Source organism: Miniopterus schreibersii (genome assembly GCF_964146895.1).
Source record: "Miniopterus schreibersii genome assembly, chromosome: 8".
Taxonomy (NCBI): Eukaryota; Metazoa; Chordata; class Mammalia; order Chiroptera; family Miniopteridae; genus Miniopterus; species Miniopterus schreibersii.
In genome coordinates, this window is record NC_138109.1 from 13,030,768 (window position 1) to 13,272,500 (window position 241,733).

Here is a 241,733-nt window from a genome sequence, read left to right on the forward strand (position 1 = left end):
AAGGTTGATTAGCACTTATATTAGCTTCTGTCTGCCGCTTCCCTAGTCCTCCCCCCCCCCCCGCCCCCCTTAGCCAAATAGAAAGTGGGTTTTGCCTTTATAGTCCCCCTGCGAAGACTGTTCGGGGCTTCGAGTTTTGTTTTGGGCAGGAGCCTGCTCACAGTCCCCGGCTAATAAATCTCCAAACGGTCAGTTTGGTCTCTGCGTGAGTTCATCTTGCGTGAGGCGGTTCGGACACCTACACCCTACAGAGCCTGCCTCCCAACCTCTGGGCGCTCCTGCCGTGTGGAGCTCAGCCCATCCGAATCCAGGTGCTTTAGCCACCCGGATGCAGGTGTCCTCATAAAATTGCCTCTGCCTTCTCATCGGGCCTCGTGTTGCTCCGTTTGGTGGTGATTTTTTGCCAAGTCTTTTTTTTTTTTTTTTTTTTAATATATCTTTATTGATTTCAGAGAGAGAAAGGGAGAGGGGGAGAGAGAGAGAGAAACATCAATGATGAGAGAGTCATTGATCGGCTGCTTCCTGCACGCCCCAGACTGGGGATTGAGCCCCCAACCCGGGCATGTGCCCTGACCAGGAATCGAACCTTGATCTCCTGGATCCTAGGTCAGTGCTCTGCCTTTGAGCCACACCTGGCTGGGCAGCCAAATCTTTTTTTTGTGGACCCATAGGAAATCTATGATACTGTGTGTCTCTCTGTGTGGTTCTTACATAAATTGTTTCACGTGCTATCATTCTGCAACCTGCTTCTGGCATTTTCCAGTAGGTGGAGACTTTTTTCTCTCACTGTTCCAAGTAGTCCACAGTTCAGATGTACCAGGTTTTATTTAACCACTCTCCAGTGCATAGATATTTAGATTGTTTTAAATTTTTCATGATGAGAGAATGTTGCCGTGATCACCTCTGTACACCATGTACGCTGGGCCGGAGGTTTCTGGGGCAGACAACGCAGAGACGTGAGTGCTTTCAGAAAAGCTGCACTGATTTGGTCTCCCTCAAGAAGACATGGCTGGGCGCAAGCTTCGAAAGGAGCAGCAGGGCCCTCACCTACCTGGACAGACTTGGTCTCTGAGGGATGGAAGGCCTAGGCTGGGAGGGAGCTCCTCGGAGAGGGTGATCGGAGTCTCCAGGCACCTCCTTCACCCTTAAAGCCCAACCCCTCCCCCAAAAGCTTTCTTAGACCATCAGCTGCATTTCATAAGAGTGAACACCAGAGGGCACCACGCACCAAAGGAAAGTGACCGTGACTGTGAGAAGCTGCCTTGGAGGAAGCCCTTTCCCAGCTACTCCAAGGCGGAGAGAAGAGATCTCTCTTGGCTTCCTTGATGTCTTCCTTCCCTGACCTCCTGCAGCCTGTGGGGGTCAGGGGGTGGAGGGGAGAGCGTCAGATGTGCCCATAGGAAGCTCTGGGGATTGGAGGGGCATGTCGGGGGGGCCAAGGCAGTGCACAGCATCGTGGTAAGAGCCCTGGGCTGCAGCTTCCCTGTTTGGACCAATTACATCACTGTGCTGAGCCACGATTTTTCTCATCTGTCAAATGGGGGTGACAATTCCTTGCCCTTCTTTACCATGTGTGTGTGTGTGTGTGTGTGTGTGTGTGTGTGTGTGTGTGTGTTACATGCAAAAGGACTTTGAAAACCAGGCACATCTACGGACCCTGCTTGCAGCATGGAGCCTAGATGTGGAGGGAAGGGCATCTATAGCCAGGCTGGTTAGGTGGTTGCTATGTCAGTCCGGGGAAGCTGACGGTGGTGGCAGCGGTGGAGGTGATGAGCAGTAGTTGGATTCTGGATATATTTCAAAGGGAGAACCAATGAGATTTGTTGAAATATTGCACGTGGGGGGTGAGAGGAAGAGGGGCTGAAGGGTGATACCAAGGCTTTAGGCTTGAGCGAACAGAGGCCAGTGATGCCTTGTGCTTAGCTGGGGAAGACGGCAGGAGCACAGCTTGGGAAGCGTTCATATTTGGACATGAGAAGTTGGAGGTGCCTTTTAGGTCACTGAGTGAGTGACGATAGGGGTCAGGGGATCGACCTCGATTCCTTTCTCCGGGTGCCGTCAAGCACACACTAGACGGTAGGTTGGACTAGGTCACACATGAAAACATACCTGACGTACACACTGCCGTAGCCCAGCACCCCGATGGATGGCATCGTTAATTCATCATGGCGTTCAGAATCCTCAATCCGAACTTCTAGGCAGCCACCGCCAGCCAAGTGGAGACGGCACAAAGATAAAAACTTTCCCTCATCCTCAGACTTGACAGAGGCCCAAGAATGTAGTTAAAATCATGGGCTTTTGAGTCAGAGAGACCTGCGCTGGAAAGCTAATCTTGCTACAAACTAATTTGAGACCTCAAAAAAACTAATGGATCTTCGTCTCTGTTTTCTCACCTGAAAAATGAGTTTAATAATAGTTCCTATCTCACAGGGTTGTTATGAAGATTAAATGAGATAATCCAAGGAAAGCACTTAGCACGGAGCCTGGGACGCAGTACATTCTTAACCAATAAAAGCAGCAGCAGCAGCAGTAATAATGTTACTCCAGCTGGAGCATTCTGGAACATATCCCCCTTCCTTGCTGTTTCTGACCTCTAGGACAGACATAGCGCAATGTTAGGACTGTCCAGCAGGAGGCACTGTTGCCATTACTACATCTTTATTGCCCACAGAGATTTGGGAAGTGGGGAGCAGTTTTCCCTGGAGTAGTGTCCTCCAGTGACTGTCCTGGCAGCCACCTAGACCCCTTTTTTCATAGGTACAATAAACCTAGCTCTTGGCTTCTCCCAAACAACAGTGTCTCAGCTTTCTTCACTGGATCTGGTCCTGTCTTCTCAGATAGGGCTCCCGGCCTCCTGCTTACAGACTCAAGCCAAGCCGCTGAACCTGGCATCCCAGGCCCCCGGCCAACCTCTCCTGACTGTCCAGCCTCCCAGCTACTGCCAGTTTCCCCAAAGAGAGCAGGCGCGTGCCTGCGACCTTCCCTTGCATGTTGTGCCCATTTGGAATATGTGTCCCACGTGGCACTGTCTCTCTTCCTCGTCACCTCAGTAGAAGCCCTTTTTCCTAGTCAGCTCTTCAGAGCAGGAAGGAGCTGGAGGTGGGTTCTACCCACCCCACTGTGCAGACGGAACACGTTCCACACGGTTCCTAGGCCCGGGGCCCGGGCAAGCTCGGGGAAACCAGACGGGGGTCTCCGAGCCTCAGGCCTGGGTGAGCCACCCGCCACGCAGACCTCCTGCATCTTCAGACCTGGGCGTTCATTCGGCGTTTGCTGGCCACCTGTGATTTGCCAGGCACTGTGCCCAGCGCTGGGCTAGACGGACATGGCCTCAAGGGGCACCCCCCTCCCCGGAGGGTGACACGGCACTCAGATGGGTGATGACAGTGTAGAGCTAATGGGGAAGGATGGGTAACCGCGGTGCTGGTCGGAAGGCTGACTTCTGGGTGCCTGTGGGAACCCTCAAAACCACAGCTTCCCTGAAGCCCTTGCCTTTTCTAAAAGGCCCATCTCGAGTCTATCTTTCCCCACAACCAACGTCCAACGTGGACGACTCCTCAGCCTCCATTTCCCTTTGTTGGCCAAATATCACCTCTTCCCTGCCTCCCCCAGAACCCCCCCCCCTCCCACACACTGCTGCTTAAAATACGATGGCCTCGTGGGAAGACCCGAGCAGAGGGCCCTCAGCTGGGAGGTGGGCTCTGAGCCGCTCCCTTTCTTCCCCACCCCTCCTGCTCCACTGCCCACCACCCCCTCCCACGGACCCCTCCCTTCATGCCCCCTCTCGGTTTGGCATCCAAGGCCTAGAGAATATCTGTCCCCAACCTTTATCACTCTCCAGCCACAACCCTGGTCTTGTGCACAGGAGCTGCCAGGACTTACCGCCTGATAAACTACAGCGTGCCTTTTCCGCCCACCCTCCCTCCCTCCTGTGTATGAAATCTGCCATCTTTGGCATGTGTTTGTTTTACACAGAATGCCACCAGGAGGTCATCAGCTGTCACTGTGAACGAACAAGAAAAACAAAACAAAAAGCAGGCTGCTTCTCGGGGCTCTGGTGCCCCAAACTTCGATGACATGTTTTCGGTGGAAGGTGCCATGGGGTCAGGCCACGCACTGGCTCAGGAATGTCACGAGTCAGTGGAGGTGGGTTGTAGTTATTATTTAAGTTGATAAAAATCATCTCTTTTTTTTTTTTTTCTTCACAGAAAAAGCAATGTACATTAGCTGGAGAAAAATTAGGAACTAGAAATGTTTAGCTATAACAAACGAAAAGCAAAGGCCTACCTGTTCCCCACCACCGCCACCCAGAAACGGTCACCGGGAATGCCGTGGGAGGGCGCACCAGGCCACACGCCTTCCTTTCTTCTCTTACACAATGAGCTCATACTGTGCATATGGCTCAGAACCTGCCTTTTTATTTATTTACTTTTAACCCTCACCAGACTCGGGTCACGGGCAAGCTAAGGGAGACCAGAGCCTGGGTCTCCCCAGCCTCAGGCCTGGGTGAGTCACCTGCCACACAGGTGATTCTAGAAAGAGAGGAAAGGAGAGAGGGAGAGGGAAGCATCGATCAGCTGCCTGACGCATGCACCTAACCTGGGATGGAACCAGTGACCCTTAGATGCACAGGACGATGCTCTAACCACTGAACCACACCGGCCAGGGCATCCTTTTTATTGGACAATATACTGTGAGCCAAAATATCTAACGCTTATTGAGACTTCCTCTGTGCCGGGCGAGCACTTTGCATGCAGGATCTCATGTAGGCAACCCTGTGAGATTGATTATCCACTGTCCCCATTTTACAGATGAGGAAGCCGAAGGTCGAGTGTCCTCTTGACCCTAAGAGGTGGTAGGAGACAGGCAGAGTCCTGGCCTGGGAGGCGGGAGGCTGGGCTCCAGCTCATCTTCTCCCCATTCAGGGGCTCAGTCTTCCCTCACCTGTGAAATGGGGGAGGGGGCCGGGCCAGAATGACCTTCTCCACGGAAGGGGGCTGCAGACCCCTTCCCCACTTACAGAGGCTGTGCCCTCTGAGGCCTCACTTCGCCCCCATTCTCAGGCTGACGATCATCACTAATGATCACTGAGCGGCGAGCCAGGCTGTTCATTTAATCTTCCCCCAAACCCTAACGAGGTAGGGTGCTTTCTATCCCTCTTTACAGGTAAGGAAACTGAAGCACAGAGAGCTAAAGTAACTTGCCCAACGCCACTCCATTAGTAAGGGACAGAGTCAAGATTCAAGCCCAGGTCCATCCAGTCCCATGGCCTGTGCTATTACCAGCGGCTTTCCCACGCTTCCCTACCCGCGGTAGGGAACACTCTCACATCCTGACTCTAAGCACACAGGCATCAATAATTAATTGGAATAAAAATGTCATGAGCTGAAAACACCCCTGTGCTACACAGAGGACAGGTCCCACTGGGTCACCCAGAGAGCACTGGGACTATGACCTAGAGGCAGGCGGCGGGCGGCCCCAGGCACAGCTGGCCTTCATGAAGGGCGCTCCAGTCACCCAGCGCCTTTACGGAGCATCTGCTCTTTGCAGCGTGTCCCATACCTTACAGCACAAGGTTTAGGTCAGTTCATCTCTGCAGCAGCCCAGGCAGCGGGGAGGTGGGAGCCCCTTGTTACAGCAGAGGCAGCGAGGCTGAGACTTGGGACTCGGCCAAGGCCACATAGCCTATAAGGAGCCCGGTCTGCTTTGGGTCCCCAGTGTGTTCACAGAACCAAGCCTGGGGCCTGAACCATAACAGGTGCTCAGTAAACAGGCCGCCTGGCTGAGCCAGAGCCCTCTCCCTCGGCCCTTGCCCTGTGATGCCCCCTTAGGCGCTGGGAAGCACAGTTCTGGGGCAGGGAAGGCTCCAGGGTAGTTCCGGGCTTGCTGAGGTTGTTCCGGGGATCAGGGTCCCCGGGGGTGAGTCCTCTGAGCTGAGTTTCGGTCCCAGGTCCCTGCATGCTCGCAGGGCCCTGCCCTGTCAGCTGAGAGGGAGAGAGGGAGGGATCCAGACCGCTCCCCTGGGCTGGGGCGGAGGAGCCTGGCCGGGGCCTGTGCTCAGCAGGCCTTTCCCACCCCTCGCCGCTCCCCACTCCCCGCTCACTCTGCCTGGGCTCTGGGGCCTCTGGTGGGGCCAGAGGACTCTGGTCTTGCCTCCAGCCTGAATCAGGTTCCTATTCCTGGGTCTCCCTCAGCTCAGGGCCCTCGATTCCTGTGCCTTTCCACTGGGCAAGTGCTTGGGGTGAGAGCGCTGAGCCTCAGGTTTAACCCCGGCTGAGGTCCTGCTTCCCTGGTGGAGAGGAGCCGATGCAGAGCCCTGCAGTCTATTGCTTTCAGGCTGTGCACTGTCCCTGCCCCAGAGGAAAGGCCGAGGGCACCCTGGGACCCTAAAGCTAGTGTCCCTTCCTTCAACAGAAAGGGGTCTGACACCCCCAGCAGGAAGAAAAGAGCTGACTCAGGAGATGGTTCTGGAACCGGGAGGGGAGGAGGGGAAGGAAGGAGGGCTGCAAGCCAGGGCAGAGAGCCAACAGCTGGCTATGACAGGGCGATGCTTGGCTTGGAAGGTGCCAAATGTTCCAGGGGTGTGGCATTTTCACCTCCACCCTCTTCCCTGCCCATCTGGGCCCACCCCTCCTAAGCAGGGCTCAACACTCCCTTCCTCCAGGAAGCCTTCCCGGGTTGACCCACACTACACTGTCCAGCATCACTTTTCATCCTCTGTGAGGAAAGGAGGTGAGACTAAGATCAGGCATGATATAAACTCAGTTGTGGGCTCACATATGGCAGAAATGAGCTTATACATTGCCCGAGGCTTGACCCTTCTTCCAACCCATAATCAAATGTTGGGGCCCTCTTTGGAAATGGCCCTCAGAATCAGCTTTCAGGTACACACACTCACACACACTCACACACACACACACACACACACACACACACACACACTGTCATTACCTGAGCATCTTATCTTATTTGGGGCCAGTAGATGCTTCCAAAGTGAATTCTGAAAGATACCCATCAATGTGTTCCCATCCATGTGACTCTCCCACCAGAGCAAGGGAGTCCTATGGTCAATAGATTTGGGACCATGGGGCTTAGGAGTTAAACAATACTAATGTAATTCCTGTATTGCAGGCCTTCTCAGATCCTTTACTAGTTAGTACACACTATGAATCTGCAAGCATCTGCATTTTCCCAAATTTACTTGACCTCAGAAGTTTTTATAGTGGAGCATCTCATGAACCTAGTGTGTTACCGAGCTCCCTTCGAGAAATGCTGGGATGCAGAATATTCTAGAAAAGCACAGAGCCAGCTTAGCAATGAATTATAACAACACAACGTACAGGCAGGTGCTGCCTCTGAAGGAACAGTTCATTGCAATGACTTATAACAATACAACATACATTCAGCCACTCAGAATTTAACAATGGACTGTCTTTTTGGGGTCAAGGAAGTGGTGGGAGTGATGGGGTGTCAAGAATGGTGTTCACAGTGGAAGTGGTGAAGGTGGTTGTGCTGGTGGTGCTGCTGGGGGGGGCAGGTAAAGACAGTGGGATGGTGGTGATAGTGGGAGGGTGACAATAAGGCCTTGTCATTTGTAGCATCTAATATTTTAAAAGAAACATCTGTTTTTCTTAAAAATACATATTCATGGTAAAATATAATTCAAACAATACAGAGAAAGTGAGAAATCTCCCTTTATTCTTTTACTTCGGAGATTGCCACTGGTTTAATGAGGGGCAGTCTCTCATCCTCTCTGTGAAAACAGAAACACCAGGAGGGTATAAACTTTAAAAGTAGATGGTTTGATAACGTACATTCTGCTTTGTAACCTGCTTCTTTCACCTACATTGTACTGCGTCTGATTTTCTCCACCAGCAAAGGTGAACCGAATTCATTCCTCTTTTCCAGCTGCAGAGTATTGCACCGCGTGGCCCTGTCTCTTACTGAACAAGCCCCCTATTAGTGCCCCTTCGAGTTGTTTCAAATTCTTACTCTTTTAAGCAGTGATAAAACGAACGTCTGTCCATGGGTTCGCCTTTGAACTTTCGTGCCAGCATTTCAGTAGAATTCATTTGGAGAAACAGAGCTGCTTGATTGAGGAGCCTACACATTTACTAGTTGGCTGCAGTGGCCCCTCATGACCCTCCTGAACGCAGCACAGCCAGGTCCTCCCCCACCTCGGCATCGTCAGCTGCTGCTAAGACGTGTGCGTTAGCTTTTCAACTGTCTTCCCACTTCCCCCTCCCCCCACCCGCCTCCCAGTATTCCTCCCTTTATGCCAGGGTTGGCTTTTCAAAATACAAACCTGATCACATCATTACCCCCCACCTCCCAAAAAAATCCTTTTGAAGTCACACCGCCCATGAGATTAAGACAGAATCCTGTCCATGGCCACAGGGCCCTGCAGGATCTGGCCCCTGCCAGCTCCTTCTGGTGCATGTTTTATGCAGCTACACCAGTTCTCTTTGTCTCTTGCATTCTCTGTGCTCTTTCCCACCTCAGGGCCTTTGCATGAGCTGTATCCTCTGCCTGGAATACCCTTTCCAGCCCTCATTCCACCCCTTCACCTAGCGAACTCCTGCTTATCCTTCTCAGCCCAAATGGCACCTCCTCGGGGAAGCCCTCCCTGACCCATCCCCACACTAGGCTCTCAGAGGACGCCACTCCCCCTTCGGCACACTCCTCACTCTGGGTGAGCACACTATGTGATTATCCCCCTTCTTGAAGGCAAGGGCTGCTCCCCATAGCACCCCCAAGCCCCAGCACAATGTCTGGCTCCCAGACACTCAGTACAGGTTTGTTGAATGTTTTTTATTTTCTTATTTTTATCATGCACTTGTTCATAAAATCCTGACCTTCCCTGTGATCTTGCAAAGGAAGCAGGACTTGGAGTTTTGTGCCCATTTTACAGAGGAACAAACCAAGGCCAGGGTGCAGGGCTCAAACCCACCTCTCCTAATTGCAGCTCTCCCACCAACACTCCACACACCTGAACTCTCCTGGGGTTTCCAATCCTTCCTGTACTATCCGCAGGAAATTCCATCTTTATCATTTTTTTCTTTTGCATCTATTGCTAAATCTTCCATCCGGCCTCTTATGGTTCTGAACAATAAGAGAGTCACAGACAATACCAGGTGGGAGGGCCTAGTTTTACACCTGGGAGCAGAGAGTGCCCCCAACTTGCTCATGGTGACCCCTGCAAACCATATGCACTCACCTAGTGAACAAATACGCATTGAGCCCCTGCTGTGTGCTGGCCGGTGCTCTCGGTGCTGACGTTGCTGACATTCTACAGGGGAATGAAAATAAATAAACCTGATACTTTCAGAATATGATATGTTTTATAAAAGAAATCTTTCTAAAAAGGACAGGGAGTGATTGACCATGGTGGTCAGAGAGGGCCTCTCTGAGAGGACACTTGAGCTGAGACATGAATGATGGGAAAAGGGAGCCATGGGAAGTTTGGGGGGAGAGCATTCCAGGGAGAGGAGACAATTAAAGCAGAAGGCGCAGACAGCAGGCCCAAGTGTCTAGTGCACAGTGGGCAAGGGTGACAGTGGAGGCTGATGGGGAAGGAGTGGGGCAGAGACCAGGTCAGACAGGACCTTGAGGTCATGGTGAGAAGACTGGCTTTTACTCCTGGCGTGATAGGAAGTCAGTGGGAAGTTCTGAGCAGGAAAGCAGCTCAATCTGATTTACATTCCTCAAATACCACTCTGGCCACCACGTGCAGATGGACAGTGGAAGGGCAAGGGTGGACGGAATAGCAGGTTAGAAGTGACCGGTGGCTCGGCCCAGGCTGGCGGGGTGGTGAGAAGTGGTCAGATGTGGGGTACACTTTGAGAGTAGATCCACAGGCGGTGCTGATGGATAGGAAGTGGGGCGTGAGGGAAAGAAGGGGAACCCAGGATCTGAGCACCTTTTACTGGGCTGGGAGCTTGGGGAATAAGCAGGGATACAGGGTGGTGATCAGAGCGTGATTTAGGGACATTTTAATTTTGAGATTTAACAACACATCCAGGTGGCCCAGTGGAGGGACCGGGGGATATATGATTCCAGCCTGGGTGGGGCACTGGGGGGCACACATTTGGAAATTGTCAGCATAGAAATGGGACTAGGGAGTCTCCTGCTTCCTGACTCGCAGTCCAGTGCTTTTCCCATCTTTTTTCTCTCTGTCAGGCCCTTTCTTGCTCTCTTAGCTCTCTGGCAGATCCTCCCAGTCATGGGCAGATAAGGTGGGCCTCTGGGGTGGTGCAGAGCCCTGCCCTCCACTTTCCCCACCTGCCCTGGCCCTAGCTCCCTTGGCAAACAGCCCCGGGCCCTCTAGGCTGCTGTATTTCAGAAAAGTGTTCCAGTTTGGCAAAGCAAATAGAGCCAAGCCGAAAGGTAACACCTTGCAAAACAGCCCCAGGCCCCCCAAAGGAGATTTTTCTTGGTCTTTTCTTTAACTTTCTCCACTGGCCTCCAGCCAAGAATGTGTCCAGTGTTTTTTTCCTTGGTCCCTCCTCACCGCCCACCCCATCCCTAGTGTCTGCGATTCCCAGAGTGTTAATCTCCCATCGCAAGAGTGGGAAACCTCAGAAATGGCCTGGAGGTGCACAGCTGTCCAGAGCCCTCCTCTTCCCTCCCACAAAGCCGTGGGCTTCCACGGTACCGGTGGGAAAGGGCGTGAGCTCTGGAGCGGGACTGCCTGCATTTGCGTCCTAGCTTGGCAGCTGTGTGACCTTAGGCAAGTTACTTCCCTCTCTGTGCCTCAGCCTCCTAATCTGTAAAATGGGGGTGATAATAGCACTACCTGACAGGTTTGTCATGAAGACTGAGTGAGTTATATGCATGAAGCTTAGAATGGTGCCTGGTGAATAGTAAGTGCTCAGTAAGTAATAGCATTTGTTATGATTTCCCTGGGCTTGACCAGATAAAGAGCACAGGCCCCAGAGGGACACTGCGTGAGTTCCAATACCAACTCTATGATCTACCTCTTAACCCCTGGGTGCCTCGGCCTCTCGTGTATCGTAGAACCACCCTCACAGGCTGTGGGGCTTGGGGAGCTGATGCAGGTGAAGCACCCACCAGCGCCCTGCACAGTCCCGTCCTGAGTGCCCTATGGATGCTGACCGGTGGGAGAGCAGTGCACTTCCTAACCCGAGCTTCCGAAATCAGCAGGCCGCTGACCTCCTCAGCCCAGGTTGAGCATCGCCCACTGGCAGACTTCTCTGCCCAGACTCATCCTGATGATGCCTGAAGTTCCACCATTATTGCTTCACTTCTTTGGCTTAACACTTTGCCATTGTTAAAATACAGATACCCCAGGAAAGACTCATCGGTTCCGTCTTCTGTCACTTATCCCTCTATGTGGAGGCGTTTATCAGCTGTTTCCCTGAGAGGAATTTGGGAAGGGAAAGAGTGCTCTCCTATCATGCCCCTGCCCTGGGCTTGCCCCCGCAGGCCTTCCTGTCGCCTGCTGTTCCTTGACCTGGCTCTCCAGCCCACCTCTCACTGTACACACCCTGCAAACCCCCTTGGCGAACCTGAACTTCTAACCCACAGCTGGGCTCTCTAACTCAGTGCCCTTGTTCCTCCGAGTCCCATTACCAAAATTATATTCCCCCCTCCCCCCCCACACTGTTCTTCGCCTCTTTCAGATGGCCTGTGTCATTGTCTCTCAGCCTCTGCACTCCTGACATTGGGGCAGAGTCATCCTTTGTTGTGGAGACTCTCTGCACACTGTAGGATGTTTAGGCACATCCCTGACTTCTGGAAGCCATTTGCCTCTCTCCGCTTGTGACAGCCAAAACTGTCCCCCAGGGTGGGGGACGTTGAGAACCACCGGTATATAATACATGGCACAGGGTTTGGGGTTTGAAGTTGGCCGGACCTTGGGTTCACACCTGGCTCTGCTCCTGCTACCTGTGGGGCTGGGCAGGAACTACCTGAGCCTCAGTTTGCTCAGCTGCAGAGTGGGCACAAGAGGCCTGTCTCTCAGATGACATTTTACAATGAGAACTGTGGTAAGGTCCATAATAGGTGCTTGAAAATTTGAGGCTAAAACTCAAACGACAACAACCATCTGACTCAAACCGAATTCTTCCTCCCAGTTTCCTCATTTCAGGAAATAACACCTGTTCCTCCACTCAGTTCAGTCAAGCCCCAAACTCTGGGGTCTTCTTTGGTTTCGACACCCCACAAACCCAACCATTCTCCCTACTTCCACTTCTCTTACCCCAAATCTCCCCTGTGGACATCATGGCCTCCTCACTGGCCTCCCAACTCCACTCGCCCATCTAAGCCACCCAGCAGCCAGAGGGGTCTTCTGACAATGAATTTGGATCAACTGCCAACACCGTTACCAGGGCCTCTACAGCCTCGCTGCCCTGGCCCTGCCTGCCGCTCCCCTTGCCCAGCGGAGGGGAGGGAGGGAGGTGGCTCGCCTGACTCCCCATCTACAACATCCTCCCCCACCCCAGTTTCTCTCGGTCCCTTTATCCCACTTTATTTTTGTCACAGCCTTTATCACGATCAGAAACTATGCTCTTTATTTATTCACAGTGTTGCCTATTAATAGTCTTCCCCAACCAGACTGGTTAGCTTCTCGGGAGAGGGGCCCGTCCTGGGCACTGCTCATTCCCAGGGCCCAAAACAGCAGGCGTCTAATAAATGCTCGATGAGCATGTGGATCCAGTTGCAAAGTGTTGTCCATCTTTAAATGTGGCTCAGATGCCATCTGCCCTCACCCTTTCCCCAGATGGAAGCCGTATTTCTCTCCTCTGAGCCTCCGAAGTATCTGTATCTCTTTCTTGGCTGAGTCACTTGGCCCCGTGACTTAATTCTTTAAGGGACGTGGCCCATGTTCCCAGACCTGCAGTACACTCCTGGGGGGCAGGGACCAGGGCTCCCTTATTTCTGCATCCCCTACAGAGCACAGTACAAAGAAGGTTCTGAACAAACGTCTATGGGGACAGCGGGTGCCTAGGGAGGGATAAGAAGGACCCTGTGATTTACTGGTTGTCTCAGGGGCTTGGAAGATGAATTTTAACTCCACACTGCAGCAGATTAAGGATGGCTGCAAATCCTCTGACATTCCCCCAAAAGGGAGGCCAGGTCTAGGTCCCCTCACCTAGAACCCTGGTGGCCTGTGACTGCTTTGACCAACAGAATACAGACTCGGCCTTGAGCAGGAGTCTGAAGCTGTGACAGGGCCAGGGGTGGAGGGTTCTGTGATCCACTAGTGATGTCTGCCATGGGTACAGGAGGGAGGCTGGGGTGTTGCCTGCGCTGTACTTTTCAGATTCCTGGTGTATTATGTATTGACTGCAATAAGACTTGGTTTCTTTTCATCCTTACAGGTGGGGCTTATCGTCCTCATTTTATAAATGGGGAGACTGAGGAACAGAAAGGTTATGTAGCCTGCCCAAGGTTACTCAGCTCATAGGGGGCAGAGTAGGTTCTGTGGCTCCAAAGTGCACATTTCCCCCACTAAACAAGGCAGGAGCACAGCCCTTTCCCCAGAGGCAAATGGCTTTCAGCACAGGTCTTCCAACTTGCCCTCTGTTCTGACTGATGGCTCACCCCTCATCCTACCTTCTGTTTGCCAGCCCTCGGTCCTCGCAGCCAGGCCTGGCTTGACTCCAGGGTTGGGGACAGCTGGCACTAGGCCAGCGTCACCACGGCCCCAGAACTGCTGGGTTTCCCCTTCTGTCATGGGAGGCTGGCGCTTAGGTATCTCTCAAGGGTGGAACCACGTACGTTTGTAAAGAGCTTAATGAAATTACGCGTTTCACGGCTTCCACAGGTAGGCAAAGTCAAGCGCTCTGTGCGAGGTTTTTAGCAGTTACACAGCTTTCTGGGGGGAGTCGGAACCCCTGGGTGGGGGAGCGAGGAGAGGGGCTCTAAGGGAGAAAGGGAAGAAGGGGGGTTAGAGCTCAGGCCCAGCTCTACCCCGTCCTGGAGGTGTGATCTTGAACTAGCGACTTCATTCTGACTCAGTTTTTTCATCTGTCAAGTGGAGATTATTAGTCTTACCTTTCACAGTAATTTTAAAGTTTAAGGATTAAATGTGACTGGATTTAGAACAATGCTTGACACACATTGGTGCTTATTAAATATTTCTTGATGAATGAATGAATGGTTGGATAAGCCTTGGCCATGGTGAAGTGTGTACTCAGTTCTGGATCCTGTGCTGGCTGGCTGGCTCTCTGAACCCACTGTGCCTGGCACAGAGCAGGTGCCTAATGTGTATTTGCCAAAATAATTCTTCTAAGGCCAATCTATGGAAGTCATTTCCCGTCTCAATAAAAAATCCCACGATACATTCCAAAGCAGATAGAATGTATTCGGGTGATGACAACATCTGATGAGATGCTCTTCGGACCCCATATCTGGCAGCCTCATCTGGGGACCAGGAAGTAAACAGAAAAGGCCTCTGAACACACGAAACCAGCGCAATAAAGTTCAGGCATTGATACCAACGGCTTTTCTCCCAGAAGCACCCTTGGGTCCTCATTTTTAACCTGGTTACTCTTGGTTTGCAAACAGATCCAACAGGGATTATCTGATGGTTTTGAAGCCCACCTCAGGCTAGAAGCAGCAGAGGACATTGTGCCAGGACATCCCCACCCCTGTCTTAGGGTCAGGGGGAGCTGGTTCTCCCTGAAAAGGGGTCACCTGTCTGGAGTTGGTCTCCTAGGCAGGTCCAGGATCAGGGAGACGGGACTTCAGAAGGGAGGCCTTCACCAAGGGAAGCGACAGGTTGATGTGCTGCAGGCATAGAGGCTGTTCACTGGTGCCTGTCCTCATCTCCAGGGAAGCCTATCACCCTACAGACTCGGCCCCACCCTGGATGTTCGGATCCCGTTGGTGGGAGGTGGGACTGGGACTTAACATGAGGCCTGGGGCTCTGAGACCCAGCCAGGTCTGGGACCATAGCTGTAGGTGTCAGAGGAAGGAATGCTTAGCTGGTTAGAGGGTAGGGAAGGAAGAAATAGTCTGAAAAAGAGATAGAGCCTGAACAGGGTATTGAAGGATGAATAGGAGTTGAAAGTGAAGGAACAGAGGACATTCCAGGTGGAGGGACAGTGCATATGAAGGCAGAGTGCCTTTAAGGAGCTCGGGGAAACCACTAGGATATTGGTGTAGTCAGGTTCAAGGATTTTCCTTTTCTTTTCTTGAACATTGACTAGTGGCCATGCTCAGTGCTAAGGATTTAACATGCTTTATATCACTGAGTCCTCACAACAACCTTATGAGGTCAGTATTATTATCACTCCCATTTTGCAGATAAGGGGACTGAGGCTCAGAAAGGCTGAGTGACTCCCCCCAAATCACACAGCTATATTAAGGTGAAGCTGAGGTTGGAATCCATTGTGTCCAAAGCCCATGCAGGTGGCATTGCTGGGAGAAGAGGCTGAAGGAGCAGGTAGGGATCTGCAAGGGACCTGTGTGCATGTAGAGTGGCATCCAGGAGGCTTTGGTGTCATGGGTTCGAACCTGCCACTACTGGCTCTGTGGCTTTGGGCAAGTTAATTAACCTTTCTGTGCATTGTTTTCTTCATTTGTAAAGTGAGGTAATAATGCCCACCTTAGGAAGGTGATGAGATTAAATGAGTTACTTAAAGCACCTAGCACGGTGCCCTGTCTGTAGCAAGCGCACAGTAATTGGAAACTGTTATTACTCATGTAAACGTGTTGGGACTTCAACTTGAAGAAAATGGAGAACCAAGAAGGTTTTAAGCTAGAAGATTGCAAATACCCCTAGGAGGCCTACCACAGAGCAAAGCCCTAAGTGAAAGGAATGCCACTCAGACGGTGAGCTTTCAGGCACTAGCCAGGGGTCCAGAAGACCTTTAGGACGGGTCTGAATCGTGGAGGCACCTGGCTTTGTGGGTACTCTGAAGTCTCACCATGTGATCAATCACCCACCTCCAGGCCATCAGCAGCTTAAGTTATTCTGGAAAATCTTGGGAGGGGCTTCCTGGCAGAGCCGGGGGAGAAAGCCACCTCACCGTGCCCATTGCTATAATGTCTGGGCCACAACTTTATAAAGGCTCAGATCCCTAAATATTAGGACAAGCACCAAAATGTGACACGTACTTGTCCCTTGGAGGGTGGAATAACTGAGAATTCCTTCTCACCTTCTTGTGCTTTTACATATTTTCCACTTGAGTTTGCACTGATTTCTGCTCTTTTGAAAAAGCAAAATAAATGACATTTAAAAGGAAAAAAAATTAGTCCCCTCCCCCTGGGAGGCTGGCTCGGGCCTCGCACAGCAACCCAGTGAGAAAGACCGTGCACCCCTCCGTGGGAACAGGACGGTCAAAACCACCCGGGGCTGGCAACACCCTGGTTTTCATCTGCAAGTCCCCAGATGGCGTGTGTGTCGTTAGGGCGCTGGTCCTCAACGCTCTCAGTCTCAGGCCCACTTTCCACTCTTAAAAGCTATTAAGGGGTTTGGGGGTTATATCTATTGCTAATGTTCATTTTAGAAAGTGAAGCTGAGAAATTTTAGTAATATACATTTATTAATTCATTCAAAGCAGTGGTTCTCAACCAGGGGCGATTTTGCATACCAGGGGACACTTGGCAACGTCTGGGACATTTTTGTTTGTCACAACTGGGGCTTGGGAGGTGCTCCTGGCATCTAGTGGGTAGAGGCCAGCAATGCTGCCAACATCCTACACTGCCCAGGACAGCCCCACAGCAGAGAATCACTTGGCCCAGAATGCCAACAGTGCCAAGGTGGAGAAACCCTGATTTAAACTAAGGATAATGAACTCATTACATACTGACATGAAAATATGTTTTATAAAAAATAGCAATGTTTTCGAAATAAAAAAAACTGAGAAGAGTGGCACTGGTTTCGAGGATAGCTAGATCTTGTATCCACCACGCCATTCAGGCTTTGCAATATCATGTGCCGCGTAGCTTCTGGAAAACTCCAGAGAAAGAGAGTGAAAATGCCAATAACATCTTAATACAATTATGAAAATAGTTTGCCCTGGCTGGTGTGCCTCACTTGGCTGGGCGTTGTTTTGTGCATCAAAATGTTGCCGGTTCGATTCCCCGGTCAGGACACATGCCCAGGTTTCAGGCTCCATCCTTGGTGGGGGGCGGGCAGGAGTCGATCAATGTTTGGCTCCCACATCGATGCTTTCCTCTTTCTTTCCCTCTCCCTTCCTCTCTCTCTAAAAATCAAATAAATAAATAAAAGAAAATAGTTTTGACCCTATGGATCCTTCAAAAGGTCTCTGGGACCCAAGGACTCCACAGGCCACCTTTTGGGAACTGCTGCTGTAGGAGGACACTCCCAGACTATTTCCAGAAACAACCAATGTGTTTTGGGTGCAGACACATCTGGGGGGGGGGGGGGGGGCAGTGGGGTAAGAAATTGGTGAAAAGCCAAACGTGTGTTGGTGCCCGGAGCCCAGGCCCCTTCTCCCTGCAGAGCGTCTGTCAGCTGCTAGACAATGGCGGTAATTTCTGATGACAGATCTCACGTTTCACCTGGGTGAGAAAACACCAGGCCAGACAAGTGGGGATAAAAGGAAAGAGGAGAAGGGGGGACTTCCCTGGCAGCTCTGGGAGGGGGAAGGGGGGGCTCTCAGCTGCTTTGGGGTCCCAGCAGGGTGTGGGTGTGCGTGGAGGGCCCACACCTGGCCTTGCCCATGAGCCCTGCCCTGGGAGCAGCAGCAATCAAGGAGGCCCGCCTTGCCTCTGAGTCACCCACCTGAGTTTCACAGGATGTGATAGGCTAATTTTTGGCTGGGAGAGAGGGAGCCCCAGCTTTGGAGGCCCAGGAGGGTGAGCCAGGAGGGGTGAGCCCTTCTCTCAGAAGGAGCCAGAGGAGCCGTGAATCCAGGTCAGGAGGCCTGCCACTCAGGAGGCCTGGCTCCCTGGGTCCCCCTCCGGGTGGCACCCTTCATGGTCCCCACGCCCCTGAGGGGGTGGAGGATTCCAGCTGCCACTCTCTGGGGCCTGAGGAAACAGGAGCAGGGAGGGCATTTATGGAGCGTTTGCTGTGTGCAGCGGGCTCTGAACTAATTCCTTCCAGTGCATGTTGCATTTATCCCTCCCGGCAACCTGCATTGTAGAAACTGTTATTATTCCCCTTTTTATCCAGAATAAGGCCTGAGGAGGAAATCACTTGTCCACAGTCCAAGCCAGGGACTGGAGCTGGGACTTGATCTAGGTTTGCCTGGACTGGTAACCTCTCCCTTAAAAGTTGTACTAAGAGTCAGGCATTTACTAAAATACCAGACTACTGAGGGGCCACTCTGAACCCTGTGCTGGATGCCCAAGATACAGGCAGATAAAACATGCTCCCTGCCCTCCTCCCAGCTCTTGGTCCACTTGGAGGGGAGGTTCAGGGGTAGTGTAGAGTTGAGCAAGCAAACCAGCAATGACAATTGACTATGCGGGGTGCTGTGATGGGGTGAGCAGGGTGTGGAAGAAGCCAGAGGAGGCCCCTGACTCAGACTGGGGAGAAGGTAGTCAAGGAGGGCTTCCTGAAGGAGGTGACACATAAGCTAGAGACAAGTCAGGGTGCCCCAAGCAAGGAGGAGGTTGAGCATCCCAGCTGGAGGAACAGCATCTTAGGGGTACACACCCAGTGACCCTCCTGCCCCTTTCGACTACTTCTAGCCCAGGAGGCTAGCTCCAGCGTTTCTATCGGAAGCCCCACCTCCATTCACATGTTATTTCTGGGGTGAGACTCGGACTCAGCTGGGAGAGTAACAGCGGCCCCTTCCCCTATATGGAAGCTGGGCCAGTGGTGGCGGATAGGCCCTCAGGGTGGCCTCCAGGCCCCAGGGACAGGAGGCAAGGAGCTTTTACAAACAGATATTTACACATTGAGCACTCTTTCTATGCGGGGCACTAACCTAGGCACTGGACGCAAATATCTCGGAATTTTACAATCTCATGAGATTCGGGATGAAATCACTTTATGTGGGAATCCTTTTGCTGAAGACCTTACGTAATTCCAAACTCACACGGTACAAGGTGTAGCCTGACAGAGGCCTCTCACGTCTTTGGTTACCAGCCAAAGCGGTACAGTCATGTGGCTGTGGCGTGAAGACATTGCACTGCGCTTGCTCGGCCTGCTGTGGATCTGTGGGCTTTGAGAAGTTTCTCATTTAGGGGGGGGGAAAGTATGCTCTTTCGTATTTTGTGTGACGTTTTATTAATACGTCTTTCTATAACTGCATAACCTCCTTCTCGGTACTGTCACTAGACCATTTTGCGGATGATGAAACTGAGGCTTGGAGAGGTTAAGGAACCAGCCTGGGGTAAATAGTGGGTCTGGACTTGGAGCTCAGGCCGCCTGATGTCAGAGCCCAGCCTTTCCGTCTTCACCCCACTTCCCTTGTGCTAGAAAAGCTCCTGAGTCTGCCTGAGCCTAACTCTTGGATGACTCTTTCAACCCTTTCTCTCCCCCAGGAGACTGCAGCCGTGGGAGAGGCAGTGAAGTGTCCAGAGTGTGTGTTTAAGGTTTTCCCAAGTGACTCAGAGGCTGGGCCCCAAAAGGAAGGCGGCCTGAGCATGCCTGGGCAAGCCCCCTGTCTTGGCTCCCCTCTTTCCCCAGATAAGACTATGAGTGTGGGGCCACTTGGGGAGACAGGGGCTGCGAGGGGGTGCCAGTGTGGGGTAGAATAAAAAGATCTTAAAACTGATCAACAGGAGGGAAGTGGGTTCTTAGTGCTTCAAAATACCATCTCTCTGTTCCAAAAATAATAAAGAAAACAAGAACTCTTGATAAATCCAAAGAAGAAAGTGCAAAAACCCACAGTCCCATCGCTCCTGTATAAACTGTTAGTTTTTTGGGTGTGGTTCCTTCCAGTCTGCTCATCTATATATATATTTATATTTATAATAATAAGTGTATTCATAATAACATTTTATTATTGCCAAAATAATATATGTGCACTGTAGAGCATTTGGAGAGTAGAAATGAACAAAAGAGGAAAGTGAAAAATGATCCTCCTGGGTCGTGTGACTGTCTAGGTTTTCCTAACTTTTCTTGTGAATTGTGTCATAATGAATATATCAATATAAACCCTCGCGCTCCCGCCTGCTGGGGTCTTCAGCACGTGGCCGGGCTTCCTGAGATCATTTTTCCAAACAAACAGAATTTCAAAATGAAACCCAGTGGTGGGCTTTCACTCCTTTCAGGGCACAGAGCCTCTGAGGACCTGGGGAGGGCCACGGACACACAAAAATGAGAATGTAAATGCCTTCCCGGAATGTGAGGCGTTCCGCAGGTCGTCCTGCACCGGAGCCGAGGGCCCGGGTAGCCACCCCCAGGTGCTGGTGGCTGTCAAGTGCAGAAGGGCCGAGGGGAAGTCACACCCGCGGCCTCCGCTGCCCTCGCTGCCCTCCTCTCCCGGAATATTTTTGTGGGGGCCTTCAGGTTTGCTGGCAGTGTAGGAGGGGTTTCTACCGGTTTAGTATTTCATTTCTGGGGAAAAAATCATTACTGTTCTTATTCCATTTTGTTTTTAAATATTAAGTTTTTAAAATTTTGATGTTGCCCAGCCGGGCGTGGCTCAACGGTTGAGCGTCGACCTAGGATCCAGGCGATCGGGGTTCGATGCCCGGTCAGGGCACAGGCCCGGGCTGCGGGCTCCATCCCCAGTGGGGGGCGTGCAGGAGGCAGCCGATCAGTGACTCTCTCATCATGGATGTTTCTATCTCTCTCCCTCTCCTTCCCTCTCTCTGAAATCAATAAAGATATATTTAAAATAAAATAAAATAAAAATTTGATGTAATTTTAGGCCTCTGTACCTGTTTTTTGCCTGATTTTGAACAAGGACTTAAATGAAATGACTTTATAGTAAGTGCATCACTGCAATACAGCCCTGTCCTTCTCTGCCTCTGTTGTCAGGTGTATAATCCTCAGGGGCAAGGCTTTTTATTATTCACCCTAATCACTCCCCCAACAGCACTGGCCACGCACAGGCACATTTACTGAGCACCAACTACACGCCAGACACTGTGCCGAAGTCTCCGCGTGCGTCGCCCCTCCACTTCTCACAGCAACCCTGTGAGTGGGCCCCATTAGCCCCACTTTACAGATGTGGCAACTGAGAATCAGAACTTTGAAATGACTCAGTTAAAGTCACCCAATGAGGAAGAAGCAGAACCAGGTTCTGACCCGGGTCTGACGGATTCTGGAGCCCACGTGGTGACCACTGTGCTATCCGACCTCCCTCGGAAGTTGTCACCCTGATGAATGGGGGATGACTTGTGCAGTTGAGTTAGGCGGCAGCCAGCGTGGCACGGGATTAGGCACCCATGCTTTCTTAACCCCACTGGGGTCTGAATGAGGCCTTTTTCTAGCCAAATTCTCTTTCAGTACGGCCTGGAGTCAGGCTACTTTCATGGGGCCAACCCTCCTCTCCCAGCCTCGCATGGCCCTGGTGAGGGCAGAGGGCTTGACACTGTGCTGAGCCCATAGCGGGCACTCCAGTCACCCTGTCAGCTGACAGATAGAGCCATTGGATGATGCCTAGAGTCCATGGGACACAGCCCTCGTTGTGAAACCACTCTTGGTTCCGAAGCACGGAAAATTCCTTCCTGCCCACTTTGGGAGGGATGGGCTGCCCAAGGGCCAAGCCCCCTCCTGGGACTGAGGGGGTTATGGGAGCAGATGCTGGCATGGTGGGTGGTCATGGCATTTTCCAGTTCCCTCCCCTTCCTAGTCCTGTGGCTGTGTCCACAGCCAGCCTAACAACCATGCTAAGCGTTGGCGTTCACAACACGCTTTCACATACATGAGCCCGTTCCAGAGCCTTGCAGGTAGGAGGGGTGGGGGCAGCTTGGCCTGGTGATGAAAGCCGGGTTGTCAAGTCATCAGACCTGGCTCAGATCCCAGCTCCACCACTTCCTAGCCTTGTGACTTTGGGACATTTCCTACACCTCTCTGAATCTGGGCTATGGGGATAAACATAGTCCCTTCACCATAGGCTGTTGTGGGAATTAGATGGTAAATGTCACATTTGGAAGAAGTAAAAAAATTGTGTTAAAAAATTAGGTATGCCTTACATAATTATGATAGAGTCTGTTGCCCATTGGATACACGACTTACCCAAGGTCACTCAATTCTCCTGGCCCTGGTTCAGGGACAGTACCAGCAGGTGCTGATTATACAGGGTGTCCCCCTCAAATGTATACACACACTTTGAACAATTATAAAGGCAGTTTTATTAAAATACATTTCATTTTCAAAATTGAGCTATCAGCTGTTAAAGCGTATGTACGTTTTTGGGGGGACACCCTATATAGTCCAGCCAACCTGAATAGGGTTGGAGGCAGGATTCGGGCTCCTTCGCTTCCCTGGGTTCTTACCCTGCTTCTCAGGGATGAGAGTGGGTGTCAAGCTGGGGAGCAGGCCCGTGCTCAGCAGCAGCGGTGTGGGAGCGGGGTGGGATGGAAGGAAATAGTCCCTGTGATGGAGCCCCCTGCCCAAGGTCTCCTCCCTGCCGGTGTGCTGCTTGTTGCTGTAACTTTCCAGTGTCTTGGTGATTTCTCAAGATGAACGCACCACACCTCAAATAAGCTGTTTGCTTAAATGATGGGATGCTCTTGGTTCATCCAATGACTGAATATTTATGAAGTCTCTACAAGGCAGACAACCCTGTAATCAGGGCTGGAGGGTGGAGGTGCTGGACCAAAAAAGATACGGGCCCGCAAGGAGCTTCTGATATAGGTTGCAGTGGACCCAGGGAGCAGCACTGGGTGCATGTGTTCCTGTCCCCTCCACCTACTTCCCGGCTTGCACGCAATGGGGTTCTTCTAAAATCTGTGTCGGTGGCTCTGTTTGACTCTGCACGCAGTGGGTGGAGTCGGCTTCTTTCAGTCCCCCAGGGCTGTCTGGCTGGGTGGGTTTAGAGAGAGCCAAGAGCAGACAGCTATTTAACATTCCCTGGAAGAGGCAGGGGTGAGTCACGGATTGTCTTGGGCAATGGGTGCCAACTGGCCCTGTCTCTAATCAATACCCAGGAAGGGCAGCCTCCATGTCCCTGGCTCTCAGGCCCTGTCCGGAAGGTACCCGGTGTCTGGGAGGGCGAGGTGTCAGGTAGAAGCTAGGATGCTGTTGACCTCATATTGGATTCTTTTGCTGAGCCTAGGGCCTCCTTTGTCCCAGGTTATTACCTGTACAGGATGTGACAAATTTGGGAATGTGCTAATTCCCAGGCGTCTTTAGCCCACTTTTTTTTTCTTCCTCCTTTTACCCTTAAAAAGGAACAAGTCTTATTTTATTATGAAGAGGGTAACATACACCTAAACAATTTGGGAAAAGGGAAATGTAGCAAGAATTTTCAAAACCATATTTAGACCCACCACCCAAAGTCAGTAACATATTTTGGTCTATTTTACATGAATCCTTTTTACAATATAGTTTTAAAACTACTCTGACATTATGCCAACTGAAATAAGGCAATTACAAAATGAGAGATACTGCATAATTCCACTTATACGAGGTATCTAAAGTAATCAAACTCATAGAAACAGAAAGTAGACCAGTGGTTGCCAGGAGGGGCTGGAGGGAGGGAGAAATGGGGAGTTGTTCAATGACTTACAGAGTTTCACTTGTGCAAGATGCAAAGGTTCTGGAGGCCTGTTGCACAACAGAGCTCAGAGAGTTAACAATCCATACTGTACCCTTAACAGAGGGTAAATTTATGTTATGTGGTTTTTGCCATAATAAAAAAAATACTTGGTTTTTATGTGACTACTCTACTACATATGTAGTTTTGTATCCTGCCTGTTGACTTAATAATGTAAAACATTAAAGTAAACCCAAATTATTTATTACCATTATTATTATTAATAATAATATTGTTATTGTCATTATTTTTAAATGCTTTGGGTTCACAGTGAGGAGTCAGCCCTTCACAAAAGAACCTGGCCCTTTGGTCAATTTTCTCACCCAAGGACATGCTTAGAGGGAGGGAGGGGAAGAGAGGGAGAGAGAGAGAAACATCGATCAGCTGCCTTCCATATGCTCCCTGACAGGAGATCAAACTCTCCACCCAGGCATGTGCCCGACCGGGAATCGAACTGGCAACCTTTCGGTGCTCAGGACAACACTCAACCAACTGAGCCACTCTGGCCGGGCTACCATTATTTTTAAGGCTACATAATATTTACTAGGTAGAGATACCAAAAGTTACCTAACATTCCCCCTTTGCACATTTAGGTTGTTACTTTATTGAATAGACAAAGATGCAGTCGGGCATCTTATATATAAACATTTCTTGATTATGATTCCCTGGGCTAGACAGAAGGCCCAGGATGGAAAGATGAAAACATACCAAGGCTTTTGATGTACATTGACAAATTGTTTCCCAAAGGGCTGTACCCATTTCCACTCCTACCAGCCATGAACGAGAGAGCCTGTTTCACCACACCTGGGCGTTGTCATTTTCTCAAATCTGGGCTGATTTGTAGGCAAACATTTGCATCTTATTTTCATTTTCGTTCCTTTGATAACTAACAAGGAGGAACACCTCTCCACGTGCTTGTGAATTATTCATTCCTGTTTTCTAACCATTCCTTTCCTTCATCCCTTTAACTCTGAGAGTCTTCAGAGTTTTTCTTATGGAGTTGCACAAAGTTTCCCGGGACCTAGCTTTTTAAAAATTATTTTATTTTATTTTATTGATTTTTAGAGAGACAGGAAGGGAGAGGGACAGAGAGAGAAACATTGATGTGAAAGCGGGACATCGATCCAGTGCCTCCTGCATGCCCGCCACCCAGGATCAAGCTCACAACCCCCTGGTGCGCAGGATGACACCCAGCCAACTGAGCCACACAGGCCAGGGCAGGACTGAGTTTTTGATCCATGATATAATTCCCTGCTGTCGCCTTAAAGTGGCCTCTCCCAACTTCTGCACACTCTTCAAGGCCCAGGGAAGGCTCCACTTTCTCTTTGGAGCCCACCCTGCCAGCCCCAGTCTCCATTTCTCGCTTCTCTTCCACCTCATTTAGCACAATCAGGTACCTCATGATGTGGTTCGTTTTCAGAATCATTTGGGTGGATCTCTAATGTTTTACTGCGTCTCACCTCCCCAGGGAGCATGGGTCTCCCCTGTACTAGTGCAACAAGGCTGGGCACATTAAAACTGTGCAAAGAAATGCACATTGAATGGGCTTGGCGGAGACCTGCCAGCTCTAAAACTCCCAGACTCCCTCTGGCAGACCCAGCGTCCCTTTGGGAAAAGCGTGGTGGTTTGGTGACGAGAGGACTTGAGTTCAAATCCCAGCTCCCCCACCGGCTTAACGTGACTAAATGACTTCGCTTGCTGGCTCCTTGGCCTCTCGGCTGGCAAATGGGATCATGGTTTTCACCTCACTTGGGGGTATGAGGGTTGAATGAGATCATTTGAAACAAGGGTTTTGAACACTGCTTGGTACCAAATAAACACTCTTAGAAAAGAGCTGTTATTACTTCTCCCTCACAGTTCATGTCTCCTTTCTTGCTTTGTCTCATATTCCAAGTGCATCACTTCAATCTCCACTTCTGTCCTGGGCCCACAAGACCATCTTTCCATCTCAAGCTCCTTAACTTAATCACACCGACAAGGTCCCTTTTACCAGGGAGGGTAACATATTCACAACTCCTGGACATTTCGGGGGGCCCTTATGCCTCCTGGATTTGGCCACCCGCACCCCTGTGCACTGGCCACGTCTCATTTCTCCAGGAAGCAACTAGAAAGGAAAATGAACGATTACTGAGCGAGCCCTGGGGCAGGTGCCCTGATTCACCTGCGGATAAGAGACTCTTATACTTGCACCAGGAAATCAAGGCTCAGAGAGGCTTAGTGCTTGCCCAAGATCACGCAGACAACACCAGGCACAGCCAGGGTTCGAGTCCTCCCAGGCTGCCGGGCTCCAGAGCCCAGCCCAACGCTGCCTCTCTTTGAGGCTGCTCTCTACTCATCTAGATTCCGTTCAACAAGCAAGTCTTGAGTGCCTGTCTTGAGCAAGATGACATGGTTTTCTGTAATTTCATGTAAAGGTAGTTATCTGACCTTCGGCAAGTCACTTGACTTTTCCAACCTTTGTTTCCTCATGTGCGAAAGGAGGCTCTGAGCAAGCTTTCTTAGAAAAGGAAACCAAGTGGCCAAGAAATGCATGGAAAGACGCTTAACCTCACTAACAATCAAGAAAATGCAAATGTAAACAGTGGGAAGCTCCACAGCTCTGCCTCACCAGGGAGAGTTTGACCTTTGAGATGATATGGGCTCTGGCTTTCGACCCTCCATGGGCCCTATGTATCCTGAACCAGGTGTGTGTTCCACAAACTCTGTTCCCGGATGATCTCAGAAAATGCCCGAGAGCTGATACTGCAAATTCACTTAAACCGAGGACCAAGGACCATTTGGATATTTATAACATCATTCGCGAGCCATACAAAATTATCAACTTAAAAGTTAGTCTGCTGTATTTGCTCAAACGTTTAATGAACTCGCCCCTAATGTGATGGCTGGAACTGCTTCTCTTTGGTGAGGCCTTGGCAGGGCCAGACCAAATGATTTCAAGGGCCAGGCTCTTGGGCCAGCCGTTCCCCACCCCTGATTTAAACCAATATTTTCAACGTGTATGGAGGGGGTGGAGGGATGAAATGCTGGTAAGGAAATGAAGTCATCTCTGGCCAATTCCCCCTCTTTCCAAGGGAAACCTTCTTCTGAAGACAGGGACCCTGTACCTAACAACTGACTTCTTTACTTATCTGTTCACTCATTTATCATTTATTCACTTGCAATCTCTGTAAGGACAGGGACCTCCGCTGTCTTGTTTACCATAGTCACTATGTTGCCAGGTACCTAGCTGGTGGTCAAGAAATATTGGTCAAATTGAATGAACGATTTGCTTCCCTCTGGATTTGGTTTTCTTATAGGGAAAGTGATGGGGCCGAACTTAATGACTGATTGATTCACCTATTCATTAAAAAAATAATGTTGATCAGCTCTCACCGGTTTGGCTCAGTGGTTGGAGCATTGGTCTGTGTACTGAAGGGTCCCGGGTTTGAATCCAGCCAATGGCACATACCTCGGTTGCAGGCTTGATCCCAGGCCCCAGTCAGGGCATGAGCAGGAGGCAGCCAATCAATGTGTCTCTCACATCGATGTTCCTCTCTCACTCTCTCTCTCCCTTCCACTCTCTCTCTGAAAAGCAATGGGAAAAAATATCCTCAGTTGAGGATTAAAAAAAAAGTTGATTAAGCCCTTCTGTGCCAGTCCCTTTCTAGATGCCAGGTATATAGTACTGAATAAAACAGATGACAGGTCCTGCCACCCTGGAGCTTACCTTAAACCATGGAGAGACATTCACTACTTTTACGCAATTAATTTTAAAGGAACAGTTGTGGTAAGTGCTCCAAAGGAAAAATGCAGAGTTCTGCGAGAGAATTTACTAAGGGAGGCCTCTAAATTTTAAAAATCCAACCACCTATTGTCAGAACTGTCGGTCCTCAAATATAACTGTTTGCTTGATGCTCAAACAATAGAGGTCGCCATGGTCAAGAGCTCTAGGCCAGTTGAAGCAGCTAACGTCCCGGGAGCTCAGTGGTCTCCTGGACCCACCCAGAATTCCTTTCAAGGGGCTGCACCAGCTCCACCATCATAGGACAAGACTCACCCCCATTAAAATGCCTTCAACAGCTCACCATTCTTACAGGATAGCATCCAAACTCCTTGGACCAGGCCTTTCAGGATCTGACCCAGCCCTTTTGGACAGCCTGGACTGTCCCACAGGGTGTCCAGGGATACTAGGCCGACCCCAGTGCTGTACGCTACACTGTGTAGCCTGGGCTAGACACCGCTCCACTCGTGGCCTCAGTTTTGTTACCTATGAGATGATGGGTTTGGAATAAAATAATCTTCATGTTTTAGAAATGGCATGGTTCTCAGATTACTCTCCAAGTACACTGTTCTCTTCCCTACTTCAAGTGTTTGCCAACGCTGTGCTCTCCGTCTGGAGGGTCCATGATTACCACCTGCAGTTTCTATGTGATGAGTTCTATCTAGATCTGCTTCCTTCAAGATGGAGCTCAACTACCACTCTGTCCAAGAAAACCAAAGAAATTCATCCTCTGTTTCCAGAATAATATGCTTGAACCTTTATAAGGGTACTTATTACCTTCTTTAATGTATAGCTATATACAGACACTATAGCCTAGTGTTTGAGTGTGGGCTCTGAAGTAACATAAACCAGGGTTCGAATCCCAGCTTTGCCTTAAAACCTCATCAAGTCACTTTAACTCTCTGAGCCTCAGTTTTCTCATCTGTGAAATGGGGATCATAAACCTTCCCACATAGTGCTGTACTAACTAAATGTGAAAATAAACAGAAAGCATTTCACAGTGTCTACCAAGCAGTAAGGGCTAAGGACCTGTCCATGCTCCTCTACTACGCTCTAAGTCCCTTTATGAGAGAAACTAGATCTTATCCACCCCTGTACCCCAGAGAACTCAAAGAAGAAACGGGAAATGAAATAACCAATGATTACACTTCTCCCATGTGCCAGCATTGTGCTGTATACACACATTTTCTTCAGTCCTCACAACTGTGTAAAGTAGGTATTATAATTATCTCCATCTTACAGATGAGGGAATTGAGGCTCAGAGAAGTGCAGTGACTTACCCAAGGCCATGGAGATAATAATTGGCAGAGCTGGGATCTGAGCCCAGGCTGTGCGCTTTTAGAGGCCAAACTGGTTCTGAGTAATTCAACCAGAGCTGTTCAGCATGGCTTAGGAGGTCCCCTAGGAAGTACCCTCAAAGTGTATGGTAGTTGTCAGTTTACTTCTGTTCTCTTATTAGACTGTAAGCTCCTTGAGAGCAGGGTCTGTGTCTTACCCCTCTTTGTATCTCTGATACCCCCAAATATCTACAGGTGTGCCTTGAATATGGACATTTGCTGGATGGATGAGCGGTGGATGGATGGATGGATGGATGGATGGATGGATGGATGGATGGATGGAAGGATTGATGGATGGATGGATAGATAGATGGACAGGAGAGTCCTCAGATGAAGTCCTTACATGCCAACAATTCCTCTTTAATAGCTCTCTGCCCCCTTCCCCAGGGACAGCCTTAGGGGTAGGCTCAGACTGGATCAGATTGTGGGACACAAGTAGGGGAAGAAAACACACCTCACATGACCACCAAGCCTCTCGCGAAGTGTCATAATGGTGGATGCAACCTTGGTCAGATTCCACACACAACAATCATGCCATCCTCTTGGATGCCACGGCAGTGAGGCAGATTTCCCGAGTACCCATTAAGCATGGGGCCAGAGCCTGATTCACGCTTCATTCAGCTCTTTCCACCCCCTTTCCCTCGACCAGGATGCACGGCCCCGCCCCGATTCTTAGAATGGCCATCTGGAGAGAGGCCTTAGGTCAGATTTTGCCACTGGAACCACCAAACCCCCAGAGAGGGCGAGGTCCTGGGGCTGGCTCTGGCCCAGGAAGTGGGTCAAAAGCTACAGTCTCATTATCAAAATAGTAGCAAAGGCCCGAGATGCTTAATCACCAAGCCAAGCTGATAGTATCTCTGCCTCCCCAGATAGATAAGCTGGGAGGAAGGGAGGGGCCAGGGCGACGTGAATGTCTCCAGCCCACACTCACTGGGAGGGATAAAGGACACGGTGCCCTCAAAGCGCTTAGCTTAGCGCAGGGCCAGGCCCACGGTTAGCGCTCAATAAACGAGAGATGCAATCATTAGTGTTATCAATTCTCACGACAGGTGATTAACTGCTACCGAGGTGGCCCTTCACTCTGGCTACATCTAAAAAGGATCTGAAGCCCGTGGTTTCAAATCCAAGTCCATGTCACATCCCCGGTGCAGTGAAAATAAAGATAAAAAGAAAAGACTGGGTTTAGCGCTAAGCAATCGGTAAAGCAGAGTTCCCGGCAGCTGTTAAAACCCTGCCTGGAGCCGTAGTTATTGCCGGTGTTTTGCCTGCAGCGCTTAAGTGTCCAGGTGTGAAGTGAGGGGAACCTGTGAGCTTAGATGAGTTGCTTATATTCCAGAGCCTCAGTTTCCCACTCTGTAAAGCAAATGCAAAAAGTCCCACCTGTGGACCTGTTGAATGAGTAATGTGTGCTGGTGTCCTCAGTGTTGGCGGCAATGAGACTCCCAGGAACAAAGATGCGAATCCACATTCCAGTGCTCCCAGCAAGCCCCTCAGGCAGCTCCAACGCAGTGAACCACACACCTGCTTTGGGGAACCACAGAGTTACGGCGTGTGAATGGGCTCAGCCCAGTTCTTGGCATTAGTAAGTGCTCAGTCAAGAACTATGGCTGCTACCAAAAGCCTCTGAGCTGTCCTTGAACTCCTGATTCCTTACCTCTTACATCTGTTGCTTTACCTCAAAATTAAGTCTAAATTCGTCCAGTGCTCACCATGTCCACTGTTATAACTCTTGTGCTGCCACCTAGATTCCTGCAATTGGTGTCCTCCCTTCCACTCTTGGTCCCCCCATAGTCTAGTCCCCATCAAGCAGCCATAGTAATCTTATTTTTTTCAAATGGCTAAATCAGATCATGACACTTAAAATCCAAACCCTTCCCCATGATTTGCAAGGTCTGGCTCCTGTGTGTCTCTCCAGCTGTAGTTTGATCTCTCGCTCAGCTCCAGCCACACTAGCCTTATTGCCATTCCTAAAATAGACGAAACTTGTTCTCACCCCAGGACCTTTGCACTTGCTGTTTCCTCTTCCTGGCCTCAGCTCGAATGTCACCTCCTCAAAGAAGGCTTTTATGACCACCCCTTTCAAATGTTGCCCTCAGCATAGTGCAATACCAACTGAAATGAACATTTTAATTTATTTTACTTTTAGTGGTTTATGGCCTGGTAATTCCAGTGACGGGGAGACCTTCTCTATTGTGTTCATTTCTATATTCTCAGTGCTGAGAGAAAGGGCTTAGAAAATCCTTATGGATATCATATTTTGCTGAATAAATAAAGTTATTACTATTGTTGTTGTTAACATTCAAATGCCTACAGTAGACTACAAAAAAAAGGTAGGCTTCAACATAGTATGTCATTTCTTCTTCCTTTTTTAAAATTTTGTTTCCAAAACCATAAACCACATACACACAAAATACATACCCAAATATATATATCAAAGTCTACAAGGGGGATATATCAATAAGCTGAATTTTTGGGTTTGGTCAAGATACACTTATTTTAAAATCAGAAATAATTTATAAAACAATTTTTATTTTGAAAAAGCATTATTATAAACCTTTTTTAAAATCTTCATCTGAGGATATATTTATTGATTTGAGAGAGAGAGAGAGACATTAATGTGAGAGAGAAACATCTATTGGTTGCCTCCCGCACGCACCCCGACCGGGGATTGAATCTGTAGCCTGAGTATGTGCCCTGATCAGGGATCGAACCTGCAACCTCTTGGTGTACTGGACGACATTGTAACCAACTGAGCCACCAGGCCAGGAGAAACCTTTTTTTTTTAAACAAAGGAAACAACAGAAAAAAAGCCCTACAACCTGGGCTTAGGCCAATGAACATCACATTTCATTTCCTTTCAAATTTATGACAGCCAAGGGGATGTTGGGCACCCCCGAGGCAGCAGGGGCGCTGGGCCCGCGAGCCCGGGGAGGAGCAGCCCGGGAACCTGGAGACCAGGGCCTTGTGCAACTCGGTAAATAACATCCTCAGCTTCGCCAGCGACACTGACAGGCGCATTCTTCCGTGGCTGCTTGTCACAGCCACCCTCTATAAAAACCGAGGTGTACCATTAAATCATAACTCAGCAAAGGTATTTTTGCATGTAGCAAAACCAAAGTCCCTTGGGTACATTGCCCAACCTGTGGCACCTCAGGCACTCCGGCAACGCTGACGGCGCGGCGGGCTGTGTTCGAAGCACTTGACATGCGTGAACTGCTGTATCCTCACAGGAACCCTGCGAGACAGATGCTGTGACACTGCTGTGATCGTCCCCAGCTTACTGAAAAGTTCGGCCACGCGCTTAAGGTCGCCCAGCTAGTGAATGGGAAGCTAAAATTTGAACCCAGGTGGGCTGGCTTTGGCACTCTGAGCTCTTTACCCCTAAACAATACTGTCCCCAAAGAATTAAAGGCCTCTGGGGACAGTTACACAACCCTTTTGACTCACCCAGCTCTTCTCTTCCTGTCTGCCCAGATATTTTCCTGCCCCACCGCTTTAATCAGCCCAGCCAGGTATAATCTGTATGGTCCTGCTCTTCATTTAAGCGTAGCTGCAGGTGACTGGGACAGTGGGGTGCAAGGATAGGAGTGTGGGTTTGGGGGACAGTCTGCCTCGGGCTTGCACCCCAGCTCTAGCACTTTTAGCTGTATCACAGGTTACTTAACTGCTCTGAACCTCAGCATCTCCATTTAGAAAATGGGAGAACTCCCACCTGCCTCTTGCTGGGGTTATGAGATTAAATGAGATCATCAATGTGAACGTGCCTGTCCCAATGCTCGGCTCTGTTGAGAGGGCTCTTGATGAAGGTTAGTTCATTTCGGGACAAAAGGCCAGCAGCCATTCACTCAGCTTCCTGTTCCGTGAAATGGAAAATAATCGTAATGCCTCCTTCATAAGGTAGTTCTAGTGACTTACTAGAATAATGTATGCATGGACAATGCTTAGCACGGTACCTGGTACACCGTCGGTACTTAATAATTGTTCGGTATTATCATTGTCATCTTTGTGCTAGCAAAACAAGGCAGGGGCTTTCCAGAGTCACTCCACCTGGATTCTGGGGCGCGTTACTTCACCTCTCTAGCCTCGGTTTCTTTATCTGAGACATGGGATAATCATAGTACCAAATGTAACAATGTGGGCAATGCTTTGACACACTGCCTTGCAATGAAGCCCTCAGCTACTACATGCTCTCTAATGTGTGTTTACCGTTTGCCCGCCCGGTCCTAAGCACCCATTCCTCTGGGGCAGGAGTTGGGCTGATTCTCCATTTGAAGGTCCTTGGCTTGTAGACAGACGACCTGGTCCATGGCAGCTACGCACTGCACAATAGACCGTCCCCAGCAAGCCAGCCTGGGCCCTGGCCGAGTGGGCGGGTGGGAGAGAAGCTGGCCTGCTGCTCAGGAACGAGCACGTCCTGATGAGCCTGCACTTGGCAGCCGCCTTTGGAAAGCTCAGGCCCACCTTCAGGGCCGGGTCCTGGCCCGAGGCCCAGAGGAAGCCCTTGGTCTTGCCGGTGCCCTGGGCACTCACTGGCTTTGAGCCTGAACAGAGCTTCCTTTGTGTGGTGACAGTGGCAGGTAACTGCTCCTGGGTGGCAAATAACTCACCGAAGGGCGGCCATTAACTTAATAACTGGAGAAGGTTGAAGGTTCGATCCCCTGTCCCCGTTGGGGTGTGTGTAGGAGGCAACCAATCCATATGTCTCTCTCACATTGATATTTCTCTCTCTCTGTCTCCCCCCTCCCTCCCTCCCTCTCTCCCACTCTCTCTAAAAAAATCAATGGAAATAATATCTACGGGTGGGGATTAACAACAACAAAAATCAATTTTATTAAATTATAAATTCAATTTAAATGTTTATTTACTTTAATTAAATGTAATTAATTTAATCTATTCAATTAAATTTATTTACTTAAATTGAATTAAAATTAATTCACTTTAATTATTCATAATTAAATTATAAATAAAACATAATTAAATTATAAATAAAATTATGTATTCAGGGGTGGGCAAAAGTAGGTTTACAGTTGTCAAGAAATTGATGACAATAAAGAACTCTGAGCCGAAGTGCTCTTGAGGGTAGCAAGTAGACTACAAGAACATGTAAGTAAGGGGGCCGGCAATTTGAGCACTTACGAGATGGAACCTCAGCGTATGGGCCATTGTGACATTCTGTTGAGTTAATAAAGCTGTTGTAATAATCACAACCTGCATGTCTTTCTCCACACGCACAACCCTAACCCCACTTTTGCCCACCCGTGTACACACAGAAAAGAGCGATAACCATGATAGAAAAGTATACCAATCGTGAATTTTTCACAAACTGCACACTCGCATCAGCACCTAGAGGAAGGAGCAGAACCTCCCCCTGACTCAGACCCTGACATGCCTCACGTCCTGAGCTCTAGGCTAATGGCTAATCTCATCCTTTGAGTGAGTCAGTTTTGTTCCTTAGCTACATAAAATCACACACCTGAGTTCTTTTGTCAGACACAGCATCCTTCCCTGCCACCTTATGTTTGTGACTAGCAGGTGTGTTTTTCAACATTTACTTGGGAAATGCTCAAAAAGAGCCAAGTTGAAAGAGTTTTGCAGTGAACTCCCACAAATCTACCATCTAGATTCCATTATGAACGTTTGCTTTTCTTTCATATAAAGCCATCCCTCCATCCATGAATATGTCTATTTTATTATGTGTATTAAGTAAATTGCAGACATCAGTACACTTCCCCTAAATATTTCAGCATGCTTGTCATTGAGGAGTTTTTTTTCACAATTTTGGTCCTTTTGATGTATAACTTATATATGATGAAACGCACAAGTCCTAAGTACACAGTTAAGTTTCGATGAGTGCATACACATGTATAATCAAACCCTATCAAAGTTCAGAACTTTCCCATCACCCTAGAAAGTTCCTTCATGCCCCTTGCAAGTCAATACTTGTGCTCACCACTTCTCACTCTCTCACCCCACACCCAGAGCAGTCACTGCTTTGATATGTTTCTGCAATAGATAGCTTTCCTACTCTAGAAGTTCCTATAAATGAACTCGTACAGTATATACCCTTCTGTGTAAGGGATTTTTCAAATGTCTCCAGGGCCCTCCACCCCCTCAGCCCTGGATAGAGAAAGGAGAGTGGATGAGCGCCCATTCCTGGAGCTGGACTCACCTGAGTCCTTTGGACCAGACATCCCTGCTGCTGATCCCTCCCCAGAGGTCACTGTGCCACAGGCAAGGTGGGCGTGGACTCACCTGGACATGGATTCACCTGGATAAATGGGGAATGCACCAATTGCCTCTGCAGCTGGGTGGCTCATACCTAGTTATCCAATGCTCACCCAGCTAGGTGCGTTTACCTGGGGACAGGTGAGCGCCTTGGCCTCACTACCACTCGGAGGCCCCAATCACAGTCATCCTGTCCCTGCTGGGAAAGCCATTTAGAGCTTCCTCAAAAAACGACATCACCTTCCCCAGCCCAGGAGGTCAAACTGTGGTTCACCATGGGACGGAGGACAGCTTACTGGACTTTTAAATAAACGTGGAGCAAGTCACAGCGAGTGACCCTCACCTCACTTAGGCCTCCATCAGGAACTGCCAGGGCCGCCTTCTGCTTACTCCCCAGGAGCCCAGTCTCACTGGTGTCTTCCTGGCCTCCGCAAGCTAACCTCGTTCAACAACACAGGGGAAATCAGATGTGATTAATTAAACTCAAATGGCAAGATACGCTGTTTTGTCTGGAGACTCCACAGAGCTGCCTCCTTCCAGGAGGAGGGACTGGGCCACGGGCCTAGCCTATTTACTTACATACACATCTGGCCTGCTTTGCATTGTGATTCACTTCAGCAGAGGGGATCAGATGGGACAGCATCCAGTGAGGAACTGGGCTGGAAAGGGAGGTTTGAGTCCCGGAATCACCTTCCCGGTAACCTCGGAAGCAGGACTCTCCCTTTCCCCATTCACACGCTCTCTCCTTCATGACGACGGTCCTCCCCAGAAACCTCATGAACCCGGAGACTTTTTTGAACGTTTTCCAAAGGTAAATGGGACTGGTCTTTTGGAGGGATGCGTGACTCAGGCTGAGTCCCCAGGAAAACCCCACGTGCTCAGGATGCAACTGTAGAACCCAGGGCAGGTTACCTAACCTCCTCGAGCCCCACTTTCCTCATCTGCAAAACAAGGAGTTTCCTCTGGGGCGTTGCAAAGTTTCAGTGGAATGAACTGAGTATCGGGCTTGCTTCTGGGCCTTTGCACATGCTGTTCCCTCCCCTGAGACATAGTTCTCTACAGGCCACTGCCGTAGCCCCTCCACCTGTTGACACCCCAATCCTCCTGGCTGTAGCTTAAATACTATTCGTTCAGAGAACACCTCAGCCTAGTTCCGGCCCCGGGTAAGGAGCACTCACAGTTCCTCATACTTTTCCGCCTCAAACTCATCACAGCTGGGATTTAAGCAGCTCTTTGTTGTCTAACCTCCGCCCTCGGGAGCTCCACCGAGGGCCAGGCCCCGCCCAGCTCCTCCCGCAGGCCTGACCCTCAGCTGGCACTCAGGGAACATCAGAGTCCCTCTCAGAAACATGGCCCGTGGATCTGAAACCTCCGACACCCACATGACGCCCTTGGACTTGGGATCTTGTGGGATAAAGTTTGGGCCAAGGCCAAGGAGACTTTGGCAGAAGGCTTTCGGAGTTCAGGCTGGGGTGCTTCGTGGCTCTGGGCCCCAGGCTGAGCTCCCCTAGAATTTGGGGTTCAGTCAGTTCCCTGATTCTGTGGTCAGATTAGGGGTGGGCAGGCCCAGACAGGCCGACGGGGCAGGCAAACCCTGAGCCTCACCCACGCTGCCTGGTATCCAGCACACATGCAGGCTGCTACACGCCCAGCAAAACATGGGGGCAGCTCCCCCCCACTTACACCCCGTCTCCATCTTGAGAGAAAGGGAAGCCCTGACGCAGAGTGTGGCCCCATCGGGCTCCTGTGCTGAAAGGCAAACACACAGACACACACGCTAATAAACACATGTATGCCTGCACACACTCCTCGCGGAGACAAGTTCTGGGCAAGGCCCAGTCAGCCCTCTGCTGCGGTTTCTCATGGGCCCACTCAGTTCTCTTTCTCGGTTATGAGCTGAGGACGGTGGGAACCCTGAAAAACATGACCCAGGGCCACGGGGACCTGGCTGTCAGTATGTCTGGGGAGTTACTGAGAATGACAATGCCCACAGCAGCCAGTGCTGCCGAAGCTGCCTTTTATCAGACCTACTCTGCGCCGGGCACTGCATGAGGCTCCTGGGACACAGCAAGAGCAAGAGGTCAGGGGCTCTGCTCTCATGCAGCTGTGGTTGGGGAAGACAGAGACAAATGAAATAAAATAAGTAGCCTATATAGCACGTTAGGAGGTGACCGGTGCCATGGAGGAAAGTAAGATAGGAAAGAAATGTGGGGCTGGGCAGGGGGATGCTGTGATTCAAAATGGCATTATCAGGAGAAGCCCCCCAATGCAGGAGAATGACCCTGCATTGTCTCATGTACCTGCTTGACAAGCTCTTAAAGTTATTACTATTATCATCCCATTTTATATATGAGGGATCTGAAGCTCACAGAGAGAATGAATTTGCTCAAGGGCTCCCAGCCTGCGAGGGCGGGAGTGGGATTGGAACCCAGGCCTCTCCAATGTCAAAGTGTGAACCTGCCGTGGGATGCTGCCTCCTGGCATCTCGGCCACAGCCTGCCATGCCCCTGGGAGTGCAGGCCTGCAGAACCCTGAGCTGTGTTCAAAATTCCACCTGCTGGGTTACCTAGAGCGGGCAGCTCCCTAGGGCCTGGCATTCCTGCTGGGCATGTGGCTCCAAGTCAGACCTGTTTGGGCTGGACAGCCTGGCCCCTGAAAAAGTTCTTTTGTGCTTTCTCAAAGGGCCTCACAAGAGGGTTAAACGCCCTCACATTAGTGCTAATTTGGGGCTGACTTTCCCATTCAGCCAGTGACAAAGCCAGGTGTTTGCACAAGGGCCTGAGGAATGGGACCACACGCACTGCCAGGGAGCAAGGCTCCGTGCCCGTCGCCTGCCGCCTGCCTGCCCTGCCCTCCCAGGCACCTGTTCCTCTCACAGGTAATCAGAGCTCCTTGGAGGTTCCCAGTGCCCTGGCCCTTGCTCTGCCCCGCATCTGAACGAACCTTCACCCCAGTCTCTCCCCGTGATGGTCATTCGGGAAAGAAGGAACCTTGATTCAGGTATGAAGCCCTATTGTCATGCACACAAAAAATTGATTCAGGTATGAGGCCCTGTCATCATGCACTCAAAAAATGATTGTAAGAATGAAAAAAGGAAACAACCTAAATGTCCATGCAAGGGGGAAATGGTTAAATCAATGAGAAAACACTCACACTACACAGATAGTTAGAGAGAGTGAGGCAGGCCTGCGGGGACTAAAACGCAGAAAATGCTGCAGAACCTGCTCTTGCATGAAAAAAGCAAACTGCAAAGTGACATAGATAGTAGGATCCCACTGAGGGCACTTAAAACAACCCCAAGTAGGTGTACATGTCCCTTGATATGACAGTGAACACATATAAGAGTTTGATTAAGATTAAGAAATCATGGCACTTTGATAGGGAAGGTACTAAGTATACAGTACTTTTTTTTTAAGACTCTGAAAAGAAACTATAGAACTGTTAATGGGGAGGGTAATTGGCTTGGGGTGAGGATGGGGCAATGAAGGCAGACTTTCAATGCTTTGTATTTTCTTCTGAATTATTTTAGAAACTTTTTAAATAATGGGAATATATGTGTGTGTATATATATGTATTTATGGATGTATGTACCTGTGTGTGCGAGAGAGAAGTACCTTTGATGAAAAATGTATATTTTGTTCTATACACCTGCCAATTCTCATTATTTGCTGTAGTTACTATGTTCTGTCTATAAAGTCACCACAGACACTGAATTATCCAATGCTGACCTACTGCTCCCAGGGAAACACTCGGTTAGGTTCCTGTGAGCCTCTGATCTCATGTTCATGAACCGATCAACACATAACTTTCTTTTATGTGTTTCTGTTAATGTGCCTTATTTAATATAAATTATTGACTCGTTAACCTTGACCTAGCAGCCCGCAGCACTGGAACTCATGACTAAATGAAGCTGATCTGACTCAACATGTGTTTTCTCTGGAAGGCACGTCCCAGCCTTCTTTTGCTTCGGACTGTGGGACACCACTTCGGCACTAAGCTTAGGGATCCATTTTAAACAGTGAAATCACCCCAAGAACAAGCAGAAAGATCTGAAAAACAGGCCCCTTAAATAGTCCATGAAAAAGACCCTGTTTGCAGTGTGAGAGCTGCACCAAGAAGGCAGAGGGTCACCTTTCGGCCTCAGCTGGGAATGCGTGGGCCGGGCGACTCGACGTTTTCACCACTTGTGTGTGTCAGAGAGTGACGGCAGAAGCACCTCGAGCATTGATTTTTGGGATTACAAATAAATTTTTGCAAGTAGGCAAATTCACAAATGTAGAATCTGCGAATACCGAGCATTGACTGGTTATACCTGAGCCTTCCATCCGCTCCCAGGATAATTCTCATCTTGTGTTTTAAGGTTCAGGTCGGCATTGTGCAAGCTTGCTGGCGCCACACCAGACCACTGGCAGGCTGTGTGACCTTGGAGGTGTCCCTACCTGAGTTTGGTTTCCCTTCTCTTGCGGAGCTGAGAATCAATACCTAGCACAGAGCCTGACACAGAGGCTCAGAGCTCCAGGCTGGCGGCCTTTTCATCTGTTCTTTATCCCATCCTTCCCCTCTTCTGGCTGTACCTAAAAACCATGCAACAATCTGAATGTTGAAAATTGTAGTCAATGAAATGACTTCGTGATAGCAAGCCAAATCAGGACTTTTCCCCTTTGAAATGACAGTCCTCTCCTCCCGTCTCCTGTCACCTCTCGTGTAGCCCTTGGGCTCCACTCTCTCCTTGGAACTCCCATAAGACTGCTCAGCATGGAAGTCACTGGTCACGAGCCTCAGGCTCAGGGCCACGATGGCAGCTCACCCGGGGCAGGGCTGCAGCTTACGCGTAACCATGCTCAGCACGGGGCCCAGCACAGATCAGTGCCCCTGGAAATGGCTGAGTTGAAAAATTAGGGACCAGGAGTGAACTGAGCTGCTCACCCCAAACCTCACCCAACACCAAGTAGAAGGCAATGAACCTGTGAAGGGTAGATACAATATAGTGTTTGGCACCAGTGTGTGTTTAATAGGTGGTATCTCATGCTATTGATATTTTCAGCTTTGTAGGGTGCGTCTATACTTCCTAAATGGCCAAATACATTTTTTCCACTCTAATAAAACGATGAATAAATAGGCTGAGAGAATAATGGGAACTTAAAATTTTAATTGTGGAAACTTTTTTTAAACAAAGAAGGAAGCTGTGAACAGAGTTAGTACTCAACACATATTTGTGGAGGGGGCAGGAAAAGGGAGGAAGTGGAATGCTGGACCAGACTATCAGATGAACCAGCACGTGAATGGGACCCGCGAGGCTCCCCGCCTCTGACCCACGCTGGGAGGGGAGGGCTGAAATGAGCTGGTGGATCTATAACAGGCACTAGCGCAGCAGGTGTTCTTGCTCTGTGACTGGCTCTGTGCTGTGCCTATTTCATTCTCATACCAATCCTAGGAGATAAGTATTATTGCCCCCATCCTACAGATGAGCAAACTGAGGCCCCAGAGGAGCAAAGTAACTTGTAGAAGGTCACAGGGCTAGTTAGCAGAGCAGCTGGACCTGAACCCACACAACTGGCTCCAGAAGCTGCCCTCCTAGCCGCCGCGAGACACTGTTCCTCTGGGCTATGATTGCTTCGTCCCTCAGAGGCACTCCAGAGGGCGGACACCCCGCAGGGTGGTGGTAACATGAGGGTGGGGTTGTGCCCAGATCCCACTGCCCAAATCCCTAGGTCTGGGCGCCTCTTTTCTCCTCAGTGTGTTCCGACAGAACTTTCCAGCCTCATTTCCTTCCACTTACTCTTCTGCACCTAACGCAGCTCCCAGCCCAGCCCAGCTGCTTCCCGTTCCCGGTCACACCCGCGCACCCCTCCAGGCCCTTCCCGCAGCTGTTCCTTCCTGGGCCCGGCGTGTGTTACCCCGTCCCCGCCTATTGCAGTCCGCCCCCTCCCCCCGGAGTCAAACCTCGATGCCACCTTGAAGCCCTCCCTGGCTGTCCCTGCTAGACTGCATCGCCCCTGGCCCGCTGTGGGCTTCCATTCATTACCCCGGACCCCTACCTCCCACCCCCACATCCCACCCTAAGAAATTCTCATTGACCAGCAGCCAGGGCTACTTAACCTCTTTGAGCCCCTGTTTCCCTATCTCTAAAAAGGGGGTAATAATAGTTCTCACCCCATAGGATTGGCTGAATCAATACACATGAAGTGCTTAGGATGGTGCCCAGGACATAGTAGCTGTTACCGACATCCGAGCAGCTGATACCGCCCCACAAGGCTGTTAGGAGGATTAATCGGTTCATAACTACAATGCGCCCGGCCCAGAGCCTGGTATATGGTAAGAGTTCAACTGACAGGGGCTGTTATTTCATATGAATTTAGTGCAAATTCAGCACATTACACATGAGCCCTTGGAGAAAAACAAAAGAAAAACAGAACCTGGGCAGAAACTGCAGGGCTCTCGATCTCACCCTGTAATCTCCTGTGAAAGGGGCAGCGCAGCTCTGCATTTGGGTGGGTGCCCCACGGCGTGGTTCTGGGTGTGTCCTGCTGCCTGACTCAGAAAAGCGCCGGCCCGCCTGCTCCCCACCCGCCTCCCGCGGCACCCTGTGTCTGCCCGGCCCTGCGATGATCAGCCCCGACCCTGGAGAACTGCAAAGATCCTATCACTGCCCCGGGGCCAGGGGTGGCAGGAGGGGTTATAATTACGGGTTTCGTCGAAATTGTGGATCTGAGGGCACCGCTTTCTGCGGCTCCTCTCAGGCCTCTGCCTGGGCCTCCCTGGTCCCTCCCGTCTGGGTGCCCCCAGAAGCCGGCACTCGCAGTCCAGTGACTGACAACTTACACGTGTGCTAAATGCTTCACGTGAGGTATCTCATTTAATTCCTCACAAAGGGCTTTATTTTTCCCATTTTACAGATGAGGAAACTGAGGCTCAGGAAGGCAAAGTGACTCACTCTAGAGGAAGTGACCAAGAAGGCTCCAAGGACTTTCTTGCTCCATAGCCCTGGATCTTAACCTCCATCCCAGTTTCTATCCCAAACAATCAGGAACCTGGGCTCTGGAACTCAACAGCCCTGGGCTTGAGTCTTGACTCTGATACTGTGTGATCCTGGACAACTCCATCACCTCGCTGAGCCTGGGTTTCCTCCGGGTTTGTTGTGAGGACTAGATGAGAAAATTGTCTAAATGTGCCTGGGACAGATACGGGTACAGTAAGGGTCGGTGCCACTCGGGGACCGTTGTTATCGGTAGGCTTTAATCCTGAAATCACTGACCATGAAGACACAGTCACCAGGACGTTAGGAAACCTCTTGATATTGGACGTGCCTCGTGTGACATTTCCAACTTCGTCTAGATCCTGAGTCATGAAAATGTGGCCTGAGTCATGGGGTTTCCTTTAAGTCATCAAATTGTGGGGTCTACAGCAAGCAGCAGGATGGATCCTTAATGGGAAGCAAATGAAACCCATTCCCCGATTCGCTGTGTGAGTGGAATTCAGTCAATGAACCTGCTGTTCCCGAGCCTCTCTAGTCGAACGTGTTGATCTTTGCTGCAGTGCAGAGCCTGGGGCTCTCAGAGGGACAGGGACTTTAGAAGCCCAGGTAGTCCCGCCTCTGTTTCCCACCTCTCCCTTATTTCCCATGAAAAATGACAGGGAGGGCAGGGTGTGCAATTGGGAAAAGGAAAGGGAGGGGGCTGTTATTTACTGATCTGGGAGCACCTCTCCAAGACAAAGCAGGAGTTCTAATCATCTGGGTGACCCACTTCCATCCGTGGCCCAGAGCAAGTATCACTCTGATTTGGGGTGACTATGCCATGATTGCCTCCCTCAAACTTACTCACCTGTCCCAGGGAGGCAGGAAGGAAACACTGTGCCTGCCATTGTGCAATCCCAAGACCAGGCGGGTTCCATTAACCCCAGAAATGAACCCGGGCTCCATCTGCCCGGCCCCACCCTCAGCTCAGCCCGGGCTTCGCGGCTAATTTATGAGCTTCTCCACTTTGCCTGTTACTATGCTCCCTCTCGTTAATGAGCATGCTTAGGAGATTCAGGATTTCCTTAATTACTGTTTCCTTCTTCCTGAGCCTTCTGTCATGGGATTTTTATAGGTCGTTTATAGCCTTCCAAAGTTTGACGTTGTACCAGGCAATTTGATTTCTTCTCTGGAAAGGACTAGGGGCAGGTTGACCGACAGAAATGCCCAGCTCATGCCAGGGACAGAGAGGAGCTATTTCAGCTGAGGCCAAGGGGGGCTCTTCCTCACCAAGGGCCATGGGTTCCCCATTTCCTGGCCCCAGAGGCAAACGCAACACATACAACTATGATGGAACTGGGGAAATTTTATACATACACTTCTTTTCCAGTTGGAGGCCTGGACATTGGCCTCCACACACTATCCGCTGCTTCTCTTGAGCGTCCCAGTTTCGGAGGCAGGTCCATGCTGTCACTGAGTGCTTGTCCCTCAGCCTCCAGCTGTTAGGCTGAGGCGGGCGGTGAGGGGACACTGTCCTAGTCCACAAGAAAGCCTCTCTTTTCATTCCGAGGCGTTGGACACACAGGCACGCTTAATAAAACAGGTGGCAGGCGGGCAACTGCAGAGTGCTGACTCGGCCAGGCCACGTCCCTTTCATCTCAGGCCCTGACGGTTTAACAGCCAGGCTGCGCAAGAAGAGATGGGGGAGTTTATCTCCTTAATAAGCCACTCGAGGTTGCTGTGCTTAATCATGTCCATCTCCCAGGAGGCTGAGGGATCATTTCTGGTTATATTAATAATTTACCTGCTGTGTCTAAGAACTATTGATATGGGCATTTAAAAGAATAACAAAGAAAAACCATTGAAACCGTTTTATTATTTTTTTAAAAGCAGGTCTATAAAACACAGTATCTTGTGTACAATTCTATTTTTGTGGAAAAACCCCACTTATGGGCAGAAAAAATAGTTTGGAAGGTTTAAAATATTAGCATTGAAGATTTATTATGGTGATTACATTGTATGGAATATAAATGTCAAATCACTACGTTGTACACCTGAAACTCATATAATAATGTATGTCAACTATACTTTAATAAAAAATTAGCACTGAATGGTGGAATCATGTAGTTTTTAAATTGCTGGTTATTTGCCCTTGGCAATTAAGCTAAGTTCAAGCTTAGCTTAAACTGTCTCTTAGATTCAGGCCAAGGCAAAATCTATTTATTTTTGGTCCTTTATACCACCTTCCGCAATTTAGGCCCACCTCCCCCCAGGCCCAGGGAGTTGAAGCTGAAGAGAAATTACCACTCATCATTTGTGTTGGACTCTGTAGCACTTTTTTTTCGGTCCTGGCCCCCTCCCACGATGAGAGCTGGCACAGAAGTAAGTACACAGGAGCAGGAGTAGCTGCCTTTCCACAGCCCTAAAATGTTTGCTTTCCCCTTGCCTTTGCTTTATCCTGAAAGCCCGGGGATTAGAATTACTGTAGAGTTCTCAGCTGGGCTTTGTTTATAAAAATTTGCTGGTTGAACTTGGTTGAGGGGACCTGAACTTCGGGTGTGGTACCAGCCTTCTCTTTCTGGGGCCAAATTCTCAGCAGGACCCGTAGATAATTGAGGCCTCGGAGGGAATCTTGTTACCATAATCTCTTCAGCTTCCTCGAAATGGCCTAACCCCTCCTCACCTGAAGTGAAAGCTGGAAAGTCTTGGCATCATCCCACTTTGAGGAAGGAGAGGGGTTTATGAAAAAGATCTGGAAGATCTGGGAGGTGACAATAGGTCTCTGGGGAGTAAAACAACATTTTTGGCTCATGAAGCCTGAACACTGGTTTTGAAACCCCAGACAGTAGCTTCCCATGGGAAGGGGAGAAACCTCCCACCGACCGGGCAGGAGTCAGCTGGCTCCCTCCTGCTGGGCCTCCAGGGCCTTCCGAGTGGCCCGGCGCAGATGGTCTTAGAAAAGCCATAAAGAATGTGGACTTCGGAGCTGGTGGGTCTGGATTCACCCCCGTGCTGCCACTAGGAGCTGCGTGGCCTTGAGCAAAGGGAGCCGAAGGCCCATGACATAGGGTCGTCCGAGGGCTTCAGTAAGAAATCTCACCTGCAGAGCAGAGCAGGGGCCTGGTAAGTGTCGGGCAGTCAAAAAACAAAAGCGTAAGACAATAGTGGGCAGCGGGAGGGAACCTGGGGAGCGATGGGCTGTCTGGATCTCGTTCGCATTAGAGGACATACGCATCATGCCTTTGTCAAAACCTCCAGCTGTACTCCACAGATTGTACTTTATGTGAATTTTTGAAAATGGGTTATGTCAGTTCCTTCTGATTTTGACAGTCTATGGATTTCCTCACCTGTAGAGTTGTCGTTGGAAAGGAATGATGAAATTGGTACGATTTTGCATCGTGGTAGGAAACCAAAGGGTGGGTTCGTAGCTTCATTCATTCACCTCAGTATCCTACTACCAATCTGCCTCCCGTCCTTCAGGATTTACCGAGAGAGTGGCCAAGGATGGCCGGTCAGAACCTCATTTGGTACCTGGAGCAGCGATACCTCGGAGCTGCATTGCCTGATCCGGTAGCCATTGGTCACGTGTGGCTATTGAGATGAACTGTGGGGCTGGTGTGACAGACAACAGGATTTTAAAAGTTTATTTAATCTTAGCTAGTTTACATTTAAATTTGGAAACTGAGTCAGTATAAAACACTTTCCTATTAAAGACAGCTTTATTGTTTTGGTAGGAATACATTTTATTTTTAATATATTTTATCATTAATTTTATTGAGATATAATTTATATACCATTAACTTGACCATTTTAATGTATACAACTCAGTGGCTGTTAGTATATTCACAAGGTTATGCAACCATCGCCACCAATTCCAGAACATGTCATTACCCCAAAGAGAAACCCCATACCTATTAGCAGCCCCTCCACATCCCTCACCGACCCCCAGTCCCTGGCAACCATAATCTACTCTCTGTCTCTGTGGATTTGCTTATTCTAGACATTTCCACATAAATGGAATCATTCAGGGTATGGCCTTTTGTGCCTGGCTTCTTTCACTTAGCATGTTTCCAAGGCTGCCTCCACGTTGTACTTTATTTTTTTTACTGCTGAGTAATATTCCATTGCATGGATACACCAGCTCTGGTTTAGCTATTCATCTGTTGATGGACATTTGGGTTGTTTCCACTTTTTGGCCACTAGCCCCTGAAAACGTAGCATCCAAATTGAGATGTGTTGGAGGTGTAAAATACGTACCAGATTTCAAAGACATGTACAAAAAAATAATATAAAATACCTCATTAATAGTTTGTATTAATTACACATTGAAATAATAATTTTATATATTGGGTTAAATAAAAGATATCATTAAGAAAAAAAGATTAGCCTTAAAACAAGGCAGGGCAGGTATGAGCTGAGCTGGGGGGAGGGGTGGCAGGGACCTCTCCCCCCAGGGTCTCATCCTGCAGCTTGCCCTGCCCAGTAGTGGACCTGAGTGAGGAACAGGGTCGGGCCTAGCCACAGAAGCAGCCACTTCTGGAGCCACCCTGCCTTGGCAGCGAGGGGAGCTGTAGAGAGGATAGGTCCAGGCAGGAGTTGGTAGACAATATCCCCCTGGGAAGAGGCTGGGGACTGGAATTTTTGGACAAAAGGATTAACCGGAGTGGCCAATGACAAAAGTGGCTTCCCCTGGCACCTGGCCTGAGCTGGGCTGCAGAGTTGCTCAAGTCCCCACAGGCTGCTGGGCTCCTCTCCCTGGCCCAGTGAGCGGCTTCCTTCCCTCTGGGCACCAGGAGGCTGGCATAATAAATCCTTGATAAATGTTACAAGGGAGAGGAAGGCAGAACCCCACGATTGTTAAAATACCTCTGGTGGGAACACTATAAAGCTCCCCCAATAAATAGATGGGGACACCAAGCCCCAAAGGATGAAATGACGTGTCCTGAGCCACTGCCAAAATGGTGACAGCGCAGAGCCCGAGCGTCCTGGCTCAGACTCCCCTAAGTATTTGAAACTAGTGTGGATATCAGGTTACACATGCAGATCCTGTCAGATACGTGGCCCCAGCCCAGGCTGATCTCAGAACATATCACTGGCTGATGAATGAATGAATAGCATCAGCGCAGTGCTTTTGGCAATGCCTTTGCCTCGCTCGGTGCACGGTCTCTGGATTTCACCAGGCACAATTCTTCGTTTTTGCATTTTGCACCGAATAAGAATTGGCTGCCCAGGGTACTTAAATGTCACTCTTGGCTTCTGAGACTCAGTTCGGATATTTCTTGAGCGTTTCCCGTGGGCAGAGCACGCACTGGGCACGGGAACCACACGGAGATGGAGGAGCTACACTCCCGTCCTGCCCTCCGGGAGTTCCCAGTTGAATCAGACAGACAGAATAAATCCCCTTGCTCAAGAATAATTGTTTAAAGATGGACAAAACTGATAAAAGCCAGTGCTGGTGAAACAGTCACTTTCATCCCTCGCTGGTGGGAAAGGAACCTGGCAGAACCTTTCTGGAGGGCAGTTTGGTACAGGTATCAAGTCACACAATTGTCTGTACCCTTAAAACCCTGCAGTCTACCCTTTGAACCTGGCCCCAAGGAAATCATTACGGCTGGGCACAAAGAGTGAGCCATCGCTGTGTTCATGCAGCGTTGTTTATAACAATGAAACGGGATAGAACCTGAATGCCCATCGGTGGGAATTGGAAAATGAGGCCAGGTCTTCCATCCGAAGGTCATTCTGGAATGTTTAACGCTGGAGATTCACGCTGTTGCCTAGTGCGAGGAAACGGGCAGGTTACAAACAGTATCTATGGTGTGATGGCATTTTTGGGGGGAGGAATATATATATATTTGCTAGAGTGAGAGCTAACTGAGTCATTTTAAAGCATTATTTCAACTCAATATCATAGATGCTCTTTTATTTTCATTTTACAATTGAGGAAATAAGGCTGAGAGAGTTTCCACGTCTAGCTCACACGCGCAGCGAGCATTAGAGTGCCGCCGGCAGAGCCTGTGCATTCAGTCCCGGGGTCACAGCCTTCCCCTGAGCAGAGAAAAACGCAGGGGAGAGCAACGGTGGTTCCCTTTGGATGGAAAATTATCATCAGTGTTGAATTTTTTTCTTCATTATATTTATCAGCATTTTTTTGGAGTGTTTTTTTCCTGTCAATGAGCATGGGTTGCTTCTGTACCAATAAGAAATATCATTATTTTATTTCAAATCACACTTGCCTGTTGAAGTCTCCAAATTAAGAAGAACAAAGCTTCAACTGTCAAGGGGGGTTTTCTTTGGCAAGCTCTCCACCTGACAGAGGGTTGTTTCAGGCTGAGGGCAGGAAACCCTAAGGTCTGGTCTTCAGAACTACAATGGGGGTGGGGGGGGACCTCATCTCCACCCAGCCCCCTCAGGCAGAATCCCAGAGGGCTAGGTTCCTGCAAGCCAGTTCCCATCTTCCCATCAACCCCTGAATTCCTGGGCCTAGGCTTCACCTGCAATTCAAAGGTGGGCACTCAGGTCACAGTGGCCCCATTCATGGTGTCGGTTAAGGCTTCCAACCACCTCATTTCAGCATGAGTTAGGCAAGGAGAAAGCCCAAAACAGGCAGCAAAGATTAATTAAAAATATAAGGAAAGGTCCCCCCAGATCATCTAGGGATCCCCTAGAGTGACCACCCAGCAGGAAGTCAGCTGACTCCTTTCCCTCCCTGGCCTGGCTGGGTGCTGTGATAAGTGTTCACTATGAAACTGCTTGTCACGACTCCTCAAGGGCTATATCCTGGGTTTCTACCCTCTGAGGAAAGGGAGGGGTTGGGAGCAGGCCAAAGAACTGTTGGGGGTGGGAGGAGGAGGTGGAGGAGGCCAGGGAGTTGTCATCATAGTAAAAATAGTGAAGTAATAATAAACTCAACAAACATTTACTGAGAACTTACACGTGCTGAGAGGTTTATGTGCATGATCTCATAGATTCCTCCCTCGAACAGCCATGAGGCAGGCACTGTTGTTAAGACCGTCTCGAAGGTGGGATGACCCAGGCTGGGTGATATTAAATAACTTCCCAAGGTGGCATGACACAGCTGACACATGGTACAGTTCGGATTATAAACCCAGCCCTCCTCTCCCTGGAGCCATGGAAGCTCTAAACAGCCCTTTGCTCTTCTCAGAGATGCACAGTGCACGCACGCGCGCACACACACACACACACACACACACACACACACTCTTCATTTCCAGGGAAACTGCTGTGTTTAGGTCTCTTGGCCAGAGAGGTCTCACGGCACCCCCTCCAGATCCGTGGGATGCCTCTCTGGAGGCAGTGCAGCTTCTGACGGAGGTCAGCCATCCTAGGTTTGCATCTCCTTCTAGCACCACATGTTTCTGTGACCATGGGCCTCAGTTTTCTCAATGTAAAACAGAGGTCGGCGATAATACATTCATACACACGCGCACACAATCGTACAGGGACCATAAAGTTTGGAAACAAAGACACTATTATTTTGCCTATGTGATAATGTGATATAGCTAAATCATTCACATTGGTTAGGCATATTTGCCTGTTTTCACACTTAATGGCTACTCTGTATTTATCACATGGGGATTATATATGTGTGTGTGTGTGTGTGTGTGTGTGTGTGTGTACGTATCTGTGTATGTATATACCTGTATGTATAAACACATGCATTTATATAATTAAATACGTGTGAAAGGAACTTAGCATACAGCCTGGCACACAGTGGCTACTTAACACATGATAGCTGTTGCCCTTTATTTTTATGAATCTGGGCTCACTCAGTCTCACATCTGTTAAACGCCTGCTGGGTGAGGGCTGAGGGGGCAGCCCGTGTGCAGCAGGGGAAGAGATCAGACGTGGACATGAGTAATTCTCACAGACGTCGGCCCACGTAAGTGATGTGCTGCCAGCGCAGACAAAGCGCGTTGAGAGGGTGAGTAATGGACAAAGGAGTGAATCCTTGCCAGGGAGACCTAAGCGGTAAGATTTTTATTTTAGATTAAATTTACAATACAGAGAAATGCACAGGTCTTAAATGGACAATTCGGTGTATTTTCTTTAATCTTCACCAGAGGATATGTTTATTGATGTTAGAGAGAGAAGGAGAGAGGGAGGGAGGGAGAGAGAGAAACATCATTCAGCCAGTCTCCCAACTTTTTGATCAGATAGTCTGTTCATTCCATTCATTCACCTGAAAAGTATCTGCCTCACACTGGGCTCTGGACTTTACTCCCCATTACACTCCATCCCTGGGGTGAAAGCAAATGAAAGTGTGAAGCAAATAAAAGCTTGGTGAACCCTGGTTGTTTCAATTCTACTCCCCCTTCCCAAATTCTGGAAAACCCTTTTCTAATAGTATCCTCATTAAGTCTCATTAAGAAAACCTTCATTCCTACTGAGTATATTTTTCTTGAAGACCCTACTGAGCAGGCATCCCCTTAGGTCATTTGTATGTGAGATTAGCCCAGAGAAACAGGCAGGTTTAATTCAAGGAAGGTCAACTCCATACTTTGGTAGAGGGCTTGGGGGCAGCACTTCCCAAAGTGTGCTCCACAGTGGATCCTTGGGCATACGGGTTGCTATAGACATTGGTGAGGGTGTGGGAGATGATTTCATGGTCATCTCTGTTTGGGAAACTCTGGGTTAAAAACACAAACAAAACAGGTTTCCTGACTGCAGGACTTTCCAGAGACTTGACTGTGCATTGTTAATTTCAAGGAGGAGGCCTGGTGTGAAGCTTTTCCCAAATGTTTTGATCCCAGAACCTTTTCGCTTGGGCCTTCTTGTGTCATCCAGAATGCACTTGTGGGATTCGCCGACATGACTTTGGGAATTCAGAAATGGTCCGGGGCCAGGGGGATTACGGAGCAAGCTGCCCAAGGAGGCTGAGACAAAGCAGGGAGAGCCTAAAGCTGTGAAGAGGGAGCTACTTCCTCAGGAAGATACAGGGAAAGGAGGGGAAGGAAGTGGCCTTGAGTTGAGTCTGGCAGTTGCAAGAAAGTAAGAAGAGGAAAGAAACTTCCAAGCTAAAAAGGGAACTGGCTCGGGGCTGGATGGACTGGGGCCTAGAAAGGATATCCACATTGCAGAATTCCTACGGAAACTTCATGTTCAAGACTGGCTGCATCTAGACCCTGCAATTGCTGGACAGAAGGAAAAAAAGGGAGAAGTTCACGGTTACTGGCCATTGGACACGATGGTGACTGGGAAATGGGGCCCCGCATCACAATCTTACCCCTACGCTGGCCTCTTTCCTACAGACAGGAGTGAAGACCACTGAGCTCTGCCTCCTTCACATGTGGCCCAGACACGTCCCTTCCCCTCACCATGTTTCAGGTCCCCAGAGGGAACTGAAGGCTGGGAGACGATCAGGTGGGTCTCCAGAAAGTGGAGTCTGAGCTTCATGACAGGTGGGCAGAGCTGTGTCTCCTCACAGTCTGGGCAGAGCTCCATCAACAAGGCTTCAGTCCAGTCTGTGCACGAAGCCATGGCTGCAGCTGATGCTCTGGCGTAACATGGGCCCTGGGTTCAAGCCCTACCACTTACCTTGAGCAAATCACTTCACTTCTCTGGGCCTCAGTTTTCCTGCCTAAAAAATGAAAATCATAGTAATTTTTAAAATAATCAGTTAATGGGTATAAAATATTTGGCGCGGTTTGGACACTAAGGGCTTCATAAAAGGTACCTGTGCTTGTTCGTTAACACCAATAAATTTCTCCAAACCCCACTATCTCTGTAAAGGGAAATGTGTTACATTAAAATGGTTAAGTGATGTTTTACTGCAGGGGGTCAAAACTGGTAAAACTAGTTGAAACCAATTCTTTTTTATTTTCTGTAAGTCCCACCCATATTATCCCCCTGAGTTCAAACCAGGCATAAAAATAGCTCAGTGGGACTCTGCCTAAACGGAGACTCTTAGGGGGAAGGCGGCTCATTCTTAGGGATACTGGACGCCTCCTCCATTCCCAGCATTGGTCTCCTGCTGGGGGTTACTCAGGCTGCTTGGTGGGCCACAAAGGGGGTGGTCAGAGGTCGCTAGACCAAAAAAAAAAAAAAAAAAGTTCTATTTCCCTGGTGGGCCTGTTTACAACAGATCAGAACATTCTCAGGTTCCAGAAGAAACATCCCTTGCCATAAACTAATCCATTCTGCTGAAGTGGGGGTGACGCTTGCCCAAGGCACCGAAGGGTGAGATCCCTGTTTGGGACTGGCCGGTTCATTGTGATGCATGCAGGCTTGCTTTCCAGCCTCACCCCTTCCCTGAGGCCTCGGTGTGGCTCCAGAAAGCCTCTTGGGGTCTTGCAAACAGTTTGTGGGGTTGGGAAGGATCTGCCTAGAAGCTTCAGGATGGGGCTTTCAGAAGGTGGCGTCAAGGCCCTGGGGTTTGTGAAATGTGATCTTGGCAAATAAAGGCATCAGGTCCTGATCCTTTTATCCTTCTGTTTTCTTTTTTTTGCGGGGGAGGGCACCTTCAAAGTCATAGATCTTAGATAGCTGGAAAGAACCTGAGTGACCTTCAAACCCAAACCTTTCATTTCACAGTTGAAGGACACAAGGTCAGAGAAGGCAGTTAACCTGCCTGAAGTCAGGTCACACGGCCAAAGAGCAGCAGAGCTGCCACAAACCCAGCCTCTTGACTCTTGGTCCGGTGCCCTCTCTCCCACTGCATCAGGATAGTACTGGTTACAGCTCTGTCCCAGGCACTGTATTAAGCGCTCCACCTGCATTAAATCCTCACAACCTATGAAGGAAATTCTATTATCCTCATTTTATAGATGGGGAAACAGACTCAGAGAAACAGATGATAAAGTTCAGGGTCACGGCAAAGAAAAAGCTGAGCCGGGTGTCAAACCTAGGTCTGTCTAGAACCCTGAAGCCTGTAACACTAAACTATCCAACGCACACTAAGCCTTTTAACTTGAGGCCCTTAACTTTCAACATCCCAAAATCACCTCACAGGCTTTAAGGAACCCCCAGGGACTGGAGCAGAGGAGTGAAACAAAAGGCTTCCAGACCTGTCCCATCCAGGTGGGGCTGTGTCTGAGTCGGCACTTAGTCCAAGGGCAGCCAAATGAAATACTGTGACCCAATACCAGGTCATCAGTCAATTCAGAGGCTACTAGTAGTTTTGAAATATGGCTAAACAGCCAAAGCCACCTGCTAGAGAGTCAAGTCACTGTCATCTGCCTATCAAGGCTCTTACGTTCTTGGAGGTTTCCCCAAGTCTGCCATGGGTAATATTAGGGTGTCTGCATGTGACCTCAATATGCAGGAGCGTGCGAATGACAGCTTATTGTGAAAGGGGAGAGGGTTGAGGCTCTTTAGGGAGAGTAGTGGAGTCATGACTCAGATTTCGAAGGAGGCTGGGCAGAGAGGAACACTCATGTTCACCTCCCCCCTGAAGCTGAGGAACCTGGTGACTAACCTCCAGGTTCCCCAGGCACATCTGCCCTGGGTCACAAAGGAAGAGACAAGGAACTCGCTGTTTCGCTGGGGAGGCAAGATATGCCCATCCCTAGTGATAACAACAGCAGCTGACACTATCCGGACTTAGTGAGCAAGAGGAGAGTGAATGCTTTGCATGTGTTACTTCATTTAATCTTTGCAAAATCCCTACAAGGTAGAAGCTATGCCTACTTTAAAGATGAGTAAACTGAGGTTCAGAGAGATCAAAGGACCTGCCCAAGGTCACACAAGCAGTAAATGGTAGAGCCAAGATTTGAACTCAAGTAGTTTGGTCCAGAATCCAAGCTCTCCACTAGAAAAGCGTGTGTGTGTGTGTGTGTGTGTGTGTGTGTGCGCGCCAGAATCCAAGCTCTCAGCTAGAAAAGCGTGTGTGTGTGTGTGTGTGTGTGTGTGTGTGCATGGGCACGTGTGTGTGCATGGGCATGTGTGTGTTGGGGCAGGAGCTCTGCACTACAAGTTCCTGCATCGCCTGGAGGGTGAGATTAGAGAACTCTCGTGGAATCCTCCAACACGAGAATCTGTGACATTTGATAATGAAATGAATTTTTCAGAAATCCAGTCGCAGGTGAAGGAGGAAAGCTTTTCCAGACTAGAGGGGTTGACCCAGGCGCCCCCACCAGGCTTCCTTGTGGGCAGAAATATACCCTATTCGTTTCTGCAGCCTGTGCTACAGACACTTGACCAGGGCAGGTCCTGTTTACTGACCAGCTGCTTGTTGAGGAAACAAAGTGAATCCCGGGGTGAATCCCAGCTTGCCCTGACCAGGTTCTCTAGCCTCTCAGCTTCAGTTTCCACATTTGTAAAACAGGTGGTGAGTGGAACCTAAATCCTCAGGCAGCTGTAAGGATTGACTGGAACAGGACAGGTCAAGTGCTTGGCACGGAGTCTGGTACACAGTTAAATGCTCAAAAAAGAGAGCTCCCGTTATAATTGTTAACAATTAACAACTCTCTCCATTGGTGAGTGAGGAAGTGAACAGTGAGGACACATGGACAGCTGGGTCTTGAGGTGGAGGAGATCCCAGGGCGACTGCAGAGTGAAAGGTGGGGGTGACGCAACCAAATAAATGGGAGGGAAAGCTACCCAGTGTGGCATATGTCCGGGCAGTGTGGCAGCCTGTCCAGAGCACCGTCTGAAAGGGTGAGCAGGGGCACGGAAGCGTGGTAAACTGGTGGTGACTTCTGAGTGGCTGCCTTCCTGGGAGGAGAGCCAGAGGGGCCTCATCTTGGTGCAAAACACGGTTCTTCCAGGCCAGCTTCTGAGTTCGCCCCTTCTCATTCCCATGGCTCAACCACCTGCCCCCAAACTTAAGGCCTTAAAAATCTTTCTAGCGGCCCAGCCGTGGATTTAGAGAAACCCTCACCTGAATGTCCGAGGTGCAAGGTCGAGCACTTAACCTCTGACCACAGGACCTCTGCCTTCCTGAGGTGTGTGGCCCAGAGGCCCTAGCAAATCTCTCCCTTCCAGTGAGATCAGATCTGAACAAACATCGGGGGCAACCTTTGAAGGAACAGGAAAGGACTTTATGGGTTAATTGTGCCTACTTGAGCCTCTCTGAGCCTGGAGCAGGCCCCACCCAGCCCTGCCCCACCTTGCTCTAACCTAGGAAGGCAGCTGACCCCAGACACTCACTCCTCCTGTTCAGCACTGGGGCACCAGGTCCCTCCCTGTCCAGGATAGGCATTGGGCACTTTTCCTCTGTAGTTCCTCACGGAAACCCTCATTCGAACCCTCCAAGCCCCCAGTTTGTCCCCTACAGATAGACGAAAGGGGGGAAATATGTTTTTAGCGTTGTTTGCCATGGTGGTGTTGGGGGATAAGTAAGTTTTCCTCAGTGAAGCCCTCTTGTATTTGGAAGTGGGCAGTATCTCATTTACTGGCCCTTTTAAGATACAGACTGGTGATGGCCCACAACAGTGGGTGGGCTAGGGTCCCAGGCCAGGTCCCTGGGAGGAGCGGGCCTCTGGGGCTCAGCCGGCTGCACTCTCTTCTCTCCAGGGGGCCCTCTCCTCCCGAGGTTGAGGCTGCATTCTTCCTGGCAGTCCTCTCTCTGGCTGCCTCTTGCTCTGGCTGGTTCCTGGCAACAGAGAAAGAGTCTCCAGACAGCACTGTGGCTGCTCGTGCCTTCCCAGCTCAGGACTAAGCCTTCCCTGATTTGTTACTGTTTCATAACCGTAAGCGGTTTCTTTTTTCCTAGTAACAGAAGAAAGAGTGTCCACAGATAAGCAAAAATAATAAAGTGTAAATCCACCCCTCCCCCCCCCGGCCCCGGCCCCATTATCCATGATATTCTGGTGCATGTCTTTCCCGTACCTTCTCTAGTCACATAAATGGGTTTTTTAAATAGGAATGGACCAATTTACCGAAGGTGAATTGGCGAAAGACATAAAGGTAGGGAATCAGACCCAGGTTCAAGATACAACTCAGAGACTCCCTGGAAATAGCCATGGGTCACCAGTTTGTCTTCCGGGCCCCACCTTTCTCATTGAGAATAAGGCTAATCGTACTTCCCCTGCAGGGTCGCTGCGGAGGAAATGAAATTAAGCACTGAGCCCAGTGCCTCACACACAGTAAGGACCCATAAATGCTTCTCGACTGTGCTGGAAACTCGGGAAACAACTCCCATGGCGCCGAGGGGCCGTCCATGGCATCCTTTTAAACTGTGGCTCATTGTGCAGCTACATTCAGGTATCCTAACTTATCTTGCTGAGCCTCTGCTAAAGGGTATTTATATTAATTCTAACTTTTTGGGAGGGATTATAGACAGTGTTCTGAGGCACAGCCTTGCAGATAACTCTCTGCACACAGAGACTCTTTGCTTAGACTGAATTCTTGTGAGTGAAGTTGCTGGATCCAAGGAGGAGCTATAAATCTGAAGCCCAAGTTTGGGCTGATTCACACTCCCTCCAGCAAGGAGCGCGGTTTCCACTCACCCGCCCCAGCACTGGGGTTTAGCGTTTTCTTTCATCCTTATTATCTTGATTTAAAATGAAAAAGCTGCTTGTTTCCAGGGTATTGGGAGACTCTTTTTTTTTTTTTTTTAAGGGAGCTTTTAGGACGACTTTAGACCCCATAACATCCAGGAACCTCTGGAAGGAATGTAGGTGGTGTTATTGGCAGAACTCTGATAAAAATCTAAAGTACAGAATGTAAAAGGGCCCAGAGGCTGCCCACTCCTTGTCCTGACCCTCCACAAGCACAGCTTCCAGGCCCTTCCACGCCTTACATGAGGGCCATATTCTCTATGTGGGGTGTGTGGCCTCTCCCTCCACTTAAGTGCAGTGACAGGGGAGAGATGCCAATGAAATATTTACAGAGCTTTAGGTGTGCACCCAGGATGGTTCTTCTTGGACCCAATAGGATCCGTAATGGTATCTAGGGTGATGCTTTATCCAAAACCGACGGTCCTGATCCAAACTCCTTTGCTTAAGTAGGGATGCTTTCTCTGAACCCGCTTATCAATCAAATGGGGCCAACAATACATCCCCCCCACCCCTGCCAGATAAAGCATAGGGAACACTTTACACACAGAAGGGGCTGTTTTTTAAGGGAGCTCCAGTGCTGAGTGCCGTGAACTAAGCTGTGTATTGAGGCTGGAACAGGTGATGGCTGAGGCCCCCTAAGCTTGGTGCTCACCTATAACGCCAGCTGTCTTTTACTGTGCTCCTGTTACTTGCCATTGGCTTTCCATCGAGATCGTATTTAATCTAATCCTCAGGCCAACCCACCGAGGGATGATGGGAATTGTACTGAAACATACAAAACTGAGTTGCTGGGCCAAATGCATGCAGTAATTACAGGGAGAGGAGGAATTCAAAGTACCGGTAGGAGGTCTTCCCTGGGGGGTGCAGTTAGAAGGCAACAGCTGATTTGCCTAGAATGTCAATTATCTTGTGTAAATTCTATGCATTCCTTCATTTTTCATTTCTTCAACATGTATTTATTGAACACTTATTACACTGAGACCTGGGACAAGTGCCATGGGAAACTTATTTTTCCTTGTGCAGTTTCTACAGTGCAGAAGCTTACAAATCCTTCCTACCTTACCAATCCTGTCAACAACCTACTTTTCTTTTTTCCTTTCTCCTTCCCTCTTCCCTTCTATCCCCCCATCCATCCTAGGCTTTGTTCCAAAAAGGAATCCAGGAGGCTTGAAGGACTATAGCCATGGCTTGGTGGTGAGGCACACCTTGGTTTGACTCTCTCTATAGCCAGGTGACCAGTTGCCTCACCTCTCTGAGTCTGTTTCTCAACTTTAAAATGGAGATTATGACAACTTCTTCATAAGATGCAAGAGAATTCCATGATCTTAAAGCACCTGTAACTGTGCCTGGCACATACTAAGGACATTGTGTTGTCATCTCCTTCACTTCTCATAACAATCATTTCTCTAAGGGGGGACTTAGGCACCAAGGTAGTGAAGTTGCTTGTCCAAGGCCTTAGGCACTCACCTCCAGAGCCACATCCTTCAGTAACTTAGCCAACACTCCAGGAGGCAAGTCCATCTGGGTGAATAATGTGACCCTATTTTACAGAGAGAAATGAGATAAAGTACCTAAAGCAAGTATCATAGAGTAAGTGCTCAACAAATGATTGTTTTAATTAAGTCAAGATCAGACCTGGTCCCTGAACCCACCCCTTACACCCTGCAGGCTGGGCAGCCTCCATTCTTTGTTCATGTGCTTCATGGGGAAGCTCTGAGCCAGGGACCTGGATCTTGACTATCTCTATCTGCACCTGTGTTCCAGGAAAAATAGGGACACGATGACCATTTAGTCAATGGACATTTATTTTGGTTTAATGACATTTAAGCTGGGGTTTTGTATAGAATTTCTCATTACAAAAGCAATACAAGACTGATGTAGAAAACATGGTAGGGGAGAGGAATAGGAAAAAATCTACTTCTGTCATTTTGGTACCCAGAGAAGCACCAATGACGTTTGGGTATTTGTCGTTCAGCAGTTTCATATAGGTCAATGGATCCTCATTATGTTTTGGATAATCAGAAAACCTTACAGTGTTAGAGAAGGAAGGGCTGTTAGCAGGGCCATTGTGTCCAATAGTGCAAGTCCCGCACTATCGATGGCACCGTGACTGTGCAGTGCACAACCCTCACAGACAAGTACAGCGGCCCTGGCTCTTAGCACTTACTTTCCTTCGTGGTCCTAACCTTTACTCCTTCCCAATAGGCCAGGGGTATCTCACTCCTTTCGAACAGTGGCTCACGGGCAGCCATAGTCTTGGGAAGGAGAGGGAGGACTGAAGGACTGTGCCACCCTTTAGGGGAGCAGACCATGATGTCTGGAGGAAGAACGTTTCTTTTCCAGAAGTAATCTAGAAAAGAAAACATGCAAATCCGCCCTTATAGTGATTCACTAATCTTGTTTTACATCATATAAAGGGAAAAGGAGGCTCCAAGAGAAAAGATTTACCCAGTCACGAGGCTAGCAAGTGGCCAGTGGTCAGGCAGAACTTGAACCCGGGACAATCCTTACCTTGGTCTAGCCCTACAAGAATGGAGGCAGAAAGATGGGGTTCAAATCTCAACTCTTTCACTTATTAGCTTTTGACTTTAAACAAATCATTTAATCTCTCCGAGTCTCCGTTTCTTCATCTGTAAAATGGGGTAACCGCTTCCTTGTTAGGCTTAAATGAGAATTAAATGAGAAAAAACAACTTTCCTAAAAATTATTAGGTGCTCTGTGTCAGGCACTGCACAATGCAACTTATATCCTTTATCTCATTTACTCTCAATAACCCTATGAGAAAGATACTATTTTTATATCCATTTTTACAGCTCAAAAAGACTTGTCATCTGCCCAACATCACATAGCAGTTGAGCTGGGATTTAAACCCAGGTCTGTCAGTTTCAGAGCAATACTCTCAGATAACATAGGTAACTTCCAGTACAGTGCTTATACTGTACAAACACGAAATAACAGTAGCCATCACTATTTACTGTTATTATTGTGACATGTGATTGGCTGGTCTCTGTTTTCAATCTTCTTGGCCAAAAATCCGAGAACTGGGCCGATCCAAGAAGGGGAAGAGGTGCAAACCCAGCCTAGTCCTACCCAAAACCACTAGTCCCTCCATCCCATCCAGGGCGCTTTCTGGAGCATTCCTGCATGTGGAGGAAACCCTCTGCCCCGTGATTTGGGCCTCTGCTGATCTCTGCAGATGGGTGCAGGCAGTTAAAGAGGCAAGATCCAGAGGTAGAGGGAGAGGACCCATTTTTAAAAGCCCAGCGAGCACAGACACGCCACCTGAATCCGTCTCCACCTGAGCCCAGCCAGCATGAGTCACCCCCACAGCCCTGTACCTGTGAATTGCAACATGGCTGACAGAAACTCCACAGCCTTCCAGGACGTGGGCGGACAGGTACACAGACAAGTGTGCCATCCTTCGGGCTGCGGGAAGCTTTGCAGTTACAGTTAGCACCAAATGGCCCTCCTGCCACCAATAACCTCTATGAACACCCAGGCTCTGCTCTCGGATCACATCCCGGCTCTAGCTCTACCACCTCCAGGCTCAATCACCTTGCACTTCATTTTCCTCACCTCTAAAACAAAGATAATAAAAGTCCCTATCTCAAAGGGTTGTTGTAAGGATTAAGTGAGACGAAATATGTAAAGGGTTGGCACAGGATGGTATAATCAGCATCTACTGCATGCCAGACAGTGCAGTAGGCACTGGAGATTCAACAGTGAACACGACGGACAAGGTCCTCGCTCTTATGGAGCGTACATTATAGAAGAGAAAACAGACAATAAATAATTAGAAAACTATCAAAAAGTCCCATGGGCTTTGCAGAGAACCAAAATAAAGTGGTGCGATACAATGACTAAGTGTCTACTTTAATCAGGGCAGGTGGAGAGGCTGGCTCTGAGGAGGTAGGTGGCTTTATTAGCAATTATCATTACTCTTTACTATTGTTAGGCCCCCGTAGGCTGCCCCCAACACAGCCCCCAGTGAGGAACCTACCTCTGACAGTTCTCAGACCTAGTACCCACTTTCCGTAGGCCTGACCCCACCCCAAGAGGGCTCCTTTGGATTCTGACTTTACCCGGAACACCTCTGTCAAATTGGCAGGAGTACCTGAAACCCCGCCTTTCCCCGAGAGAAAGGAGTGGGCCAAGGTAAGGCTCCCAGGAAGGCAAAGCAAAGAAATAATTTGCCAAAAGGAGGAGGGATGGGGGTAGGGGAACAGAAGGAGAGAAGGGGGGGGGGGGGGAAGATGCCAAGATCTTTGGCTTAGATTTAACTTCAAATTAATCCTGGTGTAAGCTCTATAAAAAGCTCTAACATTCTCCTGTTTGTGTTTGTGGATCTTCTAGGTTTACCAACCTTGTTCTTTACAGAGACAGCTCATGACAATTATTCCACAGTTACTTAGTCTAACAGGCGCCTGATTTCTCCTGTTTCCAATGCGGAAGACAGCACTTAGAGCTTGTGAAACGACCAGCTTGCTAAGGCTTTGAAGGTGGCTGACTTCAACTTTTCCATCCCTTCTGCTCTGGCCAGAGGTATGTGGTTTGCTTACATCTCATTCAGATCTGTATCACAGCAAATAAAAGGTTGCCTCCCACCCTACTCCCCCACCCCATGCCACCAACACATACGCACACCCCGGATCGTAAACTCCTCCACAGCAGTCACCCTGCCTCTTTGGCCTCTGTCTCCCCAGAACCCAGAGTAGGGCATGGCACACAGTAGGTGCTCAGTGAATGTCTGTTGAACTTAGGCCACTGAGTACAGCTCAAAGGGACAGCCAGACTTGGAGTGAGGTGACTGAAGATTCAGATCTGGGCTTTGACACTCACTAGCCTGTGCCCTTGGGCAAGTCACTTTACCTCCCTGGCCTCCATTTCCTCACCTGTTAAGGTGATAATATCTGAAAATAAAGAAAGGGAATTTATACAGAGACCCACCAGGAAGAAGATCGCTCTCCTTTAATTCTCCAGTGGCTGTGTGTGATGCTGGGTAGAGGGGGGGGCAAAAGAATTTGGGGGTAAGTTCCTGGGTATCCAGAACACTAACTAGAAACAGGAACTGAGATTTCCTTCAGCCAAGTATCTGTTTGTCCCTGTACTTTTCCTCTAGCTATCTTCTTTCCAACATTTTTCCCCTCCTTCTCTCCTCCCTCATCTCCACCCCCCACCCCCTCACCAAGGAAGGAATTGGCCAGCTCCACCCGCCCGCCCCCATGGCTCCGCCCCCAGCTCGGCAGGCCAAGAGTTAACTGCTGCACCTGTTGAGGTATACGTGCTGTCCCCGGCACCTGTACCTGTAGCCAATCAGCACCAGCGCTGCCAGGAACCTACCTGTCAGCAAAATCCCGACACTCAAACCTCAACATAAATCAAACACTTCCCTGGGCAGGGAATGTCTGTGTCAGGCAAGGAATAGAGTCAAGCGCAGTGAGCAGAGTCTCGGTGCTGGTGCCTGTCGTTGGAGCCTGGGAGCAGGAAGATGTCGAATGAACTTGAGTGAGTAAACATCAGTGGATGCCTGGCGCTCTCAGAGCGTGGAGGCTGGATGGGATTTCCAGAAGGGGAAAGAGCAGGGAGGCCGGCGCCAGGATTCACAGAGCAATTTGTAAGGGTAAATGAATGGGCTGAGGATCTCACTTTGGCGTGTAGAGGCAAGCACTGTCTCAAGTGAGAGCTGAGTGTTTCCCTGGGAAAATAGTTTTGTTTTGTTTTTTTTTTCTTTCCCTCTCGGCTGAGCAGTTTCGAACCAGGTAGGGAAACACAGGACTAAAACCGACGGCTTTCAGTACCACGTTCTGATACTCTGAAGGGGCCTTGGAAATCAGAGATAGCACCAATTCCATCTAGGCTTTCTATCTTCTTGCCAAAAGAAACTTTCTCTGAGGTGGTTCTAAGAGCTGTCTTAGGCAGAGTTGGATTTCTCCAAAGGGACTTGTTTTTTGGGTTGGAATAGTCTCAAGTGGGAAGGTTACAATGTTATGGTTAAACATACACACTCTGTAGTCTGCTTGACCTATGTTCAAATCCAGGCTCTGCTCCTCGTGGGTTGTGTGATTTCGGATAAGTTATTCAACTTATCTGAGCTTCATTTTCCTCATCTGAAAAATGGGTACAATAATGCTTTGTTGAATTCTTAAGAGTTAAATGTGATACAGGCTGTAAAATGCTTAGCAAAGAGTCAAGGTCTAAAGATGCATTCGATAAAATGTGGTTGATTTTATTCAAAGGCAGTTCTAAGGCTGAGGACACTGAGATGTGGTTTTTCAGTGAAGTCATCCTTACTGCCTGGCAGGATTCAGGTGCCTTCCTGCCCACATACGGAATTTAGAATTTCCTACTGGCTGAGGCTGACCTTTATCTGGGCCCCCTGCTTGGGGTCCAGACCTCAGAACAGGTGGGATGAGGCTAGGATTCTGGGCTGCTTTAGCCTGGCTTCAGGGAGCTGGCAGAAACCAGATTTCTAAAACACACCTCTTCCTGCCACCCTCAGAGGTGAGTGGGCAGAGACAAAATTTGAACAATCTTTTTGTCTAGCTACTCCTCAATAGATTGTTTTTAAAACTTGAAGACCTAAGGGCAGAACAGCTGGTGGGTCCTGATCGCACACAGAGTTCTATGATACCAGCTAGCTCTTGGGTTCTCCTGGGTTTGCCAACTATGTTCATAGTACGATCCTAGGCATCAGATTTCTCTTGAATGAATTCCCTGGAGTTGACAATGTGTTGACAACTGGAATTAGAGCGGGGGAACTAGAACCAATGCCTGGGTTCAAGTCCCACCTCTGCCACTACTTAGCTGTGTGACCTTGGGTAAATCACTTCTGAGTCTCAGTTCCCTCACCTGTAAATTGTGTACCACCTCGTGGAGTTGTTGGGGAAATCCAACAACTTTTAAAAAGTGATCAATTTAAAACGTGGTAAGGAGCAAGCTAATCATACTCTTGGTACTTCATATATAACTAACCTGTCAATGAACATTTCTGAACCTCTTTCTATTTATCCACACTTTGGGCGGGGGGGAAATTGTGATGTCTCTAGTCCACTTAGATCTGCTGCTTAAAACTGCAGAGGCTGCAGAAGAATCTATTCATTGATGCCCCTTAGGGGGTAAGTGTCCTGAAGCTGGGTTACTGCAATGGAAAGGTTTCTTGCTTTTCTCCTTAATGATTTGAGTTTGAAGTCAGCTCTGCTGACAGTTGAGGCTTCTCCATTTGGGGTGGGGTGAGGGGACCTGTGCCTGCAGAGTAATTGCAGACCAGCTCTGAAGCCACCATTTAAGATTACAATGACAGAGCCTCAGTGCCTGGGGGCTCAGCTGCCCTCACTGGGGTGTGTGTGTGGGGGGGGACACTCAGGGCATCAAGTGCTTGGTTTGCAAATTTGAGTGGCTACTGCTGGTGCTGCTGTGGCCACATTCTTGCTGCTACCACATTCCCCTAAAACACGTGGAGTGAAGAAGACTGGCCCTGGAGTCCATCTCGAACCCAACCCCGACAGAAAGCAGGATCTGCATATGACTCTAAATTCTGCCACTTACCAAATGCAGGCTCCTGGTGAATTTGTTTCTCCCTCCTCCCTGACCCTCAGTTTCCTCCTCTGTCCGATAGGGACTATAGACACCTACCTGGCAGGGGAACAATGAGCTCCCATGTGTGGGCCACTCGGCCCGTAGTAGGAGCTCCATAAACGCGAGCCGATTACTAGGCCTCCAATGGGAGGCCCACGTCCAAGGCCAAGTCTTGAGGAGCATGGAGGCCAGGGCGGTGTAGTGAGAACTCCGCTCCAGGCAGCTGGCGGGTGGAGCGCAGGGGCCTTTCATGTGGCCGGGCCCAGCCCGCTGGGAAGCCCAGTGTCCGCCAGCCTCCAGCCCTCCGCCAGCACAAACCACTGCCTGCAGCCCAGCCATTGCCTCCAGCTGGGGCCTTCCGCAGCCCCGAGGCGAGAGCGCGTCGCAAGGGATCTTGGGGTAGAGGGAGCACCGGAAGTTGCCGCCGGAAGTCGCCGCCGGAAGTCTTCCTTTCGAGGGGAAAAGGGTGGGCGCGTGCGCGCTGCCGGCCTGTTGGGGCTACTTGAGCGACCGCCTTAGCTGGGGCCTTAGCCGGGGCGTCACGGGGCCCTCCCGGACCCTAGGGAGTCTTGTGTGTAATGTGTCCGCGCCTCTCATCCTGCCCCTCGAGGAAGCGAGAGTTACGAGATTCAGTGATGAGCACATAGTAGGTCCACCGGATGGAGAGGGACGTGAGCGAGGCCCACCAGAATTCGCCTCTACAAGATCCCCGGGTCGGTCCCCTGTCTGCCCCCCCCACCACCACCACCACCCGGCCACCTGGAGTCTTCTCCTTCCCCAGAGCCTCGGAGAGACGCAACTGCGGGTGGGAGGGGGGCCGGGACCGGCCCGTCAGCGACCGCGGGCCTCCCTCGGGCGAGACTCCATCAGATTTCCAGGAGCGCCGGGCTCCAGACTGCCTGGAGCGCTGAAAGAGTTAACCAGGAACGCCTCCCCGCTGTGGTTTTGTGGTCGAAACCGTGATTGCCAGGAGCAAATTTTTGTCGTGCACAAGGTGTGTTATTAAAAGTCGGAGTTACGCTGGTGGTGAATGAAAAGTTAAAAGCCCTCATTAAGCTCGGGCTGTAAAACAGGCGGACGGGCGGAGAGGCTGGGACAACCCTAACGGCGCTGGCGACCCCGGCGCGCGGGGACACTCCGGAGGCTTCTGCTGCCGGAGGATCGTTCTCACCCAGTGAGGGCCCGGGGCCGGTGCCTTGTGCCCAGAGGGTCTTCAGGGCCCACACAGGAAAAGGAGGGGGAGGAAGGGCCGCAGGGCTGAAGCGCAATTAGCATACTCGGAGCTCTACCTTGGTTAAAACAAAAATAACAGTCGACCATTTATTGAGCGTGAACTCCACAGCAGACAGTGTCCAGCGCCTGATAAATACATTATCTCCTTTAACCACGCCAACAAGCCGAGGGATGGGGAGTATAAACGCAATTTTGCAAAGAAGGGGATTTAGGCTTGCCTCAAGCTTGCCCAGGATTTTAGGAACAGCTGGGATCTTAACTCAGGGGCCATAAGGATGCTCCACACCAATATACCACCCTGCTTCCTATCGGCACAGGAGTTGGAAAAAAGAGAAGATATGCCAGACTGTTAGCAGTGGTTATCTCTGAGTGGAGGAATACAGGTGAATTCTAGTGTCTACCTCCAGTTTTTCTGTTCCACATTTTATACATTGTGTTTTACAAACCTGTGTTACTTTTGAAATGAGAAGGGGGAGGAGAGGGAGTAATTTTTAAAAGAGAAAATGACTGGTTCACCTAAAAACAGTATTCTCAAAGTGTGGTCCCTGGACCATCATCATCATCACCTGGGAACTTGTTAGAAATGCAAATTCTCAGCTCCACCCTAGACCAACTGAATCAGAAACTCTGGGTGTAAGACTCAGCAATATGTGTTTTAACTGGCCCTCCAGGTGATTCTGATGCATGTTCAAGTTTAAGAACCATTAGTCTAGAAGACCTGGCAGAGAATTGGGAGTTAGGAGGTTCCCAGATCCACTGCTGACCTGCAGTGTAGTTGCTGAGTCAGCAGGCTGAGAACTTGGCTACTGGGTTTGAGCCCAGCTCTGCCACTTATAGACTGGGTGACTTTTGGATGAACTCCTTAACCTCTTGAAGTGTCAGTTTCTGCATTTGTAAAATGACAGTAATAGCACCCACCTCCCATGGGCATGTATGATGATGAAAAGGCACAGGGCCTGACACTGTTAAATAATGTTCCTTTTCCTTCCCTTGTCTTCCCTTCCCTCTCTGAAATTCAGCTTTTCCATTTGTAAAATGGAGCAAATAATCTTAGCTGGCTGCCTCCCTCTCTCTATTCCTTTTGCCTCCTCAAAGGGTCAGAGCAAATAATCTAGTGAACGTTCTGAAGGGAAATTGTCTCCCCAATATTCGGGGTTAGTTCACTGGGCCTTCGTAGGAGGTCAGCAAGAATTGGGAACTTTTGAGGGCAGAGACAGTGTGGCATTTACCTTTGTGTTCCAGTTCCTAGCACAGGGCCTGTTACAGAGTAACCCTCAGTGAATGTTTTGAAATGAATCAGTGAGTGAATGAGTGAAAGGATGTGGCATCCTGGGTTTAGAGGTAGATTTCAACGTCTTTCACAACTTTACTGAACAATAGAGAAAAAAATAGGAAAATTGGACAGAAAACCAAGAGGAAAATAGAGCACAAAAGAAAAATTCCCATAGAAAGAATTTTTCAAAAGGAAAATGAGTTTCTTGTATAATTAGAAAATGGCACATAATTAATCTACATGCAACTAGAAGCGTTGACTGGAGCCTGACCGCCGTCAACTTGCCCACCTGGATCCAGATGATGAAGCTGGCAGTGCTTGCCCCTCTTATCTAGGAATCTCCAAGCATCAGGTCTCCTGCCACTAGGAAGAGATGATCCCATTTATAGGTGGGAGAAAGTGAGGCAGCGAGTTGCCATGCAATATGCTGGGGGCTACCCCACAAAGTATTCGTAATAATAATAATAGTTCACATTATTATGTGCTGGCACTATGCTGATTACCTGCATTATCTCATTGCATTTTCCAAGTGATACCTCACAGAGTTGTTGTAAAGATTAAATAAAACAATGACTAGAAATTGTTGAGCCAGCACCTGGCACTTGGTAAACCCTCAATGAACAGTAGCTATCATAATAATTCTATGAGGTTAGTACTCTCATCTTTCCCCATTTTACAGGTAAAAAACAACAACTGAGGCACAGAGAGATCAAGTTGCATAGTCACACAGCTAGTAATAGCAAAGTGGGAACCTGGGGCTGTGTAGCTCTGGGCTGCCCCCCATAACCATGAATTGATACCATCTCATTCAAACTGGAATCACTGCACAGCCATGCTCTATGCTTCGCCATTTCCTCACTGAAGACCCCACATGAGCCCCTAGCATGTAACAAGGCACATTTCACAACCTGTGCACCCAGAAACCAGATGGGCCAGAGAACCCTGGAGCACTCCTGTCATGCTCAGGGAACACCTTGCATGGGGCTGACTGAAAAATGATTCCTCTTTGAGCAGTTGTGCCAGGGCCTCCCTGTGGGTAATTAGTGAGTGTGATTGATCACTGCTGATGAGACTGGGTGGCTCACAACAGGGTTTGGCAAGTCATTGGGTGTATCTGTGTGTCAACACCCAGCTCAGGTGACCCCTGGAACTCTTCCTCCTCAGGTTGGAGGGCGGTGGGGTCCAACTTGCTGGACCTCCTTGGGTGGGGCTTGAGGCCACCCCCTTGGTGGTGAGTTTTCTTCCTCCTCCTGCAAAATTGAGTAAGAGTCTTTCCTTTTCCATCTCTGAATCATTGAGATGGCTTTGAGATACAGCAGTGATTGAACTAAGTACTTGGATAGGAAGCTAAGAGACTTGAGAACCAATCCTGTTATATCCTTAGGCAAGTCACACCTTCTCTCTGAGATGAGATTTCTAAGGTCTCTCGGTTCCCTAAATTGCTAGGATTCTAACAAAAGGAAATGAAACCAAAAGGCCTCAACTAATGGCTGAGACATTTACTTAGTCTTACTGGGAGTTTTAAGCGACTCAGCCAGAAAGCAGTGGGCATTTAGAATCCAAAGGGACTTGTTGGGATGAAACCCCACTTCACCATGTAGGTGACCTTTGGTGCTTAGATTGATGCATGTTGGAGTCTGAGACTAAGAGTAGGACTGGACATGGACCACACGCCTCCAGTGCTGTGGGTCCGGAATGAACTTTGGGGGGGAAAGAGGCTGCATCCACATTAGAGCCCCTGCTTGGGCAGTTTGCACATTTTCACAAGCTGAAGCTAGGAGGCCTCAGGAAGTGAGGCCTATCCGGTAGATGGCCACGCTCCTCTCTCTTGATTTTGTATTCAATCCTCTCTTGGAAGAGAAGCCAGACCAGGGACAATCTGAGGAAGCAGCCTGTGAAGGTTCTCGGGCTGGAAGCCAGAGACCTCTGTTCTAGGCTTGATGCCATGAGATACCAGCTGGGTGACCTTAGGCAAGCCAGTGGCCTCTGTGTGGCTCAGTCTTTCCTACTATCAAATGGAGGTAGTCATACCTTCCCTCCCTACCTTACAGGGGCATTGCAGGATCAGAGGTGATGACAGATGTATGAGAAACACATTGAAAAATATAACATACTATGCAAATGTGAGGGATTATCAAATCTCAGACTTGGGTTTCCTCCTCAGTGGGCTGGCCTGCCTTGAAACAAGGCAACATATGCAAAGGACCTGGCTCACACCTGACACATAATAGGCGAATAAGCTCTGGGAGCTGTCCAGGCCTATGCCTTTGATCTTGCCTTTCCTCTCATCTGGAAGATCCAAAGTCCTCCCCACTCACCTCCATGCTCCCTCTTCCCCTCTAGCCATTTTTTCTTTTTCTTTTTTTTTTTAAATATATCTTTATTGATTTCAAAGAAAGGAAAGGAGAGGGAGAGAGAGAGATAGAAACATCAGTGATGAGAGAGTCATTGATCGAGCCCACAACCCGGGCATGTGCCCTGACCGGGAATCGAACCCTGATCGCCTGGATCCTAGGTTGATGCTCAACCGCTGAGCCATGCCTGGCCGGGCCCCTCTTGCCATTTTCTCAACCAATATCCAGTCACTCCCCAGAGTTCAGGGAGTCAGAAGTCCTCCTGTTACTTTTTCTTCATAGCTTTCTTCACCTATCTGATATTAGTTGTTTGTTTTTGTGGTCATGTCTGTCATGTTGCCACTAAAATGCAATATCTGTGACTGCAGGAATGGCCTTATTGTCTTGTTCACCTAGGACAAGACCTGGCACATAGTAGTAACTTGATAACTGTTTGTTAAAAGTGAGGGATGGGTGGTTAGATTAATGGATGCCTACCAGAATTATTATTTTTTTCCTCTCTTCTACATCCGTTCTTGGAAACTAGTGGTTTGATGGAAAAGTGTCTAGTCATGGAGTTATTTCCCAGGCCAGGACCCAGGAGGTTTGGCCTTATAACTCATTGGCCAGTACCCTGGAACAGGTCACCTGTTGTCTATTTCCTGGTCTATAAAATAGAGATAATAATACATCATGCATGTTGAGAGGCTCCACAAGATAATGAATGTGAAAGTCAAGGCAAGGGGTTATTACATGTCTCTTTTGTTTTTCACACACAACCTGGTTCACAGGAGGCTTGGGGAAGATGTTAATTTAAGAACCTCAGGCAGAGTCTCCCCTTTACTCTCATTTGGGGGTTCTGAGATGATGATGGTGGTGACGATAGCTATTATTTACTGAGCGATTATTCTCGGGCAGGCTCTAGGCTAAGCACATTTCTTACGTTAATGCACTTAATTCTCCTAACAACCCCTGAGATTAGCCCCACTCTAAAGTAGCCAGTCCTGGTGACTCCATCATATGACTGTGTGCTAATTTTCTTCACAGCACTTATCACTGACTAAAATTAACTTACTTACCTACTTGTTATGGTCTGTCTTCCCAATTAGACTGTAAGTTTCGTGGGAGCAGAGCCTTATCTGTCTTGTTCTTGGCTGCTTCCCCAGTGCCTAGAAGAGTCCCTGACTGGCCCACAGAAGACACTCTATAGACCCATTTAACAGATGGAAAAATGGCTCACAGAGGGGCTGAGTGCCTTACCCGAGGACACACAGTTACCTGGGTCTGTCAGGCTATGACTCTAGTCCCACTTCCTCCCATGGTGCTGTGCCCTGCTAGAGATCTGATGTCAAGAAGGTTGCCCAGGGCCAAGTCCTCTCCCCATCCCCTCTACCTCATTCCCTTTTTACCTTCTGATAGCTGAGGAGTTCTGCCTTGGACAGGGACACCAACAGAGAATTTGTGGAAGCCGCATAGAATGGGAGTTATCTGGTTTCCCCTCTTTGTTCTGGCTCTGTCACCCATGAGTAGGTCTCACTCCTTAGAACCCTTTTCATGGCTCTTACCCACTGGGCCCTCAACCCTTAATTCCAACTTTTAAGAGAACAAGTTCTTGGATTTCAGGATTTGGCACATAAGGCAATGTTAACCTTATCCATAGCCAAGACTTTCTAGAAGTCAGTGATTAGTCTTTGAACATAAAGTTGATTGGTGGCATGAGCAGGCACTGGGGCCAGGACACTTCAGCTTCAGCTTCTGGCCAGTAACTCTCGCTTTCTCACTTAGTCCCTCCAGCCCTATATGGTTGGGAAATCCCTTTTATGCAGTAGAGGATTGGTTCAGTGTATTCAGAGGAGGGGAATTTCCACAATAGGAAAGGCATCTAGAAAGACGTTTGGGGTTAAGAGCTGCATCTTAAAATCCAACAGATCCAGGTTCAATTTAGCCTCCACCACTTACTAGCTGAGTGACCCTGAGCAGATAATATCACCTGTTTGGGTCTCCGTGTCCCTAATAGCTATCTCTCAGGACTATTGTGCAGTGTGGAAGAGATGACACAGAAAAACAGTTGACACCATGTCTGCATGTGGTAAATGCTTAAGGCATGGCAGCTGCTGTGTATCAAGGAATCAGACTCTGGGATCACGACAGGGTATACAGGAGACTCCTATAGGCCAGTAAAGCCTCCCAAGCAAACAATAAACATTGTCTGTTCTTTTGTTTCTGATGTGACTTTATCATTGTCTTTAAAATTTAACTTTTAAATACGATAAGATAACCAGTAGCTCATCAAAGCTGATAATAATCATTCTACTGGAGTCAGCAAATTGGGGATCTAGGCCCAGATCTGCCACTGACTTGCAGGGTGGTCATGTCTTGTAGCACTTTTCAGCACCTTGATGTCTAGCTCCAAGCTGGGCCCAGAGCACAGTAATGGCTCAAATGTATTAAGCACTTGTTATGTGCCAGAAACAGTTCTAAGCATTTTTCATGTGGCGGTGCTCTCAATCCTCATAACTCTACAGGGTAGGTGCTTTTATTAGACTCATTTTACAAACAAAGAGCAATGCTTAGCACTGCGGGTCCCAACTGACCAAGAGGGTGGGGTCGACAAGGCCTTTCACTGTTTCCCCATGCCCCTTTGGTTTGGGTGCTCCCTTTAGCCTGGGGCTCGGAGGGATGGTGGCAGCCACCCTGGGTTTGCTCTGTAAGTTCCTCTAAACCCAGGCCCAGGAGGCAGCTAGGAGGGGCCTCTTCTCACCTCTCCATCTTGAGGCCCTTGATTTATAGCAGCAGAAACTCGGGGTGTGCCTCCTTCTCCACACCCCTAGAGCAGGCAGGTTTCTGTCATTTCTCTTTTTTGTGTGACAGCTGCCTCTCCCTCCCTGCCTCTCAAAGCCCAAGGGCCCGCACCCTGGGGCCCAGTGGGATGGGAGACGTCCCCTGGATGAAGCCCGTGGGAGAGCTGCTGCCCACGGCCTGCCTGGGTGGAGCCTGGCTGCTGCTCCCACTCTGTGTCTGAGAATGTAGGCCTGAGCTGCAGGGCAACAGGAAGGTACTTCCTGTGACAGGATTTGCCCACCTCCCAGTCTGCCACAGTGCCTGAAATCCCACCACTAAAGCGTTTTTCTGCTGTGGTAAGAACTGCCCTCTCATATTATGGTAAAGCGGTGTGGCTTAGTGGAAAGTATGTGGCTTCTGTACTAGACAAGCCTGGGATTAAATCCAGGCTGTGTCATGGACTAGCAGAGTGATCTTGGGCATTTTCTTATCTTCTCCAAGTCTCTGTTTTCTTCATCTATAAAATAAAGCAAATGGTCCTTACCTTGAAGTGTTCTTGTAAGGAACAGAGTTAATGAATGGAGAGCATTCAGTAAATAGCGGCTGATGTTGCTCCCACGTCCCTAACATGAGTGAGTCTACCAGGCTCACTAGAAAGGGGAGCACTGGAGACCAGGAGAACAGTCAGTGGCCACTTCATCTCTGGGGCCCATTTTCCTGGCCTGGCTGTCCCCATCTTCTCACTTACCACTGTCCTTTACATACTCTTTGCTCTAAAATAAACACAAACAGAACTTTCCCACCTCGATGCCTTTGCTCACAAATAAGAGCACGTTCTATAACAGCGATTCTCAAAGTATGGCTCCCAGACTACACGCATCAGCAATACCAGGGAACTTGTTAGAAAAGCAAGTTCTCAGCCACTCCAGACCTACTGAATCAGAAACTCTAAGTGTAGGGCCCAGAAATCCGTATTTTAACAAGCCTTCCAGGTTATTCTGATGTGACTGAAGTTCAAGACCACTATTCTGTATTACAGCATCATCCTACTCCAGCTTGGTATTGGCCCAAAACATCTAGCTCCAGAATTCAGGTGCATTCTACTGCCCCCAAACTGCCTAAAGTGGTAGAAGGAGTTTCGTGTTTTCAAGGCTGGTTACTCCCTGAATTCTTGGGCTTTGGCCTGAGGCTGGCATTCATGCACCTTCTTATGGGACAGCCTAATTTGACCCTCCTTACTTGCCTTCCAGTTTCAGGTCTGTGAGGCTCCTAAAGAATGACCCTGTCAACTTCCAGAAGTTCCCCTACACTAATGAGGACGAGGCCTGGAAGACCTACCTGGAAAACCCCTTGACGGCCGCCACAAAAGCCATGATGAGGGTCAACGGGGATGACGATGGCGTGGCAGCCCTGAGCTTCCTCTATGACTACTACATGGTGCGTCAGCCCCCGGGCATGCCCTGCTCTGAAGGGACGTGCACTCTCACTTTCAGGCCTACGGCTCCATGGCCTGTGACACCCGAAACCATCACCATGTTCTTTCTCACCCTCGGCCTTTGCACATGCTGCTCCCTATGCCTGGCACCCTCCCTTTTCCTGTGGCTAAACCCTGCTCTCAACTTCAGGTCTCAGCCTCAATGCCCTCTCATTCATTCATGAAATGGGGGTAGGCTTTCTTGGGTCTCCCATTCTGAGCCTTCTCTGGACACCTTCAGCAACTACAGTCATCATCCATGACTCTGTGTTTAGGAACTTGCTATTTGTGCAATTATTTCTTCATCTGCCCCATGAAGGTCCTGGAGGTCAGGAACTATGTTGTGATCATTACTGAATCCCCAGCTCCACATACTGCCTGCCACACAGTTCTCAGTACATACTGATGGAATGGATCAGTGCCTCAGCCACACTCTGTCACAGCAACACCCCCAACCTGCCATCTTCTTTCTGCCTGCCCTTGTCCCTTAGTTCATCCCAGTTGCCCTGTCAGCCCCACCTGCCTATTTGAATCCCACTGCCAAAAACATGCCTTCTGCTCTTGAACCCATTCCCTTCCTTCAGGGCCCCTCCCAAGGCCCACCTTCTCTTGGAAGCAATCCTGCCACATCACCTCTGCCTCTCCTGCCTTACTGTCCTCATACCCTTGCTGCCATTATATGCACTGCAATACCTTCTGACAGACTATCTTTTATTACCAATCTCTGATAGTTTCCAGGGCCTCGGCCTTGACTCTGGGAAAGTGTCAGTTACTGAGAACAAGAATTGGGCCCTCCCAGTTCTGATAAGTGGGCTCGAACCAGCTAGCAATCACAAATATATAACACATATGACATCACCCCCACCCTGTCCACCACCAGTTCCAGACATTGCTAGAGGACTGCAGCCTGCATTCCCACTGAGGTACATGAAGCCACAGAATCTTTTTATTTATTTGTTTGTTTGTTTGTTTTTATACTTTGCAGCTTTTCCAAGTTTTTTTAAAATTATTTTTAAAAATTTATCTTTATTGTTGAAAGTATTACAGATGTCTCCTTTTCCCCCCCATCGATCCCCTCCACTCGACATCTGTTCCAACCCCCACCACAGAATCTTTTTAAACCCAGGCAACCCCTATCCAGTTTTCTGAGTTGTCACATGACAGCAAACTTTCTTGCTATCCCTGAGCTGGGCAATTGCTCCAAGAGACTTTCCCAAATTTGAGGATGGGGGATATGAATAGCTAGTTGTTGAGATAACTGGCTCTGAATTTAAAGATTTAAAGCCATCTTATAATTAAGTCCTCAAATTCGCTGACCCAAGCAGTATTTTATCTACCCTCCCACAAGAAGTAAGGCAAATTGTAACTTTAGATGCCAAGGGGAGAAATGGTCCCAGATATGAGAAGGCCCCAAATGATCTCTCTGGCTTTGGTTCTCATCCTGCACCTTACCTTGTCCCCAGCCGACCAATAGCATCCTGATAGCATCTAGCCCAGGCTGATGGAAAAGAAATTTGAATTGGTCGCCTCAGCTGGAGACATGATAGGAGACGGAATTCTACGTCTGGGTTTAAACATCAGTCTGGTATTTACAGCTTAAGGTTAAACCATAAAATAAAATCCAGCACCACCTCCCATGGGTGATAGGCCATTCCCAGGGCCAGAATGGGGGTACAGACTCTGAAGGTGACATGTGGAGTGGTTTATTGAAATATAGTGTCCTGGTGAGATATAACCACCCCTGCCATTGCATCCCAGAGCACTGTGGATGCAGAGCAGTCCTATGGATAGTCTAACAGTGTGGAAAGAGCACCAAGTTGGGAGTCTGAGATCTGGTTCTGCAATGTGGCTTTGGGCAACATAGTCCTAAAGGCTGCCACTTACCGTTTCTTCCTGGTTGCCAGGCACTATGCCAGGCGCCTTCCCTCATGCTCTCCATGGAGTGTGATTAAGGGCCAGGTGTTGGAGTAACTAGACTGGGTTGCAGACCTGGTTCTGGCTTTATTAGCCTTAGGGAGAAGTGACCTGGATGCTCTAAGATACAACAATATTATAATTAGAATCATGAAAGGTAACATTTATGTAGTACTCTCCGTGTGCTAGGTGCTGGTCTAAGCACTCTCATCAATCCCTGAGGCTGGTATTACTGTTATTATCCCTGTTTTACAGATGACAGTCAGCTACAAAGAGGTTAAGGGACTTTCCCAAGGTCACACAGCCAGTATGTAGCAGGTCTAGGAATCAAACCCAAGAAATCTGGATTCAAAGTCCATGTAGGTGTTATAACACCCATTTGACATATGAAGAAACTGAGTCTCAGGAAGATGCAGTTGTTTATCCAAAACACAAAGCATGTCAAAGTGATAAAGCTAGGACTTGAGCCAAGCCTGCCTGACCCCCACATTCCAAGATTTCTAACTGCTAACCTTGGGGTGCGTCTCCCACTCCAACATGGGGCACTTCCCCCACTCCAACTTGGGGCTCAAACTAAGTGATGGCTAGGGCTCCTGCCAAGTCAGAGTCCTGGCGACTTTCTCCCAGGGACCAAGGTTGCTGCCCTACCTGACCAAGTGCGCAGGAACAGACTGAGGTTCCTAACAGCAAGATCTTACCCAAGAGCCAGGCATAATCCTTCCTTCCTCTCCTCTCAGGGTCCCAAGGAGAAGCGGATACTGTCCTCCGGCACCGGGGGCCGCAACGACCAAGGAAAGAGGTGAGGCTCACTCATACCACCATCTCTGCCACTCTGCCCTTCCCACCTTCACTCCATCTTAGACACTGGGCGCAGACAGCACAGTGCTTAGGGGCCCACAAAAGTATTTATTTATTTTTCAATCCTCATCCGAGGATATGTTTATTGATTTATTGAAGGGAGAGAGAGAGAGAGAGAGAGAGAGAGAGAAACATCAATGTGAGAGAAACATGGATCAGTTGCCTCCTGTCCCTGCCCCAACCAGGGATCGAACCTGCAACCCAGGTATGTATCCTGACCGGAAATCAGACCTGCAACCTTTTCGGTGCACAGGACGACGCTCCAACCAACTGAACCACCCAGCCGGGCACCCACAAAAGTATTTAATGCCTTTTAAAATCAAAAGGAAAAAATATATAATCCAACCTGGGTTATATTTATTTTTATACCACTGCAATTGTAAAAGTTATTTTAAAATCTTTTTTAAGGAAAAGGGGACCTGTGAAGGCAAGATAGACTAGGGCTGACAAAAATCAAGAGGCCCTATTTCACACACACACACACACACACACACACACACACACACACACACACACAGATGCCTGCAGGGCTTGTGGGCTGGAGTTTACTGAAAACAAACTTCAAAGCCATAGCAGTGGAAAAGCCCTGAAGGCAGCTTTTCCCAAAACCTTCTGCCAGGCAGCCTCTTGGGGAGGGGACCCCGGCTCTTGTACTTCTTTCCCCTGGCTCTCTTGGGCCTCTGCCTGGCATTAGGGCCTCAGGGCATGGATGTTCTGTGGGTATGGCCAGGTAGGCACTGGAAGCTCCCTGCTGGTCCTCTGGTGGGAAACCCAGGTTCCTCTCTGCCTTCAAAAAAATCCAAACTGCGGAGGCTCCAGCAGCTGGCACAGTGCCCCTCCACTGCTAGGAACAGTGGGCTTTGGTGCATGGGGACTTTTCTCAAAATGAACTTTTATAAGTGTTGTTAGCTTTCCTGATAATAAAAGTGATACTTGCTTGTTGTAAAATATTCCAACTCTATAGAAATGTAAAAAGTAAAAGTTTCCTGTCATCCTGCTTCTCTGCCTCCCTTAAAGTTTGGGATCTATCCTTCCAGACCTTTTCCTCAGCACACATTAACTGTACTCACAGATGCGTACTCCCGCACACACCCAGGGATGACACAGTGGCTGTTTCAAAGTGGGGACATTTAACCCTGGCTAAGAAATAAATGAACTTTCAGCTTTTAAAATCACCAAGCACTGTAATGGATAAAGCAGCCCTGAGCCTGTACTTGGTTCCATTTTTGACCCCCTCCTCCCTGCTCATCCCTATGACAAATTGGCCTCCTCCATGTCTTTTTTCATGCAAGGACCTAAACATTACATCGGACTAAAGAAGGTCATTGTGCCAGTGTGAGGGTCACCCTCCAATCCCACTGTGGACCCCCTGCCCCCTCAGAAAGAAGAGGTGCACTCACTCTGCCTCCTCTCTTTCCCCAGATACTACCATGGCATGGACTATGAGATGGACCTCACCCCCCTTGAAAGTCCCACGCACCTCATGAAATTCCTGACAGAGAACGTGTCTGGAAGCCCAGAGTACCCAGATGTGCTCAAGAAGAATAACCTGATGAGCTTGGAGGTGGCCATGCCCTCCCCCAGCAAGGCAGCTCCCCTCCCTGCCGGCCCCAGCAAGCTGGAAGCTGGCTCTGTGGACAGCTACCTGCTGCCCACCAGTGATGTATACGATAACGGCTCCCTCAACTCCCTGTTTGACAGCATCCATGGGGTACCGCCCACACAGCGCTGGCAGCCAGACAGTACCTTCAAGGATGACCCGCAGGAGGTGAGGGCCCACCCCTCTGCCCCTCAGTGTCTCTCCGGAAACATGCACACGTGCAGAAGGCGAAGAGATGGTGGGGAAGTCAGAGCTCTGGAGTCCTTTGGCGAGGGTCCTGGAGCTGAGGCAGGGTTGCTGTGTCCTGTTGTTCCGGCTGTGCGCCGCACACCTGCACAGCTGCATGCAGCAGCCTTGGCTGAGGCCCCAACAGCCCAAACATGCTCATCTATTCCCTTTGACTGTGTTTCTCTGCAGTCGCTGCTCTTCCCAGATATCCTGAAAACGTCCCCGGAACCCCCGTGTCCAGAAGACTATCCCAGCCCCAAGAGGTAACTCAGTCCCTGTGAACCCTTGGCCACCTGGGCAGTGGGCAGGGGGCTGAAGACAGAGCCTCACACTGTTCCAAGCAGGCAAATCAATGAATGAAGATTGGAGAGTGAAGCTATACGATAGAAAAGGCATAAAGAGAATGGCTTCTACCTCCCTTTCCTGGGCTCAGATCTCAGCACCCTGTTAGAAAACCAGGGCTCTGTTGCCCCTAGTGTCCCCTGTGGCCTTGTCACCCCTCAGAGGTTTCTCTGGATTTCAGTATTTATTATTCAGCAGGACTGGGGCTCAACAAAGCCATTAAATAGAACCCCCAAAATTATGGAAACCAAGACTCAGGGAAGTAAGGTGATTTACCAAGGACACACAGCAAGTCCGCAGCAGAACCTCAGGCTTCCTGTCCCACTGGCCTCTGGGATGCTTTTGCCTGGGAGCCCAGTCTCACTATCCTCTCCCTCCTCCTCACAGTGACTTTGAGTATACCCTGGGCTCCCCCAAAGCCATCCACATCAAGTCAGGCGAGTCACCCATGGCCTACCTCAACAAGGGCCAGTTCTACCCCATCACCCTACGGACCCCAGCGGGAGGCAAAGGCCTTGCCTTGTCCTCCAACAAAGTCAAGGTGCGTTGGCCCTGGAGCAGCTTGGGAAGGGGAAGGGAATGGTCAGGTCAGCCCTGCCTGCCAGGGGCCCAGGGAGAGGGTTCAGTTGGATAACTGCCCGTTGCAATGGAGTGGGGGAAACTGAGGCAAAAGGGCAGGGCCACTGGAGCCAGGCTCAGGGAAGGAACCCACATGGGGGCCTTTCCCAAGGCTGGGCGTCACAGCAACCATTGTGCTTGCAGAGTGTGGTGATGGTTGTCTTTGACAATGAGAAGGTCCCGGTAGAGCAGCTGCGGTTCTGGAAGCACTGGCATTCCCGGCAGCCCACTGCCAAGCAGCGGGTCATCGACGTTGGTGAGAGCCCGCCCAAGCCCCGTCCTAGCCTCCCTCCCTCCCCTTACTCTCTCTCCCACCCACACACACCCCGTAGTCAGGCCTTTCTTGCTGTGTCCCTTTCCCCAGCCCCCTCTGACCTCTGAAGGACTTAGTTCTGACCCTGGTTGCCTGCCTGGTCCTGTCTCCCAGTCAAAATCTGTGGAGTTTGCAGGGATTTGCATCTGCTGTCTGGAAGCAGTGGTCTCTTTTCTGTGTTGCTTTGGGATGAACAGGGCTTTGGGGATCCCAGCTGTGTCAGATAAATAGGCCCCTGGGATGCAGGCCTGCTCTCTCCATCAGGGGCCTTAGAGGACTGAGACACAGATGCCTAAGATAACAGTGCAGGCTGCTGGGATGCAGGCTTTGCCAGAAGGTGGGGGGCAGGAGTAGGCCCTGTGTGTGCCACCTTGTCCCTATCCCAGGCCCTGAGATGGGTGGGAGAAACAGGCCATGTTCAGGTCTCCAGGTTCTGGCTCTGTCACTCTCTTCCTGGTGTGTGGTCTGTTACCTCTCCTTCCTGAGCCTCAGTTTCTTCAACTGTCAAATGGAACAAGGCCAGCTGCCCTGCTTGCCCACAGTGTTGCTCTGCCTTGGAGCAATGCATACGGGAGACCATGATACAGACAGGGACGATTCTTATCTGAGAGGCTAGAGCACAGAGTGGTTAGGAGCCTGGGTTCAAGAGCCAGACAAAGCTGAGCTCCGCTCCTTGCTTTGCCTTTTATTAGTTGTGTGACTCAGAGCAAGTGACTAAACTTCTCGGAGCTTCATTTTCCTCATGTGTAAGTTGAATATTCATAGTGTCATTCGTGAGGATTAACTAAGGCCTTGCCATATTGTATGTGTTCCTAAATGGTAGTAATACTACCATTTGTTCGATAGTAATAGTTCAGTGGTTCAGAATTTGTAGTACTGGTACCACTGCTATTAGTACCACTATTACTACTACTGCTGCTGTTACTACTGCCTTAGCTGAGCAATCTCCTAAATCACAGTCTCAATGAAAGTATAACCTTCACCCAAAACAATGAAGGCCTTGGCCTACTTGGCAAAGTTAGGGATTCCCTCCGGGGTCTAGGCAAATCTGCTACCCAGGCTGGACCTCAGTTTCCCCACCTATAATCCAGGGCACAATAACCAGTTTCCTCTCTGGATTGAAGCCTGGTTCTTGGAGGAGAGGATGCAAGTCCCTGTCAAGAATGGGGTCCAGCTCCTAAATGCCTCCTCCCCATGGTCCCCAAATCCCTTCCCTCCTGACTCTCCTTCTGGTCTCCTATGGTTTCAGCTGACTGCAAAGAGAACTTCAACACCGTGCAACACATTGAGGAGGTGGCCTATAATGCACTGTCCTTCGTGTGGAATGTCAACGAGGAGGCCAAGGTCAGTGCTGGGGCATGGCTAGGATGGGGCTTGTGGCAGCTGCTCCTATGAGGGTACCAATGGAGGAGGCAGGATAGAGAGCAATGAAGACCAAGCTCTGAAGCCAGAAAGGCTGGGCCCATATCCCAGCTCTGTGATCTTGGACCAGTGCTATGGCTTTAAAACTGGGATGTAATCATAGCACCAGCTGTTCGGCTGACATGAGGATCATGGGGGATAAGTAAAAGGTAGAGAATAGCCTGGCACATAAGTGGCTGTTGTTATTAACCCAGTCCACCCATTTACCAGATAGGAAAACTGAGCCTTGTGCAAGGTCACATAGCAAGCTGCCATGACACCAGGTTTCCTGACTTTCAGGCCATTGTAGAGTGTGGCAGGAGAAGTGCTGTGTAGTTCTCTAGATGAGGACTGAAATCCCAGCTCCCTCCTTTCTTGAGCCCATAGAAAGGAAACAATAATCTGCCTTCTGGGGTTGTGGTGAAGATTCCACGAGATCATGCATGTCTAAGAGACCGGCACAGTGCCAAGCCCATCAGGGAGGCCTGAGAAATGGAGCCTCTGGTGATTTTTTTTCATACCAGCAATTAAGCCATTTAATGCTTGAGGCCAGCCTTGAACTTGTGTGTGCTTCTGGGCCTGTGTCTTGGTTTTTTGTTTAGAGAGCTGGCATCATGGAAAGGGCACTGGACTGAGAGTCAGGGGCTGGGTGACCTGTGTGTCCTTTCCCCTCCCTGGCCTCGGCTCTCTCCATCAGAGCAGGCCATGGCAGGAGTATTTCTGGCCTTGGACAGACTGGGAACTAATCCCTGTCTCCCTTCCTGTCCAGGGATCCCAGAGAAAATGGAGGTGAGGGGCTCTGAAAACACAAAGGGAGGCACAAAAGAAGGGATTATTATTATTCAAACAGAAGACGCCAGGGGCAGGAGGAGGAGCTGGGGCCTCCAGTTCAGGGAGGTGGGGAAAGAGTTTCGTGGGAAGGGAGAGGTGGGTTTCGGTTGGGATTTTCTCACAGCCTCTTAAGCCCCCAGGCTTGGGTCTTTCTCAGGTGTGAGCTGGGTGGGGGCTGCATTAGGGCTGAGCTGGCTGAGGGGGAGGTATGTCTGGCATGTGCCCAGGGCCCCCTCAGCCTGGGAACGAAGGGGGTCTGCTCAGGCACCACATCCCACCCCCATTGTTCAGGTCAGGGTCATTTTCAAGGGAAATGTCCCCAAGAGCAGGAGCCAGCCTGGAGTGGGGTCTGGCCCTGGCACTCCATGGAGGAGTAAGCTTGCCAGGGACTGCCCAGCTGAGACTGGCCCAGGCTGCCCTCAGTTGGGCATAGGCTCTGGGGTGAGACTCCTGCTGTCCACTGACAACAGTTACACATGTCCAGCATCACTACATGCCAAGGCCGCTGGGTGATCCTCACAGCCCCAGAGCCCCACAAGATAGGGTTAATTGTCCCCATTTGCAGATAAGGAAACAGCTCCATGTGGTTAAAGCACTTGTCCAAAGTCACATGGGTAGCAGAGCCGAGCTTCCCACCCCAGGTCTGGGTGGCCCCACATCTAGGCTCATTCCGCTATGCCACCCTCCCTCACTGCCTGTGGAAACATCAACTCAGAGCCTCTATTTCCTCAGCTGTAAAATGGAGGTGACTGGTTCGGTGTTGGCTGGAGCTGGTGGCTGGGGTGCTGAGGGGCAGTGTCTCACTCTGTGACCCAGGCCCAGCAGGACAGTGGTCTTCTGAAACTGGGGGCTTGGCGTGGGAAGAGAGGTGATGTTTGCCTTCAGGGCAGTGTGAGATTAAGGGCACTCACCAGGTACACAGTAGGCTCAATAAAGGGGATTGAGGGATAGCAGGGCTGGGGACTTGGGCAGGCTGTTTATTCAGCTCCCCTGTCTGTCCCCAGGTGTTCATTGGTGTCAACTGCCTCAGCACAGACTTCTCCTCGCAGAAGGGGGTAAAGGGTGTTCCCCTGAATCTGCAGATTGATACCTATGACTGTGGCCTGGGCACTGAGCGCCTGGTGCACCGTGCTGTCTGCCAGATCAAGATCTTCTGTGACAAGGTGACGAGGGCAGACAGACCCTCTGCTGGGCCTGGGGAGGGAGAAAGGGAGCCCCTCTGAGTGTGCCTGTCTCTCTCTGTATCTGTGCTTGTCATCTGTCTGGCCTGGTCTCTCTGTATATTTCCTCTGTCTCTCTGCATTCCTGTCTCCTCTGTTTCTGAAGACCTCTTTCCAGATCTTTATAAATGTCTCTCCATGTCTCTTTCTTTCCTCCTCTCCCTCTGACTCCATTTCTCCTCTCCCCCTCCCACTCCTCTCTGTACTTTCCTATCTCCTGGTCTCACTCTGGGAAGAAAGCAGCATCAGAAGGCTGGCCATATTTAAGACGCAAAGCAGCCATCCCCCCCCCCAAGACACTCGGTGACCCCCTTCCCCTTCTCCCTCACAGGGGGCCGAGAGGAAGATGCGGGACGATGAGCGGAAGCAGTTCCGGAGGAAAGTCAAATGCCCTGACTCCAGCAACAACGGTTAGTGGGGAGAGTCAGGGGGGACTGGGCCAGGTTGGGGTGAAGGGGGAAAAGAGAGTAGAGGGCAGAGGTTAGGGGCATGGATGGAGGGACCTCAGGTCACAATGCCTCTCTTTTCCCAGCAGGCATCAAGGGCTGCCTGCTGTCCGGCTTCAGGGGCAATGAGACCACCTACCTGAGGCCTGAGGCTGACCTGGAGACCCCACCGGTGCTGTTCATCCCCAACGTGCACTTCTCTGGTCTACAGCGTCCTGGAGGGGTGAGGCCTTGAGCTGAGAGAGGGTCTTGGCCCCTGGGTGGGGCCTGCCTTAGCACAGACCAGTGGGGAGCAACCTGCCACTCAGTCAATCCAGGCCCATTTAGATGTTTATGGGTCCTAATATTTTTTATATCAAAATGAAAATACCTTCATTGAATCCCAGGAAATTGTTTTAAATGTGTATATATATGGTCACATAACTTCTGTGAGTTTTTCTACTCAAGAGAAGAATGTTAATAAGGAAATGGACTCTATAGCCATCAGAATATTTGTGGTTGGCACACACACAGGGGGTTTCTGATATCTGAGCCCCAGATTCAGTTGTAGCGTCCTCCAAGCAAGGTGGGTAATAATCATCACAGAGGCACTGTGAGCACGCATCGTGCACCAGGCTTGGTGCTTTCCATGCATCACCACCTCTGACCCTCACTACACAACTGTGAAGTGGTAATACTATTCTTCCGGATTTGTGGGGTAGAAATTGAGACACAGAGACCTCCCAAAATTACACAGGAAGTGGCCAGGCAACTTGTCTCCAGAAACGGTCCCTATACCATTGACTTCACCACTGCTGAAGCCCTGAGCCAGTTACTGAGCCCCTGGGACATCCCAGGCACATGGGACATCCCAGGCACGTGGGCCCGGCCCTTTGCCATGCTGTCTCTTTCCCCATCACAGCCATCCTTTGAGGCAGAGACTGGTCATCCTGTTTTCCAGACAAGGTCCCACAACAAGTTAGCGGCAGAATCAAGGCCCCAGAGCCTGTCTGCTAGTCCGCTTCCATATTAAACACTTGGAAGGCTTCCTTCCTTTGAGGCCGTAGCTCACCACTGTTTAGGTGGGAGTGTCTTCAAAGCAGCCTTTAGATAGGTCACGGGGCTGGAAGAGCAGCCAGTGCTGGTGTCACCCTGGGCACACTTTAAAGCCCTTTCTGTGTCGGCCACCTTCCCTTCGCTGCTCCAGAGCACCGGCTGCTGCATTAATCCACTCTTTTCCCCCAGCAAGAGGTGAAGGAGGAAGATGATTAAGGCCCCTGCGGCCAGTTTAACAGCTAATTTGGGGGGGGGGAGGGAGAGGGAGGGAACACTCCGCACATGTGGCCTGAAAAGGAGACGCCGGGGAAGCAGAAAGAGTGGAGAACCTGAGTTAGGAGTCCGAATCTGGACTGCATCCTGCTGGATGTCACCCAGGGGCGCTCTGCCCTCTCTGGGCCTCAGTGTCTCCTCGAATAGGACTGGCGATGACTTCGCCAGATAGCAGTGCCAGGCGCACAGGAGGGGCAGAGGGAGTGCTCTTTCCCTCACCGCCTCTGCCTCGGCTCCCACACCTAGTCACCTGCTGCAGGACAGTCTGGGCGTGCTGGGGCTCAGGTGGGACTCCCTGATCCTGCCAACACTTCTCTAGCACCTCCTGTGTGTCATTGAGTCCCTGACTCATCCCACGTGGGCGGGATGCTTCCTTTCAACTCGAGATCTCTCACTTAAGGGTTGTTATCTGAGCAGAATGGGCAGGAGAGGCACTGAAACTGCATCTCCCTTCTCTCCCCAGCCAAAAGCTGTCGCTGCCAGGAATCCTCCAGCAGCCAGGGGCTCCTCTCATCTTCTTGCATGTGATGGAAAATGTCTTTTCTCTTTATTGCAGGCAGTATCCTCGGCAGGACAGGGCAGCTCCAACAGGTACGGAGACAAGCAGCCCAGGGCCTACCTCCCTACCTGTCCTCCCTTCCCTGCTCTCCCTGCCCCCCAAGCCAAGGGCTGGGCCCAGAGGAAGCAGCCATGGGACTCTGTCCCCAACCCCCAAGCTCCTAGATTCATGCTCCTTTCTCACTGAAACTGCCTGAGTTTTTATGGGTTTGTTTTATGTGAAAAGCTGGCGAATCTCTGGCGAGACATCTGCTTGTAAAAAGGGAAAGAAAAAGCCTCAGAGATGGTGGTGCAGATTTGTAGAGTGAGGAGGGAAGCTGTGCTGGAGGACTTGGGGGATCAGAGCCTCTCCTCCCCTCAGCCCTTCAATCTAGGGCCTCCGCCCTCTGTCAGCCACAACCCCTTCACATCCCTCAGCCTCAGCCTAGAAATCTGTCAGAAGAGAAGAATGACCTATGGGGATGAGGCTGCTAGGAGAGGACGGAGTATAAATGGAATCTTTGTGAATGGGAAGCCCTTTAGAAGATCGTTTGTCAATATCAGTAAATATTTTCCCTGTAAACAAGAGGTACTTTTTATAAGGTGCTTAGACACCAAATTATGTCACATATCCCTCACAGCAGCCCCAGTGAGGCAGACAAGCAGGGGTTATCGCTCTGCTTATGGAAGGGGAAACTGAGGCTCAGAGAAGTGAAGTGACTTGCCTGAGGTCACACAGCTGTTAAGTAACAGAGGCAGGATGGAAATCCCACCTTACTCCAAATGCCACAACCCTTCCTCCTCCCACTGACTCACATCCAACCTGACTCTTTCAGAAAATAATAATGATGATAAAACAATAGTCCACATTTATTAAGGCCCTACTGTGGGTCACACACTGTTCAACAGTAGTGTGCATCATCTCCAGCCTCACAACCTTATGAAATATTGTTATTACTTTATTGTCATCCCATTTTACAGATGGGAACCCTGAGAGGCTGAGACTCCCCCCTAGTCACCCAGGCAGTCCAGCTCCAAAACCTGCTACTCTAACCACTGCTCCACTGCTTTTGTGCCTACCCTCATGGGGTCTCTTTCACCTCTGAGGCCTCTGGAGGATCAGTGGGGCCCTTTGGACTCTGGGATCCCCTGGGTTCCTGATGAGCCTTTCTCTGCCATTCCCACAGGCTGCCTCTGAAGCGTGCCTGCTTGCCCTTTGCTGAGGAGTTTGAGCCTCTGCCCTCCAAACAGGCCAAGGAAGACGATCTGCAGAGAGGTAGCCTCATACCCACCCCATTTGTTGTTTGAGCCCACCTCGCCCCAGCACCCCATGAGGGCTCCCCAAAGCCTCAATCACTGATCCTGCCCCAAGGAGCCTGGGCAGCACCCATCCCAGCAGAGGTTGTGGAGGGAGGGGTAGGGGTAAGGTGGGGCTCCCATAGCTGGCTTTCTCACTTGGGCACTCTAAATCAGTGATTTCCTGGGAGAGAAGGACATGCCCGAGCCTCTGGGGCTGTAGTTGACCAGCAGCGAGACACCAGCCAGCAGCAAAGATCCAAAGTTCCTGCAACCATGAATTAGCCTTGCCCTGCAGTTGGTGTTGCCAAATGTCATATGGTGAATTCCCATAGCAACTCTGTGCAATGGGGGTGGATCCACCTCCATTTTCCATTTGGATAAAATGAGACTCAGTAATGTTAGAAGAACCTCTTCAGGTCACATAGCTGGCAGGTGGGAGAGGGGGATTCACACCCACCAAGATCAGCACAGTCTAAGCAGGTGCCCGGGACCTGCAGAGCCCGGGGGTTCAGCCCCTCAGCAAGGGTTGTTTTTTTCTGCCAAAATCAATCTTATGTTAAGAAAGGAAGTAATCCTTTTTAAGATTCCCCTACCCCCGAGGTACTCCACAGCCCATTCATCCCCCTCACAACACTGAAAGCCACCCCCTTTGCTTCTCAGTTCTGTTGTATGTGCGGAGGGAGACTGAGGAGGTGTTCGACGCCCTCATGTTGAAGACCCCGGACCTGAAGGGGCTGAGGAACGCGGTAAGAGCTCCCTTTGTGCTCCTGTGCACATACTTTACTCTGCACCACACAGTCCTGACTTCCCACAGGAGGCTCTGGGAAGGAATGTACTGGAGCCTCAGAGCAGCGGTTGTCCACCTGTCACCCCATTGGGAGGGCCCGCTGGGCCGGGCGGGGTGGGGGGGAAGCCTCTGTGATATTATCTTGCGGCCAGAACCCTGGCTCCACCCTGGGAGTCGCACACACCATAAATCCTCCTTAATCTGATGGCTGCTGTCTGACAGGCCAGAGCTTTTTGTTGGCTTTGTAAACCTGTTTCTATTTTAATGGGAATGAAACCCAAAAAGGCCAGGCCCCAGAGACACTTTTTTCCGTCCCAGGATCCTCATTCCTGTACCTTGTGGTTGGCGGGGAACGGGGGGGGGGGGGGGGGGGGGGGGTTGGGGGGCGGCTGGGGGGCAGGGGGAGGATGGGGCACTGGCCAGGGAGGCTGGAGGTGTGTCTGGGCAAGGAGAACTCCCCCAACCCCCCCCAAACCACCAGAGAGCAGGTGAAACAGCCCCGAACAAAACCCACAGCAGCTTTGTGGCTCAGCTAAAAACTGCACAAACAGCCTCACGGGGCCAGCTGTGCTTAAAGGTCAGCCCACTCCGAAAAGCCACGTGGTTCCAAGATCTTGGGCTGTGGAATCAGGTCCTAACTTTGTGTACCTTTTGAAGACCTACTATGTGCCAGGCATCTTGTCAGGCACACTGCATTTGCTACTCACCACATTCCCAACAACCCTGAAAAATGGGTACTGTTATCTCCTCATTTCCCACAAGGAGACAGCCTCCCAGTCAGAGTTCAGGTGACTTTTCAAGGTTACAGGAAGTGACAGAGCTGGGATTCCGGCCCAAGCTCTCTCCACTCTGCTCTGCTCTCCTGTTCTCTTCACGTATTTTCAGCCCTGCTTGGCATCAGCCCCAGGAAGTTGGGCTCACAAAAGACCATTAAATGTCATTTGAATATAGACTGAATCTTTGGGTTGGATAGACCCTTACAGGGCCAGCTCCCCATCTAGTGCTTGAGCTGTCCCCCCAGTAGCTCTTCCAAGTGCGTGCCCACTCTTAACTGGTATACTTCAGGGCTGGAGAGCTCATTACCTAATGGGGCAGCCTATGCTGTCTTTGTGGTCAGAAAGTTCCTAAGTTCTTGCTTACGTTGACTTGAGTTCCTCTTGATAGCTTCCAGTCACATCACCACTAAGATAAATAGTCTGAGAATTTTTCTTGCCTGGAGGGATCCCTGTCAGAGCAGAGAATAACTGAGAGCTGAACCAGACCCTCCTCTTGAAAGGCTCAGTGAGGACAGCTTCCACCGGAAGCCCTTGGCCTGAGGTTCGCTGCCACTTTGACAGTCAGTAACACTAACCTGCAGCATTTGACTGAGCCCTCCCAGGGGACAGGCACTGGGCTGGGCCCTTTCCATCATTGTCTCTGTTCATGTGCAGAACAACCCTGTTGTGTACATCCCATTATTACACCCATTTTACAAATGAGGAAACTGAGACTCAGCAAAGTAAGAGTTCTGCAACTCCAGGTGGCAGAGCTGGGACCAGACTAGCTGTATCTGCCCAAAGGAAACTTGAATTCTGGGGAGAAATGGCTGCCTGGCTGTGTGAGTGCAGGCAGGTTTGCTCAAGCCTCTGAGCTGCACTTGCCCCATCTGTAGAATCAGTGTTCTGGAGTGTGGTAGGGGCAGGAAACCTGCGTCCTAGGCTAGGCTTTGGGTACCTTATCTTCTTCGAGCTCAGCATCCACACCCATCAAATGGAGTTAATAATCCCTGCTTAAAGGGGGAAATGTTTGGGGTACCACCTTACCCAACAGGGTAAGAGCCTCCTTATCGCTCCACTTCTAAACTAACAACAATGACCATTTCAAGTATTGACCATTTATTCGGTACATACCATGAACTGTCCTAAGTGTTTTATGTGAACCAATTCATTTAATTCTTCCAGCAACCGAATGAGCTAGTCTCTGTAACTGTCTCCATGAGTAGTTTGCACAAAATTGGCCAGCTGGTGGAGGGGATCCTTCAGCACTGGAACAATCCAACTATCTGATGTTAGGCAGGGGCTGAGAGGAGCGGTGATGCCCTTCGGGATATTTTATAGTCACAAACCATGATGTTTGTCAAGGGTTTGCTGTGATGTAGGAAGGCTTATAATATACAATGATAAGTAAAACTATCTATGTGGAATATAAAAATACCCGTATACATGGCCAAATGATGGGAAGGAATACACCCAGATGTTAATGGTGTTTATCTCTGGGAAACAGGATTATGGGTGATTGCAATTTTCTTCTTTGTATCTTTCCACAATCTGGACATAGATTACTTTTTTTTTAAATCTTCACCCGAGGATGTGTGTGTATGTATGTGTTTTTTAAACTGATTTTAGAGAGAGAGGGGGAGAGAGAGAAACATCAATCAGTTGCCTCCTGCATGCACCCCGATTGGGTATCAAACCCACAAACTAGGCATGTGCCCTGACTGGGAAGAGAATCTGAGACCTTTCGGTGGACAGGATGACGCTCCACCCAACTGAGCCACAACAGCCAGGGCTGGGCATATACTCCTTTTATAATTAGGAAATTTGAAGTCATGATATAAAAGAATGTTATGCATCCACTTTGGGCAGCAGACAATGAATCCCCTACCGCTGTCTTCCAGATCTCTGAGAAGTATGGGTTTCCCGAAGAGAACATTTACAAAGTCTACAAGAAATGCAAGCGGGGGTAAGTGCCCAGGACAGCTCTCCCTCCCCATTCTCCCCACTCTGCCCCTTTCCCTCTAAAATGTTGGCTCAGGGAGCTCCCAGCAGATCTACTCTGACCAGCATAGGCCTGCTGCTCAGTGCTGAGTGGTGTGTGTTCTTGGATTTGTGGAGAGGACTAGATGTGGAGTTGGGCAGAGAGCCCCTGGTCAGGCCAAGGCCACCTGCAGAGACCAGACAGTGATCACTATTGGGAAGGAAAGGAGTGGGAGGTTGGGGAAGTGGAAGTGCAGGGCCACGTGTCATAAGACTCAAGTTCAAGTCCCAAGGCCACTGGATAATCAAGTCACTTGATTGTGATGATGATGATAGTGACTACCATTCACTTGACCACCTACTATGTGTCTGATAGTGTGCTAAGTATCTCATTTAACCCTCACAGTGACACTATGAGGTAGATGCCATTACCTACACTTCACAAATAGGGAAACTGAGATTCAGAGGTGATAAGCAGTGTTCAGGGGCAGGAGCAGCAGAGTCAAGTCTCAGAGGCAGAAGGGCCCAGCAGCAGTGCTACCTGCTGAGTCAGGGTGCCCAGAGGGAGTGGCTGGCCTTGCGCCTGGAAAGGGGACTGTGATGGGTGTGGTTTTGAGGGAGCCGCACCAGGGATGCTCCCAGGCCCCCTCCATCTTTAGGTTGGCATGAGGCATGAGGGGAGTAAAGCTTTACCCTCCAGGAGGCCAGACAGTGCCTGTGGCCTACCTGGGTTCCTGGGGATTCTTGTTAAGGACTGCAACACTCTCTGCTATCTTCCCAGGAGATCCCTTGGTAGGGGGAAGGTGGAGGACCACATGGTGACTGCCCACCAAGGCTTCAGTCTCCAGGTCAGAGCCCATGAGCTGGGCCTCTGCAGCCCTTGGTAACTAGGTCACCTCACCAGGTAGCACAGGGTCCCCAGGCAGTGAGGAATTGCCATTGACCAGGGCTCTGGGAAACACTCCCAGCCCCACTGCCCATAGCTCCAACTGTTCCTCCTGCCCTGGGCAGTCTAACTCCAGCCTCACTCACTGGCCACCCCTGGAAGTATGCAGGCATTGTCCCCCGGCTATGTCTGTGGCTTGTCCTCGTTAGAAGACTGCAAAGTGAGGCAGGTTCTGGACTCAGGCTGAGGCCCCATCCAGTTAGGCCCAGGGGTAGCCGCCTTCCTCACAGGCCCAGCCCTGCCTCCCTCCCCCCTTCCTCGGTTTCTACCCAGCTTCCCATAGAAGGGCGGGGTAGGGGAAGGTGTTCAGCCCTGCCGCCCCTGGGAAAGGATCCATTTGGTTTTGGTTGTATGAGTGTCTAGGGTTTTTGTGTGTATTTTTTTCTTCCAAGTTTCGGTTTCAAACTGGGGCTCACACACTCTGGAGCAGAATCCAGCTCACAGCAGAGGGCAGGCTCTGCTTTGCCCAGACAAGTCCAGCCCCACTTCCCCTTTCAGTTCCAGTGCCCACACCCCTGGCTGCAGCCCCACCTGCGGCCAGCCTCCCTCACAGATCCCACCACAGCTGGGCTGAGGGGCTGGGAGGTACCTTTGTGCATGATTTGGGGTTGGGGGTAATGCTTATAAGGCTGCCCCAGCCCCTAGCCTCACTGGATGAATTGCAAGACTTTCCCTTAAGCCCAGCCAGCTAGTTAAACCATAATTATTATAACTTCCATTTGTGGAGCACTTTGTACATGTCAGGTGCTGGGCTATATAACTCAGAGGATCATCTCTTTGACCCTTTGAGTTTGGGTGATCATCTCTATTTCTACAGAGGAGGAAACTGAGGTTCTGAATAGTCCCAGGGTCCCAGAGTTAGTAATTGGCAGAAAGAATCCTGGCCTGTCTAATGCCTGGGCACACGTCCACTATTTTATCTTGCCTCCTGCTTTTTCCTCTAACCACTAAGCAATGAGCAAATACAGGCTGTGGCCAGGCCAGCCCCATAGCCCAGGGCATCATTCAGCGGCCCTTCAGACGCATTCCACACCCTACACACCCCGAACCATGGAAACCTCAGGTCTAAGATTGCCCGTGATGCCCAATGAGAAGAGTCCCCAAAAAAACTCTTGGGAGAGGCCAGGCTCATTTATCACCTCCCTAAGAGTTGAACTCTCCTCATCTGAGGAACAGGAAATTCTAATCAGTGGCCTAGTTTTTTTTCACAGAACCCTCCTGAAAGTCCTCTGGACAAAGGTAGATACAATCAGCTTTACAAGCCCCACTGAACGCCTGAGAGATTAACAAATACATTGTTTTTGCTGGCAGCTGGCCAGGGGTTTCATGCGAACCAGGACAGAAGACAGCTAGAAGCTAGCAAGTGATGAGAGGCCCATGTTCTGGGACAGCAGCGTTTAATATCCCGCCTCTAGGGCCAGATGCCATTGTCCTCTGAGGGGAAGGGGTCCATAGGCCTATCTGGGATCCCTGTGCACAGGTGTGCGCCTGGTCCACCAGGAGGCCCTGCCTGGGAGCTGGAGGGAGGCATCTCTAATTTGAGCACATACACAGTGCTCGGCGCCTAGACGCACCCAATAAATGCCTCCGTATGAAAGAAATAAAACCCCGCTGCTGACAAAGTGCCCACCCCTCCACCCCGGCCCTGGCCTCCTGCTACCCCCGAAGAGCCCCCTGTAAAATAAAGGAACTGCAAGCAGGACCTGAGGAAGTGGGAGCCTGTCATTAGACACAGGCAGTCAGCACCAGGCCCCAGCCTGAGCCCAGACCTTCCAAAAAGCAGCAGCTGCCTGATGCTGCTGCAGGGACAACTGGACATAGGCTGTAGGCTTCGGCTCACTGCCGTCTCCATTGCCCCTCTGGACCTGGAGATGGTGGGGACAAGGCAACTGCCCTCGGGAAGGGAGACAGCTACATGCCAGGAACGTGGTCTGGGATTCTCACCTCCCCCTCTCCTGCCCCTCTTAAACTAATCTTACCCTCATCTGAACTCTCCCCCAGCCCTGGATTTTGCCTTCCTTATATATGCCACTTTCTAACTTGTATTTATAGGGGGCTTTTGGTGTGTTTAAAAGATGCAGTGGAAAGAGACAAAAGTCTGGGCTCAAATCTCAGCTGGGCCATCTGTTGCCTGTGTGGCCTGAGGCAAATGACTTGACTTCTCTGAGCCTCAGTTTCCCATCCTGAACTAGAGTTATAGGCTTACAAGGCTTCATTCTCCCGGGCCTGCCTGCTAGATTCTAAACTGGAGGACAGGATCTCAGGTCTCTGTGTGGCCCTTGTTTTTGTTTGGAGCAAGGCCCTGCATGTGGAAAGACCTCAGTGGATGAGGTGGGACAGATGGATAGATGGATGGATGGATGGATGGATGGATGGATGGATGGATGGATGGATGGACGGGTGAACATACTCAGTTCCATTACAAAGGAAAAGCTGAGAGGACCAGGTTGGCACGTCTCCCGGGTCCTTCACTAGGCAAGCAGCTCCTAGAGGGTGCCCTTTGGCCCATGCTCTGGCTTTCAACCCTGCAGAGAGCCCAGCCATGGAGGCTTTGTCCTCAGGTTGGCCCAGGTCCTTGTCTGAGGCCTGTGGGGAGAGAGAAGGCCGAGCTCCTCGAGTCTACTGTACCATCCCTGAGATTTCAGCTCCATGGTGACAGGACTTAGAGCGGGCTCGTGTGGTACTCACCTCTGGCTCTGAGTGACACGTCGCAGTCTCCTTTTGAGCCTAAACCATGCTGGTCTTCCCCACAACTCCTGCACTTGAACCCACACTCTGTGTCAGAGGCCTCAGCCTGGCCTGGTGACTAAGGAGCACTGCATCTTCCCCAAGTCTACCTGTTAGTTGCTCAAAAGTGTCCATGCTTGTGTATTGAGAGAGGCACCGACACAGCAGGAGGCATGGTAATGGCAGGCCTAGTTTGAGTTGTGGCTCGGTCACTTGGGCATCGTGCCCTCCCCTGTAAAGTGGGACAGGGAATACCCCCTTGCAGGTTGTTATGAGGGTGAGAGAGAAAGTCCGTGAGCTGCTTGAAATGTTGTGGGTACCCCACGTGTGGGAACCATCACCATCACCCTTGTCACTCAGAGGGGGCCCCAAGAACAAGGCGCCTCCCACAGCCTAGCTGCATCTCTTCTCTTGCAGGATCTTGGTCAACATGGACAACAACATCATTCAGCACTACAGCAACCATGTCGCCTTCCTGCTGGACATGGGGGAGCTCGACGGCAAGATTCAGATCACCCTGAAGGAGCTGTGAGCACCCCTTGGGGTGAGCTCCAGGCAAGGAGCCAGCTGAAGTGGCTCCAAGCCGCACACAACCTCTCCTCATGCCTCAGTGCTGTTACTTGAACGCCTTCCCAGAGGGAAGAGGCCCCTGAGTCCCAGACGTCAGGGCCAGGAAGGGACCTGGGAGGTGTCCTGATCTGAACCCCACCTCATGCTTGAATCTACTCTGCACTCCTGCCAGTGCCTGCTCAGCCAGAGACAGTGTCGTCTTGGTTAGCGTACCCGACAGACTGTGTCTTCCGCAGTCGCTCTGCAGGCTGCCTGTCCGGATGGCGGAGGTGGACCCATGCTCCCCAAACTGACTTGACCACTGTCCGCTCCCATTCTTGGTTATTCCATCAACTCCAGACCAAGGATTTCTCGCCCTTCGGTCAGTTAACTTGCACACACTTGATTTTCAGTGCAAATGACTTCTAAAGGACACTATGGTGGAAGCACCTCTTTCTCGTGGACTTCCTCCGTGCCTGATGTAAATAAGAGAGCTGATCGGCCAGAACCAAGTGGCTGCTCCGTGAACGACCACCATGCCTGCTCGCTGTTGTACACATTTCCCGGTTACAGTTTTCATTTATGTTATATACATATATATAAGTATATATTGTATATATATGCAACATTTTATATTTTTCATGGATACATTTTTATCATTTCAAAAAATGTGTATTTCACATTTCTTGGACTATTTTTTTAGTTGTTCAATTATGCATTTTGTATACTCATATAGTATTTAGTAATAAAATTCTGCCTATGTATTATTTCAAATGCCACACCTGGTCCTTTTGTGAAAGTCTGCCCGGAAGAGAGGGTGAAGGGGACAAGGCGCGCTCCTCCTCATCCTGTGAGCCGTTTGCCCTGGACTTGAAGGGCAGCGGTAAGTGCTGGGCGCTGGGAAAGCAGGCGGCCGCACCCGGAGGGCAGCAGAATCCTGACGCCCAGGTCTCTGTCCTGCGTGGGCCCACAGGCTGGATGTTATGACCTTAGGCTCACTGACTGGACATGAAGAAGTCCTGGGAAGGGTCAGGATGACCTTGCTGAGGACCTTGTAGCTGGGGCCAGTGGGCAGAGCCCAGGGCTAGGAGCCATGTGCCCTGAGTTCTTGGGCCAACTCTGCCCCTGTGCTCTTAGCTAAAGTCATTTTCCCTGGAGCCGGCTCCTACCAGCCCAATGGCCTGCTAAGGTCCCCCAGGGTCAGAGGGACCTAAACACCAAGGCCCTGGGGTCTGGCCCCATTGTCAAGAGCCTGGGATCAAAGAAAGGTACGGCTCTAAATGTCAGCTTTGAAAGCATCTTTCAGGGTTTCTAGCACCCAAGTAGACAACTGATGGCTTACAGAAGAGTTTCCTTTAGCCCAAACAAAAAACTTTAAATTGAAATATGGTTGTAAACATCTCAAATCAAGAGATTGTCCATTTTAAAGATTTCCCAGATTCTGTTGAAAAATCTGCAGACCTGGCAACAATTTGCTGGACCGTGTTGGATGCCCCTTTAGACAGGCAGCAGCCTCAGCTCCCAGACCCCCAGACCCCCAAACCCCCATCCCAGCATCACCTCTTTTGCTCCATGCATTGCTCACCCACCCCTGGAAGTCCTTGACCGTGAGCCCCCAAATTCTGGTCCCACTTTTCAATGACCTGCGAGGAGGGGAACACAGGGCTGCCTTTAGCTCCAGACCTCTGCTGCTCCTCACTTAGTGCTCTAGCCACCTCACATGCACCCCAAAGCAATGGGGCACCGGCAGGAATCTGAGGGTCGCATAAAGGCCAGCTTTTGTGAGAAGCAAGAATTCAGTTTAATTGGATGTTATTCCATCCTTCCAACCCCTCCTGAAACGGAGAGCCAATCAGCGGCCAGTTCTGACAGGAAGGCCCAGGATGTAACATTCACAGAGAAGAGTCAAAGGAGGGAGCAAAAGCGAAGTGAGAGGCCTCGTCTGCACTGGGCATCGGAGGGCAGAAGCGTGGGAGAGTTCCACTGACAAAGCGAAAGACAGCGCCGGTATCTGGGGAAGGAGGGAGGTGTGGTTACTTCTGTTTCTTCCTGCTGCTTCGGGAATCGTCTCCTCCTGTCCAGGGGAAATGATTTGACAGGCCGGGAAAGATACATCAACAATTGTGTCAAACTTGAGCAAGAGGTCAGAAAGGAGAAAGATCGGGTGAAAGAAAGGACCTGCAGGCTCAGGGTGTTACGTGGCTTCCATGCGCCCCAGCACTTCTGTTTCCAGGGCTCTGGCTCCAGCAGGGTCCTGCCCACCCGTGCTGTTGAATACAGATTGGATGTCGCAGCCTCTCCTGAAAGTGGGTGAGGAGCACAGGTGACCACGGGGACTGGCTGCCACACTCTTCCTGAAGGTGAGATGCAAAGGCTTAGCCAGGGGCAAGAGGCCCAGGCAAGCCCTTCACGTCTCTGTCACAAGCACCTCTGAGCCTTCCCGGCTCCTAGAGCTGCAGAAGTCTGGAAGCCAAGGCCAGAAGGATGCTCTGTCCGCCCTGCAGATGCACTCGGGGCCCAGATCCCTGGTCAGCACAGGGTGCTAGCTGCTAGGCAGGGCATCTGCCCTCGGCCGCCTGCTCCCCGGAGTCCGAGCTTCAGGAGTGCCTTGCGTCGGAGGGCAGGCGTGCAGAAGCCACGCTGGGCAGGTGCGTGACGAGGTAACTGAGGGAGGCTCTGTCTACTCCTCATTGCTTCTCAGAAACCAAGGGCTCAGTGGGAGTGGGGGCCCAACCTCCGGGAGGCAGCTCGAGATCAAGACAAATGCAGCAGCCCAGCTGTAACGCCAGGCCCAGTGGCAGAGCTGCCCCCTGCCCCCATCATCAGCCCTGGGGAAGCTGGGTGGGGCAGCTGGTGGCCAGGGCTTTCCCGTGCCCGTGCGGTCGCTATAGCACCGGAATCCACTTGTTGTCCTCGTTGTAGAGAAAGGACTGCTTTCCAGGGAATTCCGGCTTGTACGTGGCTGTGAGGGGAGAGGGGGACAGCAGTAAGAGAGCAAAGGCCAGTAGCTGGAGTCCCTTTCCTTTTTTTTTTTTTTAATATATTTTTTTGATTTCAGAGGGAGGAAGGGAGAGGGAGAGAGAGAAAAACATCAATGAGAGAGTCTCGATTGATCGGCTGCCCCCTGCCCACCCCCTGCCAGAGATCTAGCCCACAGCCCAGGCACGTGGCCTGACTGGGAATCGAACTGCGATCTCCTGGATCCTAGGTCAATGCTCAACCACTGAGCCACACCCGGCCAGGCTGGAGTCCCTTTCCTTTTACATCAGAGCTGGCAAGGCCAGGGGGACTCCTGTCTCAGACCCTGCACCATATATGTCGGGCAACAGACAGCGGAAGGGATTGGCTCTTAACAGGCTGAGGCAAGACTTGAACTCTGGCTTCCTACCTTCTTTAGCTCCTTTTAACTTCAACAGCAGAAAATTAACAAAAGATCTTTCTATGAAATTTGAGGGGGAAAAAAGTTTGAGTAAAGTGATACTCAAAGAAGCAAGGTGTCAGCTTGGTGGGGCTTTGTTTTGATTTAGTTCCAAAATTTCCAGAAAAGCAAAAGCCATGACCCTGCTGTTCTCTACGGAACCAGCAACTGGGACCACAGGGCTTGGGAACCACAGCCGGGGTGACAGGAAACTCTCACACTGATGCCGGTTTGGTTAACGGGGGGCCATGTGCGGCCTCTGTCGGTAACTGGAAGCTGCTGAGGGGGGCACGTGGCAGTCCCAGCAGGTCTGCACCCCCTGGAAGCCAAGGAGGCAGGTGTTTGCGTGTGCTCATGCCCAGAGGCCCCTCAGGGGAGCCCACTGGGCACAGATGATCACAGCAGCAGGCACTGGCCTGACCCGTGTGCCAGGTGTCTCACACCATGCACAGCACAGAGAAGACGCTGAGAGAAAGCTCCTAGGCGGACTGGGCCAAACAGGGCCAGGCCAGGGTCTTTGCAGGCCCCTAGGCCCCCTAAGACCACCCACCAGAGCTCAGGACTTACATGGAGCATTAGTGCATCTGCTGAACCAAACTGAGCTCCGCCTGGTCTGACCAGACAACTTTAAGTTCAAACCTCTGCAGTCTTGTTGGCTTGATGGCATTTCCAAGGCCAAAGTTATGGGAATGGCTTTCTCCTTGACCTGCCTTACAGTCTACTCACCTGTGTCTAGAAGGGAAGGTGTCTCCCCCACCAGACTGATACCTCTGGGGGCAAGCACAGGACTTAAGTCACCTTTGCCTCCCCAGGGTGGGAGCACCATCCGTGCTCACTGAAAGACTGAATTTAACTAGGCCTGGCAGCCACCTCAGCTCCGCCTTCTTCCTCCCACACCACCTGCCCACGCGCACACCTGTCAGTCCCCCAGGCCACCAGGTCTGGTAAGTAGCTAAGGGGCTACAAATAGGTTGGGGGGTGCAGAGCCCACCCACCAGAGTGAGTCCCTCTTGCTGTTATCCCACAGGTAGATCCCAGAGGTCACAGGGTATCACTGCTTAAGCTCACCCGTGAAAAGGGAACAGAACAAGGTGGCTTAAAGGAGCTGTTCCAGGGAACGGTCCCTGATCTGTTCCATGACGAACCAGGCACAGAGGGGGACGGCCTGGGTTCTGCCCCACCCCTCACTCCCTGAGGCCTGTGGACACCTTGCTCTCTAGGCTTCCCCGTCTATGGAGTGACTTGGCCAGACTATGTCTTTAAACGTTTTTAAGAACATGGACTCTTTGACAACCTGACAAAAGCTATGGCCCCTTCGCCCAGAAGAGAATGTCTGCAGACAAGGTCAGAGTCGCAGACCCCCTAGAGCCTGCCTCGGAGCCTCTCGATGTTCACGGTCCTTGGTTATGAATCCCTGGCCTGGGTCATCTCTAGGAGCCCTTTCACTTTAAAAAAATAAATAAATAACAAAGAAAACTTTTCATACTCTGAAAGTATAAGCTGAAAAGTCTCCTAAATCCACTCTAACCCCTATAACCTGTTTGGCAAACAGCCTATAAATCAGTGGCATTTGATGGCCCAGGAATGACAAACAATTCCAGATTCAGTTTTTACAATCATTTCAAACAGTCCTCTGACCTGGGCCGGGCAGATCTGGCTGGGTCGGCGCCGCTGTCCACCGTCTGGTGTTGGACACGAACGATGCACTGGAGATTAAATGCTTGGGGGGCCCAGTGTAGTCCACGATCTCGTACTGACCAGGGCCTGGGAGAGGTGGCTTCAGGGGCTGAGACAAAGGCTGGGTAGAGAAGTTCAGAATGGGGTGTCTCCTTTAGAAAAGACAAAATGTGAAGGTATCACTAAAGCAGTCTATCGGGGAAATGGTACTTTTTAGACGTAGCCAAGACCCGCCCAGCACCAAGCCGTCTGCAAGAGGACTGGACATGCACCGGGAGACCCGTTTCCTCCTGTGGCCCCACTGCTAGTGACCTGGGGGCAGGACCTCAGCTTCCTCATCTGCCAACGGTAATCATAATAGTACCTACCTTGCAGGCCTGTTGTCAGGGTTCAATGAGATGGTACGTAAAACACAGACACAGCCCAGCACCAAGTGAGAGCTCAGTTCGCCTTGTTGCAGTGAAGTGACTGAGCTAATCAGGAATGGCAGACAGCACTGATCTCACTGTCACCTCTGCTCAGTTGGTAGTGCCTGGCTGGAGCTCTGTGTAAAGAACTGAGGCTTCCCTGGGCTTTCTCGGAAGAGCATTGGTGATCTACTTGTGATGTCTGCCATGGCCAGGGAAAGAAAACAGGCAACCTGAATTCTGGGGACTTGCTATCCTGAGACTAGTAGGTCCTCTAGAAGCCATCCCAGAATCCTACCACATATCTTCCTGTCAAGGCAGGACGTGGGAGTAGAAAAATACTGGGTTAGAAGTTAAAGGACCTCTGAAGGATAACACTCACCACTTCCATTGCAATTGTCTGTTTTCAGGTCTGTCTCCCCCTCCTTCAGAAAAGGGAGTATTTCATGAATGAAAGAGGAACGGAACCTGTACTTAAGCCCTAGCTCAGACACTAATTCACTCTGGGCCTCAGTCTCCCCATCTGGAAAATGAGGCAGGGTGGACATGACCTCTGTGATCCCTTCCAGCTGTGACGTTCCATCAAGCCTTGATTCAGAGAGGCTCCACTGAGTTGCCCAGGGAATTCTGGAATTGTTAAGGGAATCATACTACTTTCCCGGCCATACAATAGAAGGGCTGCCTGCTCCTGCCTCACACTGAAGCTTCTCCTAAGGTCTCTCACCAAAAGAGAAAGTCCTCAGAGCCCTGTACAACCACAGGAGACACCCAGCTGGAAGCCAACCCACTGGACCAGAGGAGGGAACTGGGATTTTTGGCCACTAAAACTCTGCCGCCCTCTGGACAACACCTTCTGAAACAGAGGTGCTCTTAAACTCAGAGAGCACATGGGCACCTTGCAGAGTCATATCCAACCTCCGTATTTTGCTAAAGGAACTAGTGCCCAGAGAAAACAAGTTGCCCACAGTGCAGAGCACATTAGTGGCAATGTGGGTGCCAGAACCCAAGTCTCAAATGTCTAACAATTAGGGGAAGGCATCAGGGCAGAGGGGAATTGTTGAATCTTCGAGTCACACAGACCTGGGTCTGAATTCTGGTCATGCCACTCACTGGCTGTAAGACCTCAGGCAAGTCCCCTGACCTGTCCACCTGCAGCAAGGTGCAATACTACCCATTATATAAAGGAGTTGATGGAGGAAAGGCATGTAAGGCGCCTGACATAGTGCCAGCACACAGTAAGTGCTTAATAAACGTAGTTATTGTTATTATTATGGTCCCTACTTGGTCTCAGAGGAGCAACCGAGCCTCAGCAAAGGGAGGCAGAGTCACCCAGAGGGTGGACACTCCCACCGTCAGGGGAGGTCGTTGAAAGCCACAGTAAACCTTCCTGAGGCTCAAACCACTGGCTTTGATGATTATATTTAGAACAAAGGTGCCCATAGGAAAAGGGGGGAAACACAGCCTCCTTTTTCCCCTCCAGCTGGCATGGAAGAACTGGTTATATTGTGTGATCAACCACCTCTCCCCTTATAAATAAAAGCTGTCTGCTCCTTGTTCTGGCTTCGGTCACCCCTTCAAAGAACTCCCAGAAATTTGATGAGTGTGTGACTGGCCTCGTTGAGAAACAGGCTTGATTCCTGGACATTAGGTCTGAAATGAACCAACCGTTGTATGAGGTCACCACACTGTCTGGGTCATCCCCAAGCCCGATTCTTTGAAATGACCATGAGGTGTCTACTTTCCCATCCAGGCTGCAGGAGGCTAAGCAGGCCAGGTCAGTGTCTTGTCAGCATTCTTGGCGAAAATGGGTGAGAGAGGTCCGTCAACCTCTACTCCGCCCACATGCCCAGGAATGGCCCAGCTCTGCCAGCTCAGCTCCCCGGGTCCTTAGAGAGCATCACTCTCTGCGGCTGTGCAGTGGGCATTCTGGGGAGTCTGGGCTTTTCTGTGCTAAGACACAGACCCCAAATACTCCTGAGGGCTTGGCAGTCCACTGCCAGTGGCAATCATGCTGGTGACAATTGAAGGCAGTAAGGCTTTGCACTCAGACCAATGTCCCCAGTCACTAGCTGTGTGTCCTTAGAAAAGTCTCTCCACCTCCCCATGCCCATTTCTTCTTCTGTAAAATGATGAATAATAATACCTGCCACCCAGGGTTGCTACGAAAATTAGCTAGTGCTTTACTTGCATTATTATTTTGAAAATATGAAATGTGAGACTAGAGATAAAAACTACATTGAGCCCAGACGGTGTGGCTCAGTGGTTGAGCACTGACCCATGATCCAGGAGATCCCGGTTTGATTCCCAGTCAGGGCACATGCCCGGGTTGTGGGCTCGATCCCTGGTAGGGGGCGTGTAGGAGGCAGCTGATCAATGACTCTCTCTCATCATTGATGTTTCTGTCTCTCTCTCTCACTTACTCTCTCTGAAATCAATTTAAAAATTAAAAAATAAATTAAAAAAACCAAAATTGAGAGTGCAGAGAGAGAGAAGAGGCTAATTCCAAAGGAGTGAATTCAGAAATCTACCCCAGGAGAGAGAGGACTTGCCCTGAAAGGTGCCCAGGAACCCTTCGGGTAGAAATGGGGGCATTTCCAGCAGAGGAGAGAGCAGGGCAACCCACGTGACAGGAACTGGGTTGTAAGGCGACAAAGGGTGAGCCACCTTGACTGCCTTCAAACCTCAATCCAGCCATGATTTCTGGGTTGTTGGCTTGTTTCTGACCCTGCTGACTCACTCTGCCTCGGGGGTTCCCAGGGTCTAGAGGACAAAGGGGCAATTTTTTCTCTTCATTAAAGGGCAGCCGATGCCCCGGGGGCGGAACGCGGTGTCTGTCTAACAGGGTAGCAGGTGACAGATTACAGCGTTCGGGAAGCCGCAGCCGTATCTAACTGAAAATCCCAGGGGAACTTTAGGTGGGTCCCTCGTAATTACCTAAATTGAAGCGGGGCAGGCGGGCTTGATTCTTGGGCCCTGGCTGGGACAGGACAGCGTGTGGCTGCGAAGCCAGAGGCTTAGAGCCCCTGGAAGCGGGCCTGGGTCAGGGAGATGTCAGTGGAGCTGCACCTCCTTGTGGGCGAGCAGGAGTTGGAAGGCAGAGCTAGGAGGAACTGTTTTGATCTCCAAAAGCCCATATCCCGACTCACCCTGACTGATGGAGTCATCACTGTGACGAATGCTCAGGCCTGAAGAAGGGAAACTTTGACTGACACTTCTCTGCGCTTCTAAAGCCGCCTGGAAGCTGGTAAATCTGCTTAGCTTCTGAGTCAGCAGAGTGGCCAGAGCAGACACCTGTGCCCTGCTCTCCAACTAAGGAGCCCAGAAAGGGCGCGCTCACCACCTGCCAGCCCCTCGAGCAGCACCCACCCTGCAGGGGCCCCTCAAGAAACACCAGTCGGTGTAAAGGACTGTCTTCAACATATATAAAAGCTTACCGGGCACCGTACTTGGTGAGCTTTGTGGCTTATCTTATTTCATTACTGCAAGCACCTAATGAAGTGTTTGTCCCAATTCACAGAGGATGAATTTGAATTTCCCAGGAATTCAGTGACCCAATGCCCCCAAATTTAAGAGACACTGGGCTTAACAGGTTCCTTTACTGCAGGCCTTCTCAGAGCCTTTAATAAGCCCATGCTCACTGTGATGCTCCTAGGGGCAGAGGGTTTGTAAGCAGTGTTTCCAAGGCTTATTAACCAAGGATCCATTATTCACAACGCATCACAGAGAGCCAGGGAGTCCTGGATACCCCCAGACATGCCAGCAGCAGCCCACTGCCCAGCTGGAGAGACTGCCATAGGCTGCCTCCTGTATCCTAATATGCCTGTAGGATATGGAATAAGAGCTGCTATAATAGTAACAGCTATTTCCAAGCCCTTTCTCATCTAGTCCCTACAGAATCCCAATGAGATCAGGTTCTTATCTCCACCTAAAAATGTAGAAACTGAGGCTCAGGAAGGAGAAGTGTCCTCAAGGGATGGAGTCAGGACTCACACTCAGGTCTGCTAAGCTGCTCTTTTTGCTGGCAGAGTAGGGGAAAGGTGGTGTGCAGCAGTGCCCTAAGCCAACCTGGAGGCGGGAAGTCTCTGATGTTTAGAGAGAGCCTGTTCCTGGAGACTGTCCTGCCCTAGTCCTGAGCCCCGGAGCCTGTGAAGGGTCAACGTGCAGAACCCAGAACCAGAGGGCAGAAGCAGCTTACCCTGCGGACTCCACCTGAGGCCTGAACCCCTTGTCTAGATGCTGAGCTGCGTTTGTCACCGTGTCTTGCTCATCTCTCTAACTCCCCTCCCCTTGCCCTGGACCGACGGAGTATGCCCAACATTGCCAGCCTCCCTGGGCTGCCCAGGCTTCTGACCTACTGTGGCTCTGAGCCCAATCGCCTGCTCTGAGATGCCCAGGTGCCAGTATGCTCAGTCCCAGCCCCTCTGGTCAGCCCTCCCAGCCAGTCCTGCCTGGAGACTATAAACGGGTGAGGTCTTAAGATGGTACTGACCTTAACTGCAGTTAGTTTTATAAGTCCTAGAACCATTTGAGGAATAAATAAGCGCTGTGAGGTTTTTTTAGCCTCTTAGGTGAAAGTAACATTCAATGTACCTGTCTTCTTTTTTAAAATGTGTGTTAATATTGTCATCATTTGCACCTCCTATACACATGCAAAATCTATATTTTTAAATATGCAAACAACACTGTGAGGTGTAAATTACCCCCACTTTACAGACACGGGGGGGGGGGGGGGGGGGAGGGGGCACAGAGGCTCCTAGGGGTTAGTACAGTGGCCAAGGTCACTACACAGGAAAACAGCAGAGCTGAAGTTTCAGTCCAGTGGGTCTGACCAACTTCAGGGTCTAGGTCTTTAACTATGAGGGCTCCACTGCTCCTGTATGCCCTGCACCCCAGCGGAGGCTTTATGTTATAAAACAGAATAAAGTCAGCACCAGGAGAGCACGACATCATGGGGGACGTGGGAAGGTCCCCACAATGCTGAGCCGAGCCTGACTCCCAGCGGCACCTTAAGGCAGCTGTGTGGAACTTAGGCAAATGGCTCAGTCTCACGGAAACCCGGCTTCCTCCTCCAGGAAGAATAATTCTTACAACAGGGTAATTATGATAATTGAGTGAGACGTTAAGTTCCTGGTACACAGTAGTTGCTCAATAAATATTATGCACTTGGTAAGTATTTAGTGAGCACCTATACTATGTGTCAACAAGGGACCTGGCACTGTCCTGACAAGCAGCGACACCCCTTCCTCTTCCGCCCACGTTGGGGTCCTTCCCAGAATCACCTCTCAAAAGAAAGATCGGAATAGCCCGGACTCACGGGATAAGAGTCTTTTTCGGAATTTTGATGTGCTCATTCAGGTTGTAAGAGCCGGGCCCCGGGCCTATTGATGTCAGTTTTAGTCCACGGCCAGTTTTCGATCTAAAACAGGACACTAATATCTTCGGTGACTGCTTCACAAGGGACTCGTTGATATTGTAATACCCTAAAGAGAAAAAAAATTTTTAAACAGAGTAAGAAACTCTTCCCAAATACATCAAAAGCCATACCTTACACCTAAGAATATATTTAATGACTGCAAGACAGTATCACTCCAAGACAGTCAAATGCAAGGGCTGCCTGATAGCTAAAAACAATACTCACCATCGAGAGAACCCGGGCCCACGCATCAAGTACCTGGCTCGGTTAATGCTCCCAGCATCCCAGCAATATGGGTGTATCGCCTCCATTCTAAATGCGTGGAATCTGAGACTCAGAGACATTGAATAACTGGCCTAAAGACGTCCATCTAACCAGGGACTAAGCCCGGCTTCCTTCTCTATGCAGGAAGATGAATTCTCCCAACAACAGGGTGGGTATAATAGTTGAATAACATTTTAGGTTCCTGGCACATAGTCGTTGTTTCATAGCTATTTTGCAATCAACAAATATTTATTGAACACCTACTGCGTGGGCCCAGGGCCACCTGTCTCCAAAGCCCATGCTTTCTCACCAGGCCCTGTCTCAGGAAACTGTGTCAGAATAAAATTAATGTGACTGTGCACAAGGCTTCGAGGGAGAACAGAATGATCTGAGCTGGGGAGAAGAGGGAGCAGTCTCACCCCTAACTTGTCGTAGCCCTGTCAATGGGCGCAGGCGGTCTGGAGTACTAGCAGCAGTCTAGGCAAAAGCCTGAGGGTGTCTGCACACCCAGGCTTCCCAGCACTCAGAAACTAAGAAAATGATTCGACATAATGGAAAAACTCTAATCATAAAGATGTACAGCACAGCGGTCACTGCACTGTGGGAGAGAGTAGCCTACATGCCTGCAGCCCCATCTGGTGCGTCAGCCCTGAACATGACAGATATGAGGACCACACGGCCACACGACCGTGTTTCTGAAAAGAAAGTAGAGCAAAGCCTGAAAGTCTCTTTGTACTATGATGACATCTAGCTATGAATGCATATGTCTGGATGAAAACAGGTGGGAGCCCAGGAGAGTGGAAGTAATTACATTAGGGGTCACATTCCGGGTGGGAAAAATATTCCAGATTCCCTAAATATTGTAGAGTGGATTCTGTTTTAAAGAAAACGTACTTTTCCATTGCAAAAGTACTGAAAACAACACTACTACTTGATTAGCAAGATTTTACTTAAATGGTCATGCCCAGTGCTAGCAAGGGCAAGGACAAGGGCAAGGGCAAGGGGAAAGGGCCTTGTAGAAGCAGGAGGACACATTGTCCCTGCACTGAGGGCAATTCGATCACAAAGAGCAAAAACCTTAGTTTACATACCTTCTGACTTAGCAATTTCACTTTCAGCAATTGATATAAGGAAATGCTCTTGATTGTACACTAAGTTGTGAACTAAACAGGATGTTTGCTGCCATTGCATTTATATTAGTGATCAGTTTAAAACTTTAATTTCCAACAAGGGCATTTGTTCCTTAACTTATGGTACCACCATACAATGGGCTACTATACATCCGTGTAAAAAATGATGTTAGTTTGGCTGGTGTTGGTCAGCGGTTGAGCATCGACCTGGGATCCAGGAGATGGGGGTTCGATTCCCGGTCAGGGCACATGCCCGGGTTTTGGGCTCAATTCCCAGCAGGGGGCTCTAATCATAAAGATGCACAGCAGAGCGGTCACTGCACCGTGAGAAAGAGTAGCCTACATGTCTACAGACCGATCTGTGCGGGAGGCAGCCGATCAATGACTCTCTCATCATTGATGTCTCTCTCTCCCTCTCCCTTCCTCTCTTTGAAATCAATAAAGACATATTTTTTTAAAAATGATGTTCTAGGGGGATTTTTAATAACTTGAAAAGATGTTCCCAATATATGGTTAAGTTAAAAAAAAAAAAGGCAGATGTCCAGTTAGCAGCATTTATAATATTGGTATATATCTATCACCTTTCTGTTTCTTTTTCATTCTCATTTACTGCTGCCAGAAAAGGTTAAAGCAATGCTTGATTATAAAATGCTGAAAAGCAGAAGAAAAGGGCCTGCATGTTCCCATGGCCCCGAGAACCCAGGGTTACACTGGTTCCTGGGCGTCTGGACTCTGCTTCAGGATGTTGAGCTCACAGGGCGGATTCGATTCTGTACACTCATTTTTCAAGTGACACTTTAACACAGGTCTTTCCCCATGTTCTAATAGCCTTTTTTTTTTTTTTTAAGGCAAAATAGAGGGGGACATTGGTGATGTGGTTGGTACATCTAAACTTTAGAAAATCCAACCAGGCCCAGCCGGGCGTGCCTCAGCAGCTGAGCATCGACCTAGGATCCAGGCAATAGGGGTTTGATTCCCGGTCAGGGCACATGCCCGGGGTGCGGGCTGCAGCCGATCAATGACTCTCTCATCATTGATGTTTCTATCTCTGTCTCTCCCTCTCCTTTCCTCTCTCTGAAATCAATAAAGATATATTTTTTAAAAAAAGAAAAAGAAGAAAATCCAACCAGCAAATGGGTAAAGGTGAGCATTCTGCCCAGCGTTGAAGGCGGGGCAGGCTGGACCCGGCTCCCCTGCCCTGAGGTGGGCACACAGCAGCAGGACACAGCAAGGATGCCAATCACCCTCCACAGCAGGTTTTCTACCCCCAAAGGGAAGCAGAAGCCACAGCCTTACTTCCCAGAGGTGAAAGGTCAAAGCAGATTGTTTCTGGAGGAGGGGCAGGTTCCCCAGCTCTGGCCCCTGGCCAGTGGAGGTGGGGGAGGTGTCTGAGGCACCCAGCAGGCATCAAGCCCAATAGGCCTGGATTCAAATTTGATGGGACCCTGGTCTAGTTGCCTGCTTTCTAAGTATCATTTTCACCTGTAAACAAGCTAAAATAATACTATCAGCTCACACCTGAGCATATGATCATGGGCTGGGCAAATGCTCTGTGGGGCTTTGAGAGCACTCGGTAATGAATGGAAAGCCTCTGGCACTCAGTAGGAGTTAACTGAGGCTGGTGGCCCCCTCCCCCTCCTGTTCTCTGTGATATGGGGATCCCCCCCCCCAGACCTTCCTGCGGGGAGTGGGCACCTGTGGCTCGCTTAGAGGGTGCCACATCCGGGCCTCACTGGTGCGGCCTCTGGCCAAACCCCAGGGATGCCGGCTTTGTTTTCCTGTATAAACAAACAAGGTGGGGCTTTGCCCAGGATGATGCAAGGCAGGGGAGCTTTAGCCCGGGCTTAGCCTCCTAATTAAGGCTCATTTTGTTATTCAGCCTCAGACTAACCTCAACTTTAATCTGGATTTGCCTAAATCTGACATGCGCTGCAGTTTTATTCACACCCCCTCCTAGAGGCATGATGGCAGAGGCAAACCCTGCTCCTCCTATGGGCTCTGCGGCGGCTACCTAAGGGGTCTTCAGTCCCCTTAGGGAAGGCCTAATGGAATGAGTGCTCCTGCAATATGGCCCTCTCTGGAAACTTTTCTCTAGGACCCCAGGGTAGGGGAGGAGGTCCGAGGGCACAGGAGGGCACATCCCAGCGGGAGGACACTTGCAGGCCAGCCCTGTGTGTTCCTGAATGCTGGCGATTTCAGAAGTCACAACGGAATGGCAAGGCAGCAGTCCCCTCAGTCAGGCGCCTCTGGGCTTAGGTCTGCCCTGTGGCACCTGGCAAGTAACTTCAGCTCTCTGAGCCTCCATTTCCTCACCTGGAACACAGGAGCAGGAGTGCGGACCTGTGAGGACAGATGTGTGTGGATTGCATGGGAAACCCTCAGCAGGGAGCAGGAGCTCAGTAATCGGAGCTATTTTCCATCGTTTGCTGACGGGAGGAGTGGCCTCCAGGCTTAGGAGGGAAGGAATACTGCAGCTGAGAGTCAGGACATTGTGTATTGTGTGCCCCCAGCGGCCTGTGGTGGCTCCTGGGCTGTGGGAACGTGCACACTTCTGAGGTGAGAAGTCACTGCCCCTCCAACAGGGCTGCTTTGGGGACATTTCCAAAGCCAGCCACTCTTCCCCAAAGGAGGACAGCTGGCCTTTTCCTCACCCTTCTCTCTATTCAATACCTGCCTCCACTCCCACCTCCCCAAAACCTAAGTCCTTCCAGGGACGCCCAGTGGAGGAATGGGTGCCCTCAGATCAGATCTGGACATGAACCCTTAGGTCAAGGCCAGTGCAAGGCGCTGCTTACCTGGGGCAGGTCCATTTTCAGTGTTAATGAAAACTCCTCTCTGGGTTTTGGACAGAAACCCGGCTCGGGCACTGACGTTGTTTCTCTGCTCGCAGCAAGAGGCGGAGGCCTAGGGAGAGAAACTCAGCATGCTGTGCCTAGCGCCTTCCCTTTCTTTGTCATTGTGCCTGGACAAGGGTCACATCTGGGTACAAAATCAAATTTAAACTTGTCCTTCTCAGAAAATGAACTGACGTGAGCGGGAAAGGTCACCCAATGGTGCCTTCACTGTCACCCCAGCTGGAGCGGTCTGTGAGCTCGGGACCACCAGCAAGCATCTGGCACAGAGGACAGTGTCCCAGAGAGACAGCCTGCACCCCAGGCATGTGATCCCGCACAAGTGGTTTCACTTCCCTGAATTTGAGTTTTCTCGCCTGTAAAATGGCTCAGATAATCCCTGATCTACTTGACTGAGTGGGGTTGGGCGCAGGAGGTCAATGGAAATCATCTATAGCGAAGTGTTATTTAAAAAAACCATGTATCCCGGCCAGGCGTGGCTCAGCGGTTGAGCATCAACCTAGGATCCAGGCGATCGGGGTTCGATTCCCGGTCAGGGCACATGCCCGGTTGCAGGCTTGATCAATGACTCTCATCATTGATGTTTCTATCTCTCTCTCTCCCTCTCCTTTCCTCTCTATGTAATCAATAAAGATATATTTTAAAACAAAATTTTTAAATAAAAAAACCATGTAATGCTGTACATGCAAATTATTTTCATTATTTTTCCTGCATTTTTATTCTTTTCAGATCAGAACACTCGGTCCTACGCATCCCCACCTGATACCTGGCTGCTCAAACGGTCCTGCTATAAACACGGGACTTGGGGCGTAAAGAGGCATCGTGTACTTTAAGATCACAATCACGTTTGTAAGCACTCTCTTGTCTTGATTTTTCTGGACGGACCAAAAATTAAGAATTTTGGTCGATCCACACCATATACATTTGAGAGTGTCCAGTGTGTTGGGAACTCTAAAAATAACAGAGAAGGAAAGAAAGAACCCCAAGATCACTCCCATGTCACACGTGAATCATACATATTTTAAATGCCAGTTTGCAGCCAGCCTCCTGCATTCATTAGATAAAAGATGCATAAACACTGTACATGGGAAGGCTGGGGATATTTACCGAATGAGTGAAAATATTTGCTGGGGTCAGGATGGTTTGATTTTCTGTGATACTCCTTTGTCAGAAAAATGTTTCTCAAGAAATGCAGATGGCATTTTGATTTCGTGTTGACAAAGGTGGAGGAATTTAGCTTTTCCCAGGGTCCTAATGGCGAGGCTGCCTGCCGAGACCGGCAAACAAAAAGATCAGATGGAATAGGCTAATTACTGGACACAGGGAGAGGAGCCAGGTTGCCGGAGAGGAAGTAATAACATGGGACCAAGGAAAAGGGTTCGAATGGAGAAGCGGGGATCGTGGTGAGCAAAGGCAAAGAAAGGCCCGGGCAGACCTCGGCGCAGTGTGGCTAACAGGATTATCGCATTTCTGCTCCTCGCAGGTTGACTCAGCCATTGTTCCCCAGGCCTGAGAAAAGCCACCTGTAGACAAAACACTACTGCAGCTTTATTCGTCACCCAGACGGAAAAGCTACTGAAAAGAGGGCATTTCTGTACACGCTGAGTGCGCGTCCCCGGAAGATTTCACCGTCACGCTAGGAAAATAACTCCATGGGCAGGTCAGAAGAGAATGAAGCCGATTAATTGTATTGCATGGGGGGAAAAACCCAAGATACAGTTAAGTAGAAAATGCACGTGCACCGTGGACAACGTAATCCTCGTACCGGAGGGAGGGCCCGAGAGAGGAAGAGAGTAGGGAAGAAACTGCACCTGGTGTTTGATGGTGGTTTGCTGTGGGGAGCAGAATTGTAAAAGTCTTCCACTCTCTGGTTGGTGGGTTTCTATAATGCTTGAATATGTCTTATGACAAACTTGTATTATTTTCAGAGCCACATTAAAACAATAATGAACAAAAGCAAGCACCTAAAATTGATCTGTTAGCAGAAGGACAGAGCTCTGGCTTGGGAAACGGTCTTTTCTAGATTAAGAACTGTATGCTGATTACTGGGGAGTTACTCCTTTGACAGCATCAACGTTTATTGCATGCTCGCTGAATACCAGGACCTGTGCTGGGCACTGGAGAGGTGAAGCTGGGTGAAGGAGCACATGGTGGGCGGGAGACAGACATACAGAAACACTAACTACCTCTGAGGAATGGGGAAGACGCAATGACTGAGAATCTTCTGTATTACTTTCCTGGCCTGGGCCTCAACCTCTCTCCTGTTAACATAAACAGCTTCCTAACTGGTTTTCCAAAACCCACTCTTTGCCCACACTGCAGTCCATACAGCTGCTGGAGGGAAAGTCTTTAAAAAGTACATCAGATGACATCACCCCATACCTCCCATCCCCCTCAAGGGCTTCCCAGTACACAGAGAACAAAATTCAAATTCCCTCCCAGAGTCTTCAGAGCCCTGACAGACAGGCCTCTGATCCCCTTTATCCCCTCTCCTTCCAGCCAATGCTGCTTTACCTTATTGTAGTTCCCCATGGGCTAAGCTGTTAGCTGTCCCAGGACCTTTGCATATGTTGTTCCCCCAACTCTGGCTCTCCTTCAATCCTTGGGTCTCAGCCTCAGAGCCTTTTCTGACCTCCCAGTGTACAGTACATGTTACTGCCCGCCCTACACATATTCTCTCTTTCTCAGGCTCCACTGTTTTTCTCTCTCAAAGCTGGCCACAGTTGGCCATTACTGTTTGTCTGTTTACCAGTTCTTGTCTTGAGTTCCCCACTGGAATCTCAGCTGTGTCACTGGCAGGACTGGAACACGGTGACTCTGCTCACTCTCCAGCTGTATACCTCAGTCACCTGCCTGTGCTTACTGATGTGCAAATGGTCCCTTCAAGCTGGGCAACTTTGGGCAAGTCCCTTTACCTCTCTGAGCATCAGTTTCCTCTTCTGTAAACTAAGAATAAAATAACCCACTTCATGGATTCTTGTGAATATGAAATAAAATGAATACATAACTCTTAGGCCATGAAAAGTGCTTCATCATCATCACCGGCATTACTGTCAGGCTCTGATTATCTCAGGGAAAGACTATGTAGAGTCGTGCTGTCCAATGCAGCAGCCACTGGCTACATGTAGCTGTCGAGCACTGGAAATGTGGCTGCTCCAGATTAAGATGTGTTGCCATAGGGTGTCATGACATAGGGTGTTATGATATAGACTTATCATAAGTTATATAAATGTCTAACCACTATGCTGTACACCTGAAACAAATATAATACTGTATGTCAACTGTAATTAAAAACAAATGTTTTTTTAAAAGATGTGCTTTGAAAATAAAATATACACTGAATTTGAAAGACTTAGTATAATGGAAAGAATATAAAATATCTAATTAACAATAATTTTATATTGATTAGATATGATATTTTGAATGTACTGGGTTAAACAGAATATATTATTATTATTTTTTTAATATATCTTTATTGATTTCAGAGAGAGGAAAGGAGAGGAAGAGAGAGATAGAAACATCAATGATGAGAGAGCCATTGATCGAGCCCACAACCTGGGCATGTGCCCTGACTGGGAATCGAACCCAAATCGCCTGGATCCTAGGTCGACACTCAACCACTGAGCCAAGCCAGGCCGGGCCCCAGAATATATTATTAAAATTAATTTCCCATTATATTTCTCTTGGACAGTGTTGGCCGAGCAGGCACTTATATTACTTTGAGAACATTATAACAGATCGGATCAAACATAGAAGGTGGGCAGGATCTTTGTAGTCAGAAAAATAAATACTTACAATATTATAAAAGAAAAAGGACATTAAAAATACAGTATCTAAGACCAAAATACTTTGAAATACGGCATAACAGTATTAATAACGTATGTACCATTCATGCCTTATGTATTTCAGAGTGCTTTCGTACCCATTGTCTCATTCGCTTTTTATAATAACCCCGTAGGGCAAGTATCATTAATTCCATTTTACAACTGAGACTCAGGAGATAACTGTCTTCCCCAAAGACAGCTCTATACATCTCCATGGACGGTAAAGTCCTCATGCTAAGCACCCAGCATAGGTTACCTCATTTAATATTTGCATTAATACTATGAACTAGATATGTATGCCCATTTTACAGATGAATGAACTGAGTCCTGAAAGGTTAAGGGACTTGCCCAGAGCCACACAGTTAGAAAGTGGCAGAGCTGAGATTTGAACTTGACTCCATTTCTTAACCATTAATTCTGCCTCCGCGACTACAAAGTGATCATAACTGGCAGAGACTACTCTTAAAAACCCCATTGTCTGATATGGAAAGATAGCAGTTTATTTTGCCTGTAAGAAACTAAAAATTAAATGAGTATCTGTCTGCAGATAAAGTGGCAAGTAATAGACTCATTGCTAGAGATAAGAACACTGTCTGGGAAAGCTTACATGATAGGAGGGACTATAGCAAGCATTTTCCAGGGCAGTGGTCTTCCCACTGCTCCACACTGGCCTTGTCACCCATATTTTAATCTAGGTTCTGCAAATTCCCTATAAGAGTCTTGCATGGCCTCATGTGCCCATTGGGTACCCAACAAATGCTAACTAGTTTTAAAGTACTATTTCCCCAAGTGCCCCCTTCCTTTCTTATATTTTAGTAAACCACTCATTCAACATATATTTTGTAAGCATATGCAGTGTTCTTACATTGTATTGGTTTGGTGCAGGAGTTTCGAATTTGAGACCTTTCGCAAAGTTTGGCAACTGGAACATGCTGGAACAGGAATTACTGAAGTCTTTCTTCGAAACAAAGCACGACGGGAGAGTGTATGCATTTGCTGCGGGATATTTAGAAATGACGGTGTCCAATCGGGCACGCTGCGAGGAGAAACCAGAGGAATCAGCATTGTCACGTCACCTGTGGCTCCAAAGGACAGACGCCAAAGAGACGGTGCCCAACAGCAGGTCTAAGAGCATTTCATAAAAGACGAAGCTCTAGCAGTAACAATAATAAACTGACCTCAGGCTTTGAGGATTCCCTCTCGGAAAACTCAAGTTCCGACCTGTTTTAACTTCTGTAAACTCAAGTTACTCATCTTATGTTTGGGACTTGGCATCAATAATTTCACCATAAACACATTTTCACCCAATCCTGTTTCAAGCCACTTACACGTGACTCATCATCAGCTGTTGGGGCATTTACATGATGGAAGCTTTAGACTTTCTTCCATCCTAGGCTTTCTTTCTACTCAGAAGGAAACAGCACATCTTATTTCCAAGGTTAAATGATCTGAATAACAAGTTGGCCTCTTATGTCTTCTAGGTACAAGGCTCCATAATTACTGATTTCATAAAACCCTACAGTAATTTTGCTGTTTCAACAGAACCAATTCTGTTTCTTCCAGAAAGCCACAATAAACTATTTTTAGTTCAAAAAACAAACAGAATCAATGTTTGCCAAAGGAAAAAGGTCAAAAGCCACAGAAACGAGGTGATAACATCACTTCACCCTGGGACAGTATGGCAAGTATTAGAGTCTGATAAAACCAGGTATTTCTCATTGTTTTATGGTTAAGCGCTTGGGAACATTGCCCTGGGTTTCCTCAGCTTGAGAAGGGTCAATAACTACCCAGCACAGAAAGGGGGGAGGCTGTGGGAAGGCGCCAGTGCCTCCCCCAAGTCTTCACTCTATATTTGGAGGCAATGCTCTCAACATCTGGTTTATGGGCCACCACAGTGCATGGGTGGATGTGCCGCCAGGAGCAGGAGGGTTCTTGTCCAGAATCTCAGCTGTTCGGAGTCTATGCTGGTTTGAGTCCTACCTCTGCCTTCTCCAGACTGTGTGGACTCATTGATGTTCCCAGAAGTAAGGCCGCCCCAGCCCTGTACTCACTCTGCCTTTGCATTTGGGGCAATGGCTAACTGAGCGGTTTTCATGGGTCGTTGCGTCTAATCCTCATGGCAGCCCTGGGTAGCAGATATGACAGTTATCCTCACACGCGAGGAAACTGAACTTCCTCAGCTAGTCAAGTAGTGGAACCAACCTTCTCCCCCCGGCAGCCTGCCTCCACGATGTGACGTGGATCAGATTTCCAGTCTGAAGAGGAATGGGTCCAGGACAGGATGAGCGGCTGACAAAGGACTATGGGGGGCTCTAGTTCAAGACAAATACTACCCTGTATCTCCTCTGCCCCATGGTCTAGGCGCACCTTTGCTCTTTCTTTTGACTTCCATGGAAGAAGGGTGATGAGGTCAAACCTTCCTCGATGGTGCCATTTGAGCCACTAGACAGAGTGGGCAAACATGTTTTTCTAAAGCACCATTTCCCAATGTGTGTTCCTTGGAGTGCCAGCTCTCTAAGATAAGGTGGTGTTGGTGGTGGCAGCAGTTGGGGGAGAGCTTCAGAGGCAAATTACATTTGAGAAGTCTCATACCATGGTCCCATTGTGAGGATTCATAATATACTTTGGCACAGTAAATGCTCTGAGACCGTCTGCAATAAAGAAACCTGCGTAGGCTTTCTCAAATTTACTGGGTCATAGAACCTTTTTGGCCTAGAAAACCTACTCACATACATTTTGGGGGAAATTGTACTAAAAATCTCCAATCAGAGGCACCGTTTCGTGAAGCATTGTAATAGAATTTGTCTCAGTGTACAGCTGACGTAACATTCACTCACCACCCTCCCTACCCCCTTGGCTTTCTTTTAATTGCCTGGCCTGTGGTCAATCTGGCCACACACTGCATTTATGAACCTCTCTCCAGCACATACTGACTTTTCCAGATCCACTCCTGACACCATGCAAATGTAGAAAGGCCATCAAAGTCTCCTTCCGCCTGCCTCATTTGCCTCCCTTGTCTGTCCTGTGAATAATTGGGGAACAAAGACTCGGGATGCATTAATGAAGCTCTTATATAATTTGGACTTAGAGAGATGACAGGTCCTCTCAAAAGGTTGGGTGTAGCTGTTCCAATAGTCATCAGGAAGTTTCTCAAGTTTATAGACCCACAGAGTTTTTTGGTCAGCCTCGCCCACAGTCACCCTCCTCCTGGTCACGCCAGTGTAAGGCACGGTTGTCTCTGATGAGGGCTACTTTTAACTCCCTCGGCGTCTTCAGATCCAGAAGTGGAGGAGGTGCTAAAAGTGAAAGTCACTAACAGAGGGTGTAAGGATGAAATTCACACCCAGCTCAGAAAGGAACCAAGTAAGATGTGGGGAACCTCCTGACAGATCTCCATCAACCACTTAGGCCCCTGCCCAAGGATATAGAAACTTAAGTGCTTATAAGCACAAATATAAATTCTCACATCCATCAAGGAGGGGAGAGGAAGCCTGAACAACTCATTGTCTGCCTTGTTTTGGGCTTGGCCTGAAATTTTTAAAGACCCAAGAGGCCTGATTTGATTCTGTAATACTCAGGTCTTCACTTGGGCCCAGTCCCCTCTGGACAGCGCAGGCTCGTCCTGGGGGAAGTTACTGCACGTAGAGCCTGGCAGGGAATCGACTGCGTGGTGTGCTCTGATTCAGCCCCTTCTTTGGCACCAAGTAGAAATGGGCAGTGCCACTATTTGGAAAAAAGTTCACGGAGACAAAACCTAGGTGTTGCAGGAAGGGTTGTTTGTGACTCAGGTGGTAACAATCATAACATTTAGCATGTTTACAAGGCTCTGCAGTTTCAAAGGGTTTTTCACTCATTGCAGGGTTAACATGCTCAGAGCCTCCAGGGAGTCTCCACTTCATGAGGCAACTGGAACACAGGAGGGTAATGTGCTTGAGGTCACATCGGGAATCCACAGCTGAGTCAGGATTAGGTCTTAAGTCTTGTCACCTGTGCCAGGACATTGTAAGACAAGGCGCTTCTTTCGCTGATTGTCTTTGAGTCTACTCCCAGGGCTTGGGGCAGAAAACAAGGTAGAGGCGCGGTTGCTCGGTGAATTCACGGGGGCATGTGCAACCTCAGCTTCTTTGCTACTGGGGAGACGGCTCCAGAGTCGGTTCTCTCCTTGAGGATACAACTCTGCCAAACCCGAATTCCAATAAGCGGCCGCATTCAGTGTGCCTTAAATGGTTTCTTTGTGTGATGTTTTTTTAAAAAAACAGAAATCAATTCCAATGTTAGGCATCATAATACATTTTTGCAAGAGATTATTACAACTTTTAAAGGGACAGATGGCATATGTGTTTTGTTAATGCTGGAGTTTGGGTTTGCTTTCTGTTTTACTTTTTTGTACCTCAGCCAGTCTTACCCTAGTTTGACCCTTTGCCCTTGCTAAAACTATTTTTTTCTTGTCAATTTATAAATATTCAAATAAAAACTGTCTTCACCCAAGCCTGGTTAGGGACATTGGCACTTCAGATACAGGGAGTCCCCCCAAAAATGTGTACACACTTTGAGTAATTATTAATTCCAATGGGTTAAATCTGAAAAGAAAGCAGCAGGAGTTGAGCTATCAGCTGTTAAAGTGTGTACACATTTTGGGGGGACACCCTGTGTACTTGACTGTCAGAGCCCTCCACAAAGATAAAGAGCCACATCTGACAAAGAAGAGAAAGAGGGAGATCGCTAAATTCCAGGCCTGCTGCCTGCTCTCTTTTGATCCCATCAGATTTCTCAATAATTTGAAGAACCCAATCAGACCCTAAGCAGTGTAAAACAGCATATTGGGGCGAGATGTCTAATAATAACTTTTTCCTGGCATGCCTAAAACTCTCAGGAAGACATCTGCTTAGTCTACTCCATGATGACAAAATTGGTTTGGGGTGACCAGGTTCTGAATATTCCTCTAGCTTCTCCTTCCACTTTGGGAACGAGTAGCGACGGGGGGGAAAGGTTAAAGGCACAGGCTCCAATTTACCTGCATGAACTTTGAGGAGACGGTTTCTCTCCTAATTAGAACCACGGACCTTTGGAGAGAAGGGACCAGATGTCCAATATGTGATTATGCAACGAAGGGAGGAAATGGCTGGTCAGTTAGCGCCCACACTCAAGAGAAGGGGTTCTCACCGTGGAGGGAAAAGCACACGTCCCTTTCTTAGATAACGAGACACTGTTGGACACTGGAGACTGGTGAATGACGTTGTAGAACCCAGGGCCTGGGATGTCATCCTGCAAGGGAAGAGCACCTGGCGTTATCAGGATACATTCAGTCCCACTGCGCTTTTCCACCAGCTTCACATCCATTAACGCTAAGCCTCACCATGATCCGCCGGGGCAGGTGCCACCGCCACTTCCCGGATGACTGTGTGGCTCTGCCATCTCCTAACTTGCCCAGTCGGTTACCGAGTGGGGGGCTAGAACCCCGACGCGGGCCTGGGACCCCCAAAGCCCTTGCTCTCCCTGCTCACTCTGTGCCATTCCGCACTCTGGAAGAATGCTGCTGTTTGTCACGCCATTGGAGAAATGGGCATAAAATGGGAAATTAAGTGTGGCTGATATTCAGGCCAGTGCACATCGGTTGGGTAAGCCAAGCCCACGGGGAGGGCAGGGTGACCGATTTCAAGTTCACCACACCCCACCTGACTCAGCTTCTTCCTCAGCCTTTCAGGGGAGAAATCCAGGAGTGTTTCTGTTTATAAAGCAAAATGAAACAAAAACAACCTTCATCCCAAACGGGACCGTTTCTAAAACGAGGCGGGCGCACGGGGCTCAGGGGCTAGACGATGCAGGTGTGTTAGAGGGGAGTAAACAAAAGTTTGACTCTGCTGCAGCCGCTAATTGGACTTTCGTCTCCTTTCCCATGCTAGTTACCAGGGGAGGTAAATGTTGACAGAAGTTGGCCAAGCAAGAAGCATGAAATGATAAGGATGCACCTCTGTCTCTGTTTACTGGGTGCCTTCTTGGTGCCAGGAGCTTTGCCAGTGCAGAAGGGATCACTGCCCTCATTGAAGAGAGACAGAGGCATGCAGAAGATAATTTCCTATCTTCTGAGAGGCAGCACCTAAATTCAGCACAGAGAGCATGGTGTACACAAGACCATTTTAAGGAAAATGAGGCCAGAGACACTGGGTCCACAGCTATTAAATGATGAGTCCAGAGCTTGCTCTCTCCAACCTCTGCCACCCAGGCTCACCCTGTCTCCACCATCTCTACTACCTTCCTTGGGGCAGAAAGCTTAAGGTGTCATCAGGGCCAGTGAGGACTTTCCATTCTGGCCCAAGAAGTTCGTGATTATGGTTTAATATAACAGACAGGTCATCACTGCTATTAACAGGCTCTTCTGTGCTGGATTTTAAACACAGGGAATCCTTTGAGCCTTACGGGGGGCGGGGGGGCAGGGGAGCCGATTCCTGCTTTGTAGATGAGGGTGATCTCTGGTGGACAGGGAGGAGCTGACTGCCAGGGGGAGTGAGGCCGGCCATGAAAGGTGCAGCCCAACCAGCTGCACGAGCACCACAGGCCAAGGGCAGGAGAACCCTGGCACGTGGGTTGCAGATTCGAGGCACTGCAGGGAAATAGGGAAGAGTTTTTTCTAGGGGGTGTACACAGGATTTATTTATTGAGTGGTTACTGTGTTCTGAGTACTTTACATGCACAAACTCATTTAATCCCCATTTGAAAGATGAGAAGACAGGGCCCAGGTCACAGAGCCAGTAACTGTCAGAGCCAGAATTTGAACCCAGGCAGTGTGAGTATAGAGTCTACTTTTCACCAGTAAATGTGTAAGATAAAAGAAAAAAGTTCCACTGGGTTATGAATCAGGAATTGTTGTCAATGCTGCTACTAATTAGGTGACCTTGAGCCAGGTAGCTCTCTAGACCTAAATTTCCTCATTTGTAAATCAAAGATGTTAGACTAAATGTCTTTGGGTGCCTTTTAGCTTTCAGTCTCTAAACCAAGGGAAAGCTCAAATAGGAAATGCAACTGTGACTCTTCTAGGTTTAAAGAGTGACTAGCAGTCCAGCCAGTGTGGCTCAGCAGTTGAGCATCAACCTATGATCCAGGAGATCGTAGTTTGATTCCTGGTCGGGGCTCATGCCTGGGTTTCGGGCTTGATCCCCAGTGGGGGGCGTGCAGGAGGCAGCCGATCAATGACTCTCTCATCATTGATGTTTATCTCTCTCTCTCTCCCCCTCTCCCTACCTCTCTCTGAAATCCATTAAGATAATATTAAAAATATACATAAATTAATTAAATTAAATTTTAAAAGAGTGACTAGCGAAGATGCACATTTCTACCCAGCCTATTGTCACACTCTCAACATGGCCATCAGCTCGCATGAATTTCCTGGGCACCTGTATGTGTCTGAGGAGCTGAGGTTGCCAGATAAAATACAAGACCTGCAAGGCTGCCCAGTTAAATCTGAATTTCAGATAAACAACCAAAAGCTATTTCAGTGTAAGTATGCCCCATGCACTAGTTGAGACATAATTATATTAAAATAGTTTTTATTTATCTGAAATTCTAAAATTAACTAGGAATCCTATACTTTTATTTGCTAAATCTGGCAACCCTACTGGACCTTAATCACATTTTAATTCTGCCATGTCGCAAACTGGTTTGAGTCCAGGCCAAATAAGAAGAGGAGTGTCCCTCATAGCCTGGAAGGGAAAGTGCGGCCTGTTTGCTCTTAATGAATGTCCAAGATGAGTCCTCCAGGCAGCAAGTATGCTGGCACTGGCCAGTGGCAGCCTGTGAGGGCGACTGTTAACAATTCAGGAATGAGAGTGTTTACACCAAAGAAATCAGCAAATGCTACATACATTAGAGCTTTTCTTGGTGGAGGGGAGAGCTGGTTTACCAGCACACCCCTTGCTACCTTCAGGTGACACCCATGTAGGCGTCTAAGCTACTCGAAGGGAAATCTCCAGCTGCAGAGAATTAAAGCCCTCTCCTGTAACTGCAAGAGGTGGTGGGTGGCTCTCTGGCAGGTCAATAAAAATGCAGACCTTTCACCTCTGGGATATCAGTTCATGCAACTAACGTTGCGTGACTTGGACGAGTTGAGGTATCTCAGAACACAACCCGCAAAGCAAGAGTTCAACTTGCCACTGGTGTGAGCTTAGCCGCCCCTGAGTTTCTTGGCCACGACTACCCCCGAGGGGAAAAAAAACAAATAAGCAAATAAAAGTGGGTGTGGGGAGAGAAGGGATGAGCTCTGCTGCCTGCCTGTTGAGCGTTCTGCTGAAAGCCCAGCACCAGGTGTTATTCTTGTTGTCTCCTGGGCCTGCCCCCAGGGTGCCCATTGAACGAGTCAGTGTGTGTAGAGAGGTTACAGCAGTGCCTGTGTGTGTAGCCACTGTCATCATCATCACTACTCTGTGCATTGCCCACAACAGTCTCAATGGAGCCAGGACCTCCCCTTAAGCTTTACAGACCTTCAGAGTGGCACTGAGCAAGAAGGGATGCTGGGCTGATGTGCTCCCGTCCCCCACCAAATACACATCTGGCTGATGTTTGATTGAAATGTGATTTGAGGGCTCATTGGAAGGATTAAAGTCCCAAACAGGCAGCCTCTGCATGTGCCAAGGGTGGGACACAGACCTACATTCACTTGACCTTGGGACAGGTTTAGAGAGGGAGGAGAGGAGGGGAAGAGAGGGGGCAGGGCACTTAGCTCCTCGCCACAGAGATCTCCAGAGGTTAGGATAGGGCTTAATGTCCCACAGCCTGGAGCCCGGGACACCTGCACACAGCCTGGATTTTCTAGTCCTGATTTCATAGATTCTGTCCAATTAATACTTTCAGGCTTGTCAAATCCACGTTTGTCCAACTGTTTCTTGGCTGGGAAAATGTGGTCTCTGTTGGATCTCTGGCTAAAGACCACGCTAGAGCTGCTTTTTGACTCGTCAAAGAGGTTCACCTTGCTTTGCTGCTTCTCAGGATTGAACAAGATGAATGAAAACCAGGAGTTTGCTAACGGCAAGCGGTACATAACAGGAAGAGGGCATGCCCGAGGTGGAAACAGAGCCCTGTCCTATGGCCAATCCATTGGCAAAACCACACATGAATCTGGGGTCCCTGGGGGAGCAATTTCCCTTCACAAATGCCTCTAGTCTTAGGGTCTCGAACAATATGTCCAGCCACTGAAGCCCCTCCAGTTCACACTCTCTACAACTCTGAGAACTGCCCCTTATAAGATGCCCTTCCTCCTTTCTCTCCAGCCACCCCCCTTCCTGCCCTCCCCCCCTTACACTTAGGTGTAGCATCAAAGTTGTCACACCTTTGATCTCAGGAGAAAAGGGAGAGGCATTGAGAGAGTGCAAGCACTCCAAACAATACCACTTTTTTGTTCAGAATGGGGGAGGTTGTCAGAAATGAAATGTCCCTGGGAGCCTGAAGGGGAGCACCCAGGAAAACTAGGGTGAGTTTCCCTGAAGAGAGTGTTTCTTAGTCACCCAGATGAAGAGTAAGTGTGGGGAAAGGAAGGGCAGCTGGGATAACTGGCCACCCCAGCAGATGGAAACGAGGCCCAGGTGTCTGCCCATTGCTGGTCTGGCCAAGTTGGAAACACAGTCAGACAGGAGAAGTTAAGGCACATTTTCATGGTCTGTGTTAAATCGGCCATCTCTACGAGTGTCATGCTCCTCTTTTCCAGAGCCCTTCACTTCCTTAAATCTGGTATCAGCCTACCAGCAGTTCCCTGAAATCCCAAGTGGGATACGGACAAAAGCTCAATTCCACAGACTTATATTGAAACCTGCTGTGGGCCAGGGCCTGAGATAAGGTTCGAGGTCACAGGCACAACCAACACGCAGCTCAGCAGTCCCGGGAGTGGGACAAAGGAGACACAGCCAAACACTGCAGCTTGGATGGGATGTGTCCCTGTGACTGAATGAGATATGCAGAAACTAGAATGCAGGTCATTCATTCAGTCCACTTTTGAGGGGCTTTGGGAAAGAACAGCCATTGTTGCTCTCCAAGGAGCTCCCAGGCAGGTAGAGATAAGATGTGCACACCCATTACCATCAGGCCCAGCAGAGGGAGGTCAGGGACATTAGACTGGCCCTGGGAGTGCAGAGGTGGGTGTGCTTGCCTGTACCCAGGGGAGACGCAGGGATACAGTGTCTGGAAACCAGGAGCTGCTGCCTGGGTGCTTCCTCACTCTGCCTGACCCTGGCTGCACAAGTTACTTCACCCTCTCTTTGTGTCTCGGGGTCATTATCTGAAGAGTAGGAATAATGATGGGACTTAGCTCACAGGCGATTATGGGAATTAAGTGAATTAATGAATGCAAAGATCTTCCAGGGGTGCCTGGCATGCTGGCAGTGCCAGCCAGTGCCTGCAATTTCCAGGAATGCGTCCTGCAGACCCTTGGGAAGGGTGCTGGTGACTGACATGGAGAAGTCAGGCTCCTAGACCAGGAAGGTCAGGCAGACCCTGCTGTGTGGTCCAGACAAGCAACTGAGCGCACATTTGGGATAATTTCCCCTTGTACATGGTCTGTGCCAACTGAGCTTCTTTTCACTGAAATATCCCTGACATGTAAAATCCCCCCGGTCCAGTGCCTTCTCAAGTTAGTAAGTGAACAGTGTTAACTTTGTACAGTTTCACCACAAATTAAACACTGGCCTGCTTACCATTGAGAGGGTAGATTTACTGTCAGGCTATGTATGAAATTAACATGTAGTGTTAAACTGTGCCCATCCAGAGGATATGGTGCCCATGCCCTACCACTGTTCATTTATTTGAGCCTGGAGGGGTCAATCAGGTTTAGAAACATAGGGCAGTAATCCCTGGAAAGGGCCTATGCATTTTTACAACCTTATTTTTAAGATGAGGAAACGGGGATACAAAGGCATCAAGTGGGTGTCCTTCATGTTACACCGCTTGGGAAACAGTAACCACAGTGCAGGGTAAAACTGGGACAGAAGAGGGGAGGTGGGGGAAGAAAGTGCCCATTGGGCTACTGGGCTACGCTCTGTCTCAGACCAGGCATGTCTCTTCATGTGTGAGAGTCACCAGAACATCTGTAAACAACTGTAAAATGTTTGGGGAAGCAGACTTCATTTCTAGCAGCCAGAACTGCCCGTCCAGAGATGGAGCTCCGTGAAGGATTCCTCGTACCCAGCAGTCAGATTCTTATGAGGGATGGGAGCTGGGCAGCGAGGCCTTGGCGTTTCCTACAAAGTTACGCTGATAAGGTAAGTGCACGTTTCAAAGGGCCCCAGTGTCAGATGTGCTAAGTGGGTCACAGAATTAATTTGAGGCCACATCCAAGTTATGAGATCAGGCTTAGGGTGTGTGCGAGTAGTGTTTGAAGAAGGGTGGTGAGACACTGAGTTTTCAAATCTGTTTTTAATTCCTGTTGCCTCACTAAATTACTGGGTGATGCTACATGAGATCCTTAACTTCTCAATGCCCATTTCCCTCAGGAAAAATTTGAACAATGAGCATGGAACAAGACCTTTTTTCTTTCCTGTTTTTATAGCTTGAAGAACCTAATAAAATTATAGAACCCAAATTTTATGTTTCCGATGAGAAAACTGAAGCCCAGAAAAGTCCAGTGACTAAAGGCACACAAGCCAGTAACAGAGCAGGACATAGGAAACCTGGTTTAGGGAGTCCTTGCCCTTCCCACAAAATTCCATACTTATTTACCAAATGCTTTCAAACACTTAGGTGAAAGTTTTCACATTGTCAGACCAATGCAGCCACATTTGAAAAGTACGAATCGAATTTCTGAGCTATTTCTCTCTATATTTGATGTTGCCTATAGCTTTGGCTGGCTGTCACCTTGGTTCCTTCAGCAGAAAATTTTCTGAAAGCCAAGAGTAATTTAAGATGCTGACTTTAAAAGCCAGCCCACTCCATTTCTGTCTTTGTCTTCAGCACTAGGTCACGCAGAATGGAGCCTTGCCCGCATTACTTGGGGTCTTCCTCTATCTTGAGCTTAGTCTGTTTTGCTAAGTCCTTTACAAAAACATACTCTCTGACTTTCATAGATCAAATTTATGGCTTTGCAGGCCACAAAGGGAGGTATGGTGCAGTGTGTGGAAAGAGCATGAGGCTGCGGAATGAGCTAGACCTAGGTTTGAGGTCTAATTCTTTCAACATTGATTCAGCAAATATTTACGTAGGGCCTCTTATGTGCCAAACCCTGCATTGTGTGACCTTGGGCGGGTCATTGAACTTCTCTAAGCCTCGGTTTCCTCTTCTGGTAAAATAATAAACCCTTCCCTTTAGCATTGTTCTGAGGATTAGAGATGTGGTCTAAAAATGATTTCACCCATAGTAGGGATCAGTGAATGGAGGCTGCTAGTATTTTTATTGGAGGCTGGACTGCAAATATCCTACAGATGGATAATATATTATCACTAAGTTTACAAATGGGAAACCAGACAAAAAAGAGACAGATGGACAGGTAAAACAGAGAAACTAGAGAGAGACGAGAGAAAGCTCCTAAGCAAATATCTTATTTATCATCTTTGGGGAAAACCTCCAAGAAATTAAATGTGTGTGTGTGTGTGTGTGTGTGTGTGTGTGTGAGAGAGAGAGAGAGTGTGTGTGTCTCACACACACTATATTCTTTATTATTTGCTTTCTTAGAATCCTAAAATACCAGAAGTGGAAGGAACCTAAATGTTCTCTAGTTCAGCATTCTTGTTTACAAAGAAGGAACAGGCAAGGGGCAAAGGAGCTGGCCAGGGCCCCTCAGCTCCTTCCTGACCCACGTGCATGCATCTGGGACCTGGATCTCATTCCCGCTCCACCGTCTTGGCAAGGTGGTAAAATGAAAAGCATTTTTAGAATGCAGCAAAAGGTAACTGAGATGATGATTACTCCAAAAGAATGTTATTCTAAAAGTCTCAGTTAAACGAATGAGGGGATAAAGATTTTAAAAGACACACAAAACGTTTGCGAGTTGTTTGCGCCCCCTGCTGGTGAGAGAGGAGAAGGTGAGGCCCCTGAGCCTTGAGCAGTTGAAATCCCCAGGGAGGTGAGGAGCCTTCAGGAGCCAAGCAGAACCTTTCCAGATCAAAGAGGAAAAGAGACACAGATAGTTGGGGGAGATAGTGAGAATGGAGAACATACAGGAACAGTAATAACACATTGTTAAAAGAAGTCTAAAAAGGAGGGGGCCCTCATCACAAAGGTCATTCGAAATTTATTGGACTCTTAATTTCCCTTTTATGTTATTTGAAGAAAGCCTTGTTATTTCTTTTCATGTTATAAGGAGTGAGGCTGGGGGAGAAAGAGGAAAAGATTTTTACCTTTTACTTATATCCCTGGGAGTTTTTTAATGTTCTATTTCTATAATAATTTAAAAAATACGTTTCTTATAAAAAAATTTTTTTGATTCAGTGTAGCACCATCTGGACATGCTGTTTTCCCCTTGATTTAATAACTTTCTAGCTCACTCTTTCTTTTAAAAAAAGCTCTTAAATTTTTTTACTTACAATATTATTTTGCATTGGTTTCAGGTGTACAGCATAGTGGTTAGACAATCATATACTTTACAAAGTGCCCCCCGCCCTGGGTATTCCCATAGCCCACCTGGCACCGTACATAATTATCGCAATGTTATTGACTATATTCCCTATGCTGAACTTTACATCCCTGGGACTATTTTGTAACCGCCAATTGTACTTCTTAATCCCTTCATCACCTCTTTCACCCAGTCCCCCAACCCCCTGCCCTCTGGTCACCACCAATTGGCTGTCTCTGTCTATAAGACTATTTCAGGTCATTTTTACAATCCAGAGCACAGTTGGAGAGGCTGCTGCGGCTCCTTGGATAACACTGCCCTCTACTGGCTGCTTGGTTAACACCGCCCTCTACTGGTCACAGGGACAGACGCACCAGCCAGACTTACCTGCCTGTCCCATGAGGCTAAAAATCCAGAAAAAAAAGTAAAGCATCTCTAAGACAATGTCGTTACCTTTTTATGATAAAATCTCTTGGCTTGACTGTTAAATCCTTTTTTTTCTGATTCTGAAAATTTCGCAGACTGATGTTTATAAGGAATGCTGGATTGTGTTGGATATGCAGCGGTAAAACCTAAACAACAAAAATAAAACAAAATGTAGCACCGAACAAAGAACTAGCAAATGCAGAAAACACAGAGCTGTATAGTAACATTTCATCTGAAATGGAATAGGAGAGAACCTTGCCTTTTGACAAGAGATAAACACGAAGCTGGATTTTTAAAAAACTATTCCCCGCTTTATTTTCTTTCCCTCTTGGTGATTTATTGGGATTTCCCCCTCTAGCTCTAAAAACTAGTGAGACTTGGTAACACAATGGAACTGAACTGTCCCAGGGAAGGGGGAGGATCTGACAGGGAAGGTGGACACAAAGCCAACTGGACACAAAACCATCACTCATCTACAGCCCAGAGTCACACATCAGCAAAGCGCCATAAAGATCCAGAGAGGCAGGGAAATCCCAGAGTGGGGCTTTCACTTTTCAGGGAAAATCATCATTTATAGGAAATCAAGTTAAATTTTTATACATCTGAATTGTGATGTATAAATGATATATGAAATCTCCCTTTTCCCTCCTTCCACTCCCCGCATGTGGGAGAATGGCAACAGTATTGATTCCTCAGGCAGCATCTGTCTGCACACCCGCTGATTACAGCCCCTGGATGTGTGTGTGGCATCATCAGTCTTGGCATCCAAGCCAAATTTGGTGGGGACGGGGGTCCATTCTGACTGCCACATGTCCACTGCAGTGAGCCAAGTGTTATCTCAATACCGGTGTCCTCACCCACAGAGGGAAAATGTGTGCCATAGTGGAAAAGCACAACCAAGAGAAGGAAGAAGGGATGTGTTAGGGAGGGGGCGAGGCTAACACATGACAACTGTCTTTAAGGCCCATTTCTTAGTCTCCAAATTTTTGAGAAAAAAAACCCTGTTTTTCAGAGAGGAAAGCCCAATTGCCAACAGGGGCCCCTTCAAGAGGTACTATTACCAACAAGCTTTACAGACGGGGAAACTGAGGCTTAGGATTAGGTTGCTCATGTAAATCTCACAGCAACACTTAATAGTGCAACATCTGAGGTTCAAACACAGTTTGTCTGATGAGCTCAGGCTCTTAAACTCTAAGCTGTGCTCCCTCTTCCTCAGCCTGGCTCATAAAGACTCAATAAACAAATGAATGAAATGATGGGGAGGGGGGCATTCTAGCCGAATTTTCCTGGGTTGATTTTGCCGATGGCAGATTTCTTCTTTTCCTACCATCTCCCCTCCCTCCCCATTTAAATAGGTAGATGGTTATGTATTTTTTCTTTAAGGGAGCTAGGCAGCAAATCAGAAAACAGTAGATGCAAGGCTTCCTAGCTTTGTTTCTAAAAGCCCAAGTCAGTAGAATAACAGAGTTTGCAGAGAAGGCAGTAAAGAAAGGGGGGTTATTTTTTTTTAAAGGGGAGGACATTCCCCTGAAGGAAGGAAAGGTTTGTCCTTGACTAAAAAGGAGATGAAACACTTTGGCTTCTGGCTGTGGTGGAATGGCATGTATCAAAGCAACACTCTATGCGAACCACCTAAAAATGGGATTTTTATAAAGCACTCTGGATAACACCTTAAACTTCCAACCAAAATGGGCCTGGATTTGCCCTCCTAACAGAAAAAAAAAAAAAAAGTTAACAATGGACAAAAAATATGAAACAATGATGTTCAAGACACTGGACATCAAGCAACAAAGGCTAGGGATCCCTGGAGATGGGAAACATTTAGGATTTGCAATAAGACTGCCCCTAGCTTACGGCTTACTGGAGAAGTTTCCAGGCCACAGCACAGGAAGAAGGAACACAGGTAGAGCCTGGCGGTCTTCCTGAGTTGAGGAAATGGATCTGAGGGCCCAGGAAGGTGAGATGGATCTGAGGGCCCAGGAAGGTGAGATGGCTAGACTTCACGGGACGCAGAACCAGAAAAGAGTGACACAGAGAGAGAGCTCCGGGGATGTGCATGGTTCCCCCTTGAGCTGTGTCCTGAGTATTGGTCATCACATACATAGGAGAAAACTACCCAAGGCTGGGGAGAGAATCAACTGAAAGAATTAGGGTGGATAATACCTGAAGTGCATACTGGGCCAGCAATAGTTCTTGTTCCCACAAGTCAGAATGGAAAACCTCATAATTCATAGGACCTAGAGTAGTGTATGCAGAAGGGTTTTGCCTCAGAAACAGGGTGAAATTATCCTTAGGGTAAATGCTGCTCTGGTTCCAAAGAAAAAACGCTCAAAAGTGAGACTTCAAAAGATCAAACTGTTTCCAAGTAACTTAAGGACACCTCAGAACAAAGCACAAGAGCTGATAGGACTACAAAAAAATAGAGACCCAGTTCAAAATACCTGGCATCCAACGGAAACGTCATGGGCATGCAAAGAAGGAAGAAGAGACAATTTATAACAAGGAGAAATAACCAAAACCAACTCAAGGGATACAGATGAGAATGACAAGAGTATTATAATTGCTATAATAACCGTATTTGATAAGTTCAAGAAGCTAGAGAAAAGCTTAACATATATTAAGTAGGGGCATGGAATATATAAAAATGATCCAAATCAAACTTTTATAGATGAAAACTGAGACATCTGAGATTTAAAAATACACCAGATGAGACTAACAGTAGCCTAGACACTGCAGGGTTGGTGGGGGGAGGGGGTGAAGACTAGTAAACTTGAAGATATAGAAATAGAAACTATCCAAAATAAAACACAGAGAGAAAGGATTAAAAAATATAGAGCATCAGTGAGCTACGTGACAACTTCCAGGAGGCTAATATACACACAATTAGACTCTCCAAAGAAGAGATGTGGGGAAAGGGGAAAAATTAAAAATTAAAAATTTTCAAATTGGTTAAAAACTATAGACCCCAGATCCAAGAAAGTAAATGAACTTCAAGCACATGAAACAAGAATGAAACCATATCCGTGGCACATAAAATAATCCAATTTTTAAAAGTGATAAAGAGAAAAATCTTAAAATCAGGCAGACACACACACACACACACACAAAAAGACATGTTATATACAAAGGGAACAAACAGAGACAGCAGACTACCATTGGAAATAATATGTTTAAGGTAAGAGAAGAAAAAACAACTGTCACCCTAGAATCCTGTACCCAGTAAAATACCTTTCAAAAACAAAAGCAAAAACTTCTAAATATACACGAAAGCTGAAAGAGCTGATCACCAGCAAACTGGAACGATAAGAAATGTGAAAGGACGTCCTTGAGGCAGAAGATAAATGACACCAGTTGGAAATCTGTATCTACATGAAGGAATAGAGAGCTCTGGAAATAGTAAATGTGTGGGTAAATATAAAATATAGAATTGTGAATATAAATGGATACATTTAGACATAAATATAAAATTTAAGTCCTCCCCACAAAGACATCTGTTATTAAATTCACTAGACCTCTCTGTACTTGGTTGACAATTCTGGAATACTTTTTGCGAGCCTGTTGGTCTTTTCGTGCAGAGTTGTCCATCTTAGTAAAGTTCTGTGATGTGTTTCATTTGTTTGATGAAAAACTCTACTACATGTTCTTCCAAGCACCTGAAACAGTAAAATACAGCATTTGTAGGGATCATTTCACATTTTTTAAAATTATGTTGATTGAATTCTGTTCTCTCTGCAAGATAGACTAAGAAATCCTGTGGGTAGAGGCTGAGATTTACCAGAATCTAGGACCTCAAGTCACAAGCACGTTGCTCTCACTGCCTGTAGCAGGAACTTTGTGAGTGTTCATAGTTGATGTTGCTTCCAGAGCTGTCAAAGGCTTGAATTTTATAAATGTATCTTCACTGAGAAAACTCACATACGATACGTTATTCAGCAGTTCTACATGTACAATTCTAAATTTTGGCAAATGTTTACAATTGTGTTGAATGCCACTGCAATAAAGATATAAATATATCCAGCAGCCCAAAACATTTTCTGTATTTCTTTGCAGTCAACATCCTCCCAACCCTGGCATCTGTCAACCGCCGCTCTGTCACAATAGTTGCCTTTTCTAGAATGTCATATATATGTAATCATACAGTATGTACTGTTTTGTACCTGTCTTTTTTCACTTCGTGCAATGCTTTTGAGATTCTCCTGTGTTGTCACATGTATCAGTAGTTTGTTCCAGTTGCTACACATCCTCACTAACACTTGTCTGGTAAATCTGATTAATTTTAGTCATTCTAGTGGTTCTATGGTGATATCTCATTGTCATTTTCATTTGTACATTTTCACGTGCTTATTTGCAATTTGTTTACCTTCTTTGGTAAAGTATCTTTCTGTTCAAATCTTCTGCCCTTTTTTAAACAATTGAGAAACCTTATCATGGAGTTGTTAAAGTTTTTAATATATTCTGGATACAAGCCCTTTATCATATATATGTTTTGGAAATATTCTCTTCCAGTCTGAGGCTTGTCTTTTCATTTTGTTAATATTTGAGGCTGTCTTGAATTTTCACAGAATGCTAGGGTTCCCTAGAACTCAGTTTGAAAATTCTTGAGGCAGTTCATGGTTAGGTAGTTCTCACTGGTAGAAAGTCCCTGTCTGTATCAAAGCTGATCCCTCTCTCCCTCCCTTTGCCTCTCTCTCTCTCTCTCTCTCTCTCTCTATCTCTCTCTCTATCTCTATCTCTATCTCTCTTCACTCTCTCTAAAAAGCAATGGGGGAAAAAAGTATCCTCAGGTGAGGATTTAAAATAATAAAATATAAAATAGATAATAAAATAAAATAAAATGCACACCACAGCCTGTAGTCTTTTGTTAAGCTTGTTTGTTATATACATATGTGTGCTGCATTTCTGACCCTGGTCAAAAAATTTGAAAGCCACTGTTCTATGCAACTATTCTTCGAGTATTTGGAGGCAGCTGTCATACCCCACCACCTACAGATGACTCCTCTTCTCCACAAGGGGCCTCTTCATCTTCTGCAATACCTCCTTACTGCATGGGATTGTCCCCCTCACTACAGTAGGCATCATCTTCTGGCCCTGTCACCGGATTCATCTGGGTTTCTGCTCAAACCTTAAGGGTGACTTCCTTGACCACTCAAAAAGCCCCACTCCATCTTTTTTTTAGCCCGGGACCCTGCCTTGATTTTCTCATAACATTTTTCTCTACCCTACAGCATATTTTATGTGTATTTCTTTATGATCTCCCCTAATAGAATGTTCATCATGGAATCCCCAGTCTGTTTCCTGGCACATAGTAGTTACTCAATAAATATTTGTGGAATGAATGAGTGAATGCTCATTCACATTTTTGCAATAATGTATATAGATGTACTCATAATACAACTCTTTCCTTCAGGAACTATATTCTATAAAGGGTTACCTCGCATGACTACAGCTATAGGCATGTTTTCATTCTGCCTATGTTTCATTTCATTCTATGTTTTTTTTTAAAAAAGCTTTATCATTTATGTTATAGTTATCATCACATATTTTATGCATTTATACATACGTTACTGTATAGGGTTTATCAGTATATAATAAACCATGTATACTCTTAGTTTATGGGGTTTGCATGAGTGGTTTTGACTGTTTTAAGATTTTTTATCCATTCAGTTATAATGCTACAGTACATCCTATTTTTTACATTTTTCAAAGCAGTCTCAGGTAAATAGCCCATTTGATATTTTTCATAAACTGAAAAAAAACATGTCAGAAACTTTCCCAGCCGGCTATGCCCACTAGGTTCCAATCTCACCCTTTCGTTTCACAGGCGGCTAACCTGAGGCGGGAGCAGGAAGGCTGCTGGCAGAGGGACGCCCGGGGAGCTAGGGTTGGGCGTTTGCGCGCTCTCGGGGCTGAGGCAGGGGAGTCGGGTGCCCACGCCCCTGGGAGAGGCTCCGTGGGGGAGGCAGGCCGTGGATGTAGTCACCGTGTTTCAGGGGGGCCTCTGAGGGCACAATTCCAGGGAGGGGCGCCTCCAACGGCGGCTTCTTCCCGCGCTCAGGGCAGCACCTAGTAGTACCCAGCACCCAGCAGGACGGAGTCTCAGTGGGTGTCCCACAGGGTGCGCCGGGTCGTCCTCCCATGACCCCGGGACCGCTGTCCCGACAGGAACTGCCTCCTACCTCCTCGGGTCCCCCTGGGCTGGGTCTGGCCGCGCCCAACCTTCCCCGTCGCGATGGCAACCGAGCGCCTAACACAGTAGAGTCCGCGAGAGTAGCGCCAGCCAATGGCGTCCTCTGTTTCTTTAGCGCGATAAGTTGTTGGCCAATAGTCAGAGGCGTTTTAAAGGCTGCTGGGAAGCTGCCAGGATGTTCGGCTGCCGCTTTAAGCGCCCCAGGACCCACCGGGAAACTTCCTAGGGGCTTATCTAGGCGGCTCCTCAAAGCTCCTGTGATAGACCGAAGGCCTGACCACTTGGCCCACCCAGAAATCCTACTTCAAGGAGCAAACCTTAGAGAACTAACAATCCCCCCCCCCAAGCTCTTGTTTATAATAACAAAAGAAAAAAAAAAGACTGATACCGGCGCCTATACAAAATCAGCCTTGTAGTTCCACGGGCCCCTCGTTACCCGCTTCAGAGCGGTCGCGGTCCTCTCGCCACCCCCTGCTTAGAACCCCCTCCCCCAGCCTCCCTTTAAACTTACCATGAACCCCAAACGTCTTAACAGAAGTCGTCCCCGGCCCTCTAAAGGCAGCTCCTCCCACCCACGCTCCGGAAGATTCTCGCCCCAGCCACGCGGGGCTGTGGGCAGCCCCTATAGGAAGCAGCCTCGACCTGCTCCCAGGTGTTCCCTCTGAGCCCCCCCCCCCCCAATCACTGGCTTTGTCATCACGGAGGCCTCTGCCCAAATGTCATGTCTTCATCGGTACAATGGGAGGAGCTCAGGGTCTCACACTCAGAGGGGTGTTGAGGATCTAAAATGACATGCGTGTTAAGTGAAAAAGGGTAAGTTCCATGCTCGTGTTCATTCTTACAGCCGTGCATTAGGGAGACGTGGGCGCTGGGCTCGTCGGAGGCCTTGAGAGTTGCTGAGCTGTGGACGTGCTGGGACGGTGGGTATATAGTGCACCCGACAGGTGTTGGGGGAGGGCAGGCAGACCATTCAAATCCTGCACATCCTTCAAGAATTGGGGGGGGGGGGGAGGAACCTGGTCTTGAAGGATGTGTAGGATTTGAACCGTGGGGAGAGCGTGGGGTTGGGGCACAGCAGGAGCCAAGTCCGAGGGGTGGCTCTGTGGATACCGAGGGAGAACACCTGGCAAGCTGCCCACCTGTCCGGCAGGTGGAGGTGAGCGGTCACCTGAGTTCTCGAGGGCAGCGGGTTACGGGGAGCAGGGTGTGTCCCAAGGCCTTCCTGTGGCCGCTAGAGGGGACCGGCTCAAAGCAAGCGCAACGCCCCTGCAGGGTGTCACCGCCCCAAGTCTCTCCCCACCCCACCCCCCACCCCCGTACGCTTCAACCAAGCCTTGCGGCGCAGCCAATAGCAGAGATGTCCCGCCTACCCCCCTCCTCGCAGCCACTGGTCTGAGCGAAGTGCCCTCCAGCTTCTGACTGGCAGGCGGCCGGACAAATCAAGTCGCAGCCTTTGAAAGCAAAACACAGCCGGACCGGGGGCATCACGGAGTTGGGGAAGGAATTAAGGAGGCTGTGCCTCCGGGTTGCGCGAAGACGCTAAGTCGTTTCTCAGAAACCTGATAGGTGGGCCCTAGAGGAAACGCCACCGGTGAGTATGATTGAGGCCGAGGGAGTGGGGACTTGAATTCAGCCTTCATTTCTGGAAAAGCGAATGCATTTGTAATCATCCAGGGTCCCCTAGTGGAAATACCCTTCCTTCTTGCTGTCACCAGGCTCGTCAGTGTGGGTCTCGCTGCCTCCGATGTTTTTTTCCATTTTTGCATCGAGGGTGAGAGGACGGGGGCAAGGGTTTCCTCTAAATACAGGTGACGACAGGCTTTACCAAATCAGGAAGTGAGATGGAGTGACTGCCAGGCTCATTCCTCTGCACGCCGGCTCGGGCTTGCTGGCAACAGCAGGCGGTGGGTTAGCAGGTGGAAACCGAGGAAGCATCCTTGACCCACGCTGCCTGCTGGAAGTTGTAGTTTCCAGCTCAGTGGGAGGGGATGTGGGAGTGTAACCCTTTAGTGAGCCAAAGCCCAGGAGAGGAAAGGCGCTTAGCACCTAACTGGCGCTCACCAGCAAGGGGCTGAATCGTCAGGCGGGACAGGCGTGTTGTATTTTTTTTAGACGGAGCCAATTTCTAATACAGACCCTACTCTTATCAGCTACGAGCTACAGTTCCCTCATCTGTAAAACCTGCTCTGTGGGTTGGGGAAATAATTCTCTGAGATAAGGTGGATGGGGTGGAGTGGAAAGCACCTAGGGAATTAACTTTCCTTTCTTGAGCAGGGACCCTGTGTTCACCAGTGACTGAGGGCCTCAGAATTAAGGGATGGTTGGCAACACAGAGCTGGTTACTTGCCTCTTGGGTATCTGTTAGTCCTGGGAAAGTGCTTTGAAGTAAGGGAAAGAGAGTCATTAGGGAAAGAATGTGTGCCTTATAAGGAAGGACAACTTGCAGTGTGTCCTTTCAGGGCTTTTAAGTCCAAACCCCTACCAGCTAAGAGCGAGCCTATTTTTGTAGGCAACGCCTCAGAAGCCTTGGGGTTCCTGAGGCAGAGAGGGAAGCTGCTTTTTAGAAGCAAATTAAATAACAGCAACAACCACCACCACAAACAAAAGCAAAAACACATCTGTCTGGGCAAACCAGCTGGTCTAGAGGAGGTTAACAGGCCTGGGTTCCCATCACCCCTGTGGCGTTTCCCCGAGGCCTGTTTGCTTTCTATGATATCCTGTGGGTGGGGCTGGGTGTATCTGTTTAATCTCTGGAGTTGCCATTGTGCACCATTCTTGACCACTCTTGACCGGAAACAGCCACCTTGCAGCAGATGCTTAATAGGCCTGCCTATGTAGCCAGAGGTCACTGTGCCAGGGTCTGGACTAGATCTGGGGAGGGAGCAACTGAACAGGGGATTCAGCAAATCTCTTTCCAGAGTTTGTGCTCCAGTGCCCCTTCAGCTCCAGGGTGAAAGCCTCTAAGGGTCTTGCAGAGGTAGAAAGAGCCCTGGGCCAGTCTTTCTTCCTAAAGCTATTGTATTAAAACCTTAAAACTGGGATACATAAATTCAATATAATCTTTTCACACATACATAAAAATGATGAATAATTATGAATTCACAAGATTACAAACATTCATAGGGCTTTACACTCTGGGAGGTCTGGTTATGGGATGTAAGTTATAAAATTGATGAGTGTTTTATATATATCTCTCCCATCCGAAGGCCCTTTGATAAAGTGACACCTGAGCCAAATGGTGTTCATGGCTGCCCCTGTGCTAAGTCTTGCATCTGGTATCCCCTAGATGCTGGACACAGCATTAGCCCTGTGACATATGACTGTGCTATTCACAAGAGGAACCAGCATTCCTGGGCCTAGGGCTAGATAACAGAGGAAACTGGAAGCTACAGAAAAGACAAGAGGCAGCCTTCTGAAGCCTGGAGGAATGACAGAGACTCTGTCTGTTTAGCACATAGTAAGCCCTCAATAAATATTTGTTGCATGAATACATGAAATAAAGGACTATTCATGGGTAAATTAAACTAATAAGAGTAAAATTAATACTAATAACAGCTGGCATTCATTGACCACTCACTGCACATGCATTTTACATGCATGATTTCAGCAAATTCTCACTGCAGTCCTGTGAGGTAAGAATGTTATTATCTCTGTTTTACAGCAGAAGAAACTGGCTGAGAAGTTAAATGACTTGCCCAAGGTAAAACCAGTAGCACACGGCAGATCAAAAGCAATTTAAAATATTTTTCTAACCCTAACCCTAGATTTTGCCGTACAATCCAAATTTGTATGACTTTTTTATTAAATATAAGAGGACCTCAAAGAACTCTTAACATCTGTGTTAGTGGGGGTTAGGCCATGCCTCCCAAAACATGAGGGCATACTTCCTCTTCTCTATTTGGTAGAAAAGTTTGAAAACCACTGAAAATATCAGTCCAATGAAGTTAACAGGAATTACCATCATTGCTGGTTTCAGTTGAGGTCAAATTATTACCCCCACTTTACAGATGAGGCAACTGAGTCTCCCAGAGGCTAAGTGATCTGGTGACAAAGATCTTCCACATCCCAGTCCTGTGTTACCTCTGACCCTCCAGCGCAGCTCAGTTCTTCCCTTTTCCATGAGGATAACGGCAGGTGGTTCCTTTTTTTTGGCAGTGGGATTTTTTTTTTTTTTTTGAGGCCTTGAAAAGTAGACATAAGTAGTATTCTACTAGGTAGAGGAGCCTATGGGAAAGTAGGACTTAAATTAGGATATGATGGGAGGAAGGAAGCAGAGGGGCAAAGGAAAGGGGATTTTTAAGGGCCAAGGAAAATGATTTTGAGGTAAATGAGCCAGATCTTTATTAAGGGGACCAAAGGCATGATACAGTTTTTTAAACGGCCTCACTTCTCAGGGCAGTTTGCCCTTTGTCCCAGTGGTATTCTCAGGTAAGGAAGCTGGGCTCTGTCTCTGTGTACATGCATTTTTAATGTCCCCCCCCCCCTCCTCCACCCCCAGAGCACCACAAGAATCAGAAACCGCATCCCTGTGTCTGCTTGGGAGACACAGATTGGCACTCCTCTGAGTGAAGATGAGGAAAAGGCTGTGAATCAGCCAGAAGAGCCTTGAAGTCCGGCTTCGGCGTAAGACGGATGGCTGGTGGAAGGAGGGGAACACCAGGAGGGAGCATGGCTCCCCGCGTCGGGCCCGCCGAGCGCAGCCCCAGCCCCTGAGCCACCCCGGCATGTGCCCCTAGAAGCACCATGGACGGAGCCCCGGGCGCAGCTCTGCAGCTGCAGCAGCTCCCGCCCACCAGCAGCGCCGACTCCGGGAGCCAGGGCTCCTTCTCCTACAAGGCAAGAGCTGTTTATGGTTTGGGAATTTCGTATTTCTCTAACAAGAGAGGGACCCCGCGCAGCACGGGCTGGCGGAGATGTCCAGGGTCCGCATGCCTATCGTTGGCAGACATGGGCAGGCCCTCCCCACAGACAGGAGAATGTGTAATCAAAAAAAAAGAATCGCTCCTTCAAATACAAAAGATACAAAAGTAGGGAGGTAGAGAAATATTTTTAAAGTAATGCAGTCCCACTTAGGAGGTTTGATTTTTTTATAAAATCACCTATCCCATTATTCATACACAACCTTGGTTCCTACTTCAGTATTATTTGCTTCCTGTCTTTCTCCAGCATTACAGATTTGTAGTCCGATCGTCCTGAAGTTTTGTATCTTGGTTGTCTCAGTTAACCTTGTTTGTGGAGTATTTCCCTATGTCACTGAGTAGTGATTGAAGGCATGCTGTTGCAATGATTGCCTAATAATCTGGTGAACTTCTATATCAAAACTCCCTGGACAGATCCCCCCTTATTGGATGTTCAGATTGTTTCTAACCCGGGGTGACTGTAAACAGTACTGCAGTGAACATCCTAGAGTGTGTGTTCCTTTGCTGTGCTAAGAATTGTCTAGGCCTGTGAGAGGCAGACTGTCCCTAGACAGAGGCCACAAATGCCAGAGCATCAAGAAAATAAGATGCAGTTGGCCCCATAATGAATGGATGCCAAACAGACAAATGCAGAACCAAAGAAAACACAACACTTCCTGATGAGACTTCTAATCAGTTTCCATTTTAATCACAAATTAATTCAGTTACTTATTATAGAAAAATCTTTGTGCCAGAGCAGCAACAAATAATTTATGGTGATTCTACCAAAGTACTTAAGAATTAAGGTGGGAGACAAGCATATGAACAAAGAGGTTTGAATTAACCAAAGTACCAGGTAGGGTAAATGGAAGAACACCTGGGTTTGAGTCCCTACTCTGCTCCTTCCTAAGTGACCTTGGACATAATGGCTTAACCATCAGAGCTTCTGTTATGTTTTGAGTGGTGATGGTGAGACCTCCCTTTATCCCTCACCCGTCCAGGGCTGTGTGGATCAATGAAAGAGCACCCAGCCCAGTGCTGGGCATGAAGGAGGTGCTTAACTCAGAAATGCCTCGTGGTTACAAAGAACATTAAGGTGCACAGAGCCGAGGAAGGTGTGGTCAGTTTTGCCTGAGAGTAAGGAAAAGGGGCTTTAAGGGAAGCTGTCTCCTTCCTTTGATTTTGTTTAGGCTATTTTTGTTGCAAGGAATACAAACCCATTTCAGAAAAGCTAAGGCAAATGGAGAAATTATTATGAGGCAGAATAGCTCATGAAACCCAAGAGCAGGAAGGGCAGTGGGGCTTGAAAGGTGCTAGACTTTTCCATCTAACTTCAAAGGAGGGAAGATCTGAGTGGCCCAGGTTGGGTCAGGTGACTACATTGGTCCAATCAGTGGTGGTGAGGAGGGTGGGGTCACCCAGCCAATGTGGTTTCTGGGGCTTCACACTGTGGGAAACTCAGAGAGAAATGGTCAGGTGGGCTGGGCAGGCTGCCCTCAAATCCTCTCTTTCCTTTGGGGCAAGGAAAGCATTAAGAGGCTCCAAGTCCAGCTTGATCAGTGGGATGAAGTTAGAAGCAAGCAGTTTGCCTGGAGTTGCAGCCCTGCCCTCTGCCCTACCCAATGGGGAGTAGATTCTGGTTGTTGGGGCAGAGTGGTCTGTGAAAGACAGACCAACAGGCTGAGCTTCCCAGGAGGCAGCATGGCATCCAGTCCTTGACATTGGAGGCTGGGCCTCAACCCAGAAAAGTCAGGCCTCAGTTTCTTCCATTTAGCAAATAGGCATTTCAATTGAGCATTTGTATCTAGGCCTGCGCTGGGTGCGGTGGGAGCTGTGTATATTATTGAGTTACCACTTCCCTGAAGGAGCTTACATTCTAGAGGGAGGTGGGGGAAGCTATTTCCACGAGTACCTACCCTTCAGAACAGAATTTTGTGCAAAATAAAGATATAACAGGGTATTATGAACATGGCCTTTAGAATCGGAGATACCTGGCTTCAAATCCCAGCTCTGTCACTTTCTAGCATTTTAATTTAGGGAAAGCCATGTAACTCCTCTGCAGGTCAGTTTTATTTATTTATTTTTATAATATGTCTTTATTGATTTCAGAGAGAGGAGGAGGAGGGAGAGAGAGTTGAAACATCACTGATGAGAGAGTCATCATTGATCGGCTGCCTCCTGCACGCCCCCTACTGGGGATAAAGCCCACAACCCAGACATGTGCCCTGACTGGGAATCAAACCTTGATCTCCTGGATCCTAGGTCCATGCTCAACTGCTGAGCCACGCCCATCCGGGCTGCAGGTCAGTTTTAGATCCATCCTATAGGGTGGTTATGAGGATGACCTGTATTTATAAAGGGAATTGAAGCTACCTGCCCCATCCCATTTCTTCCTTTGGAAATCCTACCCATCCTCCCAGCTGCAACTCAGGTATCACCTTTTCCATGAAGCCTTTGTCAGTCTTCCTGGCAAGAAACAGTTGGTCCTTGATCTGCACTTCCACAGCCAATTCACGAATACCGTAGTCATCATCACAGCAGCTAACATTTGTTGAGTGTTTACTATGACAGGGACTGTGCTAATCTTCATAAAACCCCCATAAGGCAGCTACTATTACAATCCCATTTTACATATGAGGAAACTGGTACAGAGAGGTTAATTAACTTGCCCAAGGCCACACGGTCAGTAGGTATAGGAAAGCTGGGGTTCGAATGGAGTCTGTGCGCTGTCAAGGCCCTTGGTTTTATGCACCACTCCCTGCTGCCTGCATTATGTTTGCACTCTGGGACGCCCCTTCTGTCCCTGGCACTGGTTATTAAGTGTTGAAATGGCAACGCCTCACCTGCTGGAGAAGGCAAGCGACAGGCGCTGGCCTGAAACCAGGTTGCAGGTGTAGTAGAGCCTGGTGAGCCGGACTGCTGTATCTCTTGTATTTGAATGTGAGTAACCCTCAGAGCAAGCCAGAATGCTTATACTCAGCTGTTAGCAGTTTAAGTCCAAGGGATTGTGGGAATTCAGTTTAAATAACAAGTGATTGCTGGTCTTGTCATCATGGGATCTGAATAAAGGCTGTTGTTGGCAAATGTAAAGCAGACCTGGGAACAGGAGATTGGAGCTGAGGTTTCACTTGGATACCAATATCCAAGCAAAGTTTCCTGCCTCTGTGACCTTTGGCTGCTTTTCTGGGAACAGTTTACTTTCAGAGCTGTAGCTGGTAAAAGATCAATTCTTGGATCAGAGAATATCAGAGCCAGTAGGTTCCTTAGAACTGTTGCTAATCATAATGATAACAATAAAAATGAAAATTGTAAAAATAATAGTAACAGCTAGAATTGTTTTTGTGTTTATTATATGTCATGTACTGTTTCAACATGTGCCTTATTTCACATAACATGACAATCTTATGAGGGTCTACAGTCAGCTCCATTTTTCAGAGGGGAAGCTGAGGCTCTGAGAGTTAAGGCAGTTCCCCTGAAGTCACACAGCAGTCAGTGGCAGAGGTGGGACCCCAGCCCAGGTCTGCTGTTTTCCAAAGTTCAAAGCCCACACAAGGAAGCTGAAGCAAAGAGAGAAGTGGCTTTTGGTTCCCCACCCCACTTGATATTTGGGCCTATTGATGCCATGGTTAGAAACAGCTGAGTCTGAAATCCAGCTGCCTGCCCATAGCTTTGCCCTCACCCCACTTCCCTCACCAATAACACTCCCCATTCAGACACTGCACTATGAGTACAGTGACCAAAAGCCCTGGTTTGTGCCTCATGTTTATGTGTATTAGCAAAGCCCCCTATCCTTAAAATATCCCGGTTTGGACTAGATATATCCTAAATATGAGGGCCCTGATAGTTGGCAGGCCTCACTACCTCCTCTCCTATAACATATTGCTAACCAAAGTGTTAAGAGACCTGCATTCAGGTCTGGTCCTGCCACTTGCTCACTCTGTCACTTTGGCTGAGTCTTGGGCCTTAGGTAACTGAGATTCCCCCCACCCACCCAGGTATTTGCCTTCAAAATGAGGGCGGCCCTCCTCCCCTCCACCCCTCCCTTCCACCTCAATTGATATCCAACTGGGTGTTGCTCAGAAGAATCCTCTCCATCTGGTATTGTGGCTGCAGGACTCAGGAACCAAAGATACCACAGGTGAAGACGGTGACCTGAGGCTGCCACGAGACCTGCCGGCAGTGGGACCACCATTGTTTCACTCATCTTTTCTTACGGGACAGAGTCACTGATTCCAGGGTCAGATCCCTGTGTCTACTTAGGAACACTTAACACTTTAAATAACTCCCATGAAAACGCCTAGAGTATTCCTCAGCCAAAAAGAGGAGCAGTGTAGACTGAGAAAGTTCCCACTGGTGTCCAGGGGTGGAGGCTGCCCAGGCACCGCCCTTCACCTCCCTCCAGCCAGCAGACCTGGACACCCCCACTTTACAGTTTTCAAGCTCTGAGACTTGGAGGAGGAACTCAATGCCAGGAGTCCTGCTGGTTGTTGCCTCCGCTCAGAATTGCCCTTTGCCAGACACTGGAGGGCGGCTAATAGGTGTGTGTTCAAACTGTAACCCCTGGGCCCGAGGCAACTTATTTGCTTGACTTTAAATTCTCGTAAAATTGCACCAGCCACCACTTCACAAGGGTTTGGGGCCTAATTAGTGTTGATGAAGCCCTTTGAACCTCTTGGATGACAGGGCATTAGTTACACTGCGCTGTTACTAACATGTCCTTAGCCAGTTATTATTCGTGGAGATTAATGTGCTTATAGACATGGCTTTTTAAAGCCACCTCAGCTGCAGTGTCATTAGTGGGAAGGTTGCATTTACCGGGGGGGGGGTATTTTTTTCCTAATTTATTTTCAAGCCTCAGCATGGAGGACTAGGTATCCCCAGGAGACTGGAAGTCAGACCTCCAGCTTCAAATCCTTCGGTCCTCACCTTGAGGAAGTTGTTATACTTCCCTGAACTTTACTTTGTTCATCTATAAACTCCTTTCAACTTATGTGCTAAAAACAGGACTCAGTCTGGCCAGTGTGGCTCAGTGGTTGAGCATCAGCCTAGGATCCAGGAGATCACAGTTCGATTCCCAGTCAGGGCACATGCCCAGGTTGCAGGCTCGATCCCCAGTTGGGGGTGTGCAGGAGGCAGCCGATCAATGACTCTCTCATCATTTATGTTTCTAGCTCTCTCCCTCTCCCTTCCTCCCTCTGAAATCAATAAAATAGAATTTTTGTAAAAAAGCAACAAAACAGCCCAGCCGGCATGGCTCAGTGTTTGAGCATTGACCTAGGATCCAAGAAATCGCAGTTGGATTCCCGGTCAGGGCACAAGCCCTGTTTCGGGCTTGACTCCCAGTAGGGGGCGTGCAGGAGGCAGCCAGCAAGTGACTCATCATTGATGTTTCTCTCTCTCTCCCTCTCCCTTCCTCTCTCTGAAATCAATAAAGACATATTTTAAAAAACAAACAAATGAACAAAAAACCAGGACTCATAGTAGAACCCATTTCAGAGGGTCGTCTGTGGCCCAGGGGTGATGATGCATAGCAAGGGCCTAGCGCCAAGCTAGACATAGGTAAATGCTCCATAAATACCACCCTTTATTATCATAGTAACCTTTTAACACTGTTTTTGCTGCTTAGATTGGTTTATCCTTGTGAAGTTTACAGTTTTCATTTCTAGGTTTCACCCCCTCACACACCCCTCCCTGAAATAGTTTTCATTTGTCCATGTGGCCACGAGGCAGCCTGTTTCCCGTCATCTCTTCACTTCCACTTGGCAAGTTGTTAACACCACGCGCTCAGGCATCCAGGTGGATTTAGGCATCAGCTCGGTCTCTCTGGGTAAAATAATAGAGCAGCTACCAGTTGTAAGTTGAATGAACCATAGGTCAAAGACAGTTGAATATTGAGTTTCATATGGTTTGCCCTAATACTAAGACCTTTCTCTAGATTATCTCAGGAAGTTCTTGCACCAATCCTGAGGGGCCCTGTCATTCCCCAGGGAGATAGGAACCTAGGCTGAAGCAAGCAAATCTCACCTGGCTATGACCCCAGACCCCAGCAGGTTCTTTGAAAAGCCCTTGCTCAGGTCTCTGGTTTTTGCACAACTCCTGGAGGCTATTTCCAGCTCTCCTTCACCCGCCATAAAGATGATAAAGCAGCTTTGAGTTGTTGCAACTGGAACCAGAGTCCTTTTGTCTCCTACCTGCCCAAGGCAGTTCCTGTAGAATCTGCTAGTTAACTCTTTTTAACAATGTCTCCTCATTAGCATAAGTATACTAAATTACTAGGTGGAGCATATGCTTGGTCACCTGACATTTATTTGCCCCTCAGCAGGTGGAGGTGAAGGTTTTTGCTTTGTATCTTTTTAGATGCATGCTTAATGAAGGGCTTCCTTTGAGGTCCTCAAGCCAGACCTTCTAAAGAAGCACTGTGTATTTCCTCACATTTTTTAGTTGGTTACCGGCATTGGGGTTCATGGGTTCCCCAAAATAGAAGTCGAGAGGAAACCCCAGAGAAATTTCCAGACAGATTTTATTAAGCTTATGCTTGAGCACAAGGCAGGCAGCACAGAGGAAAGGCAGGTCCTCTGAACTTGCTCAGGGCTGGCTCTGCTTGGCTGTTTTATAAGCTGGGGGTAAAGCGGGCTTGCAGAAGACACGGGCCTTTCGGAAAAAGAGCAGGCTTGTGGGATTTTCCACATCAGGGTAGGAGAAGCAAGCAGTTAAAAAGGAGATAAAGTTTTGCATTTTTTAAAAGCAGGGAGTGGAGAGGTCGTGACATTCTTGTGGTCAGTGTATCCAGTGTTCCTTCTGGCCACCTGGCCTTAATTTGGCTTCCTGGCCACCAGCGATATTTTCACTCCTGAGCCCAAGCCCCTATACTGTTACAAGTTGACATCTAAAACTTAGAACTTTCCACTACAAACTTAAATATTTGCAAAGTATGTCATTCCTGGCACATCTAAATACTAATTTAAAAAACAAAAAAACAACCCTCTTATGCACTTAACTGAAGTCCGTGAAACATAAAGACCACTTGATACCATCAGCCTTCTGGAAAAGCTCTTCTTTAACAGGTGGAAATTTTATATCATTTCTTTTTCTCTTTGATTTTGTTTTTGTTTTGTTTTTCTGTTTCCCCCACAGAATTTTATCACAAATATGTGTCTATCTTTTAACACTTAAACATTTTATGAACACCTATGATGCTGCTATACAGGAAAGAATGTAGAGTAGGTAATCAAATTTCATTTTTAAAAAGTTCCTTTGATAGCGTGTTCATAAATCTTGATTCGATCCAGAGTTTTTTAATTGATACGATTGATTAATGCAGTATAACGTTCTGCAATGATTATTAAGTAAAAAGTAACAATTCTTTAGGAATGAATATCTGAATGAGAAGAATGGGACTGTTCTTTCAATACTCAAGACAAATATTACAATTTGCTAGAATGAGAGTTTAGCATCAGTTCTGTTGCAAGTTTTGGTTTTTATCTGGAAGTATTGAGAACCAGTTCAAACAGTTGGGAAGTGGTCCTGGGGCCTTAGCTTGGGCCCAGTTATATCTGCCTCTGTGAACTTTCTTTATAGGAAAACTTGATCGGCGCCCTTCTGGCAATTTTCGGGCACCTTGTGGTCAGCATTGCGCTTAACCTCCAGGTGAGTTTCAGCCGCCAACACTGTATGGGGCAGAGGCACAGCCAATAAGCCCTGGTGTCTAGTGCAGGCCCCGCTGCCTCCATTCTTTGTGATGTTGCCCACTCATCCCTGGACAGGGCCTGGGACAATACCCTTTCCAGAATCTCTTGGTTCTTTGCCCCAACTTGACCCACCTATCATCCTTCAACTCTGATGACCAACGCTCTCCATTACTTAAAAATCTCTGGCATGCAGGTGTAACTGGGAAGCTTAGTGGCTGCACTGGGTTGTGGTGTGGTGGTTAATGCCCCTGGGGGCAGCCTTCAGCCAGTGGGTGATGGGAATCAGTGGATTAATGCTCCAGGCTTCCATCCTCGGGTGGGATGGTTCTGCGGTGAGTTCACAGGGTTCTCAGAGGTTCCGCAGTGGGACTGAGTCCCACTTGCTTCAGGCACTAACTCACCCATGAGCACCCTCCTCATTGGCTCTTCCCCCTTCCCCGTCTCACTTCCCACTCTCTTACTAGTGCTTCCTGGAATCACCTCCCAAATCACCACCTCCCTGCTCCCAAGATCTTGTTTCAGGGACTTCTTCTGGGAAACCCAGGCTAAGACTTGACAGACACCTGTGGACGGAATAATCCTGCAGCAGGGCTGCCAGCTCCCTTTCCCTGGTGGTGGCATGTAAACGTGCATGTGTACGTCTCGGCTCCCATGTACACATATGTGTGGGCATGTTTCTGAGGAGCATGATCTCTTAGCTGTTTGTCTGGTTCATGCCTCTTCTTTTTACAGACCAGCGTCTCTGCTTGCATATCTACTCCTCTGGAGCCCCACTCATGATCCTATCCAAAAGGCAGCGTGGCCTTTTTAGTGTCCCTTAGTCACTGCCTCAGTGTCTGCCCCAAGTTCACTCACTTCCAGAACAAAAGATATCAGCCATAGTTGGGCCAAGTATCCACCCTAGGGAGGGCAGGGCCTGCTAATACCCACAGGGCTGCCCAGCAGAGCTGTGGACACTCCTACAGAAGACGGTGTAGCTGAGCAGGCACCCCGAACATGGGGACTCCTGGGCATTGCAGTCAGAGGGAGAAGGTCAGCCTGAGGCCACGCTAAAATGGGGGTCCCCCCCAGACTGCACACAGCTGTGATGTGGGTTAGAATTGCACATTTCCAGGCTTCACCCACACCTCCTCTGCTTTACTTACTGTTCTAGAAGTACTGTCACATCCGGCTGGCGGGCTCCAAGGACCCCCGGGCCTATTTCAAGACCAAGACATGGTGGCTGGGCCTGTTCCTGATGCTGCTGGGCGAGCTCGGAGTGTTTGCCTCCTATGCCTTCGCTCCACTCTCACTGATCGTGCCTCTCAGCGCAGTCTCCGTGATAGGTAAGACCGGGGTCCCCCCCATCCCTCCCTGGGACTCAGCTGCCTGTGTGACCACAGTGTCACCACCAGGATCAAAGATGCACGTTAAACCTATCAGCTTTTGCCTTGATAATAAAAGCTAGCACTTACCAAAGGGCTTCGTACACTCCAGGTACTGCTGTAAGCCCTTTACAGATATTAATTTTTCTAATCCTCCTGGGGAAAGGAAGATAAACCTTAACCTATTCACCCTAACATCATAAGATCATTAAGCTTTTATAGAGTTCAGATATCTTACACGTCTAAGAAATTCAGCATGTTCTCTGGTCTTTTTTACTTCAACTGATATCACTTTAAAAACATCATTAACTTTCTCACCTGCCATTTTTCTACGACATCTGTAATCATTGACCCAGTGTCTCAGAACATTTGAACCAACTAAAAGACAAAGGAGCTTTAAAATCCATGAGGTCACGAGTAAAATAGAAAATAATTCTTTCCTTCTTAAATAAAAGATGTTAGTAGCCTATTGGTCAATAGCTTTTTTGTACATAGGCGCAAGGACAATGAACTTGCTTTGAAATGCTTCCTTCCGTCTGGCTGGCAAGCAGTGCACGTTGCCTAGGAGCTCCTCCCTGCTCTCCAAGAAAAAGTCATATTCTAATCTAATCCTGCCAGGAATTAAGAGGGCCTCTTCTACACCAGGGATGACATATACATGGCAGCTGCAGGCCCCTCCTGCACCCAAGGCAGACGTCGTTAATCAGTCACGGCATTCCTTCCCAAGAGGCTTGATGGGCCCTCAGAGTTCTCAGAGCTTCAGGCCGCCACTGCCAGCTACTAGGAGCTGACAAAGGAGTGGAAACCTATTTGCTTTTGCTGACCCTATGATAAGACCCTCGTTTTCTTGACCAGGCTTGGTAAACCAGCAGCCCGCAACATGAATGAGGTCCTCAAACTTGGTCTTTCCCTCACAGTATCAGACTCTGTAAGACAAAGAGATAGAGCCCTGGCCTCCCACAGTCGTGGGTTCAAGTCTAGCCTTTGCCTACCAGCTGCATGATCTTGAGTGGGTCCCCTACCTCTCTTAGCCTCAGTGTCCCCATTTTTCAAATGAGAACAAATAGCAACCACACCTCTAAGGGTAAACATACCAGAAATAACTTGAGTAAATTGCCTGTTGCCCGGCAAGTGCTCAACACACAGTGCTCCTGGGCTTGTAGGAAATCCTCAGGAAGGCTGGGAGAGGAACCTCCCTTTCCGAGATGGAATATCAGGGAAACCAGAAGGGACTGAGCCCTTGGGAGCCCGAGTGAGAGGACAGGAAGCAGAAGCTCCAGCGCAGATGGGCCAACCCAAAGGGCATGGGCGCAGGGACTCCTTTTGACTGAAGGCGGCCTCAAGTCTCCTTTCCTGTGTTTTTCCTTTCATAGCTAGCGCCATCATAGGAATCATTTTCATCAAAGAAAAATGGAAACCTAAGGACTTTCTGAGTAAGTTCACTGATTTGAACCCCTGCTGTTCATTGTGCTTGTGCTTTTTCTCATTATAAAACCAGCACGCCCCAATTTAGAGATCGCCTGTTCCCAGCTCCCCAGAGCGGTTCTATATTCCACTCCCATCTTGAGAGCTGGGTTTTGAAGTCAGTGGTTCCCAAGCCGTTCAGTCAATATGTGTTGAGCATGTACCGTTGGGATTTTAGAAAGCCTAATAAAAGGCACCCACTTTCCCTAACTGCGTTCTAAAGCAGTGGGAAATAAACACAGAAGTCAAACACAGGAGACCGGCAGCTGCACTTTATTACCAATAAAAGCTAAATTGGAGCATGCAGCTTAGGCGTGCAGCCAAATGGACTTTCTCCCCATTTCCCAGCTAGACCTTGGGCCAGTCTCCCAAGAAAGCGTTTGGTTTTACAGAATGGAACCCTTACCCAGAATTACTGCCTCACGTAGTCTGGGGCAGAAAAGGAAGGAAAAAGAACAAAGCCTCAGTGTGTAAATTCTTTTGATAGATTGGCTCCACTCAGTTGAGAAATGCAGACAGTGGGGCAAGAGGCAGACGTGTCGGTCCATGGGAGGCCCCCCCCACATGGAAACCCAAGGAGTGGGGAAGACATGTTCCCCCAAAATACCTGCTCTGTTCTAGGTGCCAGGGATATAACAGTAGGACAGATGGGGTTCCTGCTCTCATGGAAATTACAGCCTAATATGTGTGTGTGTTGGGGGGAGGGCATACAATAAACAAGTGAACAACTAATAAACAAAATAATTCTAAATCTTAGTGAGTGCTTCAGAGAAAATGGAATGCTTCTTGATGAGGCATAGGGGAAATGGGGGATACATTACCTAGACTGGTCAGGGTTAGACTCTCTGAAGAGGTGATCGTTGAGCCCAAACCTAATACTAAGGAGACTACTATGCCAAGATCTGTGAGCAGAGTGTTCCATGTAGAGGGAACAGCAGGTACAAAGGCCCTGGGGCAGGAATAAGCTTGGTGTGTCCAGTATCAGTAAGGCCAGTGTAGCTGGAGAGATGAGTAAAGGGGGAAGGACATGAGAGCAGGGAGGCATGGAGGACTGGGTGGTGCAAGGCTTTATAAGCTGTGCTAAGGAGTTCAGGAGTAACACGATGGTGGCCCAGGCTCTATCCCAGGAGACTTTGAATCTCATCTGGGGTCTGGGCATTTGTATTCTTATCAAGCTACCCAGAGTAAAGTATATTTGCCTGCAACATGCTTTGAAACGTATCAAAAAAATAAAATGGCTTGAGGGATGGATGGAGGGATGAAGAGAACAGATTGATATATGATAACACAAGTATAATAAAATTTCAATTTAGAATCTAGGTGGTGGAAGAGTGCATACTGACTATACAACTCTTTCAACTTTTCTGTGCATCTGAAAATTTTTTAAAAGAAGATGTCAGGGAGAAGAAACTCCCAAGATACTGCCAGAAACATAAGGAGGTTTGGGAACCACTGTTCTGAATCTTTGGTGTAGCATAAGAGCAAGATGGGGCCAGGAGGCTGGAAAAGGAAAGACTCTTACACTGAAAAAAAGCAAAAGTACTACTTAGCAAACAAATGACACCAAGAAGACCAACAGACTTATAGTGATTTGCAGTAGGCCTGATGGGGGGGGCAGTTCTGCTTTATGTTCCTTCCAGGGTCATTCCAGGTCCTGGACTGAGAGGCACGCTGGTCCAGGCAGTGCCCCACATGGACTGGAAAACCATGGCTCCTCTGGGCATCTGTGGTTGTGTGGGCACATGGCTTAGTGAGCAGAGCACGGGCTAGATTGCAGTCCACCTCACATCTAGCTGTACATGGCTGCCCTGCCTAAAGCGCCATTAAATTCAGCAAACATTTACCCAGCGCCACCTGTGCTGGATACCACAGGCTTGGAAATGAGTAAGACCTGTCCCTGCCTGAAAGAAACTTAAGACAACAGGCTGTGTATCTCAGCATAGAACTTACTCTGTGGAGTTTAACCGTGGTTCATTCATTCATGGAACAGTTGCTCAACTGGATTTTGAGCACCTTATGAGGCCTCGAATGAAAATAAAAGACATTGAATGCAGTACAGTATCACATTTTCTAGAGACAGCAGGAACGAAATAGGTATAGTTAGTTCTATGCCAGAAAAACCCAGAGGCCTGCGGTCACCACATGTGCAGCTCAGAACTCACAGCCCTTTGCACTTGCCCAGGCCTGGGCTTTTCACCAGCTTCCCAGGGTTCAACTGGATTGCGACCGGACCCTGGGGAAGAGTCACGAGACTCGTCCTTTCCCCTTGAGCATGCCTGCTGGGCCACTTACAGTCTCTGACGGGCCTGTGGGTTAGACTATTGATAGTATTTAGAAAGCTTCTTTGGGAGTAGGTTAAAAAGCCAGTTGAGAATGGATGAGGTAATTTTTAAAGGTACGTGGTTGGCTCTGAAGGTTTGCTTTTGAGGTTTTGTTTTATTTGGTTTTTTTATCTTGCCCATAAAGCGATTCTAGCTTTAAAATATTCCCTGTAGCCCAGTCGGGTGTGGCTCAGAGGTTGAGCATCGACCTAGGATCCAGGAGATCGTGGTTCGATTCCCGGTCCGGGCACATGCCCGGGTTGCGGGCTCCATCCCCAGTCGGGGGCGTGCAGGAGGCAGCCGATCAAGGACTCTCTCATCATTGATGTTTCTATCTCTCTCTCCCCCTCTCCTTCCCTCTCTCTGAAATCAATAAAGATATATTTAAAAAAATAAAAAAATAAAATATTCCCTGTAAAATGTATGTTAAAACCACAGCGCAACACCAGAATGGCCAAAATGAAGAGAAAACATGTAGTTCTACTCTTGTCCTCCGCTAGTGGGAGTATAAATTGGTTCAGCCACTTTGGAAAACCATTTGACAGTAACTACTAAACGGAGCATTCACATACCAGGGATGCTAATCCTAGTTTTATACCCAGCAGAAATACACAGGTATGTTTTCCAAATGACATGTACGAGAATGTTCACAGCACCGTGTGTGTTATAGCCCAAGCCTGGAGACCGCTTACATGCCCATCAGCAGTAGCATGGGTAAACTGTGTCCCATGAGCACAGTGGACCGCTGCCCAGCGGCGTGAATGAGGGACGTACCGGTGCGCCTGCGAGACAGGCGCATCTCACGGGCATCATCTTGCACGAGCACCTTTGTGTAAAGAGTAACCTAGGCAAATTCTTAGTGCTGGCGACGTCAAAGTGGTACCCTGGGCGTGGGATCTAGCGATTGGGAGCAGACACAGTGGGGATTTGGCGGTCCTGCTAATGTTCCCTTTCTTTTTTAAAAATATATCTTTATTGATTTCAGAGAGAGGAAGGGAGAGGGAAAGGGAGAGGGAGAGATAGAAACATCAATGATGAGAGAGTCATTGATTGGCTACCTCCTACATGTTCCCGACTGGGGATGGAGCCCTCAACCCAGGCATGTGCCCTGACCAGGAGTCGAACCCCGATCTCCTGGATCCTAGGTCAATGCTCAACCGCTGAGCCACGCCCTGCCGGGCAATGTTCCCTTTCTTGATCTGGGTGCCGGTTACATGAGTGTGCTCACTTGGTGAGAATTCATCAAGCAGTTTTTCGTGTGCCTGCTATATCTCATTAAAAAAATAACATTAAGGAAAGAGAATCTATTTTTTTTTAAGAAAGGAAAACCAAAAATACAAACTATAACGAGTCAGCTGTGTTACACTAGAAGCAAGCACTGGCCCAGGGCCTGTGCCTCAGTGAGCCTGTGACAGCTTCCCTTCCCTGCAGGGCGCTACGTCTTGTCCTTTGTCGGCTGCAGTTTGGCCATTGTGGGCACCTACTTGCTGGTGACATTCGCACCCAACAGCCATGAGAAGATGACTGGCGAGAACATCACCAAGCACCTCGTGAGCTGGCCTTTTCTCTTGTACATGGTAAGAGAAGCCTCTGGTCCTTCCTCCTGAGATGTTGGGAGGGGGTATCGAGTCTTAGAAACCAGAAACCTGAATACCCAGCATTAGGGGATGCATGTGAACCATGATGTATTTCATAGCACCGAAGACCATGCTTGTGCAGGATACATAGTTCACAGGGAGGTGCTTTCTTCACTTAGGTCCTGAGGAATGTCTAAAACCGAGGAATGTGATAAATTTATTTTTAGAGGTGTTCATGCACACCTAATGTACCTATAAAAGACTAGATGCAAAAATACGTTCCATCAGTAGTTTTCTCTAGGAGATAGAATTATGACTGAGTTTTTATCTTGTCTTTGTCTTTATGTATCATCCAAAATTTCTACAGGGAGCATTTATCACTTTTATGGGAAGAAGGAAAGATGAAATTTTAAACAATTATAAAATGTTATTTACTTATTTTTGCCCAGCATCACACAGCTGATAGAAACACAGTAGACACTGGAAACTTTGTCTCCTGAACACCCAGCGAGAGGTCAGTCCTCCCTCTGCCCCATTTACATCCAGTGTTAGGTCTGCAAACAAACTAATCAAGGGAAACATGCAAGGTGTTAGCTAAGGCTACAGGGGTAGTCCTGCTCCATGCCTGGCATTGTGCTAACCACTTTTTTATGTATTCTCTCAACAACCCTATAAGTATTTTTCTCTCCGTTTTCTGGATGAGAAAACCAGGGCTTAGAGAGGTTAGCTAACTTGTTCTGAGTCCCATGAGAGCAGAGCTGGACTTGAAGCCTGGCCTGCCTGGCCTCAAGTGCCACCGTCCTTCACCATGGCCCACTGACACAGGTATTCACTGTGCCCCCTCTGATGTGAGCAGCTCAGACTGCTCTAGAGGCCTTGGAACATGCTTTTCCTCAGTTTACCCACAAGGCAGAAGAAAGCTTTCCCAAGCTGGGCGCTATGTCGTCTCCCTACCACCAGCCAGCCCCAGCATTTACCTGATGGACATGGAGGAATGTGTGCAGGACAGAGCCAGAGACCCAGCTCTTTAGGAAAAGTTTCAAATCCATTATGTGCCGTGTGACTTTGGCCAAGTCACTTAACTGGAAGCTCTGCCTCCTCTAAACTGGTGGGAGTCACTGGACCTGGGCTGGTTGTTCGGAGAGGCACAAGGTGACATGGAAACCATCTAGCACTTGGCAAGATGCTCAGTGACCGAGTCAGCTGATCTTCTTTCATTGTGACTGAGACAGTGCTGCCAGCTAGAGAGATCTGGCCAAATCAAATTCAATAAATATTTTTGTCTGTTATATGCCAGACACTGTGGATTTTAAAAAAATAAATGAGACGTGCTCACAGAACTGATCTATCAGGAGGCACCAGCTTCTACACAGCCATCTCACGGGAATGCCACGTGCTGTTCCAGGCAGCATTTAGGCATCGGGAAGAATGGCTGAAAAATGGGGCTCCCCTGGATGCACGCCCGATGGTTGGGAGTGTTAAATAAATAACTGTCCATCTGCTTGATGGACTATTCTGCAGCCATTAGAGATAATTATGACAACTTCATAAAACACAAAAATTGTTTATGGTAACTAAAAGCAGCCCGATGCAAAATTGTGCGTTGGCAACGATGACGAATAGATAAAATATGTATTCACTGCGACAAAAACAGAGATGAAAGCAGCTGTGTTTTGTGGTCTCTCATTATGAGGCATTTTCTAAAATTTTCTTTTCAAGATGCCCGTTAATGTTTCTGCATCAGTTTTTATAATAAATAAACGTTGGTAGAAGGTTGGGGTAGGCAAATGGAGCTGAACCATTGTCAGATTTTTCTGCTTTCCTTTTGCCGGCGGCTGGGGCTGGCTTCACTTCTTGGGGAAGTATCGCCAATGTCTGGGCCTTTAAGGCGCAGAAAAGATGAGTTGTTGATCCAAGTCGGGGGAGCTTCTCAGACTGTCCAGGTTCAAATCCTGCCATTTACTAGCTTGGGGTTATGACGGTACCTATTTCATAGAATTATTGTGCTGATCTAATTACTTGAGTATAGATAAAATGCTTAGAGTAGTACCTGGCTTATTTATGTGTTCGTTAAGTTTGAGCTGTGATTATGGCCCTATAAGGTAAGAATTACTGTTATCCCTATTTCACAGAGGAGGTAACTGAGGTTTAGAGAAGTTAAGTGACTTGCCCAAGGCCACACAACTAGTTTAAGAGCAGATCCCAGTTCAGACCTGGGCCTCCCTGACTCTAGTGTCCTGTTCTCCCTGCTCCACTAAGCCGCACACATTGGAGGCTTGGCCAGGGGGCAAGGGGCGTGTGCACTTGTCTACTTCACCAAGGAGCTCTTCTTTGTGAACAAGCGTCTCCCTCTTTGACCGACCCCCAGTTTTAGTGGGGTTACCCATGGAGCAATGAAGTAGGAAGAGATCGTCTCAGCCTAATGAATCTTGTCCATGTGGATGTGGGGCCAGCCCCTCACCCTCAAAGCTCAGCTATGAAGCAAACTCCTTCTCAGTGTTGTCTGGGGATTTGAGAGAACCACGCAGTATTCCCTCCTTTTCCACAGGATCCTATCAGTAGTTCAGGGAGTGTTGGGTGTTTCAATGCCCTTTCAGCTCCGACGGTCTGTGACTAATGAAGTCAGCAGCGTCACCCCCAGCCCAGCCCACCAGGGTCTCCGGTCTCCCTGTCTCTGCCCCCCGCTGACCCCCTCTTGTTGCTTTCCGTAGCTCGTGGAGATCATTCTGTTCTGCTTGCTGCTGTACTTCTACAAGGAGAAGGGCACCAACAACATCGTCGTGATTCTTCTCTTGGTGGCGTTACTCGGTAAGGGAGGGTCTGGGCGGCAGAGCTCTGCCGTCCCCAGGAGCGCCCGGAGGTCCCTGCTGGCTGGAGGCGGTTCCCCTGCGTGTGATCCGTCACACTGCTGGCTGCGTTCAGTGCTCGTGTTCAAATACTGAGTCTCCCAAGTGCCAGGAGTGGTGCTGGAAACACTACAGCGACGCACAGGACAGACTGACCCCGGGGTGCCCCATTCTGAAGGGAGGAAACGGCAGTTAGCAAGGGGACGAGTACTTTATATACACAGCTGCAAGGAAGGACAGCGCAGAGGAGGGGTGAGGAGGGTTAGGATGTCATTTCAGAGAAGTCAGAGGTTTCAGCAATTGAGTCCTTAAGGGTCCGTGCAAAACCAATCAGAGTCTAGGAAGTAATTCTGGATTCAAAGGCAAGAACTGATCTTGTTCTCTCTTTAGTTTCCTTTTAGAGGGATGGGTGCCATGGGGAAAATGGTTCCTAAATCAGGTTGGGGCAAGGCTCTAACCGCGCATAGTGTTTGGTTACTAACTAGAGCTTTGGTAAGGACCTGTGCTTCCCGGGGAAGGAGGGAGGGGGTCAGGGAAACCCTGCTGCTGCCTCCCAGGACTCTCCCTGTTTAAGCCGCACTGTCCTCTAATAGTGGGCCTAAGAGAGCACCCGGATCTTGGGAGGAGGGGATTCAATGAGACAAGTACAAGTGCCCTTTTAAGTGGTATTTCCTGCACGTTTCATAATGTACATACATATAAGCTCAGTGTTGTATGACTCTATTTTAGAATACATAAGCACATATGTATATTGGAAAAGCATGTGCATGTGCATTAGGGGTAGGGTTCCAAAACATTTCGGGACATCTGTCCAAAGTCATGTTTGTTGTTGTTTTAAATATATCTTTATTGATTTCAGAGAGAGAGAGAGAGCTAAAAACATCAATGATGAGAGAGTCATTGATTAGCTGCCTCCTGCACACCCCCAACTGGGGATCGAGCCCACAACTCAGGCATGTGCCCTGACTGGGAATCGAACTGCGATCTCCTGGATCCTAGGTCGATGCTCAACCACTGAGCCACGCCCTGCCGGGCCAGAGACATGTTTTTAAAAATATAATTGAGATCTTAAAAAAGAGCTCTTTGCCCATTACATGATATTCCTGTGATTGCCATGAGAATGATACTCAAAAGAGGGTTATTTATCCATTCAAAGATAGGCCCACTGTGTTCCAGGCACAGGGACCTGAACCCATTGCTTTTAGAAGTTTTGAAGCAACATTTGGAAATATTTGTCAGGGCTTTACTTTCCTCATGTCCTTGACGTAGCAGCGTAGACAGCGGGCAGCTCAAGGGAGAGGTCTCAGAGATCCGGGACAAACAGCGCCCGCTCACCACATGAATCGCTGGGTTGACTGTGCCAGGGTTCCCTCCATCCTTTCTCCCCAAGCGCTTTGGGGTGATAAACTGACATTCAGGGTCTGACTCCCTCCATGTTCCTGAGGCCCCAGCATGTGTGTCCACCCTTGGCAGGCTCGATGACGGTGGTGACGGTGAAGGCAGTGGCCGGGATGCTTGTCTTGTCCATCCAGGGGAACCTGCAGCTGGACTACCCCATCTTCTACGTGATGCTCGTGTGCATGGTGGCAACTGCCATCTATCAAGCCGCGTGAGTTGCAAGTACTTTTCCTTCTGGGCCTTGGCACGTGGGGCCCTTCCATTTGCTGGGCCTCGCTGCATTGTTTTTGAAGCCGAGGGAAGGCCGAGCACTCGGGTGCAGCCTACTGCCAGGGCTCGGCACCTGCTGTGGAGAGCGGGGCTGTTAATTTGCTGAGCTGCCCCGTGTAGGGGCTTGTTGCTTGAGAGACAAAGCCTGGAGTGGGTGTGTTTGACCCTCTGCGTCACAGTGTGAGAAATGCATGATCAGAGGCTGCCTCACCTCCCGTCTGCTCTGAGGCAGGCGTCTGTTTCGGGGACTCGAGTTGTGCCATCCCCACAAGGCACCCTTTTGTCAGCTAGGTGAAAAACAAAACGGTGTCATTTCTTGTCCTCAAGAAATCTCTCTCAAATCTCCCCAAGTGGGAGAGCAAGGTGATCACTCTCTCTCTAAGCATAAGAATTAAGTCAGAAGTAACCGGTCTGAGGGCAGGCCTGGGCCTTGTTCACATCTGAGACCTGGTGCCCAGCAGTGGGCCTGGAAGGGAATGTGACGATCCTGTGTGGGGACAGGAGGGTGAACTGCGCAGGTCTCAGTGTGATGCATGCGGCTGATTCACCCTGGCCAGACCAGGCTTTCACCTCGGCCTTTCCGACACCCCCACAGCCCGCTGACCGGAGTGCTTTTGTACTGCAGGTTTTTAAGTCAGGCCTCACAGATGTACGACTCATCTCTGATTGCCAGTGTGGGCTACATTCTATCCACAACGGTCGCCATCACAGCAGGTAAGGGTGGCCGAGTGCTAGCAGCAGGGACAGTACTCCAGGGTGGAGGGAGGAGGCGCCACCTTGGTCCGAAGGCCAGTTCCACTGACTGGTTCTGCCTGTGGAGAAAGCACAGGCTTTGGAGGCAGAGAGACCTGGGTTTGCACCCCAGCACAGACACAGAACTCTGTGGCTCTGGGAGAATCACTTAACCTCTCTGTGCCTGAGTTCTACATTCATAAAATAGAGGTAATAACACTTACCTCCTAAAACTGAAGTATGTACAACCCAAATGGCCCCTACTTTATAGAGCTGATGCAAGGTTTCTTTAATAATTTTTGCCGTCACCTGCTAGCTCCACAGCCTCCATTGGACAACTGACCACAGATTTCTTTTATATAAATTTTAGAGATCATGAGTATATGAAGCATCTGCAAGATAGTAGGAGTCAGTCAATGATTATTATTATTATTATATTCCCCTTTTCTTCCACTCCACCCCTAATTTTTTTTTTTTTTTTCATTTTCTTTCTGAGGTGGCTTTAGAGGCTGAAAGCACGTCAGAGATTTTTTTGTTTTTGTTGTTTTTTTCATCCTCACCTGAGGATATGTTTTTATTAATTTTGGGGTGGGAGGAGAGATTGAGAGAAACATTGATGTGGGAGAGAAGCATTGATTGATTACCTCCCCTATACTCCCCAACTGGAGATCGAACCTGCAACCTTTTGGTGTATGAGACATGCTTCAACCAGAACCACCCAGCCAGGGCAGAGTTTGTTTTTAAGTGGCATTGGTGACTAAAACCTTCAGAGTAAAAAAGGCCAGTAAGAACCAATGTGCCTGCCTTTGAGGAACGCCTGGCCATGAAGCCGTATGCTTTGCACTGCATGTTAGACGAACGGTGCCCCAGCCCTGCTCACAGAGGGAGGAAGGAGCAGGGCCACACACCCACCAGGGCCTGTGCTCTCGGCGGTACCAGGGATCGAGTGGGGCACTGGCCAGAGCAGCCCGAAAGCTACCCTAAAGCAAAGACACATCACGGTTAAGAACTGCGGTCCAGCCATGGTTGAAAGGAAGAGCAAACACCATGGTTGAGTCAGAAGTTGGGCAGGGAATCAGGAGCTCAGGAACTCTGCCTGAGTCCAGACAGATGCTGCCGTAGGGTGAGGGTGGCAGGCCCGTGTGGCTCCCAGGCTTGACATCTGAACGCTCCGACGGCTTAAACACAAAGTCTAGCTAATGTGTCCAAAGAAAGATGAGGAAAAGGAATATGTAAAAGACTGGTAAATACGTCTGTAGTTGAGTTCATGGTATTGTTTCATTGGGGGAAGCGTGCACGGGAACCCTGTACTATTTTTGTGAGTCTACTATTATCTCAAAATACAAAGTTAAAAAAAAGATGGCGATAAGAGGAGCCCGGGTGGGGGGGAGAAAGAAGACACAGTCTGTTGCCTTAAATGGCTTTGATTCCGTTCTAATATTTTACTAGGTGTGGTCATAATATTTTTTGATCGCCTCGGTTTCCTGCAGGGAAGAGAGCTTAGCCAAGTCCCAGACAGACTGGCAAGTAGGTGGTTTGAAATTTTCTGTTATTTGCTGCAGGTGCAGTGTTTTACCTGGACTTCATCGCAGAGGACGCGCTGCACATCTGCATGTTTGCCCTGGGGTGAGTCTTGCCCTCCTCTCTGGCCCCAGGGCCTTGCATGCACAGTTCCTGGCGGGTTGCCTCCCTTCCCGTTGTTGCTTCGGCCTCTCAGGCAACCCTGGAGAGCCAGTGGAGCAGCCGGGATTGGAGCTTTGTCCCTGGAGGTGAGCACTTGACTCCTCCAAGGGCTTTATTTCCTTCCCCTTTCTTCCCCTTGGGCTTTAACTTCTTGTCATTTCTAAAAAATCACATTTTAACACATGAAAGGCCTTGCATCCTGAACCTCAGATCAAAGAAATGCATATTGAAACTACATGAGATGCCATCATTTTACAAAAACTAATAGATTGATAATAGTCCATGTTGGCAAGAGGACGGGAAGACTGGGAAGCTCTTTAATGTGGAAAGGGACAGTTTGGCCATAGCAGTAAAAATTTTAAATGAGCATATTTTTGATGTAGCATTTTATTTCTAATCATTTATCTTGGGAAAATAATTGAAATGGGACACAAAAACACATGTATGAGGCTAATTTTAAAACTAATTAGAAAGCAAGTAATTGGAAGCAACGTAAATGCCCAGCAGTAGAAACAGGTTAAATTATAGCATGTTTGTGTAAAAAAATACCTTAGGGCCAGTCTGTAGGTACTGACATGCTTAGGATACATTAGATGGAAAAAGTTATTTTTTTTTAATGTATAGTCTATTCTAAGGTCTCACAATTCCACCTATGGACCTATTCCCAAAAGAAATGAGTATATTTATTGACAAAATTACTTATACATTAATATTTATAGTAGCTTTATTCATAATATGCCCAAATTGGATACAACCCAAATGTCTATCAATAGGAGACTGAAAAACAAACTATAGTATATTCAGACAATGGACTCAACACGACAATTAAAAGTAATGAACTAAAATGCCTGGTGGGTGTGACTCAGTTGGTTGAGAGTTGTCCCATGCACCAGGAGGTCCCGGTTCGATTCCCCATCAGGGCACATGCCTGGGTTGCTGGCTTGATCCCCAGTAGGGGGTGTGCAGGAGGCAACCAATCGATGTTTCTATCTCTCTTTCCCTCTCCCTTCCTCTCTTTGAAATCAGTAAAAACATATTTCAAAAAATAGTGAATACACACAATAAAGTGGATGAATCATAAAAACATTTATTGGGTGAAAGAAGCTAGCCATAAAAGAGTCAGACACACTATGCTGTAGCTTGCAAGAAGCTCAAAAACAGGCAAATCGAATCTGTGGTGAGAAAAGTCAAAATGATGGCTTCCTCTGGGGAAGGGTTGCGTGAATTGGGAAGAGGCCCAGGGACACTTTCTGGAGTGGAGGGGATGGAAACGTCTTCTCTGTTGACCTGGCGCGATCACGCGTGTGTGTGCACAGATAAAATTCATGGACATCTATATCTAGGGTTTGTGCGTTTTACTGCATGAAAATCATGCCTCGGTTTTTAGAAAGAGAGCTTGTTTATCTAAGATCCAGGGAAAAGAAAACAACAAAAAAGACTCTGGGCCCTGGCTGTCTTGGCTCTGTGGTTAGAGGGTCGGCCCAGGACCCTTCGGCCAAGGGCATGTACCTGGGTTGCAGGCTCAGTCCCCGGCCCGGGTCCGGGCGTGTGCGGGAGGCAACCAATTGATGTGTCTCTCTCACATCGATGTTTCTCTCTCTCTCTTTCTCTCTTTCTCTCTCTCTCTCTCCCTTCCACTCTCTCTGAAAAGCAATGAAAAAAATATCCTCAGGTGAGGATTTAAAAAAAAAAAAAAGACTCTGGAAGAATATACACCTCCCTGGAGGAGTAGGACTGGGGGAGTACAGGGACTTTCCAGTTTTTACTTTCTCTACTCCTGCATTGATTAAATGTAGACTATAAGGAACATTTTAAATTGAAACATATTTTTAAAGGCAAAGTTCTGAGACGCGGGCTAAGTGGAAGTGAAGGACCGTGGAGTTTTGCCTGGGAGAGCCTAATTTATTCCCATTAAGACTTGTGCAGAGTGGAGGGCGCGTGGGGATGTTATTATTCATCTCACGTCTGCGCCCCACAGGTCTCAGACCCAGCAGCCTCTTAGGCCTGCTCTGCAGTGAACGCCCCCCTCTGCAGCCTGCAGCCTTCTTTCTACCTTTTTTCCATTCCCTGGGTTTGAAAGGCCCCCTCCCAGCCTCACTCTGGCCTCATATCTCTTCCTCCCTTCTCTCTGTCCCTCAGGTGCCTCATCGCATTCTTGGGCGTCTTCTTGATCACACGGAACAGGAAGAAGGCCGTTCCATTCGAGCCCTATATTTCCATGGATGCCATGCCAGGTAACGTTAAAATCCCGTGTCTCCAGCCGGCCAGCTCATCCATATAGAATGACTGCTTCCTGTTTAAAAAGAGACGGCCAGCTGCTGGGTTTGAACAGGGAAGGTGTGCTGTGCCATTATGGTGTGACTGTCTCTCTCTGTCTCTCTCTCTTTTTTAAATCTTGGTGTGCAAAAGAGGAGGCAATGGCTGAAGAACCTCAGTTGGTTTTGAGCACATTGTGCCAGTCCCCATGTCTATTCTGGGATCTTTTAAAGACAATCCTGATTCATAATGGATGTAATTAATTATGGTCTTCAGCCCCAGGCTTCATGCCTGCAAAAGGAAAAACCCATGTGTCTAGTTGGAATGGAGTGATCAGAGAGGGGAAGGAAAGTAGGATGAATGAAATTCAAGTACTCTAACCTCACTCCTTAGGCCACAAAGGAGTGGATTGTTCTGGAAAGCCTAATTTCTCCAGGGAGTTGAGGGTTCACGCTGAGAAGCACAAGCTCGAATGCCCTTAAGGCCTAACAGTAACATAATTGTGCAAATCAGCATAGTACTGCACAAAAGGGAGTGGTGGGGCCTGTGGAGAACTGGAGAGTATCTGTCCAGCCTGAGGGATCCAGATTAGAAAAGTTAGGACATTGGGCCAGCCCCGGCTAGGTTTGCTGACCTAAATTCTATGAGTTGCCGGTGACCACTAGTTTTCCCTCTTTAACTCACAATTTTTATTTTCAATATAATAGATAGAACTCTCCCACGCTTCATTAAGACAGTCTAATGAACAAAATATAATCACACTGATGGCATAGAGTGCTGCTTAATCCATAACTCTGTGATGTAGGTTTGTTCTCAGAGCTGACGGAGGTTCTCCTGCCTCAAGTGACCCCATTGTTTACGTGTCTACTTTTCACATTATTTCCTATCTCTTGCTGTTAAGCCGTTGTGTGTCATTCTAGCCTGCAATTTCTGCTGTTACCAGCATAGCCACACCGTGTCAGTCTTCTCATTTGACCCAACCTGTTTGACTTGTGTATGAAATTAAAATGCATAAGCTCTGAGTTGGGGCCTTCAGGTTTCTCCTAGGAGTTACATGCATGAGCCTTAGTGCATGGACTTTTTAAACATCTAACCGGGCTGCTCAGATGCCTTTTTTGCTTACTTCCTTGGTCTCGGCTGTGTTCCGGATAGATGAGGGCGCTGGATAGCTGAGTTCCAGATAGGTGAGGTGTCAACCCCGTGTGTGTGCAAGTATGTGTATGTATCTGTGTGTTTGTGTGTTGACAAACTGTGTATGTGTTTATACCTGTATAACTATTTGTATACGCACATATACAGATGTATTTTCTGGTAGAAAATAGAAGGTAATCTAAGGGAATCCTAAAGATCAGCATTCTGCCCTGTTTGTGGATGTGGCTCTTGCTTCCTCTTTGTACCCTGTGACCAGTGGGAAGTGGGTGCTGAAGAAAGGAGACCCCGCCCTATTGCTGTGGCATGCCAGACACTTCCGAGTAGACCTGTGTCCTGCATTATGAAGAGCATGGGCTTAGAGTTCAGATGATCTGGATTCAAATCCCAGTTCTTCCCGCTACCCACTCAGCAACCTTGGGCCTGGACCTCCCACGGACTCTGACCGTGACCTGTAAATTGGGACTCCTTTCAGGGTGGTGGGATAACGTGTTAAAGGCCCCCTTGCACAGTGTCTGGGACGTGGTAGATGCCTGGTTAAATTTGGTTTCACTTCCCTTTTGCTTTAAAAAAAAAAAGCTTCGGAAATTTTAAACACTTGTTTGACCTGATGCCAGGTAGAATTTGAAGAATAAAACTGCTTAAACACAGTAGCTTTTCTAGCTGTTTGGTTTCCCTGGTTTGCATCAGGGCCTTGCTTTTGGTCTCCCTAGACTGGTATCTTCACAACAGACCAGGACCATACTATTCACAGAGCATTCAAATCCCCCAAATTTACTACACATCACAATTTGGAGAGGTTTAAAGTAATTCTAGCATCTAAAAGACTTCTAAAGAATGAGAGAGAAAAGCAGTCCCTGATAGGTGGGAGCTGTGCCTTGGTGTCCCTGGCTGAACATAAACAATTTCACCTCAGACAAGGCCACCCTGTGACCCTGATGGATCAAGACAAACAGGACCACTCCAGAATCATGCCTGAACACAGACGACACATGAACATTGTCCAGACCACAAAGAGCCAACCATCCATCCCCCTAACATGAGTGATGGCTGCTCTTTACCAATCACAGATTAGCCTCAGTCTGGTCTTCTCTCCTTCTACATAACAATTAAGATCCTCAGTTATAGAACTATCCCCACTTCCCTACGGCATCTAGTCCAAAGCAAAGCCCTGCTTCCCTAAACCTTCCCCCAAATCACCTAATGCAAACCCAAATAGTAAGTCCTTTCTAACTTAATACTTTTTTACTGAAACACCCCACGCTTCCCCATGGTGTCCATCTCCCTCATTGCAATGAGTCAGTAAACCCAAATTTAAAAATCCAGAAGCTAAACTATGCCCAGTAAGGCAAGTCTCTTCCCTGAGGAAAAAGCATCCCTTCATCTTCCCCCATCCCCGACCAAAAATCAAACCGCAGACTCTTAAGCTGTATCCTTCAAATGACTGTCAACTAAGGCTTATGCAATGTGGGAGCAAAGGGCCTTCCACAAACTGGGTCTTCCCGGCCTGTTTGCAGAGTAAATAAGAGCACGGGCTTTGGTGTCCGAACCCAGCTCTGTCTTAGCTGTGTGACCTTGGCAAGTTACCTCACCTCACCTCTCTGAACCTGTTTTCTTGTCCAGAAAATGAGGATAGTAGCGTCTCTCTGTCACAGGACTTTTGGAGATTGAGTGCAGGTGTATAGGGCAGCCCACACAGCATTCCAGGTACGGGTGTGGGCTTCAGAGTTTAAGCCACCTGAGCCTGAATCCTGGCACTGCCACTTCATAGCTCTGTGACCGCCAACTGCCTGGTTTCCCTTATTGCTAGCTGTAAGGATCAAATGAGATAAAACTTTATAGCTGTTTGCAACAGTGTCTGCCACCAACTAAACATTCAGCACGAGTCAGCTATTATCATTTTTGCTGCTGCTGTTACTATTACTTTTTAAAGCACTTAGCCCAGTGTCGAAGACCTGTTAAGCAGTGAGATGTCAGCTGTTATAATCATCATCAGGCTTTCCTAGAAAACACTTTGCATTCGGTTTCTTATGACTCAGCGTGGGGACAAGAGACTTTGAAGAGTCTTAATTCCTACACGGTAAGAGTTGGCCTCAGAAAAGACCAGGTCCTATGTGACTAGGGGAGCTGTCGAGTAAGGTTAAAGGAATTCATGACTAAAGTTTTCCTCTCAAATGTAAGTAGAAATCAAACATCAGTGTGCCCAGAAGTAATAAGCTAAGTCACACCTCACCACTTATGTGAATCGGGGATGTTAATGGTAAGGTCAAAACTCTCCCTCTGAGCGTCGTGATGCATCTGTCACCGTGACGTGTCCATGACACAAAACTTACCCTCTTCTGTCAACAATATAGTGACATTTTCTAGATCCTGATCTCAGTCAGCAGAAAAGTGATGGCATCTACCATGTTCCAGGCACAGCACTGGTTCTACTCCTCCTGTGGCCCAAACAGACCTTCCCACCACATTCCAGGCCAACCGATGGTTTCCCTCGACAGTGGCTGGTCTGTGTGCATATTTCCTGAAGATGCCTCCCTCCTTGCTTAGCAACCATAATATAACATTTCTAGTGTATATTTATGGGTATTCTTTTTTCAATCTAAAGCATTCAGGAAATTGACAATGCACATGATTAGCTCTCAAGCACTATAATTAGTCTGTGGCGGGATAGAGAAAAGTGCCACCTCCTTTGGCCCCCTCACCACATAATGATTTGGGGAAAATGGATTTCATTTCAGGTATGCAGAACATGCATGACAAAGGGATGGTAGTCCAGCCCGACCTCAAAGCTTCTTTTTCCTACGGGGCCCTGGAAAACAATGACAACATTTCTGAGATCTATGCTCCGGCCACACTGCCTGTCATGCAAGAAGAACACAGCTCCAGAAGCGCCTCTGGGGTTCCCTACCGAGTCCTGGAACACAACAAAAAGGAATGAGTGCACCCTGAAGGAGACTCACCTTCCCTCCACTTACAGCTGCTCAAGCGTGCAGACAGTAGTTCAACTCTTTTTTTTTTTTTTTTTAATATATTTTTATTAATTTCAAGGAGATGAAGAGAGAGAGAGATAGAAACATCAATGATGAGAGAGTCGTCTCGTCATTGATCGGCTGCCTCCTGCAGGCCCCCGACTGGGGATCGAGCCCGCAACCCGGGCATGTGCCCTGACCGGGAATCGAACCACGATCTCCTGGATCTTAGGTGGAAGCTCAACCGCTGAGCCATACTGGCTGGACGGTGGTTCAATTCTTAATTTTAAAACTTGCCTTTCAAGTCTTATTTTTTAAACCGAGAACTGTCTGGATGGGGATCTGAAAAAGGCTTTGTCTCTGGCAGAGGATAAGCTATCTTGGTCTTGGAAATCTCAGGTGTGGAGCTGAGGGAGAAGACGAAAGCAGTGTCCCAGCTGGGAACCCAGCCTCTGCCTGGTTGGCCCAGTAGATTGGGAAAGCCTTTATCACCCTTGACGTTGGTAACTGAGCTTCCTCAGCGACCAAAGGTTGCCACGTCCGTCGGAGCTAAAGCCAGGCAGAGACTCTGCTTGTCCTCTCCAAATCCAGTGAAAGGCTGGAGGCCGCCGAGTCTGGTCTTCCCCGCCTCACGTGCAGGCCTGATCCCTACCCCTCTCGCTCGTGATTCCCTAGTTGAGATAACATTCGTGTCGCCTTCACGTTGCCTAGCGGGCCGGCTGTGGGTGGGACATTCTGTCATTTGCCTGTAGGAAATGCGCTCTGCCTTCCTGTTGTCTGCACCCTCCCAGTGAAGATGTGCTTGATGTGTTTATATTGGATCTACTCTGAATTCTGATTTGGTTTTGGTTCCGTGAACTACTTGATTGCTTCCCCCCAGCCCCCAAAGGAACTAGGAAGTTAAGAGAAGAGGGGTGAGAATAAGGCCAGGGGCAGAGTGATGCTGACACTTCAGCCCATGATGGAGGAAGAAACCTTCCGCATCTTATACAAGGTGATTGCATCACTTAGGCTAGACAGGAAGTCTGGCTGTTTGACATGTAGTCTCCTGCACACCACTGCCCTCTGGGAAGATCAGGGGTGCTCATTCCAGAGACCGAGTTGCTCCCCTCCCCTCCATTCTCTCCATTATAGATCGACAAACCAAGCCTGAGTTGCTGGTTAATTTTCTTGGAGTCAGTAGAGACTGTTTGGGTCCCATCCCTTTGCACATATGTCTGGGAGACACAAGCATCCTCAGAAGTGGAGCTGCTGCCTTCTTTCTGGCTGCGTTCCTCCTTCCCCTAGACTGACTATATTTTCAAGAATCGCGGGTAACGGTTTGCAAACCTTAATGAGCATAAAGATCCCCTAGGGAGTTTATATAAAATGCAGATTCCTACCCCCAACCACAGATGCTCTGGTTAAGTGGGACGGGGGCAGGGCCCAAGAGTCTGCATGCTTAATTTACAGCACAGGTGATGCTATTGCAGGTAACCCAAGGATCACACACCTTGAAAGCCTAGTAATTGAGAGAGACACCTGATAATTGAGAGAGCCGGTTTGCTTTAAAACCCCCAGGGGCTGACACACTCCTACTGGGAAGTTAGAATTACCATTCCTAGTTTCCTCCCTGTGGTTCATTTGGCAGGTCACATAGGATCAAAGGCACCTCTCCATTCATTGATTACTACTTAGAGCTACACTTTCTGCTTCCCTCGACAGCCTTTGACAGCCTTTAACTAACTGGCAAGATAACAGTGTTAGTAGATCAGTGTTGATAAATCATTAACCTTTATGGATTGCGCTTAATACTGATTTAGTACCTTGACTTCAAAACTGACTCTGTTGCCTGTGGTAACCATTTCTGTATTGTATCTAAACCACTTGTGTATTGTGTCTTACATGCCTAAGAGGCAGCAGACACTGAGTGACCTTCCCCCTTCAGGATAGGTATCAACTCAATGCGGCAATATTTATGAGGCATTTACTACTTGTTAGGCATTTGGATGATGAGGGCAAGAAGAACAAGAATGGTTCCTGCCCTCCAGGCCAGCACGGGGAGACACAAATACCCAGAAATGGGAGGGAAACTGGCCGGACAGGCCAAGTGCAATAGTGGACGACAGAAAATATCAGTTATGGAGGTCCTGCTCAAGGTCAGGCCCTGAGCCCAGAACGAGGTGTTCAAAATGGAAGTGATTTTGGCTCCACTCATCGATGAGTGGCAAATCTAGCTAAGTTTTGGACAAAGCATAGAAAGTCAGGTGATCACCGTCCCCACCATCCCCTGGGCAGAGGAGGCAGCATTTGCAAGACAGAAATAGAGAGGGGGAGATCACAAGGAGAGCCAGGGAGGGTGGTGGGAGATGAACCTGGAAAAATAAGCAGTGGAAGCCGAATCAGAGGGCCTCGAATGCCTGGCGGAGGGGTTTAAAGTTATTGCATGGGAGTCATCGATGGCTCATGAGGAAGAGAATAGCAGGATCAGCACTGATTGGAAAGGAGGCCTTATGCAGTATGGAGGAAAGATCTGGAGGGATAATAAATGTCCCTTTTCAAGGCCAAGCTGCAATCCTGCAAGAACAACACAAAACGGGAATTAAAATCCAGTTTCGCTGCTATTCAGGGGGTTCTGGGTTTCCTTATCAGATATTAGAACCAGTTCTTTGAAGACTGGTGCCTGCCGGTTTAGACAAAAGTTCAGTACCCCCTTCCCTTGACCCCTCGCATGAAGCTCCAGGTCTAATGATGCCATCCCATTAAGCTTCAGATCCTGTGGGGCTTTTGCAGCATGGAAATGAATGCAGGGTAGGGAAGGGAGGACCGGCAGCTCCATTAGTTTTCTGGTGGAAACCAGCCGGCTTGATGGTGCTGTGTGGATACAAGTCATCCATCAGGGTAGTGTTGTGGAACCTCCCCGCAGCCTTGTGAATTCTAAATCTGGTCCAACACTGGCCTATAAGCAAAAAGAATTTACTGTGTGTTTCTCTGAGAAGCTATGTAAATGAAGTCACCTTAGAATATATTCTATGTGGATGCTTATATTTTGTTAACTTCTTGACTAATAGGGCATGTCTTAGTTTTCAAAAAATGTGTGTGCTAGGTGCAAATAAAATTATAAAGTGGTATTTAATTTTAAAACAACCCGTGTGATATCTGTTGAATTTGTGTCTTTTAGTTGGCTAATACTTTCTAGAGCAGTGCTGTCCAATAGAACTTTTATGTATATTTTACCACATCTTTTAAAAAAAGAAACCCCGCACCCTTTAGCTATCACCTCCCTATACCCCCATCCCACCCTCCCAGCCTCTGGTAACCACTAACCTACTTTCTGTCTCTATAGAGTTCCCATTTTGGATTTTCATGTGAATAGAATCATACAACATGTGGACTTGTATGTCTGGCTTTTTACCTCGCATAATGTTTTCACATTTCATCCAAGCTCGAGCATGTATCCATACTTCATTCCTTTTTATGGCTGAATATCCTCTTATCTTTAAAGTTTCAATAATTGCAACCTTTTCCTTTGGTTCCTTTCCTCCTGGGAGTGGTAGCTACTCCATCATCCCTCAGAGTTCTTTTTACCTGTTCAGTTACTAGTTAATAACTTTATAACTATCTAGGTAACAATTCTTTATATTAAATTCTCCCTGTTCAAATCACCAGTGTGATTCCTGTCTCCTGACCCAATCCTGACTGATAGTCAAGAAAAATCAAAATAATTTGAATCCCTGGGCTATTCATACAGCTGCCCTTTTTAAAAATATGTCTTTATTGATTTCAGAGAGAGGAAGGGAGAGGGAGAGGGATAGAAACACCAGTGATGAGTCATTGATCAGCTTCCTCCTGCACGCCCCCTGTTGGGGATCGAGCCCACACCTGGGCATGTGCCTTGACCAGGAATCAGACCTGATCTCTTGGATCATAGGTCGATGCTCGACCATTGAGCCACATCAGCCAAGCCAGCTGCCCATTTTTAGTGTTCCATTTTCTCCTTGGCTCTCTCTGCACCCCTTCCTTCCTGATTGGTCATTTGGCTCTTTTCAACCCATCTGTAGCTCAAATTAATTAGGAAATAACATCTCCTCCTAACAAATTTGCTGATTGCACCATTTAAAGAGCAGCTCCTTCAGGCTGTGTAGTATTCCATTGTTTGAATAAACAGTTTGTTTATCCATTCTTTTTTTTTTTGTTTATTGATTTTTAGAGGCAGAGGAAGGGAGAGGGAGAGAGAGAAACATCAATGTGAGAGCATAACATCAATCAGCTGTCTCCCCCTATCCCAGGATCAAGCCCACAACCCGGGCATGTGCCCTGACTGGGAATCGAACCGGCAACCTTTCAGTGCACAGGATGACACCCAACCAACTGAGCCACACTGGCCAGGTCTATCCATTTTTCTTTTGATGGACAATTGGGATATTTCTAGTTTGAGGATATGATGAATAAAGGGCATTCTTGTACAAAAACTTTTTTTTTTTTTTTTTTGGTGGACATTTGCTTAAATTTCCCTTGAGTATATATCTAGGAGTAGAATTTCTGGGTCATAGGGTAGGTGTACATTTAGCTTGATAAACTGGCAAACAGTTTCCAAAAACGGTCATCTCCGTTTTCATTCCACCGGCAGCGCCTGAATGTGAGATGGAGATCTTTTATCACTTCTATTACTTCCCTAGCACAAATCTAATACGGACATTTTAAAGTCTTGGCTTTTAAATCTACTCAAATAAGACAGACAAAATCTGAAATGAAATCACCTGTCTGGAAATTCTCCTGAAAGGCAAGAGATGAGCTACTCAAGATCTGTAGCATCATCTGACAAGTTCTACTTGAGTTTTCCAGGACAGCAAAACACTTATCAACCTTGGCACAGCTTTCAAGTGGATCAAGCCACAAGGGATCCATTTCTCTGTCTCTTTTTCTCTCTGCCTGAAACTCAAACCTCACAGTGATGAGGAGGAGAGGGAGGGAGGGTTAGAAATGTGAAGCTGTGTAAAGTTCATTCATAACAAGCATTTATTACACATTGTGTGCCCAGCACTTTGCTGGACACAGTGGTGAAGAGGAGAGATGTGGAAGATTCCACTCTTGTTCTCGAGTTTCTCATAGCCTAGTTGATGGATACAAGATGGAAACCCTTCCTCTGCCCACTATGTCAAGATTGATATGCTCTTGGATTCTGCCCTTTGCCCTTCTTGTAGTCTGTTCCACATGCTCTTCCCGGGTCATCTCATCGGAGATGGTTTCAGCTACCCACCACTCCTCCCTCCCTGATCACTACACCTGGGCTGAGTTCACTCTTAGGCTCCAGAGCTGTTTTCCAACTACTTCCATCCTCAACTCCTCTCAAATACCCATAACTTACATAGGACTCATCAGTAAATTTTGTTCACTTTGCTTTTATAACATAGCCAGAGTCATACTATTTTTCACCACTTCCTCCCCCGTGATTGTTGTCCAGGCCACTGTCATCTCTGGTCTACATTATTACAACAGCTCTACCAAACCAGTATTGCTGCCTCACTGCTGGTGTCTGCTCTTTATCATTTCCCTTTCTTTTGGTAATAGAAACTTGAGTTGCTTTTGATAAGTGTTGCCATCAGGGTTCCAGCAGAAGGTTAATCTGAGGGGAGCTTGGTAAAGGTTAACAAATGTGTGGACAGGGTTGAGGGAAACGAGGAGGAATAATGGTATGATACCCCGAGCTTCCAACAGAGAGGAACCATCACCACCTCTAGGCAAGAGAAGGGAGGCTCTATCTGACTAGGATAGAGACCTGGATGAACAGAGTCCCTCAGAAGGGGAGGGGCCTGTGGAATAATCCCCTTATTTCTTCCTCCAACCTTCTGATCCTCTCCAGATGTCTCTATTGGATAAATTAAACTGTAAGCCAGAGGCACCAACTAAAGCCATCCGTGCAGACTGGCTTCCTAAGGCACAAATCAGGAAGGAAAAGGATGGAGAGTAGATCTGAGGGGACCAACATAAAATGCCTTGCACAGGACACTACCTCTCCCCAGTTCTCAGCCCATGAGAACTGAGAGCTGCTGACCTCACCCCAACTCCAGAGGTAAGCACATGATCCAGGCCTGGGTTGTGAGAATATTCCATGCCCCTTCTCAAGACAGTGGTGTAGTGATGTACAAGTAACCAAGTTAGACCAATAAGTAGTAGTCCCAGGACTTTTATTGACAGCATCGAGGAAAAGAAACTCCTTTTCTGCTGGTAGGGATGTGACTGGAAGTTGTAAGCAGCCATCCTGCCATCTCATTGGGAAAGGCACTCTGAGAATGAAAAGTCAACAAAAAGAAAACAGTCGGGAAATGGAGAACAAAGACTACATCCTGATGTCACAATTTAAGCCCCTGGATCCAGCCATGCCTAAAGTCCATAACTTTTCTGTTACATGAGTCAATGAATTCCATTGTTGCTTAACCCAGTTTGAGTGGTATGTTGCATGCAAAAGAAACAAATAAAAACTTGAACAATATATAATACCACAAAGCCCAACACAAAGGTATACTTATATGTCCAAATATGCTGTATGTTGTTACTTCTATGGAATGCCCTTTCCCATATTCTCCATCTGGAAAACACCTACTCAAATAATCTCAACTGCAAAGCCTTCCCTTAATTTTCTAGGTAGAACTCACTTCCTCTTCTGCTTTGTCAGCACTTTACAAATGCCTCTATGAGTGCATGTATACAATCGTATTGCAATTAGCTGTTTACTTACCTGTCTCCCCCAGCTCTGAGCACCTGAAGGGGTAGATCTGTGTTCGGCCTCACCCTCCTTGCAAGCCCAGTGCCCAGCACAGGGCCTAATACCTCTGGGAACCTCTGAGTTAAGGCTACACCAGTCTTTATATTTTGGCACTTCTCAGAGCCATTTCTGTTAATGTGCATCATGGAGCCTTAGTCACAGGTACAGAATGCTGCAGTCTCCAAACTCATTTGACCGAAAAACTCAATTTTTGCTAAAGTTGCTGTGTTAGAGGAATTTGGAGAAGAAAAATGACTGTGGTTCTTAGAGTGACCTTAACGGAAGAAGTGGGTTTCAATAAATATTTGTTAAGTAAATGAAAGAGAATTACTGGATTAGGTCAAGGTGGGGAGCAGGGGCAGCCAAGTTGGAAGCAGCAGAAACAACAGGAAGAATAAATGGCGGGGGCTGGGGGGATGGGGAGATCCTTGGACATAAGTTTCTGATGGTTCAGGATCATGCCCCAGGTGCTAAGTGCCTGACAACACTGCCTCCCTCATTTTGACCTTCTATTTGCTTCACTTGGACTCTGAGGGGGCGGGGCGGGCGGGGCAGATCTGATTTTCCTCCAACTGCACATCGTTAAGGCAAATTCCTTTCCTGTTCTGTGTCTGTTTCCCTCTCTGTGGACTAAGGGAAGGACCACAGGCTCTCTCCCAGGCTTGGTCCCGAAGTCTTGTAAATAAATAAATAAATAATAAAATAATATCTACCAAAGAAAGCCCCAGTCCTACTACTTTGTATAATGAGCGTAATTATGCTCCACTGACTCCAAGGGCTTCTGTGAGAACGAAGCAAGATTGTGTGAGGAAAGTGTTTTGCAAACGGGGTGCGGTGGGGGGAGGGAAGATCTGAAACTCGAAGCGTTATTCATATTGGACACGGGTGGAGCGGGCAGCGGGGAGGCCAGGAGGGGCGGCGGCAGAATCCACGGTGGGTAAGGACCCGGGACGAGGAGCTGCCCACCCATGGGCCGCCTCTACCGCGGGGCTCCCACTAGCGGCCATTCGTCAGGCAAATTAAGCACGTGGAAACCCTCCTCTCTAAATTAAGCACGTGGAAGCCCCCTCGCGTCTAAATTAAGCACGTGGAAACCCTCATCTCTAAATTAAGCACGTGGGAGGCCCCTCGTGTCTAAATTAAGCACGTGAAATCCCTCGTCTCTAAATTAAGCACGTGGGAGCCCCCTCGTGTCTAAATTAAGCACGTGGGAGCCCCTCGTGTCTAAATTGAGCACGTGAAATCCCTCCTTGTCTCTAAATTAAGCACGTGGGAGCCCCCTCGCGTCTAAATTAAGCACGTGGGAGCCCCCTCGCCTCTAAATTAAGCACGTGGAAGCCCCTCGTCTCTAAATTAAGCACGTGGAAGCCCCTCGCCTCTAAATTAAGCACGTGGAAGCCCCCTCGCCTCTAAATTAAGCACGTGGAAGCCCCTCGCCTCTAAATTAAGCACGTGGAAGCCCCTCGTCTCTAAATTGAGCACGTGGGAGCCCCCTCGCCTCTAAATTGAGCACGTGGAAGCCCCCTCGTGTCTAAATTGAGCACGTGGAAGCCCCCTCGTGTCTAAATTGAGCACGTGAAAGCCCCCTCGTGTCTAAATTGAGCACGTGAAAGCCCTCCTTGTCTCTAAATTAAACACGTGGAAGCCCCCTCGCCTCTAAATTAAGCACGTGGAAGCCCCTCATCTCTAAATTAAGCACGTGGGAGCCCCCTCGTCTCTAAATTAAGCACGTGGAAGCCCCTCGCCTCTAAATTAAGCACGTGGGAGCCCCCTTGCCTCTAAATTAAGCACGTGGAAGCCCCCTCCTCTGTAAATTAAGCAAGTGGAAGCCCCTCGTCTCTAAACGAGGATAATAATATCCAGCTGGCTGCGCAACGTGAGGTTAAGTGAAGCGAAGCCCGCAAAGCCCGCGGCGCATTTTACGCAGTAATCGGCCCTCGGCAAATGCTCATAACATTCCCACTGTTCTTGTGACTGACACACGGGCTAAGCAGGGAAAGGACATAAATGACTCCCAGGCTCGGTGGAAGACGAGAAGGTGGCCAAAGGTCCTGGGATCGTGAGCGCCTAACGCCCCCGCCCCGCGTGACAGCCCAAACCCCACGGCGCCTGGAACGAGAAAACCTGCGGCGCCAGCCAAGCGCGCGCCCAGGCCCCGCCCCCTCGGCCGCGCGCCAGGGCGGGGCCGCTTCCTGCCCGCGCCCGGGCCCCGCGCACCCCTGGGGGCCGCCGACCTCGGGCGCCTGCGCCGCGCGCGCTCCGCCGGGGGAGGGGGAGGGGGCGGGGCAGGGCGGGGCGGGAGCGCGCGGGGCTGGGCGCGCGCGCGACGCCCGCAGCTCGGCTGGGCCTGGACGCCGCCCGTTCCGCGGCGCAGGTGGTCGCTGCCGCCCGCCCTGGGGGCGTGGGGGCGAGGCTGCCCCGCACCAGCTCGGCTCCCACGGCCGCTCGGCGCAGCTCCGCAGGTCCGGCTCCCACGCAGCCCCGTCGGGCCGCCCCGGCCTCTCGCCTGCCTGCCTGCCTGCCTGTCTTCCGGCAGCGGCCGAGCGCGCAGGTGAGCCTCCCCTTTGCAGGGTGTGGCGGGCCCCAGCCATCGCCTAGGCAGGTATGCAACCAGCACTGGGGCGGGCGCTGAGCACGGGGTGCGGGAAATTAAACCAAAACAAAACGAGAACCTGAAAGAGACAGAGGGAAGAAATGGCCCCCGAGTGCCTGGGAGGGGTGGGCACTGTCGCGCCCCAGACCCTAGAGCTACGGCGGCGGCCCTGCCTCCAGGGTCCAGCGTCTCCTGGCAGCCCTCCGGGGGTGTCTTGGAAAACAAAACCAAGGAAGCTGTCCTCCCCACCAACAATTGTCTCCCAGACGACTGTTTGACTTTTTGCAGAGCTGACAGGCCCTTCCTGCTCCCGAAGGCAGGAAAGGTGCCGTCGGTGAAACAGGAGGCCAGAAGTTGGAAGCCCCTGTTTCTCTCGTGCGCACGGATAACCATCGTATTTCTTACTCGCCAACTTCTTGAAACTTGTCTGTCTGCTTCCATCTGCTGCCTGGACCAGTAGAGCAACGGTGCTCTGTTTCCAGGTAGCTTCGTTCCAGCTTCAGTGCAAAATCTGATCATCTCCTTCAGGGATTATTTGTAGCTGTGATTACATATGATTTTAAATAATTTATTTTAAAGATCACTTCATCAGGCCTGGTTCTACAGAGTAAATTTTAAAAGCACAATTTTGAGACTGAGGATATAGATGTTCGTGCACCAGGCAAGTTTGTCCCTTTTGGTGGGGATTTTATAACGATATGCTAGACGTGCACTTCTGATGCAGGAAGACAATGAAAGGCGTGAAAACTAACAGCCCATTTTTCAGCCATGCCATCAGTTTCATATTTTACTTGGGTGGCAGACCTTTTCTTTCTTAGCTTGGAAAAAGATTTCAATGCTTTTAGGGAAAACAAGATTTTTCCCCACTATTGAATTGTAATGTTTGTAAAGCTTTTAAACGTGTGGATGTTAAGGGTTACACATGAGAACAAATTTTGCATGGTGCTAGATAGAGGATTTGTTGGTTGAAAGACTTAAAGCAAACACCATGAAAAATAGTGCGATTTGGAAATCCATTAAGCTGAAGCCTGTGAAATAATGGAAGCCCTGAAGTTCAATATCATTTGTTATTTATACCCAGAAAAACCCACAGAAGGTGAAGTTCAGACAGTGGATCTCCATTTTTCTCTTAGAATGTAGAAGTTATAGTGAGGGAAAATGAGTTACATACAGCAGAACAAATAGCATCAGTCTTTTATTTCTCTACTTCAATTATTCTTTAAAGTCTATTATTTTAATATGTTCTGGCAGTCGATTTGTGTTGTTTCTGTCCCCTCTCATGCGCTAACAAATACCACCATTCCTGGTAGGGGCACTCAACCTCAATGATTATAGCAGGACCAATTCTAGATTATCTGTGAAAAGAGGGCATAGGTCATTGAAATATTAAAAAAATCAAATTTTCACCTGTTTTACTTTACAGTTACACCACCAATTTTATTTTTACTACACCTATAAAAATATAGTAAGATTCTCCCTATAAATGGTGAATGAGGAGGATATAGAAGGTAGAGGTCTATATGATAGCTATTCAGAACCCCCACATTGACAATCCTGAGGGTATTTTTTTTTTAAGAAATTTAGTCTAAATTTATAATTTAGAAGTTTTAAAAAGGAATTTAGTAGTTCAACAGCGTCTGTGAATATTTTCCTTATGTTATATATGAGAGCACAAACAGCAAACAGCAGGCCAAGTGGCTTTTCCAAGGTTCTTCAGGAGGGCACTGCAGAGCTGGAAATGGGGTACTTATTTGCTCCCAGTATTGTTCAGTAACATCTTGAACACATCAAAGAATAATAAGTGCATCTAGCCTGAGGTAGTTTAAATGTTCACAAGTTGAGAAGCATATATTATTTTCAAAAATTATTATTATTTTTTAATCCTGGAGGAGGAATTTACATTTTCTGTCAGAATTTAAAATGCGAAGTCAGATCCATGTGCTTGACATTTTGGCTTGATGGATTACTTTTGTCACAAGGCTTGTTGTAGCAGAGCAGATGGTCATGCTACTTGGAGTTTTCCACTCATTTGATGTTTCCATGAAGAAACAATTTGCTGGAAGCCAGCCTCAGCTACAGTGCACTGGAGATGATGCTAAACTTTGCAGAAGCTGGAGGATATTGGTGCAGCTCTTCCTGTTGAATTAGTCAGTATTCTCCTCGGGTGGTAAACTGAGGGACAGCTTAGTCGTGTCATAGTTGGAGTTAGGGCAGAGTTAGCAATAACAGCATAGAAACAGTATACTTTTGTAATTTTTTTTTTTTTGCCTTAATAAAACCAAGCTGCTTTTAAAGTGCCAGCTGAGTTTCCTTATAAGATGATTGTTTTTTTACACATGTGCTAGGATTGTCATGTCCACTGGCTGACTTTGATCATATCTCTCTATTAAAATCAAACTGCATTTATAATGTCAAAAAATTATGAAATGGTTGACAATGTTGAAGCTTTATCTAAAAAAAATCTCATGCCTTGCCTTTAACAAGGGAACCATCATCTGAATGATAATGTCTCTATGCTGTGTGTACTGAATTACAACAAAAAAATTTGTGAGGCCTTTCTCAGCCAGTTCTCTGATTTTAAATCTTTAAACATTTTCATACTGGAGCTGTATTACTACTGCCAGTGGTTACTCCAGAGCTGGTTTTATTGACAGGTCTGTGCTTGAACGGTTTTCTTAAAATGATACAAAGTGTTTTAACTTTGTAGCCATTTTGTTGCTTGGGATTATATCCTTTGGGTATGTATTTTTCTCATTGTATTGTTTTTATGTTAGTTCCACCAATGGTTCCAATATTATTGGAGTCCTTTCAGCCCAACAATGCACTGACATAGATTGTGCCTATATAGAAGTTATTATTGAGCACTAATTATATGCAAAGCCTTATTCTGAGAGCTTAGCATATATTCTTTCCTTTCATTCTTCTAATATCCAGTGATTATTATTATCCACATTTTATAGTTGGGGAAAACAATAGGGAAGCAAAAGAATTTACCCAGCAGAGTACTGGGGGAGCCAGAGTTTAAATCTAGAAAAAGGTCTGATTATGGAGCCTGATACAGGTCTGATGGGATATACGTAAAGACTGTCAAACTTGTTTGTAGTTACTGTGGTATTTCATCAATCCATCCTTTTAAACTGTATCAAATATGCAGTAATGTATAAGTGAAGAAAATGTAATGACTATAAATATTATTGAACTGTCTTGGGACAAAAGGCAAATAATTTAACAATAATCTAAAAATATTGAAGAGAAAATAGCTGTAAAAGACATTATTGGGACAACTGACAAAATTTGAATATAGACTGATTTAGATAATAGTTTTATATCAATGTTAAATACCCTTCTCATGCTCAGTGCTTCAAGGGGAAAAATATATTATAAAAATAGAGGAGGATTTCAGAAGCAGACCAAAATGTAAGTAATTGGTAAGTCTGGGTAAAGAGTATACAGGACGTCCTTACACTATTGTTAAAACTCTTCCGTTTGAAATTATGTTCCCTCCAAAAAGTTACCCAAGAACAAAGGTAGAACACAGGAAGTGAAGGTGTAACATTCTAAGAATTTTTTTTCTTTTAAATCAGGTGAAGGATTGTTTCCTGTGCTCTGATTTTTTTTGATTTTTTTCTCTAATTTTTTTTTTTTTTTTTTAGGGGTTAGACTAGGAAGGAATTTGAAACAAAATCACCAAAAATAACTTTCTCAGATTTCAAAATCTAGCCATTCAGAACTCCCCAACTCTCCAGCCTCCAAAAAAACAGGCAAAGTGTTTTCCTCACCTCTTTTTAATGGGTTGGAGGTCGGGGGAGATTCAAAACATTAGTGCCTCTAAGAGCTATGATATAAAGATGGTCCACATGCTGATACGGACTGGCTTTTATGTCAGAAATCTGTAACCTTGTTTTCAAGGTACCTGGCCCATACCTGCCTTTCTAACTTTGTCTGGTGCCACCCCCACCAACCATGTACACTCTGGCCACGCTAGGTCACGTGATCTCGGTGCCTGCTGATCTTTCCTGCCTCTGCCCATGTGCTTGGCTTGGCATGGCATGGCATGGCATGGCATGCACTCCCATTCTTTTCCTGCTGAAATTCTGTTCATCTTTCACGTCTCACCACAACCCCTTTGGGAAGCTGTCTCTAATCTCACGCAGAATTAAATTTTCCTGTCTGTGCTGCCCTATTAGTGGTGTAAACACAGGGCTATCTGCTTTCATTCAGCAATCCTTATTCAGCATATACTGTGAGCTAGGAACTGTGCCAGGGACTGGGGACTCAAAGGGACTCATGGTCTGGTAGCTAGGAGTGAGTCATAAACAAATAGTCATAAGAGAAGCATATAGCAGAGAAATAAACAGTGCTGGGAGAGCTGGAACGCCACCTGACAACCTAGTCTTGAAGGGAAAATGACAGTGAAAGCCACAATGAGATACCATTTTCCCCTCATGGGGTTCCTTTCCAGAATGGAGATTTCCAGCACAATAATCTAATGAATAAATTTGAAACAATTGTAGTACCGGTGGGCTACCCAAGTAGATATATTCAGTAGGAAGCTAAAAATAGAAGTCTAGAAGTCAGGAGAGGGAGGTTGAGTCTGGATGTATAAACCATACAGAGCAGCCGTCTTCAGTGTGTTTAGGTAGGAAAGACCTAGGCGGGGCAGATCTGTCTCTTGGGGTCATGTACTTCTCCCAAACTACCCAAAATTGCCCAAAATTCTGCCCTTCCCCCTCAACTTTGGTGACACCCTTCTGGTTTAAGAATCATTGTATGGCCCGGTCAGGCTTGGCTTAGCGGTTGAGCATCAACCTACGATCCAGGAGATCGGGGTTTGATTCCCGGTCAGGGCACATGCCGGGGTTGCAAGCTTGCGCCCCAGTTGGGGGCGTGCAGGAGGCAGCAGATCAATGACACTCTCATCATTGATGTTTCTGTCTGTCTCCCCTTCCCTCCCTCTCTCTGAAATGTATGTTTTTTTAAAAAATCATTGTATGAAACGAGACAATATTGATACACATGCTGTGTGTGCTCCAGAGGAAGGCAAGACACAGTTGAGAAGCACTGGTGGTGAAGTAGTTAACTGCTTGGGTGGGTGTGGATCAGGCCACCCAGGAAGAGGAAGGAGAGGAAGGGCCTGGGGAGGAAACCTCAAAGGGACCAGCTGTGGAGGGTGAGCAGAAGAAGGAGCCAGAGACAGCCAGGCAGACCCTCGGGGAGGAAGGAGAGGCAGGGAGGACGGCTGCAAGCCCTCGGGCTGCAGAGGCAGGCGGAGGCCTGAAATCGGGAAACCATTGCTGTGCACAAGGTCGTGACAGGTCCAGCCACACAGGTCAGGAGTGGCTGGAGGTGAGGGAGTGAGCGCAAAGGCATCGTTTATTTGCTCTCTCTGGGGAGTTGGTGGGAAAGGAGAGGGAGAGGCAGAGAGGGGTAGGTTGAGGGGAAGGCAGAACCTGAGAGGAAGGTTCTCTCTAACAGGTTGGGTGGGGACAGGGAACCTTGAATAGTCCATTCGCTGAGGAAAAGGGACAGATGGAGATGGAGAGATTGAAAGTACAGGAAAGCAGTTAATGGAGCAGATCCTTTACGAGCGTTGTTGAGAAGAAAGTCTTACTTTGTGGCTCCTTGAGGATGGGAACCATGTCTTGTTTACCTGATACCCCTAGTAACCCCTGCATGCAGTAGACGTTCGGAAAATGTTTATAAAAGTGGTAAAGATTTTACTCTTTAGAATTGGACTTTCCCACCAGATGTAGTAGAATAACAACAATAAACCCCCCCACTGTTTTTAACCTGTAATGAACAATCCGTAACATTCTATATAAGCAATACATTTACAGCCTTGTGTTCTTTCAAGTAGAAGGGAAGATAATCTCAGTAATACTGAGGTCGTAATAATCGTGATCCGCAATCTTTCTGTGCCTGATATTGCTTGAATTCTGTTTCAGCATCTTCAAGTGCGTTGTTATATTCAAGGCACTGCTTGGTGGGCAGGGGGTGCAGTTCATTGGAGGAGACGGACATGCACAGAAATAGTCCAAATAAGACGGACTTCTTCTACTGTTTAACAGAGGAACACTGTCAGCTCCATGCTTTGGGGTTAAAAATATTGATTTTTAGACGTACAGAAAAGGACATCGTTTTCATTATCGTCTGTGACAGGTGTTGCAACTGTAAATATTTCTAATATTAACAGAGACTGACTTTATATAGAACTTTTGGTTCTGTGTAACTTAATTCTTTGAGAGTATATCCGAAAAAACCCCGAATTGGTTGAGAAAGGTAACGCCAGCTCCTTGCAGGCCACATTGCGGGGTGCAGATGGTGAGTGAATCCGTGGGTTTTAGTCTGCTGTGCAGTTTCAGTGTTGTAGACCTAAAACCCACAACAAATATGTGAAGGCAGCTCTGAGTCACATGTTCTTTCCTACGCCTGGTAAGCTAGTGTACATATTGATGTTATCTCATTTTGTATTACCTTTTTTCCCCTCAATTTCACTAGAAAACTTTTTGCCTTTTTTTTGGTATTATATCATTGCCAATGAACTATATTGCACAAAATGTGCTAAGCAGATCAAATTAGTATGTAAAGAACTCATTTTTGAAGACTGTAATGAGTTGATTTAAATGCTGATTTATCTTTCCTGAATAAAATTGTTTCCTTTGATGAATTGCTGTCTTGAGAATTGATTGGAACATTGTTTGGCCCTCAACGCCTTATCTCTGTTGTTTTGTGTGTTTTTTAACAGTAGGTGCCTGGTAGACATCTTAGAACTTTAAAAACGGAGACGACCTGCTTTTAGGGGATCATGCTGAGGGACACTATGAAATCTTGGAATGATAGCCAGTCTGATCTCTGTACCAGTGACCAAGAAGAGGAAGAAGAGATGATTTTTGGTGAAAATGAAGATGATTTGGAAGAGATGATGGACTTAAGTGATCTGCCTACCTCACTTTTTGCCTGCAGTGTCCATGAAGCAGTGTTTGAGGTGCAAGAACAGAAGGTAGGCGTGTGTCCTACCTTTCCCTGCGTTGGTCGTGTGTTGAATGTATGTGGATTCGGGGGAACAGAGCAGATGGCTGCCTGTTTGCAAAGTTTGTTATTGGTCCATGACAAGTACAGAAAGTATGCATCAACCTTTACACATTGCTGCAGCATTTTTATTAAATTTTATTTATACAAGTGTCAACCTGCAACAGAGAGAAAATATTTGAAAACCAATCCTTCCCCGCAAATACATACTTAGGTTGCAGGCTCAGTCCCCAGCCCTGATGGCGTGTAAGGGAGGCAACCAGTCGATGTGTCTCTCTCACATCGATGTCTCTCTGTCTCTGTCTCTCTTTCTTCCTTCCACTCTCTCTGAAAAGCAATGGAAAAATATCCTCAGGTGAGGATAAACACACATGTGTGCATCAAAGGTCACTATCAACAGAGTGAAAAAGCAGCCTACATAATGGGAGAAAATATTTTCAAATCAGATCTGATAAGGGATTAATATCCAGAGTATATGAAAGAACTTCTAAAACTCAACAGCGACAACAACTAAACAACCCAACTGAAGAACGGGCAAAGAACTTGAATAGACTTTTCTCCAAAGAAGATACATAAGTCACCAATAAGTACATGAAAGTATGCTCAGCATCACAAATAATTAGGGAAATACAAATCAGAATCACCATGGGATACCACTCCACACCCACTGGGATGGCTAGGATGGAAACAGAGAAGTGCTGAGAAGGATGTGGAGGAACTGCAACACTTGTGCCTTGCTGGTGGGGATGCAAAATGGTGCAGCTGCTGTGGAAACACAGTATGGCAGTTTCTTTAAAAATGTAAGCATCACCCTAACTGGTGTGGCTCAGGTGGTTGAGTGTTGTCCCGCGCACCAAAAGGTCACCGGTTCAATTCCCGGTCAGGGCACATGCCCAGGTTTCAGGTTCCATCCCTAGTTGGGGTGCCTACGCAACTGGTCAATGTTTCTCACATCGGTGTTTCTCTCTCCCTCTCTCTCTAATATCAATAAAAAGCATATTTTAAAAATAATAACACTAAATAGCAAAAAAACCCAAAAAGATAAAATTAATCAGGAAGTTTAAAAGCCACTGAAGTGAAAATACATTTTTTCAATATGTAAAATTTGAATATAATTACCAAAAAAAAATCCCTGCTATCTTCTCCCTCAATTCAAGCCCTAAGTTCATAGCAGAGTTTCAGAGTCCTCAGTGACAGAGTAGTTTTCTGTGCTTCAAAGGGCCAGGGTTCGTAGGTCAAGCTCTGAAGAGTCCTGGGAAGATAGACACTGATCTCATTAATCAGTGGTGCACTGTATCATCCACCCCATGCAGGTCTCCTGCAAGGGCACGTCTCCTAGGTGACTGCTCCAGCAGTGCAATGCCTCTGAATTAGTAAAGGACAAGCAGGAAGGGCAGATTCTAATTTTCTGTTGGCAATCCCCATAATACTTGCTGCCTAGTTCATACTGTGTCATCTCTGTGCATTCACCTGCCTGGGGAATCGGCATCATATGGAAGAGCGGCTATTTTTTTGTGACCACAGAATGGCAAGTGGACTCTTGCAAAAGCTCTACCCTATTTCTGTTCATAATAGTATTAGTGCTCCCAACTTACTGTTCTAAGAGCTTTAAGTATTCACTCTTTCTATCCTCAACAGTAACCCAGTGAACGGGGTACTTTAATTATCCTCATCAGCAGGTAAAGAAACTGTGGGCAAAGCTTGCCCAAGGTCACACAGTTGTATAATAGAGCCAGGAGTCAAACTCAGACAGCCTAGCTCCGGAGTTCTGTTACTGGAGAAGATTGGTGGCTGGCAGAAGCAGTAAGACCTTCCTGAAGTTATCTGTCCGGGTTGTGGATTGCTCCTGAGGTCCTTCTCTTGTGGTTTCAGAATGAAGTGAATGTTCTGTTACTGCATGCAGAGAGGAGTATTTTGTCCATGCTAATGGCCAAAGAGCAGAGAGCTTCTGGTTCTCAGGAATGGATAGTGTCCTCTCATGTCCCCCTTTCGGATGTGGAGGAGGGTTTGGTATGTTCATCAGTTCGAGTGCTCTGTCCCCAAAGTCACAGGGAAGACCACGACATTGTCTCTGGGCCATCAGAGCATCTGCAGGCTGGCACACACCTTCTGAGGCTAGACATGAAGTTCAGGCTGAACCTGGACCTCCCTAATCTTTCCTACTTCATGGGCAAGGAGAACAGGAAAGGAAGTGAAGACTGCAGTGGACGTCCTGGAGAGCGGAGTCATGGGTCTGCCTGGCAGCTGGCATGGATATATGGTACTGACCTTGACAATGGAAGCCTGAGGACTGAGAAGGGCAATCTGGGTAGCTGAAACTATCTCCTTTTCCTGAGGAAATGTACATGGTTTTCAGAGGAAGAACTCACTTGTGTGGTTTTTCTCACCTCTGGTATCTTAAAACTATGTTTGAGTCCAAGTGCCTAGATGAGTTTGGTGGGCCATCTTGAGTCTTTGGATTGGATAATTGCCCACCTGTAATCTGACTGCCTCTTCAAGATGCCCATCAACCAGCTCAGCAGGATAGCAAGAGTACTCGTTGAGCAGGAGGCAGAATTCTCTGCTTTTCACCATTTGTCTGCTCTCTCCCCAGTTCTGTTTCATCTGTACTTTCCTCCAGGGACTTTGTAATCTGTTCCTCTGTCTTCTCTGCTCTTTTCAGTAAACAACCAAAATAACCTTTAGGCTAAAAAGGAAAAAAAGCCATTGCTTCTGCTAGGGGACTGTCTAGAGCTGGGATCCTGTTAGAAATCCTCACAGTTACAGTTTGAAGATTGTGCCTCTCTTATCATTAGTCCCAGAAAAGCCAAATGAAAACTGCTCTTGTTTACCCACAGGCTGGGGCTGCAGGTGGGCTGCAGGGTTGAAGTATCATTGATTGAGTGCAGTATACTTTTGTATCTTGAAGGGGGAGGGAAAGAGGGAGAGAGAAAGAGAGAGCCCACGACACTCTGTAGGGACTCTTCTGGTAGACATTCTGGCTGCTGCCTAATCAGCTTAATGTAATTGGATGGTAGCTGTGATTGCAGATCTCATTGCCCTCCTTATGTGGCAGGCTGGGTTTTGAGGCTAGCAGTTGGCCACCAAACTGCTTGAAAATGACTTCTGCATTGTGCACACATCTTCTGTCCAAGCAGTCATAGACCTTTCCCAGTTTAGCCACAGGAAAAAAGGGAGACATTTGTATAACCAGAATTACTACTAGCAGTTATTATCCTACAAGCAGTTGCTATTTGCAACGTGTTGTCCTAATTGAAGATGGAAAATAGTAGCTGACCAAAGTCACCTTACTGTGCTCCCAGCCAGATCTGTGGTTGCCAAGTGTGGGGCTCTGGCCTCCACAGGCTGCACTCAGCAGTTGTGAGGCCCCGGTGCTCCCCCTGCCTTTGCAGCCAGCATAGCCACCTCATCCCACCCCTTCTCTTGTTTTCCCTTACTTTTTTTTTTTTTTAATAATTTGGCAAAACTCATCAGTGAAATGTACGTATCTTACGTATGCAATCTGGTGCATTTTGACAGTATCTGCTCATGTAATCAGTGCTCCGGTTAGGAATATTTTTTTCCCACCCTAATACCAATCTGTAGTCTGTTACCATCAGAAATGATTTATCATTGGTTTGACCACCTGCTTGTAGATGGTATAGGGAATAGTTCAGGTCTGACGGGAAAATCATAGCCCTTCAAGAATTCATGTTCCATGAGACAGAGTATGTATTTAATGGTAGCCATTAAAACGGGAAAAAATCAATATCAAATAGGTAGTATTTAATATTTTTTAAATTTTAATTCAGTTTCATGCTTCTTTATGATCTGGAAAGGTATTGAAGGCAATATAAATGCAATAGGCCAAAGGTTATAGTAGGATTTAAAATTTTGTGTGTGTTCTGCTCCCCTCTAGCACTTCTGGATTTAGTCCCAGAACTATTACAAGTGCTCAGATGATTAAAGTCATGTTTTGTAATTCACCATGCCTAGGAGTATGTGCTCTTTTCTGACCAAGACGTCTGCCTTTGGCTATTTAGTCCCCAATGATACCTAGGAGGACCATCAGCATCGCCTGTGCCCAGGCAGAAATGGAGACTGCCTCTGACACCGAGGAACCTGCAGCCTCTGGATGCTGGAGTGATGGAATTTTCTATCTCAGATCCACAGAGAGACGTAGAAATGAAAAACCTCTTGCCTTAGGATGCCAAAGATAATTTATTTCACTGCTCAGGGCACTGAAGAATCATATGCTCCATCTCCACAGTGAAATTGTGTCCCTTAATGGGCCGGAGTCAGTGGGCACCTTGGGGTTTTTAGTCTAAGGCAAAAAAGTGCAGCAAAATTGTTTTCATAGTTTGTTCCTCAGTGAAATCAATGAGCCTCACCTTCTCTGCTCTGGGCCGGGGAACAGAGTAGTTCCCGAAAGGTCCCTTAGCTGCCGTCCTCCCCTGGTACTCCTGGAAACCTACCTTCCTGTGGGACCTTTTCCGCTTTCTCCTTCAGTGATGTTAATATGCCTCTTGTCCGGCTATGAAGTGCTCTTCTTGAATCCCCACAAGAAAGTTGTGGGTTATATGTTGTCCTTGCATACTTTAGGTGCAAGTTATTTGTAATCATGTTTGCTGCTGATTTATTACACAGGTGACTTCAGCATATGGAGGCAGCTTCTGGTTTATATTTTGTGGAAAAGCCTCAGGGATTGGTTTTTAGGCTGAATTATACTAAGTACGCTGAGAAAGCAGAGTGCTCAGTGACGGTTTAGATTTTATGGGATCTCCCTTACCTTATCAGGAGTAAATGGGCAACCATCACCCTTTTACAGGATGGTATTAATTTTTTTTATCACTAGAGAATTCAGAAACTTACAAATGTGAATCATTTCTAAAATAACTCAAGAAGAACGATAATAATTTGGCTTCTGAATTGAATTATGTTGGCCGCGAGTTATTTGTCAAGAGTGGTCTTCAGCCCGTGTTTCTGTATTGTGTCCTTTCCTGTGCTGTTGCCAGGTGGCCAGGGACAGCCTCGGGAATCTGCAGTTGATGTCTGTAGATTGATGGGAGGGCAGAGCTACCAGCTAAGGGCCTTTATCTTTTTCCTGAGATAGGAAACCGTGATGGTTTTGCCTCCACATTAATTTCTCATGTTTTCTACAGCACCTCACATTTCATGAACCATATTTATGCTACACCAAGGGAAAATGGGATGTGAAGGAGAGGAAAGAACTAACAAAATGTAAAAAGCGTATCAACTCTTGCACAACTTTGCTTTTAAATAATGCTCGCAGGTATTGGAATTTAGACGAGAGACCCACAAACCCACTGCTATCATCTGCATCTTACATTCAGTGACAGTGTATTTCTGGAATGGTAAAAAAAAATGTTTTTGGAAGGAAAAAGGAAGAAGGGTGTGAATGTCAGGTAGCTGTTTAGTTTGCAAGATAGCTTGTGCTGCTGTTACTATGAAAAAATTCATTGTTGTGGGGAATTAGGAATGAATACGTGGTCCTTTTAGCCGGGCAAAGGAAAATTGTTTTACGTACAGAGTTATAAAACACTAATATTTCATAAACCATGCTTAATTAGTTCTTCCTTAGTTTCCACTTTCATTGTGTTCAGGGCTCGTGTTTCTTAACCAGCTCCTGTGAGAATTTTAATATTTACTTAGTATTCAGCGTATGTTGAAAGTAAGCATCTACCAGGAATTAGATGGAACTTCACAAAATCTCAATTCTCATTTTTTAAAAGCAGTGATAAAGCCAGCCAGCTTTGAAATAGATGCTGAGGAAACTATGAAAAGTGCCTGGAAGTATTAGTAATTATTAGTATTTAATAGATTTACATGTTTATATTTCTTTGAAGAACTCGCATGCTATTTTAAAATCCTTACTATCTCTATAACGTTATTTGTCCATATAACTTTAATATGTTGAAATAATATGATTAATAAGAATAGGAGTGATCTTACAGCTCCTCTCCCCTCCCCTCATAGTACATTGGAAATCCAGCCTTAGTACAAGGTCTGACGTGCAGCTGGTTGCTTAATTGCAGCAGCGTCAGGTAAATCATGGTACGGCGCTGTAGTGGGATACCACGAGGCGGCGAAAAAGTGTGACTTACAGCTGCACACAGCAACAAGGGAGAACTTAGAAACAAAACCTAAAGAAGCGCAAGTTATTGAAAAATACGTACAACGTGACTGTACCTTTAGGCTTTCAAATAAAAGTAAAGCCATGAAGAAAAGCAAGGGAATGGTAAGCACAGAGTTCCAGAAAGGCTTGCTTGGAGGAAAGGAGTGAGATGGGGGAATAAAGAGCTGGCACGCTGGGGACTTCGAAGCAGTAGGGAATGTTCCTGTTGTATAATTGGACATGTTTGTGTCATTTTTTAAAAATGTCTTTATTGATTTCAGAGAGAGAGAGGGAGAGGGAGAAATAGAATCATCAATGATGAGTCATTGATCAGCTGCCTCCTGCACGCCCCCGACTGGGGATCAAGCCTGTAACCCAGGCATGTGTCCTGACTGGGAATCGAACCCCGATCGCCTGGATCCTAGGTTGATGCTCAGCCACTGAGCCACACCCGGCTGGGCTCATTTTTTATACCTTACATTTATTTTACATTTATTTTACATTTATTTTATATTTATTTTATAATTTGAATCTATAAAATATTTAATCAAGTTAATTTCTTATTAAAATAAGTGCAAATTGCAGAATTTAGCAGGGTACCTGTTCTTGTATACCTGCAAAAAAAAGTATGCTTTTGGCGGGAGGGAAAGGCAAATTCTAATGAGCTCTGTCCCATTGCTTATATCTGATGATTTAAATTTCCTTCTGTTAAAGGCTTCTCTTTTTTCTCTTGCATCCCCTCTGCCCTGCCGATCCTTGATTTGTAGGAGAGATTTGAAGCGCTTTTCACCGCCTATGATGAGCAGGTTACGTTTCAGCTGTTTAAAAGCTTTAGAAGGGTCCGAATAAATTTCAGCAAGCCCGAAGCAGCGGCAAGAGCGCGCATAGAACTCCATGAAACAGACTTCCACGGGAAGAAGCTGAAGCTGTATTTTGCGCAGGTACGTCATAGGGCCAAGGACGCTGTGTAAACTCGCTCTCCGTCGGAAATATTAGCAGTTCTCCATTCTCTGTATTCCATCGGAGGCTTGGAAATGAACAATCCCGATCAGCAAATCATGTAAAAACAGTTTCCTTTATTTTACAGATATATACGTTTATGTATTAAGCGTATTTACCCTCCTGACTTGGTTTTGCTTAGACTAATAGTTAAAGGGATTCATTTTTCTGGCAGCTTTTCTCAACCGGGGTTTCATAAGGGTTAAACCCTGACAGCTGAAGATCAGTGAATTAACTTTCTTCCTAACATCTAGAATGGCACTGTCGATGTAACGTCCTTGGGAGACTTGAGAAAATTCTGAAATCGTTTCTGTGTTCTGTAACTTGTATGAGTCACCCCATTGAAAGCGGCTGCTGGCCTGAGGTGACCGGGGAGGTGGCACAGACAGTGCCACAGGCTGGCTTAGACTTCGAAATGGCAGAGCATCTTGCAGGTTCCCGAGAAATGGCTGTACTTTCTCTGTTCGGTGATGTGGCTCCGAGCAACCAGTTTCTCCTCAGGAGAATTGGTGAAATAAAGGCATTAGATCTCTGCTGATGTATTAACTGCACTGTTTTCTTTTCAACAGTTTTTTTTCTTGGTCTTAGCTTTCAGATTTAAAAAAAAAGAGAAGTTGGTTATTGCACATTCCAAACAAAAAACCTAAATGAAAGATGTCTGGACATTTCTTGGTGGAGTCGATTGAGATGGAAACGATATACCCCAAACTTCTCTAAAATTGGAAGTTAGGGCTTACTGCCATTCATGATTCATTCGTCTATTCAGCAGTTTACTTTTTTATTCGACTGTTATTTATTGAGCACCTAGTGTTCAGTGGCGAACCACACAGACACAGACACAGACCCAGCCACTGGGAGATGCAGACTGTTAAAGAGAAATTTTTCATTTTTTCCAAAGAAATGTAATAATCAATACAGAGATGAAAATGAAGAAGTAGGCCAGTCGCAAACGTTGAGTATGTCCTTCCCTGCAGGTGCAGGTGTCCAGTGAGACACGGCACAAGTCGTACCTGCTGCCGCCCCAGCCGGTCAAGCAGTTCCTAATCTCCCCGCCAGCGTCTCCCCCAGTGGGGTGGAAGCAGGGTGAAGACGCGATGCCTCTTTTAAATTACGACTTACTCTGCGCTGTTTCCAAGTTGGGACCAGGTAACTAACATCCATCTTTCCCTGTTTCTTCCAAAGGAACTTTTGTATGAAAGACCACCGTCAGCAATTTGCATTCTAGCCAACTAGTGGCAACATGATCAGAGCAGAGGACATAGCCACACAGGCCCGGGCTCACTAGCATTCGCTAATTTCCTGATCTTGAGCAAGCTTTTTAGCTCCCAGTCTTCTCAGCCTCTGTTTTTCTCATCTATAACATAGGGATCAGGATAGCTACCTTTCAGCGTGGTTATAGGGTTAAATGATATATGCATAATAATAAATCTTACTGCAGTTGTTTTTTTAAATATATTTTTATTGATTTCAGAGAGAAGAAGGGAGAGGGAGAGAGAGAAACATCAATGAGAGTCATTGATCGGCTGCCTCCTGCACGCCCCGTGCTGGGGATCGAGCCCACAACCTGGGCATGTGCCCTGACCGGGAATCGAACCTCAATCTCCTGGATCCTAGGTCGATGCTCAACCACTGAGCCACGCCGGCCGGGCTCTTATTGCAGTTTTTACTGCTACACATTCTACTGGTACATAACGGGCCATTGGTGATGATTAGTTGCCTTCTTCCAGCTCCGTCCGAGCATCAGCTTCTCCAGTGAAAAGTATTTCAAGGAATTAATGGTGATACTATATCATCCTTCCAAATTCTTCTCTTTATTTTTCTTCTTACTTCTTTCTCTCATCCCTTTAAAATCATATAAGAAATCAATGCCATTCATTGCTGGTTCAGACTAGTTGTCCGCCTAAGACAGTGTTATGTGTGTCACAGGAGAGACAAGTCATTGTGAGGGGAAATGGCTTTGTTTTGTTTTAGATATTGGAGCTGGGTCTTGCCTGTCTGAGGTCCTATAATAGAGATTGCCCATGCTGCCCAGAACATTACACGTGTCTCCTAAGGGAAAACCAAAACCATCCTGAAGTTGAGATTCACTTCTGTTCATAGAAGAGTAATTAGCGTTTTAACTCCCAGACCTCAGTGTTCCTTACCAGCTTATTTCTTTTTTAAAAAAGTAATTTTAAAATTTGATTTTTAGAGAGAGGAAAAAAGAGGGTGAGAGAGAGCTCGCAACATCAGTTGGCTGCCTCCTGCACGCCTCCTACTGGGGATCAAGCCCACAACCTGGGCATGCACCCAGTCCAGGAATTGAACCGGCAACCTTTAGGTGCATGGGCCGACGCCCAACCAACTGAGCCACACCGGCCTGGGCATTGAAACGGCAAAACTTCATAAAGCCTTAAAGTATCAAAGCTCTAATGCCAAAGCAAGATAAAGTACTCTGACATAGGATTTAAAGATTTAAAAACAAGTAATCAGCAATTAAAATGTGAGTAGAACAAGACATTTTAAGAGACAAAACACTTCTTTTTGCTGTTTCCTCCACAGGAGAGAAATATGAACTTCATGCAGGAACTGAGTCGACACCCAGCGTGGTGGTTCACGTCTGTGAAAGTGAAACCGAAGAGGTAGAAGAAACAAAAAACCCCAAACAGAAAATTACGCAGACAAGGCGCCCTGAACCTCCAACTGCAGCACTGAGTGAGCCCCAGACCTTCGACTGTGCGCTGTGAGGCCTCTGGTTGTGGTGGGAGGCAGCGGCCCTTGTGGGTGCCGGCCATGGAGACGGTGCCCCTCCTGCTGGTGCATTGCTGCTAGTGGGGTAGGTGAGGTGAGCAGGGCCTGAGCCACAGTGTGTTCACCGAGCCTGCGCTGTGGACGTGGCAGTCTAGAGTAGAGGCTGATACTCTGAACAGCACTTTAAAGGATTAGCGCCCAACGTGCAGCATCCCTGGACCATTTTTAAACAACAAATTAGGAACACGGTCCCCTCCAGGAATGTTCCTTTCCCTGATTCTGTGTAGCATGGGGTACCCCAAAACTAAAACTATAGTCACCGAGTGCAGTACCATTTTTATGAATTTAAAAGTAGTCTTAACAATTTTAATAATCTAGTGTGGGTATTTTTGTACTGGTATGATAGCTTCTAACTAAATCTCTTGATCAAAGGGTAATTATTATTCAGTATACCAAAAATTTTTTGCACGAAAAGAAACCTGAAGTATAGAATAATTTGTAGAAAATCGTTTTTCTCTGGACTTTCTTTTCTTTAACTTTGGGGAAGAAATGCCAAATTCACTTTGACTGTCGGGATCAAGTGGCACAAATCTGCGTGCACGCTGTTCTCTTACTTGGAATTCCAGAAAGTGATGCGCACACCACTGTCCTCACGTGTCATCCCCCCAGAGGAAGAGCTGCTGCTTTAGGTGGGGATATGTCGTCAGTGAGCTTGACTGATTGTGACTCAGGTGGCTACTGCAGTCTGCCGCCTGTGACCATGTGCTAGCTGATCGCATCCCAAACCGTCTTCAGCCACCTGCTAAGTTTTCCTATTCTATACATATTTGTTTGTCATTTGTAGACTTTAAATTAGAAAAGATAATGGTAAGATTTTCTGTGGACCATTTTAAATGTGTCCATTTAAATATTTTTCAGCTTGAAAGAAAAGTCACGTCACACATACTCCATTTCTATGAATTAGGGAAAGATGGGGGAGATCATTTTGGTAGTCAGGCTTGTCTTTTGAGGGGAATTTTTTACCCTGGCTTACAGTAGGCACTTTTCCCTAAAACCGAATTGTTTTCACTCATGTTTCAGAGTGGATAGTTGAACCTCCTAAAGTAGAAGCAAGGATCTTTTTAATTCTTTGGGATCTATGTAAAGTCCTCTTTGTAGAAAAGCCTCTAACTAAATGTGTTGCTTGTGGTCAGGCTGCTCTGCAGATTCTCTGCTCACGCTTTGTATGGCAAATGCCCGGAGTGCCTGGTATGTGTAAAGGGGTTGCACTCGTGAGTCTGGACTAATACGGTGTGGCTACCACTGCAAAGAGAAAAATGCAGAAGTGCAGGCCGTGATGTCTGTATGTTTTTGTGGTTTAGATGTTCTTATTATGATAGAATTTATATCTGAGGACTTAAACTGTATTGCAAAAAAAAGTTTTGTGTTTTCCTTGCCCTGAAATAATCTGAAGTGATAAGCTCTTCTATTTGTACATATCTTACCACTGCTAAGCCTCAATGTAAATTCAGTTCAAATTTGTGATTCCATGTGTAATTTATTAAATTCACATCACCATTTGGCAGTTTAACCGACAGCCACTAAATTCAGCTTTTGGCGAGTTTTTAATCTTAACTGGTTGGTTGCACTAACTTATCATTGCAGAATGGACCCTGTAAGCCAAGAAATATATGTATTTTCAATGGTTGGGGATTTTGAAATTTCCTTTTAGGTAGTATTTATTCACTGTAATTTTCTAAGTGACCAAAATTCATGTTTTATTATTTTGCTTGGTTTTTACTTTCTACCTTCCAGTTAAGAAAGAATATTGTGTCATTAACATATAAAACTTTTTAAAAAATCAAGCAGTGTAACCTGGCTGGGTAGGTCAGTTGGTTAGAGTATTGTCCCTGTATACCAAGGCTTGCAGGTTTGATCCCCAGTCAGAGCACATACAAGAATCACCCAATGAATGCATAAATAAGTGGAACAACAAATTGATGTTTCTTTCTCCCTCTCTCTAAAAATAAAAAGTAAAAAATAAATAAATAAATGTTTTAAAAGTCAAGCGGTGCAAATTACCCAAATTTTTTGTTCTCCTTTTTTTTTTTTTTTTTTTTTTTTAAGGGCATTAAATAAACTGAAGAAAAACTTAAACCAAAATTAAGTATACATATATAATTATTGGATATATATTAAACTTTTCTCTCTGGGACTCTGTAAAATACTGTCGTCTTTATCTGGAGAGAACAAAACTAATAGTTCAGAGCTGTATTTACATCTTCCAGAAAACACAATGAAGCGCATGATGCGAATGGAGGGTCCCCTGTGACCCCACAGGTCTGTAGGACGCAGCCTGAGCGATGCCTGCGGGAGGCGGGAGACAAACGGGGCAAAGCCCGGGTGTGGAGGAGGAGCCTAGAGAAGGGAGCCTGCGCAGAGCCATCTTCTTTCAGGCTTTTAAACGTTAATTCTTGAGGAGATAATCTATCTTTACGGTTAAAAAAAAAATCTAAAAGTCTTTCCCAGCCCTATATAACCATAATTATTTTCTTGGATATTCTTCCAATGGTTCCAAATGCACCTATAACAAATATGCATATGCAGAATTAAAACATGTATTTCTTATTCCCCCACCTCTTTCCACAAAAGTTAGTATAAATACACTATTCTACACCTTGTTTTGGAGGAGAGCTTTTCATATCAGAGCTTCTTTTTCTTTTTCCCGTGGCATATTTTTCCACTGTATGAACGTACCTTAGTTTATTTAATCAGCCCTGTATTTAATGCACATCAGAGTTCAGTGTTTTTTAGGTAAACTTGCTTGAGTTATCTTGTAGTTCTACACAGTTATCTCTGATCAAGCAAAATTACCGAGCCAAAGGATAGATTAATTTGTAATTTTCACAGACATTGCCTATTTACACTCCATCGGGAATGTGCCTGTGTCCCCTCAGCCTCGTCAACAAAGGTACTGTATTATCAAACTTTTGGATGTTTGCTCATCTAATAGTTAAAAATGGTGACCTTTTATTAAGCATTTCCTTCAGTTGGATCCATGTTCCATCAGCCCATGTTTAGGACCTTCTTTTACACTCCTGCTGTTCCCCCCACCTCCCACCTCCCACCTTTGGTTCAAGCCTTTACGGGGCTCCCACCTGGGTGTGGGAGTAACGCCAGTTTTGGGTGGTGGTGTGGACTGACTCAGAGCAGATCTAGTTTCAAGCCCTATTCTACCACTTCCAAGTCCAATAATGTCAGGCAAATTGCTGGCTCTTTTAGAGGTTCTGTGTTTTCATCTTTAAAATGGAGATCCCTTCATAGGGCTGTTTGAGGATCAGATCAGATGCCTGTGAGTTGCACACATAAGAATGTCTGGTAGGCACCAGAAACAGCTTCTGAGCATTGAGCACAGTAGATAGAATTTCCAAATGTCAAACGGAAGGATTTAGATGGAACAGTTGGAAAGGAGCCGGCCCTGCCCCAGCATGGCTGGGCCTGTGGCGTGACGTAGGCTCATTCGCGTGTCTCGGTCCTTTGTTGCCTCTCCCTCCTCCCACAGACCAGCCAGCCTTCTCTTTGTCATGGGTCTTGCCTTTATCTTTCATGAGTCTTGTGATTGGAAAATTCCAGCTCAAGGTCATTGAGCCAGTGACTGTCCACCCTGTGTGGTTATTAGGAGGAACTCAAGGGAACTCAAATGTACAGACCAACACTGGACAGTGGTGTGAGGAACCAGCACACACAAAACACGCAGATGCACAAACACAAATTCAGCCTTCCTAGAGCTGGGCTGGAAGTTAGTCTTTCCATCCACAGAGACCATATTTCTTGGAGTGTATCTTTTAAGCATAAAGATTCTCACCAACACTTCAGAGTTCACTTCAGCTACTTATATTAAATTACTTAAATGTAACTTAAAATTAGGGAGAAATACCTTGTGCTTTTTTTTGATTAACTCTTCCCAGTATTTTTTTTTTTTAATATATATGGATTTCAGAGAGGAAGGGAAAGGGAGGGGGAGAGAGAGAAACATCAATGATAAAAGATTTGTCATTGATCAGCTGCCTCCTGCGCGCCCCAACTGGGGATCGAGCCTGCAACGCGAAGCCAGGCATACCTTGTGCTTTTAATATAAAATCAAAAATTTACAAATTAAATGTAAAAAAAAGTACAAAACACTAACATTCAAAATAAAATGTATTGATATAATATTTTGCTGAAACCAAATTGTAGTTGGCCTTGTGAATAGAGGATTCACTGCCCTGAGTAGCTTCTTTTATGTCTATTGGGTGTGAATTATAATTATCACTGAGAAACATAGGTACATTCTAGTGGTTAAGAATGTAGACTCGGGATCCGGAGCGCCTGAGTCTTCCTTAACCAGCTTTTTTACCTTGGGTGAGTTACTCAGTCTTTCTGACCTTGATGCCCTCATCTATAAAATGGTGATAAGAGTGTTTCGAAGGAATGCTGGGAAGATCTGAGGAGTTAGATAGTGCTTAGGGCAGTGCCTGACGTGGTGAGTGCGCAGTAGATGATGCATTTGTTATTTACCGCTGAGAATTCCTAAGACCTGATGACATTTGTTCTCCTGCTACTTGTCTCTATAAACACTGCTGTGAAAAGCTGGTTAGTCATATTTGTCAGATGTCATCATGAGGCCTTCCCGGGGGGGAAATGATGCTTAGCGTATGCAGCCATTTATTAGTGGCCCCTGGCTGCCATGTACCAACCAGATAGTCCATACATTGAGAAACCATAGGCTCGGAACCACTTGGCAGGGGTTCTTTATTAGGTGGCCATCCAGAGTCTCCAGGCCATGCTTTTTATTTATCTCACACATACACAAATAGATACATATGCATATAATACATATACCTTTTTCAGGATGTTTTATCCAAGTGAAAGCACAAAGTTTCAAAAATTTTCATGGACAGACAACAGTGTGGGGATTGTCGAGAGGAGGGGGAAGGCAGAGGAGGGTATGCAGGAGATAAATGGTGATGGAAGGAGACTTGACTTGGGGTAGTGGACACACAATATGTATATTCAGATGATGTGTTGTGGAATTATGCACCTGGAACCTGTATAATTTTTTTAACCAGCATCACGCCCAATAAATTCAGTAAAAAAAGAGCTTTTACACATGAAAAAAGATTTTTTTTTTAAACAGAACACTTTTTAAAACCACCTCCCCAAGCCAGACAGAAGTGGAAAGACTGGCAGTTTCACTGATTCATTTCTATGTTTCAAAGTTTTCTTTCTTATGCCTTTCCTTCAAAATCTCATCTCTAGCACTTTTTCCAGTTGGTGTACCTGTCTCTCTTGCTCTCACTGTGTCCTAAAAACCAGAACTGATTCTGGTGAAGCTTTTGAACTTGATTTCACCTTGACCTTGGTTTTGCTTTTATAGAAGTTCTAATTTATTGCACAAGCTTCTTGCTTTTTAATGGCATTTGTTTATGCATTAAGTCACTCACTTATTCCAACACCCAGTCTACTGTATCATTAAAATGTTTGTTATAGATTCAGATTCATTTATAACTGATAACCATTTTGATAATGCTACTATTTCCATAATTCTGCTCCTTTCCTTGTATTTTTATATTTGTATACATGGAGGCTAAGTAGTATTATCAATGATGATAAAAACAACTACAGTAACCAAAAAAATATGATATAAAGTGAAAAGATTTTATTTCTCAGCATCTCAATCACAGAGCTGAAGGTGACTTTGGAAATCATACAGTCTAATCCTCCTGGCACACACATGAGAAAACGGAAGTGATTGGACTTGCTCGCAAGCCCACAGAAAGGCAGCCCGGGGACTAGATTTGGCATTCCCGGCTCCCGGACCCGGGGACTAGATTTGGCATTCCCGGCTCCCGGACCAGTGCTTTTCTGCTTTTTCTTGCATTAGCCTCTTGGAGATGCTCAGAGGCAGTGAATCCCTGTCATAAACAAGCAAAACAGGGAAGGGGCATTTCCCCTAATGGGAAACAATGAATAAATCAGGCGATGAAAAATCCTAGATGATGAAGTTGATGACTTAGTGACTTTAACTAATGAACTTGATGTTTCATGTTTTTTTTTGTTACCACTGTACCATTGGGATTGGAATCTGCTTTTCAATAGTGTGATCTTGGTCGCCAGCAATTGCACTGACATTTTACGTGGGCCTTCCCAGATTTTAATAGTGATGAGATTAAAATATAGGTAGTGGGACTTGAGATGGGACTCTAGCGAAGCAGGATGATATCAGTGTGATCTGGAAAGTTTGCAGTGGGTGACACTCAGTGCCCGTAAAAGGGAGTCCTGTACAAGACTGACGGCTGACCGCGCTTCATATTTTTATATAGACTTTTACAGACCATGGTTTTATTATAAAAGGGAAAACCCCAAATGTAATTAAGCAGTGGGAAATGTATTAAACTCTGGTGCATCAGGTTCCCTGGCTGCTGGCTCTGACCCTTTTCTCCAGAGCCAGGCACTGCGTAGCAGTCACACGGGCGGACTTGGCCAGTCCTCCCGCACACTGGGCGCCCTCGCGCGCGCCCTCTCGCACATTTGCGTTGCACCTTCCTGCAGCAAAGGAAACAACCCCCCTGCAGTGAGTGTGCAACATAAAGGAGCGAAAGCCTTGGGGAGGTAGCTGCCTCCCAGCTGGGGAGCTAAGTCCATGCTGTAGAAGCTCACCTTTTAGAAAGTTAAATAGGTTTAATGAGTAGGATTTATGAACCTTGTCCGATGGTTTGATAAATGCTCGGCCGTTTCCTAAACTCCCCTTGAAGTGTGGGTCAGCCGGGTCATCTCCAGCGGGCCACCCTTGTTTTCTCTAACCAGGAATCCGGGGGGAAAAGCAACTTGAAGAGTGTTGTTGTTATTACCAGATATACAAGCAACAAAGGAGCTGAAAATTGCAACAACTGTTAGGTTCACTGACTGAAAAGAGAAAAATGGTCATGTTCAAAATAGAAGTTTCCAGCCAGCGTTAAGAAGAATAACCCTGGCCTGAGTCCAAGTATCTCTGCCCATTTAAACAGGGTCTGCTGTAGATGGAAATGTTCATCATTTCCTTTTGAAACAAAATCACGTCTTGTAAACACAAGCTTTGACTGAATGTTTATTCTTGTCATAATGGAAGGTTTCTATCTATGCAGATAATATGTGTTTTTCCGTGTTCTGTTTAGGCCCCAACCTCCTTACTCAAATTGGGGACTGAGGGGAGGTAAAGGTGGCTAATCCTGTTATTGTGCCAATTCTTCCAGCTGCTTCTCAGCCCGAAGTGGGCCTAGTGAGTATTGATCTGCATTTCTGCTGTATTGTGCATGTCCTCCAAGTCAAAGAGAAGCTTCTCTCGTCATATCTTAACTGAACCCAGGAGTTAAAGTTATCATTTCGTCTGAATGTAATTGTGATCGTGTTTTATTTGGGGCACGTTGCCTTGCTGGTACTTTAAACTCTAGTGGGTGTTCACTGTACTTCAGAAACCTGGTCAGTAACTTACACATTTCTGTTCCCTACTTTAGTGTGCTTGAAGTGACAGTCCATTGTTTGTAGTAGTTTGTCACTTGTCAACTTGGGCTATCATGTATTTTGAGGACATTTAAACATTCCTTGTCCTATCAAGGTGACAAAAGCAGAATGTAATTTTTTTTTGGAGTCTTTGTGATTAATTGTAACAAGTTTTGTTTTTAAAGCTAATAAAAATAAAGTTAGTGGGGGTTTTTAAAATCAGTCCATTGAATTGAGTTCTTTGTGTAACTATCACTTATATTTAGGTAATAACACAATAAAAGATAGGAAAGTGAAATACTACGTTCATTCCTTTCACTAGATTGCAGTTGAACTTGAATGCTGTGCCTGCCAGAGTTAAAGGTGTTGACTCACCACCAACCCTGGAAATAACCACTATGGTTTGTGTTCTACACCAAGAAAAGTTTTTAACCCTGGTTTGCTCTTCAGTTAAAAATAATTTATTCCTATTAAAGGCTTATTTTTTGTTTCAGATTATATATATATATAATATCAAATCAAAATATTGAAGCTAGAAATGACTGTAGAGGGTATCTAGTACAGTGGGTTTTGTCCACCTATTTTTTTTAAGCCATGGAACTCTGCTCTTTGTTCAAATGAAATCTTACAGATAAAGCCAAATGTAAAGCTGATTGCAAAACAAGGGGGGTGGGGGATAAACAGAGCTGCTGCTTTTGAAGGACAGGGAACGGGGACCCGAGGTCCAAGCCCTGTGAGATCTCACCAGACAGTTCAAAACACTCCCCACTCTCCAGATCCCCCACTCACACCTTTACAAGTAAATGGTCAAGAGGCATTGCCAGGTTCGCTTATCTGGATGTTAGCCCCCCACCCCCACCCCGGGACTAGAATCTAAGTTTCTTGCCTCGGTCCCAGGTTCTTTCTGCCACACACCACTACTGTGTCAAACTGAAATCTTTCCTTTTTCAGGAGAAAATGTATTAGGATTCAAAGGTTCTTAAAATGTTTTGTGTTTTTGTTTGTTTGTTTGTTTGAATAAAACTAGAGTAGCTGGGACATTTTCATTTTAATAGATACTTTTCCAAGCTGTGTTCTGTGGGGCTGCCTCCAGTTGGAGCTGAGCTTCCAGGTGACTGGGGCTGTGCACAACTGCTTCAGTTCATTTTTTTTTGTTGTACATGTGGTTTTAGAACAAGACTTCACTGGAGTCCTTTCTCCAGGGTCCTTTTTGTGTCCGCATGTTCCCCTCCCCAGCCCCTACCACTTACCATAATAATTCTGTTGATCCAGCATTTTGCAAGCATTATCCCTTTTTTAATCCTCCCAACTATACTGAGGTACAGATATCATCCAACCAAAAGAAACTGAGCCTCAGAGAGGTTCGAGAAACTGCTCCTGCCTTGCAATTGGTAAACAAGTCAGGATTAGAACCTGAGACCACCTGAGTGCCAAGCCCTTGACCCCATGCACAATGCAGCGTGAGTTCCTGGAAGCGGCTTCAAGTGGCCCCGCAGGTCGCAGGTCCCAGGGCCAGAGCGCTCTCCCGCTGGGCTCTCCTCTGTCCCTTCAGGGCACCCGCACTGTAGACAGGCCCGCCTCTCCCACCGCAGGGAACCTCTGGGACGCCAGGGATCCATGTCGCGTCTTTGATGAAGAAGGAGAGTCAGAATTATGCTTCCTAATCAGCCCTGGTTAATGAGGGCCGCCTTGGAGCTTCCTGTGAAAGCACAGCGGCCTCCCTCGGTTCTCAGTCAGCTCTGGAGGAAGCTGCCACGCTTTCCCGGCACCTCACGGGCATCCACGGCCCAGTGATGCGCCCTAACCAAACACGGGCTGGAAATGATTTGGAAACAGGATGAGGACACCTGGCTGTACCCCTGGTTGTCACTCACCTGCTGCCTGACTGTGGACAACTCTCCTCCGCTTCCCGGGCCTCGGTTTCCCTGTTTGTGAAAGGAGAGAGGTTGGGATCCCCCCCAAGATGTCTTTCCTCCTGTCGCTAGTGATTGAGGGCCTTCCTGTGTGTGCCCCACAGAGCTCTGGCCCCAGGGATGCGGAGGCAAACCCGTCTGCCTGCCGGAGGAGAGGTCCATCAGGGGTCCTTGACAGCGGTCAAACCTCCTGGTGTGACACTGTGATGGTCTAAACCCCAACATGCCCCCACACCTTTCAATCGGATTAGCACAATCCCACAGCAGACACCTACACTAGTCCCCGCCCGAGCTGCCAGCCGCCTGGTGCGACCGTAGGGCCCCTTCCTCCGCCTTTGCCCTCGGAGTAGTCTGACCTGGACGGTGTGGGCTGGTGGCCGGACCTGAGCGCCTCACGGGGCCTCCGCTGGAGTCCCCCGAAGGACCCAGGCCCGGGAGACGCGCGAAGACACCACGGGGAGGCGCTGCCACTCCAGCGCCCCAAGCCTGGCGCCCCCAAGGTGGCCCCGAGGCCTGGGCGCCCGGATCACCTGCGCGGGGCGGCGCGGGGGCGGGCCGGGGGCGGGGTCCCCAGGCGGGTAGAACCTCGGTGGCGCCGGCGGGGCGGGCGGGAGGCTGAGCAGGCGGCGGGCGGGCGCGTGGTCCTCGCCAGAGCAGGTAAGAGGCGCGGGGTGCCCGGTACCCGGTACCCGGGGCCGGGTGCCCGGGGCCCGGGCCAGGCGCGGTGGCTCGCTGGCCACCTGCCCGCGCGCCTGGAGAAGCAGAGCCGGGGAGGGGGCACGCGCGGCCCCAGTGTCCCCCGGCCCTGCGGGGGGGAAGCGCCTGCGGTCTGCGCGCGAGGGCGGCTGTCGCGGGGGGTGGGAGGGAGGTTGATTCTCACCAGTTTGGCGATGGGGATGGAGGATGGGTCCGTGCGTAAAGGTGCCCAGAATGCGAGACCGTCAACCCCGCTTGGAGAAGCTCCCCGAGAACCAGCCCGTGTTTGGGGGTTGATATTCAGGACGCCCAGAAAACAGTTAATTCCCTCGTCTCACCCCCAACCCCCAGGGGTGCTGAGCCGACCAGCCGGGACGTAGAAGGTATTTTGAACCACTCAGGACCTGCGTTTGTTTCGTCTGTAAAATGGGCCTCTCGGTGGGTGGTCCGAGTGGAAGACTGCGATTCAGGGAGATGAAAACGCACACCTGGTGGGGAACCCAGGGTTCAGGTTCAGCAGACTCGCTGGGAGCAGCTCCGAGGCGGGGTTTGGGGGCGCGGCTCCCTGGACTAGCTAGAGGGAAGATAGGGGGTGAGACTCCCGTCCTGTGGTCTGGGTGCACTGCTGAGAGCAGATGGGTGTGTCACACACAAGGGCTGGTTTAAAGGGACCAAGGAAGCCCTCTACTCCTGGGAATCCCCACTTTTACACTTATCCCTGGGGTCTAACTTTGCCTCAGGCAGGGCCTTTCGTTTCTTTATAGCTCAGTTTGATGTGCTCCTTAAACAAAGCAATTTCTCAGGCAGCTTTAATCCGATAATCCATATAAAGTACTTAGCAGGGTCTGTATGTAGTAGACACTCAATAAATATAGACTATGATTTCCTCTTGACTGTAGCTCCTTGGGGGCAGGAACCAGTGTCTGGTTCATGTCACTACATATTTGTTGAATGAATGAATGAGTGAGTGAGTGATGTCTATGCTTGGCACATGGTAAGTAGTCAACAAATAGTGAATTTAGAGATGGCCAGATTCTAACAGATGGGTGTGGATATAGGAGACAGTGTCTAGGCGGATGGACCGGTGTAAGCGTGAGCCCAGGGCAACAGATTAGGGGCACCCCTGTGGGGGAGGAAGAAACTTTCCTCTACCCTCAAGGTTCTTTGGGCTGGGCTGATAATTAAATAGACACGAGACAGGTTAGCAAGAGAAAATAGTCAAATTTAACACACACATATGTATGGGAATCACAAATACATGAGAGAGTCAGAGACTCCACCTACACGAGAGGTTCAGAGGTAGAAAGGGAACTGGGCCAGGGATGAGGTAAGATGCCTTGAGGGCTTCAAAGCGGCCTTGCAGGATAAAAAGAAGAGCAGATGCGTAATAAATAAACGTTTGTCCTGCCCTGTGGATAGGTCAAAAGAGGTTATCACTGATAATCTCTTATTATAGGCACGGCTCCTAATTCTAGGTAGTTGGGGTGGGGCAGAAGTTCCTCTTGAGCCCACAGCTAAAGTTGCCTTTGGCTCAAAACAATCTGCATACCACAGAGGCACATCTTTGACTCCTGGCAGGCAGTCATGTGGGGTTTTCATCTCCCTGGGGTGAGAAGCAAAGGTCTGAGGTGGACGTGAGAGACTTGGGGAACATCTTGATAGGTGACGGAAGGCACTGTACCTTTCAAAAGAGCCCACTTTGAAGCTTCTGCTTGTAACACTTTTCAGTGTCTATACTGGGCTGATCCATCCCATTGCTGCTGGGATGCAGGGTCACAGAGTGTTAGAGCTACAGAGACCCTTCATGGTAAGAGGCCACCCTCCATTTAAGTAATAAAGGGCACCCTGAATTTAAAGGTAGGGAAACGAGGGTCCTGAGATATATGCTCAGTCATGGAGAGTTAGGGGAGACCCCAAGTTTCTTAACTCTTTTTTTTTTTTTTGGTTTTCTTTTTTTAAAATGTTTTTATTGATTGTAGAGAGAGGGAGGGAAGGAGAGAGAAACATCAATCTGCTGCCTCCTGCAGGTCTCACTGGGGATAGAGCCTGAAACCTGGGCATGTGACCTGACCAGAAATTGAACTGCAACCTTTTGGTGCACAGGACAGCACCCAACCAACTGAGCCACACCAGCCAGGGCTCTCCTGGACAGTTTTCAAGCCCCATGAATGCTGCTCCTGATACAGTTGGCATACTAGCCTCTGGCATTCCACTCTGCTTCGGAGTCTGGCAGGATGGATCCCTCTTTGCTTTCTCGCAAATGAGTTCCTTATCAGACATATAGATCCTAGGCAGGCAGGAGGAAGCAGGAAGGGAGGAAGGGGACTGAGCGAAGGCAAGAGTTGGCCAGGCAGCCCCAGGATCCCTGAGCAGGGCCGTGTGTAGGTAAAGCTGAGGGGGTGGGGCCAGAATGTGGTCGCGGGGCTGGAACCTCTCCTTTGGTTTGAAACTCCTGGGGGGGGGGGGTGGCTGCAGTTTGGCCTAAGAGAGAGGGTGTGTCAGTCTCAAAGACAGAGAGGCCTGTTCTTCAGCCGGCTTCCAGTCCGGTTCTGAGGGGCCTCCTGCCCGGGTGGGATACTCCTGAGCTGTTGGGGCCCTCGGTGGGGCTGCCAGATCCTACGATACCCGAGGGGGTGGAGGGGGAGGTGGCCGCAGCACTGCACAGGGATTGGTACAGGCCCTGGAGGGTCAGCAAGCCCTGCTCCAGGCAGCCTTGGGCAGAAGCACCAGCAGTGAGGACAGAGCAAAGCGTAAGGTCTTAAGGCCTCTGTCCCGCTTTCGAGCTGTGGGGTCTTGTTCAACCCACATCACCTCTCTGAGCCTCAGTTTCCTAATTTAGAGAAACTTGTGTCTGGGGACCTGTTAAGCCAACTTTTAGGACCAGCAGCCTCAGGATCTTTAAATCCCTCCTCAATTCACTCATCATTTGTTCAGTCGCTCACTCATCCCACCTTCAGGGCTGACACCTGCCTGGTCTGTGCGGGGAATTCAGAGACAGCTCTTTCCCCCGCTGTCCGGTTCCTCGCAGCAGCCGGGGCACAGCAGGGCCTTGCTGTGAAGCTCCCGCACCTGAGGTTCTCTCCTCAGTCATTTGTGCAGGGAAAGCAGTTATGTAACTCGGCCCCCCGCTGCTGTACCCAATCTCCTAACCCTCTTCTGGGCCTCCTAAGGGTTTAGCCTGCAGGTCCCACAGGGAAATGAACGGTTAATTCCTGTTTGCTGAGGGCATCCTGGTGCCCACACAGCCTCAGCCCCTTCTGCACCCGCAGCATCCACAAAGTGCAGTGCTATTCCCGTTCAGAGGCAGCGACTTGCTGGTTGTCACAGAGCTAACAGGGACGCATTCTGACTTCCCTGGGCCCGCGGCAGAGGTCCTTTCCTCCATAAAATATATTCAGTTATATTAATGAGTGCATTGGTATATTAAAACATTTCCTTCAACCTAAAAGTTCCTTTTTTTTTTCTGATTTGGAAAGAAATGAAAACATTTTTGTGGCCCTGGGCACTCTGCCTCCTGTGCCCATGGAACATGGGGCCTGGGGCTAAGGAGGAATGGCTGGGATTCCAGCCCACGCTGGGGAAGTTCTGACCTCCTCGCTGCACTGCCCCTTGCAATTAAAAAAACAAAACAAAAAAAGACTAGCAAAGAACTGGGGGAAAGGGACTGGTGGTATTAATAGTTCTCTCAGGAAAATGGAACTTGATTTGCTTATCTCCGGTGTCTCCCCACCCCCTTCACTCCAGTCACAGACCTTAAGGGTAACTGGCTTGTCCCAAGGACAAAAGGGATTCATTTATCTTTTAAAAGTAGCTCCCAGGCCCTGGCCAGTGTGACTCAGTTGGTCGGGCATCGTCCTATGCACCTGAGAAGTCACCAGTCCAATTCCTCTGGGTTTTGGGCTCAATCCCTAGTAGGGGGCATGCAGGAGGTAGCTGATCAATGATGTTTCTCTTTCACTGATGTTTCTCCCTTCCTCCCCCCATCAATAAAAAGCATATTTGAAATAAATAAATAAAAGCAGCTCTCAGTTCCTACCTGATTCCCAGTAAACAGTATCATTGGTAATAATAATAATAATAACAATAATAATAATAAATAATAAACATTCTCGAGAGCTCCCAGTGTGCCAGGCATTATGCAAATCACTTGGCATGCATTGTTTCCTGAAAGCCTCGGTAACTCTGTGGGTAGATAGTATGATCATCTCCATTTTGCAGATGAAGAAACTGAGGTTAGAAAGACTGAGTCGGACGAGCAGCATTGCCAGGACAGGGACCTGAGTCTGTTCGTTTGTTGTTAGAGCATAACCTCCAGGAGGGCAAGGACTGTTTCCCGCTGTCTCCCCAGCAGCCAGCATGACACCTGGGAACACAGAAGCTCTCCATGTGGAATGAATGAAATGTGACTGACCCCAGAGTCTGAACCTTGACTTCACTGGCCTGCTCTTGAGGGAAGCTTGCCTGGGTTCCGGTGCTGCCCCTCTAGTACAAGAGGGGGCAGCCCAGAGCCCTGACGAAGTGAGGAGTTGATCAAGGGGCAAAGGCTCCAGCATCTGCTCTTCTGTCAAGGTCCCCAAGCCCCACCCCACCCCAGCCTGTGGCATCTCACTAGAGGAGTCTACCTCCTGCCAAAGGTGCTTCTCCCTGGAGCTCAGAGGTGCAGCCGGGTGTCATACAGGCAGAGAGGTGGCCAAGAGTGTCTGTGCGGCCCTCTCCCTCGGGCTCTTTTTCCTCTTATGTTTTTGGCCCTTTCTCAGGGCACATTACCAAAGATAGATGGTGGACTCAGGGGAACTTGAATTCACCCACCAAAATAATTAGACATCTGAACGTCGGCCTAGGATCCAGGTGATCGGGGTTCGATTCCCGGTCAGGGCACACGTCCGGTTGCGGACTCGATCCCAAGTCGGGGGCGTGCAGGAGGCAGCCGATCAATGACTCTCTCACATTGATGTTTCTCTCTCTCTCTCCCTTTCCCTTCCTCTCTCTGAAATCAATAAAGATATATTTTAAAAATAATAATAATAATTAGACATCTGAGAAGTACAACTACCATAAAAGAAAAGCAATAAATCAAGCTACCTATGGCATCCTACACAGAATTATGGAGCCAGATGGACCAAGATTGTAAAGTAAAGCATGATAATTATACATAAGGAGGTAAGGGGAGAAAGTGATGAAAGAATACAAGAACAAGATATCATAGGAAAACGGGAAATAAACATAAATTTATCTTCCAAAAAAAAGGTCATAGGAGAGAACCAAATGAAAGCATTAGCTATTAAAGAATATACTATTTAAGATAAAAGACAATAGGTGGCATAAATGTCAGGATGAATACAGATGAAGAATTAACTAGTAAAGTGGCAGGTCAGGTTGAGAACTGTCCCAAAGGAAGCAGGAAGAGATAAAGCAATATCATAAAAAGGCAAAGCCAAGAGGTGTGGGGAGTAGAACCAGGTGTCCCCAAAGGAAAGAAAACTAAAAAGGGAGGAGAGGAAATAATTGAAGAAATAATGGAGATTAAATGTTCCAGAATTAAAGAAAAATGAATGAACTCAGGTTGAAAGGACACATGGTGTAGCCAGTAGGAGAGATAAAGAAAAAACCACAGACAGATATTGGGTGAAATTGAGAATATGAAAGACAGAGAGGGAGAGAGCAGAGAGAAATAACACCCCTTACAGAGGAACAAGAATCAGATTACTTGTCAATAGCAACACTCGATGAAGGAAGTCAAAAGGCAACGTTATTAAGAATTGAAAGAAAAGGACCCTTTCAATCCAGAATTTTAAAGCCTGCCAAGTTGTCCTTCAAACACGAGGCCATAATAAAAATGTTCTTAGGCAAATAAAGCCGCAGAAGGCGGAATACAAAGACCCACATTGAAAATACTCGTGGGGGAAATAAATAATAAAAGAAACAAATCCAGGAGGACCTGCAAGTTGAGGTGTTTGAGTCGGGTCAGTGCAAGAACCAGAAGCAGAACTTGGGATTTTTAGGTACGAAGGGATTTTCTGCACCTAATTCTTTAAAAATATTGGAAAGGCTGGAGAATCCCAAAACCCTGCAGAATGGGCAGGTTGGGGACCTCCGGTGCCTGCCAGAATCAGCAAAGTGGCAGATTAACTGCCACAAGGCTGCCCAAACTGTTGAATTTAAGGACACACACCCTTGGCCGTGTGGCCCAGGGATCTGGAAGCTGATATGCTACAACTGCCCAGATACTGGAACTCAATCTGCCTACCAGTGTCACTTGCAACAAAGAGAGGGCCAGCCGCGGGCTCAGACACTTTGGGAAGAGACACTGTCTAGCTAGAATGAGTGACATTGAACTGTGTCATCCAATTTATTTCGTTACCTTCTATCGAGGACAATTGACATTCGTTTTCAGAAGAGATAGAAAATTTTCATTTAGAATAGACTTTCTAAATGTTTTAAAGGAAAAGCAAGTTCAGGGATCTCAATACCAAGCCATCAAGATTGGTGCAAACAATTATTAAAAGTGGTCAGAGGTGGAAGAGGTGACCTGGGAGAAGGGGACAGTCGGGCCTCCCGATAGAGGAAGGTTTAGAGCGGTGTAGAGTTGGGAAGAGGGCACTGCAGCGAAGGCCAGGGTGCTGATGATCTGTTGCTGTGTGACCGAGCACTCCAAAACTTAGTGGCTTAAAACAAGTTTTGTATTGTTTTCTCTCCTGGCTCTGTAGGATGACTGGGCTCGGTTGGGAGGTTTTCACTTAGGGTCTCTCATGTGGTTTCGGTTGGCTGTTCGGTCACCTGAAGGCTCAGCTGGCCCGAGTGTCCGTGTGGCTGCCTGCTGCTGCTGGCTGTCAGTCAGGAGGACAGCTGGGACCTCTTCATGGGCTGCTGAGATCTGAGAGGGAGGTTCCAGAAGCAAGCATCCTGCAAGGCAGGAAGCAGAAGCTGCCACTGAAGGGCTGTGCCCGAGTCGCTTCCAGTGTGACTACCAACCTCTCCTGCCATATTCTAGGGGTGCTCAGCAGTCATCGGGGCCCACCTAGATTCCAGGGAGTGGAGAAAACAGACTCCCGCATCCTGACTGGGGGGGCGGCCACGTCACACCGCTGGTCAGCTTAGGGGACAAGCAGCCGCTCATCCTGCCCACAGTCGGGGAGGAAAGGAGGAGACAGGTGCTGGTGGGTGAGACTGAGAAGCTCCTGGGACACCTCGGTTGCCAAGGCGAAGAATTAGGGCTTTATTCTGTCGCCAGTCAGGAGCGACTGATGGTATGGGAATGGTGGAGAGACACTGTGCAGGAAGCCGAGGTCCTGGCAACTGTATAATTCTAATTCCTTTCCAACAAGTGGGTCCCCGAGGAAGAAGGCTGGTGGCTTCTGTCCCGTCATAGTAGCATATCCCAGCCCTACGATGGAATAAAAAGCACACGGCCCCCAATCCAGTCGGCATTTGTTAGACGGTGGTACACGGGGTGCGTGGCCAGCCCAGGCGCTGTGGAAGTAAGTCTACGATTCATAAACTACTGGACTGTTCTGGAAATTCCAGTATTTCTACATTCGCTCCATAGTTTCCAGATCTTTCGGATTCCTCATGAGCCAAAAATCCTTTGCTCGGACTAGTATCCTGGTCATTGACTAGAAAATTATAGTCCAGGTCCTAGCAACGTAAGAGCCCAAAGGAGGGTGCCACAGACCTATCTACTAACGATAACACTTTCGTGTGATAAGTGCTGAGGCCGAGGTACCTGTGAGATGCTGTGAAGATTCTCAGAGCAGACTGACCTACTTGAGGTTGGCGGGGAGGCTTCGGGCAGGTCTTGGAAGAAAAGGCAACAGGCCTTTTTGGGGCCCACTATGCTAGGGGTTGGCGAGCGTTGCTAAATGACTTACGCACACCAGCCCTTGCACGTGCCTGGTCTAGACAGTAAGGCTAAGCCGCTGGCGCTTGTTATTAACAATTGTTATCTCATTTGATTGTGCAACAAGGAACAAGACAGGAATCAAAGCCCAGTTTACAGATGAGGAAATGGGCTCAGAGGAGTTGAGTCATGAGCCCAAGGTGACTTAACTAAGCCTGAATTCAAGCCCAGGTCTAACCCTAAAACCCATACCTTTGTCTCCCCTGTCACCACTGGTTCACAGGGGAGGGAGAACTCAATAGTTCATAAGAGCAAAGGTGCCTGGGGGGGGGTCTGTGGGGGGGAAGAGGGAGAAGATGGGATGGGAGAGAGGTGTGAAGGGCCCTGGATGCCAGGCCCAGGTTGGGACTGGACTTGATACTGACCAAGGGCTCCCAGCCCATGCTGGAATCTCTCCTCCCAGGTCGCTCTACCAGGAAATCTTGTCACCTAATGTCCATGTCCCTCGAGGCAGGGCTGGGCCTGGAACACGGGTCTCCTGACTCCCAGCCAGGGCTCACTCCTCGCCCAGCTCCCTCCTTGTCTCGGCCTCCCTTTCAGCTGCGGTGTTTGCTCAGAACCTGGGCAGTGAGCACAGAAATATTTATTTATGTCACTGCCAACCCTGCCTCCCGGAGGCCCCCAAGGGTTACCTCACAGAGAAGTTCAGTTACATAACTCGGAGTTGACACAGCAGGAAGGAGAAGGAAAGAGATTATAATTATTCTTTTTTTTTTTTTCCTCAGTCTTGAACGCATCTTGAAACTGGGGAGCTTGACATTTTCCTCTCTTCTTCCCTCACCTATTGACCTGGAGTCTCCAGGGATGGTGGTGGCTCTAGATCAGTCACTGATTTTAGCCTTCATTCTGGTGAGACTGAGGGTTTGGGGAGATCCTCCTGGAGGTGGGGTAAGGGGGACAAATGAAATTTATTGAAGGACTGCTTTGTGCCAAACACTCTGCCCGGGGCTTAGATTCATTATCTTCTCTTGCCCACACAGCAACCCAATAAAGGAGGTCCTTTTCTTTTTTACCTACATCTTCCAGAAGAGGAATGGAAGCACAGAGAGGTTAAGTAGCTTTCCAGAGGGCACCCAGCAGAACCAGGTCAGCCTGGCTCTGACACTCGAGTTTTCAAACATCTCATACGGAATTCATGAGAGCAAGACATGCTAGCATCTCCCTATGGAGGAAGTTTCCAGTTAATCCCAAGGCGTCCCTCACATCTAATGTCCATTCTGGCCTTCCCTGGCGCATCCCGTCACCAAATCTTAGCTTCCCTTCCTGGACGTTGCTCATCTCCGCCTCCCACCCCTCCCCGTCTTCACTCCCACTGTTTCAGCTAGAATATTGCTCCTCCCTTCTCCACCTTACAAAATCCCAGTAAAATACTAATAAAAACTCTCATTCACTGAGCAGAAGCTGTGAGATGGAGTGGTTAAAAGCACTGACTCTGGAATGTCCTGCCTGGGTTCCACCCAGTTCTACCCTTTTTGCTGGCTGCGTGACCTTAGGCAAGTTACTTAACCTCTCTGGACCTCAGTTTCTTCACCTGTAAGATGGAGATAGTGATACTCTCCGCATAGGGTTATGATGGGATAAAATGAGTTATAAAAAATTGAAATTAAAACTATACAAATAAAAACATTTTGCAGAGTTTTTAGAAATTTGCTTGGCACATAGCACTTATTAAATGTTTATTCTTGTTGTCATGCCCTCAAAATGTGCAGCAGACACTAAGTCAGATTCCCTGGGTTCACAACCCACCTCAGCTGGTGACCTTGGACAAGTTACCTAACCTCTCTGGGCCTCAGTTTCCTCAAATAAATATTTTCAACTGTAATATGTTTTTCACTTAGGGTGGATAAACATAAAGTACTGAATAGAGGGCTTGCTACAGAGAACCAAGTAAATATGACCTATTAATATATTACTGGGATTCAGACCCAGGTCACCCCAACCCCACAGCCCACGAGTTTAATGACCACATGGTGCCACTCAAGGCAGCTTGCCCTCCTCCCCACCCCCTGCTCAGCACCCCCTCCCTCCCTGAGTGCCATGGCACTCACTGTGTGTCTTGTGCCTTAATGTCACGTCTTCATCACTGTGGCGGCCACATGTGGAGGGGAAACACGAGCAGCTGATCTGCGCCTGATCCTTGGTCGATGTGGCAATTCAGCCAGCAACTATTGAACACCCACCGCTCATTCACGCAGCCGGTCATTTATTTCACTCAACAACTGCGTGTTCATGCTTACAGTGTGTTAAGCAGTGTTTGAGGCACTGGCGATTCAAAAGGTGAATAAAAATTGACATAGCCCCTTCGCTCATGGAGCTCAGAGTCTGGTGTGGGACACGGCCATTCATCAAATAGAGGCTGCTAAGCCCAACCAGTGGTGAGAGGGGCACACGGCACCGTCGGAGGGCACAGCACAGGCATTGGAAGTAACACTTGGGTTAAAGTATCATAAGTAGGTGAGGAAAGAGTGCTCTGGCACATGCAAAGGCCCTGTGGCAGGGATAGGAGGGACTGACAGGGCTGAGCTCAGACAGGGATGAGACTGGAGGGGTCTACAGGATCTAAAAGCTGTGGGGACTTTTTGACCGTAAGTTCTACTTTGAGGTAGACGTGAGACATTTATTGATTTTGGAGGGAGAGAGAGAAACACCAATTTGTTGTTCCACTTATTTATGCATTACTCAGTTGATTCTTGTCTGCCCTGACCGGGGATCAAACCTGCAACCTTGGCGTATAATTTCTTTTAAAGTCAAAGGGGGGGCAACTTTAGGGTGGGAGAAAATGTTTCAATTTTATTCTCACATCAGAAAAAGTAAAATATTTGAGCCCATGAAAATTTATTATGGTGGGAGGCGCCCACAAGAGTCCTGAGGTGGCCCTGACCAATTCTTCATTCACTCAAACCTACTTATTGGGCAAGGTGCCTTCTATCAGTTCTCATTTGGACCTCACGCTCTTTTTTTTTAACTCTCACCCAAGGGTATTTTTCCCCCCCTTGCTTTTCAGGGAGAGCAGAAGGGAGAGAGAGGGAAGCATCGATGTGAGAGACACATCGGTTGGTTGCCTCCTGCGCACGCCCTGACCGGGGCTGGGAACCGAGCCTGCAACCGAGGTCGGCCGGAATCGAACCTGGGACCCTCCAGTCCGCGGACCGACGCTCTAACCCCTGAGCCGAACCGGCCAGGGCTGGCCCTTCCGCGCTTAGCCAGCCTCACACCTACCTCTTTTTTCCTCAGGCGAGGATGAGGTTCGTGGAGGGTGAATGAGCTGCCTTCAACGGGGAGTTTAGAGGTGACAGGTGTGTGATTTGAACCCAGGTTCATCTGACTCCAAACCCTGGACCTAGCTTGCAGCCGGCTGTCTAATCAGGGAGGGAGCGGGAACTAGCCCCCTGCCCCTGAACCTTCTCCACTGCCCCACTGCTCTGCCCAAAGCCTTTCCTGCCCCCCCCCCGCCACTGTCCCCACCCTCCACCCTCACGGTGGCCACCCTCACCACTGCCACCTACCCCCTTTTGTCCGGTTTCCCAGCCCGTCGAGGGGCCGCTCAGGTCTGTGCAACACCCGCAGACCACTTCAAAACAAAGCCGGGGCTGGTACCGCGGCCTGAGAGGGAGGGGAGAAAAGAGGCAGCGGGCCAACGCGACAGTGAAGGTTTAAATGAAGCCTGGGTCCCCCAGACAAATGCCCCTCTGTATCTCCGGGCCTGTTGTGACTGGCCACAGGCCAGCGCTCACCACGGAGGCTTGAACTGCTGGGATAGTTTCCCCACCTCCTGTCCTCTCTGCAGCCCAGCGCTTGCCAGGCCCGAGCTCGGGCAGGAAAGGGGAAGGGTGTTCCTTCTGGAATGGAGGGTGTGGGAGGCAGGCAAGCCTTGGGGAGGGTGAGGGGCCACGTCCTGAACCAAACCAGGAGGCTGGGAGAGTCACAAGATGGAAGGAGCATGAGAAGGAGGTCCCTGGGCCCCAGCTGTGCATTTTTGCAGGAGAGCAAACTGAAGTCCAGACAGAAGTGACCTGCCCAAGGTGACACAGCAAGTAAGTAGCAGAGGTAAGACTCAAACCCAGGATTCCTAACTTCCAGGCCAGGTTCTTGTCCCCTACATCAGGCCTCTCTGTTGGGGTTTTGGTGGTGACCCTGTTAAATAGGCAAGGAGATGAGCTTCATAGACCAGGACATTGAAACTCAAAAAAAGGCTGTCACGTGTTAAGATTATAGAGTAGTAGGTTTCTCAGAGTTTGCCTCCTCCACTTGTTAACTGAAAACACGTTGAGGTTAGCCAGGCCCTTGGAAAACGCAGACAGGAAGGCAAAGAATCAAAAGCGAGGCCACTGAAAGGTCAGCGTTAGGGACAAAGTCAGATTATTGGGGTTTGTAAGAGGAATTGGCGGTGATTCTTAAAAATAATAATAAGGACCATCCCAAGAGCACTGGGGGTCAGGGCCCCTGGTTCCCAGGAGAGTGCTGGCACTCATTTATGTTTGTTTTTTTCCCTGCACTCCCACCCCAATTTTCCCCCAGAAGTTTACAGTTGACTTACCATGCTGTACAGAACTCAGTTACATCTACATGCTCTTGCTTTCGTAGGTAATTAGCTGTAACTCAGGACCTTAGAGGTAACTAAATCTGTTCTTTTGAGAAATTTAGTGCAGTCACTATAGCAGGGTAATTGGAAACAAAGCTAAGGCGGGTAGCACAGGGCCAGGTGGGATCTCACTCACCAGCCAGGGTTCCTTCAGGGGTGGTTTGGTTCTTGCAATTGTATTGTTACTGCCCTTGTTTTGAATGAATCAGAATCTCCAAAACTCACCAAATGAACCTTCTTCTCCCTTGTGTGCCCCTGGGTGGCCTTGCTGGCCCTCAGTTTCCCCATTTATAAGGAGAGGACATTGGGATTCGTAGTTTTCAGACAGGGAGTTTTCTAGGGCCACCACAGAGGGCTTTGGGAGTGGTGAACGAGAAATGGGGGGGTTGGTTCATTACACCTTTTGGAAGAGCTTAGTTTTCTATCACAAATTCATGCCCCAAACACTCCAACAGGAAAGTAGACCTCCTTTCAGCCTGGACAAAACATCAGAAAATTTACCAGTTTCATTTTTCTTGGCTGGTGGAACCCCCTGCACCTGTTTCCTCCCCCCCAGCGGGATTTGTCACCCCCCAGGTTGCTGCAGGGCGAAGGCCCTGGGCACCCCCTGGTCCCTGGATCCCGAGCCCCTCTCATGCTCAAGCTCATGCTGAGTTTACTCCTCCAGTTTAGTGGGGCCTGTCCTCTAGGAGCTTCCCTGGCAAAGGTGCAGGGGGTGGAGTGGACTTTTTTATTTTTTGATCCTTGCATGCCCCAAAATATCGTTCTTATGCCCTTGCATTCAATATTTAGCTTGGCTTGCTGTACACGTGTAGGCTGGAAATTAGTTTCCCACAGAATTCTGTAGGGTTGTGTCAGACAGAGCTTCTAGTGCTGCTGCTGTGAAATCCAGGCCATTTTGATTTCAGCTGATTGTTGATCCTTTGTACTTGACCCTAAAAAGAAATCGCCCTGGCCAAGGAGCCCAGTTGGTTAGAGCATCATCCCGATGTGCCAAGGTTGCCAAGGCTGCGGCTTTGATTCCCAGTGAGGGCACATACAAGAAGCAACCAATGAGTGCATAAATAAGTGCAACAAATCAATGGTTCTCTCTGTCTCTCAAATCAATTTTTTTAAAGTTTTTAAAAAAAAAATCTATGGACATGTGTAGAGTATTCTTTTTATGCTCTGCGTCCTGAAAGGTCACGATGATGCGTCCTATTGTGGGTCTTTTTTCCTCATTGTTTTGGGGACTCAGAGGATCCTCTCATTCTGAAAATTCATATCCTTCATTTCGGGGAGATTTCCAGGTATTATTACTTTTTGTTTGATAATTTCCTGCCCTCGATTTTCTCTGCTTCATCACTTCTGGAATTCTTATTAGGATGCTGGACCTCCTGGAGTAACGTTTCACTTACTTTCTCTTTCTGTATCTTTTTTGTTCCGCTTTATGAGACATTTTCTCAACTCTCTTCCAACCCTTCTTTTGAAATTTTTATTCCTTTTGTCAATTTTTAATTTCCTAGCACCCTTTCTAGTCCTCGGAATGTTCTTTTCTTACAGCATCCTGTTCTTGTTTTAAAGATGTAAGATCCTATCTCTCTGAGGACGTTGAAGTTTTCTTCTGTTCTTTGTATTACCTCTGTTTGCTTTAAATGGCTCTGCTCGTTTGTCCTGTTAGCTATCTCTTTATATCTGAGGTGTTTATCCCCAAAGGCCTGCTGACCCTTCCCTGTCTGTTCCTATTTAAGACACTAAAAAGCTCGTTGGGAAAAAAAAAAAAAAAAAAGTTCATGGGAAGCTCTGGGAGTTGGGGGCGGGCTTATCCACTAGCAGCCTCCCCATTGGCTAATTGGAAGGAACCTGGTCATTTCATTGGAGGATCTTCTAGTCAATCAGTATCTATACTTCTGTTCTCTCTGGCTGGTTAGCCTCCCCCAGAGCCAAAGGGAAAACTGCCCTGCCAGCCAGCACCTTGGGTTTAGCCCCCTGAGACTGATTTTAGACTTCTGACTTCTAGAACAATAAGAAAATTAATCTGTGTTGTTTGAAGCCACTAGCTTTGTGGTAATTAGTTACAACAGCCTAGCTCTGCTGTGCATTAGCACTGAAACTTTGGGTGAGTTCCCTAACCTCTCTGAGTCTCAGTGCCTTCATCTGGAAATAGAGATAATACATGTGAGAAAATACATACAAAGTCCTTAGCATGGTAACCGGTGGGTAGTAAGAACTCGATAAATCGTAGCTGTTGTGTTCGTGGTTGTCATCATCGCTGTCATTACTGGTTGTCTATCCACAGATGTAAGTAGAGACTGGACAGTCAAGATTTTCTTGGGTAGAAAATTATTCTTGGGTGGAAATTATCAAGAGACAGGCCTATAGCTCTATTCCAGTACTTCTCAACCAGAAGCAATTTGCCTCCCAGAAGACATTGGGAAATGTCAAGACATTTTTGTCACAACTAGGGGGTGCTACTGGCACCTAGTGGGTAGAGGCCAGGGATGCAGCTAAACATCCTGCCATGCACAGGTCAGGCCCCAGAAACAGAATTATCTGCCCATGTGTCAACAGCGCCGTGCATGAGGAACCCTGCCACCTCAAGGTTTGCTGAACCTCTTGGGCTCTAAATATTAAACAGGTGGAAAGAATAGTGAGCAGAATCCTGGCCCAGCAGGGCTACTGACCCTTGGAATGTCCCAGGACTATTGCTTACCTCCTGGGAGGCTTGGCAGCCAAGGACACTTTGGAGGTAGAAGATCTGAGTTTGAGACTCGGCTCCTCCACTCACTGTAAGACTTTGAGCGAGTCACTCAACCTCTCTGAGCCCCGTTCCCTGTCAGCAAAGTGGAGATAAAAAGACCGTCCTTGATGTAGTGATTACATGAGAAAACACGTGGGAACTAGTGCCTAGCATTGTGTCAGTGTCTCCTTAAATGTTAGCTCCCTCCCCTTCCTGACTAGAATGTCAAGGTGGAATTATTTTCTTCTGATATATTTACTTAGGGTCATACATTCTTTAACCTAGTGCCTTTTTTTTCTCCTTGGGGACAGTGAGACACCTGGAGATTTATGCAGGAGCTCAGGTGTAGTTTGAGGAGCTGGGTCCTTGGCTTGTGCCCAAAGACCGAGGGGCAAATGGAAGCCACAGGTCACATTCCAGCTCTTGGTCAGACTCAACCACAACGCCCACAAGTCTCGTCCTCCCACTGACTCCTGGCACTGTTTGTGCCACCCTTTTGGCACTAGGCAAAAATCTTCCTCGTGACCACTTTCATCTGGGATTTCTTTTTATAAATGTTAGTTTGTGGAACTCAGATTTGCACATCTTGGGCTGGGAGCTCCCTGAGGCACCTTTCTTTACAATGTGGTCACACAAAAATCAGAAACAAAGGATATTCAAGCCAGAATTTGGAAATGTGCTTCCTAATTTCTGGGAATCACCCACAAGGAACTTGTATTTGGTATGTAATTGTGGATGGCCCCAAGTTCAGGGGAGCATTAAGCCAAGTCAGATCCCACCTTTGGGAGCTGTGACACACAATGGGACAGAGCCACACACAGGCAGGGCAGATGGAGTGGGGGAGATGATGTGGAACCCAACAGGAATGGAGAGTGTAGGAGGTGGCCATTCAGGATTCAGGCAGACTTGGGTTACTATGTGCCCGACAGAGTGGAGGTTTGTCCCATGTGCACTGCTGACGCCACCTCAAAGCCCTGTGTGGAGTTCTCCTCTGTTCCAGTCTTAGCTGCCTTCCAGGAAGCACCCCTGCTCTCTGGTGTGAACTGCACACCCTGACTTCCCTCTCCTAACACCCCTGAGTCAGCATCTACAAAAAAAGATGAGCTTTTGTAAGACGCTGGTTCTTAAGCTATGAATGGCTGTTGCATGCAGTTGAACCACAGATTGGCAAGGTTCTTAGAGATCATCTTCAAACGGGGCCATTTTCCAGATGAGAAAACCAAGGTCCAGAGAGGGGAGAGAACTTTCCGAAGTCGCATGCAAAATGAGTGGGAAAGGTAACCCTGGTCTCCTGATCACACCTCAAGAACCTGTGGCTTGTTCTGCAGCCCACCCAGCAGCCCTCGGGCTCTACCGGTTGCATCAGGACTTTTGTCTTTCTGGGGGAGGTGTCACTATTTCCTTTGTCTCTGCCCTCAGTGGAGATGAAGGAGAAAGTTCTGATGAATCCCTCCACAAAGTCAAGGCTAACAGGAATCGATGCAAAGTCCTGCACTGAAGTTCAAAAAGATACTTGCACAAGAACATAATGGAGATCTAGTTACGGAATAGGCGCTCATCTAATATCATCACCATTCATAAGACAGCTGCTATTGCCTTTTATTTCTATAGCGTTTTGCAGTTTAGAAAGCCCTTTTATTACCAATCTTAGGGCTTTGATTACCCATAAGCCAGCATAAGGAAAAGTGTGGAAAAGGTTTGGGGGCACGCCAACAGGGTGTGTATGAGAGGTGTACACGGCCACCTGTAAAGCTAATGAGCTATTTGTTTCCATTAATCCAGTGTAATACCAACAGGTTTTGAGCACAGCCACTGTGCTAAATATATTACACGTTTTATCTGATTTAATTCTCACAACAACCCTCTGGGGTTTATTATTGCTGGTTTACAGATCAGAAAACCCAAGAGGTGAAGAAAGTTGACCAAAGTCAGACTTGGGACTGATAATATCAAGAAGAATGTCATTTTGGACACTTCAGGACCCCTCTGGAGTCATGTGTTAGGTTTATGGTGCTGTATTTAAGGTAAACATTTAAGGGAGGCACACAGAAAACTGAGGAACCCCAAAGATTGTTTAAAGGATCTGAGACTATCCCTGAGAAGAAATTCTTCAGAGGACATACAATTGCCGTTTTCAAGGGCAGAGAGCTCCTCTACTTAGAAACAGGTTAGGATCACAGGACGTTTACAGGTCATTTGTAGGTTAAGTACAAAGGGACATGCTATAGCCAACTGCTATCGCCACCTATTGGTGGGAGGTAAATTTGAAGTGCTGATACCAGCTACCTTAACTTCTCTATGCAATGGAAGTTTGAGGTTAACCTTTTGGGCATAGAAGTGCTTTTAACCTGAAGTTGTCATGTGTAAGAGGTAGCAGGTTACCTTTGTGGGAAGAGAATTAGGACCAATGGGCGAAAATCACAAGAAGAGAAATTTTGGTTCTAACATGAAGGCTAATTTTCTGATCATTAAAACCTCCCAACAACTCAAGGGGCGGCTTGGGAACAGTGAGGTTCTTGTCTGCGGAAGAGACCAAGTGATGCTGAGCCTCCTATCTCTCAGGTGACTGGGAGAAATCAATCCCAATGTTTTGGTGGGTCGAGGTTATTCTTGGGTTACCTACTCTGAGTTCCTTAGCCATTTGAGTAGGGGTCGGCTGGGACTGGGACCGTCTTTATGTTATCCAGCAAGAAACTTTTAGGCCAAGACAGAGGGAAGGAGGGTGCCACTGGGGCAGAGCAGCGGGGGAGATATTTTGGACAGGTGGGTCTGGCAACATCACCTTCCAGGTTTGGCTCTTGCACTTGACTAAGGAACAGAGAGAGGTGGCTCAGTGAGTAAATGGTCATGATCCTCCATCACTTCCCAAACTGACCTCCACACAAGGCCATTTGTAAACAACCCAAGAAACAACCGTTCCTTGTTGATTCTGTAAATGTGATAAAGGCTCTGCTGAAGACAGAGGTCCCAAGTGTTACCCAGGTCAGGGACCAGTAAGGTAGGACCAGTCGGGGTTAGGGGTCTGGGGCCAGGGCCCTGGCGATCTCTGCTGCGCCCGAGCCTGCGTGTGTTTTCCCATCAGAGCCTGACGTTGACTTGAGCCCTGGGAGCTGGGCCATTTGCACCTTGTGCATTCACTGGGAGGACTCATGGAGAAGGGGCTGTGGAGTCAGACAGACCCAGCTTGAACCCCAGCACGGCTACACATTAGCTTTGTGAGCTTATGTTGATTTCACTCCACTCTGAACCTCAGTTTCCTCCTCTGTACAGTGAGCACAGAGATTGCACCCTCCTTCCCAGACAGGTATGAGAATTAAATGAGACCTTCCACATAAACCACTGAGTGCAGTGCCTAGCACATAATTGTATTATTATTATTAAATTAACCTCAGCGAAAACCAGCATCACCCAGCCTGTACACTCCCCCCTTTTCTATAGCCATGGACCCTGGTCATAGGCATGTTTGATACTGAAATCCTTCTACTGGACCTCACTTGGTTAACAAGACACCCACATTCTTGGCCATCGATGTTCCACCACCCTCTCTCCCGCCTTCTGTGATATGGCAGGAACAGAGATGTAATTGAGAGCCTTCGGTCCCGAGAAGAGGCGGGATATGCTCTGAGATTGCTCACTGTTCTCTCAGAAAGAAGAGTAGCTGGGTCCATCCGAAAAAATTGCACCTGCAACTTGGGAGGTTACCTAGGAGGTCATCCTGCAGAGGAGCCCGTGTCCTGGTGGCCTTAGAGGCTGCATTACTGGTCAGTGTGTGTGTGTGTGTGTGTGTGTGTGTGTGTGCATGTTTCTGTAGTGACTTGTCCTGCACCCCCTAGATGTGTCCCGGGCAGGGTGGCACAGTGGGAAGGACACAGACTTTGAAGTTTGCAGGGCCAGCGTCCAGGCTGTATGAGCATGGACAGTTAGTTTTATATCCCCAAGTCTTGGGGTCCTCATCTGAAACAAGGGGAGAGGAAAACCTATTTTACATACATTTGCTAATTAAATCAAAGCATGTATTAAAAAGCAGAATACCTGGTACAAGGTCTTGCCACATGGCAGGCCCTTGGATGGTGGCTTCTGTCATTTTTGTGCATGCGGGTTTAACAGTGGATGTGTCCACAGGCAGCATTTAGCTTATCCAGTGATTATGCCACGTCTCCCTTACTAAGTGACCCTTGATCAGTGGCCATCTATTTGCCTCTTTTCTGCCTTTAAAAGGAATTATAAGAAAGCATTACTCGAGAATCTTCTCAGCTTGATATTGGTGGGGATAGAAGCAGAGGGTTTAGGCAGATGCGTATTAAAACTGTATGTGATGGGATGGGGAACAGTGGGGGGGGGCAGGCACCTCTAATTGGGAGTAGGGTTAAGGGTTCCGGGGGAGACTTTCATCTCATGTTCTCATATTGGCCCACACTTACGTTTATAGAAATAATTTTTTCTTGTTTTGAGCTCCAGATCCACGGGTGTCTAATTTAGTTCAGTAAGTCTTTCCTAATATCCACTGTAACACTAAGAAGCGCTTTTCATACCTAACCTCTAACCCTCAGCTCCCTTGGGAAAAGCTACCTCGTTTTACAGATGAGCAAACCAAGCTGGGAGAAGTTCAGTTCCTCCCTTAAGTACTTCCACTGGCAAAGGTGGGAGGATCCAGACACTTTACCTGGGGGAGGTAGAAGGCTATGAAAAAGAACCAGAAACAGGCTCTACCCTCAAGACCTGACAGTGAGCATGGGACGTTAACTCCAGCCACGGCCAGTGAGATGCGTGCTGTGGCGTGTTCCCCCTGAGAGCTGCTGTGGGAGGGTAGAGGACAGGACGGCTAACCCTGCCCGGCAGGAGTCTTTCTGCGGGTGACGGAGCTGAGTCTTGAAGAATGTGATCCTGTGGGGGGGGAGCGGGCAGTGGGGCATGGCCCACCTGGGCCTGTTTAGGGCTGTCCAGAGACGGGAAGCGCAGTCAGCCAGGCCAGCGGGGAGGTCAGGAGGAGAGCCACGCAGGACTCCTCACTGGGAATCTCGAGGATCTGGTCTTTAGGAGGAGGGGACAGGCAAGAACTGGGAGGTTTTAGGAGGGCCCTAGAGCCAGAGGAGAGCAGAGAAAGTGAGGGCAGAGTCCATCATATAGATCAACAGGGCCTGGCCACAGAGGGTCATTCTGAGGCTGAGGAGCCCCCAGCCTGGGTACAGATGACCTGACCCCAAAGGAGGGGTGTTTCCATCAGGAGCTGGGAGGGGCTGGAAGAGATGCAGCCCAAAGGTGGGGGCTCTTGGGAGAGGCCCAGTGTGGGGGCCTGGGGAGGGGAAAGCCTGGGGCAGCTTTGGTTTCATCAGTGGAATGGCAATAATAATCACCTCCCTCACACAGTTTCTAGAAGATCAATTTAGACATTCTGTGTGAAACCTCTTCAGGAGAAGCTTAATAAATACTGTTGAGTGAATATAAACTGCTTTGAAAAATGAAGTTCTTTACAAATGTCAGACATTGTGTTTAATTCCCCACTGTATATAGTAAAGGGCCCTGTATTTGCTGCTAAGAGAAACTGAAGGCTTGAATATTCCCCAGTCATCCAGACAAAGACCAAAAGAAGCATCACACAAGAGTTATTTACTCTGATTTGAAACAAAATTTCATCTTCATTCTCACCAGGATCGAGATGACCGCAGCCACCCCTTTGGGGGGTACCACCTTCTTCTCATTGAACGTGACCACCAGAGAAGAAGACTTTCTATACAAGGGTAAGGTCAACTTGGCTTGGCAGCCAGGGGAGGGATGGCGGGACAAGTGTCGTGATCAGCAACTGGTGCAGAGGTCAAAAGAGTGGGCCCTGGAGATAGACTGCCTGGATCTGGGTCTCAGTTCTACTGCTTGCCAACTGGGTGACCTTGAGCATGTGACTTCACTGCTCTGCCTGTTTCTTCCTCTATAAGATGGGATAGTAATGAAGCTACCATGCAGGGGCAGGTAGGTGTGAGGGCTGAGAGAGAGAATCCATGTAAAGAGCTTAGAATAGCTCCATGTATACTAAGTACCTAATGGTTATTATTATTATTACTACTATTATTTTCATTAAGGAGTTTTGGGGTCTAGAGGGCAATGGAAATTTGAATCTTTTGTAAGATGTCCCTAAATAAGTCACCTTAAAGTGTAGCTACTTTCATACTAATTTTGCAAGGCAAAATCATCCCATCAGTTCACACAGGAGAAAACGAATGTAGGTGGGGAGAGTTAGCCCAGGGGACACATTTGCCAGAAAAAAGGGGTCCCCAGGAGGAAAAATTTAAGGGTCACTCTTCAGAAAACCAGTTGGTTGTATTATGGGAAGATTTGGGTCCATTTCCATCATTTCTGTTGACTTGGTATATATTTCTGGGAATGGAACAGGCCTTCTGACATGTGGAGTATCCCCCAGTAATAAACAGGTCCAGGCTCTGGTGCTGGCAGGAAGCTGGCTTAATGTGAATGTATACATGTGTAGACAATCAGTGATTCTTGGGGCAAGGAGACCTCTATCCTCTCTCTCCCTTTTTTGTTGTTGTTGTTTGTTTGTATTGATATTTTCAAAATTATCTACAAAAATTATGTATTACTTTCATATTATCAAAAAGAGGGAAGGGACTTGACTTGGGGTGGTGAACACACAATACAATATGCAGATGATGTTTTATAGAATTGTACACCTGAGACCTACATACTTTTATTAACCAATGTCACCCCAATAAAGTCAATACAAAATTAAAACAAAAATAAAATAAAATTTTAAAAAATGAATAATAGTTTTTTTTAAAAAAAAGAGGGAACAGTATTTTGCTTGCCTGTTTCACAAAAGCAGTTTGAAGCTGTGTAATGGCTGGTAAGAGCAGGACTTGGCCTAAGGCAGCATTTTGGCAGGTGGCGTAACTGTCCTGGGGTCAGCAGTGAGTTGCAGCATTCTCTCTTCTTCCCCTTGATCCAGTGGGATGATATCAGGTGCCACCGAGGGGGTCCCCTTCCCAGTCTCCGAATGCTCCTCTGCATTCAGTTTGCACATCTGTCATCTCCACTCCTCTCCCCCTTGTAGGCTCTGGAGCCATCGTTGCTGCCATCGTGGTGGTTGTCATCATCATCTTCGCCGTGGTTCTGATCTTGCTGAAGTTGTACAACAGGTATGGGATGTCCCCGCCTTTGGAACTGTCTGGGCCCTTCAGTGATGCCAGAATGAGTGGGAGCTAACACTGGTGGATGCCCATCATATGCCCAGCGGTATCCATGCGTCCATCATCAAATGCTCTAGCCCTTTGATATCTGTTCTACTATAGAAACTTCTTAGTGACCAGATATTTTTGTACTTGGAGAAATATTTTTTAAATATAATATGATAATGACAATGATGAAGGCCTTGAGCGCTGTGGTGAACACCTGTACATATGTACAGGTAATGGAGGAATGTTTCAATCCTCTCCTGGGGAGCCCTCTACTAGGTTCTATTCAGTGGACCGTGGACATTTGGGGTGACAAATACTGGAATGCACGTACATGTGACTCCACTTCCTAGGACCAGATAAGAGGAAATAAAATAATATGACTCAACTGCATGAAGCACAAATTTTGTTTTATCACCTCTAGTCACAACTTTGCTAGAAGGCTGTCCTTTTCAGGAAAGAAAGAAAAATTAAAAGACTGTAAATACCACCACATCATGGAAGACCTGGAAGTCATTTTTAAAAAGATATTATAAAAGTGTATTTATTGGTAAGGAAAGCTATTTACAATATTATCAAAGTTTAAGAAACAGTATGTACAGTATAATCAGACACCTGGGTTACACACACTCACCCCAAGGAGGGTTGGAAGGAGACACAGCAGGGTGTTAACAAGCAGTGTGTCTATATGGGATTGCTAGGTAGCTGGCTGTTGGTTTTTGCAGAGCAAGGGTCCGTGCTTCCTTAGGAGTAGTAAACATGCATTGTTTTCATAATAAAATTAATATTATTTCTAATGGTAGATGACATAGATTCATTTCTAACTATGTGCCAGGAACGGCTGTAAGCTCCTTGTAAGTATTAACTCATTTATACCTCACCACAACCTCCAAGGTGGGTACTACTGTTATCTCCAATGTTTTAGACATAAAACAGGCCCAGGAAGATTAAATAACATGCCCAAGGTCACTCAACCCTAATTGCCAGAGTTGGGACTCAAACCCAGTCCATCTAATTCAAAGAAAGTACTTCCATCACTACATGTAATAATAATAATAATAATAACAACAACAACAACAATAATAATACCATTAAATAAGTTATTTTTTTAAATCTTTGGGGTGTTACAATTTGAGTCTGTCCCAAACCAGGAAGTGGCATCAACCCCCCATGTTACCCTTCATTCCTCCCCATCGTCGCTGGAGCTCTAAACCCCTTTTCTAGCTTGTAATGTGGGTGGAGACTCCACTCACCCCTGCTTAAAATGACGTTTGGTCTGTCACAACCAGGCAAGTCGTTTAACCTCTCAGTGCCGATTTTACCATCTTTCAAATGGAAGGGTCTCGAAGTGTGATGATTGTGTTATGGTTACACTGGAGAATGCCCTTGTTCTTGGGACTATCGAGGGGTAAAGTGGCATGATATCTGCGACTAACTCACAAATGGTTCGTGATTTAAAAAGCAACAATTCTGTGTGTGTGTATGTGTGTGTAAATGGGGAGAGGGGAGAGAAAGAAAGCCAATGTGGCAAACGGTTGACAACCAGTGGATTGTTTGGTGAAGGGTATTTGGATATTAATTATACTCCTTATGCAACTTTTCTGAGGATTTGAAATTTTTGAAAAGAATTATGATAGGGCAACAAGACAAAATATCCTGTAGACATTAGAATGAATGGTTGTTAATTATTGCATTTTATGGCATATGAAATGAAAGACAGCATATACGTTTTAAGTATATTCTCTTGTCAATTATGTTAAAAGTTACTAAATATTTCTAGCAATAAACTTAGCAAGCATAAGGAGGCTGCAAATTTAACTCACGCTACCGAGGATGGAATGTCTTTGTTTCGTCTTGAATGCTCATTCATTACTAGGAAAAAGTTGAGTTAAAATATCTAATCTAAATTAAACAAAAAATCAAAGGGTCAGACTGATATTTAAGGTCCCTTTCGGTTGTGAACGCTGGGTTGGCAATTAAGCACCATGATTTCATGATGATCTACATTACTCTCTTGGCCTGAGCAGCAGGCACAGAACCCATTCCCTGGGGTGTACGCAGGGAGACTCACCGTGCGTGCCTCTCTCATTGCAGGAAAATGAGAGCAAGGCGGGAGCTGGAGCCCAAGGGCCCCACGCCAGCCTCCCCTCCTGCCCAGGGCCCCAGCAGCAGCAGCAGCAGCCAACACCCTGCCACTGTGACCTTCAGCCCCATTGATGTCCAAGTGGAGACTCGGTGACCCCCACCTGGTGCTACCTTGGCCACTGTCTGAAGAGCCTTCTCCAGTCAAGACCAAGAAGCACATTTCTCCTCTGGCAGCTTCACTACGAGTTCCTTCCCTTCACGTCAACAGGGGCATCTCATGCAATCCCTGATGCTTCAGGCAACCCCTAGCCCTATACTACCCCGCCCCGCCCCATCCCCACGGTGTCCATATCTCTGCTGCCACCTTACCAAAAAGCTGTGGCACACTCTTTTGTCATCTGAGGCGGTAGAGCTATGTTGGGAATCCAATGATGTGGGTATAGCTCCCTCCCCCCAAACACAATAGCTAGACAGACAGACAGCCCAGGAGTTTTCTGGTCAGGGGTCAGGGCGTGCTCACGAGAATGTCACAACTGGGTCATGTCAGAGTAAGGGCCATACCCACAGCTTTGCAGAGCCAACTATTCAATCCCATATTCAGGGGAACTAACTGGACTAACTAACCAGAAAACCAGCTCATTAATTGGTAATTTATTCCAGCACCAGATGACTGCTAGCTAGCTCAGGACGATTGATTGGTCAGCAAATTTTTCCCCCTTTAAGAAATGTTGAGGAGAAAAATGAATTCTCCAAAGATTTCTAATTCATTAGTAAAGAGTCAGATTAGAAGGAATAGGGTGGCCTTGAGAAACGGTGGCTTCTAGGACAAAAGCTTGTTGTAGTGCCCATGGGCCTGGAACAGCCTGGTAGCTGCCAGGGCCCCTCCTTCCCCTCTGGCAGAGTAACCCTGGCTCAGTGTCATTTCTTGGCTGCCCTCAATTTGCATTCTGAGCAGTCCTCAGTCTCTGGTTAAGGCGTCCTCTCTGAGGACCCGTATTTGGACACTGATGAGATTACAACTCTGTTACCTATGCCCTTCCTAGGCACCTTGCAGAGATTCGGGACACACTCAGAGTACCTCATTCACAACTCATTTCTCTATAGAGAGCTGATCTCTTTGACTCCTCATCACGGACTATAATCTACTGAGAGGGGGAAAGCGTTTGGAATTAAGACCTGCCTTCCAAGCCCTACTTCCTGATTGTGTGGCCTTGGAAAAGTGACTTGACCTCTCTGTTTAGTTTCCTGACCTCGAAGTGGGAATGATCACATCTGCCTCACTGGGTTACAATAGCAAGTCATGGTCTTTGTAAAGCAGCTCTGACTGCCTGGCACCAGCAAATGCTTAATAAATGGGAGCCAGCATTGCTATTATGATATTTCTTCAACTGCAAAACATATTTTTTTACATTTTAATGATTCTGAAATCAGAATGTGTCTGAAAATTGATGGGTTCATTAATGTAGTTTTCTCTCTGGCTGCTTTTTAAATCAATTGAGCATCTTACAATTGAAGGCATCTTTGAAACAAGGTAATCAATCCTTATTCTGTTACAGAAAGAGACACACACTGACATTTAACTTCAAATTCTAGGAATCTCTCCCTCTTGGGGTTAGAATCCATTTTGAGAGGAAATTGAGGATCAGGGAGGTAAGAGGACCGACCCCTGGGTCACACGGCTTATGTCATCCCACTAGAAAAATGCTCCTTTGAATATGTCTGGAGAAATAACTGGCAAATTCTTCCTCCCCAAACATATTTTTTCCGTGCTGTGTGTAAATATCCACCAAGTACCAGGCACGTTGCAAGGTGCTTTCACATAAGTTATCTTACAAGATTTGTTTTTCCCAATAACCTTGGGGGGGGGAGGTTGTATTCTTTTTCCATTTGCAGATGAGAATCTCAGACTCAAAGAGAAAAAGTACTTGTCCAAAGTCACAGAGCTAGTAAGTTGCAAAGACTCAAACCCAGGTCTCTTTGACTCCAAAGTCCATCTTTTTGTTGTATCACACTCTCCTCCACCATCCTGGCTCAAAGAACATGGATTTGTCTGTGGGCCAAATAAGAGGACAGGCTTATCCGTGGGTCTGAGTGGAGGTCAGGGGTCTAGCTTCCAAAGCGAAAGTGGCAAAGCCATGTTGGTAGCCTCCTCTGAGCTTCCATGATTGTAGCAAGGGGAGCCCTTTCTAAACCCACCCACGCTCTAAGGATTCCTGCTTCCTTCCCCCACCACTTTGGCCCAAGGAGCAAGGCGTGGAACCAGAGCAAAGCCATTTCTTTAAGGACTTAAGTTCCAAATAGATGTTTTCTAAACTTACTCTGCTTTAAAAAAAAATGTTTTTGGCATGTCCCAGCCCCCAAACCAGACTCTTCTGCCCACAGTAGACTGGTCCTGGAATTACTAGAAGAGCTATCTTCTAGTATATGTTCTTTTGCTAAATGAAAGCTTGGAAATGGAGGAAAGAAGGGAACGTAGAGAGGCAGAGGCGAGGGGGGGTGGGGAATAAAAGGATTTCAGTGTTTTGTTTTAACGGATAAAAGTCCTTTAAGGGCTCCTATGTGCAAGTTGAGGTGCTACTAAATATTAAGTCACAGTCCTTGCTGTCAAGGAGTCTCCAGCTGGTCTCCTGTGGCAGGGATCTTGCGATACATTTGTGTATTTTGTTTCTGACAGGTGCCTTTCCTAACTGAGCAGATGCTGCCTTATTTGGCCACTGAATCAATAAAAGATATTAAATGCTTAAAGGAAAATGTCTAAAAATAAAATTTTTAAATCAAACATTTGTTAAGTTGATTTCAATTAATTTTAGAGCTAGCAAAGATCTTTTCTAAAAACTTCCTTTTCCTGGCAATGTAAATAGGGTCCCAAGAGGAAGCCTGGGCCTTTTCAGGTACTGCATTCTCACTTTGAAAGAATGATGGGGGGGGGGGGGGGGAAAGAATGATGGAAAAGGTGGATTGCTATCAACAGACTGTTCTGCGAGTTTGGAAATTTGTTAACTTGATTAAATATTACAAAATCAATACCATTTGAAGACCTGCTATTAGCCACCAGAGGTGCTGAGATGCCAAGGTTTGGGGACCCATGGGAGTATAAGAGACATTAGAGTGGAACCCAAATCACCAATAGTGATGTTTACCATTAACTAAGCTCTTACTGTGTGCCAGGCATATGTGTAAATGCAGCCTTAGTTAATAGTGCCAAATGGAGCTGAATTTTCTTGGTGCCCTTATCAAAAATTAATTGCCCATAAATATAAGGACTTATTTCTGGACTCTGAATTCTATTTCATTAACCTATATTTCTGTTCTTATGCCAATACCATACTGTCTTGATATGTAGTAAGTTTTAAAATCTGGAAGCATAAGTTCTCCAGCTTTTTTTTCAATCCGACATCTTTTTTTTATTTTTATTTTTCAAGATATTTTAGCTATTCTGGGTCCCTTACATCTCCACATGAATTTTAGAATTAGCATGTCAATTTGGGGAGGGGGGGAAAGCAGCTGAGATTTTGAGAGGTATTGCGTTGAACCTGTAGGTTGTTTTGGCAGTGTTGCCATCCTAATAATATTAAGTCTTCTGATCCATGAGCATGGAATATCTTTCCATTTATTTTGATCTTTTTTAAATTTTTCAGTGAAATTTTATAGTTTTCATTGTACAAGTCTTGCACTTTTTTGTTAAATTTATTCCTAATATTTTATTCTTTTTTGAAACTATTACAAATAGAATTGTTTTCTTAATTTTCTTTTCAGTTTGCTCATTGCTAGCCATTCTTTTTTGTTGTTGTTATACTTTTTTGTTTTATTTATTTTTTATTTATTTATTTATTTTCTATTCATTTATTGCTAGTCATTTTTACATATTGATTTTGCATCCTATGGCTTTGCTGAATTGTTTATTAGCTCTACGTTTTTTTCTGTAAAATCTTTTTTTTTTTACCTATTGCTTTGAGAGAGAGAGGAAGGGGGGGAAGAGAGAGAGAGAGAGAGCAAGCGAGAGGGAAACACTGATCTGTTGCTCCACTGATTCATGCATTTATTGGTTGCTTCTTGTATGTGCCCTGACCAGAGAGCGAACCCCCAACCTTGGCGTATCAGGACAATGCTCTAACCAACTGAGCTACCCAATCAGGGCCTATAAAATCGTTAGGGTTTCTACATGACGTCATCTATAAATAAATTTTAGTTCCTCCTTTACAGTTTGCCTAATTACTCTGGCTAGAACTTCCAGTACTATTTTGAGTAGAAGTGGTGGGAACAAACATCTTTGTCTTCTTCCTGATCTCATAGAATTTGTTGTGTAGCAGGAAAGACAAACAATTAAACAAACGACCATTATTTTTGAAATAGGAAGTTCAGGGTGTTATGTAACTCAGTCCAGGCATTGGTGGGTAAGAAAGAAGGCCCCCAGAAGAAATAACATCTAAACCAAGAGTGGTAAAGATTGGGTAGAAGTGAGTCAGGGAAGAGCGGGAGCAGAGGAAGGGAGATAAAGAGAGCCCTGTTGGAGAGGGATTCGGCACAGCAGATGTCCAAGGGAGCAGTGGGAGATGGACTGGGAAGAGAAGAGAGGCTCCCATATAAAGAATCTTCAATGGCTGGCTATTTTAAAGGCAATGGGGAGCCATTGAAGGTACCTGAGCATTGATGTGAAAAGATGAAATCTGTGCTTTAAGGAGCGCAATCCTGCTACAATGTGCAGAATGGATTGGTGTGGGAGAGACTGGAGGCTGGGAGAGCAATTTAGTCTATTGCGAGAAGGAACAGGCACATCTGTGTGTCTGTTAGTTTTAAAATGCCTTTTCTAAATACCCTCTAATTGTCAAGTTTTGTTCTTTTTGCTTTTGAAAGCAGCTATTTGTGGGTGTGCAGTAACCCAACAAAAATGTCTCCAGGAATCGTCTCAGGCCCACTGGCTGGGGGCACACAGCAGCAGCATTGTCTAAGCTCTGTAGCCCTTTGTCCCAGGACACCCATTCCCTGCACAAAAACTTTCCTGGCAAAGCACACTGCTGTGGTTCAGCAGCTACTACTGTCCCAGACTCTGAATGTCTGCCCACGTTTGGGAGAAGCAGGTGGGAAACAGACTGGTTCGATTCCCTGTCAGGGGACATGCCTGGGTTGTAGGCTCAATCCCCAGTGGGGGCATGCAGGAGGCAGCCGATTGATGTCTCTCTCTCTCATTGGTGTTTCTATCTCTCTATATCTCTCCTTTCCTCTCTAAAATCAATTTAAAAAAACACACACAGACTTTTAAAAAACACAAAAAAACCCTTGCATTTAAAAAAAAGAATTAACCAATAAATGCGTAAAGAAGTGGAACAACAAATCGATGATCGATGTTTCTCTCTCTCTCTCTCTCTCTCTCTCTCTCTCTCCCTTTCTCTCTCTGAAATCAATTTTAAAAAACCACCATCCCAGAGATATCTTTAAAAATCAAAGAAACAAAGAAGCAGCTCTGGCTGATGGGGCTCAGTTGGTTGGTGGTGTCCCATGCACTGAGGGGTTACTGGCTGGATTCAGTGTCAGGGCACATGACTGGGTTGTGGGCTCGAGGGCAAGACCCCCATTCTTAACTCTGAGGTTTGAGAGACAGGACTTTGGTAGCTTATCTGACTCTTAGAAGAGAAAGCTGGGGGCTTGGGTGTGGACTGTATGGAGAAGGAGCCTCTGGAGGATGTGATAAACATTGGCCTTTCATTGTAGAGGTCTGCAAAGATTTACCACGGGAAACCAGTAAAGGAACATAAATTATCTCAAAATCTAAGCAGAAGATTCTGGACATAGAATCAGCCCTTGGAGTCTTAGAGAAAAATCAAAACAGTGCTTCAAAAGTGAGGTTCCCTATCAGAATTTCCTGGGGCTGATTATTTAAAATGCAGATTCCTGCATTCTACAGAGATCTGAATTCTGGGGGTGGGGGCCAAGAATCTGCATTTTAAAAATGTGGCTTGCAAACTCACCTTCTTGAGGAACTTGGAGTGAAGCAGTAAGAACTGCCCAGGTATATGTGGGGAAATAGTGTGCAAAGGCTTGACGTAAATTCTACCTTTGAAAGTCTTTTAAATATTCAGGGGAAATGAATAGTCAGCCTCTAGGAAAAAATGATAACTCCTAGGTGTCAAAGCTACAGAGTGTCTAAGGCGTACAGTGAATTGTTTCACATCCACTTGACAGCTTTAACATTAGAAACGGAACAGACCAGAGGTAGCCTGTAAAAAAAATTTATATTTTTAGTTTTTGTTTGTTTGTTGTTTTCTTTTTTATTGTTTTGTTTTTCTTTTTTAAAAATATGTTTTTATTGATTCCAGAGAGAGGAAGGGAGAAGAAGAGAGAGACAGAAACATCAATGGTGAAAGAGTCATTGATTGGCTGCCTCCTGCACGCCCCCTGCTGGGGATGGAGCCTGCAACCCAGGCATATGCCCTGACTGGGAATCGAACCTCGATCTCCTGAATCATAGGAGGATGCTCAACCACTGGGCCATGCTGGCCCAGCTGTTTCTGTTTTTCTTATTTCATTTGTCATTTTTAGTGTTTTACATATATATTTTTTTATTTTTTTTAAAAAAACACATTTTTAACTATAGGCTTATTTAACCCAACAAAAGATTATCCAATATAAAATATCTAATCTACCTATTTCATATAGTATTCCTATTAATGCATACTACGTTTACACATACCTTTTGGGGATGGGGTTAAAGGCCACAGTATCTTAACCTGTAGGTGGATGGATGCCTGTGATAGTCCATTAGTTGCCTTGTAGGGATGGAAGCTCTTCACTGTTTTCCAGCTGCTGCCCGGGTGTTAGGAGAGTGGAGGAATGACAGGCGCTCCTGCTGTGGAAGCAGATGTCATGGAGGTATGAGAGCTCAGCCTTCTTATGCTCTTTAGTATAAAAAGGGGGGAGCACCCATTTTGTCAATGGTTTCCCTAGAGGTGGTGTTACTCATACCCTTGCTATATATGATTAGCTATAAGCAAGTAGTGATGTTTTACTCATTTCTAGTAACAAGACGTGGCCAAAGAGGTAGTTATCCTGAGAGGGTAGATCGCCATCTAGTGATTTGTTATTAGACTAGGAAAGTAGGAAATTCAGAAAATTCCAGATTGCCACTTGTGTCTTATGTATTTGACATTTACTTATGTATAAACAACTAGAAATCTTATAGTTTGATATCTTGACATATTAATGATAAATTCAACTAAGCTTTTTTTTTTTTCTTATGTTTTTATTGATTTCAGAGAGAGGAATGGAGAGGAAGAGAGAGATAGAAACATTAATGATGAGAGTCATTGATTGGCTGCCTCCTGCACACCCCCTGCCGGGGATCAAGCCCAAAACCTGGGCATTTGCCCTGATAGGAAATCAAACCGTGATCTCCTGGCTCATAGGTGGGTGTTCAACCACTGAGCAACTTGGGCTGGGCTCAACTAAGCTTTTATATTCCTTTATTGCCCAGAGATTTCTGGCCCTTATGTAGTTAATTTCATAGTGAATCTGATGATTTACAGAATGGGGAAATAGTAAATAAGTGTCCTGCAATTATCATCAACAATGGAATAAATGTGGAGAAATTTAGGAATCATAAAGCATTTATTATCAAAAATGTGACGAATGCTGACTGCAGAAATCCTCTAATGCTGAGAAACTATTATTCCTGTACTATAATACCAGACTTAAATCAACTACTAAAATTTTTAATAATAAAATTGTAGCTACACTCATGCCTGTTGCCAAAATTTATATGTTCTTGATAAAAGTTTATTCTTGTATCCCAAAAGTTTATTCTATGATGGAAATCTTCAGCTTTGGCAGAATATTGTTTTTAACACTAGAGTATTGTGCATTTGGCCAAAATGTGTTTTTTCTGCACATCTACTTGGAACCTATTTGCCAAACTCTGGTTTGGATACTGACTATAAATAGAAGAGAAAGACATAGTTCCTATCTTCAAGTAATTTTTCTTGTGGGGGACAGGAATAGAGATGAGCATATATATGATTAGAATATCATTAGTGGAGCCTGGCCAGCGTGGGCGGTTCAGTGGTTGAGCATCTACCTATGAGCCAGGAGGTCATGGTTTGATTCCCAGTCAGGGCACATGCCTGGGTTGCAGGCTCGATCCCCAGTGTGTGGAGTGCAGGAGGCAGCCACTCAATGACTCTCATCATTAATGTTTCTCTCTCTCTCCCTTCCTCTCTATGAAATCACTAAAAACATATTTAAAAAAAAAAAAAAAAAAGTTGGGCAGGCGCACAGGGACCACAATTTTAGGTAGGGTGGCCAGAAAAGACCTCACTGAGATTATGACATTTGCACAAAGGACTGAAGGAAGTGAGGGAGTGAGCCATGTGGCTCATGAGGTAAAAGAGTTGCAGGCATTAAGAGAGTTCCTGACATCAAGGCCAAGGTGGCTGGAGCAGAGTGAATGACAGGGAGAGAAGTTGGAGATGAGGTCAGAGATGTCTGGGATTGATGAACAGATCACATAGAGCCAGAAGTGGGCCACTGTAAGGCCTTGGGTATTTATACAGTGAAAAGTCAGTGTGTTATAGACTAGTCACCACCTCCTAAAGTGAGACTCCACATCACACTGATGACACTTCGGGAATTCCAGCCCATCCCTACTTTAGAAGAATCAACCAATGACCTTTCTAGTCCAGTCTCAAATCCCATTCTCTTGTCTCCCTTAGATCAGGCAGGGAGAGAAACTTCCATACCCTAACCTAGGGTTAGGGTACAACCATTATCAGCAGCAAGCAGTTACTGAAGAGAGACCATAAAAGATTTTAGGGGTGGAAGTTACAGAATATTAAGAAGCTAGGAAAATTCCAGGACAAGTGGAAAAGGGAAACTGAGACAGATAGTTGAACAGCACTTTGCAGCCACCTAGTAAATCCCATCTTCCCTAAACGAAGGACACTTAAGAGTAAATGGTTTGCACTTCTCCTCCCCAACCAGAGGGTAAATAGCTTAAATCACCCAACTCAGGGAGACAGATAACAGAAATCCAGTTAGTGCCATTAGCCAACCACACCCAAGGAGAATAAACTTCATTTGGTAAATCAGCACAAAGCTGATGTAGTCTATTGATCTGCCCCTAAGACCTCCCCTAAATGCCCAGCCTTTAAAATCCCTGAAAATGAAGGTCCCAAAGTGCTCTCCCTCCAGGGAGCACACCCATGCCATTCCATTCCATTACCACTCTCCTTCCCTGACAGGCATGTGTCCCCTCACCTCTAAGGGATCCCATGAGACTTGCAACCAGGGGAGCAATGGGCAGCAGCAGCTTGTCCTGGGCTAATTCCCTGAACCTGTCTCCAAGGCCCCCTTTTCTCTGACTTCCCAGTGACATGGTCTGACTTACATTTTAGATTTATTTAGATGATCACATAAGCGGTGAACGTGAATAAATGAATGGTGAAACCAATCCACCAATCAATCAGGGCAAGAAAAAAACAGGAGAACTAGTAGGCTTTTACTCAACTTGGGAACAAGAAACATTAGAAATCACCTCTTAAAAAGCAGTGAATCTTCTGATTGACTTTCTAACTACATTAAAGACATAAAGACCCAGGTGAGGTGCTTGCACTGTTTGCTGCAGGTCCTCTTGGGCTTCCATCTCCTCAAGAGGGGCAGGGGAAAGACGAGCTTGTGAAAAAAAAAAAAAGTAGCTGCCTCAGCATATTTTTCAGTGTGGGCTCTTCTGGATAGAATCAATGGTTTAACATGTCAAAGAACACTCTCTGGTAGGGCTGCCTTTGGTGACTGAGCCTTAAACTTTTACTCATACATTCATTCAACAAATATTGAGCTTATTAAGCATGTGCTAGATACTGTTCTAGACCCCAAGGCTTTAATGGTGAACAGGATGGACAAGATTCTTGCCCTCATAGAGATTTTTTTTTAAATATATCTTTATTGACTTCAGAGAGAGGAAAGGAGAGGGAGAGAGAGAGAGAAACATCAATGATGAGAGAGTCATTGATCAAGCCCGAAACCTGGGCATGTGCCCTGACCGGGAATCGAACCCTGATCTCCTGGATCCTAGGTCGACGCTCAACCGCTGAGCCACACCCGGCTGGGCGAGGTTTTTTTTAAATAGATGCAAAGATAGTAAGTATATAAACAGGATAGATAACAGCATCAGGCACTATTAAGCCCTGTGAAGGAAAATAAAGCAAGGTAGGATAAAGTGATGGGAAAAGGGTATCTGCTATTTTTGGAAAGCTGGTCAGAAAAGGCTTGTCTGAGGAGGTGACGTTTGAGTCACCTCTTAGTCACTTTAGGCTTATCAATATACAGGGAAATAACTGACTTTCAAAACCTAAGCTGTTCATAATTAGACTAGTAGTTCTGTAGTCAGTGTGGCTACAGCTCAGAAGTGAGAAATGGGGAGAGGGAAAAGACTGGCCCATGTGGTGAGTCTGGAGAAGGGAGCAGTAAACAAATCAAAAAGGGCTAGGTTATACAACTAGTTAAAGCAACTAGTTTGGGCCTCCTCTGGATAACAATGGGGAAGCACTGAAGGATTTTAAACTAGGGAGTGAAAGGACCAAGATTATCTTCTTAGATAATCACTCTGGATATAGAGTGGAGACATCAACCCAGAAAGTAGGCAAAATGGTTGACTGGTTGTTGCAATGATTCAGACAATAATGTGGGCTCTTCTGGATAGAATCAGTGGTTTATTCCAGGCAATGGGGCTAGAAGGAAGTCGATATGTTACAAGTTATTAAGAGAGACAAAAAGGCAAGATTTGGTGGTTGTAGATTTCGAGGAAAAGAATAATAATTACAGGAAGAAAGGTGGGCTCATTCGTTGAGAAACACAGGGTCGAGGCAAGTGGGGGAAGTTGAATTTGTTTTGGGACATGTTGAGTTTGAGGTGCCAGTAGGAAGGCATTCAAGTATATGTCAGCAGGAAGTTAAAAACATAGGTCTGGGGCAGACCTATACTTGAGATATATAGGCTTGGGAGATGAAATAGTAATTGAAACCAAGAGAGAACAGGCAGGTCCCTTTTGTCAAGGGAAAACAGAAAAGGGTCAATTATAGAACCACAAGGAAAACCAGCATTTACAGCATTGGCAGCAAAAGAACGGAGACAGTGAAGCAAGGATATAACAGAATGATTGATCAGAACCCAGAGAACACAGAGCTGTGGGGCACGGTGATTTCTTAAATCCATCTGGTCAAGTGGCTTGTTCTGTGGAAACCAGTCACTTCCCCGTCTTTCACCCAATGACAAAGATTTCATTTAGTCAGCAAATTTTATTGGGCCTATACTATGTGCCAGACACTCTTCTAGGTGCTAGGGACACATCAGAGAACAAAAAAGAAAAAGGCCCTGACTTTAGGGAGCTTACGCTCTAGCATGGGGAACAGACAGTAAGCATGCATTAAAATAGGTAAACGAAAAAGAAAACAAACATAAAAATAGAGTAGATTAGGAGGCATCAGGGTTAGAGCGAAGGGTATGTGAGCAATTTCCAATGGGGCAGCCAGGATAGGTCTCATTGAGTAGGTGACATCTGAGTAAAAACTTTAAATTTGCCAAGCAGGTAACTGGGGGCAGAGCATTCTAGGCAGAAGTTATGACCAGCACAAAGGGTTTGAAAGAGAAGCAAGCTTAGGAAGTTCAAGCAGTGAACAGTGTTCGGGTACTGGGAGACGAAACCCAAGAAAAAATGGGGGAGGGGTGTATCAGGTAGTATTTTGACTTTTGCTCTGAGAAAATGAGGAGCTGTCAGAAGGTTTTGAGCTTAAGAGTGGACGTGTCCAAGGTTTTCTAATAGGGTCACTCTGGCTGCTGCATTAAGAACAGACCCTGCCCAGGCGGCTGTGGTTCCATGCACCAAGAGGTCAGGGCACATGCCCAGGGGGCAGATGGATGTTTCTTATCTGATGTTTCTCTCTCCCTTTCTTTCTCTAAAAAAATAAATAAAAACATGTATTTAAAAAAAAGAAAAAAAAAGAATAGATGCTGAGTGGCAAGAACAGTCAAAAGGCCAGTGCAGAAGTTCAGGCAAAAGATGATGGTGCCCTGAAGAGCATCAGTGGGTGGGTCTCTTCATGGTTTGGAAGTGGGAGGTAAGAGAAAGAGTCAAGAAGAACACCAAGGCCGTGCCCTAAAGGAAAGACACTGCCATCGTCTGAGGCAGAGGGGACTTTGGGGGGAGCAGGGGGGAGAGCTGGAGGAATCAGGAGTTGGGTTCCTGGTCATGTTGCATTAGTGACCTCTTTCCAAGTGGAAATGTGAAGCAGGAAGTTGCCCCTACGGATTTGAAGTTCGGGAGAGAAGTCAGAGCTGGAGATGAATGGAAGACGTCAGCACATGGTTGGTCTTTAAAGCCAGAGTGAACGAACAGATCGTTTCAGGTGTGTCAAGTGCAGGGCGGAAAAAGCAGGAAAGGGAGTCGACTGCTAGTGTGTCGCAGGGGGAGGTGTGATCCTTTAGAAGAGATCGCCCGAGAAGGGACACGTGCTTTCCCCCAGGAAAAAAGAAAAAAGAAAGCACTTAGCGGGATTCTGGCAAACTGCACCCAAAGCTGAAGGCCCTCACGGCCAGAGCGGGGAGGTGAGGAGGCCGCGCCGGGCAAGCCGGGGGCGCCCTGGATGCCCGTCGGCTTCTCCGTCCGAGCGCTGCCCGGGGGCCACGGCTCCCATCAACTTCCTGCCCGGTAGCGTGGTTCCCCGGCAGCCGAAACCGAAACTCCTCTAATGGACATTTCCAGCTTTTTCCAAAAACCAGTGAGTTGTGGGGAGACACGAGGAAGCCCGAGAAACTGGGTCGGAAGGCAGACTTCATTGTACTACAGAGCCCGACCTCTTTTTCCATCAGATCTTAACAATTGGTGAACTCGTAAAACCACTACAACGACACCTTTTATAGTGACAGGGGAAGCTGCAGGCTCCCCTTCGACGTACGGGCTGCCTCTTCCTAGCGTCACTCTGAGGTAACAGCCTTTCTCTTCAATCCCTCCCCGGAACCCCCTGGGCGGGAGGCCTCCGACACTACGGGTCGAAGGACGGGTCAAGTCGCACTGTGCGAACGAGGCTGGTCACGCGCCACAAAAGGTTTCGTGGGGCGGGGCGATCCGACGACTCTCTCTCCCCTGCTCCTATTGGTTGCGGTCGCGAGGCTCTCATCCCCGACTGGATGCTGGGGAGCCTCGGAGCCCGGCTGCAGCCCGCCCCTCGAGTGCGCTTGCGCACGTTAGAAGGGCGCTCGCCGCACTGAGCAAGCGCGGCCTCGTGTCCGCCGGAGGAGCGAGTGGTGCAGCGCGCGCAGCGTCCAGGCGCTCAGCTTCCCCTGCCCGTCCCGCCCTCCGTCGCGGCGGCGCGGTGCACCTTGGGATAGGGAGCGATCTCCGAGCGAGGCAGCAAGATGGACGCGGGATTCTTCCGCGTAAGTAGAAGCGCGGGGATCTCGGGTGCGCTGAGGGCCTTATTGCGAAGGCCCGGCAGAAGGCCTAAACTCGGGGCGGGGTGGCCACCGAGGAGGAGGCATCGAAGATTCTTAGGTGCCAGCGGACGGTCTCCCCCCGCCTTGCGGCGGAGACCGGTGCGCCCCTGCGCAGTCTCCTCCTTCGGGATCGTCCCCCCCCCCCCCTACGCGGCGGCGACGGTCGCCGGAAAATGGCGGCGGGAATGGGCCCGAACGGTACCTTGCCGCCCGCCCGTCTGGCGGGGCCTGCAGGCTAATCTTTGCGGGCCGCCGGGTTCTGGGGCCTAGCGGAGCCGCTAGGAGGAAGTCCCTAGGGGGAGGCCGGAGGGCAGCCCCGAGGTGACTGGCCGCCGGAGTACCCTGGAGAGGATAGTTTTGGGAATATCGACCCAGGAGAGCGTGTTAGAGGGAGAGGACAGGAAACAGCGTTGTGCGCCTTCAGTGGGGAAAGCCGGCACCGGCTCCCCCGCCCTCCCCCCCCTTCCTACCCCTTCGCGAAAGCATCGAGTCAGAGTTCTTGGGAGCTCCCGCCCAATTTGATACCCCTTCAGGGAGGGGAACTAAAGATAATTTGTAGTTGGAGCGTTTGAATCTGAAACTATTGAGGCCCGAGGGTGCAACAAAAAGTGTGCGCGGGTGTGGAGGGAAGCAGGGGCGTGGGGTGGATCAACTCTCCTTCCCGCTCGCTCAGTTCCTGGGTTTGTTTTACTCTTGAAGTCCGCTGGAAAAGGTGCTTCTTACGTTCTCCCCGAGCTGCGCGCCCATCACCTGCAGGCGGGGATGACTGCCTCGCTGTGGTTGGTCCTCAGGGCCCAGATTGTATCAGGCTCGTGCTGGAGCACATTTGTCCCCATAATCCACTCCTGTAGGAAATGAACACCCAGGGGAGATCTAGATGGGTGGGAAGTCACGCTAATAGGATTAGAGCTTCCAGATTGTTTTAGTGCAGAATGGACCATATAGAGATCGGTTCAAAATCTGTACTTTGTGTAATGTAGGTTGGTCCTTTCCGCAGTTTTTAAGTGTGTTTTTAAAGGAAAAGTTGGAAGGGGGGAAGACTGGGGTTTATTAAGATACCTGACATTGAAATTGTTCTTTAATTGGCTTTTAATGTGCCAACTGTTTTTTTTCTTTCACCAAAAGTTGCAATATTGTTCCATGCATTTGACTTAAATCAGCCAGCTAGTTGACTGTCCTTAGGTTATGCAAACAGTACTGTGTGTATGTAATGATAGTTTCAATTGAGAGAGCTTATCAAATTTTCACACTGCTGATGAAAACTCTCCATTTTGCATTTTCCATCAAAGTATTATGTAGTAAATACTATTTCCTGTGGTCTAAATGTAGTATTTTAAAACAAAAGCCTGTTCTTTTGATATTATTTCCCATGGAAAGGAGTTCCAATAGAAAAAGAGCAAGGTGGTTGATAAATTTAAAAATGAAGTTTGCGTTTGGTGTTGGTAAAAATCTGGAAGGAGAGGGTGCAGTTTTTTATACACTGCCTACAGTTTCTTAGAGGGATTGACTAAAATTAAGCTCTGAGTTAAAAAAGACTTAGGGCAGTTATCTTTTTAGTACACTGCCGATCAGATAGTAAAGTGAAATTTTCAGTTAAGGTAAAAATGATAGCTTTTATTTGCTGGACTTCTGCCACATGCCAGTTACTGTACATATATCATTTCTGATATATACAGCCCTGTAAGGAAACATCCTCAGAAAGGTTAAGTAACTTGCTTGTTTATATGGCTTAAGTAATGGCAGAATTTCAATTGTAATCCAGGTACTTAACCTTCCCAAGCAAAATTTTCTTGATAATTTTCCAGAGAATAGTGCCAACTCCTTGAACCAGTCAGATTCCATATCACATGGGCCAGTTTTTTCATACTTAATTGGGCCAGTAGGAAGGACAAAATGCAGACCAATTAGTGATCACTTGATGGTCTAATGTAGTATTTGTAAATTCATTTTTCCAAATTCTTTGCTGAAATGAAGTTTTTAAAGGTAAACCTGTATTTTTTCATGCACTCCAGATTGTTAAAGTTGTGGGAAAGTAACACAACACAGACCTAGCATGTTCTTTTTTCCTTTTCCC

At 47.7% G+C, this 241,733-nt stretch overlaps 6 protein-coding genes across 33 annotated transcripts in view; 5 read left to right on the top strand and 1 right to left on the bottom strand.

Annotated features, from left to right (window-relative positions):
• Positions 1–61,739: 61,739 nt before the first annotated feature.
• On the top strand, positions 61,740–96,393 carry GRHL3 (grainyhead like transcription factor 3). Of its 2 annotated transcripts, none has more exons than XM_081146143.1 (16): positions 61,740–61,841; positions 72,782–72,968; positions 75,657–75,718; positions 77,200–77,545; positions 77,795–77,868; positions 78,335–78,488; positions 78,710–78,821; positions 80,128–80,222; positions 82,115–82,273; positions 82,662–82,740; positions 82,863–82,999; positions 84,641–84,675; positions 85,809–85,897; positions 86,581–86,666; positions 89,364–89,428; positions 93,533–96,393. In XM_081146143.1, the coding sequence occupies exons 1-16, from the start codon at positions 61,825–61,827 to the stop codon at positions 93,645–93,647; spliced, it is 1,812 nt and encodes a 603-aa protein (XP_081002269.1). In that variant the 5' UTR covers positions 61,740–61,824; the 3' UTR covers positions 93,648–96,393. The 2 variants fall into 2 exon arrangements, with proteins under 2 accessions (XP_081002269.1, XP_081002270.1); XM_081146144.1 differs by having other exon boundaries at positions 82,866–82,999.
• Positions 95,445–133,380, bottom strand: STPG1 (sperm tail PG-rich repeat containing 1). Of its 6 annotated transcripts, none has more exons than XM_081146145.1 (10): positions 133,299–133,380; positions 130,113–130,253; positions 126,628–126,746; positions 117,813–117,914; positions 117,664–117,712; positions 113,515–113,685; positions 108,769–108,877; positions 104,481–104,646; positions 98,721–98,911; positions 95,445–96,626 (listed from the first exon to the last, which is right to left on the bottom strand). In XM_081146145.1, the coding sequence occupies exons 1-10, from the start codon at positions 133,299–133,301 to the stop codon at positions 96,550–96,552; spliced, it is 1,128 nt and encodes a 375-aa protein (XP_081002271.1). In that variant the 5' UTR covers positions 133,302–133,380; the 3' UTR covers positions 95,445–96,549. The 6 variants fall into 6 exon arrangements, with proteins under 6 accessions (XP_081002271.1, XP_081002276.1, XP_081002272.1 ...); XM_081146150.1 differs by lacking the exon at positions 133,299–133,380 and adding an exon at positions 132,777–132,828; XM_081146146.1 differs by lacking the exon at positions 117,664–117,712 and having other exon boundaries at positions 130,145–130,253.
• An 856-nt stretch (positions 133,381–134,236) lies between these two features.
• NIPAL3 (NIPA like domain containing 3) lies at positions 134,237–169,040 on the top strand. Of its 3 annotated transcripts, XM_081146152.1 has the most exons (13): positions 134,276–134,378; positions 136,074–136,244; positions 137,286–137,623; positions 145,264–145,332; positions 146,527–146,698; positions 148,111–148,170; positions 151,954–152,099; positions 154,811–154,907; positions 156,419–156,554; positions 157,239–157,327; positions 158,908–158,971; positions 161,168–161,262; positions 165,172–169,040. In XM_081146152.1, exons 3-13 carry the CDS (start codon positions 137,531–137,533, stop codon positions 165,369–165,371), a joined length of 1,221 nt encoding a protein of 406 aa, XP_081002278.1. In that variant the 5' UTR covers positions 134,276–134,378; positions 136,074–136,244; positions 137,286–137,530; the 3' UTR covers positions 165,372–169,040. The 3 variants fall into 3 exon arrangements, with proteins under 3 accessions (XP_081002277.1, XP_081002279.1, XP_081002278.1); XM_081146151.1 differs by lacking the exon at positions 136,074–136,244 and having other exon boundaries at positions 134,237–134,378; XM_081146153.1 differs by lacking the exons at positions 136,074–136,244; positions 165,172–169,040 and adding an exon at positions 162,437–163,083 and having other exon boundaries at positions 134,254–134,378.
• A 5,394-nt stretch (positions 169,041–174,434) lies between these two features.
• RCAN3 (RCAN family member 3) lies at positions 174,435–193,751 on the top strand. Of its 3 annotated transcripts, none has more exons than XM_081146154.1 (5): positions 174,435–174,698; positions 181,486–181,740; positions 188,652–188,825; positions 189,858–190,029; positions 191,425–193,751. In XM_081146154.1, the coding sequence occupies exons 2-5, from the start codon at positions 181,546–181,548 to the stop codon at positions 191,607–191,609; spliced, it is 726 nt and encodes a 241-aa protein (XP_081002280.1). In that variant the 5' UTR covers positions 174,435–174,698; positions 181,486–181,545; the 3' UTR covers positions 191,610–193,751. The 3 variants fall into 3 exon arrangements, with proteins under 3 accessions (XP_081002280.1, XP_081002281.1, XP_081002282.1); XM_081146155.1 differs by having other exon boundaries at positions 174,435–174,749; positions 191,425–193,670; XM_081146156.1 differs by lacking the exon at positions 174,435–174,698 and adding an exon at positions 175,201–175,222 and having other exon boundaries at positions 191,425–193,670.
• A 7,866-nt stretch (positions 193,752–201,617) lies between these two features.
• On the top strand, positions 201,618–228,960 carry NCMAP (non-compact myelin associated protein). 5 transcript variants are annotated; one of them, XM_081146191.1, is made up of 5 exons: positions 213,322–213,650; positions 220,564–220,678; positions 222,567–222,655; positions 223,978–224,062; positions 226,193–228,959. In XM_081146191.1, the coding sequence occupies exons 3-5, from the start codon at positions 222,574–222,576 to the stop codon at positions 226,335–226,337; spliced, it is 312 nt and encodes a 103-aa protein (XP_081002317.1). In that variant the 5' UTR covers positions 213,322–213,650; positions 220,564–220,678; positions 222,567–222,573; the 3' UTR covers positions 226,338–228,959. The 5 variants fall into 5 exon arrangements, with proteins under 5 accessions (XP_081002314.1, XP_081002317.1, XP_081002315.1 ...); XM_081146188.1 differs by lacking the exons at positions 213,322–213,650; positions 220,564–220,678 and adding an exon at positions 201,618–201,680; XM_081146189.1 differs by lacking the exon at positions 220,564–220,678 and having other exon boundaries at positions 213,386–213,663; positions 226,193–228,960.
• Positions 228,961–239,407: 10,447 nt separating this feature from the next.
• The window catches only part of SRRM1 (serine and arginine repetitive matrix 1), a 32,132-nt gene continuing 29,806 nt past the window's right edge, over positions 239,408–241,733 (top strand). For all 14 annotated transcript variants that reach the window (XM_081146192.1, XM_081146202.1, XM_081146199.1 and 11 more), the window contains exon 1: positions 239,408–239,602. In XM_081146192.1, coding sequence (XP_081002318.1) covers positions 239,582–239,602 — 21 coding nt within the window. In that variant the 5' untranslated portion in view covers positions 239,408–239,581. The remainder of the gene's footprint in view (positions 239,603–241,733) is intronic.

Excerpts from the sequence above, each read along its gene's own strand:
- GRHL3 (XM_081146143.1), top strand. Across the intron at positions 78,489-78,709 it reads TGTCCTCCAACAAAGTCAAG|AGTGTGGTGATGGTTGTCTT; the intron begins GTGCGTTGGCCC and ends TTGTGCTTGCAG. Across the intron at positions 85,898-86,580 it reads GGAAGACGATCTGCAGAGAG|TTCTGTTGTATGTGCGGAGG; the intron begins GTAGCCTCATAC and ends TTTGCTTCTCAG.
- STPG1 (XM_081146145.1), bottom strand. Across the intron at positions 126,747-130,112 it reads TGTCAACCAAGTACAGAGAG|GTTTTACCGCTGCATATCCA; the intron begins GTCTAGTGAATT and ends TTTGTTGTTTAG. Across the intron at positions 113,686-117,663 it reads TCTCCTCAAAGTTCATGCAG|CGTGCCCGATTGGACACCGT; the intron begins GTAAATTGGAGC and ends TTCTCCTCGCAG.
- NIPAL3 (XM_081146151.1), top strand. The coding sequence starts at position 137,531 with ATGGACGGAGCCCCGGGCGCAGCTCTGCAGCTGCAGCAGCTCCCGCCC. Across the intron at positions 137,624-145,263 it reads AGGGCTCCTTCTCCTACAAG|GAAAACTTGATCGGCGCCCT; the intron begins GCAAGAGCTGTT and ends CTTTCTTTATAG. Across the intron at positions 156,555-157,238 it reads ACTGCCATCTATCAAGCCGC|GTTTTTAAGTCAGGCCTCAC; the intron begins GTGAGTTGCAAG and ends TTTGTACTGCAG.
- RCAN3 (XM_081146154.1), top strand. The coding sequence starts at position 181,546 with ATGCTGAGGGACACTATGAAATCTTGGAATGATAGCCAGTCTGATCTC. Across the intron at positions 181,741-188,651 it reads TTGAGGTGCAAGAACAGAAG|GAGAGATTTGAAGCGCTTTT; the intron begins GTAGGCGTGTGT and ends CTTGATTTGTAG. Across the intron at positions 188,826-189,857 it reads TGAAGCTGTATTTTGCGCAG|GTGCAGGTGTCCAGTGAGAC; the intron begins GTACGTCATAGG and ends CCTTCCCTGCAG.
- NCMAP (XM_081146188.1), top strand. The coding sequence starts at position 222,574 with ATGACCGCAGCCACCCCTTTGGGGGGTACCACCTTCTTCTCATTGAAC. Across the intron at positions 222,656-223,977 it reads AGAAGACTTTCTATACAAGG|GCTCTGGAGCCATCGTTGCT; the intron begins GTAAGGTCAACT and ends TCCCCCTTGTAG. Across the intron at positions 224,063-226,192 it reads TTGCTGAAGTTGTACAACAG|GAAAATGAGAGCAAGGCGGG; the intron begins GTATGGGATGTC and ends CTCTCATTGCAG.